At 44.8% G+C, this 288,358-nt stretch overlaps 1 protein-coding gene across 10 annotated transcripts; it reads right to left on the bottom strand.

The window, feature by feature from the left end:
- Nucleotides 1-30,427: 30,427 nt before the first annotated feature.
- ANKRD50 (ankyrin repeat domain containing 50) lies at nucleotides 30,428-241,243 on the bottom strand. Of its 10 annotated transcripts, none has more exons than XR_008308336.1 (9): nucleotides 240,437-240,668; nucleotides 237,368-238,626; nucleotides 199,357-199,586; nucleotides 172,450-176,000; nucleotides 169,793-169,905; nucleotides 161,869-161,953; nucleotides 92,562-92,647; nucleotides 89,631-89,862; nucleotides 30,428-31,284 (listed from the first exon to the last, which is right to left on the bottom strand). XR_008308336.1 is itself a non-coding variant. In XM_053254815.1 (5 exons), exons 2-4 carry the CDS (start codon nucleotides 237,844-237,846, stop codon nucleotides 172,453-172,455), a joined length of 4,257 nt encoding a protein of 1,418 aa, XP_053110790.1. In that variant the 5' UTR covers nucleotides 237,847-238,626; nucleotides 241,119-241,243; the 3' UTR covers nucleotides 166,168-169,905; nucleotides 172,450-172,452. The 10 variants fall into 10 exon arrangements, 4 of the variants coding, with proteins under 4 accessions (XP_053110790.1, XP_053110789.1, XP_053110791.1 ...); XR_008308334.1 differs by lacking the exon at nucleotides 30,428-31,284 and adding an exon at nucleotides 65,196-66,643; XR_008308335.1 differs by lacking the exon at nucleotides 30,428-31,284 and adding an exon at nucleotides 65,196-66,667.
- Nucleotides 241,244-288,358: the final 47,115 nt, after the last annotated feature.

Genomic DNA, 288,358 nt, shown 5'->3' on the forward strand with positions numbered 1-288,358 from the left:
TAATCAAGGGCAATTGAGCCAGAAAACATTTGCTTCTGTTTATGCCAGGGGCTCTCAATCTTGGGTCCCCAGATACTGTGGGACTACAGTCCCCATCATCCCCCAGCTGAAGGTAATTGTGGCTGGGTATGATGGGAGTTGTAGTTCAACCGCACCTGGGGATCCAAGTTTGAGAACGCTCGATTTAGATTGGCTTCATTTGGACCATGATTACCTGTGTATAATGTAGCTTTGCTTTCTTTTTAAGAAATGGAAATTACACTCTTCTGAGAATGAGACTCCTCTAAAGATATTGGCTACATGATGGGGAAAGTGAGTAACCCCACTGAAATTGAAAGGACAAGTTAGACATTGCCATTGTGTCAGCCATTTGTTTTAGACTATTGTTTGACTTTCTTTTGTTTTAAGTGTTTGCTCCCTTATGCCCCAGTATCTTTTCTCTTGTATTGAATAATTCTTTTCTCTGTAGGCTATGTTGAGGAAATGACTATATGTGTCAGTGAGTGTTCAGTTCATAGCTTCAGGGTGAGTAGATGCAAGGGACAGCAGAAGAAGGCATGTTGGCAGTTGCTGCTTGTTATGCAGAGATAAGAAAAACTGACCTGTGACCATTCCTTCTTCCACAGCAATAACGAAAGATACAGGAGACATCCTTTGCATACAGCCATACAGATCTTTTATAATACAGACAGGGTCCACAGGTGTTAGCTTGTTTTAATAGCAAGCCATTACATTTTGGTTGCCATCAACTCGCTCCCCCAAATCCTCTGAGATGCGTAGTGGGAGCTTGGTCTACTCTCATTTGTGCCTAGTTCATGGAGCACATAAGAAATAGTGGGAGGGACTCCTGCTGTTCCTTACGATCAAACTGCAATGCAAATAGAATAAGAGTCTACCTCTGCCTGAATCCTTTGGCACATGCAGAGGGCTTGGGAGAAAGCAAAGGTCTTCTCTCATTTGAGCTGGTAACAAACCTCTGTTATTGCTTGAAAGTGACTCTTGCTCTCTCTTGCCTCTTCCAAACTTCAGTACAAAAGAGAATTTGGATCTGCGTGCTGCTGGGCCAGTGGTCCTGATTGCCAGAGGGCCAGGAGAGCCTGGTGAGTGGATGGGTAGATGCCTGCAAATCAACATCTTCCATTAGGGTTGTCCAGCATAGGGGATTGCCTAGAGCCTTCCCCCCATTTTCTCAGCATAAGAAATCCATTCCACTTGCCTGGGTTCTAAGTTTAGGCCTCAACCCAGCCCAAGCATTTAATCTTGTGTTTTATAAATGCTTCCCTTGCAAACACCCTGCTAACCCCTGCTAACTGGGCAAAGAGACACCTTTTAACGTGGTGATTCTCTTTATTGAGCAGGGGGAGAGTAACTGTCCCTATCCACCCCCAGCACAGTACCTCCAGTGACTGTTGCTGGGGTGCCTTTGCACAGCTTCGGCTAGTGCGCCAGTTGCATCCCTTTCTCGAGAAGGCAGATCTGGCCACAGTTACCCATGCCTTAGTCATGTCATGGCTGGATTGCTGTAACGCGTTCTACATGGGGCTGCCCTTGAAGAATATCTGGAAACTGCAGCTAGTGCAAAACGTAGCAGCTAGGGTTTTATCCGGAGCTGCCTGATGGGAGCACATCACACCCATTCTGAAAGAGTTGGACTGGCTGCCAGTTCGTTTCCGGGTCCAATTCAAGGTGCTGGTTTTGACCTTTAAAGCCCTTAACAGTTTGGGCCCGGGGTACCTGACAGACCACCTGCTCCCAAGGGTTGCTGCCCACTCGACGAGGTCATCTGAGGGGGCTCTGCTGTCAGAGACGAGGCTCTGTCATGAGGGAGGCTCGGCTGTCATGCACTCGGGACAGGGCCTTCTCTGTTGCTGCCACCAGACTCTGGAATGCTCTCCCAGTGGCCATTCGCTCCTCAGACTCCATCACAATTTTTAGAAAGCTTGTTAAATCTTGGCTTTTTATCCAGGCTTGTTTTTGTCCCATGATTGTTTTTGTTGCTGCTTCTATGTGTTTTTACCCGTTTATAATTTTATGCTTGTATTTTATAGATTTTAAATTTGGTTTGTTTTTATATTTCTAGGTTAATATTCTTATTGTCACTTTATTGTATGTTTTTTAACTTTTGCAAACTGCCTTGAGATTGTTTTTAATGAAAGGCGGTATATAAATTCATAAATAAATAAATAAAAATATAGGAGTTCCCCATATTCCAGGAAACACACCAGCGGGGATTCAAATCAACAGCCTCCTGCTCTCTAGGCAGGTTACTTCCCCTCTGCACCATTTCCCCCCTAACCACACAAAGGAGGGGGAATATATATACTTCCCTTTATATACCATGGGGATTGGTCATAACTCAGCAGCAGAGCATCTGCATGCAGAAGTTTCCATGATTCTCTTATATTTAGCAGGGGGAGAGTAAACCGCCCTGAGCCATTTTGGAAGGGCAGTATATAAATCAAATAAATAAATAAATAAATAAAAATGGCCCTATCCAGCCTAGGCAATATTATTTCTAAAATATGTCACAGAGATTAACCGGGTGGCTTGCAAAGAGGCAATTTAGCTTGGTGTCTGAACTAGATTTTATTTTATTTTATTGCTTAATTTTATTTACAATATCACATAATAACATAGAACAGTAACACAATGACAGTATATAAATATTCATAGTAGTAGTGGTAGGTTCAATCCCTGGCATCTCCAGCAGAGACGCTTTTCCACCTGGACTTCGGGGCCGAAGTCCAGGGCCTCCACACCCCCGGGGGGGCCCCAAATCCTCTTTAGTCTGTCCTGGGTGGTGTGGTTTGTACCCTCAAGAACCTATGTGTTAAAAATGATGCTTAACTTGCAGCGGGCGGTGGGGGGGGGGCGTTCCAAAGGTCTTTAGGTCCAGGCTCCAAAATTATGTGATCGCCCCCCTGATCTCCAGGTAGAGCTGGAAAAGACTCTGACCTGAAACTTTGGAGAGCCACTGCCGGTCATGTAGAAAATCCTGAGCTAGTTGAACCAGTGTTCTGAGGCAGCTTCCTGTGTTCCATTACCAAGATTGCTTTAGCAATATTCTCATCATCTGAGTACAGCTGCAGATGATGCTGGAGTGGGTTAAGGTTTCAGTATTTTACCTTTTGTCCTTCCCATCCACCTGTCAGAGAAGCTGTCTGATTACAAGCTTACAGGCTTATTTTACATATCTACTGAAAACAATAAATCTCAGCTAGAGTTTAAGCATGAATAATGCATTATTTGTTCAGTTTTATACCAGACTAACCTTCTTCATTACCACCTCTGTGTTTTGCCATTTAATCACCGGAGAGCTCAGGTAGCCTGAAATGTCATTAGACGCCGAGAATAAGATTGTACTTATTTATAGAATATTTCTTTAAAATTGTTCTAGCGGTACAAAGGATGCTTGACAGAAATTCATTTCATGAGAGGATTCATTTCTGTGATATAACAAAATAGTGCTTGCCCTCAGGAGACTGATATCTCTAAGCTATGTTAGGATCACAGAAATGCAGAGCTGGAAGGGTCCAGAGACCTAGTCCAACTCCCTACTGAGGAAACTGCTACTTCATCCCTTACAGATGGCTGCCCAGGCACTGTTTGAAAATCTCCAGAAGCTGAAGGCTCCTTTCTCAGTAGATTGGGTGTGGAGGGGGAGGGGGAACAATTTTTGTGTCTCTCCCTTCCTTCCTTCCCAAACCCCTTTCCACGGGTTTAAATCTGTTCCTGATGCATGCAGCCCCAAAGAACAGATTTGTACATGTGTAAATGGCTTTGGGAGGGAGGAGAGAGATGTGAAAATTGTTCCACGTTTTTCCTCCATGCCTGGTTTGCCGAGGAAAGGAAACGTCAGCACAGGGATACTGAAGACTTCTTGCGGACCTGCAGCCCTCCTTATGGCAACAGAGGGCTGTGCATCATGTCACCCAGGGTCAATGTAAAACACACCTCCATACCATTACAGCAATTAGTTTCTGATGTGAAATTCATGAAAATCCATCATTTCCCCACCAGAAGCATTTTCAGAAAGCAGGCTTTACTGCGAGTTCAACGTTACCCCCCCCCCAAATGATGCAAAAAGTGGGTTTTTTTTAACCCTGAATATAAATCGGGCTACACTCTAATGCACAATGAAAAGCCTGAATCATGTGTGAAGAGCTCCCCCCCCCTCATTGTTCTCAGGGACTTTGGGGCAAATCTGGCTGATATGTGAATATGCACCCTCCATTCCGGAGGAGATGCAAACTAAAAGCCAAAGCTCCAGGCAACATACCTTAATTTTGTGCCTTTTGGGCTGAGGTGCTCTTACCCCTGGACTTTGGGGCCAAAGTCCAGGGCCTCCACACTCCCTGGGGCCCCCCAAATCATCTTTAGTCTGCCCTGGGTGGTGTGGCTTGTGCCCTCAAGAACCTACATGTTAAAAAATGATGCTTAACATGCAGCGGGGGGCAGAGAGGGGGGCTCCAAAGGACTTTAGGTCCAGGCTCTAAAATTACCTAGGTGCACATCTGCTTTGGGAAGCAGCTTATTTACAGATTAAAAAATGTAAACGATTGCATTTGATTGAAGGTGCAGACAGCCAATCGGCAGTTCAGGAAGGGACAGTGTTATTTCCATAAAACACCAGCAGACTCTATAGAGGATGTCCATAAATTTTGATGGTGTAACAAAGTAGGCTAGAAGGCAGTAATTGAATGTAGTTTTCTAGTACTATTCATTCATTCATTCATTCGATTTATATACCGCCCTTCCAAAAATGGCTCAGGGTGGTTAACAAAAAAATAAAAACAATTTAAATCAGTTAACAATTAAAATCAAAACTATAAAAACAGAATAAAACCAATTAAACATTCAAACAGTTTTAAAACCCTGGAAAACCAGGGCATTAATGATAAAGGAATGTGTGGATAGGCACAGAGTCTCCACAAGCTCTCATGAAGGGTGAGGGGGCATTTGGGGGTGTTGGGAGGGACCACAAGTCATGCCTCATAGTGTTTTAGGGGAGAAGCCAAGAGCTTCCCCCCAAAAAAACCCCTCCTACCCCCAAAGTAAGAGAGAGGGCATATGCTTTGCAACTATGGAATGCTTGGACAAAGGTTCCAAAAGGAGGTTCTCCTCCTGTCAATCAACAGGACACGGGCAATATCACAAGGATATCTGGAGGGAGGAGAGTAAGAGAAAGCATTAGGAGAAATGGGGGAGGCAAAGGGGCACCTTTCAAAGTGGTGATTCTCTGGCCCTGTTTAACCTCAGCACAGCATCAGCAGAGAGGAAAAGGGCTTTGCATTCCTGCTGAGACCCAGGAGGGTGGAAAGTGCCAGAACTGCTTCCCTGCCTGTCCCTGTGGTCATTGCAGGCGTCTACTCTATCCTGTGTTTCTTTTTAGTCTGTGAGACCTTTCAGCACAGGGAACCTCCTTCTCCTCCTCTTTCTATGTAGACTACTTTGAGAACCTTTGTTGTTGTTGTTGAAACGTGGTATATACACAAATAATAGTAATAGTAGGAAAGGAGAAAGCAAAGAGAGGAGAGCTGGTCAGAGAGGAGAGCTGGTCTTGTGGTAGCAAGCATGACTTGTCCCTATAGCTAAGCAGGGTCTGCCCTGGTTGCATCTGAATGGGAGACTTGATGTGTGAGCACTGCAAGATATTCCCCTCAGGGGATGAAGCCGCTCTGGGAAGAGCATCTAGGTTCCAAGTTCCCTCCCTGGCTTCTCCAAGATAGGGCTGAGAGAGATTCCCGCCTGCAACCTTGGAGAAGCCGCTGCCAGTCTGTGAAGATAATACTGAGCTAGATAGACCAATGGTCTGACTCAGTATATGGCAGTTTCCTATGTTCCTATGTAAGGAAAACCTTGCAGAGTTAGTGTTAACAGTTGCACAAAACCCAAGCAATATAAAGAAAAAAGAGGGACCTTCCACCTTCCTGCTGCCAATCAATGCCCTGTTCTGGTCCCTTCCTCAACAATGTAACGTGAGATTTCAGATCTGACACATTTTTTTTGTCACAAGTTCCACTTGTTCAATCATTGTATTAATGAGAGCTGCTATATTCCACACATCTTGGAATCTGTTGGCACTGAAAGAGTTTGAAGTAAACATCTATGTCTTGCAGTAATCGATACTGTAAGGATTATGTAATACTACATAAGATCTTATAGATTAAACTCTCATTTTCTGTAAGGATTCACTCAGTCTAGGTAAACAAAATATCCTGGATGTCTTTAAGCATAATCTGAAGTGGCAATATGAGAATGCCCAGACCTCCTCAGCTGCGGTGGTGCAGCGAGGAAGCAGCTTGCCTAGAGAGCAAGAGGCTGTGAGTTCGAATACCCGCTGGTGTATTTCCTAGATTGCACTCAGTAAATATATATTTGTAGTTACTTATATTGGGCAGCAAGCAGGGGTGTAGCAAGGTTGGAGTGGGCCCAGAGACAAGATTTTAAAATGGAGCCCCCCCGCTGAAGCTCAGATCATGAAGTAAAGAAATCTTAAATGAGGCCGAATAGTGGTAACAAAAAGCATAGTCACACACACACACAACCCATGTGCCACAATAGAACATCATCCTAAATTATTTTTTAAAAGGTTTTGTAAATTGTGGACAATGCAAGTCATTTAATGGTACTAGAGAAAGATATGCTGTTCTGATAGCTCCAGGTCTTAACACTCGCATCAATTTTGGAGAGTGAATACAACTGAAGGAAGCCTGGGCGGGTGCGCAGCTGGAGGAGTCAGTCATGTGACTTGCCTCTGGGGGCCCCCCCAAGGCAGTGGGCCCCCAGACAACTGTCTCCCCTTGCCCTATTATAGTTACACCCCTGGTTATGCCCTATTTTACTCAAAAAGTCTAAATTGTTTGGTGTGAGGTGGAGAGGGAGAGAAAAAGAGCGAGGGAGCGAGAGACTGAAGCTTCCACACCTATATGTGTGTGTGTGTGTGTGTGTGTGTGTAATTTATTATTTGTGTGTATATAATTTATGTGTGTGTCTGTGTGTGTGTGTGTATATATAATTTATTATTTATTCGATTTCTATACTGCCCTTCCAAAAATGGCTCAGGGCAGTTTACAAAGAGAAATAATAAATAAATAAGATGGCTTCCTGTCCCCAAAGGGCTCAAAATCTAAAAAGAAACATAAGATAGACACCAGCAACAGTCACTGGAGGTACTGTGCTGGGGGTGGATAGGGCCAGTTACTCTCCCCTTGCTAAATAAAGAGAATCACCACGTTAAAAGATGCCTCTTTGCCAAGTTAGCAGGGGTGATATAGATATAATGATACTCTTCCCAGATTTTTTTCTTAATATATATTTTAAAAACTTCATGACATATTTGAAGCAGCCTATATCTGTATTGTGATCTTGGCCATAACGTTCGAATGACACAGAAAAAGCAGTTGAAAACCCAACCAATATGTAAAGGAGGATTGATCTGTCCCTTTCACTGTGGCTGCCAAATGCTAAATGTAGATTCAAAGACCCTTGGCACTCCCTGCACTCCCACCCCCCAGCAGTGCAGCAAGAGTAATCAGTCTCTTTAAGGATAATCAGTCCAATTTATGTTTCAAGTGTGAAGTGCCCAGAACCAACACAGCAGGATGCCTTTCATCATTCCATCTGTGAGCAACTAATTAGTAGAAAGAGTGGAAAGTCTTTGGATTCTATTTAATCCACCTTAAACTCTATGGTAAGATGACTCTAAATCATTAAGTGGCAGAAGCACATTAGTGAAGCACCCGTAACCATTTGATTCAGTTGGACTGAACGATGCCTTATGGGGAACTAAGACAGCAGGACTTTCTACTGCTTTGTGGCTAATTTCAGAAGGAGGTGCAACAATGAAGACTTAAGTCCACCTTCAGAGAGTATGTAAAACGGCCCCCTAAGTGTCATTCTGTTGGCTGTTTTGTGTTGTGTTCTAAAGCCCTGAACAGCTTTGGATGAGCCCATACTGTACCTGTTGCTAGATCTGGATTGCCCTTCCAGGCTTCCTCTTTTAGGACCAGTGGTGTAGTCACAAATTCAGAAGTGCAGGTGCTCTCCATTGCAGCCCCCATTGCCATATCCACCCCACAGCCACACCCACAGCCACGCCCACCCAATGGCCACACACTTCACTTACTTTGACAGAGGCAATAATTTGGAGGGTTAATTACAAGAAGTCTTGAATCTCATGTGGTTACGCATCCAGAGAAGAGCAATCCGAATTGTCAACAAGAAAGGATAGAGCATATTCCTTTTAAAAGAAGACAAGAAGAACAGCAATAAAATAATTATAGCCTGAGATAGCCTGGTATAACCAGCATAGTGTGGTGGTTAGAATATTTGACTAGGACTGGGAAAACCTGCGTTCGAATCCCCATTCAACCATGAAACTTACTGGGTGACTCTAGGCCAGTCATGTCTCTCTCAGCCTAACCAGCCTCACAGGGTTATTGTGAGGATAAAAAAATAACCATGTACTCTGAGCTCCCTGGAGGAAGAGCAGGATATACATGTAAATAAATAAATAATAAATAAATAATAGATATTCAGTTATGTAACAAACTGTTGGAACAGCAAGAGCAGCATCTTGTTTCCATTTAGAAAGCAAAGGGCTTTGTGTTCCTGCTGAGACCCGGGAGGAAAAAAACGTTCAAGAACTGTTTCCTTGCCCATCCCTACAGGACTACACTGTTGTGAATGCCAACTAATCTGTATGCAATTTGCATTTTAGTAAGCATTTTAATATGTTTTCACAAGTACCTAGCTGCATACATTTCAGTCATGACTGTGTATTATTGGTGCTGCCAAAAAACCAAGTAGCTTTAGATGTAGTAAGTGCAGTCTCTGGAGCGGTCCAGTGGAGAAAGAAAGACCATCTTGAAGCCATACAAATGCATATACAGAGGCGCATATATGCATCAACATTACAAACGTTGTATTAACTGCCCCCCACCAATTCTGCATATATTTGCTACTTGACAACTATTCCTTAGGTTACCCTGTCAGTATCATTTTTACTCAAAGCCTCCCTTGAGTTTTTGTTTCTTTTAATGCCTTTACCTGAAGCTGTTCTATGTTCTGTTTACTTGACCTTTGAAAGAACACATACATATTTGAATGTAGCTGTAAGTATTGTGGATTCTGTCACTCATTCTGTACACTGTTGTTGGTTTTTTTTGCTTCATTGCTAAAGTATTAACCTTGCAGTTGGGAAAGTCTGGAGAATATTCAAAGAGAGGCAACGGTTTCCTTATCATTTTTCCCAAGGATTTAACAAGCACATTTTTGTTGTTCAGACAAAACAACAACAGAAAAGTTAGAATTAGCTAAAATTTACCTAGAAGACCTAAAATTCTTTGCTTTATTCTGTCTTGATAAAATATCTTATCAGCATGCTTCATACCTGAAAATGTAAATTTGGCATTGGCTTGAATGTACTTTGGAATTTCAGAGAGTTCTCTCTCACTTCCTAATCCACATTAACAACAACCACAGTATCCTAATGAAGAGCAAGAGAGCCTCAAAGGCAATTTAAACTCATGTGTGAAAATACTTGATATTAGAAAGCACAGAAATTACTTGGGGAAAGTACAATATTATATTTGAAGGAATTATTTTTAATGGTTATTTTAAATGGTTTAACCATTTTGCCAGCATTGCTGGTTCTCTCCTACTCTAGGGTTCACATTTACCTGTGGTAGTTCAGTGGGAGCCAGGAGTCAAAATCAACTTGACAACACACTTTACCTTTAGTTTAGTACTGAATCAGGCTTAGGGCACATATTCATAATACTGAATGCAAATTAGTAGGGTTGTGCACAATCACAAATTTTGGATCCAATCCGATCCGGAACCACAGACTGAGGGGTCCAGTTCCTTTGGACCCCTCAGGATTTCAGGATCAGATTTAGAATCCAATATTTTATTGGCAAAAATCCCCATAGATGTCTATGGGGAAAGTTTTAAAAATTTCTGGAAAGGGAGTTCTGAAAGTTGCCCCAAAAGTAGGTAAGAATTGCTGGAGTCTGTGTATTTAATTACAATAATATCCATTATTTGAATTTTTAAAAAATAACTGGAAATTGTACTCACAGAGAATTGCAAGAGAAAAATGATGTAATATCAGAGAATCTCAGGGGTAGTGATGTAACATTTGAGAACCTACCACATTATTGTTAAAATTGTAAGTAAAATAATCACTTAAAATTTAAAAAGAAAGAAATGCATGGGAAGGCAGGAAGGTGGATAGGCGGGCAGATAGATGGCAGAAGATGTCTCCCCACTACACACACACACCAGATATGAAGAGGGAAGGGAATACAGACTCCCCCCACCATTTGAAGCTCCAGAAGACTTTGGAATTCCCCAAACAGAATTGGAGTCCAAAATAAGCTTCTCTATTTCAGCTCCAGATTATTTCTGACACATTCCAAAATGGCCAATTTCAAGCCATTTACAAAATTCCCAATCTGACATTGCACAGCTCTACAGATTACTAACCTCTTCACACCATTTAGGCACTTTTTTCATATTCGTTATCAGGATGGTTAAAATGCAGGTTTGGTTTTTCACTCTTCACCATGACTATGTGCAGATTCTAAGCATGCATATTAGCAATAGTCAGTCACTCCTACATATAACAGCCCTGCTCAATAGCAAGTGTGCATGGAACTGAAAGTTGTGAATATGCAATCTCCAGTATAGTAATAGAGCAACTGCTGAATCTTGCCTAGATTGAGATTCAAAATGCATTTGGATAATTTTGTTCAGACAAGAAGAGTTGTCGGAATTTCAAGAGAAGTTAAAGGAGTTTCATTAAGATTAGCAACATTTCTCAGGGGCCTTTTGCTCTTCTCTAAATAGGAATTATTTCAGGTTAATGATATTGGAATAAGCAGTGCCAGATAGAGGCATATGCTAAGTAAGGACAGTTTAGGGCCTCATGTTATGAGGGGCCTCTGAATACCAAAAAATAACTACATTTCAAGTTTAGTCATCGGTTGGAAAATAAAGGAGGAAGGGAAAAAGGACTCTAAAATGGAGATTATTATTTCGATAAGACAAGAATACATTTACACATGGCTACACAACTATTTGTCATATTGAGTTTATAAATCTCTGTGGCAATAACTGTAAGTTACAATGAAACTTTATTAGACAAGGGCCTGGTTTCGATCAAATCCCATCATCACAGTTACAGGCAGTGTTAGCAGGGGCGTAACTATAATAGGGCAAGGGGAGACAGTTGTCTGGGGGCCCACTGCCTTGGGGGGGCGCAGAGGCAATTCACATAACTGACTCCCCCAGCTGCGAACCCACCCGGGCTTCCTTCAGTTGTATTCATCCTCTGAAACTGATGTGAGTGTTAAGACCTGGAGCTACCAGAACAGCATGTCTTTCTAGTACCATTAAATGACTTGCATCGTTGTCCACAATTTACAAAACCTTTTAAAAAATAATTTAGGATGATGTTCTATTGTGGCACATAAGAGATATAGTTGTTGCCAGAACCAAAGGGGTATACTCGTGGGTCAAATGGGCCGTAACCCAAAATTTGGCTTAAAATAAGCCAAATAAAATAGATATAGATATAGATATAGATATAGATATAGATATAGATATAGATATAGATATAGATATAGATATAGATAAGTTTTACTATGCTTTTTGTTACCACTATTCATCCTCATTTAAGATTTCTTTACTTCATGATCTGAGCTTCAGTGAGGGGGGCTCCATTTTAAAATCTTGTCGCTGGGCCCCCTCCAACTTTGCTATGCCCCTGAGTGTCTGTCTCTTCAGATGAATGCTGCTGTAACAGTGAGCAGCACAGTGAAGGGGGGGGGATGAGTGACAACTCGGACTCTGAATCACAGTATATCCGCTGCCTCTTTAACATGGAGGAGACCAGGTCCATATTTGCTCCTCTCCCACTCACCACCACTTCCTTAATTGTAGTGCTCCCCCAGCTATCTTGGCGCACCGGCAACACTCTCCCAGAGCTACCCCTGCACAATGCTAGGACATAGATGGCCTCCACGCATGCGCAGAGGCCATATGCATGCTGGCATCATGCGGGGGCATCTGGGGGAGAGTGCCACCAGCATGCCAAGATAGCTGTACGGAGCACTGCAATTAAGGAAGTGGTGGTGAGCAGCAGATGATCCTCTTTCCTCCATGTTAAAGGGGCAGGGGATGTGCTGCAATTCAGAATCCGAATCATATTTTGTGCATATCTCTACTGAAGAGGAAGTTTAATAGAATCCAGTCTAACTATTTACACCCTCCGTCTCATTACCACTTAACACTGTTCCAAGTTCTGCCTGACTAATCCACCAATAAAGAGCAGAAACGTCTTTCCAAGGCATGGGACAAGGCCCTTTGGAAGGCCCTTTCCAAATGCTTTCTTGCAAGGGTGTATGGGATAGCCACTGTTTCTCAGGCATGGCGTGCATTGGGGCAAATGTTGGTGGCAAACTGGGTTAGTTAGCTCTCAGAGGAAAGAGAGGAAGGAAATGCTATGTGCAAGGAAATGCTATGTGCATTAAAACGCTAATGCTCAAGTTGTGGTGGGAATAGAATCCGAATTATTTTTTTAAGGTATGCACAAATGGAGCCACTTCCAAGAAATGCATCAGAGATTAGTGCAATTGAAGAGTTACTAATTCTGTCCTTGAGTCTGCTAATGACTTTCTTCTGTTAAACCTAGTGAAAGCAAATCCATCCATCTGTGAAATGTTGGTGGGAGATTGACTAGTTTAATCTTGAGACAGATGGCCTGTGCTCCTGTCACAGCTGAAGGACTCTCTTCTTATATATTTTGGGTGCATTCATACAGCATCCTAAAAAGCAAGGGGTGACATTTTAAAAGCACATAAAATGCTTAAATTTAAAGCTGAGTTTGTGAAGGACAGGACAGAAGCAGGGTGGGTTGGAAGCAGAGGAGCAGCTTAACCCTTTCAGATGGAAAGAGAACCTCCTGAGAACCAAGCCAGCTTTCTGCTGCCCCACAAGCCCTATCAGATTTTCATCTACTACAAAATAATATTGTCCCCTGCTAACTGGGCAAAGAGGCACTTTTCAAAGTGGTGATTACATTAAGCAAAGGGGGAACAACTGGTCCTATTCAGCCTCCACACAACTTCTCTCCAGTGGCTGTTGCTGGTGCCTATCTTCTGTTTCCTTTTTGACTGTGAGCCCTTGAGGACAGGGAACCATCTTCTCCATATTCTTTTTCTTCTGTGTAAACTACTTTGAGAAGCTTTTGTTGAAAAGTGGTATATAAACAATAGTAATATTGTACTTCTATAGTACTTTATATATTGGTTTTCTTAAGTGCTCAGAGTGGTTTGTCTTTGTTATTTCAGTAGACCTTTACAAGAACTGTGGAAGGTAGGCCAGTAGTACTTATTAGTCTATTATATAATAGTACTGTGGGAAGTTGAGGCTGAGAGATAGTAACATGCCCACACAATAGTACAATTCAGGCATTACAACAAACTAAAGTGGGTATTCAGCATACATCTCTTTTCAGATGCCATGGTTTGGAGGATTCAGATGCCTTCATGCCATGGTTTGGAGGATCAGGAACATATTGCAATAATGAATGCTCTCTCTTCCTTTTGCATAGATTGCTCACCAAAATCTAGAAAGCCAAACTGAGCTACAGTTGGACAGAAGCTCTTCTGCTCTTTATTGGTGAGTTAGTCAGGCAGAACTTGGAACAGTGTTAAGCTTGTATCCATGCAAAGGTGTTGGAAGGGCTATGGACTACAGTTCCTGAGTCCTGCATCATACAGGGAGTACTGGGGAAATGGTGATTCGTCCCCTTTTTAACATTTCTTTCCAGTGAAAACCTTAAATTCCCTGGGATAATGGCAGTGTTGAGTGCTTGCAAATATGTGACAAGGAAAGAAGATTTAGGTCTGCAGATCTCTCTTTTGTCCAGACCATTCTGCATAAGCTGCCAGTGGCAACTAATGGCTAAAATAAACTAAATCTGTGAGTCATTACCACTGGTCCCCTTGAGATCCCAGGCAAAGGCTGACAAACCATCCTTTCTTGGTAAAAACACCCCACCCCACCCCCCCACCCCACACACTCTGAAAAGAAAGGCAGAGGGGAAATGTTGTCTATCTGGCCTCACTACAGGTTGATGCCTGACTTCCTCTCTCCACATCCCACACTTCTCCCCAATTCTCCCCCCACCCCACACCCAACCATCCTCCCCTCTTTAGGTTGCAAGACAGAGAATTACAAGACTGCTAAGCAGGGTGCCCTTCACAACATGAATAGGAAAAAGACCCGCCAAGACAAAGGAGCAAATTGATTAATTGGGGGCTGTAAGTTCTACACACACTAATCTTACAAAGAGTGGGAAGAAAGAATGTGAGTCAATGGAGGCTGAACAATGACTTCTCTCTGCCTGGCATTCAGTCCCTGTTGCAAAATGAAAATAGTCCCCCACCCCATTTTTTCTAAACCATTGGCTCTCTTTCTTTATTGCCAATAAACTGTGTTTGCTTTTCTAGCGCATCCCTAACTGAAGATATAACACTAGAACTACACCAAGGGTTCGATTAGGTAATTGCCGCCTCTGTGTGTGTTAAAATAAGAGCTCACGGTGATACTATTAGGATTACAATTCACAGGATCTTCAAAGTTGCAAGTACCTTTAAAGCAAGCTCAGAAAAGAAAGTTGGCTTGCAGAGAATTGCTCCTGGTTTGTAGAGTATAGGAACAGTACTTATGGTTTGACTTGCAGGGCTGGTGTAACACAGCCACCAAGAGACTACGGGCCTTTCTACACATCGATTTACTGTGTCTTTTTAAAAACTCCCAACTTAGTTGCCTGCTTTCACACAGGCTCTAGATCAGGGCTGGATTATGACATGCTGAGGCCCTAAGTTATGTCAAGCTTGAAAGTCCCCATAGCATCACACACACAAAAATGCTAACCAGAAGGTTAGTTCGTTCGTTCGTTCGTTCATTCATTCATTCAATTTCTATACTGCCCTTCCAATAATGGCTGAGGGCAGTTAATGAATAGAAAAAATAGAGTTTCATTTTTACTTGGCAAAGATGTAATGAAAAACTAATACGGCTTGGGTCTTGGCTACCTTAGAGAGCTCCTTCTTCTGTATGTTCCCCATCACATGTTGAGGTCATCTGGAGAGGTTGTCTCCAGTTACCACCAGTATGTCTGGTGGCAACTCAGAACTGGGCCTTTTCTGTAGCTGCTCCTGGCCTATGGAATGCACTCCCAGCAGATATCCGCAGTTTAGGCTCACTGTCGGCCTTTAGGAGAGCCCTAAAAACTCACTTGTTTGGCCTGACCTTCCAAGGTTTGTAAATTGTTTTAAAGTATTTTAATTGGTTTTAAATGGTTTTGAATTGTTTTTAAACTGTTTTTATATTGTTTTGAGCACTGTGTTTTAAATGGTGTGTTCTTTTGTGTCTTTTTAAACTTGTTGTACACTGCCCAGAGCCTTTGGATGGGGTGGTTTATAAATGTAATAAAATAAAATAAAATTAAAATAAAATAAATAATCTAACAAAAACAGTTGTCTTGCAGTAAGTCTATTTGAATTAGAAATACCTTTGAATGAATATATACTATGTAAAACTAGGAATATACTCAATTTTTCTGAATTCAGGGGCCCCTCATAACGTGCTGTCCTAAACTGTAGCTTACTTAGCTTGTGCCTAAATCCAACACTGCTCCAAACCTCTACATCCACTTCTGAAGAAACCCATCCTCTCTGTTTGCAATTTTGGATAGCGCAGCCAGGGTGGTTTCCAGATTACATACTACAACAGTTTTACAACGTGTCCACTAAGTGTGCTTCCGTATTGCCTGTGTGCTGACATCATGGTCATTAAGGTGCCATCCATATTTCTGATGCCTATTTCGGGTTTCATTGCTGCGCTGCAGCGGTACAACGTTGCATCTGCGTTGCAGGAAAGCAGCAGTATTTTTCCATGGTAGGAGGGTTGCAATGATGTTTCCATGGCGTAAGTGGTGTGGTGTGGATTCAGCAAGGGGGGAGCGATTTGTCCATATTGCCCCTTCCCACTTCAATTTTATTTTTATCTTTTTATTTTATTTTTTATTTCATATTTATTTCTTATTTTTTTCTTATTTTGCATTGTGCAATGGGGGAGCAATGGGTGGGCAGGTGGACACCCCTCCTTGCTGCCCTCTGGAGTGCTCCCCCCTCCTGCCTCCCCAGGGCTCAGGGAGAGTGTCAGGCAGCGGCTCTTCTGAGCTCGCTGCAAGCAAAGGTGGCGGTCATGGTTCATTGTAAGGGGGCCCCGAGAGGCTCTGCTTGTGCTTGCTTTGCTCACCACTTTGGGGGGGCAAAGCAATGGGGACAGCTGCCTCAACTCCCCTGCCACCCCGCTCCACCATTGTTTGTTTGTTTGATTTGTTTTAGTGCTTACACAATGCTGCAAATAAATTTTTGTTTTGGAACAGACCTTTCCTGACAGCTTTGCGCAAGGCAGCCCAGAATTCCCCCCCCCCCCAATGTTGTAAGTGTTGGAAGTTAAGGACTTTGCGCTGTCTCTTGTCTCAAAGACAGTGGAGGACAGACTAGTGAGTCAGAGGGCTAGAGGGTCAAGACATTGGTCATCTCTTCTCTCTACTGCTCTGACACTATCCCTTTGGAATGTAGATTGCTAATCTTAGGGAGTTCCTTCCTTCCAGCCACTTCCTTTCTCTCTTCTCTTCTTGTTCCTACTACCTTGCAACATGCAAGCAAGCTCCTCTCCCTGCACCATGTGTGCAGAGAAGATGCAGAATCCATCTGCATCCAGCTAGATAGATAGATTAGAGATCCTAACTCCTCACTTTCTAGAATGGAGTTCTCTAATAAATGCCATATATATATATTGATTTGAAACTATGAACTGGCTCCAAGTTACTTTACTCTCAGCATACACGCATGCCTAACTAAATGTGCAGTGTTGTGCCTCTGTGCACTCTGCTATAATTGAAAAAGGGTTTCTCTGCCAGAGAGAATTCCCAACAGAAAGATCACACACACACCCCGCCCCCTCTGCACCCCCATTGGCCCAAAATGGAGCAGAAGAAGGGGTCAGAGAATGTGTTTCAAGTAGAATATGAACACCCCCTGCCTGGAAAACCTGTTTCAGTGGATGCATTGAACAACGCCATACTCACAGTTTCAAGCCATTGCCTTATACCGTTGCACCTTGCAACACTTTTACCAGCACAAAGCTTATAATCTGGAAAACACCCCAGTGTGGAGCACCTTCCTCATGCTCTTTTTGGAACAGTAGTTGCTGGCCAGAGCTTATTTTCACTTTTAAGTGGTCATGAAAAGAGACAGGAAATTAAGTGCTGGCCAGCAGATAGCGCTGCAAAAATAGTGCAAGGAAGGTGTTCCCCTTCTGGCTAGCTTGCCCCAAATCAGTGCATATTTGCTGTGTAACTGTGGAAATGACTTGGGGGCGGGGCAGAGGTTGCAGCAAGGCAAAAACAGGTAGAGGGGATTTGGCAGCTGTGTGGTGGCGAAATGGATTCCCAGAGCTGGTTCTGCCACCAAAAGTGCAGCCCTTTGGGAAAGGATTATTTCTTCTGTGTTTATACATAAAGCCGTTTCAACAATTATGGAAATAACTGCACAATGAAATATGCATTGCCTGAGTAAATACTGGCTCTGTTTAAAAAAGACATCTGTAGTAAAAGCACAGACATTTCATGTGGAAGAAAATCTCATCACACATTAATATGTAGAGATGTTTTCTTCTGGTGCTGACATTTGAAGCAATCATGGGTCATGGTTAAATAAAAGCGGAAATAAGCTGTCTCCTATTTTATTTGTCTGGACTCCCATATCTTACATTGCTAAGTAGTTTGCCCTTCCTAGAGAATGCATAGAAATCGGAACAGACGAACAATGCCAGCTGTCTGCAGCATACAAGAGACACAGAGTACAATGGCAAGATACAAAGTGACAACAATGCAATCATAAAATAGAAAAAAAGAGGAAAAGGCAGCCACACACAGATTTTGTTTGCTTCTGAGTCTCAGTGAGGCTTTGGGGAGTTAAAATACTGAATAATTTTCTTCATAGATCTTGATCAGAAATGCTGAAACATGAAAGGACAAGAAATAAGCCTTATTTGGTGTGTTTTAATGTTTATTCTTCACAGTTGCATTCTTGAGAACCAAGAGCATGATCCACAGGGATGTAATACTCTTACATTTGTACAGTCACAGTATTTCCTAAAGTTGACATCCTATGCACACTTAAAAAGGTAAAGTGTGCCATCAAGTCTAGAGTGTAATTTCCACTGAGTTTAGTGGAACTTATTTCTGAGCAAACAAGCAACACACTTCTTAATTGCCTTATGTATTAATGCAAATAATACATAAATATTTTAAAAATAAGTTCAGATGCATAAGGTAGATGTTTTACTCATTAGATATTTACTCATTAGAAACAGTTCGTCTGTTCCTAATTTCTTTGAATTAAATCAGGAACATAGGCAGCTCCCATATTATTATTATTATTATTATTATTATTACATTTATATCCCACTCTTCCTCCAAGGAGCCCAGAGCGGTGTACTACATACTTGAGTTTCTCTTTCACAACAACCCTGTGATGTAGGTTAGGCTGAGAGAGAAGTGACTGGCCCAGAATCACCCCGCTAGTTTCATGGCTGAATGGGGATTTGAACTCAGGTCTCCCCGGTCCTAGTCCAGCACTCTAACCACTACACCATGCTACTCATATACTGAATCAGAGGATTGATCCATCTTACTCAGTATTGTCTACACAGACTGGCTGCTGCTTCTCCAAGGCTGCAGGCAGGAGTGTCCCACAGCCCTATCTTGGAGATGCCAGAGAGGGAACTTGGAACCTAGATGCTCTTCCCAGACTGGCTCCACCCGCTAAGGGGAATATCTTACAGTGCTCACATGTGGTCTCCCATTCAAATGCAACCAGGGCAGACCCTGTTTAGCAAAGGGGGCAATTCATGCTTGCTACCACAAGACCAGCAGTTTGCAATACTTAAAACCTAATGACACAATAAAAAGCCAATAAAAATAATTACCATTGTTATTAATAATTTTAAAAACTGTCTGTAAGGACTGACCAAAGATGTTTGACTTGCTCCCAGAAGATTACAGCTGCAAACCTTATATTTGAGAGTAAGCCACATAAAAGAGAATGGCTGACATCCAGACTACATTACTCCCAAGAAGTTCTATTGAAATGAAGTTGTCCTTTAGAGCAAGGGTTTGCAGCCTGTGATACTCCAGAGGTTGGTGCACTACAACTTCCATCATCCCTAGCTATGATTTATTGTGGCTGTGGATGATGGGACTTCTAGTTCAGCAACATCTGGAGTAACACAGGTTGGGAACTCCTGCTTTAGAGGAGCAATACTACTAAGTAACTTTAGAGGAGCAATACTACTGAGCAATACTACTAAGTAACTTAATCTCAGGCCCTGTTTGGACATAACGTTAAACTGCGGGTGAACAAAGCTACGGTTAATATGTGAAACCAAGAATCGTGCTACAGACGACAGACTAGCTGCAGTTTGGCCACCTCCAGCTTCGGGGCAGAGGGACCCTTCCTTCCTCCTAGCCTGCCAAGGCTGCATCCCAGCAAGCTCTGTTCCGCTCAAGTTGCCAGACTGTTGGCAAAGTTTCAGCATGCTAGTGAAGTTGCAACCATTGGCTGCGGTTTTAGAAGGAGCATGCTCAGCATGATGGTGCCTTTTCTGCAGTGTCAAGCTGCCATCTACTGAGCAAAGACATTTTAACTCTTTCCTCACACTGCTTGCACCACTACCTTCCACAGTTGAGGAGGAAGGGTCTTTTATAGCCCCACTCTTTCCTCCCCTGGGAAGAGAGGATTGGGCCCCTCTCTCCCCACGTGCACTGGTCAAAGATAGACTGCACAAGTGATTCCTCTACTATTTCTCATATGTTCTCAGAATGAGTTTCTTACTGCCAATGGCCATTTGTAACACACCCACACAAGCCCACAATCCTGCACATATGCCATGAGCCATATGCCCCCCGCATTGCTCCAGGGACTTCTATTTTTTCCTCTGCCTAGACCTCCATCCCTATCCCATGTGAGTGATTATGTATGTATGGATAGGATGAGACTGCTAGGAAGAGGGTGAATTTATTTAGGATTTTCCCATTCTGTTTTGAGTAGTATTACCCTATTTTTTGTACAAGTTGGTAGAGGATGGGGCCCCCAGTCCCTTCCCCTGAGTGCAAATCTTGGCCAAACCTCATAAGAAGAACCATCCATCAAAAGCAGGATTAAATCGCATAATAAATTGCATTCCTCTTATGCAATGAAGATGGGTCCTGCCCCTGTGTGGAGAGTGCCTGGCTATAGAGACATGCATGTGGCGTGGAGGGCTTTTACTGCCAGTTGGCAGTTCCACCAAAACCCTAGGAAGGGTCCCCCAGCAACATTCCTCCCAGACCTGGTGTCTGCTGAGAACCAAGAATGTAAGGCTAACCCCTCACATCCGGCAAGCTGGCATGAGGATGAGAGTGTGCTGGGTCTTTCTCACTGCTTTGCCCAGGTCTGCAAGCCTGGTGGTACCTTGATTACAGTGAACCCATACCCAGGTTCCTTTGCCTGCCTTAATATACATATCCCCTCTTATGAAATCAACATGATTTGTTCCTGCAGTACCAGATGAGCAGCCCCAGCCCTCCCATGGTCCAGCTTCCCCTAGGATTCTCGGGAATGTCCCTTGGTCTGGTCCCCCCCCCCCCCCACGCGCCTTTGTGTACATTAAGACCAAAGAAACCACACTCCATTAAGATCCAAGAGCCACAGGAATTGGGCTAGATCAGGTGTTCAGTCAATGAAAGGGCTCCTTGCATGTGAGTCTATTCTTCTTTTATTTAAAACGTGCTTTCCCCAATGCCATTCCATCCCTTTAAAGGAAGGACGTGAAGAGACGTGGCATCCCTGTTGCCAAGCAGCGGCAGGAGGGGCAAGGGGATGGCAGAGGGTGGTGCATCAGCTCTGAGAGGTAGCCAGCGAGAAACGCATCTGCCCTAGTACCGACACATTTATGGGCTGCTCTGAGCCGGCCTCTCTATGGCAGCCGGAGGAGCTTGTGCACAAAACCTGGGTTATAGCAGTGATGGAATTCAGACAATGCATTGCTGTCTTCTAACCTCAGGTCTCAGCAGTGAAATGCACTACAAGCCAAGGGTTCAAATTTAGGTTTGGGAATGAAAAGGGAGCTGTGGTTGGGTGACGAAACTGCAACTTCATGCTTTCGATCACAAATTCAAACCTCTGGCACATTTACCTATGTGTTTGGCGTTCTATCTGAATGAGGTTTCACTGTCAGCCAATGGGATTTACTTCTGAGGTAGGCTAAGGGTGCCACGATTTTATCACTTGGTAGGCTTCTTTTGAGGAATGAGTTCTACAAGGCTAGGGATATTGCTGAGGTTACCTACTTGTGACCTCTCTGGACGTTGTTTTATGGGCACAGAAACCTGCAGCAAGACTCTTCTTGAATCCAAAGAGGGCAGCTGGGCTTGTATGCTCCCTGAGATATGCTGAACTGGGCTGTTCAGGACTATATATGGTACATAAAAGTCTCAGGACTATGGTCTCTGGGCACATGATACAGCAGACTTGCTGGAGCTATGCAGATCAGGTTTAGGCCAGTGCCTGGCTGGAAACAAGTTCAAATGTTCAAATGCATGCTGCTGAGTTTCCCTCAGAGAAGAAAGTTCTCTCAGCCTTCCCAGGGACTGGTGAAATTCCCTGAGGAAAGACAAGAAAGAAGAAGCCCAGACAGGCCAGGGAGTTCCTGCCAGTGGTTTGTGAAGAAGGGTCTGACAGAGTTGTTGAGGCAGCCCCTCCCTTACTTTCCCAGGGACCTCTGAAAGTCTTTGTGCCTTGATGGGAGGCAAGAGCTCAGAGAAACCAGCTTCCTCTGTCCCAGCCCAACTCTTGCAGTCTTTAGGCTTCAGTAGGCCTATATCCTCCTCCCTTCATATGCTGCAGTGTCGAAAACTTTGCTGTTTTGCTTTGACTGAAGAGAGGCAGCTGGAGAAATAAAGGGTAGTGATATCACACCCCTCCCTCCCCCTTGAGAGGGTGAAGTCACCTTTTATCCAACATTTCTGACCTGATGACCATTTCTGCAGAATTCAGTACTGGAGCATTTGCCTTGTCTTGACTCGGTCATTTTCCGACATGTGCTACAAATACACATTTCATCACAAGGAAGGACATTTTGAAGAATCCTTTACCATATGAAGATGACAGGGATGACTTTTCCCATGTCAAAACTGAACATAAATAAATCAGGCCTTAGTGCCTGTGAGCTGAAGATACTTGCATGCCCTGGAGCTCTTCTACTGGAAAGAAGATCTTCCCTAACCTGTCTCTGCTAGCAATGGGATCTGGGTGGGAGCTGCCTCTCCTTATCATTGTGAAAGGTAACCCTGAGAAAATGAAACCTGTTGCCTCAGGAGCTTGCACACATCTTGTTTTCTTCTCTTTGAGAGGAGAACTCTGGCTGCTGTCCTATAAGTTCTTCGGAGCATGTGGGAAGCTAGGAAATGGCAGTTCCCCCCTCCCCCCACCCCTTCCCAAGCAAACTTACACTTTCAGGTTGGTGGGGAGGTCTTGCTTGTGACTTGAGAGATCTTGCTGGTTTCCGCCTCAATTTCTGGACTCTCCTTAACAGCAGGACAGTCATTTTCTGCTGTGGTGAATTGGGTTTATCGATAGATAGGTGGACACCCACATTTATTTATTTATTTATTTATTTATTTATTTAGCATATTTTTAAGGTTTGGAGACGCGTGAACAAATATGAATATGACAATGATGCATATTCATATATCACTTGCCAACAAAAGTGTCCAAAGCGGTTTCCATAGATATAAATAAATAAATAAAATGGCACGAACATGCTCATCAGCATCATTTTCTGCTGGGGTGCGTGGGAGATGTATTTTCCTCTGCCTCCTAGCCCAGTTCATTGAATTCTGTATCTCCCAGGCATCCCAGAACATGATTCTACTGAGCATGTTCAGGAGCCCCTAGACTTAAAGGATGAAGCCTACCTTGTTATGGCACATGGGGCAAGACATACACAGCAGGAACTTTATCGTGAGGGCTAACCTGGAATGGACATGTGGAAGTAACAAAGCAGCCATGAGTAGGGCCATCTTGGATGAGTCAGAACTCTTAGTCTTGACTGGTTAGATGAGAAGAGATGAGATGCATGCAAAGAAAGCCAGACTCTGGCTCACAGTCCTTTAAAAAAAAAAGAAGAGGAGGAGAGATAGTGCCAAGGTCTGGCTGGTGGAGAGAAAACTGCCTCTATTATTTACTTGTTCTTTAAAAATTGGATGAAGGGACTTTCAGCAGCCAGGATTACCATTCACTTTTCATCATATCAACTAATGTTATATCTTTGTTATTTGGGAACATATGAATAAAAGCTTAGCCTGCATTTCACAAGTGTTCGTTATTTGCCATTAATAATCCATGTATGTTGCATTTCTATTCTAGGCTGTCTTAGAGTTTTTTCTAGCTGTTTAAAAGATATAGTCCCTTCTCCATTTAGGATCCACAGTTATATGAACCTGTTGTATACTGAGTCAGAACATTGGTCTATCTAGCTCAGGACAGTTTACACTGACTAGCAATGGTTCTTCAGGAGGTTTTTCACACATGGCTTTATACCTTGGGGTATCTGAAGAGTGAATCTGCTTCACAGCAGATTCGCAATATGTTTACTTCAGGGATTAAACTGACAGTTTACATAGCTGTGGGCTCCTCCTGCACTCCCTGCGATCTTTCTCCTATGTGCATTCCCACTGTTTGTTTCATTTTCCCCCCTCCAACCAATCCCATCCCAGGAGTGATGCCTCCCTTCAGTATTCCTTTTCTTTTAGTTTGACAGCCAGCCGGATGTCCGGAAAAGTGACAAGTCAAACCAACAGAACTTAACCTCAACCTGCAGTTTCCATTGTTAAGCTTCCAAACATCTGCCTATCCAAACATCTGCATATGTAAGCTGTGTTGCTATGGCGACCAAACTTTCAAGATACACATTTTGCTTGTGCTTGCATTTAACTCAGGAATTCCTTCCTCCCCCTCCCCCCTTCTGGACTCCATAGAATTGCATCAGTCTGCCACAACTCCTCTCCCTGCCCCCAGTGCTTGTAATTGCAAATCACTCAAAGAACACTCCAGACTAAGCTGTCAGACTCTCCTTTGCTGACACCTGGGTGGATTTACAGAAATCTACCCAGCAGACAATTTTTAAAAACAACAACACAGAAGTGCGAGTAAGCCGAATTGCCAGCAATGGCCCCTCCACATAGCAAAGGAAAACATCAGGTTTTCTTCAAAAGCCGCTGGAAATATGGATATACTTCGGGCTAAGCCAGAATGCCCAGCCTCACTTCGGGGGTAAACAGAGTCATGTCTGTACTGGTCCATTATACATTGGGGTAAATACAACTGATATGTGGACTGGCACACTCCAATCTGGAGTGGATTTGAATTAAAAGCCATGTGTGTAAAGCCTCCAGGGTATTGGGCAGAGGTATTTTCCATCACCTGCTTTCTGATCCTTTAACTAGAATTGCTAAGAACTGAACGTGGGAACTGTGGTGTTTTTTTTTTAAAAAAATCTATTCCTTGATCCAGGCCAGCTTTTGAATGGGGCTTTAGTTACTTGTATTCCAGTCCTGGAGTAGAGGTGGGGCTAACAAAAAGCCAGCAGCAAGAGCAGGGAAAAGCAGTTTGCACTTGCCTCTCTGTACATAATGAGCCCTTTCTCACAATCAGTGAGAAAAGGCTTGAGGGAAAGTGAGGAGGAAGGCTGCTAGCTCTTACCTCCCCACAGATGATCCCTCTTCTCTTGCTAGATGATTGCTAGTGGCACCCGGCAGAACAGAGGGTTGGGGGCTGGGAAGCGTTTCCCCGCCACTCAAAATTCCCATAATGCACCACATGAGTGCACAGTGCATTGTGGGGATTTCTCCAACACTGGTCGGGGACCCTGTAGTCTCCCAGCCCCAGCTGCAAGTAGCTGGGGCTGGCAGATGACTAAAACACTGAGGTTAAGAGAGCATTTGTTCTCTTAATCTCATTTTGAAGGAGGGCTCCATAGGCAGGTTTGCCATGACAGCAGCAACCGCTTGCCTCCTGCTTCTTCTCACAAGCAGCCAAGAGCAGGCTTGGTTGCCTTAGAATGCTCCTGGCTGCTCGTGAGAACAACAACAACTATTTATATACCAAACAACAAAAATTTCCAAAGTGGTTTGCCTAGAGAAATAATAAATAAATAAGATGGATCCCTGTCCCCAAAGGGCTCACAATCTAAAAAGAAAAAATGATAGACACCAGCAACAGTCACTGGAGGTACTGCACTGGGAGTGGATAGGGCCAGTTGTTCTCCCCCTGCTAAATAAAGAGAATCACTCTGATTCCACTCCACTGCCTTGTCCTTGCATACCACAACTCTTTCCATTGGATTCTACAGGACCCTCTGTAGGTAAAGTGTGTGCTCTACCACTGAGTTATGCTCTCTCTTGCTAATGTATCTGATCCAATATTTTGCATCAATAAATTCTCTGAAAGTATTCCACATTAATCACAAGACAGAAAAAAGGAGTGTATATATATATATATATATATATATATATATATATATATATATATACACATATATATATGTAATCGTGCCATCGAATCTGTGTTCAACTCCTGGCGCCCACAGAGCCCTGTGGTTTTCTTTGGTAGAATACAGGAGGGGTTTACCATTGCCTCCTCCTGCATAGTATGAGATGATGCCTTTCAGCATCTTCCTATATCACTGCTGCCTGATATAAGTGTTTCCCATAGACTGGGAAACATATCAGCGGGGATTCAAACCAGCAACCTCTTGCTCCCTAGGCAAGTTATTTCCCCGCTGCGCCATTATGTCTTTGTTTATCCAAAATCTTTTCTAATGGGAGGCAAATAGTGCTGAACTTCAGTACAATAAAAAGCCTGCTGAGGACATCATTTAGATGGTAGAAGGACAAAAAAAGCAATTCAATATAGCCATAAGTACAAACGACTCTCATAAAACTATCAACAGATTCGCCAAGATGAGTTTGAATTAACTTTCTCTACTTCCCAACCAAACTAATTGGAAATACATAACAGGGCTATGCTATAAAAGGACAGTCAGTTTTTAGAAAAAAGCTTTCTAAAGCAGTGATGGCCATTGTCTGCATCACCATTTATTCTCCAGACAGTGGACTGGGGAGAATGGAATGAAGTTTTGTCACACCATGCAATCCACGTCCCACATGCAAAAGAGTGGGCAGGCTCTTTGATGAAAGCAAAGACGGAGGAGAGCTGGTTTTGAGGTAGTGAGCATGGTTTGTCCCTTTTGCTAAGCAAGGCCTGCCTTGGTTTACCTTTGGATGGGAGACTACATGTGAGTTCTGTAAGATATAGGGCCATAGTTCAGTGGAGGAGCAGAAGATGCCAGGGAGATGCCAGGAAGGTTCACTCCCTGGTATTCCCCTTTAGGGCTGGGAGAGACTCCTGCCTGTAACCTTGGAGAACTGCTACTAGTCAGTACAGACAATACTGAGGTGGGTGGACCAATGGTCTGACTAAGTATAAGATTGCTTCCTGTCTCCCCATGCCCTATGACTAAATGGTAACTGAGCACATGCACTTAGGCATGGCCAGGCCATTACAGACAAAACCCAAAGAAGGATGCAACTGATGCAAAACTCTCAATTTCTCAGAGTCTGGTATACAATTATCTTTTCCCTTTGAATGAAACTGGCTGACACACTGTGTGTTGTTTAGTGTGTGCAACCATTGTCTGTGCAATTGACGGTCATGATTTCCATTTCCCAAAATGTGCAACTGTATTTGCACAATTCTTGTAATTAGTACAACAGTGCTCGTGCACAACTGCACAAATGTTATGTTGCCAGGTACATGTAACATTGTGCAGTATGTCAGCCACTGTTTACAAACTGTTCTCCCCACACCTTATTTCATCTGTAAGGAGCCCTTTACGCAGGTTCTCTCATATAGCTCTGAGTCTCAGCTCCATCTTGATTAGTCTCAGCTTAGGCAATTCGCAGAGCATTAATTCACTGGGTAACAGACCCAACAGAACACTGTACCATAAAGTTGGATTTGACAAGATGTTAATTGCACAGTGTTTCTTTCTGAATCTGACCAGACAATCAACACAGAACTAATTTCTAGAGTCTAGATATTCCTTGGGAATTAACCTCTTGCATAAGGCTAGACCTTTATAGGAAGGTACACACCATAACTTTGCCACACTGAGACCAGTTTGAAGATACAGCCACCACCAAGAGTTTTCCTGTAGCATACATATTGCGTGCATCAATTCAGAGGCTACATTCACACGTAACACAGAACCGCAGTTCAATGGGCCAGTGGTTCAGCGGATGTTACTCCCAAATGCGGGCAAATGGGGTTATGCGCAGAACTCAAATCAGAACTCTCAGGTTGTTGTGAGCTTCATCGCTGCAACCCAGTTTCCATGCAGCCTGAAGAAGCTCCTCCCTCAACTCTGCCATGATTCGCTGTGTGGGTGAATCAGTTAAGAAGGAAATCTGCACAGCCAGCTCCCTGTCCTCTCTGCAATCTTGTTGACTGCAGAGAGAATGCTTTCTAGTATGTCTGAATTTGAATGGGAGATGGGGGTAGGGGCACAGAACCATGGGTCCATTAGACCCACAGTTCTGCATTACATGCAAATGCAGCCAGAGCCTTTTATTAAACTACCATTTGTAGAAGTAGCAAGGGTTTGCTAATACACACTGAGGCTGCTCACACAACCAAAAACTGGGTGGGACAAGTGTCCTGCCCAGGTCTGGGAGCTGTGCACACTCCCAATTTTCAGTTGTGTGTGATCAAATAGAAGAAGGAGAAATGATTGTGTGGGAAGGCAGGAGCTGAGTAGGACAGTGCCATCCTAACCAGCTTTCATACCTAGCATTGACCAAGGTTGGAGCAAAAGTTGTCCTACCCAGCTCCTGTCTCCCACATAATCACTTCTTCTTCCTCCCAATCTAGTTGTTTGCTCCCACACAACCAAAACTTGTAAGCATGCGCAGCTCTCAAACCTGGATAGTACACTTGTCCTACCCAGTTTTCAATTGTGTGAAGGGCCCTAGTACTTTCTATTGAACCCATACTGGGAAGGATTTGTCAATATGGAATAATTCTGTAGCTATAGAGAAACATTGGTTTGGCTTCATTGCAAGAGAAGGTTAGCCTTTGTGCTATGGCTACCCACTCTTTGCCTGAAGGAGATGCTCTCTTCATATACTCATAATTTATCCTGGATCCAAAACTCTCTCTGGTTTCTCAGATTGAGACAGTGGACAGGAGTGCTTTTTATCACCTTTGGCTAATACATCAACTATGTCCATTTCTGGAGGCAAATGCCCTTAAACAGTAGTGCATATGCTTGTAACCTTCAGGCTTGACTACTGTATTGCACTCTACATGGGGCTGCCTCTGTATGTAGTCCAGAAACTACAATTGGTATGGAATGCAGCAGCCGGACTTGTCTCTGGGGCATCCCGACAGGACCATATAACACCAATTTTAAAAGAACTGCACTCTCTGCCGATATGTTTCTGGGCAAAATACAAAGTGCTGTTTATTACCTATAAAGCCCTTAACGGGTTGGGCCCAGCGTATTTAAGAGAGCGTCTTCTTTATGATGAACTCTGTTGCCTATTACAGTCTTCTGGAGAGACCTGGTTACAGTTGCCGCTGGCTTGTTTGCTGGCAACTTGGAATTGGGCCTTCTCTGTGGCTGCCCCAGGGCTTTAGAATATGCTCCCTGCTGAAATAAGATCATCTCCTTCTCTGTTTTCTTTTAGGAAGACCCCCAAGATGAACCTGTTTTCACAGGCCTTTAACTAAAATTAATTTTAAACGGTTTAATTTGGTTTTTTTTATTTTATCAGACTAGTTTTACTGTATTTTGTGACATGTTAACTGTTTTTACTCTGTGTTATATTGTTTTTTTAACTTTTGTACACTGCCTAGAAGCCACCTAATGGCACAGTGGGGAAATGACTTGATTAGCAAGCCAGAGGCTGCCGGTTCGAAGCCCCACTGGCAGCAGTGATATCAGGCAGCAGTGATATAGGAAAGATGCTGAAAGGTATCATCTCATACTGCAAGGGAGATGGCATGGGTAAACCCCTCCTGTATTCTACCAAAGACAACCACGGGGCTCTGTGGTCACCAGGGAGTCGACACCGACTTGACGGCACACTTTACCTTTACACCGCCTAGAGATGTACATATCAGGCGGGGTAAACATATGATAAAGAAATAAATAATAAATAAACATTCAGCTGTGGCATTATAGAGATGCATTTTGCAAGCATGGACTTCAGGTAAGGTGTAAGTGATGTCTGTAACATGACAAGTGACAGCCAACATGACAATCTTATTAGCTTCCAGTTTGGCCCCATGTGCCAGATAATTGCCTGATGTGCTAAGTAGCAGTGATAATTTATGATGACTGATCATGCCAGAGGTGCTGATTATGGTTTCACACATTAAGGTTGTCAAGAGATAATTGTAGTTATGGTGCAAATACTGTGATATGTGAACTCACTTCAAATTATTAGTGAGGTTAATTGCTAATCTCATGTTACACATTTTATTTTGCATGCACACAGACAATAATGCTGCTTTTCCATCATCCTCCACCTCTCCCTTCTCATGGTTTTCTTATTTTTAGGTACAACATAGCTGCAAATATTTCCATGAGACTATGTGTTTCTTTGCCACCCACAGAGTCTTGCTATCATCTCTGTTTAAGAATTTAGAGTTTCCATATGGATAAAAATGAACCCATTGAGACCATAACTAGGAAAGTAGAATCCACCCTCAATAAATAGTACCATTGCATGGTGATATATATTTCAAGCAACTGTGCATTTTAATTGGAGGGTGGATATTTCAGCTGAAATATGGGCACTTGTATGTGTGGGAATTCAAACCATGATAATGAGAATCTGCTTTATGATCCATCTGAGAGAACTCTAGTCCTCGCAAAGCCAGCTGAGCAAGAAAACTTTTCAAAATATTACCTTGGGGTTGGTGGTATTTGGGTAGCAAGGAGCTGTTTTACAGTATCCATTGCTCCATATTTTATCCACATCAGGAGCTCTCCAAGATTGTCATGATGAAGCTCCCAAGTCAAGAATCAAATTGGTTAGGTTTTGCCAAGTGCAACTGATGGCCTAATCCTTTCAGCTATAAGTGATGGAAAAATAAACAGACAGCATATTGTTTTCAGTTAGGCCAACTTTATTCTGCAACAGAACTGTGGTAACACATTTATTTCTGTTTTCCAGCTCTGATTCTGTGGGAGCCACTCAAAAATACTTCCCTGTGATTTCTTCCCATTTTACCTCAGTAATGTATAGGGTGGGTATACACATAATGCAGGACCTACCAGATCAGTTGGTAACCAACTTATCTGTGACTGTCTGAACCCATGCCAAGGTAGGAACCTGAGGTTCACTTAGGGCCTCAAACCTAGATATGTAAACAAGGTTTGAGGTTCACCTACTGAACCAAGTGATGGTCACCCTGAGGTGCACATTATGTCTGAACCCATGCTTTGCATGAACCTCTGGTTTGTTCCAGGTGAGCCCACCCCCATTGCCATTGGAACCAATGGCTGTGAAGTGGATGATGTAGGGAAGGTTTGCCAGTTGAAGGGCAGTGGAAAGCAGGCTGGGATAGAATCTCACGGGGAAGTGTGTCCAGGGGGCGTAACTCTGGCTCAACTCAGCTACTTCCAACAAACTGATGTGATCATCCGTAGAGCCAGCTTCTGGTTCCCTCAATATCTTGGGCCGGGGAAGCCTCAGGTTCAGTGTCATGTGTGAATCTGACCATAAAGTTCTAATAGTTTGGGACTGCACTATTTCCATAAAAGCCTCAGCAGCCAGATATTAGAGTTTCTCCTTTCCTCATTGCATTCTCTCCATACCGGGCAAAAATTCACTTTCTCGTTTTCTGTCTTCTAGGCTGCAGAGCCAGGAAAAAGAGTGGCAACCCTAGCCAGATGGATGGAGGTGCTGTAGCACTGGCATGGGAAGGATTGACATTCAGGCTTCAGATGTTACTGAGTTGATGTAGATTGATCCATTCAGTTCATAGTAGATCCCCTTACAGTAGGGTTGGCTATGTCAATCTGCTGTGGCAACAACAAAAAAGAGTATGGTGTCACTTGAAATACCAACATATTTATTTGGTCATAAGTTTGATGGACTGGATACCCTTCTAGTCCATGAAAACCTATGCTAAACTAAGCAGTCTTTCAGGTACCACAAGACTGTTGTTGCTTAAATCAACTTAGAAATTTATGAGGTGAGCACATCAGCAGGCAGCTTTTTGAGTTTGTCTTAAGAGGGCCATGGGTGAGCATGAATATCTCACAGATATTATCAAGATCAATCAATAACCTCAAGCAACTGAAGAAAGAAGTGCATCAGTGTTACTAAACGAAGTCCCTTTTTTGCTTGAGGCATTGTAGGTGCAAGAACCTGCAATATTTCCGGCAGACGTCTCTGTAGGATTGAAGTCAAAACAAAACAAAGACCTCCCCGCATATCTTTGCACTTTGGCAAACATAAATACAGTTTGCTGTCATTTGTGTGTGTATAATATTTTGGGTAACCTGGCACATGACCCAGCAGGTCAATGGAAGAGTGAGGGGAAAAAAATGCAAATAAATAAATAAATAAAATCCTGCCATTGTGACATTGGCATGGAAGAAACTACACCAGTCACCTGGCCCACACGGTACCCTGATGGCAGGCATGATGACGACGACGACGATGATGATATATGAATTGTTCCTTAGTGAGAGGTAATGGCGACTTGGTTGCTAAGATTCCTTTTGAATTAATACCAACATGGAATGCCGACTCAGCACCTGCTTGCCAGTTTGAGCATGGACTTTTATAAGAGTGGGAGTAGGGAATTGGTCACCTGGCTGCTGATGTAACAAAGGGAGTCAAATCTGTCCTGAATATTCAAATGGTATATCTTTATTTTCCCCACTAGTTTCAGTGGCATTGTTCCCCCCCTACAATAACATGGGATTGTCCCTATCCAACCCTAGCACAGCGTCCTTCCAGTCAGGTGCAGCCCGTGAACAAGCCTTGGCGGGGGCGGGGCGGGTTCTTTAAATGTAAATGGAGCTGGTGCTCCATGCCACCCAGCAGCCCCCATGGCGGGGAATCGCCTCCACCACTCATCTGGCTCCCACAGAGGCGTGCCCCCGCCAGCAGCCTGGTGAGTGGCGGAGGTGATTCCCCGCCGCAGTGGCTGCTGGGTGGCATGGAGCACCGGCTCCGTTTACACTTAAAGAAGCCACCCACCACCACCCCTGGAGGTGCGTTCAAGGGCCGCGCCTGCCTCAAGTGACTGTTGCTGGTGTCTACCTTATGTTTGTGAGCCCTCTTGGGACAGGGAATCATTGTATTATTTATTTATTTATTTTCTGTGTAAACTGATTTGAGAACTTTTGGTGATAAGTTGTACATAAATATTTGTAGTAGTGGTAGCAGCAGCAGTTTCCTTGAGATAAAGTATGTTTGTTGAAGGGGTGGACTGATCAAGGTGAAAAGTCACAAGTTCCTCAAATATAGGCTATTACATTCAGCAATTCCACTCGCTGTTTGAATGGTACATCTCCTATATGTGCTAGTGAAATTGTTCAGGAGAACGTGGACAGATGTGCAGTCACGTGGAACACTTATCTAGAGAGAGAATAATTGTACAAAGCACTTGGCATTTACAGAGGTGCAACATTGAAGTTTAGCATGCAATCTCTACATTTTAACTTTTAGATCTGATTAATTAATTTTTATCATAGACTTTACATGTCCAATGGGCAGAACTGGAATGTATGCACAATCAGTTTTCCAAAGCAGAATAATGTGATGATTTCACATGTTGTATCACATTCATCTGTTGCAATGTTTATCTTTAATTTGGTACTTTCAGCTTGCTACTGCTTTTAATTGCACTGTTTTGTCTCTTATTTCCTCTTATCTTGTCCTGGTTCTGTGAAAAGCAGTTACCAAACAAGCAGCTGGCCAAGATTTTTTCAATTTGCAGATAACGGCAACGGACCAAGATGCTGGTAAGTGTCTAACAATTATGAATAGTTTCATTCTTTGATTTGCTTGGTACTCCCATATCCTCCCATATCTCAGCAAAAGCCTAAGATGTCCCTTGAAAAATATCTCTGGAGGATTATGAGTCTAATAAGAAACATCAGCATTCATACAGGACCAAGGAAATATTCACATTCTCTAATTTAAAAGTGGGAACAAAATCATTATAAGCAGATACAGAAAAAACAACATATGCCATGGGAGAAAAGGAAACAGCATGAATCCATTAAGTAAATATTGAATACCAGAAACACTGTGAAAATATAGAGAGATACCCATAGCAGATTCCCCAGGGAATTATTACGAGCAGGAGATTAATTTCTTCTGTATAATAGCAGATTGCTATTGACAGAACCATTCCACATTTCCATTTTCATCTGTTTCAGAAATTCTGGTGTTGTTTTCAAGTATATTAATTCAGTAGAAGGAATACACTTTTCAACATTCCTTTGCATGTCTCTGTGCTCACACGCCCATCTTTTGGGGCTTTCTAATACTAGCTGTTTGCTGGATTGAGTTTCGTTGCTATGCCTGTTGGTAACAAGGGTGGGAATCAAACCACAATGAAGTCAATGCAAGAAATGTCAGGAGGCTTTGGATGAGACTCAATATGGATTTCCAAAACGCATCTGCAAATATTATGGGTTTCTTTTTATATTGTGAATAGCCACACCAGAAGAGCTTGTTTTGATTTTTCCCTGTAACTAATCTCAATATGACCAAGAAATCTGGAATATAAAAAGATTGACGTAATGGACAGTGTAAAAATGTACTGAGTGGGGCCCTCTCAGCAATTACTGGGAGGGGGTGCTTTGCAATGAGGACAGCAGGAGACCCAGGAGTTGGAGTGGAGTAATTAGCTGCTTCAGAAAAGCAACCACATCCTCTTGTGAGAAAGGGTAGGAGAGGAGGGGAAATGGAATATGTATGTCGTGGCCATCTTATTTTGAAACTGTGGGAGTTAAGGGCTAGAAGGGACCCGCAGTTTCCCTTCCCAAACTTCACTCTGAACCTTTGGTCAGAGTGGAGTTTTGGTGACCTTACCTCCAGTTCTGTGGTGACAGTGTTACATCCGAATGCTGGCACTGTAATTTGGGCCCAATGGAACCAGAGTTGAGGGAGGAAGCTCCTCCCTCCCTCCTGCCCAATTGGCTGTGTAGAATGTCCTTCTTTCAAGATGGAAGCCCTCACAGCCAACTCCCCCACCTCTCTGAAGTCTCGCTGACTGCAGAGAGGCAGCTCTCCCCAGTGTCTGAATGTGGATGGGAAAGTGTGGGGGGAGGGTACGCAGAACCATGGGTCCATTGGACCTGCAGTTTTGTGTTACGTCTGAAATGGACATATGTAAGAAGGGCAAGTAGATTGTGGGGTTGGGCCCAAGAACTTTGTAGGAAACAACTGCTTAATGGATGGTGCTTACTAATTTATTTGTTATTGTATTGTCACAACATGGTGAGGTACTGGATGACATGAAGGCCAAATTTGGATGCACAGGGAAACGTGAGATTTTGAGTTGGCCTCAAGAAGGGCCTCGATCAAGTGGAATGCCCATGGCAACTGTAGCTGGGCAGCCAGGTTTGCCCTGGTTCTGCCACTGTGCTGTCCTTTGAAGTAGTTCTGCTGCTGGAGGTCCTGTTGCTGGGTTTGAGAAGATGCTCTCTCATCACCTGGACTCCAAAGAGCAATTTCTTTTCACACATCTCTGCTATACATCCAGTCACTGGATTCATTGGAAAGATTGCCCTGTGGCTGGATAAACTTGCAGCATGAATAAGCCTTCCACGTATATTCATGCAACAATCTTCCCTGTCATCAGTTTGGGCTACTGGCAGAACTGAGTGAAAGTCACATGTCTCCTACTTGTCTTGCAGTGACGATCATGTGAATTTCAACCCTTGAGAAATATGATTATAGTTCAAGGGATTGTAATGAAACTGTCAGCAGGCTTTCACATTACTTCCTGCGGCAAGGATCACAAGATGACCACGGACAGGCATCATTCTATTATAACAGAGGTAAGGGATTGTATGAATGCACCTTTAGGCTACTCTAGTCATTTTCACAATGAGCTCCATTTGTTCTTCATTTGTTCTGGTTATCTGGACACATGTTGAAGCTGTGTTATGCCGGACATGCCTTTCTGGGAAACCTCAAGCTAACATTATCCAGACACTTTTAGTTCAGCATCAGCCAAATAGATATCTTTTCAGTAAAATTCAAAGCATGATAATGAACAGATTGTGGCCATGAAGGTCAATTGGTTACCATGTGCCTTTCTGGGGGGAAAAATAATTAAATTAACTGGTTGATATCCAGGCTAAATGACTTAGTTGTACCACTCAGGAGTTATTCTAAAGCAGTGCTTCTCAATGTTTTTGGAGTCATGGACTGGTACATTCTTGGTGTGTAGTTTCCCGGACCAGCAGTTAGTAGAAGGGTTACCCCCCTCAGCCCCAACCCCAGGCCCCCCAAAACAATTTTGTGCCAGTAGGGGCCACCACTGGGAGATCTCTGGAACTCATTTCCAGGTAGCCCTCCTTGCTGGATAATGCTCATTTGAGGAAGCTAAATTAACGTTACCCAGCAATGAGGGCTGCCTGCCTAGAAATGAGCTTTGGAGAGCTCGCCCAGGCTCCGTGGATCCCAGGCCTCACCCTTCTATGTGTGAGGGACCGGTACCCTCACGGAACAGTAGCCAACAGCTCACGGACCAGCACTGGTCCACGGACCGGTGGTTGAGAAACACTGTTCTAAAGGACTTAATTTCAGTAGGACTTCTGTCGAGCAATTTAGTCAGGATGTCAGCCACTGTAACTTTGAGGGACAACAACTGAAAATATCAGGCATATGCTAAAAGCAACCTAGCTGACTAGCTTCTCAACCCACTTGGATTATAATACCTGGGGTTAGGGAAACATGTCTGTCAGTCCGGATATGTCCAGGGCCCCTTAAGTAGGGGGTCGGTCAAAAGTTCCTGGGCCAAACCAAGAAAGGGGATGGGGTTAGCAACACCTGGGTCCTCCTCTTGGACTGGTTCCTCACCAGGAGACAACAGCTCTCTCTCTCCTTCTGTCCCTCACCACTGGCTGGGCCATTTTAAGGCAGCTTCACAAACCAAGCACCCAAGCTCCACCATTCCTGTATTTGACTCCATGTGCTTTTATTAGTCCCTCAAGACTGGCCCTTTCCCATACGACCCCTTTCTGTCCTCCTCCAGATCCCACCCATGACTCCTGCATAGTCCCCACCTAGTTCAGCCACAACTCCTGGCCGACATCATCAGCGCATGCTGCATGGCCCGTTGGGCTGTCCGCCCAGGTCTGGATCCCCCTGCTGCCCTCGCTTGTTCCTGGTCTGGCTCCGACTCCACCTGGCCTCCTGTTCGGCCTCCACATGCTCTCCCCGTCTCCTCAGCACCTGTATTAAGCCTGGGGAGAAGGCGGGACAGCTGGACAAAGCCTAAATAGGTACTTTGCCAGCTGGGTTGACACTGTGTAATCTAGATAGGAACATAGGAAACTGCCATATACTGAGTCAGACCATTGATCTATCTAGCTCAGTATTGTCTTCACAGACTGGCAGCGGCTTCTCCAAGGTTGCAGGCAGGAATCTCTCTCAGCCCTATCTTGGAGAAGCCAGGGAGGGAACTGGGAACCTTCTGCTCTTCCCAGAGCAGCTTCATCCCCTGAGGGGAGTATCTTGCAGTGCTCACACATCAAGTCTCCCATTCATATGCAACCAGGGCAGACCCTGCTTAGCTATGGGGACAAGTCATGCCTGCTACCACAAGACCAGCTCTCCTCTCCTGGGGTAGGAGGATGGGGTAGTAGGTCAGTTTATGCCCCCCCCCCACCATAACCAAGCCCTAGTGATAAGGAATTGCCCTGCAAGTATCTTTTTCTTAATTGATTGTTCTAATGGACCAGAGCAGTAAATCAAAGGAATTATAATTCTGCTGACACTCAGTGATAACAAGAGGATTATTCAGGGGCATAACTATAATTGAACAATGGGGATACAAAGTCCCTGGGCACCAGTGGGAGAGGGGGCCATCAGTTGATCACAGCTTGTTCTTTGCTCTCCCTCTCTCTAGGAAGAGGTCAGGGGGGCAGGGGGGCATATTCACGTGTCCTAAGACCCACTCCAACCTTGCTATGCCCCTGGGATTATTGTTTTGTTTTTGATTTACTGCCGAAAGTTTAGCTAGAGGTAGCGAAAAGTGGCATTCCTCCCAGCCTTCCTCCATCATTCAGATGTTTAGCAAATTGTGGGATTTTTGCATTGCTGGTATGATAAACCAAGCTGAACATTTGAATCTGACTTATAGTAAGTCAGACCATTCATTCATGTATCTCAGTATAATCTACACTGACTGCAGCAGCTCTTCTGGGTTTCAGACAGGGATCTTTTCAAGCCCTACCTGGAAATTGAACACGGAACACTCTGTATGCAAAGGATGTGCTCTTTCACTGAACTATGGCCCGTAAAGTCAGTATGGCCACTATTAAAGAAAGGGGGTGTGGGTTCTATATACCTGGGGTCCAACTATATGCTAGAGATCATGATAAATCAAGTATGCCAGGGATCTTGCCAGAGTATGCCACAGCTATGGTGGGCCTTTCATGATAACTTAGTGATGGAAACACTGCTCACAGTGGCTGACACCCAGATTAATGAAGTGTCCATGCTTCAAGCAGCTGCAGGGATGTAGTAAGAGCCCATGCACTTCTCTGTTGCATTCTGAAATATGAGTAGAATTGTTCGGGAGTGTTACAGAGAATTTCCAAGGCTTCCAAGGCAGGGGTTTTCCCCAGCGCTAGCTGAAGATGCCAGGGATTGAACCGGGGACCTCCCGCATGCAAAGCAGATGCTCTACAACTGAGCTACGGTCGCATTCCCAAAGCGATGGTTCCAGTTGCACAGAGAAAGCCCTCTGTGCAGGGACTTTTTTTCAGACCTAACAATGGATATGTGTAGGTTTGGATCAAAGTCAACCACTATGATGTTGCAGTACCTTACCCTCACATAATAACTGAACAGGTCCAGGGTATTTAATGTTGGAGATGGAGTTCCAATGCATCAACCTTTTTCCTCGACTATCCTATGGCCACTACAGGGATTGGGAATAGAGGTAGTTCGTGAGGGTCTCTTTACCTGTCCCTGCTTGCCTCTACTCTATGACCCTGCTTTGATTCCTCAGGTACTTCCTGTAGTCCTCTTCCTTTCCTCCTAGAAAGAAGATGGAAACATCTATCTCCCTCTCTATCTATTCATTATGTCATTGATATATAGGAGGAGGTCTTTCCTATCTCAATGTACTTCACCATTAAATCAATTTAGTTTAGACTCTCCATGCTAAACTCTTAGTGATCTCCATGTGTGCTCCTTAAATAGCTGCAACAACCAAACTCCACACTCTGTAATGGGAGTGGTAGCTTCTTTTACACTTTGCTAAATAATCAGAATCCCCAACATTTATGAGAATACTTTTTTTAATGAGCCCTGCCACCTATCAAGATCACACTCAGCCTTATGACCATATGTATGATACTGTCCAAATGTTTGTGTGTGCGTGAATGCATGTGCACATGTATGTGCAGATGCTTAATTTGTGCAGGTAGCATTTGACAATCCCGTTTGACTGGCCATGTATGCAAATCGCAAAGAAGTTTAAAAAGGCACTCAAAAATAACTCCAAAAGGTCAAACAAACTTGAATTGTGTGTTAAATTATACATGTAGCCCCTGGTGGTGGTAATGAGCCCCTGGTGGTGCAGTGGTAAAACTGTTGCCCTGTAACCAGAAGGTTACAAGTTCGATCCTGACCAGGGGCTCAAGGTTGACTCAGCCTTCCATCCTTCCGAGGTCGGTAAAATGAGTACCCAGAATGTTGGGGGCAATATGCTAAATCATTGTAAACCGCTTAGAGAGCTTCGGCTATAAAGCGGTATATAAATGTAAGTGCTATTGCTATTGCTATGTAGTAGAGTGGAAGCCACCTAATGGCTCAGCGGGGAAATGCCTAATAAACAAGCAGAAGGTTGCCGGTTCGAACCTATGGGAAACACCTATATCGGGCAGCAGCGATATAGGAAGATGCTGAAAGGCATCATCTCACACTAGGCTGGAGGAGGCAATGGTAAACCCCTCCTGTATTCTATCAAAGAAAACCACAGGGCTCTGTGGGTGCCAGGAATCAAAATCGACTTGATGACACACTTTACCCAGAGAGAGTGGACAGAGAGAAATTTTTCTCCCTCTCTCACAACACTAGAACCAGGGGTCATCCCATGAAACTGAAGGCCAGGATTTTAGGACCAACAAAATGAAGTACTTTTTCACACAGCATATAATTAATCTATGGAATTCTCTGCCACGGGATGTGGTAATGGCCACTAGCTTGGGGGCTTTAAAAGAGGTTTAGACAAATCTATAGAGTACAGGTCTATCAGTGGCTACTAGTCTGAGGACTGTAGGCCACTTCCAGCCTCAGAGGCAATATGCCGCTAAATACCAGTTGCAGGGGAGCAACATTCAGAGAAAGGGCATGCCCATTTTGTGGGCTTCTCAGAGGCATTTGGTGGGCCACTGTGTGAAACAGGACACTGGACTAGATAGGCCTTGGGCCTGATCCAGCAGGGCTATTCCTATGTTCTTTACTTAAGGATAGGATGGCACAAGCAATACAGCTAAGAATAGACCATTAAAAGTAAAACATTTTGAAACAATAAGGTTAACTTAATCTTCTATCATGAAACAACAGGTGAAAACTGATTAGTTTACACTATATCACCACTGGAGCAAAAAACTTGCTGAAAGCCATTGAAGGCATGCCATGACAAGAAAAGAATGGCACATTTCTCATATTAGGCACTAACAAGCAAAACCACGATCAAATTAATTTGTTTTAAGTACTAAAGTATCACGTTTATAAAGCTGCAGTCTTAAACACTGAATCCCTTCTAAAACTGCAGTATGGGAGGAGAGGATAATATAAATAAAGGAACTGGAATGCAATAGTTTGAAGGGAAATAAGCCATCTCTGATGTTCACCAAACGGAAATTAACAAAAAGGTTTATAGGCAAAATTACCTAGGATCCTGGAGATCTAAAGAAACCACAGAAATGAGAAGACAAATAGATACAATCTCAAAAATGAAGCATAAGATATCAGCTATCTGAAAGTGCAGCTGTTGCAGATTATCTGCAGTATGCAGTACGGTGCCAATTCCTTTGATGAAACCAGCTCTCTTTTTAAGATGCAGTTACAAACAAATGAGGTGGTGACTAGTTCCCATTAATCTTCTGTAAGTAGCACAGTAAGACCAAGATCTGTGCCTAGACACTCTGGAAAGCACACTCCGAGCATCAACAAGGTAGTTCGTCTTTGAACTGTATCATATTAATAAATACCAAAATATCCAGAGAAACACCACACACCACTGCAACCTCTACCGGTGGCATAGGGAGAGCATAGGCGGCCCCTGTTCTCATGGGCAGCTCCCCCCTCAGCAGCATGCTCTCTGTCCCAGCAGCCCGTGGGTAGGCCCACCTGACCCTGCCACACAGCTGGCCTCTGTGCATGCAGAGTAGTCGGCACCGCATGCAGAGTGGTTAGCTGAGTGGTCAGCATGGCAGCCAAGTGCCATGCCAACCACTCAAATGGCCGCCGTGCATGTGCAGAGGCCAGCTGAGAGGCAGGGACAGGGCAGCCTCCTCGCAGGCTGGTGGGTCAGGCAGCGTGCTGCTGAGGGGGATGTGCCCATGAGAACCTGGCCACTACAGGGGAAATGCTGTTGGGTGCTCCTGGTGTTGAGGTGAGCAACACAGCGTGCCCCATGGGGAGGAAAAGGGGCAAGCGAGGTGGCCCCAGAAATGACTGAGGTGGCCCACTACAGTCATCTGCCAGTGCCATGTTTGTGAAAGGCCTATCATGCTAGTAGTCCCTGAAGGTCTCATCTTTACCAGTGTTGTTATTACAGTGCTTTAACAGCTGCTGTTTCTATGGCTGGGGAAAGGAATGGCTCCTTTGGTACCTTTGGAAAGGAAGGCTGCTTTATGTGGCAGTAAGGCCCATTGTGTTCAGAAGGGTTTACTTCCAAGTAAGCATGCATAGAGTCAGGCATTGTTTTGAAATACGTGGATGTTCAAAGTTTCAAATACATGTAGCATTTAAAACAGATATCACGGAAGAGAACGGAGACAGGAATATAGAATACAGGCCTTCCCTATGTTGCCTTTGAGACTTAGAGGTATTTTTTCACGAGCGCCTGTGAGAACTGCCAGGATCCGTACAGATTCCGGCAGTGCTGCAGCTAGCATTCCCAACAGTCCCCGTATTATACAGGAATTCCCGTATCTGAGGCAAAAATCTCTTGTCCCAAACGGGATGCTGTTTCCCCCTGTATTATTGGCAACGCCTGGGGCTCTCCCTCATCTCTCAATGCATTTGCATCGAGCCCTTTGAAGTCTGGGTGAAATCCATATTATAATGTAAAAGAAACAACAAAGTTCACAAAAGAAGCCCCAGTTGCTCTCCAAACTTGCAGGAGCAATTGCCTGGTTTTATTTACATCTTGCAAGTTGCTAATTGTTTACTTATCAAATATAAATAGACCTACAGACTCCTGCTAATCAACTCACCAGTTCCGGCAGATAAAAAAGCCATTCAATGAGGCTTTCAGTGGGGAAGGTGCGGGGATGTAGTGTGTGTGTAAACCTGGGGGATTCTCTTAATTTTTCACCTGACACTTGCTCTGTGCCTACGTGGGATGGTCTGTGTGAACAAGAAGCTTTGTGAAATCATGGGGCTTGTTTGGTAGTTGTTTTTACAAACTGAATGCTGCTCAGGCTTCTAGGATGACCCCACCCACAGATGACCCCACCCCCCAAGACAACCCCGCCCCCACTTTTGTCCCATATTCAGGCAATGGGCTGTTGCCAACCCTAACTGCTGATCTAAACCCAGCGTGAAGCCCAGCTGTTAAATGCAACCCTTCCCTGCTCCCCACCCACCTAACCATGTGTGCAGTTGTGTGAATAGCCCCTTGTGTGAATAGTCCCTTAATGTAAGATATGTTGGAATTGTTTAGTGAATCTGCAGTTAGGTTTCCCTTTGTACTGAAGTATGTTGAATCTGCGAAGCTGTTGCATCTGCTATCTTTATTTAATGTGTTTGTTGCTCAAGGAAAATCCTCTGTTAAGAGCTCTGTGCCTGCCAGTAGTTATTCTGTGTGAATACTACACAAGTTTCACACTTAGTAGTTTTGTTAGGAGCAAATTGTTTACAGGAAACAAAGCCCAGCTAAAAATCAGCCTTTGCTTAGAAACATTAAACTCCTTATACATTTGCTTTTGAAGGGACCAAAAAATATTCTCCTATCATTCTTTCTAGGTATACTATGGGTCACTGTACATGTAGTCAAGTTCTGACATTCAAAAGCACAAAATACTCAAATATCACATCAGACATGAAGAGACATGAGAAGTCACAACTTTTCTCCTTAAAATATTCATGAATGAATGTGTACTCCTTTCATAGTCACAGCTCATGAGTATTTTAAAGGGAGGACAATATGTGTGTTTTATACATGCATGTATGTATCTGATGTGATATTTGTGTTTTCTGTTTTCAGGTTTTGAAACCTGAGCACAAAATCTGTGATGCAGGCCTCTGAGAAGATTCTGCCAGTTCATCATTTTGAATAATTCCTTACATCTTCAGTTGTTCAGTGAGAGTCATTAGGATCTGTACATGTAATACTTATTATGAGTAATGCTTAGTGTCTTTCTCCCTTCATTGTCTTTCCTTACCCACACCTCTTCCTTCCTTTCCCTTTTGCCTCTTTCTATTTAGACTGTAAGTGTGCAGGCAAAGTCTTGTTAATCAAACACAATTCCTTGTTTTTTAAGGTGCTTTAGAAATAATATTATTGGCTGACATCTAGTGCACTCCATTGGTGCTGGAAAGGGGGCTGTGGATCTGAAAGAGGCCCTCAGCATCCTTACACTTAAGGCTTCTTACACTGCATCCTTACACTGAAGTGCAAGAGGAGAGCTGGTCTTGTGGTAGCAAGCATGACTTGTTGCCTTAGCTAAGCAGGGTCTACTCTGGTTGCATTTGCATGGGAGACTTGATGTGTGAGCACTGCAAGATATTCCCCTCAGGGGATGGAGCCACTCTGGGAAGAGCAAGGTTTCAAGTTCCCTCCCTGGCTTCTCCAAGATAGTACAAGATTTTTTATAGGACAAGATTTTTTTATTGAACCAACAAACTACCAAAGCATATAGTACGTTGCCAAAGCACAATTATACACAAAGTGGTTGTTTGTACATTATATATCTACAAAGATTTACACACAAGGATTTGGAAACCCACAAGGTTATGAAGTATATGCAGGTAGTACTATAACTCAGGGGTGGGGGATTACAAGGCACATCAGGTAATCGGGGTGGGGTTGGGGGGGTGGGGTGGGTTACGTCCAACGTCCACTTCCATAATTTGTCCCATTGCTGTTTAGAAGAGATACTCTTGTCTTTTTGCACATAACCATACAAACTTTTCCAGAAGAGATTTACTGTGTCATCTGAGTGAACCTCTAAGATAGGGCTGAGAGAGATTCCTGCCTGTAGCCTTGGAGAAGCTGCTGCCAGTCTGTGAAGACAATACTGAGCTAGATAGACCAATGGTCTGACTCAGTATATCAGAGAGAAAGGGGAATTCATGGAACCATGAAGGAGAAAAACATGAAGGTTGGGTTTGTTTTTCTGACTCAGTATATGGCAGCTTCATATGTTCCTATGTTCTTTGTGCAGCAGACCGGGTGCAGAGCGGGAGTGATTTTCACATTTCTCCCTTCCCTCCAAAAGCTCTGTCCACTTGTGTATAAATATGTTTCGGAGGGCCATGCAGCCCTCATGAACAAATCTGCACAAGTGGACGGGGCTTTTTGAGGGAGGAGGGAGATTAAAAAATCATTCCACCTCTCCCATCCTAGGAGGAACCATTTTGTGCATCCTTGCATAAAGGGTCCTTATTTTTCCTAAGAGCAGTGCTTCTTGTTTGGCACTCTGTGCATAGCCTTCACTTGTGCCCTCCTAGTCAAAACAACTAGGCCATTTGCACCAGACTTTTGTTTTGAATTGGGAAGAGGGAAGAGAATGAAAAATCCTCTAACTAAGGCCTGCAACACTGCAACTGTGTGCTTGCACCCCATGGGAAGGAGCTAGGCCCTCCTTCCCCTACAAACGGGTACAAAAAAATAGAACAGAACCACTTTAAAAAGGGCTATCTTTTAACCCAAACTTTGGATTATCCTGTTGATGGTAGACTTTCCTTTGCAGGTGTACATGGTATCACACCAGTCTGAGGTACCTCCAAGCCAGAGGGCCAAGGCTGAACAAGATATGCCAGGCCTGCTCAACTTCGGCCCTCCTGCAGATGTTGCCTACAACTCCCATAATCCCTGGTTACTGAGGTGGGGGATTATGGGAGTTGTAGTCCAAGAACAGCTGGGGAGGCAGGGATAAGTTGAGCAGGCCTGAGATACACACATATATATTTGCAGAGTTGAGGGCATCCCTCTGTACAGTTGGAGGGGATTGAATTAAATTTTAGATTATTATAAGGCATGGAGCCCTCTGTTTTATGTAATGGATGAACTCGGGTGTTGTGGTTCTGTTTTATGTTTCAACAGTTTATTACTTTATTTGACCAAGTTCACTTTTATGTAAAGTGTTTGCACTTTGTGTTTTGCTGGTCAAATTTTGCTGGTTTCCAGGGGTTTATGCACTCAGTTGACACATTGGTATTTCTGCCAAACGAAGTTGTATTAATCCCCAGGCATGTGTGCCCTTTGTGGGGAAACCACTGAGTTACTCAGTTTCTGGTGTTACCGGGGCTTCATGTGTTTGTGCAAATATCTCTGCGGTCCTTAACTGCTGCAGACCTCTCCTGCTGTGCCCGTTTTGTCATCTCATCCTTTTTGTTCAGATGAACATGGGGCGCCCATAAGACACAGGGGCAGGGGCATAGCCAGCCTGCCAGTGGCCCGTGTGCAGCCGCGTCGGGCGCCCTGATAGCCCTGCCCCCCTCTTCTGACATCAGATGTGGGGGGCATGGTCTGGCTCCCGAATGGAGCCTTGCGGCTCCGTTCAGGAGTTGAAGCTTAACTGCTGAAGGGGCCGCGCGGCCCCTTCAGCAGTTAAACTAAGGCTGGCGCTGCCTTCGCAGCGCAGCCCAGGAGCGGCTCTGCCCTGCAGGGAAGAGTCGCTTCTGGGCTGTGCTGTGAAGGCAGCGCCAGTCTTAGCTCCTGAAGGAGCCACGTGGCCCCTTCCGGAGCTAGTTAGACTAGCGCTGCAAACGCAGCGCCAGCCTTAGTTTAGCTCCCGAAGGCGCCACACGGCCCCCGCTTGGAAGCTAAACTACAGCCCCCGCGTCTGACGTCAGAAGCAGGGGGCATGTTGGGGCCACTCTTGCGGCCCCTGATTGGTCACCGGCCCGGGTTCTTTGAGCTCGTTGGCCCAATGGTGGCTCTGCCCCTGCACAGGGGCAAGCAGGCTTTCTCCAATGTGGTTCTCTCCCTTTAAATGGGTGAATGTTAGGGATGTGATGTCCCTGTTGCCAGGCAATGGCAAGAGGAGTGCAGAGATGGCGGAGGGCGGGGCAACAGCTCGGAGAGGTAGCCAGTGAGAAGTACAGCCCATATAGAGCTGACCCATTTCTGGGCTGATCTGAGCCACCCTCTCAGTGGTTTGGGGAGGAGCCACAGCACAAAGCCCAGGTTACGGCAGCAGAATTTGGATGAAACAATGGCCCTATGGAACCTGAGGTTTCAGCAGCGAAACTCACTACAAGCCAAAGCTTCAAATACAGGTTTGGGGTAAACAACCGAGCTACAATTGGATGATAAAACCGCAGTTTCATGCTTTCGAATGACCACAGACTTGAACCTCTGGCCTGTTTATCTCTGGTTTAGCATTGCATCCAAAGGCAGCCCAGGAGTGCTTTTTTATCAGCTTCAAATGATACACCGGCTGTGTCCATTTCTGGAACAGAGTGACTTTAAAACAATGGTACATATCCTGGTAATCTTGACTACTACAATGTGCTCTTTGTTGGGCTGCCTTTGTACATCACCCAAAAACTACAATTGGTGCAAAATGCAATAGCCAGGTTGGTCTCCAGAGTCACCCAAAGAGACCATTTCACTCCTATCCTAAAAGAACTACACAGGCTGCCAATATATTTCCAGGAGAAATATAAAGTGCTGGTAAAGGCAAAGTGTGCCGTCAAGTCGGTGTTGACTCCTGGCGACCACAGAGCCTTGTGGTTGTCTTTGGTATAATACAGGAGGGGTTTACCATTGCTATCTCCCATGCAGGATGAGATGATGCCTTTCAGCATCTTCCTATATCACTGCTGCTCAATATAGGTGCCAGTGGGGATTCAAACCGGCAACCTCTGGCTTGCTAATCAAGTCAAAGCCCTAAATTGCTTGGGTCCAGTGAGAATGCCTTCTTTGTCATGAGCCCCGTTGCTTACTAAGGTCATCTGGGGAGGCCTACCTACTGTATGGTTGCCACCAGTTTGTCTGGTGGTGACTCAGGGTGGGCCTTCTCTTTAGCAACTCCAAGGCTCTGGAATGCATTCCCTGTCAGAGTAAGAGCACCAACATCCCTGCAGCTTTTAGGAAAGCACTTGAGATGCACCTGTTCAATCAGGCTTTCAGTTAACTTTTAATGTCTGTATTGTTTTAACTGTTTGATTGTTGTAATTTTTGTTGTCTTTTTGTGTAAACCTCCTTGAGACATATGTCCCTTAAGACATATGCTTTAGTGGTATATAAACGTGCTAAACAAAATAAAATAAACAATGCATGAAACCTTCATGTTCAAATGCCATTTGCTACTGCATACCAGTTGCTGGAGACCACCAGGCTATGTAGAGACGGTCTTGCAGTAGTGAGTATCAATTGTCCCCTTTGCTAAGCAGGGCTCACCTTGCTTTGTATTTGGATGGGTAACTACATGTGAACACTGTCTGTTTAGGGGAAGGGGCTATAGATCAGTGGTAGAGCATCTGCTTGCATGCAGATGGTCCCAGGTTCACTTTCTGGCTTCTCCAGGTAGAATTGGGGGAGTCTCCTGCCTGAAACCTTGAGGAAGCTGCTGCCAGTCAGTATACTGAGTTAGATGGACCAATGGTCTGACTTGGTATAAGGCAGCTTCCTATATTCCTAACAGTGGGAGAGGACCCTGCCTTCAAGCCGTATGTGTGGGTTTCCTGGAAGCATCCTGAAGGGTAATATAGGAAAATGAACCACATTGAAACTTTTCTTTAATTCCCATAGGTCTGTGGCCTCAGTGGGAGTCCCTAATAGGGATGGACACATTTCAGCAAGTTTTCTGACCTCTCCCTCCAAACCCCCTTGATTTCCTCATTTATTTGGACAGGTTCTTAGAAACCCAGTTCCACCCATCTGGGATAGCTGCAAAGCACACAGGCTGGGAATGATGGGAAAGACTCTTGAATGGATTCAGATTGTTTCTTAGCAGCTCAGCAGGGCGCCATTCTAATGAACAGAGATGCTCTTTTGGAGTATGACCTATGTATAATGCCTCTGGACAAGGTTCTTTGACATGCCACAACCAGACTTAGCTGAAGGTGGGCAAATGGAAACCAATTTTTAAAAGGAAAAATCTGAAGGTGAAGAAAAAAGTTGGATTTCTTAAATTCATTCTCTAAATAAAAATATATAACATGATAGTAACAAAATGCAATTTATACTGCAATTGTAACTTTGATTGAAATTCATACAAGTTCATTTTAGGTGCTATCACAAAACTGGTTCTTTCTTTCTTTTTTTTAAAAAAATGCAGCTTCTTATTTTTTACATGCAGTATTACATTTCCAGCATGTCTTTCAACCAAGCTGAATCTTAGGGCAGCTTACAATAATTAAATGAACAGATAGTGAAATTACAAATCTGAAACCAACATTGTTATTGGATCAAAAGATATAAAAGAGCATTGTTTTATTACATATATAACTTGCTTTCCTTCCATGAACTCAAGCCAGAGTACACAGGGTTCCCATGCGGTCAACCCATCCAGGCACTGACCAGATCTGACTTGCTTAGCATCAGTGAGGGGGCTGTAGCATGGACCCTCGCACCATGTCCTGGAACCCAGTAATGATGCAAGTGGAATACAACCAGTGGGAACACAAATATTATAGGCTTTATTCATTGAATTCCAAAGCATTACACCAGGCATTTTCAAACTTGGGTTCCCAGATGTTGCTGGACTACAACTCCCATCATCCCCAGTTGCAATGATCTTTGGCTGGGGATGAGGGGAATTCTAGTTCAGCTGTTGGAGGTTGTTAATTTTACCCCCAGTCGGTAAAGAGCACTAAGGAAGAGAGCACAAACTCCAGTTACAGAGTAGATAGCAGAGAATGGTTTAGTTGTTGCAGCTATTTGGAGAAAACACATGGAGATTCTTGGAGAACTAAATAAGTATTTATTGGTTAAGTACACTTGGATAGGAAAAACCTAACCCTAATCCAAAGGACTACATAATGAATAGGTAAGGAGAGAGAGATGTTTCCATCTATTCTCTAAGAGGAAAGGAAGGATTGTGTCTCAGCACAGGAAGTGCTGCAGAGTCAGATCAGGGGTCATAGAGTAGGGACAGACAGGGAGACCCTTACTCACTGTCTCTCTCTGCTCCCAATGCCCCTAGTGGTGATTAGGATAGTTGGCGCAAAAAGGTCAATGCACTGGAATTCCATCTCCAACACCAACATCTGGGGACTCAAGTTTGCGAAACCCTGCCTTACTCAATTCAAAAACAAAACAAAGCCAAGGTCAGCTTTCTAAGGGCAGAGTCTGAAGATTCATGAAGTGGCAAGCTTGCTGAAGCTACGAAAGTGTGGGTCTGGTCGGTGCATGGATGGGAGACTGCACGAACATTTATGCATTGTACTTAAGTCCCATCCCAGGAGACAGATGAAATAAAATAATTGTATGAGAATACGGAAACAGTGTAGATGGGCCCTTCCCATCCAGATCCGTCACATACATAGATTGCATTGGTGTGGGCTCATACCAGTGCTTAGTCCGAGTGCTCTCACATTTTCCTACTCCATTGTAAAGAACGGTTACAAAGCAACGTGGCCTAATATGGTGTGGCATTCCTCTAAAAATGCATGCCATAAAAGCACTCGTGATGTTTGAAACTGATTTCATGGAGTGTGATTACTTGAGAAGATTCTTTTTCTTTATGCATCCATGCTAGAAAACTGTTTGCCACATAGATTCTTTCCACAGAGCCAGGAATTTGACATTTCCATTTGTTACTTCATCTGCTTTGTCAGAAGGCATGAAAACGGAAGTCTGAAACTCAAGCTCTTTTTAGCACATTGCTTTGAGCTCGTGGAAGCAACTTGTACAAAGCATCTGCAGTTTAGCCAACGAGAGAATTCCCTTCCCTCATGTCCAAGAGTCAACTTTAATAGCAGACGCTAGGGTTGAAGGTTTCCCCCCCAGAAGATTGTTGTATGCAGTACAGGTGAAACTTGGAAAATTAGAATATCGTGCAAAAGTCCATTAATTTCAGTAATGCAAATTAAAAGGTGAAACTGATATATGAGACAGACGCATTACATGCAAAGCGAGATAAGTCAAGCCTTAATTTGTTATAATTGTGATGATCATGGCGTACAGCTCATGAAAACCCCAAATCCACAATCTCAGAAAATTAGAATATTACATGGAACCAAGAAGACAAGGATTGAAGAATAGAACAATATCGGACCTCTGGAAAGTATAAGCATGCATATGTATTCAGTACTTGGTTTGGGCCCCTTTTGCAGCAATTACTGCCTCAATGCGGCGTGGCATGGATGCTATCAGCCTGTGGCACTGATGAGGTATTTTGGAAGACCAGGATGCTTCATTAGCGGCCTCCAGCAATTCTGCATTGTTTGGTCTCATGTCTCTCATCCTTCTCTTGGCAATGCCCCATAGATTCTTTATGGGGTCAGGTCAGGCGAGTTTGCTGGCCAATCAAGCACAGTACACTGTATACTTTTCAGAGGTCCGATATTGTTCTATTCTTCAATCCTTGTCTTCTTGGTTCCATGTAATATTCTAATTTTCTGAGATTGTGGATTTGGGGTTTTCATGAGCTGTACGCCATGATCATCACAATTATAACAAATTAAGGCTTGACTTATCTCGCTTTGCATGTAATGCGTCTGTCTCATATATCAGTTTCACCTTTTAATTTGCATTACTGAAATTAATGGACTTTTGCACGATATTCTAATTTTCCGAGTTTCACCTGTAGTTGGCATTCAGAGTCGAGTCTGGAGGTTTCAGGGGAGTACTCAATAATCCTGACACTTTCTACATTTGCCTCCTGTCCTAGCCATTGTTTCTGTCTCTCTTGCCACTATTTGGGGGCCACTGCTCTTGCCAGAACGGTAGACTATCTGCACCTGTTTCATTTTCCTACATATGTGTACATGGTGCTTTTTTTTTTTTAAGGCACAACTTGGCAAGCTAAATGCTACCTTTCCTATGGTTTGAGCCCGTTGTTCCGATGGAACAAGCTCAGAAAGTTTTGAGTGTTCTGTGCACCATCTTGGAGAGATGTTTCCCCCTTGCTTGCTTTCTCTTTTTGGCACTGGCTTCCAATATACTTGCAATCTCCTTGTTTCTTGGCTGGCTTGTTATCATACAAATCGAGTTGATTTGTATTATAACAAGCCAACCAAGAAGCAAGGAGACTGCAAGCCAATCGGAAGCCAGTGCCAAAACCAGTCAGCAAGGAAAAAACAGCCCCTCAAAATGGCACTCGGAACACTTGAAACCTTCTGATCTGGAATGAGGTTGTTCCGTTCTGAGCTCGAAATAGGCTCTTCATTTGAGGGGCATTCTGTTTTGAACTCAAAACACTCACAATGGCCCAATTTGAGTTGGAACATTTCAAGTTCGAAACATTCTTCACATCCCTAGTACGGATCATCAACAAAAGGTTGCAGTAGATCTCTGGTGTGCATGTGTTGCCTGAGCCTATGCCTGAGGATGGGGAAAGTTTTAGGCATGTTTTACCGTCAAAAGCAGAAGGGGTTGTGACTGCTTTGAGGGAGTTTACTTCAAGATGAAAAACTTCCCGCTCTTTTTGTTCAAGCCCTCTTTCCCCTGTGCTCTCCACTGCACCATTAGCTCTGCCCTCCTGGTTGTCTGTTAACTGCCTGCTAAATCCATGAACATTCCGCTCCATTGAGTTACATTGGGGGAGATGTGGGTGGTGGGTTGCCCCCTTGTCTTTTTTTCTTTCAGATTTTTGTGAAACTGAAGTATCTGTGGGTTAGCCCAAGTCTGCCAGTACCTCCCTTTCACCTTAAAGTGCTCCAGTGATTCATTCATAAGGATCATAATATTTCCAGCTCTTTCAGAAATAGATATAAATTGGTGGCACCCATCAGTGATGGCATTCACTCTAAGGCGAGGGCGGCTTATCTGAAACATTATATACAGACCTAATAATTGGTATTTAACAGCTTGGCTACAGACAGAAGCTACAGACATTGTTGCTACTGCTAGCTGCACATTCCCTATCCATCTCTGAATATTTCTTTGTAGAGACCCTGGGACATATTAAGCATAACATAAAGTCTTACACGCACAGGAGAGAAGCAGGCAACTGACTCGATGACTCACTAGGTTGAAGATCTCCATATATTATTGCCTTCAGTGGGTCACAATACAGGATAATTAGGAGATGAGGACAGGAAAAGATAGGTGACTAATTGAAAGATAGGTGACTATGAGTAGTTCTAAAATATTTTTTTTTAAGTTCTGAAGAGTCTCTGGTTGAGGTAGCAAAAGAAGAAATTGAACTCAGCCTGAAAAGACTATTATAAACCTCTATGAAGCTAGACTCATAGGTTTTAAACTGATTCTGAAGCATGTGAAAAAAATTTCCTACACACCCAACCTTAACACAGGATTTTATTTTATTTTTTAAGTTCCAATTACATCCTTGAACTGAACTATTTTGGTTCCCAAACCGAAAAAGAAACAAGAAAAAGAAAAAGTTTGCCTTGAGGGAGACAGTAGCCAGAAATACAGGTTTGAGGACATTTTGACTCTGCTGAAGAGCTGATGGAGATTGTCTCTGAGTTTCTTTCTGTGAGTTAAGTCAGTCCCCAAAGTTTACACAGCTCAAGCGGTGATAGTCCTAACTCGGTCCCGCCTGTGTTGCACCTGGATTGCCTGTGGTGACATGGGAACTTCAGTCACATGGAAATCTTAGAAACTTATTTGTGGAACTTCTGGAGAAAGGACTCAGTAATTAACCACACAGGAAAGGGGCAGAAGGAATTTTAATGGGCCACAACTGGAAAGCACGGAATGTGTATGGAATGATTTTTCAGGTGTACTCAGCCTCATTGTAAATACCTGAGCTGCAACGAGCACATTAAAGAGTGGCCAAGCTAAATTTGCTTTGATGTAAATGAAGGAGCCTGGGGTTAGATACCTGGGATTTGTGACAACGAAGTGGGGCACTGAAGAGCCAAGATCACTGATCATTATGCTTCCATCAGATCTTCCTATTGTCAGATGATGAACCCCATGCTAATGGAGCCATGATACAAATACAAATGCAACAAATATTTTTGTACCACTTTTCAACAAAATTTCCCAAAGCGGTTTACATAGTTATAAATAAATAAGTAAAATGATGATGATTCACGTAGGCAGCCACAAAGTAGCTACAACTAAATGTGTTGTAAACAGTAAGCCCTGCCACCAAAAGCACCAGCTTCTGCAGCTGGGATGCATTGTGCACATGTCGCCCATGCTATTACTATCACCCTTATCACCAGCAATGGTGGAGAAGCAGGGTACAGATTCTACAGGTACTACAGAAATCTATCTTGAAGTGGTTAGTAAAGGGTGTCGTGAATTTCCCCTCCCACTCTCTCCTTTAATTAACATTGTAGGATGTCCAGTAGATTTTCGATGAGCCCTTTCTCATGATCGGAAAAAGGGCTCAAAAGAGGTGAGGGGAGGAAGCCTTGAAATGCTTATCTCCCCTGCAGATGACCCTCCTTCCCTTGCTAGGTGTGCGGATCGCTTGCCCACATGATGGCTCGCTCCTGCAGAGAGTTTCTGGGACCAGGACGCCCCCGGAACTTCAATAATGTGTGAGTGTGCAGTGCACGATGGAGAGCCTCCCGACGCCGGTCAGAAGGCTACTTGTGTGTAGGTGCCACGCAAAGCTGCACAGCACCAACACACAATCCATTAGCCCGGGTTTCGGGGACGCTTGTACCCTAAACCCAGGCTAACAGCTGGGGTACCCAAAAGTGTTGGCCGCTATGCTGCCTCAGGGAACTGCTCAGCTCCAGGCAATTCACACATGCTCGCAAACTGGGCTGGGCTTTCCTAGCTTGGTTTTGCCTGTGTGTGTGAATAGCCCCAGAAATTTCTGGGAGCTTGCTCCAGTAACAACCAAGAGAGACAGCTGCTCAACCCAAAAGCCAAGGAAGCCTGCAGAGACTCTATTTTATGGGCCTGCCTCTGTTTATTGGCAGGATCTACAAGCAAGCTTGCATCTCCCTAGTCACTCTGCTGGGAAAGAATGGGCAAACACTGGACTACAGGACTGTGGCCAAGTATCCATATATGTGTGCATGTGGATATTGCCAGGTACACCTCTGTTAGGGATGTGCAAACAGGTTCGACATCGAACCGATTCAGTTCAACAGTTCGAGGTCGAACTGAACCACCCCGTTTGGTCTGTCCCCAAACCAACCAATGCCCCCCCCCCCAGTCAGGGGGTTCATGAGCTTTTAAAATTTTTATTATTTTATTATTTTTAAAAACATTCCCCCTCCAGGGTGGGTTCTCCGAGGCAGAGCGGTGTGTGTGTGTGTCTGCGGTGGTTCCCCCTCCCCTCGCCAGCCCCCCCTTGCTTCCAAAACTGGCCCATCCTACTGTTCTTTGGCCCATTCGAGCCTTTCTCCCTAGCACAGCGGCTATTTTGGAGGACACCATGCCTGCACAATGGGTCTCTGCGTAGCCTGGCATGACCCATGAAGTAATAGCAAGTCAGCTGATCTATGTTGGGAATCAAGCTGATCAAGCCTGTGTTTTGGTTTAAGCATAAAATATTGACTTCCAGGCCTATTGTATTTATTATCTGCTCAGAGGGGCTCTGCTCCGCATGCCAATGGTGAGGGAGGCTCAGCTGTCGAGCACATGGGACAGGACCTTCTCAGTCATTGCCCCCAAGCTTTGGAATGCTCTTCACAGCTAGCATCCGCTCCTCAGTCTCCATCACAGTTTTTCTAAAACAAGCAAAAATGTGGCTCTTCATCCAGGCTTTTATATGAAAGAACTGTTTTTTTGCTGTTGTTGCTCTGTGTTTTGTGTTTTACTGTTTTATTTTGTATAGTTTTCTAACCTTTTAAATAGAGATGTAGTATTTTTATGTTTAAATTTAATATTTGTACTTGTACTTGTGTGTTGTTTTATTTATACTGTAAACCACCTTGGAATTATTTTAATGAAAGGAAGTATAGTAATTAAACAGTCAATAATTGTTTGTATTACTGTAATGTGCTCTACCTAGCACTTACATTTATATACCACTCTATAGCCGGAGCTCTCTAAGCGGTTTACAATGATTTAGCATATTGCCCCCAACATTCTGGGTACTCATTTTACCGACCTCGGAAGGATGGAAGCTGAGTCAACCTTGAGCCCCTGGTCAGGATCGAACTTGTAACCTTCTGGTTACAGGGCGGCAGTTTTACCACTGCGCCACCAGGGGCTCTACCTAGGGTTGCCTTTGAAAATGATTTGGAAGCTTCAACTAGTCCAGAACAGGGATGTGCGGGGGATGTTAGCAGGCAGGGGGTGTCTGTGTTGAAGGGCGGGAGAGGGTGCACTTACCCCTCCCTCCGCTTCCTCCCTGCCGGCACTTGGATTTTTGAAAGGGTGGCAGTGTATCCTCCTGCTGCCCCATTGTCCCCAGAAGTACCCGACTCACCTGCCTAACCCTAACCCTTTAATGTATTTTTAAAATTGGTATTGGTATTGTTGTTCTTCACTGCCTAGAGTCTTTGAAGGAGGTTGTATATAAGGGATTTTTAATAAACAAACAAACAAACAAACACTTCTTAAAGCCATCCAGTCTGTTGGTTGTCACCACATCCTGTGGCAGCAAATTCCACAGGTTAATTATTCATTGTGTGAAAAACTGCTTCTTTTTGTCGGTCCTAAATTTCTTGGCAATCACTTCAATGGGATGACCCCTGATTCTAGTGTTATGAGAGAGGGAGGAAAAAATGCCCCTCCCCTTGGCCTCGTGCAGAGGGGAGGGCGATTTGTGCCAGTCACCCCTGCACGAGGCCAAAAAAGGCCCGTGATTGGCCGGGCCGGAATAAGGGGGCGGGACTTGAGCTGTGCTAGACGGGCGCCCGCCCCCACGCTATCAGTTCGGGCCAGGCTTTCTATCGAAGAGGAGCTCTCGGTCGGAGCTCCTCTTCTACAGCGGAGGCACCTGGGCGGGCCCGACGGCGGCGTTTCGGGCGTTCTGCCTGTGGCAGCGCTCCTCGGGGCTTGGCTTTCGGCGGCGCAGGGAGGGCTCCCTTGCTTCCTGGCCGCGTGGACGTCATGGCTCGCCTTCTGGCCTGTTGGCCGCACGGTTTGGGGACGGGGTTGCTGCGCAGCTGGGCGGCTCGGGGTGGGAGTAGCTTGGCGTCGGGGACTGTGGGGGTCGGGAGGCTTGCCATCAGCTGGGTGTGTGGGTTGGGCCCTGCCTGAAGGGCTTGGTGCTCGGCCTTGGGCATTTTCCTCCCCTGCCACCCCCCCGCCTTTACTTCCTTGTTGGCCAGTTCTTCTGCTCGGCACCCCCTCCTCCTCCTTTTACAATTTTGGCCTCTTTTAAGTGGCCTTTGCGGTGGGTGGTTGGTTTGTGTGGGTTTCCTCCTGCCCTTTGACTTAGGTGTGGGCTTACAGCTATTTGCTTGATACTGCTGCTGATACCAATTGCACACGGACAAGGAGTGGCCTTGGGAAACGAAAGCAGCCGTGCAGGGGTGTTGGTTGGGGTCGTGGTAGTGCTGCGGGTTGGCTTTTGGTGGGCAAAGACCAATACAATGCCGGGTAAAGCAAAGGGTAAAAAGGGCGGTAAGCCTGTAAAGCCTCCTAAGCGGCCTGCACCCCCCCTTCCTTGGATGAGGAGGATGATCAGGAGATGGTGCTTATTCGTGGCCTTGTGCAGAGGATGGAAGCACTAGAGAAGGCCAGGGCTATTCCTCCTCCCGACAAAGACGCCAGGCCTTCGGGTGTTCCGAAACCTGCGCCTAAGCGCACGAGGGTGGCGGTTCGGACGCAATTATTAAAATCAATTTCTGATAGGTTGGCTGCACTAGAACATGGCGCTGTTCCTGGCGGTCCTGCGGCTCCTGTTCCCACAGCAACTTTGCCTGGTGTTCCAGATCCGGTGGCTCCGGTTCCAGTTCCTGATGTGCTTGAGCCGGCGGCTCCTATCGATCCCGCGCCTGCTGCACCGGCGGGGCCCAGTCCGGAAGGCCCACCTGCACCTTTGGTTCCGGGTGAGTCTGTTACACCTACACCACCGGGCGGTACCGGCCAGTGGCCGCCTGTTCCCTGGCCGATACCTGCTGTGGGCGGATGGGGCGACCCATGGTGGCCGCCTTTCACCTCACACTGGGGTATGGGGCACTTTCCAGGTGCGGGTTACACGCAAGGGTATCCAAACATGGCAATGGGATCGCAAGGGGTGGCCGAACAGGTGTGGTTAGGGCGTCCGCCCTACCCGGCGTTGCCGGCGGTGGGCCCGGCCGGGGCAACTAACGATTCAACGGGTCAGACTAGTGGCAGTGGTTTCTATCCCATGGGTGTTTTGCCTACGGGACAGCATGCCCCCTACGGGGCAGTTGGGCTTCCATTGGGGAATCATCTCCTGCCTGCTACTAAAGAAAAAATTTTGCGGGGAGAATATGTAGACATTTTTAGCCTCTTGTTCCGGGAACCGGAGGTGAAGCATAAGGAAGGGGAGTCATGTAAAGAACATGAAGCTACTAAGAGGAAACCCGTGGAGAAGACTTGGAACAATTGGCTTTCCGGCTTCACCGTCTACATGGGGGTGCTTGTTCAGTCCCAGCCGGCTAGGGGTCCGGCCCTGCTTAAGTATATGGACATTATCCATAGGGCGATGTCGGATTTTGCAGGAACGGCGTGGGTCCGTTATGATGAGAGTTTTAGAATGAGGGCGGCCTTGGACCCCTCCCTGCCTTGGGATGCCCCGTTGCAGGAGCTTTGGCTGGTGATCATGTCGCCGTCCCGGCCGGTTGAGGGAGATAGGTCTGATAGCGGCCACCTGTTATCCAGGCCGCAAGGCGGGCCTTTGGCCCCTTCGGCGGGCCAGCAGTGGGTTCAACCCCACATGGTCTGCTGGGAGTTTAACAGTGGGGGTCGGTGCACGCGCCCGGCCTGTCGTTTCAGACATGCCTGCGGACTATGTGGGGCCAGACACCCGAGCTCCAGTTGCCCTAGATCCCGTTCCTCCAGTGCCGGTGGTAGGTTTAGAGCCGGGGGAGGCAAGAAAGGCGGCCCTCCCCCACCCCCTTCGGGTAAAGGGACCCAGCCCAATCAACCTTGAAGAGCTGGCGCATTTGTTGGGGGAGTACCCGGATACGGCATCCGCTGATTACTTGTTGGCGGGATTCCGGGATGGGTTTCGGATTCCTTCTAAGGCCCGGCGGGTGCCTACTGTGTCTAGGAATCTTAGGTCTGTGGTGGGGATGGAAGAGGTTGTCCGTAGGAAGATTAATAAAGAAATAGCAGCAGGCAGGGTTGCTGGGCCTTTTGATCGGCCCCCATTCCCTGAATTACGGATTTCCCCCTTGGGCGTGGTGCCCAAAAAGGCGCCGGGGGAATTCCGCCTTATACACCATTTGTCTCACCCCCGGGGGTCTTCCGTGAATGACGGGATCCCCGATGCCCTCTGCTCAGTTAGGTACACATCTTTTGACCAGGCTGTGCAGATGGTTAGGGCCCTGGGGCCCGGGGCCTTGTTGGCTAAATGCGATATTGAATCTGCATTTCGCCTCCTTCCAGTCCCTCCAGATGATTTTGACTTGTTGGGTTTTACATTTGAGGGCAAGTTTTATTTCGATCGAGCCTTGCCCATGGGATGTTCTATTTCATGTGCGGCTTTCGAAGCCTTTAGTACATTTCTGGAATGGGCTCTAAGGCGCAGGGCGGGCCTGGCCTTTACGGCCCATTATTTAGACGATTTTCTTTTTTCCGGTAGGGCCAATTCCACAGAATGCCAACATTTGCTGGGCTGCTTTACTGCAATGGCCTTGGAATTGGGGGTTCCCCTTGCTGCAGGGAAGACTGAGGGGCCGGTAACCCGGCTTTCTTTCCTCGGCATTGAATTGGATACTGTTGCAGGCTGTTCCAGGCTTCCCTTGGAAAAGTTGGGCACCCTTTTGGCTTTAGTGCGGGCTATGGGGAGGGCTCATAAGGCCACGCTGCGGGAGCTCCAGGTGGTAGCCGGTCACCTTAACTTTGCCTGTAGGGCAGTGGCTCCTGGCAGGGCTTTCCTCCGCCGCCTTTGTGATATCATGTCTGGTTTGCGGGCCCCACACCATAGAGTTAGGGTTACCAAGGGGGTTAGGGCTGATCTGGCCTTGTGGGAGTCATTCCTTTCGGAGTTTAACGGAGTATCTTTTTGGCGGGATGTGCAGCTCCTGGAGGCCGAACTGCAGGTCCATTCGGACGCTGCAGGAAGTGCCGGCTTTGGAGTGTATTTTCGGGGTCGGTGGTGTGCTGCCCGTTGGCCTGAGCATTGGCTCTTACGCGGGTGGACCAGGGACTTAACTTTCCTGGAATTTTTTCCCATCGTGGTGGCGGTGCACCTTTGGACTGGCGAGTTTGCTGATTCCACTGTCCGCTTTTGGTGTGACAACCAAGCGGTGGTCCAGGTGGTTAACTCTCAGACTTCCTGTTCCCCGCGGGTTTTGGGTCTTCTGCGCGCGTTTGTGCTGCAATGCCTGCGGGCGAACATTTTGTTTGTGGCACGCCACGTCCCGGGCTTGCAGAATGACATTGCTGACGCCCTGTCTCGCTTTCAGGTGGACAGGTTCAGGGAATTAGCGCCCGAAGCAGCACTTCAGCCGGAGCCCATGCCAGCCGCGTTGTGGCAACTTGGCAGGTAGAGGCACAGCGGGCTATTGCGGCCTCGCTGGCGCCTAGCACCCGGGCAAGCTATTCCGCCAAGTTGGAGGCCTTCTCTCGGTTTCGGAAGGGTGAGGGGTTGGAGGAGTCTTGGCCGGTGCCAAGTGACCACCTGTTGCAGTTCCTTGTGCATTTACACAGTGAAGGGCGGGCGGTATCCACCTTAGGTGGATACGTTGCTGCGCTTTCTTTTGCTGCTCAGGCGCGGGGTGTAGCTGATTGCTCGGGTGATCCCAGGGTCCGGAGAATGCTGGAAGGGTGGGCCCGGGGAGCCCCACGGATTGGGGATGGTAGGCTCCCTTTTACATTGGATTTGATCAGATCCTTGCTTGTGCACTTACCTATTTGTTGCAGGTCTTCCTGGGAAACCGCTCTTTTTCAAGCGGCCGTCTTGGTCGCTTTCTTTGGGGCTTTTCGGCCAGGGGAGCTGTTGCCTAGGAGTGGCCGCTCCCTTCAGGACCGCTGTCTGCAGTTTGCTGATCTCTCTCTCTCTGCGGGAGAAGCGCGTTTGATGTTACGCAAGTCTAAAACTGACCAGAGAGGGAGGGGGCAGGTGGTTCGTTTGGCGGCTTCTAGTGCTCCCCTTATTTGTCCTGTGGCGGCGCTGAGGCGCTACCTTGACTTGGGCCCACGTGTTGGGGGCTGTTTGTTTGTACATAGCGGGGGGGATCCTTTAACCCAGTACCAATTCTTGGCTGTGCTGCGTAGGGCTCTGGCTTCCGCCGGGGTGCCCTCTGCGGGCTTCACGCTCCACTCCTTCCGGATTGGGGCCGCAACCACAGCCAGTCGGTTGGGTTTGAGGGAGGAAGAGGTGATGCGCATAGGGCGCTGGAAATCCAGTGCTGTGAAGCGTTATGTGCGTTGAGTGGGTGCTGTGGCACTAATGGTTTATCTATTTCCTTTTGGCAGGTGCTGGCGGGGCAGCGGCTCCTGTACGTATCCTCATTTGCGGCCATTCGTTGGTCTTCTGGGCGTTCAAGAGGGCCAGCACCTCGCAGTGGGGTACCCAGCTGGGATTGGCTGGGCGCGCAATTGTTTGTTGGAAAGGCATGCGGGGTATGCTCTGGAGCCAGCTGCTCCCGGCAGTCTGGGATTATGTAGGCAGGTCTCCCCGGCCAGATGTTCTTGTCATCCATCTGGGGAAGAATGATTTGGGCAAGCGGACTGGCGTTTCCTTGGTTCAGCAAGCCTCTTCCGACATGCAGGTTTTGAGGGCTTGGCTGCCTGGGGCCCACATTGTTTGGGCTGAGTGGTTGCAGAGGCGGGCGTGGCGTGGGGTCCAGAATCTCAGGGGCATTGAAAGGGCCAGGCGTAAGGCATCTGCCGTCATAGGTAAGTTGGTGGTGGCTGATGGTGGGTCGGTGTTGCACCAGCCTGGTCTCCTTGCCCGTTTCCCGCATTTGTTTCGCCCTGATGGTGTGCATCTTTCGGAGGAAGGGTGTGATATCTATATCCGTAACCTCAGGAATAGGCTTGCTGAACTTTTGGAATTAGGTGGGGCAGGGAGGTCAAGCTAGGCTAACCTCCCTGTGTGGCAGGTACAGTGCGGGTACAGGGGTAATTTCAGGTATTAATTTGGTGAGCACCTTTGAATAACTAACTGGTAGATTGGTCAGTCGCTCCCTTGTGGTTTGTGCGGCCCAGGGAGATTGATTGTCATGAAACCAGCTTCGGGAATTCACCTGCCCTTGGGCTGCGCGGTCCGGGACGGGTGAAGACCTAGAAGTATTCAGGCCCCCTCAGGCGAGGGGGTTGGCTTTGAAGGCAGGAGATAGGTTGTACCTGCTTCCTGCCTGAGCCAAGGTGTGTCGCCCTTAAAGGTTTGGGGAAGGATGAGGTAATCTTAACCCAACCTTAGTTTACCCGCACTGTTATGGTAAGGTGTTTAATCACCGTTTTGGTTGTCAGTCCGCTACGCTTGTTAAATAAAGTTGTGGCCCTTTATCCCAAATAGAATACGTGTCCGTGTCTTTTTTGGGCTGGGGTCTGGGCACAATGCCCCTCCCCTTGGCCTCGTGCAGAGGGGAGGGCGATTTGTGCCAGTCACCCCTGCACGAGGCCAAAAAAGGCCCGTGATTGGCCGGGCCGGAATAAGGGGGCGGGACTTGAGCCGTGCTAGACGGGCGCCCGCCCCCACGCTATCAGTTCGGGCTAGGCTTTCCCCACCCTCCCTTTCCCTGGTTCAGAGCGGGTCTCGTGGCTGGTCGCTTCGGGGCCGAGTAGGAATTTTTTACCCTCAACGCATTGGCCACGGTTGGGGGTTTTTTCGCCTACTCCGTTCTGTTCTCAGGTTGGTAGCTTAGTTAGGCAGGTCACGACTAGGCAGGTACAGTGCGGGTACAGGGGTAATTTCAGGTATTAATTTGGTGAGCACCTTTGACTAACTAACTGGTAGATTGGTCAGTCGCTCCCTTGTGGTTTGTGCGGCCCAGGGAGATTGATTGTCATGAAACCAGCTTCGGGAATTCACCTGCCCTTGGGCTGCGCGGTCCGGGACGGGTGAAGACCTAGAAGTATTCAGGCCCCCTCAGGCGAGGGGGTTGGCTTTGAAGGCAGGAGATAGGTTGTACCTGCTTCCTGCCTGAGCCAAGGTGTGTCGCCCTTAAAGGTTTGGGGAAGGATGAGGTAATCTTAACCCAACCTTAGTTTACCCGCACTGTTATGGTAAGGTGTTTAATCACCGTTTTGGTTGTCAGTCCGCTACGCTTGTTAAATAAAGTTGTGGCCCTTTATCCCAAATAGAATACGTGTCCGTGTCTTTTTTGGGCTGGGGTCTGGGCACAATTCTCTCTATCAGCTTTCTCCATGACTTCATGACTTTTATCATATCTCCCCTCAGTTTTTTTCTAAACTAAAAAGCCCCAGGTGTTGTAGTCTTGCCTCACAAGGAAGGTGCTCTAGGCCCCTGATCATCTTGGTTGCCTTCTTCTGCACCTTCTCCAGTTCCATAATGTCCTTTCTGAAGTATGGTGACCAGAACTGTACACAGTACTCCAGATGTGGCTGCACCATGGTTTTGTATAAGGACATAATAATATTAAGAGTTTTATTTTTGATGTCCTTCCTAATGATTCCAAGCATGGAATTGGCCTTTTTCACAGCTGCTGCAGACTGAGTCAACACTTTCAATGAGCTGTCCCCCACAACCCTAACATCCCTTTCCTGGTCAGTCACCAATGGCTCAGATCCCATCAGCATATATGTGAAGTTGGGTTCCTTTCCCCCAATATGCATCTCTTTACACTTGCTAACATTGAACCACATTTGCCTTCTCCGTTGCTGCCCCTTGTTTTGGAATGGACTCCCTGATGAAATAAGAGCCTCCCCATCTCATACAACTTTTAAAAAGGCAGTCAAGACACATTTGTTCACCCAGGCTTTTAATTAGATACTGTTTTAATAGTTTGATGGTTTTTAATGGTTTTAAATTTAAAATTGTTGTAATGTTTTAACCTTTATATTTGTTGTTGTATTGTTTTGTTGTAAACCACCCAGAGACTTGTGTTCTGGTATACAAATCTGTTAAATAAGTAAATAATAAATAAATGTTGTTGCCCGGTCCCCCAGTATGGAGAGATCCTTTTGGAGCTCTTCACAATCTATTGTGGATTTCACTACCCTAAATAGTTTGATGTCACCTGAAAATTTGATGAGGGTATTAAAGACTGTAATAAAGTCATTCATTCATTCAGGTATTTAGCAGCTACTGTAATATGATGAACGAAGAAGGGCTTTTAATCATACAAACCAATGTGTAAGGAGAACACACTTTCCCCCCTGAACCTGTTGTTACCAGGAGGGGCAATGTATCCCTCATGTTCTCCAGCTCCTCCTTCAACTGTCCTTCATCACTCCTGCTACCTCAACACTTCCTATCTCTTTGCTCTGTCTTTTTTCTTCCTTTCACCACCATTTCTGTTTCCATGCCACAATGGCTTCATCAGTCACCTAGGTGGTCACATGAAGTCACTATGCATTAATTTATATCATTGATACATGAACATGTACTCTAACATACCATGGAACAAGCTTCTGAATTGTTTATTGTTAGTCTGTGAGTACTCTATCCATTTAACAAGCACACTGATTGTGTTGGATTCAAACACAGGGAATTAATTGTGCATTGTCCCTTTAAGCAGAAGAACCCAGCCTCTAGACTTGCCCCTTCCACTCTTTGCTTGCCCTAAAAAAAAATCTGATACAAAAATGATTTAAGAGTCCTGCCAGGAAGCTGTATAAAACCCTGATAATAGACAACTCAAGGGTATAAACTTGTGCAAAGGACCTCCTAACTAAGGAGGTCCAAGAGACAGCATGCTTATTTCTATCTGTCAGGTGCTGGAAGGAATGCAAAACGGAGATAGCACATCTCACCGTGATAGCACATCTCACCGATTAGTAGACTATTGGCTACTAATAACTGCCCTGAGCCATTTTGGAAGGGCAGTGTACAAACCTAATAATTTATTTATTTATTAAAACATTTTTATACCACCCAAAACTTACGTCTCTGGGCAGTTTACAACAGGATAAAAACAAAGTAAAACATTCGTTAAGACAAAATTGGAGGGGGGGGGGAAACACACACATTACAACAATTTAAACATTTTAAAATAATATTTTAAAATAGCATTAAGACCATTAAAACAACATTAATGAAAAGCCTGGGTGAAGAGATGTGTTTTTAAAGACTTTAAAAAAAGCTGTCAGAGATGGGGAGGCTCTTATTTCACTAGGGAGCGCATTCCAAAGCCTCGGGGCAGCAGCGGAGAAGGCCCGTCCCTGAGTGGCCAATGGTGGCAGCTGCAGACAGACCTCTCCTGATGATCTCAACGGGCGGTGGGGTTCATAACAAAGAAGACATTCTCTTAAATACCCAAGGCTCAAGCTGTTTAGGGCTTTATAGGTTATAACGAGCACTTTGTATTTTGCCCGGAAACATATCGGCAGCCAGTGTAGCTCCTTCAATACAGGAGTTATATGGTCTCTCCAAGATGACCCAGAGACCAGCCTGGCTGCCGCATTCTTAACCAGCTGTAGTTTCCGGACTATGTACAAGGGCAGCCCCACATAGAGCACATTACAGTATTCCGGTCTGGAGGTTACCAGCATATGTACCACTGTTTTGAGGTCATTCACCTCAAGAAACAGACGCAGCTGGCGTATCAGCCGAAGCTGATAGAAGGCACTTCTGGCCACCGCCTCAACCTGGGACACCAGGGAGAGGCTTGGATCCAGAAGCACCCCTAGACTGCGTACCTGTTCCTTCTGGGGAAGTGTGACCCCATCCAGAACAGGCAGATCAAAATCATCTCTCAAGTTCCAACCCTGCACAATGAGTACCTCCATCTTAGCTGGATTCAGTCTCAGTTTGTTATCCCTCATCGACCCCATCACCGACTCCAGGCAGGCATAATAGATAGATAGATAGATAGATAGATAGATAGATAGATAGATAGATAATTCCAGCCCCTTGCAGTTTCAAATCATTAGACTAGGAGGCAGCATGTGACAACCACTTGGTCAATCATGGTCCTAAGAACATAAGAAGAGCCCAGTTAGATCAGACTGAGGGTCCATCTAGTCAAGTGTCCTGTTTGTAACAGCAGCTAGACAGCATATTTATTTTTGAAATTATATACTAACTGGCAACTATAAACAGACTTCACGGTGGCAAACAAGCTCCAATTAGAACAATACAATTATCAACCACAAATAATTAAGCAATAATGAACATAAAGGCAGGTTTTTAAAAAATGCAGATGCATCAGCAGCACAGATACCAATGTAACAGCTACAACTAGCTAGTATTAAAAGCTGGAGTGATCAAGACGGACTTGTAGATATCTAAAAGGTGATGGCTGACATCATCCTAAGGATTTCCACCTATCTCCTCTGCCCCTGGAAGTGCTCCCTGCGACCCAGAAGTAGATCCCTGAGGGTCACACAGCCTTCAGAGACCTATGTTTGGGTCACAGGGAGTGCTTCCAGAGCTGCATTAGTCTGCAGTGTAGCAGCACCAGTGCTTTGTGAGAAGCATTGCTGCTTCCTTAGTCAGGATATCAGCCATGAATGTTGGCACCAAATCAATCTCCCTGGAGAGAGAATTCCATAACCTGGGTGGCACCACATCAACTTTGTAGGTGTCCAACCGTACTAACTCCTAATGCCAACCCTAGTGGTAATGGGGGTCCTGGCCTACTGTCCTTCCTAAGAATAGATAGTTGCTTAATAGGGCATTAAGTACATGTGTCAAAGTGAAAATGGAAATTAGTGACTTTTTGAAACAAAAACTTAGGTTTCTCAGAGACTCACAAGGAGCTACCATATTTTGTGGACAGTCCATAGTATACTTATTTCATCTACCTATGACCTTAACTAAACATAATGTTTAATATGAGCAAGATTTAAGGGTCTGGAACGTGCTTGCTTTCAAAATTTTCCTTCTCCAAATCAAACATCAACAGTCAACAGTTACAGGCTTACATTTAGTGGGGGGAAAGCTTGAAAAAAAAATTAAGTAGGAATTGCAGAGCTAGGCAACAATCCTATTCATATTAATACAACTATCATATTAATACAATTAATACAACAATCCTATTCATATTAATACAACAATGCCCCAATTAATAATAATCCCCCGTAAAAGAAGTAAACCTGCCTACTGGTGAAGCCACACTGCCATTAGTGAGTACTGAAGGTAACTTTGAATCTGTGATGACAGATGCTCTCTACCTTGAACTCTGATTGATCTAACAATAGGGTGTGGAGTGGCTACAAGCATGGACCAGATTCCCAACTTTGCCCTTTATGACGTGTAGCTTACAAAGCCTGGCCTGGTTCAGCCAGGGGCAATTGACTACTGAATTTACTGTCTGTGGCATGAAGTAATACAGCATGCTGCAATATTGTATTTTTTTCTGACATGTTTATGGGATGGCAATCTTCAAGTGTGATTGGAGTTATATCCTTGGGTGAGTCTCAGATTGTTGTCATATACTTTGATTTGTTATTAAATCTAAATCCAGAGTCTCTGCAGTTCTTCCTCCGCTGTATAGATGGTATTTCCACATCTGCAAAAATGTATTACAGTTGTTCTTAAAATGAGAGAGAGAGAGAGAGAGAGAGAGAGAGAGAGAGAGAGAGAGAGAGAGAGAGAGAGAGAGAGTTCACAATATAATGAATACCTGTCATTTTTTATTACACAAATTATTTGGCTGTTGTTCTGTATACTGAAATGCCAAGTCCCCTTGAAATCAGTGGGGCTCACTATGGTGTTTTTGGTTAATCCTTGATCCAGAACAGTTTTGGAATGGGTCTTTAGTTACTTGTATTCTAGTCCTGGATTTAGAGGTGGGGCTAATAAACAGCCAGCAGCTAAAACAACTGAAAAGCAGACTACGCTTGTCTCTCTGTACACAATATTTATTTCATTAAACTATCAATAGTCCTGATTCCACCCCACTGCTTTGTCCTTGCATACCACAAACTCTTTCCCTTGGTTTCTACACTAACTTCCAAATAAGCTTGCTAAGATTTCATCTGTAAGCCTAGTAGCAAGAGAGAGAGAAAAGAAGAATGCTAGTTAATGCTAATCACAGAATCTGACCAACAGCATACTTGTGGAACGAGCAAATTTGTCCTCACACAAGAAGATAGCTTTGTTGCATTAAAAAATGGGGATTTGCAGAACTGGGGAATTACAGCAGAATTGCTATAGTGCTCTTGAGCAAAAGTTCCCATTAAAAGAAATGAGTCTTTCCTTGGTTGCACAACTGTTGCAGAACTGGAAGCATGTTTGCGGTAGCACAACACCCCATGGTTAGTGCAACCAACTAGCACAACAGTTTTGCACTAGCTGGACATCCTCCCACAAGTCTGCTGTTGCTCAGCCAGGTTTATATAGCTAAAACTGAATCAAAATATGGAAGAAGAAGAGGAGGAGGAGGAGGAGGCGGAATATTAGAAGATGACGTGAAGATTTCTGTGTTCTTTAGAAACCTGCTTACGTATGTTCTTTGCAAATTAAATATGTATACATGGGGGTGCATAAGCATGGTGGCAGGTTCCTCTCCCACCTTAGGCTTTAGGGCATATATCAAGACAAGCAGGCACCAGCTAAAGCTCAGCATATACCCACTCCATGGTCTTGAGTAATAAAACCTCTGCAGAGAGCTCTTATGCATATAGCTGTATGCATGGAGATCTCTCTATGTACACTTGAGAACCCTGCTTTACCAGGGCTCCCAATCAGCTGGACTCATGAGGAGGCACTCGAGGAGGAGGAGGAGGAGGAGGAGGACATGCCAGCCAAGATCCCAACCCTGATTTTAAACAATGCTGAATTCAATGGACCTTGTGCAGCCAGAGTTTGTGGCCCCTCTTGAAGATGCCATCTTGGAGGAACCCTGGAACTCTGTAAATCCAGTGCCACCCAGCAGGACTCCTGTCTCATCCCCAGAACCTCCTCCATCATCCCTAGAACCCCAGGAGTGGTAGCTATGCCAGACAGGGGCCAAGCTCCAGCATCAGAGCCAAAATGCTTGACTAACTGCTTGAGGTTTTCCTCCCAATTGGCTTACTTGGAAGGAGGGGGAGGTCAGCCTAGGTGCTTGCCTTGGATCAGGGCTGGCCTGAGCCCAACGGAGGGACAGAACTCCTGGCTTCTATATAACCTCTTCATTGAAAGCCTGACTTTCCTAGTTCAACAGCTTCCTCACTGAGCCCTTGTTTCCAGCTGCTACCCTGCTGGTCCCAGGCAGGGACAATGTTGCACCTTTCTTCTGAAATTTCTTTCCTTCCAAACTGGAATGTGCAGTAAGGGCCCTGGGGTGACTACCTCCATCACATCCTGATTTTCAGGGGCATCTGCCTGGTCCCTCCAAGAAACAGTGTGCTGGAGGTGCTTTTGGTTTCATCCAGCAAGGCAATCCTCCCTATGTGCTAGCTGAAGTTGAAAACACAAAGATGTGCTGACAAAACAGGCTGAAATTAGATGTTATGAGGCATGTCTGGCTGCTTCAAAAAGCTGCATACCCCACTCCTTCTCCTTTCTTCCCCATAACATCTACAATTACTCAATGTGTGAGATGATGTCATTACATTTTCCAACCCCACTTGACTTTATTGGCTGCCACTTTGGGGTGTGGGAAAGCCCCCAGTGCAATGACCTGAAGATCACAGATGTTGTAATCATAGATGTTACTAGGAGAGGAGACACAAAACTGCTGGCCTGTCACATCCTGTTCCAGCCATAGTGTTCCAATAAAATCAACGCTACTGGCAGTGCCATTGTGTAGGATCAGCTGGTCCCAAGTACATAATTTCATTACCAGCAACCAAACACCAGACTGGAGGAGGATTTCAGTTTCTGAGATTGGAACAAGCAAAAGGTTGCTTTGTTATCAATTTTCTCTCTCTCGTCTTCCCTTGAAGAAGCTCTTTTATCCTCATATCAGCTTTGCAAGGTAGGTTAGGCTCAGTAGCAGTGCCAGATGAACGGTGGCTCCGCACAATAGCAGGGACCAGTGATGCCCCATGTGTGTGTCATCACACACAAGAGGGCATGGTTCGGGTTCCAAAGAGCCCTGAACAAGCTTTCCCCCTCTCATTTCCAGGCAACGTTTGCTTCTTGACAGCATTTATTTCCCTTGCTCTCCCTCCAGCAAGGGAGAGGAAGGGGAATAAATGCTATCAGGCAGCAAACGCTGCCTGAAATGAGAGGGGAAGAGCTCGCTCAGGGCTCTCTGGAGCCCGAGCCACACCCCCATGTGTGTGATGTCACACACAAAGGGGCCGTGGCCTGGGCTTGGGATAGCCTGAGCGAGCTCTCCCTGTCTCATTTCCAGGCAGTGTTTGCTGCCCGACAGCATTTATTTCCCTTTCTCTCCCTTGCTGGAAGGAAAGGAAGAGAAATGCTGTCAGGCAGCAAGCACTGCCTGGAAATGAGACAGGGAGGACTGGGGCAGGCCTTCTGGCAATTGGGGCATGCCCCCTTTGTGCCATGCACAACATGGGCTCCAGCAGCCCTTTTCATTGGTGGCCCAGGTTCTTTGAACTCGTTAGCTCAATGGTGACTTCGCCCCTGGTTACTCCCAGTCCATGAGAGATGGACTGCACCAAGGTCTCAGTAAGTTTTGAGTCAGAGTGGGCAATTGAACTCTGGCCTTGTCACCAGCCTGTATCTATGACAAGAGGCTAGTCCACATGATCAAAATCCAGGTAGGAGGAACACCCAGCCAGGAGAGGAGAGCTGGACCCACTGCCAATTGGCAGTCATGTTTACTCCAAGATCAGGATGAAGGACAGGAGAGTGATTGTGTGGGAGGCAGGAGTTGGGCTGGAGAGGCACACCCTACCAGTTTCTCTCCCCAGCATTTTATTTATTTATTTAACACATGTCTATACTCCCTCCTTTAAAAACCTCTGGGCAGTTTACAATTTAAAACTCAAACATAATTAAAACGTTAACACAATTTAAACAATGTAAAATTCAAATAAAAGCTTAATGCTTAAAACTTTAAAACTACAAATTAAAACCCTGATTAAACAGGTATGTTTCCAGATTTTTCTTTAAAACATCCAGAGAAGGAGAGGCTTTTCCCAAAGGTGGAGGAAAAAACCACTTCACCCAGCTCCTGCCTGCCACATGATCACTCTCCTCTCCTCCTGCCTTGATCTTGGAGTTCACACAACTGCTGACTGGGAACACGCCTGGCAGCCCTACCCTGGCAGGGTGCTCCTCCTACCATCATGTGACCTTTCCATCATGTGATTGAGCCATATAGCTACTGCACTACACTGGCCATTTTTAACTTTTTTGGTTGGGCTAACTCATTGAACTGTTTCATTTTAAGGGACAATTATCATCAGCATTTGGCGCAGTGGGGAAATGACTTCATGAGCACGCCAGAGGTTGCCAGTTTGAATCCCCACTGGTATGTTTCCCAGACTATGGAAAACACCTATATAGGAAAACACCTATACATCAGCGACAGAGGAAGATGCTGAAAGGCATCATCTCATACTGGGTGGGAGATGTCGATGGTAAACCCTTCCTGTATTCTACCAAAGAAACCCACAGGGCTCTGTGGTCGCCAGGAGTCAACACTGACCCAATGGCACACTTTGCCTTTACTTTAGGTAAGAGGCTGTCTCAGTGTGACAGCTATTTCATCAATGGGATCAGGTCCATCACAAAAAAGGGCACAACAAACGTCTGTCCTTTCTAACAGTTCAAGAAAATGTGATGTCTTAACCTAGAAATGGAGGACGAGTTAAGGTAACATTTCTCTGCCAATTTTAAAACTTACATGGGCTCTTTGAGTATAAAGGCCTAAACAAAATAGCCAGACCTTTCTCACAAAAGATGAATAGGTCCAAAATTTGCAATAAAAATTGCCCTGCTTTTTATTTAAGCAAGAATGTAACCTCCTTTTATTCTTCAGCCTGACCTCTGTGCTGCTAAATGCTTCTGTTTGTTCCCCGCTCAGCAGCTGGTCTTGATTAGTTATGTGAACTAGCTAAAGGTGTTTCCATGATCTATGTTTTAAAGCTGTTCTAGTTGAGTTCCATGCCTTTGCAAAGTCAAAATGGAGATAGCTGTCTAATGAAGCACAGCCTAGGGCTAATTTACAGTACACTTTTGGGATGGCACGACATACTTTGACTCATATCTGCTCATCAGGCAACCTTTTCCCCTGTACAGGTTCATGTCAGGCAGGACTAGAACCAATGGGTTGAGCTTGCAAGGAAGCAGACTCAAGCTAAGTTTTCTAAATGCAAGAACTGTTCAGCAGCAGAACCATGTGCCTTGCTCAGTGATGGATTCCCCATTCCTGGAGGCTTTCACACAGAGGGTGGACGGCCCTCTGTCAGGGATACTATAGCAGATTCTTGTACTGAGCAGGGGTTGGACCAGAAGACCTCCAAAATCGCTTCCAATCAAAAATTATATGATTTTATGTCAGTAGCAGCTGGTGCGGGTGCTGCTGGGGGGGGTGTCGTCAAGGGGCACCTTCAATCTTAAATTAGAAGGTGTTCACCTCCACTCTGGCAGCACCTGCAAGTTGCTCTAAGCTGCAGCCCTCCACACAGCACTCCCTGCAGCAGGGGGTCAGCTCCATCACTCACCTGGCTTCTGCAGAGCTGATCCCCCGCTGGTGGCCAGGTGAGTGGCGGAGCTGATCCCCCACCGCAAGGAGTACTGGGTGGCACACTGCAGCTCAAAGCTGTTTGCAGGTGCTGCCGGAGCAGAGGTAAGCACCTTCTAATTTATGCTTAAAGATGCCCCCACCCTGGCAGCGCCCGCACCTCTTCTATGTACTTATGACAGAATGGACACTTACAGTGCAAGCTGCCTTATACTAAGTCAGACCATTGGTCCACCTAGCTCAGCATTATCTACACTGGGGCTACTCAACTTCAGCCCTCCTGCAGATGTTGGCCTACAACTCCCATAATCCCTGGCTGGATCCATAACCACTGAAGCTGGGGATTATGGGAACTGTAATCCAAAAACAGGGCCACATAATGGTGCAGCAGCAAGTCGGAGGTTGCCAGTTTGAATCCCCGCTGGTATGTTTCCCAGACTATGGGAAACACCTATATTGGGCAGCAGTGATAGAGGAAGATGCTGAAAGGCATCGTCTCATACTGCGCAGGAGATGGCAATTGTAAGCCCCTCCTGTATTCTACCAAAGGCAGCCACAGGGCTCTGTGGGTGCCAGGAATCGATACCGATTCAATGACACAGTTGAAGATTTACTTTAGTCCAAAAACAGCTGGAGGGCCTAAGGTGAGCAGGCCTGATCTACACTGACTGGCAGTGGCTTCTGCAAGGTTTCAGGCAGGAGTCTTTCCGAGCTGTACCTGGAAGTTTTTCACACAGAGCTTTTAAAGCCCTTTAGCTTGCAGCTCCTCTGGAATGGAGGGGATGCACTCACATATTGGGCAGCTTTATCCTGAAGTCCCGGCAAGCTATCAGGGAGCACTTCACACATAATCTGGGTTTTTCACTGCACGTTAGAGTGCAGCCTGATTTATATCTGGGGTTAAAAAAACCCTCTAAAATCTTTTTGTGTTGGGTTTTTGGGATAACTTTGAGTTCGCAGTAAAAGCTCACAGAAAACTTGCAGTAAAGCCTGCTGTGTGGAGAACTCCCTGGAGATGCCAGGGATCGGACTTGGGACCTTCTGCATGCAAAGCAGATGCTCTACCACTGAATTACAGACCTTCCCCTAACTACAGTTGTTAGTATTGAATCAGTCTCTGTTTACTGGCCACTATCCTGGTAAACAATGTCCATGTTTGGCCTTTTAGGGAAGATATTGGAAATGCTTTTTAAAAAATTGTTAGTGTGCACCTAAGTGCAGTAGAGGGCTTTAAAAAAAAAGTAATAGCTTTTATTCATGTAAAAACAAACCTGCGAGCAATATGAAAACAACATTCCCCAAGAAAAGAAGTTTCACTTTCAACTCCTCCCCAGGTCTCTGAAAGTTCAGTCTCAGGGGGGAGTGGGGGGGAGAAGCGTCTTGGCATATGGATGTAAATACACATTCATGGACACCAGATTCCAGGGTGCTACTTTCCTTCCAGCCCTCCCCCTATAGCTGGAGGGGTAGAAGTCCCCTGTTTCAGAAGCCAGCTCAGGACAAACTATTTCAAAGAAAATGAGCAGCAGGCAGAGAAAAGCCTTCAGCAGTGTGGAATAGTGTGCGAATCTCAGGCAGCGATTCTTGGAGTGAAAATTAGGGTATTACGAGTACACAAGTACATTGCTCTGTTTCTCTGTGAAATATTGGGTGGGCTGCTCTTCCTTCTTGACCTTGGCCTTTCTGTATCAGAAAGTGGTGTAGGAAAGAGGGAGCCTGCAGCAGCATTCCCACTGCTTATTGGAACATCAGAAGGAACTCTAACAGAGGCTGCATTTGCACATAACGTGGAACCGAGGGTCCAATGGACCCGTGGTTAGGAACATAGGAAACTGCCATATACTGAGTCAGACCATTGGTCTATCTAGCTCAGTATTGTCTTCACAGACTGACAGCAGCTTCTCCATACTTGCAGGCAGGGACCTCTCTCAGCCCTATCTTGAAGAAGCCAGGGAGGGAACCTGGAACCTTCTGCTCTTCCCAGAGCGGCTTCATCCCCTGAGGGAAATATCTTGCAGTGCTCACACATCAAGTCTCCCATTCAGATGCAACCAGGGCAGACCCTGCTTAGCTATGGGGACAAGTCATGCTTGCTACCACAAGACCAGCTCTCCTCTCCTAGACCAGCTCTCCTCTCCTAAGGTTCTGCCCTCCACCCCCTCCCATGTGCTAACCTGTCCATATTTGGATGCAACCCCCAGGACCTGCAGTCAAGGAGACTGCAGGGAGGAGGGGAACTGGCTGCTTGGGTGGGGGAACTGGCTGCCAGGCTTCCTTCTTCGCATGAAGGACAGAAGCGGCAACCAATCAGAACAGAGGGAGGGAGGAGCTTCTTTCCCTCAGCTCTGGTCTCAGAGAAGGCTGTCGGAGAAGGCTGCCTCTACATTAGTGTTCAGATGTAACACTGTCATACGCAAACCTCAGGTAAGGTAAAGAAGAGTTGTGCCATCCAGTCAGTATTGACTCCTGGTGACCACAGAGCCATGAAAAGACCAACAGCCTGAGACAACATTTTATAAACATTCTGTAATTTGCTTCTTTTAATATTGTAAACTGCTTTGGGTGCCTTTGTCAAGGCAGAAAGGCGGTATAAAAATGTAGTAAATAAATAATAATAAATTTAGGTTTCTTTGGTAGAATACAGGAGGGGTTTACCATTGCCATCTCTCACATAGTATGCCTTTCAGCATCTTCCTATATTGCTGCTGCCTGATATAGGTGTTTTCCATAGTCTGGGAAACATATCAGCGGGGATTCAAACCAGCAACCTCTTGCTCCCTAGGCAAGTTACTTCCCCACTAGGAGCAACTTAACTCGTAACAACCCAAGGGTTCCAATTTGAGTTTGGGGAGGGAAACCCAAACCGGGTCACTTTATGAATGGGGCAGAGATTCCATGCATTTGGATGTACAAGAAATCCAGCATCTGCCTCATTTAACTCCAATTTCCCGTTACATGAGGCAAGAGAGTTCTCAGCACCCTGACAAAACTACGGTTATCAGTGTTCCTTGCTAAAAGCTGTGACAGTAAGAACAATTATTTTTATAATTTTTTTTTTGTCCTGAAGATTATTTTTGTCCTGCTGAAATAACCTCAGGACATCACTGTACTTAAAAGTTCGCACAGGGGAGGGGCTGTAGCTGAGTTGTAGAGTGCATTCTTTGCATGCAGACGTTCCTCGGTCCAACCCCTGACTGCACCAGTTAAAAGTAGGGATGTGAACAAAGTGTTTCGTGCACATCGGGGGTGGTGGTGGAGGAGAGTGGATGCTTTAAAAGGAGGACATCAGGTCTTACCTGCCCCTCCATGGGCCCCTCTGCAACCCAGCATGGTGCTGTTGGGATAAAATGCCATGCATGAGGTTAAAGGACTTCTCCCAGCAGCCCATGGACAACGTCAACATGGAAATGGCATCTGCGCAAGCACAGACACCATCTTGAGCGGTCTACATGTTGTTGCTGACCACTCAAAATGGCATCCGCAGATGCGCAGATGCCATTTCTGTGCCGACGCCACCCACGGGCTGCTGGTAGCAGCCCTGTAGACTCATGTGCAGCGTTTAATCCAAACAGCACCATGCTGGGGCAGCGGAGAGGTGATGGAGGAGCAGGTAAGACCTGCCTTCCTCCTTTTAAAGTGCCCGCTCATCCCCACCAAAATGATTCAGCAGGGGCAGCTCGAAGCATTTCGCCGGCGGCACCTTGAAATAGAGGCGCCTAAACACTTTGTGCACATCCCTAGTTAAAAGAATCAAATAGTAGATTTTTGCATGAGACTCTGGAGAGCAGCTACTATTCAGAGTAGACAAGAGTGGGGCAGATGGACCAATGATCTGACTCAGCATAAGGCAGCTTTCTCTGTTGAGGCAGACTTAGGATCAGGTAGCCCCAACACACATCTATTCATTCAATGGTCACATGACTAATTTCTGAATAAATCCAGCTACAGACCCACGCTCACATAATGTGTAAATATAGTACCACATTTCTTTGCATATATGTGACCTATAAACAATATATTCTCATCCTCTTTAAAAGATAGATCACAACTAAAGTGGAGGGGAAGTGCTTTAGGCATCAGGTTACTCTTCCAGATGAATGTGAGTACATGTCAGTAGTTCTCACAGGCCTCCTTATTATCCTGAGGTGTTTCGGTCAAACACTAACAACCCTGTGCTAACTCCAGAGAGAATTTGACAAGTTCGTCAGAAATTCCAGAAAAGTCACTTGCCTTGAATCAGCGTTGAATAATGTGGCTCTGAAAGGAGCTTGTGCCGACATGAAGAGGCTCCTTGTGGAGAGTTACTCAAACTGAAAACTATCACATAATGACTCCCACACCCCGCTTGGTGCAGAAATGATAATTTTGTTTCATCTATCAAGCTTTTCCACAAGATACAAATGTTAGGAGTAAATCCGGGGATGAGGTTTATTATGAAGCCACTCACATTCCATTTTAGTAATCCTGTCTGCTTCCAAGGCAGATTTCAGAGACGTAGCTGGGTTCTGTTGGATAGCTTTAATGGGATTACCTTTAAGGCTCTTCTAATAAGTGGTGTTATTAAGTTGTCTGGCTCACACAGAGTCTTATACAGTACCACTGGAGTTTCCCTCTTTTATCCTGGTTTTGTTACAAATTGGAATTAGTGTCTATCTGGTGTAGGGTTTCGTGTTTTTAAGAGGATTGGATCTTTTGGTTAACCCCCTCCTTAAAAAAAAATTCTTGCTTATCTTGGAAAATCCCATTCTCCCAGTCTCTAAAATATGTCCAAAAAGGATTAGAGACACTGGTTAGGGCAAATATGTCAGGATTCTAATACAGGGCCTACAATAGAAACGGCAGAGAAACATATTTTACAAAGGAAAACACACACACTAAACATTTGTGTATTTCTGAAAGTCCATAAATATTAAATAACCAATTTAGAGTACAATGACAATGAACATTTTATTTCCTTCTACAAGAAAACTGGGTTGTTGTTGTTTTTTAAACTGTAGATGCCACAGTTTCCTAAATCTCAGGGGATATAAATTTTGAACCCACGGATAAGATGTTAGTGTGAGGAAACTGGGCAATGGGAATGCTGAATCCATGGAGAAAGCTATCACCTGTTTTTCAGGTGGCCAGATGGCAACTGACCATGCCATCCACCTTTAACCACAAATAGGGAAGGGAACCTGGTTAACTACATACAAGCATATGGGTCATTCCTTATGGGTCTGAGTGGGGCTATTTGACTGCAGTGGTCATTAACATCTGCGATATTGAACACATTTCATTGTGTTCCATTGACTTGTGGAAGTTACTGTGTTAACTGTGCTCAGGTTCCATGTCAGATGTTCTCTTTGGTCTGACTTATGCCAGAGGCTTTATTTGTTAGCAGCAATTGCGTGATCACTGTAGTGATGCTGCTCCAATCATTCCCAATGGGAGCAAGGTTGCTACAGCATGGTCACAATTCTTAGCAGCCATGGAGGAGCTGAGAGCTCCCTAGCAGCAGTGATGCAGTTTGGGACAGCACAGGGCCAGTATGCATGCATCCCCCTTCCATGGGTAGCACACTGCGCTGCATGTAAGCCAGTGTTAGGTGCTTTTAGAAATGCTAACTTGAAATGGAATTGTACCTCCGAATCCACAATCAAGTAATCTTAATTTGATTTCTGTTTGGAACGATGGATTTGCACTCCTACTTAACAACCTGGAAAAACAAAGGAAAAAGGGATCCTTTTTGAGTTTCATCGTCCAAGTGTAAAACTGAAGATACCAATTTAAAAACGCAATTAAAAAGGAACACTGGTCCTACCGTGAAGGGTTCTTTCCCCCTGTAGTAGGAGATCCTCCGTGAGGGTAGTGGACTGCGCATGCCCGAGACAGAACTGGACCATGTGACTTGATTGTAGGCGGAGCCACCTCCTAGCCCCAGTTCCAGGGCTGACGAGCCAGGTAAGCTCCATGGAGAGAGCTCTGTGTGTGTGTGTGTGTGTGTGGAGTGATCTACAGACTCAAGAATATGGAAAGAAAAGGAAACTAGAGGAGAGGTCAGTCAACAGAGAAATAGACAGTGAAGGGTTAACATTCTACAAACCCTGAGAGTCGGCAGCAGTGACCCGCTGTGTACCCATCCCCCAGAAAAACTACAGCAAAAAATCAGTCTTGCCACACATCCGGGTGGGCCTGAGGAACTCCTACTACAGGGAAAAAGAACCCTTCATGGTAGGACCAATGTTCCTTTTCCCCCTGAGTAGGAGATCCTCAGTGAGGGACATACCCAAGCTTTCAGAAAGAGCTCCTTAACGTCCCTGGGAGGGAGGATGAGAGTTAGACAACCTGTTGCAAGACTGTCCGTCCAAAGGCTGCCTGGGCCTCCGAGAAAACTGAAATTTTGTAGTGACGAATAAAGGGAGTGATAGAGGATCAGGTCGCAGCCCTACAAATCTCAGATAGTGGGATGTGGGCTGAGAAGGCTGCCGAAGTGGCCGCACTCCTGGTGGAATGAGCCGTAACACCCCCAGGAGGGGGAAGATGCAGAGCTTCGTATGCCAGGATGACACAGTTTTTGATCCACCCCGCCAGTGTTGCTTTATTTCTTGTTTACACAGTCAAGAAATAAAGCAACACTGGCGGGGTGGATCAAAAACTGTGTCATCCTGGCATACGAAGCTCATTATTATTATTATTATTAATTCGATTTCTATACCGCCCTTCCAAAAATGGCTCAGGGCAGATACCCTGTTACAGATACCCTGTTACCCAGAGTAGGGGGGTGAAAGGAAACAAAGAGGGAATCCGTCTTGCGGATATCCCGGGTCTTACGGAGATACGTACGCAGGGCCCTACATACGTCTAGGTTGTGCCATAATTTTTCCCTGGGGTGCACTGGGTTAGGGCAAAAGAAGGGAAGAACAATGGGCTGAGCCCTGTGAAAGGCGGTATTGATCTTGGGCAAGAACCTAGGGTCTAGGTGGAGACGCACTGAGTCCATTTGGAAGGTGCAAAACTCCTTCCTTGCTGAGAGGGTGTGAAGCTCTGAAACCCTGCGGGCAGATGTGACTGCCACCAGAAAAAGAACTTTGTATGACAGGAGCTTGAGTGGAATGTCAGAGATGGGTTCAAATGGGTGCTTTGTGAGTGCATTTAGCACACGGTTTAAGTTCCAGGAGGGGAAACGTTTGACGGGAGTCGGGGCGAGATTGTTCGCACCGTGAAGGAACCTGGAGATGTGAGGATGAAGAGCTGACTGACCAGATACGGTGGATGAGATGTCTAGGACTGAAGCCAACACAGAGGCCTGACGCTTGAGGGTGCTAGGGTGGAGATGGAGCTTCAGACCGTTTTGGAGGAAGGAGAGAACTTCCGGAACTCCTGCTTTAAGGGGGTCCTTTCGGTGATCCCGTGCCCATCGTAGGAAGGCTTTCCAGGTGGTTTGATACACACGGTGCATGGAGGGTCTCCTTGAGGCTAGGATGGTGTCTTGGACTGACTTAGAGTAACCCTTGGCCCTAAGTTTCTCACGCTCAACCTCCAGGCGGATAGCTGTAGCCAGTGGGGGTCAGGGTGGTGAAGAGGGCCCTGCCGGAGTAGGTCTTGGCGATTCGGGAGTCACCAGGGAGGGCGGGTGGCTAGATCAGAGAACCACGGTCTGCGGAGCCAAAAGGGCACGACCAGGATCAGCTCTGCGTTTTCCAGGAGCATCTTCTTGATGACTTTCCAGATTATCGGAGTGGGCAGAAAGGCGTACAGGAGGCCCTTCAGCCATGAGGAGTGGAGAGCATCCGTCGCTTCCGCCAGGGGGCAGTGGTATCTGGAGATGAAGCGGGACAGCTGACGATTTGCAGGTGAGGCAAAAAGGTCCACTTGTATCCACTTGTATACAAGGTCCACTTGTATCCACTTGTATCCACTTGTATCCACTTGTCCCAGGATCCTGGACATCTGGCTGAAGACGTCCGGGTGAAGAGACCATTCCCCCGGGTCTAGGGACCTCCAACTGAGCCAGTCCGCTTGGTCATTGTCCTCCCCCCGGACATGTTCGGCGATGATGGACGCGATGTTGGCCTCTGCCCAGTGAAAAAGCCTGTCAGATTCTGACATGAGTATCCTGGATTTGGTGCCCCCCTGCCGGTTGATGTGTGCTTTGACAGTCACGTTGTCCGTCCTGAGTAGGACATGCTGGCCCTGCAGGGAGGACTGAAAGTGTAGTAGCGCCAACCGGGCTGCTCGGAGCTCCAGCCAGTTTATGGGCTGTTTGGATTCGTCTGTGGACCATATGCCCTGAGTTACCTGGCCCTGGCAGTGAGCTCCCCATCCTGAGAGGCTTGCATCTGTTGTAAGAATGACCTGTTGAGGCTCCGTCAGAAGCTTCCCTTTGAGGAGGGCTGCAGACAGCCACCAGTGAAGGGATTGTTTGACACGTCGGGGAATCGTGATGTTTGTATGGGAGACCGCCATAATAGCGTCCTGATGAGGTAACAATGCCCACTGAAGGGGCCGGGAGTGCCATCGTGGCCATGGAACGCACTCCAGGCAGGTGATCATCGATCCCAGAGCTTGGGCTAACACCATAACATCCTCCTTGGTCTTGTGGAGCAGGGGCTGAAACTGGGTCATGATTTTTGCCCATCATTTGCTTGGGAGGAAAATGCAGCCCTGTCTTGTGTCGAAGAGGGCCCCTAGGTGAACCAAGCGCTGGGTCAGGCTCAAGTGACTATTCTCTTGATTGATTACAAAACCGTGGTCCTGTAGGGCTGTCAGAGTAGTTTGGATGTCCTTGAGGGCCTGAAGTTTGGAGTGTGCCCTGATTAGAAGGTCATCCAAAAATGGGTGGATATGCACCCCCTGGAGGCATAGATGGGAGATCAGTGAAGCCATAATCTTCGTGAAGACCCCCGGGGCCGATGACAGGCCGAAGGGTAACGCTCTGTACTGGAAGTGCTCGCCGTTGTACACGAAGCGGAGATGTCTCCTGTGGAAGGCTCTGATCGGGACATGTAGGTACACCTCTGAGAGATCGATCGATGCTAGGTAGTCCCCTGGTCAAACAGCCTCCTTTATAGTGTGGAGGGACTCCATCCAGAATTTCCGTTTTTCGACGAAGCAATTGAAGTTCTTTAGATAGAGTACGGCCCTCCATGAGCTGTCCTTCTTCGGGACTAAGAAAAGGATGGAGTACGTGCCGAGAAATCTTTGAGCAGATGGCACGGGTTCTATTGCCTGAATCTGTAGCAGATGTTAGACTGCCTGAAGCATCCGCCGATGCTTGAGAGGGTTGGTCGACCTGGGTGTTGGGATGAAGTGATTTGGAGGGGAGGAGGACAGATCTATAGAGTAGCTGTGTGTTACTGCGTCTAATACCCAGGCATCGGACGTCGTGGAGAGCCAGGTTGTGGAGAATTCTGACAGTCGTCCGCCCACTGGGATGGTGTCATTGCTTCCGCTGCGTGTATGGTGGGATCAACTGTTTAGGGGCAGAACCTCTGGAGTTGCCGCGGTACCTCTGTTGCCATTGGGGACTGCTGGAGACTCTGAAGGATTGAGGTCTGGAGTCCCTGGGCTGGAAGTTCTACATCGGGGCCTGTCTGTAAGATCGAAAGGAAGAACGTGAGCCTCGAAAAAACTGCCTTGATCCCCTGCGTGAGGACGGCATGGCCTTATTTTTGTCCTGAGTTTCAATGACGGGATCCAAGGCCGGTCCGAAGAGGTCTGTGCCGGCAAAGGGAATGGCTGTCAGGGCCAATTTGGATTTGGAGTCTGTGTTCCACGGTTTGAGTCAAAGGGTGTGACGAGCCGCCACGCCAGCAGCAATGGCTCTGGATGAGTGTTGAATGCAATCTAAGCTCGAGTCGGCCAACAGAGCTGCCGCCTTGGCGATCTTATTGATGCCTTGGCGCAATCTAGGGAGTTCTGGTAGAACCAACTTGACCAACTCTTTAGCCCACAATACTGAAGCCCATGCAAAAATGGAGTTGGTTGTGGCCATTTTAATGGCCGAGGCGTCATGAACCTTTTTAAGGAAGGTGTCGCATCGCCTGTCCTCCTGAGACTTTAACTGTTCTTGACCCTCTGAGTGGACCATGGTGCCCGAGACCATTTGCGCCACAGGTGGATCTACCTTAGGGGTGGTCAGTAATTTATTTACCTCCAAGGGTAGAAGGTAATTTGTGGGGGGAGGTTGCCGACAGGTTTAGTGGAAGTGGGACGTTGCCACTCTGCAGTCAGCACCTTTTGGAACAGAGGTGGGAAGGGAACTATCGGAGCAGATGGTTCTGTAGACGGAAATACCTGCAAATCCAGAGTGGAGGTCGGTTGCGTAGGAACGGAATCTGCAATGTCATTTATCATGCGTTTCGCCTTAATCAGGAGGATTTCGATATCCGTTGAGGAGAAAAGTCTAATAGAGTTAGAAATGGGAGGAGGTACATCCTCCTCAGACAGTTCCCCTTCTTCCCGTTCGGAATCTATGGGTCCCAAGTGCTCCAGTGGCATAGAGTGTTCCGAGTCACTCCCAGAGGGAATAATAGGTATGTCAGGGACTGACGGTCTGGCGGGTACCTGGGGGGTGGAGGGACCTGTGGAGGATTAGGGGAGGGAGGAAGGACAGGGTGCTGAGGTCTGGGCTGGGCTGGTGGTTTGAAGCCCCTAACTCGCTTGTCTCTCTGGGGATTAGGAGAGGAAGAGGATGAGCTCCTGTGTCTGTGCTTGGTTTTGTGGGGGTAAGACCCTAGGGACAAACAAACCTCTTTCAGACAGAGGAATGGCCCTGAGACGTGGGCTGGAGTCGGGAGAAGAAGACGATAGTCTATCCGCTCCTTTCCTAGTTTGAGACCGTCTGAATCTGGGAGGGGGGTTTCCTATAGGCATAGGTTGGTCCTTCCCAGTGGCCAACGGTTGTGCCTGAACCCCCGGACCGGAGATAGGAGCCGCAGGTGGCTCTAGAGCAAATTCCCTTCTGAAAAAATCTCTGAGCCATTGCGTGGCTCTGGGCAAGAAAGGGTCATTACTTACAGGAGGTTGCACTGGCGTTGTGAGGTCTGGTACGGCAGGGAGTTGATCCGACAGCGGGGAGGGAATGCGCGGGCTAGTTGGTTCCCCCTCAACCACTGAGCCCTCTTGGGGCAGAGGAATGGATACCGGGAGAATGCCCACCGGGCTCCGGTCAACCACCTCTAAAGCGGGGCGTTTGGTAGAGTTTCCCGCGGTTTTGGCGCCATTTTTGCCTAGTTTCGATTTCGAACGGCAGCAAACTGCCTGAATCAGGAGCCGTTTGCTAAGGTGCTTTCCAGCCTCTGCTTTGTATAGACTCTCCTTTGCTCTCTTCTTTTGCTTTTTGGGGGGCTCCCCAATGTGCTTAGATTTTTTGGTGGCTTTGGGTGGGGGCCGCCCGGGATCTAGATCAACCGCTGCGCCAGACGCCGAAGCGTGGGCGGAGGGATCCATAGGCACAGCGGAAGCCTTCAATGCCGCTGCTTTAGGCGGGAGCAATGTGGCTACGCTACCCAGGTCCTGCGGTAGCGGAGTTCCCTCCGAAAGGGAACCTTGGAGGAACTCCTTGGCGTGTGCCAGCTCCATGAAAATGAGGAAAATAAAAATAAAGCACTAATTTGCGAAAGCCAATTGAGCCGAATCGGAAAGGAAAAAGAAGAAAATAGTACCTGAAATTTGGTGGCCGAAAGAAGCGTGACTCTCCTCCCCACCCCCTTGCACAATTGAGAGAGAGTAGAGCAGAAATAAAACTCAGCATTCACGAAAGAGTAATCCAATGTAAACAAAGCAGCAGAGCTCTCTCGTACGTCCTGTCCCAAGCGAGACAGAACTGGAACTGGGGCTAGGAGGCTCCGCCTACAATCAAGTAACATAGTCCAGTTCTGTCTTGGGCATGCGCAATCCACTACCCTCACTGAGGATCTCCTACTCAGGGGGGAAAAACCCCACACCCAAATAACTGCTTGACTTATAGAGGCTATTCTCACGACCGCAGGAAAGTGAACAAAGGGAACCCAACCTGCTTTCCTGTGGTCGCGGGAACCGCTGGGAGCTGTGCGGCTCCCGGCGGTTAGCCCACTTAAGTCCCCACCCTTAAATGAGTTTGACCCCACCCCCCATTGTGACCCCCCCCTCATTTGACCCCACCCCACCCCCATTTTGGCGACTGTGAGTCACCATGGTGCGGCTCCGCGCCGTGGCGACCTGCGAGAAGACTTCAGCCACTCACACGGAAAATCCTGGGAATTCCGGGGGGCGGGCAGCCCCTGATCCCCGCAGGCCCTACTGGCTCTATGATGGAGCTGGTAATCATGAAGAGCCAGCATGGTGTAGTGGTTGGAGTGCTGGACTAGGACCAGGGAGACCCGAGTTCAAATCCCCATTCAGCCATGAGAATTGCTGGGTGACTCTGGGTCAGTCACTTCTCTCTCAGCCTAACCTACTTCACAGGGTTGTTGTGAGGAGAAACCCAAGTATGTAGTACATAGCTCTGGGCTCCTTGGAGGAAGAGCGGGATATAAATGTAATAATAATAATAATAATAATAATAATAATAATAATAATAATGCTGCACTTAATAATGCACTTAAAATGGTCAATAATGAGAAACTATTCAACACCAATAAAACAAAGCAGGCCTACAAGAAAGAACAAGTCAAGAACCGATCAGAAAAATGGAAAAATAAGCCACTGCATGGTCAATATTTACACAATATAAGTGGAAAATTAGACCTGGCAATGGCTTAAGAATGGCAACTTGAAGAAAGAAACAGAGGGTTTAATACTGGCTGCACAAGAACAGGCACTAAGAACAAATGCAATAAGAGCCAAAGTAGAAAAATCCACACCAAACAGCAAGTGCCTCCCTTGTAAAGAAGCAGATGAAACAGTGGACCACCTCATCAGCTGTTGTAAAAAGATCACACAGACTGACTACAAACAAAGGCATGACAAGGTAGCAGGGATAATACACTGGAAGATCTGCAAACAACACAAGCTACCTGTAGCCAAAAATTGGTGGGACCATAAAATTGAAAGAGTTGTCGAAAATTAAGATGCAAAAATATTATGGGACTTCCGACTACAAACAGACAAACATGTGCCACACAATACACCAGATATAACTGTAGTCGAGAAGAAAGAAAAACAAGTCAAAATAATTGACATAGCAATACCAGGGGATAGCAGAATAGAAGAAAAAGAAATAGAAAAAATCACCAAATACAAAGATCTACAAATTGAAATTGAAAGGCTGTGGCAGAAAAAGACCCAAATAATCCCAGTGGTAATTGGCGCCCTGGGTGCAGTCCCAAAAGACCTTGAAGAGCACCTCAACACCATAGGGGCCACTGAAATCACCATCAGCCAATTACAAAAAGCAGCTTTACTGGGAACAGCCTATATTCTGCGACGGTATCTATAACAACAGCAACAACATTGACAATAAAATTCATCCATCCCAGGTCCTTGGGAAGGACTCAATGTCTGGATTGACAAACCAGTCAATAACACCTGTGTGACTGTGTAAACAAGAAATAATAATAACTAGCTGACCCGGCGCATAGCATCTGCACCCCAGTAGCACCGCTTCCGGCGCGGCCGGGCCCGAGAGTGCCGCCGCCGGTGCCGCCGGGCCTGTGAGTGCCGCCAGCGCGGCCGGGCCCGAGAGTGCCGCTGCCGCCGAGCCCGTGAGTGCCGCCGCTGCGGCCGGGCCCGAGAGTGCCGCCGCCAGGCCCGAGAGTGCCGCCGCCAGGCCCCGAGTGTCGCCGCCTGGCCCGCCACCTTGCCTCCGCAGCCGCCCAGCCAGGCAATTCTCCTGGGTGCGCCAGGACTAATCAGGCGCCCCCGCAGCCCAGCCAATCAGCTGGGCTGCCGGGACGCACGTTCCAAAGGCACACCCAGGAGAATTAAATATATAGATAATGTGGGAGGCTGATCTGGCCACCCAGGGCTCCGCGGGTGCTCGTGTGGGGGGAGAGCGGGCTTGGCCCACTCTCCCCGCCTAACCCCATCTGGCTCTCCACACTGCTCGTGTGGAGAGCCTCGTTGTCTCAGATTTGCCTGATGTAGACAGGGGGCGGTCCTTCCATGAGGTGAAGTGAGACAGTCACTTCAGGCAGCAGATTATCAGGGGTGCAGCGAGCTGGTAAAATGCCCTCCTGACCCGCTTTTTTAAAAAGAGGAGTCGGGGAGGAATGTGTGCATAATCGGGTGGGGGCAGCATCCTGCTTCAGACACACAGAGATCTTGAGCCGGACATTCCTTGCTGCAGTTTGATTGTCAGCAACAGTCTTTATTTCGTTACCTCTGGATATGGTTTGTGTGACTATCTCTTTTTAATTCCATGGCAGCCTTTCTATACTATGCCTTAGGAAGCCACACTGTTGTTATAGAGAAAGAAATTGGTCACTGAAGTTGGCCAGCAAGTGTGATCCAGCGACTCCTGTTTTGGATTGTAGGCCCCACTGGAATCAAGAAGAGTTGCATGGAAACAGCATTTGCCAGGTTATTATGCATTTGTGTAGTAGAGATAGGTGGAAGCCTGTAGACATGTCATTGCCTGCCTTCTTGAAATAAAGATGAAAAGGCGCTGCTCATTACAGTTGGTTATTGATCATCAGAACTGCTGAGATGACAATAACAAATGTTCCCAGTGGCAACCTCTGATCAAGCTCATGGTTATTTGGTTGGACAGGCATGTCTCCATTTCTTCAGAGCACAGAAAGAGGGAAGTATGTATGATCAATGCTGCTGTCACTCATTTCAAGCTGTACAGGCAACAGATCAGAAAGACATTCTATAATAGAAGTGTGCTCTCTTAGCTGTCTCTCTCAGCCTGGACAGTTTTGAGGCCATACTACCCTTTTCCCATTGCATTCCCCAGTACTAGCTCGCATTCCTAATTTTCATGTGGTACCTATTAAGGGAGCCTAAATATAGAACGCTAAACCTCTGTATATTTCAAGTTATCTGCAAACCTCAAGGATCAGGGAAAAGTTAAACAAGAGGGTAGGCATCTTGCCAGCAAAAACATGGCTTTAGCAAGCATATGAAATATTCAGAGTACGGAAATATAGCACTTCCAGCATGCAAAACATCTCTCAGTGCTTCAGTACTTTTGTCTGGTCGATAGCATTGCTTTGAACATTAGTACCAGCATCAGTCTTCTGTGTATAGCAAATTAATTTCATTTCATTTTATGTCCCTTATAGAAAGTAAAGTGAATCAATACATTAAAAGTCCAAATACAGTCCTGAGAACACTAATTAATAAGTTGTCTAATTAACATTAAAGTCATTATTTTAAGGTTGTGTTTCCTGCATGCCATCTGAAGATACTGAGGCCACATTCAAAGCAATATGGGGACATATTTGTAGGGATAGTTACAAAATAAATGGATTGTCTCCACCTCTGCAATACAAATACTCTGTTACTGCATCCATTTCACACATTTATGAGCTGCTTGCAAATGATCTGAAGCCACTGAACACCTCAGGGAAGGAAGGAAAGAATCAAACGGTCCTCTTTTGCACCAAACTGCTCTTACCCTCTCATTCCAATTATTTATTTAGTACTCTAGCACAACAGAGAAAGGAATGAATGAACAGAATGAAAGAAAAAGGAATGCAAGACCCTGCTTATGGTATCCTAGAGGTGAAAACCCAAATGCAAGGATTGTCTTTTATAATGTTTTAATTGTAAACCGCCCTGAGCCATTTTGGAAGGTGTACAAATCAAATAAATAAATAAATAAATAAATAATGACAAATAAATAATAAATAATAATAATAAATGACAGTGAAGAAGATGCACTTCAAATGGTCAATAATGAGAAACTATTCAACACCAATAAAACAAAGCAGGCCTACAAGAAAGAACAAGTCAAGAACCGATCAGAAAAATGGAAAAATAAGCCACTGCATGGTCAATATTTGCACAATATAAGTGGAAAATCAAACATCACCAAGACCTGGAAATGGCTTATGAATGGCAACTTGAAGAAAGAAACAGAGGGTTTAATACTGGCTGCACAAGAACAGGCACTAAGAACAAATGCAATAAGAGCAAAAGTAGAAAAGTCAACACCAAACAGGAAGTGCCGCCTTTGTAAAGAAGCAGATGAAACAGTGGACCACCTCATCAGCTGTTGTAAAAAGATCACACAGACTGACCACAAACAAAGGCATGACAAGGTAGCAGGGATGATACACTGAAATATCTGTAAAAAATACAAGCTACCTGTAGCCAAAAATTGGTGGAACCATAAAATTGAAAGAGTTGTCGAAAATTAAGATGCAAAAATATTATGGGACTTCCGACTACAAACAGACAAACATGTGCCACACAATACACCAGATATAACTGTAGTCGAGAAGAAAGAAAAACAAGTCAAAATAACTGACATAGCAATACCAGGGGACAGCAGAATAGAAGAAAAAGAAATAGAAAAAATCACCAAATACAAAGATCTACAAATGGAAATTGAAAGGCTGTGGCAGAAAAAGACCCAAATAATCCCAGTGGTAATTGGCGCCCTGGGTGCAGTTCCAAAAGACCTTGAAGAGCACCTCAACACCATAGGGGCCACAGAAATCACCATCAGCCAATTACAAAAAGCAACTTTACTGGGAAAAGCCTATATTCTGCGACAATATCTATAATAACAGCAACAACATTGATAATAAAATTCAGCCATCCCAGGACCTTGGGAAGGACTCGATGTCTGGATAAAACAAACCAGTCATTAACACCTCTCTGACTGTAAATAAATAATAATAATGAAGACTATGTATACATATCTGTGATAGGGATGTGCACAGAACCAGTGCAGGGAAGTTTGAAGGCGGGGTGGGGGATGACTTTAAGGGTGGGAGGGTACACTTACCCCTCCCGCCACTTCCACCTGCCACTTCCCCCCACGTGTGCACATGTCGGCCATCTGCACGCACATGTCACACTCACTCGCAAGTTGGGTACACATGAAATGCGCACACATGCCAGGTACTTCCGCTTACTTCCAACACGATGAGGGGATGGGGCAGCAAGGAGGTACGTTGCCGCCCCGCCGGATCGGTTTACAATGGAGTGCTGGTTGGGGGGGGGGCTGGCGGGAGGGGTAAGTGCACCCTCCCCTGCCCTTAAAGTCACTCCTGCCTTCGAACCAGTGGAACCACCAGTTGTTCGAACCAGTTTGGAGGCCCATAAAGGGCCATAAAGGGCCTCCAAACCAGTAAAAGGGCCATAATACAAAGGGCCATAAAGGGCCATAAAGGGCCTCTCAAACTGTGCACATCCCTAATCTATGATGCATCTATGTACAAAGGGTCTAATTTCCCAGTATCTACAATGCACCTATGCCTAAAAAGTCAAATACCCCAAATTCCTAATCAAATTCTCATGTCCTTTATACTGTAGGTACTGGGGTCACTTCATCTGCAATCCCTAAATGATGTAATTCAAGAGGCATTGTAGGTCAGTGGACAGAACATTGTTGTTGGACTCAAAAGACCTGGGTTCCTATTCTACTTCCAACTGATGCTCATTTGGGGCTACTTCACACATCCCCCACCCACCAGTTCTGAACTAAAGAAGCCTTCCTTGAATGATGGCTGTCACTCAGCAATTCTGGAAGGAGACTTGTGAGTAGTCTAGAAGGTAAGGCCAAAGGGTAGGACAGACAGCCTCTTCTCCTTTCACCCACCACAAATGACCATAGGTCCTCACTCTTATAGATGATCAATAGCCTGCCAAAGTCAATGATGCTGCTGTTTCAGAATAAATAGGTTCAAGATTGTGAATTCAGAATCAGTTCAAAGGAACCTCAAGGAGCATTCAAATCCAAACTCTTGATGATCCACTAGGTCGATGCATACTAGAAGCAATTGCACGATTGCTCAACTGCACTCAACATCCAAAAGTTCATACTCACATTAACTCTGAAGGTCACTTCTCAAGTTACAATTTTTCCCAGCAAGACTCACAGGGGAGAAACAGGAAGCAGAAATGCCTGCAGTGGTATGAGAATGGCTGGACATATTTCTGTATGTTGATAAGCCATGTGTTTTTCATGGAATGCAGATACATGACCCAACAGTTGGAGAGAAATATACTGGGCTGTTCTCACATTACAGAAATAGAGCATCTTTTCTGCTGTACTTGACCTGTATAGGAGAAAGTAATAAGGAACAGCCTTGTTATGTCTCTTCCTGTAATACATATCGATGCCCCTGGTCTTGCTCTTTTTGGCAACAGAAGGTCTTTAGGGACTTGACCTGTTGCTATCTTTCCAATCTATTTATTTCTATCAAATAAAGTTACGATTGCCATGGGGACGCCTCGGAAAACAGCATCTCTATGATATCCTCATCCACTTCTAGTTGTCACATTTAAGGCCCAATTACATGTGATGTGCAAAAAAATTGATCAGATTTCCCTACAGATCCTTTTAGCTTTTAAAGCAGTCATGTGTACATTTGAATCAGGGCTGCAGCACTGGAGGAAGGTTTTTTACTCTTCCGCCCTATGCCATTTCCCTTACATAGATTGCTCCCAAAGCTACTGCTAGCAGCAACTTCCCACCCTTCCACAGTGTGGCGTTTATGGTTAATCCATTCCTTGACCAGGCCAACTTTTGAGTGGGGCTTTAGTTACTTGTATTCCAGTCCTGGAGTAAAGGTGGAGATAACAAATAGCCAGCAGCAAGAGCACTGAAGAACAGTCTGCACGCCTCTCTGTATATAAAATCTATTTAATTACATTATTGATCTTCCTGATCCTACTTCACTACCTTGTCCTCGCATACCACAACTCTTTCCTCTGGATTCTACACACAGCTAGCTGCTTTTGTGGGGAGGTGAGTTGTGATTTCATATGAAGCTCCTTTAAACCAGGGCCACTGGGCCATCTAGCTCGGGATTGTCTATACTCTCTATATCTTAGAGTGCCTTCTTTTACATGATCCCCACCGCACATTAAGGTCATCTGAGGAGGTCTGTCTCCAGTTACCACCGGTTCGTTTGGTGGCGACTCAGAGGCGGGCCTTCTCTGTAGCTGCTCCTGGGCTGTGGAATGCACTCCCAGCAGAAATTCATAATCTTAATTCCTTACTGACCTTCAAGAGAGCCCTTAAAACTCATCTGTTTGGGTTTCAGGGTTTTTAATTAGTTTTAATTGTTTTAATGTTAACCTGGTTTTCAGGGTTTTAATTGTTCTGATAGTTCAATTGTTTTTTAAGATGTTTTAAAATTGTTGTTTATATTTGTATTTCTGTTTTAATTGTTTTTAATGATTTCTGTTTTTAATTGTAAACCACCCTGAGCCATTTCGGAAGGGCGGTATAAAAATCGAATAAACAAACAAACAAACAAACTGGCTGGCAGCAGCTTTCCAGGGTTTCAGGCAATGGTCATTTTCAGTCCTGCCTGGAGATACTAGGGATTGAAGCTGGAACGTTCTGCATGTAAAACATGTACTCTATCACTGAGTTACAGCCTCATCCATGTTTGGGGAAATGGCACAAGTGAAAATGGTACAAGTGAAAATGGCACAAGTTGTTTCATTGGGAAAATGGCACAAGTGAAAGGGTTAACTAGGGATGTGCATGGAACCGTGGCTGGGCAGTTCGGAAGTGGTGAGGGTGGTGCTTTAAGGGCAGGGGGAGGGTGCACACACACCCCATTCCCCCCCCCCCCGGAGTTATTTTTTCATGAAAACCTTCAGGTCAGCAGTGAACCTCCCTGCCGCCCCATTGCTCTCCTCAGCTGGAAGTGGCCAGAAGTACCAAACTCATACGATATGTGCACGTGCACCCAGTACTTCCGGCCACTTCTGGCCGAGGAGGGCAACGGCACGGCACAGAAGTATGCTGCCGCCCGGAAGGTTTTTGCGAAAAAATAACTCTGGCAGGGGGAAAGCGGTGGGAGGGGTAAGTGCACCCTCCCCCTGCCCTTAAAGCACCACCCCCTGGGGCCTTCAAACTTCAAATCATGTCTGTGTTCGAACCTGTTTGGAGGCCTGTAAAAGGGCCTCCAAACAGGTTTGTGCACATCCCTTGGGTTAACTACCCCAGCCTTGATCCAAACCTGCCCCACCCTGGCTTATTTTAGGGCCACAAAAGCTGTCAGATATTTGATCACAGATCTTCTGCATCCATGTGAAACCTGGCCCTTTAGAATGGCTTGCCATGCAGATTACTGTCCTGTGAGGAGTGCTCATGCCTGTGCCAGAGGATACTAGGAATATTGACTCTCCATAGCCCTAATTAAGACTTCATGTTGCATGTACATTCAGACATCATACTGTAATGTTTTTGTGTGAATTACTGTACTGCATTCTTCAGATTCAGTTTATTACAATCATAGATCAATATACAGTTCAGATCCAGATATGGGTCCTTAAAAGTGAATATTGGGGTGTGTGTTTGTGTGTGTGTGAAATTAATATAAATTGGAAAAAGTTAACAAAAAACCAAACAAGAGCCTGTATTAACCATCTCCAACACACCATGTGTGGATCTTAATTGCAGCCATACAGAATTGGGCCACCAATACATTCAACATGATGTCTGAAAAGTGAGCCTGAATACAGGCCCCTCAAATGCATGGTGTACTGCTGTACCTATGTTCAATATACAATGTGAATAATGTACCTGTGTACACTGTACATTTGTTGTACAACATGGCGTGTGAATACGGCTCATGTGACGGCAGCTTCCCACTCAGTAGGCCATTTTCAAGATTACACCTGGGGAAGTAGAGACCTCTCTGTGACATCTTCATAGCAATTGTAACATGTCCTCCACTCTAAGGAAAAGCACTCAAAGTAAAGATTTTTTTTTAAAAAAGGATAATTTGTAGCTTACCAATTCAAATTCTTGGAAAGCTCAGACTTTGGTTCATATCCAATGTGCATCAGAACAAAGCAGTCTTCCTTTTTCATTTCAATATCCTTTGGGGAGGAAAGGAAAAAAAATGTGCTCAGGATGATCAATAACTCTCCACACATTCCATACTGACTGAGTTTGCCAGATTAAAAAGAATATTTTAAAACCCATCTATTCTTTCCAATTTTACTGCTGGTTAGCTTTATCATTTCTGTGGCTATATTAAAAAATTATGCTTGCTTTTTTTGGTTATGCTTGCTGAGGAAACAATGGAACCAAAAGGCAATGCTTAACTATAGTTAACTGTGCAGGGGAAACTACACAGAGGTCAGGAGCTTTTTGCTAAGGATTGTCAAGTACTGTAAACCTTCTGCAAATCAACGGAGATCCTAGTTTCTTTCTTGCTCTTCTAAAAAGCAAGTTGTACTTGTACACTGCTACTTCTAGTAAGTCACTGGCCTCTGTTTCAGTGGCGTAACTATAGGGGGGACTGGGGGGGGCATGTGCCCCAGGCGCCACCCCAGCGGGCCACGTGGGGGGCGCCAAAAAGTGGCTTCCCCCCCCACCCTCCTGGATCGCCCGCCAAGTGTGGCGGCATGCATGCGGTGGCAATTCAGCGGCGGGTTGCCCGCTGAGTGGCGGCGGGGGCGGGTCGCCCGCTGAGTGTGGCGGTGGCTGGTGTGGTGGCTGGCAGCATCCCATGGCCTGTGTAGCAGCGGCGTGGAGTGCAGGCAGCGACGCCGAGCCGAGCGGCCCGGAGTCGCTTCCCAACTGCGCAGGTGCGCCAGTTGGGGAAAAATCCATTTTTTTTGCGCTGGGTTTGGGTGATAACTTTGTTTGCAGTAAAGCCTCCAAGGCACCCCTCCTGTCCTTTCTATAGAGTTTATATCCAGGGATAACAGTGGATATAACGCGCCGGGCCACTTTCCCCATGGAATATGGGACATCCTGACGAATCTGGTACTGTCAAGAGATTTGCAATTATAAGTCCAGTGGCTCACATGGTGAGCCTTACCTTGGAAGGCTCACCATGTTCCCTTTCTGATGGTCTTCCACACTATATGAAGACCTTTATTTTCTAACAGGCATTTAACCTGCTGATAGGGGTGTGCACTGTGCACGAAACTGGGTTCGTGCAGCAGTTCGAATTCAAACTGGTTTGTGAGGTAAGCCCTGACATACTGATTTTGATTATTTTATTTCCTGTTTTTCCTCTCATTTTTCCTCACCACTCTGAGTATTTTTATAATGGAAAGGCCAAATTAAAAATATATATAATAAATACATTCTTCCGAGACCTATTTATAACTAGGTCTCCAGCATCCTGACACAGTGGCCCACCAGATGCCACTGGGAGCCTACAGGCAGCAGTTGAGGGCATGCCCTCCCGCTTACTGTTATTCACCTGCAAATGGTACTCAGAAGCAGCCTGCCTTTGAGGCTGGAGGTGGCCTATAGCCTTAAGACTAGTAGCCAATGATAGACCTCTACTCCATAAAGTTATCCAAACCCCTCTTAAAGCTTTCCAGGTTGTTGGCTGTCACCACATCTTGTGGCAGAGAATTCCACAAGTAGATTATGTGTTGTGTGAAAAAGTACGTGTGAGAGAGAATTTCTCGCTATCCACTTTCTCCACACCATGCATGATTTAATGACCTCTATCATGTCTCCCCACAGTCATCTTTTTCTAAACTAAACAGCCCCAGGTATTGTAGCCTTGCTTCATAAGAAAGGTGTTCTAGGCCCTTGATCATCTTGGTTGCCCTCTTCTGCACCTCTTCCAGTTCTACAATGTCTTTTTTTAGATGTGGTCATCAGAATTGTACGCAGTACTCCAGGTGTGGCCGCACCATAGTTTTGTATAAGGGCATTATAATATTAGCAATTTTATTTTCAATCCCCTTCCTAATGATCCCTAGTATAGAATTGGCCTTTTTCACAGCTGTCGCACATTGAGTCGACACTTTCAATGAGCTGTCCACCATGACCCCAAGATCCCTGTCCTGGTCAGTCACCGACAGCTCAGATCCCATCAGCATATACTTGAAGTTGGGGTTTTTCATCACAGTGTGCATCACTTTACACTTGCCAACATTGAACCGCATTTGCCATTTTGTCAACCACTCACCCAGTTTGGAGAGATCCTTTTGGAGCTCCTCACAATCCATTTTGGATTTCACTACCTGAAAGAGTTTGGAATCATCTGCAAATTTGGCCACCTCGCTGCTTACCCCTGCTTCTAGATCATTTATGAATAAATTAAAAAGCACCGGTCCCAGTACAGATCCCCGGGGGACCCCACTTCTTACTTCCCTCCATTGTGAAAACTCTCCATTTATCCCTACCCTCTGTTTCCTGTCTTTTAACCAGTTAGCAATCCATACATGTACTTGTCCCCTTATCCCATGACTGCTAGGTTTCCTCGGGAGTCTTTGATGAGGAACTTTGTCAAAAGCTTTTTTGAAGTCCAGGTATACTATGTCCAGTCCACCTAGGTTTTCTGCCTTGTTAGATTCTATCCCTTCTTTAACATACAGTGCTACCACCTCCAAGGCACCCCTCCTGTCCTTTCTATAGAGTTTATATCCAGGGATAACAGTGTCCCACTGGTTCTCACTGTTCCACCATGTTTCTTTTATGCCCACTATATCTATTTCTGCATTAGCAACCAAGCACTCCAGCTCACCCTTTTTGGCTCGGAAGCTTCTGGCATTGGCATATAAGCACCTATACGCTGAAACTCTCACCTGGTGTATGCTATCTTTCATTTGACTTTTTGACCAGCTGGCGCAGCCTTCTGTCTGCTCTTTATGTGGTTCTGCTCTGTCCTCTTCTGTTTTATCTGAATCCTTTGCACCCTCACACTTTAAAGGATGGCATTTGCCAAACCGGGTACTGCTCAGCTCTTGTCGGCTATTCCCCAGGTGTCATTTTAAAAGCTGCTCTGCAACCTTTTTGATTTTAAGCACCAGTCTGGTTCCATCTTGGTTCAAGTGCAGCCCATCCCTTTTGTACAGGCCTTGCTTGCCCCAAAATGTATCCCAGTGCCTAACAAATCTAAACCCCTCCTCCTGGCACCAACGTCTCATCCACACATTGAAACCCCTCAGCTCTGCCTGTCTCACTGTACCTGCACGTGGAACAGGTAGCATTTTTGAGAATGCTACCTTGGGGGTCCTGGACTTCAATACGCTACCTATCAGCCTAAATTTGGCTTCCAGGACCTCCCAACTACATTTCCCCACTTCATTGGTGCTGACATGTACCACGACAGCTGTCTCCTCCCCAGCACTGCCTAAGAGCCTATTGAGATGCTGCGTGATGTCTGCAACCTCCGCACCAGGCAGGCAAGTCACTGTGTGGTCAACATGTGGGTCACAAACCCATCTCTCTAAACCTCTAGTGATCGAATCACCCACTACAAGGAGGCCGCCACCCCCCAGAGGAGTATCCCCTATGTGAGAGGATATGGGCTCATCTTCCACGGAAGGGGTCCCTTCTAAAGGAGCATTTCCCTCTTCCTCAGACCGATGTCCTCCTTGTCCAAGACCTTCATTCTCCCTGACAGCAGAGGAACTATCAGCCCTGGAGTGGGATGCCTCTACCACATCCCTGAAGGTCTTGTCTGTATGCCTCTCTGTCTCTCTGAGCTTCTCCAGATCCGCCACCTTGGACTCAAGGGAATGAATTTGTTCCCTGAGAGGCAGGAGCTCCTTGCACTGAGCACACACCTATGATTTCTGCCCATGGGGCAAATAGTCTTTCATGTGGCACTCTGTGCAATACACTGGGAAGTGCCCCCTCCTCTGCTGACTTTCTATCTTCATACTGGATTTGTTGGCTGTTTACAGTATTTAGACATAGTTTATTAGAAGGATAGGTCTCAGCTGTAATGATCAGCTATTCAACTGTTCAAACAGCCTTTCTCAAGGATATGAGGAAGGGATTTGTACTCACATTCTCTTCTCCACTGGGCTCCTTGTGATCAGAGGGGCTTGTTGCAGGCTCCACCGCACACTTCCTGCTAAACTCGTGCAAAACTCCAATGTCCTGTTTGCTATCCTTATTGGCTATGCTCTGTTGGCTATGCTTTCGGGCCTTCACCTCTTTTGTAGAGAGTAGGCTTCAAACTGAGACACAGGATGTGGGTCAAAGGTACGTTAAAGGAATGTGGGGCCTCCCCCAGCCCTAGCTGACTCCACCCCCTCCAGGCAGGGAAAAACAAAAACACTGAAGTTTGCTAGCCCTGGCAAATGCTAGCCATGGCCAATAACACACACACACACACACACACACACACACACACACACACACACACACACGGACTTATCCCTTAAAGAGAAACTAGCCCCTCAAAATCTCCCCTTCTCATGTTAGTTATTTTGAAAGGGGGGGAAGGCTAGATGTTGTTCTGTTTAGAAAAGCTTGTTTACCTCCTCAAGCTGCTTCTGCTCTTCCCAGAGTAGGTTTCAAATGAGCAAAGAATTAGTTGAAGATCATACAGTGGGCCTAGGGCTGTATGGGATTTGACCCTCAGGATTTCTGGGAATAATGCCCCTGAACACAGCCCCACCCCGAACCATTTGATTCTAGCATGTTCCAGAGGGAGAAGAGGAAGTTTGGACATCATAAAAGAGGCCCAATGGGCAAGCAGAAGCAGATGCTTGCAAATGTCAACTAAAAGAAAATATATCATGCTGGTTAGGGATGTGCATGGAACCATGGTGGTGCGGTTCGAATGTGGCAGGGGTCTTCCTTTAAGAGCAGGGTGAGGGTTCACTTACCCCTCCCACTGCTTTCCCTCCACCGGCATCAGTTCTTTTAATAGCCCATTGGGGCAGCAGCATACCTCCCTGCCGCCCCGTTGCCCTCGTCTTCCGGATATGTCCGGAAATTGCTGACGCGCCTGCGCCCCATAACGGGCCTCCAAGCCCGTTCCGTGCACATCCCTGATGCTGGAACATCAAGAACGTGGTATGTTTTTCTATTATGCTTTGCATAGTGGCCCCGTTTGGAAAGTGGGCACAATCTAGCAAATATTATGCACTATTACAGTGCAACACTATTACAGTGCAAAAGCAATGAGATTTAAAATTGCTTACTTTGGCTGGATCTAGAGATAGATGAGCCCCCCAGGAACATTTTCACGTGGGGCTTTTAAAATCTTTTAACTCGCGTCTCCTCCAGAATGGAGGGTGTGTATTCACATATCGGCCAGATTTACCTCGAAGTCCCTGCAAGTTATTGGGGAGCAGCTCACTCACAATTCTGGTTTTTTGTTGTATATTAGAGTGTAGCCCAATTTATATCCAGGGTTAAAAAAATTCCACTAATGGTGTCAGTTTTTATGGTTCACACTAAAGCCTCCCAGTAAACTCGTGGTAAAGCCTGCTGTGTGTAAAAGTCCCAGGCTCAGGGGAATACTCAGAAATATCTCTCCCCTCCAAGCAGTGTTCCCTTGAACAAGGATTCCCAGATGTTGTTGACTACAACTCCCATAATCCCCAAGCAAAAGACATTGCAGCTGGGGATTCTGGGAGTTGTAGTCAACAACATCTGGGAATCCCTGTTAGAGGGAACACTGCCTTCAAGTGCTCTAAATTTGCTCATGATTGTTGCCTTCTCTGAACTTCTTCCCTTGCAAACTCTCAACCTCCTGTGTGATCCCAAGCCCCCTTATCTGTCAGCTATAGCTCTTGGGCTCCTGAAGTGACCTTTATGGCAGCTCCAGTGACACGGTCTCTCTTCTTCACCTCCTTTTTTCTATTTCTCCCGACTACCCCACTGCTCTATTAGCTGCTCCAAAGATGTAGGAATGCAGTAGCAGAGGAGGGGGAAGGAATTTCTCCTATTTCAAGTATCCCTCCCTTCTCCCTTCATTTCTGGTGTGTGTTAGGGTAGCATGTCAGGGAACTGCAGCTACCTGCAGTTTGGCTATAGCTCATTGGCAGAGCACCTACTTTGAATGCAGAAGGCTGCAGGTTCAATTCCTGGCAAATCTAATTCTGAGCTAAATGGACTAATGGTGTGACACAGGAGGATAAAGCACTTTCCCATTAGTTCTGGAAAAGGTTGTGTTCAGATGACATGGGAAAACACAGATCCCAGGGCTCCCTATGCATGGTGCTTGACCATGCAATAGGGATGTGGGGAAGAGGGAGGGAGATCAAGGTGGGGAGGGAGATCAAGGTGGGGAGGGAGATCAAGGTGGAGAGGGAGATCTCCTCTCCCTGTGCTTTAGGCAGGAACTATAGAGTTTAGTCTCATACCAAAGATGAGTAACATGATCCACTAGAGTTTTCTATTCCAAGATTAGCACTTCTAAATTTCGGAAGCATCTCTAGCTAGATTGTACCCAATTTCAGCTGCTCTTGATTTATATTGGCAGTGCTGAATTGCCATATTCTGAAATAAGGGGGTAATGTTCACAATCAACCATGACAGGTAAAAGAAACAAAGGCTTTTATGTTTTATGAAAATGACTACTTATAAGAGGGCAAAGTCACAAGCAGAGCTATTCTGGACAAATTATATCTAGACATTTAGAATGCTCAGTTAAAATGATTTAGAAGCAAATGGCTGGAAGTTGTAAGAGCATTGACATTTGCAATTGATACATGAATTCCTGAAATGAACAGTGACCAAGAATTTGAAGTGGAATGTCAAAATGTCTTCAACAGTGCAGTGGTTTTATACAGTACATTCTAGATACAGCAGTGATTTTTCGGATAATGGTGCTGAAATTGCCTGATAAAATTGATTAATGTCTTTGACTGATCTGAAAATATATTGATGGAATTAGTTCAAAAAAAGATGCACATGATAGTCAAGGAAGATCATACTACTGAAATAAATCCTGAAGCCATGAAACAGGATAATGGAGTATTTCTCCTTGTCATCATCAAGAAGTGGCATTCACTCCCTAAATGCCAGTCTACAGGCAGTAATGGACTGAATGACAGATAACAAACAAGATGGAGGTGCTCGTTGTAGGGCAGGCGTTCCCAACCTGTGGTACTCCAGATGTTAATTAATTAATTAATTAATTAATTAATACATTTCTATACCGCCCAAAACGCAAGTTCTCTGGGTGGTTTACAAAACCATTTTAAAAGCCAATAAAAGATTAAAACATTTCAACAATTAAAATTAAAAAGATAAAACTATTAAAATGCAATTAAAACACAATTAAATCAGTATCTAATCAAAAGCCTGGTTGAACAAATGAGTCTTGACTGCCCTTTTAAAAGTTGTAAGAGATGGGGAGGCTCTTATTTCAGCAGGAAGTGTGTTCCAAAGCCTCAGGGCAACAATGGAGAAGGCTCGTCCCTGAGTAGCCACCAGACGAGCAGACAAACCTCTCCAGATGATCTCAGTGGGAGGTGTGGTTCATAGCAAAGAAGACGTTCTCTTACATACCCAGGGCCCAAGCTGTTTAGGGCTTTATAGGTTATAAACAAAACCTTGTACTCTGCCCGGAAACTTACCGGCAGCCAGTGTACTTGTTTTAAGATAGGAGTGATATGGTCTCTCCAAGATGACCCAGAGATCAATCTGGCCACCACATTCTAGACTAACTGCAGTTTCCAGACTACGTACAAAGGCAGCCCCACATAGAGCACATTGCAGTAGTCAAGTCTGGAGGTGACCAGCAGATGTACTACTGTTATGAGGTCATTTATGTAAAGACCTCAGTAACCTCATGTAAATATTATGTAAATGACATTTAAACCACCCAGAAACGCAAGTTTTGAGGGGTATAAAAATATGTTAAATAAATAAATAAATAAATAAATAAATAAATCTCACGAAATGGACGCAGCTGGCGTATCAACTGAAGCTGATAAAAGGCACCTCTGGCCACTGCCTCAACCTGGGACACCAGGGAGAGACTTGGATCCTCCATCTTATCTGGATTCAGTTTCAGCTTGTTACCTCTCATCCAGCCCATCACTGCCTCCAGGCAGGCATTTAGGGAGGTTATGCCTTCTCCTGATGACGTTGATATGGAGAAATAGATTTGGGTGTCATCAGCATACTGACAACACCCTGCACCAAATCTCCTGATGATCTCTCCCAGCGATTTCATGTAGATGTTAAACAATTTCGGAGACAATACAGAGCCCCGAGGGACACCATACCGAAGTTCAGTTGTTGAAGAACAACAGTTGCTGAAGAACAACAGTTGAGAGACAACATCTGGAATCTCACCCCCAACCCCCTCAGATGCCTCTCACCCCCAACCCCCTCAGATGCTACAGAAGGATACTATGGTCGATAGTACTGAAAGCCGCCAAGAGGTCCAAAAGGACCAACAGAGTCACACTTCCTCTGTCAATTCCCAATTGGAGATCATCCATCAGGCCGACCAAGGCAATCTCCACCCCACAACCCATCCGAAAGCCGGTCTGAATGGGGTCTAGATAATCAGTTTCATCCAAGACTGCCTGGAGCTGAGAGGCCACCACCCTCTCAATTACCTTGCCCAGCCACAGAAGGTTGGAGACAGGCCTATAGTTGCTCAACTCTGAGGAATCCAGGGCAGGATTCTTCAGAAGTGGTCTAATAATTGTCTCCTTAAGACAAGGAGGCATCCTGCCCTCCCTCAGAGAAGCATTTATAATATCTACCAGGCCTTCTACGACAACTTCCCTGCCAGATAGTATTAGCCACGTCAGGCAAGGGTCAAGAGAACAGGTGGTAGGCCGTATTGCTCCAAGCAGCTTGTCCACATCCTCACGAGTCACAAACTGGAACTGATCCAGCCTAACCACATAAGAGGAGTTGCTGGACACCTCTGATTCAGACACTGCAGTAAGTGTGGGGTCTAAATCCAAGTCGGCCCAAATACAAGAGATTTTTAAAAATCACCAAAAAATCATTAAACACATCACAGCGGGTAATAGATGGTTCCAAATTCTGATTCATGGGAGAAGGGGCACTCACTAGCCCTCTCACAACCCTGAACAACTCCACTGGATGTGAACTTGCAGACGCAGTACGGGCCGAAAAGAATTGCTTCTTTGCTACCCGTATTGCCAGAGCATAGGTCTTCAAATGTGCCCTATGTTGTAATCTGTCGGAATTGAGTCAAGTCTGCCTCCACTTGTGCTCCAGTCATCTACCTCACCGCTTCAGCCCCCATAGTTCTTCCATATACCAAGGGGCCAATTTTGAAGTGGGTCGGAGAGGACACTTAGGTGAGATCATGTCTACTGCCCTGGTGAGCTTGCCCTGGACCATTCTAATGGGCCCCTGCAAAGGTGGGGTGTGACTGTGAGTCCAACCTTAACCAGATGGTGGTCCGTCCATGACAATGGAGAAATCACAGGAGTCCCCGCCCATGGAACACCACCCTGATCAGAGTGAAAGACCAGATCAAGCGTGCAACCTGCAATGTGCGTCAGTCCCAAAACCTTTTGGGATAGGCCCAAGACCTTTTGGGATAGGCCCACAGTTGTCATGGCCACTATGAACTCCTGAGCTGCCCCAGACAAATTGGTCCCAAAGCGGACATGGAAGTCCCCCAGCACCACAAGCCCAGAGGTGTAACTATAGGGGGGGGCAGGGGGGGCACGTGCCCCGGGTGCCATCTTTTCTGGTCACATGGGGGGCGCCGCCATGACAATTTTTTTTTAAAATTTTTTGTTAATACAAATGTTTCCTGCTCAGTGCAGCAGTGCTGCAGCAGTCAAGGGAGCGCGTCGGCGCCCCCTCCCCCATGAGCGGTCCCTTCCGTGCTGCCCGCGCCCCCCCCATTGCTTTGCTGGCGCCTGGCAGCCAGTCAATGGCCTGGCTTGGCAGCGGCGGGCGCTTGTGAGGAAAAACCTAAGTACAATGTAGTATGTTGGGGGGCGCGGGGGGGCGCCATTTCAGTGCTTGCCCCGGGTGCCGTTTTCCCTAGTTACGCCTCTGCACAAGCCTGGGAGACCCCAACACCAAACCCGAGACCAAGTCCGTCAGCTCAGTTAGGGACTCCATTGGGCAGCGGGGCGATTGGTAAACCAAGAGAAGTCCCAGTCTATCTCTGGTCCCCAAACTTAGGTACACACATTCAATATGGTCAGACACTTCCACAGGGATCCTGGTCAGGGAAAGGTTATTCTTATAGACCACAGCCACTTCACCTCCCCACCCACGTCCCTGCACTCGCTCCTCAACAGAATACCCTGGAGGGAGAAGCTGGGAGCACACTGGGCCACCAGCCTCCCCTAACCAAGTCTCTGTAATACATACCAGGTCTGCCCCTTCATCCAGAATCAAATCATGGATAGTTTCTGACTTATTCTGGACAGACTTGGCATTACAGAGGAGCAAGGTCAGAGTCTGTGGGAGGTCCACACTGCTCCCCAAGGTCAAAGAGCTGGCAGGGCAGCCAGAAGGGGAAACAGCTAATAGATTTCTGACTTCCCTTCCCCTGTAATGATGCGTTGACCTACCAACATTACTTCCTCTATTCCCCACCACCACCGGCATAGCTATCCCACAGTCAGTGGACACACTCCCTGTCTCCTCATCCCTTGATAAACCAAGACACATCTGAAACACCCAGGATCCAAAAACAACAACAGAAGCCAAAAAATATCACCAGGGCCTCACCCTCATTGCCCCCCCAAGGGGGCAACCCCCTTTGGTGGTGACTAATTTGGTGGTGGGCCCACCACCACAGTGCAGCAGACCTTTTATAAGCCCAGGAAGATGGCTACTCTGAGCAGCTGACCCTCAGGAACTGCTGACTCACCCCCTCTGGCCCCGATCCCACACAGACTCACCTGAAGGGCAGCCACAGCCCCACAGGCTAGGGGGCACTCAGGCTGGCAAGCTGACAATAGCAGACAGTAACCACTCAGGCTCTCACCACTGGGCAGCCACTGTCTCTGGGAAGCAGATGCTAAAGCCTCCTCCTTCCTACAAGGCCTCTGGCAACTAAGGCTGAACTACAGCTGAACTACAACTCTGAACTACAACTCCCACCATCTCCACTCACAATTAATTGTAGCTGAGGATGATGGGAGTTGTAGTTCAGCAACATCTAAAGCAAGAATTCTCAGCGTTGGGTCCCCAGATGTTATTGGACTTCAGTTCTCATAATCTCCAACCAAAGGCCACTGGGGCTGGGGATTATGAGAGTTGAAGTCCAATAACAGAGACCCAAAATTGAGAATCCCTGATCTAGAGTACCACAGGTTGGGAACCCCTGTTGTAGGGGAATGGAACTCGATGGATGGGATGGATCTTCCTGTCCTCAGTGGGGTGACACTCCCCCAGAAGGAACAGATATGTAGTTTGGTAGTGCTCTGGGATCCTGGCCTCACTCTGGTATTTATTTATTTACTACAGTTATATTCTACCCCATACAAAAATGTTCCTTGGGTGGTATCTCAGGTGGAGGCTGTGGCTAAGAGCGCTTTTCAGCAGCTTTGGACAATTCAACAGCTAGGCCCATTCCTTGATCAGAATGACCTCAGAACAGTGGTGCACCAGCTGGAAACCTCCAAACTCAACTTCTGCAATGCGCTCTGTGTAGGGCTGCCTTTGTACGTAGTCCGGAAACTTCAGTTAGTTCAAAATGCGGCAGCTATATTGGTCTTCAGGATAACCAGGAGAGACCACATGGTGCCTCTATTAAACAGCGGCACTGGCTGCCAAGTGTTCGTTATTACATTTAAAGCCTTAAACAGCATAAGTTCCAGTTACTTTAGAAAGTAGGGATGTGCATGAGCCAGTTCGACGCCTCCTTTAGGAAGCGCCGAACTGGCTTGGCGCCAGCGTTTGATACAGCTCAACGTAGTGGGAAGCAATTCCCTTTCAAACTCGGCAAGTTGCTCCTTACCGGTGGCAGCACCCGCTCTTCAAAAGGCTTGCGTGGCTGTGGTGCTATTCCTGGCCATATGCGTGCTGACACCATGCAGAGGCTTCCGGGAGCAGCACCGCAGCTGCATGTGGTATTTTGAAGAGTGGGTGCTGCTGCTGGAAAAGCAGCAGGGCGGGAATGGGAACCGCTCCCACCCTGCCGGCGGCTGCACAGCTCTATTAGAAAGTGCCTTCTTTTGCATGATCCCCACTGCACATTGAAGTCCTTTGGAGAGGTCCGCCTACAGCTGCCACCAGTTTGGTTGCGACTCAGGATTGTGCCATCTTCACATCTACTCCTAGGTTGTGGAATGTGCTGCCCACAGAAATCCGAAGCTTAGCAACATTACTAGTCTTCAAGCGAGCCCTTAAAACTTACTTCTTTGGTTTGGCCTTCTAGGGTTTGTAAACTGTTTTTGATTTGTTTTAGGGTCTGATTGTTTTGTTGGTTTTAATTGACTATGTCTTTGTTTTGTTGTTGTGAACTCCCCAGAGCTGATAAATGTGGCAGTGTGTGTATGTATGTGTGTGTGTGTGTATGTATGTATGTGTGGAGATATATATATATATATATATATATATATATATATATATATATATGAATGAACATAAAAAATTAATAAGCCACTTACTGGCATATGGCCTGCATGATGACACAAACAAAGAAGATAATTTTTCTCTAAACACCAACCAAGCAACATGGAAATATAAAAATTACTGCTGCTAGCTATCAAAACATTTATTCAAAGGCTGTTATTTTAGAACTCTGAGGTTGAAAAAAAGAATAAATGGGGATTCAAATATAAAAATTAAGAAAACTACAATGTTTTTGAGGCTAAAGATCTATACAGAAAATTATTCAAACCATATGGGAATAGCAAATGTGTAGATCAAGGAAAACGCAAAAGCAAAATGTTGTCCTAAAACATTCCAGTTAAAAATGAAGTTTGCAATGTGTTGGAAGTTGGGCCTTGGGAAGGGGGACCTATGGACCTATGGACAGTAGGATCACCTTTCGACCTATCACTTTTCATGGCAGAAGAGGACTTATCTGATCACCAGCCTATCCGGAATCTTTTTTCTTATTCAGTCCAATTAGTTGCCTCTAGTGCGAATAGTCTGTTGCTGTCTTTTTACTATGCGTCACTGAAGGAGGTCTTCCTGGAGTGCAGCTGCTGCTGGACCTCAGACTGGTGTGCTCTCTCAGAGAGTGGCCCAGGAGTTCCCAGGCATGTTTGCTGCCTACAGAGGAAGAAAAGCAGGCATCAAGCAACTTCCTGCCCACTACTGCTCCCACCCTAATGACTTTACTAAAATGACCTCACTAGCATACTAGTAATGACCTTACTAGCAACAGCAGCAGCAACAACAAATATTTATATACCACTTTTCAGCAAAAGTTTCCAAAGTGGTTTACACAGAGAAATAATAAATAAATAAAGATGGCTCCCTGTCCCCAAAGGGCTCACAATCTAAAAAGAAACATAAGATAGACACCAGCAACAGTCACTGGAAGTACTGTGCTGGGGGTAGATAGGGCCAGTTACTCTCCCCCTGCTCAATAAAGAGAATCACAACTTTTAAGAGTTGCCTCTTTGCCCAGTTTGCAGGGGCATAGAACTAGCATACTCTGCTACTCCTTGTCTGAAGCTTGCCACTGGGCTTAAACTGTGGCTGAAAAATGCTAGGGCCTGTGTCAGGCCATAGTTTTCCTCACATGGGTGGCACTGCAGCATTGCCATGCTCACAGCCAGAGGCGCTCTAATCCCCAGACCTTGAGGCCCCTGTCCGTGGCCTCCAAGGTCCAGGGGAGGCCTCCAAATGTCCAGGGGGGCTCAGGCAGCCACTCCATGCTCGTCCTGCCAAACCTCAATTTTTTAAAATTACAGCCACCGCGTGGCCGAGGGGTGGCTGCCAGGGGGTGAGTGGAGCAGTCCTTCTCCGCTATCCCCTATGCCCCCTCCCCGGCGGTGGCCAGATTAACCCTGGGCCCATCCGCTTAGGTCATCATCTTATACCAACTGTGAGAATTGCCTGAGAGATCGTAGCAAGCCTGTGATGTCATGGGCTAGTGATGATCCCTCAACTGTGCTGGCACACCTCACAGTTGGTAGAAGAAACTGGCCCGAGCGGACTGGCCAGCATTGTTCCAGCCGCCACCACAGTGGGGAGAGCACTGTTCCTCTCACCCCTTGGCAGCCACCCCTCGGCTGCACGGTGGCTGTAATAAAAGAGGAAAAACCAGTGGTTCAGTGAGGCCCCCCCAAAGTAGGTTTTGGGGGGCCTCTCATGGAGGGGCTCGGGGCTGGGAGGTCCAGGCACCCAAATCAGCTAATTGCGCCCCTGCTCACAGCCTGGAGTAGTCCATAGGCACACGGGATAAACAAGGAACACTCACTGGCAGTGTAGGGAGGAAAAGAATGTAGTCCTGGCAAGGGTGAGGCACGGAGCTGGCTACAGAACAGGCCCTGCTTGATGGTCCAAAGAATCAGCCACAGGGAACAGGAGCCAAAAATACAAGTGTAGAGAGTGGAGTTCAGGGTCTGGGAGATGATCAGGGAGTACTACTACTATGGAAATGTATATACCGCTCTTCAACCAAAGTTCTCAAAGCAGTTTACATGGAAAAATAAATAATATATAAATAAAATGGTTCCCTGTCCCCGAAGGGCTCTTTGTTGTTCCGTATTGGAAGCCGAAATTCCCTGCCAGAGGCCCAGAAATTACCTATTTGCCCTTGAAATTCCCTGCAGGAATTAAAATTATATATGCAATAGACAGGAAATTGATCAGTTGTTTCTAAGTTCTCTCCCTTTCTCTCTCTCTTCCCCCTCGCAAAACAATTTTTACTCGGCAAAAGGCCACATACTTATCATCCCATAGCAAAATACGCTAGCAGAATTATATATACTCGCTTTCAAAATAGTAAGATGTGTTTATTTAAGAAGCAGTATATGTGGTATATGTGTGCACTTTAGGAATACACAACAGTACTTCACATAATTGTAGTAAAGGCTATTGATTCCCTTCCTTATACATACATAGTCTACTAACCCAAATGCAGCACAAACTGGATACGTACATGGAAATGCAATCATACGATACGTACTCATGCCTCACAAGTTTGGAAATGAAAGTGAAAGTAGTCTGCAACACTATTGCGTCTATTTGTAGTTGCTCAAAAACAGAAAATTATCTCCTCTAGTCAGATAAAGGAACAACAAGGAAAATAAACGTTATCTAAAATTCCCTGCATCGCCTGAAATTTTCCCTGCATTTCCCCTGCATTTCACCACTTTTTAGGTGGGGTTCCCTTTCCCCTGATTTTTGAAGCTAGAATTCCCTGCATTTGGGTGAAATCTCTTCCGGGAACATCTCTAAAAGTGCTTACAATCTTTGCCCTTTAAAACATAAGGCAGACACCAGAAACAGCCACTGGAGGGATGCTCTGCTGGGGCTGGGTAGGGCCAGTTGCTCTCCCCCTGCTAAATATAAGAGAATCGCCACTTTAAAAGATGCCTCTTTGTTCATTTAGTGAGGGTGACTTCCTTGTAGCAATCCAGCAGAATCCTAAGGGCAAGAAGAAGTTTATATAGGCCACAACAGAACCATGCCCTTCCCTGCAAGCTGAAAAAACTCCCGAGTAGACTTATGTCAGTCCTTCTCATGAGTATACCCATCCAAGAGGCAATCTTCAGGCAGCCAGTTATGCTTCTGCACCAGCCCTGGAGGGTCTCTCACTAGGGGTGTGCACAAAACCGGCTGGCCCGGTTTGGTTCGAGTCAGAACTAGTCTCGAACCAGGCTGGGGAAGTTCAGTTTTGCCCCCCTTGAACCTCCTCAGTTCGGTGTGTGTGGGGGCTCTTCATGAATATATATATATTTTAAAACCTTTAAAAAAAATATCCACGAACCCCTCCGAATGGCTGGGAGTGGGGTTAGGTCCGATGTCAAGCTGAACTGGGGGGGGGGGTTCAACTCGACATTGAATCATCAAACTGAAGTGGTTTGACTTCGAACAGGTTTGGATTTGAACCTGTTTGCACATCCCTATCTCTTACGCCTTTCTGCTCCTCTGATGGAATCCCTCCATAATCTTGAAGGGGATTCCTTGGGGAGATGGGAGGTCAAAAATGTGTCCCGTGGAGCTACAATTTGTGAGGGTCCTGAACAGTGTTCCCTCTAACAAGGATTCCCAAATGTTATTTACTACAACTTCCATAATCCCCAAGCAAAAGCCATTGCAGCTGGGCAATTTGGGAGCTGCAGTCAACATCTAGGAATTGTGTTCCTGAAGGGGTCAGTTCCTCAAAATCTGGGTCTGGTATAAAGGTGGGGGCTAAGTCTGCATGTGAGGTGCATTCAGGTGGAGGAATGGAGCATCTTCTAGGTCATGGGTTGGATGGGGATTCTAGTGGGTCTTCTATGATTAAGGGTCCAGGAGTATAGGCATACTGTCATTCTCAAGCAGTTCTTCAGCCACCAGTTCATTGTCCAAGGAGAGATCAGTCTCATCTAGGGGGTTGGTGCTTGGCTCAGACAGGCATTTGTGACCCAGCCATATCTAGTTCTCATTAAACTATGGACTATAGGACTACTAGGAAGAATCCTGTGGTATGACTCCCAAACAAATATGTCAATACATTACTTTTAAAACAAATGGTTCACTCAGTATTTTGCAGTCAACAATTAATTAAGATGGCAATAAGGTGACTATGATGGCCTGTGGAGGAAAATTTCAAGTTGCCAAATGCATTTGCACCAGTTGTGTCTTCTTCCGTAGCTTAAATAGTACAGGTGGTGATCAGTGTTCCCTGTAACAGAGATTCCCGTATGTTGCTGACTACAACTGCCAGCATCCCCAGCTACAGCCCATTCCAGACGGGGATGCTGTGAGTTGTAGTCAGCTTCTGGGATTCCCTGTGCAGAAGCCGTGTGCATGCCAGGGCAGCACAGGGGCAGCTGGGAGATGCCCCGCCAGCATGTGGGCATAGCTGGGGATAGCAACGGGATGACAGCAGTGGTGGTGAGTGGAGGAGGAGCAGGTGCGGACCTGCTCTCCTCCTCTTTAAAAGGGCTGCAAAAGCCCTCAAATTTAAAGGAATAGCTGAATCATGTTTCGGCACATCCCTATTGTATGCAAGTAAGGTAGGAGGAAACCTTTTCCTCCTACCTTGCTTCCACACAATCACTTCTACCCAGGTTTTCCTCTTGCCATGCTTCCACACCGAAAACTGGGAGCACACACAGCTCCCAAACCTGGATAGAACATATTTTTGATTGTGTGAATGACTTCTTAGACTTCATCCTTCATTTGCTAATTTTCTAATTGAGGAACTTCTGTTCAGAACCCCTGATTTTCCCAGACCACGGCCTGAAAATTGCTGTTCTAAGACACTGCAGGCTTCTTAACAATTTAACTTTTATTTAGATGTGAATTCAATTGATCCCACATTTGTATGCCTCTCCTAAGTATAGAGGTCATAGCTGAAGTTTCTAGCAGTTCCAGGAAGGGCTGAGAAAGACTTCAACCTCAGGAGCGGAGCCACCATTGTGCGAACGGGTTCAAAGAACCCGGGCTGCCAATGAAAAAGACTGCCAAAGCCCACAGGGTGGTGGTGACTCACGCTCCAGAAGAGCAAACCCTCCCTCATCCATTTCACACAACACTTGCTTCCTGACAGCCTTTATTTCCCTTTCTCTCCCTTCAGTGAGGGAGAGAAAGAGAAATAAATGCTGTCAGGCAGCAAGCATTGTCTCAAGTGTGTGTGTGTGTGGTGGGGAGAGCTCGCTTGGGCTCTCCGGAACCCAAGTCATGCCCCCATACACATGATGTCATGCGCACAGGATGTCACTACAAGGGCCACTAGGCAGGGTTGGACACAGGCTGCCGCTAGGCTGTCTCTGCGCCTGCTCCACCTGAAACCTCCATCTCTACCTGGAAGCCACTGTGGGTCAGTGTAGAAACTATTGTGATAGCTGGATCAATAAATCATCTGAATAAGCCAGCTTCATGTGTCCATATATGTCCCGTGCTCTGGAAATTCTCATGTACACAACAGAAAGATTTAAAAGCAGCTGAACAGCAAATAATAACTAGTTAAAAGCATAGAAGTTTATTTCCATAAACATAGATTTATGCCAACTGGTGACTTCATGTCTAGGGGGGAAAAAATTAAATCTTCTTTATGTTAAGACTTGGAATTATTAGAGATGGATGGTGTGCATTCTAAAATATTTCCAAAGGTTACAGGGAGCTGTGCCATAGCAGTGCTGAGTAGGAAAATAAGGTCACGGACAAGAAGAAACATAGTACAAGAGTCCTTTGAGCAGTCAAAGAGATCTGGCAGAGACAGAGATGTGGTTAGACACTGGCATCTTAAAGATGTCTGCAGCAATACAACCGAAAGACAAGTTGGCTTTGAATTGTTTGGTGCCTGAAGGAAATGAATATGCCTGTCCTGCTGCATCATGGGAAGAGGAAATGATTAACAGGAATGCCTCACCAGCATAAGTGGCATCTAACATTTTTCTGGGCTGGGTGGGATTAAGCTGTGCAAAGCTTACAACTCCAATTGAAATTAATGTTGCAATAGCTGTACTTGGTAGATTGCATCCTCTAGAGACTATTAGTCTCTAGATGTTTTAAAATTCTGGTCTGGAATGCAGCTTATCTTGCTCTCCATTGGGCCATTTCCTCTAAGGAAGGAACTACTAAAAATGATGGAGATCAGGCCAAATTATGATTTGACACTTTTTCTTCTTCTGCAGCGAATGGCCTGTTCATTTGAGCTTTAGGCCAGGTTCATACATCACACACACCTCAGGTTTGTGCAAGGTGCTGTAGGCCCGGAATTGCTAGATGTCCCTACTTCTGGTGTTGGTTCTGACAAGCCGAAATTTGGCATGTCATGTGAACCCACCAGCCTTAGAACATAAGAACAGCCCTGCTGGATCAGGCCCAAGGGCTATCTAGTCCAGTATCCTGTTTCACACAGTGGTCCTTCAGATGCCTCTGGGAAGCCCACAGGCAAGAGCTGAAGGCATGCCCTCTCTCCTGCTGTTACTCTCCTGCAACTGGCATTTAGAAGGATTTTGCCTCTAAGGCTGGAGGTGGCCTATAGCTGTCAGACTAGTAGCCACTGATAGACCTGTCCTCCATGAATTTATCTTCTTAAAGCCATCCAGGCTGCAAGCTGTCACCACACCTTGTGGCAGAGAATCCCATAGATTAATTATGTGTTTTGTGAAAAACTACTTCCTTTTGTTGGTCTTAATTTTCTTGGCAATCAGTTTAATGGGACGAGCCCTGGTTCTAGTGTTAAGTGAGAGGGAGAAAGGTTTTTCTCTATCTATTCTCTCCACACCATGCATATGCATAATGCATATAGACCTCTATCATGTTATTCCTCAGTCATCTTTTTTCTAAACTAAAAAGCCACAGGTGTTGTAGCCTTGCCTCATAAGGAAGGTGCTCTAGGCCCCTGATCATCTTGCTTGCCCTCTTCTACACCTTTTCCAGTTCTACAATGTCCTTCTTAAGGTATGGTGACCAGTCTTGGCACACCCTGCCCTATTTGCTTCGGGGAACTCAACATTTGTCACTTAAAAATGAAGTAAGGGACAGATGTCAGGTTCCCTGCAGCACGTATGGGCAGAATATGCTGAGAAGAGTGGGTTCACACAACACAACCAATCTTAACTTAGACTGGAAGTAGGGGTGGTGTGTGTTCCTGTGGTGCTGTATTATGTGTGAAGCCAGCCTTCCTTTATTGATTTTTTAAAAAATGTATCACTTTTCTTAGAGCATAACTCAAAGCAGGTTATTCATGACATAATATAAAACAGCAACAGCACCAAAACAGCCAGTCTAGAAATAAAAGATACAATCCACAGAATAAAAAGGAGAATCAACTGCAGTCAACACAAACAGAAACGGAGCCCAACAGAGCCACTGGTCTTCCTCAATGACCTCCTTAAAATGTCAGATTTTGACCTGGCATCAGAATGAACACAACAATGAGGCTAGAGGGCTATTTTCATGAGCAGCAGGAACTGAGCTAAGGGAGCCCAGCCCTGTTCCTGCTGCTTGTTTGTAGCAACAGGAGCTGTGCAGCTCCCGCCAGTGGCTTGGCGACAAGCCTGTTTATACGAAGCCCACTGCTTAACCCGGGTTTCGGGTGCAAGAGCGCCTGAAAACTGGGTTAAAAGATTGTGTGTCGGCATGGCTTTGCACCAGAGTGACTCATGAGTAGCCTTCCAACTGGGAGGCTACAACAAGCCTCCCAGCGTCAGGAGGCTCTCCAAAAGTTCCATGGAACTTATGGAACGTCCGGGGGCCAGGAAGCCCCCAAACCCTGCTGCCCCAACCAGCTCTGTGACAGAGCCAGTGATTGCCCAGGGAGTCAGATCATCTGTGGGGAAAGCAGGTCAAATGCACTATCCTTGCAGACCCCCATTTTGGCTCTACACACGGATCGTGTGTAGAGCCTTCACGTGTGCTTCCTAATGATGGCAGTTCATAATATTGGTGCCACAGCTGAAAAGGGCTTGCTGCTTCTCTTCACCCACTGGCCTCAGTTGGCAGGGACACCCAGAGCAGGACATCACTTGCTGATCAAAGCTTGTGGGTGGGTCGTTGGAAAACATAGAAGACAGTAATATAATGTGCCAGCCATGAATAAATTGACAACTGTTTCCATGATCAGATAAATACTTTTTAGATTTCCTTTTGTTATTAAAATTGTGGCTGCAAAATTCCGGTCATTCCTAGCTTATTTATTATACAAACATTAGAACTGTGCCTCCTCAGGATAGAGTTCACCCATATGTGGCATTATATCAGGGTATACACATTGTGGAATAATGCAAATTCCCAAATAGAAATTATTTCCGTAGAGGAACGTGATAATGCATGAAAATGTTTGCCAGTGTTTAAGCAGCCAAGAACATGGTGAAGGGTTGAAACTACTTCCTTTAAAAATTGGTACTAGGTATATATTTAAGAATATCTGATATATTAAATGCAGATCATTCCACTAACGAATACCCACAAGAACTACAACTACTATTCCCACAGTATGTTAAAATCTTTTTTTAAAAAAATGACTACCACTCTCTTTGTCACTTCTAAACCAAAAACACAAAGTCAGTTTCACACAACTCATTTTTCAGTCTCATGCACAGATTCAGAGACTGCTATAATCAAAACTGGGCTGTTGTTGTTTTTAGAGACATGGGAGGAAGGGAGATTGTTATCATTATTTCTATTTTTAAATGCGTGGAATGTGCTTATTTCAGCTTGTGGGAAATTATAAATACCTAGATATAAAATAGATTTAATAGATACCATCCATATGCATTGCAATAATCATATAGTTGGACAGTGGAAAGATTATGTGAAGTTGCACATCTAAAGCAAGTTTCACCACAGAATTTTTCACCCCTTAGGTCCAGCTCCTTGATGTGAAAGTCCTCGGCTGTGCCTCATTCTTGAGGAGATCTCCAATTCCTCTTCAGTTTTGTTATCATTTTGTAGCTTTGTGCTCACTCAAGAGAACTTACAAAATATTCATTTAAACCCCTCAGAAGGAGTGGTGAGCATTCCTCACATTGTTTAATACCAATTAGTCCACATGAACAGTCTTCAAAGCATACAGTGAGGATGATCTTTCCTCTTTTCTATGGAACATTTAAAGAGTAAAAAGATGAATGACAGCCTGGCATGATCAAAGAACACAGAGCAGGAGATAGAAAGGGAGCACTCTGCTTCTTAAAAGGTAACAGGTAGAAGAGACGCAGCTGGATGACAGCAAACAGGAACCTGGAAGTTGATAGGGTGCTCATTACTTCTGAAGGAGTAAAGGAGCTACCATGCACAGAGAATTCAGTGAGATATACTGCTTTCCATTCCTCCTACACAGAGAATGATGCAGAAAAACTAGCTATGCATGGACTCAGACAACAAGTAGCAAAGCAGTTGTTGGGTTTTTGTGTTTGCAGAGGACATTTGTATATTTGTTTTTGCCATGACATTATTATAACAACACAACACAAATCCTCATTCAATAGCACTTATAGCAATAGCACTTATATTTATATACTGCTCTATAGCCGAAGCTCTCTAAGCAGTTTACAATGATTTAGCATATTGCCCCCAACATTCTGGGTACTCATTTTACCGACCTCAGAAGGATGGAAGGCTGAGTCAACCTTGAGCCCCTGGTCATTCATTCATTCAGTTTCTATACTGCCCTTCCAAAAATGGCTCAGGGCGGTTTACACAGAGAAATAATAAATAAATAAGATGGATCCTTGTCCCCAGAGGGCTCACAATCTAAAAGAAACATAAGATAGACACCAGGAACAGTCACGGGAGGTACTGTGCTGGGGGTGGATAGGGCCAGTTACTCTCCCCATGCTCAATAAAGAGAATCACCACTTTTAAGAGGTGCCTCTTTGCCTAGTTTGCAGGAGTTATGAACCTTATCCGGATGTTCATTCTCTTTAGGAGTACTGTTCCTGCCATCTTCTAGCATAAGAACCAGGGGCGTAACTAGGGCAGAGGGACCTAATGTTCTCCCCTCTCCCTGGTGGCCCCTCGGAGTGAGAGAGATAATGGGGAAAAAATAGGGAGGGATAAAGCGGGGGTGGGGCTCAGGAGCTGGGGGACCTGGGTTCTTTGAATCCATCTGCTCAATTATAGCTACACCCCTGATGAGAACATAAGAACAGCCCTGCCTGATCAGGCCCAAGCCTATCTAGTCCAGCATCGCATTTCACACAGTGGCCAAGCAGACAAGGCCAAGCATGGGTTGTAGCTTTCCAGGGTTGTTCCAGGTTGTGGAAGACCTTGACAAAGTACCTTGGTACTTTGTACCTCCAAACTCTAGCGGGAGGCTAACCTTGGTTGCAGGGGTGATAGGAGCAGGCTGGAATGCTTCTCAATTACTGCAGTGGGAGCAGCTGTCTTTTCTTTTAGTCATTGATGAAGTGACTCTATCCTATCACTGTGTCACAGTCATGCAACAACTTATTTACTTCCTTCCTAGGCTGAGGCTTAGCATGGTCTTGAATGTGCTCAGGGCTTAACATTGTCTTTGTCCATTGGAACTTGGGCCTCTTCTAGGATGCTGGTTTTCTCAGCCATAGGGAAGCCTCCCATTTCCAGGTGCAGTTTCCTTTCCTTCCCATTGGTCCAATTCCTGCTCCATATGGCCATCTGACCCAGTTTGAGTTCACACCAAACTACTGTTGGCTATGCTCCGGTGCCAGGCCTCTAGTTCCCAATGTGAGTAAATGAAATGGGGGACAGGGTGGGAGTGAAGAAGCAGGCTGTCTGCTAACATCCAAGTATATGCACATGGGCAATGCAATACTCCTCACAACTGCAAACCCTGCTTTCCCACGGTTTCAGCCTGCCTTCTCCCACCATACATGCGTCAGAAGATGGAACATAATCTCCAAACTCAGCTAGTGTCATTTGTGTGTGTACCGCAAAATATGCCCTCTCCAAGTTTTTGGCCTGTTCAGTGTCTTATCCTACATAAATTTTTCTTGACAGGTCATGTATTCAGAGAAAAACCTGGCCAGCAATTCATCCTGTGGCCTGGAATTTCACAACAGTATTTTAAAAATTATTTTCATTTAAAAAAATCTTATTGCATGAGATTCAAAACTTTACTCAGAAACGTCTCACTGAATTTAATGGCCTGGTCCAAGTAAGTGTGTGCATAGGACTGCAAGCATAGTGATGAAAGAGAATCCTTTTCTGTTTAAAAGTGCTGCCAGACTGCCAGAACTCCTCTGGAGAAACACTGAAATAAGGATTTCAGGTTTATCCAAACAAGTGCAGGGTTTCTTAAATGAAAATTATCTTCTCATTATTACTGTTTGGGATTTTCATCTCAAAGCTTCTGAATGGGATAGAAGAAATATAGGCAGTACGATCTGCAGAAAACCTTAAGGTTTGAGGAAGGAAGCTAGGCCCAGTCACATATGGTTTAGTCATTTAATAGAATCTTTTCATGTTCAAGAGCACTGCCAGTATGGGTTGAAAAAGAAACACTCACCTCTGTAGCCTATCCCTGCTCTCCAGTCCTAGCAGATTAGTAACGAAAGCATGAGCCAGCTTAGTAAGTTTATCATGCAGGCAACAGCAGCTGCCTCATGTATTTAAAAGGTGCTTGTGCTCTGTTATAAAGGCAATGAAAAATAAATTAGATATGGAAAAGTTACCATTCAAAAGAAGTAGTATAAAACAAAACTGCTGCTGAGCCAAAACAGGATATTATTTTTGCTCATTCACTGACTGGGAAAAGGAGTGTAGCAACATTTCAAAAGGGGTTCATAGGTGGTGGCCCTTTCTGTGGAGGTGGTGACAAGGGCAGAGGTTATGGAACTTGGTAGGGAAGCATCTCCATTGTTTAGTAGGCAGCTGTGCTGCCCGCCCCTTGATACCCATTTGGCCAGTGGCTCTGCTCCTGCACTCACATGATCCCTTCCAATACCCATTCAGAGGGAGGGCAATGCAATGCAGAAAGCATTACCTTCACTCTGAATTGGATTTGTTTCCCTGGAGTGATATCATCATTTTGATTGGCTATGTGGAATCAGAACTTCATCATCTTGACAATGTTATCCCTAACTGGCTGGGTGCACTCCAGAAAAATGAAAAAAGAGGGGGAAAGGAGCCAAAGCAGTAGCAGCCTTGGAAAACAATTGCTGACATCCTGACTAATCCTGTGCTTGTGCTCCTACCAGCAGCGTATACACACTCGCTCACCTTGGCACATTTGAAGTGTGGCAACTTCTACACTAGATCAGATTCATGAAGTTTTCCCTGTGCTCCAAAAGTGCTGTTTGAACTGCAGAAAGATGTCCATGAGGGCTGTGCCATCCTTAGGGACATGTTTCTGCTGGAAAATAGGACTTATGGCACATGGGCACAGTGGTGAAAATAGCTGCACTCTTGACAAAAAGTGCCTATACTTCAGAAGCACCCAGGCTAGTCTGCACACATGCTACTATTAGAAGCATGAACACAATATTACTCAGATGTCAGCCATGAGATGCAAAAAGTACCACCCCAAAGTAAAAACCAAGGAGTTTTTAGGGGCCACTCTTATCAATTTCTTTAATCAATCAATCATTAATCAATCAATCAATCAATCTTGATTAAGGTATTTGACCAGCATAAAGTAGATTACATTTACTGTGAGAACTGTGAGAGTAGAAAGGCTAAAAACTTTACAGTGTTATACAACTACTGTTAAACTGTGGTGAGCTGTCTTAAAACTGCAGTGAATAAAATGGGTAAAATTAGTGTAGAAGAGTAAAATGGGTGAGACTGTATAAAAGCTTTAAATGGTTAAAATCTTACAATCATATGCATAAAGTAGAAGAGATATACTTTTCTCCCAAATGAGGCACTCTGGGTAACAAAACAAAACCTTGATAACTGCAGCTTTTGTGCTTGTAGCTATAACAGTGTTGTAGGAGGCTATTGGCCTTGTCTCTGCCTGGCAGCATTAATCTGCAATATTAAGCACATAAGATATGTTCTTTCTCTCTGCTAAAAATTCATATCTCTTCTCACTGACAGTTCATTTGTTCTTTCCTCTCCTATAATCCCTCTTTCTCGCACATGCCTCACCTCCAGCAATTGTATTGAGCACATGCAAAATGGCTGTTCTCTGTCTGAACCTGCACTGGAACCTGCTGCGTGAGAAAAATGGGTAGACGTTGGGCATCTGCATGTACCAAACAGTGCAGGATGCCACTGAACACAGGCATATGGGAGGATCAGAGAAGCAGATCACCATCCACCTCTGCTGTCAGCCACAAAGGACCACCTGTACCTTTGGATTGAGAGATATATGAACTTCCCCCTCAAATTGCTCCATGCCTGCTAGACCAAACTCTGGCCAGGGATGCGTAGGACAAGGCAAGGCAGGTGCAGTGCAAACGTAGTTTATCATAGAGAGCCAGCAGCAGACTTGTCTTGTTGCTCAGATTAATGAGAAAACCTCAGCTGGAAACGTTGATAGTGCTCAGGAAGTAGCATGTGACCCCCTTCTGACCAACTGGTGTAAGAGAAAAAGGGAGGAGTCAAATAAATCTTACATTTATTTGTAAGATTTATCACCAAAATGATCTTAATAAATCTTATATCACCTGCATTCTTTAGAGTTTTCCTCCTTTTCCCCTAGGTGGTTTTGGGTATCAGCAGAGGCACTCTTACCCCTGGACTTTGGGGCTGAATCCCAGGGCCACCACACCCCCTGCCCCCCCCCAAATCCTCTTTAGTCCATCCTGGGTGGTGTAGTTTGTGTCCTCAAGAACCTATGTGTTAAAAAATGATGCTTCTTGCAGCTGGGTGGCGGGCTCCAAAGGCCTTTAGGTCCAGGCTCCAAAATCACCTAGGTGCACCTCTGGGTATCACTCCCACCTTTTTCTGGCCATCTGTCGGGGCCCCCAGGTTGAAACCCCCTTTGGGTGCTTATAGCAATATAAGAATAATCATTCATTTATGAACTAATAATCTGGCATGTCGGCATTTTTGAGCATGAAGGAAGGCCTGCAAGCTCCTTTGAAGACATCGTATTCATATAATTACGGACTGAAAGAAACTTGAATGTTAGCAAGTCTATCCCTTCAGGTATTCCTGCCTTTACAAGCAGTGAGAAGGAGCCAACAAAGGTGCTTTATACTAAGGTGCCTGAAGAGGGTACCCATTATCCAGGACTGACCTGAAGTCGTGAGAAATTAGCATCAATCTCCATAGCCATTCCAGATGACTCCAGCAAACTAGCCTAGCCACATACCAGAGGAAAAGGCAGCTCTGAATGGCACTTTAAAATATTATGGGATCACATGCCAAAACCTTCATCAAAATGTTGGGCTTATAACAGAACCATGTTTCAAAGAGAAGAGCTTTCTGAATTTTCCATTATTTTTACAGTGGTTTAAACCAAGCACTGAAAACTGACTTTCTGGTGCAAAATTAATTTCCTCCTGATTCCTGAAGGCTGACTAGTCTGCCATATGACACTTCTTTGCCCACTATGGTGAAGATTTCTGTGCTGCTGCAATTCATTGGATGCGGCCTACCCTGTTGCTAGCCACAAAGCTGGGTGTCATGTTCTGTTGGGGTCTGCTCTCAGCCGGCTGCTTTCCAAGGGGTTTTCCTGTTTTTAATTAAAAATTAACATTGTATTCATGAACAAATTCTAGTGCTCAGAGTATGGAATTCAGAATCCTGACTAATATGCAGGATTACAGGTATATCAATGGCTACTAGTCTGATGCCTGTGGGCCATCTTCAGCCTCAGAGGCATGATGCCTCTCATTACCAGTTGCAGGGGAGCAACAGCAGGAGAGAGGGCATGCACATACCTCTTGCCCGTGGGCTCCCCAGAGGCATCTGGTGGGCCACTGTATGAGACAGGATGCTGGACTAGATAGACCTTGTGACTGATCCAGCAGGGCTGTTCTTATGTACATACTAAGGACTACTTAACTTCTCTGACATATTTTCCTTCAGCCATTTCTTTGTGTACAGTAGAGACACATGAAAGGACTGGAAAAGGGCAGACATTTTGCTACACACACAAATCATATATCTGGGCGTTTGAGATGGAAGTGAAATACATGGCTGGAGGTCACCGTGTTAACTTTCAGAGGAGGCATACAGAGGAGGGAGCGGTAATGGGCGAGCTGGTAGGAAGGGGCCAGGATAGCCTTGAACCAATGTTAGAGCCACTGATTTGTTTGTCCATTAATTTCATCACAGAAGCAAAAGTCCTGCTTTTATAGGTTTTTATAGGTTTTTTTAGGTTTATAAGAACATAAGAAGCAGCCACCTAAGGACACAGTGGGGAAGTAACTTGCCTAGGGAGCAAGAGGCTGCTGGTTCGAATCCCAGCTGGTATGTTTCCCAGACTATGGAACACACCTATATCGAGCAGCAGTGTTACAGGAAGATGCTGAAAGGCATCATCTCATACTGCATGGGAAATGGCAATGGTAAACCCCTCCTGTATTCTACCAAAGAAAACCACAGGGCTCTGTGGTCGCCAGGAGTCAACACTGACTCGAGGGCACAGCTTTATCTTTAAGAACATAAGATGGCAAGAACAGCCCTGCTGGATCAGGCCCAAGGCCTATCTAGTCCAGCATCTTATTTCATACAGTGTCCCACCAGATGCCTCTGGGACGCCAACAGGCAAGAGTTGAGAGCATGCACTCTCTCTTGCTGTTGCTCCCCTGCAACAGGTATTAAGAAGGATCTTGCCTCTGAGGCTGGAGGTGGCCTATTGCCCTCAAACTAGTAGCCATTGATATACCTTTATCCAAGCCCTTCCTAAAGCCATCCAGGCTGTTGGCTGTCACCATCAGCACAAGAGCACCATATTTTGCTTCTCAGGGTGTGCCACCTTGTCTCTTTCCAGACATTTTTCAGTTCTAGTTCCAGCGCCAGCATTTTCTGGCTTTGTTCAGAGAAAAGTATCAAGCTCTGGAGATAACTTTCTCCCAGTCTGGGCCTGAAAATCTGAAATTGCTCTCAAGACTTTTCGTCTTTTTGAAGATAAAATTGCTCTCAAGACTTTTTCATCTATTCAGAAAGTTTTCCTACTCCATATTTAAGAAACCCCTATGCTGTCCTCAGGGGGGGGGAAAGCGCTGGCTAAGCCTGGAGAATAGCAGACACGTGCTTCATAATCAGTTCTTTTCACAAAGAAAAACATCCCCACATCTTGAAACTTAAAAACCGCACCACATAAGCTAGTGCTGACATTATCCTTAGGTAACAAATGCTGACTTATTCTGGGCTGGTTCAGATGGTATTTTGCCTGATTGAACCACTCCTTGTGATAAAGATGTGTATAATTAAAATGCTTGTCTCTGCTCCCCAACCCGGCCCCACCGGTTCACCTTTCCTTAATTACGTGGGGGGCATGTAACTGCCCCTCTACGCAAGCTCCAAATTCTACATTGAAATAATATTTAGTATGCATGTAGGGGGCAGTTTGGAGGAACCATCCTCCACATGATTAAGGAATAGTATGCTGTGTGGAGAGTCATGCATGTTCATGGTGCATTCACATCTTTATCATGTGGGGCAAAGTATTGTCCAAAGCAGCCCTCTGCCATACAAATAAGCCTAGCTTAAGAAATTTAAAAAATAATTATGTGACTTTTAAAGAGTTTTTTGTTCTCTCTCCCGCACTCTCTCTAGTTATGCTTATATGCTATATATTATGATCCCCAGAGGGCAATACAAGCTGAAATATATGTGCAGCAGCATCCAAGTGCATGCACCAATTTTATGATCTAGAAGAGAACTGTTGAAAAAAAGAGTTTTTCTAAACACTCACCATGAAAGCTCATAAATACTGTACTAAACAAGCCAATTCAAAACCAAGGAATCACTCCAATAACTTCATTCAGAGATACATAAGGAATAGAAGAATACTATCCAATAAATACACACAGGCACCAACTTTATTTATTTACTTACTTACTTATTTATTACATTTATTAACTGCCCCATCCAGAGGCTCTGGGCGGTGTACAACAACTTTTTGAAAAGACATAAAACCCACAATTCAAACACAATGCTAAAAACAATATAAAAACAATTCAAAAATGATTAAAACTATTTAAAACCAATTAAAATACTTTTTAAAAACAACAACACTTTACAAGCCTTGGAAGGCCAGGTCAAATAAATAGGTTTTTAGGGCTCTCTTAAAGGCCGACAGCGAGCCTAAACTGCAGATATCTGCCGGGAGTGCATTCCATAGACCAGGAGCAGCTACAGAAAAGGCCCGGTTCCGAGTGGCCACCAGACGTACCGGTGGCAACTGGAGACGGACCTCTCCAGATGACCTCAGCTAATCAGTAGAGAACTGACACATTTCTCATGCTAATAATAGAAAGTTTATATTTTTGAAAGCAGACTGTCTTACTGCACAGACATAATCTGTGCTGCTTCTGCAATCACAGCTTCCTGTGATGTGGTGCAGTGTTCAAGTATGCAATACATGTGCATATGGACTGCAGCTGTTGGGTGTGCACTGGAAATGCATCTTTAGGATATTAGGCACAACATGCCATCAAATGAATGGGAACTTGCCCAACCTTCCATGGTTGGCATGGTGATTGAGTGGGTGGTGGCCTCTCAGCTCTAGGCAGTTTTGGATAATGCAGATTATCTAGACCCATTTCAAACTGGCTTTCGTGTGGGCTATGGGGTTGAGGCTGCCTTGGTCGGCCTGATGGATGATCTCCAATTGGCTGTTGACAGAGCGAGTGTGACTCTGCTGATCCTCTTGGATCTCTCTGAGGCTTTCATTACCATCGATCATGGTATCCTTCTGGATCGCCTGAGAGAGGTGGGATTGAGTAGCACTGTTTTACAATGTTTCCACTCCTAGCTCTCTGGTAGATTCCAGATGGTGTCGCTTGGCGACTGTTGCTCTGCAAATCGAGAAATGAGTATGGAGTTCCACAAGGCAAGTATGGAGTTCTACAAGGGTCCATACTGTCTCCAATGCTCTTTAACATCTACAGGAAACTGCTGGGAGAGATCATCAGGAGGTTTGGTGCTGGGTGTTATCAATATGCTGATGACACCCAGATTTACTTCTCCATGTCAACCTAATCAGGAAATGGCATATCTTCCTTAAATGCCCGCTTGGAAGTAGTAATGGGCTGGATGAGGGATAACAAACTGAAGTTGAATCCAGATAAGATGGACATACTGACTGTGGGGAGTCAGGACCTGAGAGATGGTTTAGATCTGCCTGTTCTTGATGAGGTTACACTCCACCTGAAAGATCGGGTACATAGCTTGGGAATGCTCCTGGACCCAAAGCTTTCCCTGGTTTCTCAGGTTGAGGTGATGGCCAGGAACGCTTTTTATCAGCTTTGGCTGATACGTCAGCTAAGTCTATTTCTAGAGGTGAATGACCTTAAAACAGTGGTACATATGCTGGTAACCTCCAGACTGGACTACTGTAATGCACTCTATGTGAGGCTGCCTTTGTATGTAGTCTGGAAATTACAATTTGTACAGAATGCGGCAGCCAGATTGGTCTCTGGGACAACATGAAGCGACCATATAACCATGGTTTTGAAAGAACTGCATTAGCTGCCAATATGTTTCTGGGTAAAATACTAAGTGCTGGTTATTACCTATAAAGCCCTTTTTGGCTTGGGACCAGTCTATTTAAGAGAGTGCCTCCTTTGTCATGAACCCTCCCGCCTTTTACAATCTTCTGGAAAGGTCCTGTTATGGTTGCCACCAGCTCATCTGGTGGTGACTCAGGACCAGGCTTTCTCTATTTGCCCCAGGGCTTTGGAATATGTTTCCTGCTGAAATAAGAGCATCTCCTTCTCTGTTTGTTTTCAAGAAGATCCTCAAGACTTTCCTGTTCTCGCAAGCTTTTAATTAGAATTGTAATAATTGTAATAATTTGTTTTATATTGTTTATATCATGTTTTATGTATTTTAACATGTGATTTTAATGTTGGGATTTGTATACCACCTAGAGATTTACATATCAGATGTTATAAAAATATGATAAACAAGCAAACAAACAAACTGTACCAGAGGATTCAGTAACTTAAGAAATTTCTTAACTGGTAAGGACTGTTTGACAATGGAACCAATTTCCTAGAAGATCTGGCCCTGAGGGCTGGTGCACGACCCTCAGGGACATATTCCTGACAGAAAAAACAGGTCTTTTGCAGGGAGGGGTGAGAAGTGAAAATTGCTTCCCGATCCCCCTCCTCACACACTGGACTGTGCAACAAGCCTTCAGCATAGCTACTGACCTGGCTTCCTGTGAGAGCAGAGCCCTTCTCCTGCCTTTGTTCATTATGCAGTCTGTGGGCCAATATGTTCTACAATATGTAGTTTTATGGGATTTTGTGTTAAGCAAGCAGCAACAATTCCCAGGAATAAGTGACCAACTCAACTGGACTGAAAAAGGTTAATATTTGTAGAAGCCACAAATGTGCACTGAATTAAGCACTAAGCCCATTAATTTCAATCAATTTAAGACAGTCTACCTACGTGTTGGATTATGGTCAAAGTGTTTGTTGGAAATATTGCTTCCTTTTGAAACTACTATTTTTGCCCACAGATTTGAAATTGGAGAATTTCCAGCACAGACCTATACAGTATTCAATGAAATAGTATGGCATCTTTTTAAAGAATTCTACATAGAAACATAATTGAGTGGAAGAAATAAAGTAATATAATGCATTGTTATTGCTGGGTTCCATGAATCAATAAATGAATACATGAGTTTGTATATAAAGGTCTATTTAAAACATATATGTAATAGTTTTGATGTACTAAGAGCTTTTCAGTAGGGCAAGAATCTGAAGAACCATGTGGTCCCATAAAAACATGTTGGTGTTTTATGGTTGTCTGATGAGGCTCTTCTCTGAATTCCCTGGCCTGCTGAGGTTTGGTGAGCAGTGGCTGGAGGATGTGTCTTTTCTGCCTGAAGTTACCCACCTGTGGAACAACTTTTTGCTTTCTGTTCATCTGATGCCTACACTCAGGTCTTTTCGCCACCAGCTAAAATAACTTTTATTCACCCAGACTTTTAATTCTGTAGCTTAATATTGTATATTGTGTTGTATTGCTGCTATGTTGTATTGTTATTTTAACTGGCTGACATGCTGTACAGCCTACCAGCTCCTTAATCATCTGCTGTGAGGCTCTTGTGCTCTGAAGGAAGCTCTGATGGTGCCCAAAGGGCAGCAATTGCCAAAGCTGTGTTTCCGAAGCATTCCCCATTTGGGACAATGGGGAAAAATGCAAAATGCATCTTCTGCCATTGCTACCTCAGGACAGTGTTGGAGCATCCCTTGAAGTCTGTTTGAGCCCCACAGTGGTTTCTTACACAGGTGGTAGGCTGCATATCATAATAGTCACTGGACTTTTCATCCCTATTTTAATCTGGTTCCTAGAATGTTTTAGGTTTATATGTGGTTTTATTTCATTCTGGTCGAGTTTAGATAATCACAAGGATCCTGGTTAAAAAGTCAATCAGGATGAGTGAGCTGATGGTGTGAACCCAGAATTGCAGGGCAATCTGGTTATCTATCCTGGTTAATTGCTGATTCACCAGAGAGGCTTAAGCAGGATTGCCCTGAAACTCTAGCCCTCTTCAGACGTTATGAGTGCCCTGGGAGCTCATGATTACAGTGGGCGAAAGTGGGGAGGAAGTCCTGCCGGCCCACTGCCAATCACCTGCTCACATCGATGATGATGGTTACAGCAGCATCTGTCTGAATGGGGCAGCACGGTGTGATTGTGGCATGATCGTGGCGATTCAGTGAGCTGTGATCATGCTTATGGTGCTGCCCCTTTCAGAATCCTATATAATAAAAGGCTAAGTGAGTGGCCGTGGCCTTAGAACGTTGGGGATCTGCGTCCCTGCCTCCCTGGGCTGCGAAGCGCAGGCCCAGAACAGCCCAAGGGAGTCCAGACCGCCAACACCAGTGTTCCAAAGCCACCACACACTCTACCTCCTGCCATCGCCCACCCGCCCGCCCTCCACCACCGTTCCGGCCCCACTGGCGACCATTTCGCTTCTATCCCCGGTCCTCATCGCTGTCTGCCCGCCTGCCCGCCTCCCACCACCGTCCCGGACCCACCGGTGGCCATTTCGACCCAATCCCCGGTCCTCTTTTCAAGGCCCCACGGGCGGCCATTTCAACCCAAATACTGCCGCTGGCCGGCCGCCCGCCCGCCCTCCTTCCCGACACCTGAGTCCCCGGTCCTCCTTTCACGGCCCCACGGGCGGCCATTTCCACCCAAGCACTGCCAATGGCCGCCCGCCCTCCTTCCCTCCCTCCTTCCTTCCTCCCGAGTCCTCCTTACCCCGGCCATGTCCGTTGGGCTAAAAGCTACTTAATTCAAGAGAGAAAGAGGAGCTCGCAAGCAGAGCTCCTCTCTTTGCAACGGCTCTGCCCGAACTGACACTATGGCCGTAAAGGACGCAATAGGCGTCCTTTACACCCAAACCCCCAGTACGGGCAGAGTCTTTGCAAGAGAGGAGCTCTGCTTGCGAGCTGCTCTCTCTCTCGGAAATTAAGGAGTTTTTAGCCCGACGGACATGGCCGGGGTAAGGAGGGCTCGGCAGTTGGGAGGGCGGCCGGCCAACGGGCAGCGGTGGCGTGAGAGAGAAAAGGAAGACAAAGGAAAGACAGAAAAAGAACAACATAAAAGGAAAGGAGGGCAAACGAGAGAGGAAAGGAATAAAGGGAACAACAACAACAACAACAGGTACTAGCGCCCGTTATTTTAACGGGCTTAAAATTCCTAGTGGCATAATAACCATGATCGTTGGCATGAGGGGGAGATTGACAGTGGGGCAGTGGGAATTCCTCTCCACTTTTGCCCACTGTAACTATGAGTGCCCAGGGTGCTCATAACATCTGAAGAGGACTTCTGAGCTCATACAGTCAGCTCTGTTGGGTCCACTAATCCGGATCAACTTTTTAAACCAGTATCCTTGTGACTGTGTGAGTGCAGCTGTTAGATAGATAGATAGATAGATAGATAGATAGATAGATAGATAGATAGAAAGACAGATTCATAACCACCTTAGATGAAGAAGTGAAGTATAAATGCATTAAAGAAAACATTCTTCCCGAAGTAACTTCCCAAACTGTTACATATACTTTTCAAATTTTATTTTGTGTCCTAATGTCACACAATTTGCCTCAGGGCAAATTCAGCAGCTTTCAATCTTTTCTGTGGGTTTTTCTCTGCCTTGAATTGGTTCAAATAAAATACTTATGTCTCTTTCTTTCTCCCCCCACCCCGTTATTTGGAATCTAGCCTCCTTAAGGAATAGCACCAGCTGCACTTTTTTTATCTCTTTGGAGATGAATTTTATCAGAGGACTGCTGGATCAGCAGTTCCTGTCCCTTGCGATGGATTGTAGACTGTGTATTTCCTGCTGGAGCTTGTATGTATGTAATGTAACTGTAATGTGTTTTATCTCAAATGTTAAAAATGAAAATAGTTTTGAAATCGCAAACCCTTTAAAAATGCATTGTGTAGCAAAGGGCTTTGAGCAAGCCAATTGTGTGAAACTCAGTGGCAAAACAGTCTGCCTTTGTACTGAAATATAACTGAGTTTATATATATAAATTATATATATATATATAAAATTATATATATTATTATATATAAATTATATATATAAAGTTATATATATATAAATATAACTGAAATATAACTGAGTATAACTGGTTTGCATTTCATTTTCTACCCAGTTCTAGTGTGAGATGCTTTATTTTCAGCTTCAGTTATGGCATGTTGGATCATAGTTACTATTCTCAGCTTTTCTGGCCTAGACACTGCATTCTTATCACTGCCATAAACTTACTACGATGCCTAAGGATAATGTAAACACAACCTCACAACTGCCTAATGAGATTGTTTTGTTTTTCCAATTAAAGAGCCTCGGAGTTGTTTAGAAGAGATGATCTGAGGAAGCAATCCACAGCAAAGCGGGTTGTATCTCCACCCTACTGCAGTTTTGCCCATGCTGTACCCAACTTCGCAAGACAAGAACCCACTGTGGTTATGGCCTTTAAATATCTATCTATCTATCTATCTATCTATCTATCTATCTATCTATCTATCTATCTATCTATCTATCATATTTTTATACCACCTGATATGTAAATCTCTATACTTTAATAAGCAGTCTATGCTGGGCAACTCTGGCCAATCAACCACCACATGCCGATGCAGTGCCACTCTAGTAAAACACATATTTCCAGTATCTCATGATACCTACCATTAAGGATATAATGTTGCCTTCCTCCTCAATCATCACCAAGTGGCAGAGGCCTCTTACTTCCCAGGGCATTGGCTCTTGCAGCTTAGCATGAGAGGGGAGGAAACATATAGAAAGAGAAGACAGAAGAAGAAAAGGGGGGGCAATGGCTTGCTAGGGGAGAGGGGGCCTGTGTTTCACTCCTCCCCTGGCGGCCCTTTGGAGTGAGGGAGATAATAAAGAAAATAGGGAGGGGTGGAGCTGTGGGTCCTCAGGAGCCGAGGCCCCGGGCTTTTTGAACCCATCCACACAATTATAGCAATGCCCCGGGGTGGGGGGCGCATAACCATGAGCACCACAAGCAGAGTTGCATGAACCAGGTTACACTGAGAAAAATAATATTAATATTAAAGATTAATATTCTGAGATTTCAGGCTCAGAATGTGCTTATACATTTCAATAACCAACAACTAGTATGTTAGACAAATAGGCAGAGATTCATGCTACTACCAGGGCCAGACTGTTCATAATGCAAAGCGGAGGTTCCTACCCTCAACTCTGGTATGAGGAAGCAGAATTCACAGTGGCCCCTTTTGGACCTGAGGTTTCGGCAGTGAAACTGAATTGCAACCTCAAGTACAAATTCAAGTTTGGGGGCTAAACCCAACCCATAGTTCAGTCATGAAACGGCAGGTTCGCACATTCAGACAACACAAATCTTTAACCTCTGGCAGGGTTGCCTCTGGTTTCCTGTTATGTCTGAAGGTGGCCCTAGTATTTCTCTCTAAATATAACACTGTAGCAGATTAAAGCTTTTGTCTCAGAGCAAGCACACGTGAGGGGAAGAAAAATGCTGAATCATCCCCATTGTGCTTCCCTAGCAAGTTTCCCCCCTAAACGTTCCTGTATCTCTGGTAGTTTCAAAAATGGCTGCTCCATCACCCCTCTTTATCTCAAAGTTTGACCCTCCCTAGGCTTGAGGTGAAAATCCCAGGGAAACTCTCCTTCTTTTGCTATGGGAAGAATACTCAAAAATCCTCCACGTGCAATCCTCCATGTGGTGAGAAAACTGGTAGCTGATGACCCAGCCTGAGGCATGTTTGCACCAGTGAGAGAAAAATACCCTTTTAGCCCCCCCCCTTTCTCCAGAGCCAAAAGATTCACTCAGAGAAGCTTGTAAAATGCAAAGAATAAGAATAAAGAAAAAGCTTTATTCAGTTGCTACAGACTGATTTGGCCTGAGGCTTCCTCAGCTTATAGTTGCAGGTTAAAATACTCAGTAGTTAACAATAATACTTCAAAAAGCACCCCAGTTGCGAGGAACAGAGATCTAGGGGAAAACAAAAGCACCTTGAAAGCTTACAGAATATTTTTCAAATCCCTGGCTGGATGGACAAAGGCTAGTCTTAGTTTACTTATGTTAGAGATAAACAATAATGGACCAGTATCAGGAATATGCAAAAAACACAAAAAAGAAACTGAAAATCTGACGCAAAGTCTGACTAAACAAACTTTCCCTAGACTAAACTTCCCAAAGCCAAAAGCCCTGGCTTCATTGCCTTGAACTCACCCAAACTCCAGGGGAGGATTCAAGTTTCCTGTCCTCCTGGCTTCCCAGGACTTGCAGAGATTTTCCTGCAGCCAGACCTCATAGCCACATCTTCTCCTCTGCATTCTCAGCCTGTTTCTTCTAACAAAGAAAACCTTCTCTTCCTCCTCATGACTCTCGAGGTCCCACCCACATGGTGTGCTGATAGGCTGAGTTCACCCTGGAGTTCACCAGCCTGTCAGTCAGGGCAGGGTTCTTTTCCAGTTCACTCTTTAGGAGAGGGGTGGCTGATCAGTACGAACATGGATTCTTTAATTATGTAAATAATTAAATGAAGTTTTGTTTATTTCATAACTGAGAAACTGGAAGTTATTCATACCAGAATATCACAATTGCCTCTGGTGGCAAATTATCAGGGAATGTGGAGTTGTCACTGACCCTGCCTACCTGTGGCCCTACTCTTCCTCCTTCAAAAAAGGAAAGAGCTGGACAGGGAGTGGGTGAGAAAGGAGTGGTGGAGAAATGTTCTAGATTAGTGGTTCCCAACCTGGGGGTCTCCAGATGTTGCTGAACTACAACTCCCATCAACCCCAGCACAATAAATTATGACTGGGGCTGATGAGAGTTGTAGTTTAGCAGCATCTGGAGGCCCCCAGGTTGGGAACCACTAATCTGGATCACCACTCTTTTGTCCTCCACTTCCTCTTTAGCTCTTTCCCATTTCTCCTTTTCAAATCCAGAAAGTGCAAAAGGAGAAGGTGGTGGCTCTTCATACTGCCTAGTGTGTTGCAAGATAATGGGTGGCAATTGGTACCACTACATGTTGCTGGGTAAGGGGGAAAGCATCTGGCACTCTGCACCAGGTGCCTGCAGATCAATGTCCTTGGCTACTTGAAATTGTATTTACAAATGTGACAAATATTTATATACCGCTTTTCAATAACAGTCCCCAAAGCGGTTTACATAGATATGAATACAAAAATAAAATTGCTCCCTGTCCCTCAAAGGGCTCACTAACTAAAAAGGAAACATGACAGACACCAGCAACAGATAGACAACATCTCTGGAGGGATGCTGTGCTGGGGACGGATAGGGCCAGTTGCTCTCCCCCTGCTAAACAAAAAGAATCACCACTTAAGGTGCCTCTTTGCTCTTTTAGCAGAGATATTTAAGACTATGAAAATAAAATAAAAATGTAAACCTGGTCTAATATCACTGTTCCGTTGCTTGTAAACAGGTGCGGGGCCTGCCCACTGCCAGCGTGGGGGCGGCCCTGCAAACCTGCCCCCACATCTGATGTCAGATTCGGAGGCTAGCCACTCCCCCCCGTGTCCGACGTCAGATGCAGGGGGTGTGGTCTGGCTCCCGAATGGAGCCCTGCAGCTCCGTTCAGGAGTTGGGAGTCAGGCCAGCGCTGCATTTGCGGCACCGGCCATTTAACTCCCAAAGGAGCTGTGTGGCCCCTTCAAGAGTTAGGCTGGGGCTGGGGCCGCATTCGCAGTGCAGCCAGGAGCAGCCATTTAACTCTTGAATGGGGGCTGCATGGCCCCCACTCGGGAGCGAAACTAGCACCCCTGCATCTGACGTCAAACGTAGTGGGTGTGTCGGGGCTGCGAGGCGTGGCCTGGGCTCATTGAACCCATTCGCCCAATAGTGGTTCCGCCCCTGCTTTTGAAGCAAAGCGTTCTCTTCCTCATCGTCTTTTAAGGGTTGTGACGATTTTGAGGGTTGTGAGGCTTGCAATGCTGACATTGTTAAGAACTCAGTTTTAAGAGTGTAAAGTAGCTCCCTCCCCTCCCCTATTTTAGAGGGTGGTCTTAGGAACAAAATATCCACAGAGAGAACCAACGAAACAAACAGGAATTGCTTGATGCAGTTTACTTTGAAAAAAAAGCAAATGGTTATTAAAATGCAAGCAAGCATTCTGCATCAACTTCAAAAGGGCAAAGATTATCAGTGGGGCATCTGATCAGTGACTGGTACAGTCAGAAAAATTATACAGACACTTCTTGCAACTCTGGAGTGTAGCATCCAATCACAAGTCCAGATGTATAGGTCAAGTTGATCATTCAGATGGGAACAAAATTGGTACCAGCTACTTTACTGTTCTGACCTTTCAGCTTCTCAAGTGTGCTGCTCTGACCTATTTAGGGCTTGAGTGACTCTACGGAAAAAGTGCATGGAGGCATTTTGACACAAGAAGTGCTAACATCCCCCACCCCACCCCACACACTCATACAACATTTATCACACAATTCCAATTACTGGTCACTTCTGCAGTTTTGTATTTAAGGTGAAGCATCAAATTACATTTACAGTTCAAATCACAGGGCACTTAATACATTTTCATCTGTTCTTAGGATTTATCACATTTCCTCAGGACACACTGTTGTGCCTGAGAATGTTTGATCAATTATGGTTTTGCTGTCTGATGCTATAAATTTGAACCACACTGATTTTGTCCAAATGTCACAGAAGAGATCATGTGGGCTTGCATCTAGAAGAATCGATTTTTGAACTATAGCCTGGTGTGGGGATACATTTCTGAAAGCAGATTAGAACAATAAAATGCAAGGGTCTGATTTTCAGATCTTATTTGAAACTGGACAGTTTAAAATTACTTGTGGATATTTTTGAATGTTTATAAGCATTTTCCCCAGGTTCAGTGGCAAATCTAATACCCTCTGAATCAGAACCACGGATGTCTATTCATTCAATATTTCCAAAGCACATGCTGTGGAGGTTAAAAAAAATGTTATTTGGCATAGGTACCCCAGGATGAGTGTATGGTAACCTTTCTATTTTGAATCTTCAGCCCAAGTAGGGGCAAATGTTGATAATGTGTTTGCCTTTTGATTTGCACCAACCACACGAAATGAGAACCACACAAAAGCAAAGAAAGTCAACTATTCTGACCAGAGTGCTTTCCAGATTAGATCCTGCAACGGGGTCACAACGTATCTCCGAAGTGTGCTTCTGTACTTCCTGTATCTTCGAAGTGTGCTTCCTCACTTACACGGCTGTCAGTCACATGCGTAACAAGGATCGGGCAAGGGGAGAAAGTTGTCTAGGGGCCCCACTGCCTGGAGGGGCCCGCCAGAGGCACCTCACGTGACTCCCCATTGCCCTCTGCCCAGCCCCAAGGCCCCTCAGCCACTTGCCCTGTTCGCCGTCTCTCCTGCTTGTTCTCCTGGCCCGCAATGGAAGCAGCAGGCAAGCTGCAAAGAGCTCCTTTTCTCCCGCTTCTCAGCTGATCGGCGGGTGGGCGGGGCTTCCACGGAGGCCTCCGTGTAGGCCTCTGTGAAGCCTGAACTCGAGTAGGGCCCAAGCCAGCCAGGAAGGAGGAGGCAACCAGAGTGGCCACCACTGTTCTCTGCAGCAGAAGACCCCTTGCTGCCCTGCCCAACCCAGCCCAGCATTTGCCAGGTAGAGTGTGAACACCTTTTTGTGGTTACCTTTCCCGCCCCCCCGGATATATAGGGATCTGCTTGCCATAGGGCTTTGATATGGGGGGTGGGACTGAGAAGTCTCTGAATATTTATTTTAAAACAGCTTGGAAAATTTGCTGGCTTAAAAAAAAACTATCTAAAAAGTCCTATAAGTGGCTTGTTTCATGGCAGAAAATTACAAAAACTATTGGAACAAACAGTATTATATTTATTTTATTCATTCATTCATTGATAGATACACTTCTGTTCAAGTTGTTTTGCAACCCAGAAGGTCTGAGTGAGAACTGTGAAGCATGTGCTGTGCTTTTATTCTATTTTTCTTGTGTGTGAACTGCTCCCCAATAACTCGCAGGGACTTCAGGGTAAATCTGGCCATGTGAATGCAGCACCTCCATTCCAGAGGAGATGTGTCTTAAAGGGCTTTAAAAGCCTCCTGTGAAAAACCTCCTGGAATCAAACTTGACTGAATTTGTTCAGAATTCTGAGAAAACAAACATAGGCTCACCCTGCATGGTTGAAAGTCTCCTTTGCTAATCTGCAGCGAGGGGGCCATTTTAATAATTAGCGTTGCTAGTGTGTTCTAGGCATTAAAAGTAGCACAGATGTATAGTACTCAATGTATATCACTATATATTGTGACGTGTGCATGTGTGTATTCAGTGAAATGTATTTCCAGGCAGCATACTTATTTTGAAATATCAGACTTAAATCCTTGGGGACCTGGGGTGTGCGGAGGCCCTGGACTCTGAGTGGGGTGGGGCCCATTTTAAAATCTTGTCTCTGGGCCCACTCCAACCTTACTACGCCCCTGCTGTCAGTGACTACGTTGACAGCAGAGTGCCATTCACATTTCCAATGCCTTGTTTTGGATTTAATCACTGTGATTTATTGCTATAACGTTGCATGTAAAAAAAGTTGCTGTATTTTCTGGTTGTTAGTTTTCGCGAGACTGCTCCTCCTGCTGGGCACTTTGCTATTTACGTTTTGAATACGATTTGCCTGAATTGAAGCATTTTGCAACTGTTGTGCGGGTAACCTGGAAAGCGCCCAGTAGAGAGTGCCAGTATGATGTAGTGGTTAGAATACTGGATTAGGACTGGGGAGACTCGGGTTCAAATTCCTGTTCAGCCATGAAACTCACTGGGGGACTCTGGATCAGTCAATTATCTCTCAGCCTAGCCTATCTCACAGAGTTGTTGTGAGGATGACTGTAACTGTGTACATCTCAGAGAAAGAGCAGACTATAAATGTAAAAATAAATAAATAAATAGTAATAGGGGAATGGACACCACAGCATAGCTGGGGGAAATAGAAGCAATCAGCCTTTTTACCTTGCCTGTGATTTCTGCATCAGGGCAAATCCTGCTTCAGGAAATATGTTTTCCTGCTGTTTTCAATATGAAAATGGAGCACAGGGAAAGAGTGAACCTCCCTCTCCCTGCCTGTCCTGTCCTGACTAGATTTGCCTCGCTGCGTGGCTGTTTTTGACCTCTATGTTCTATTGAAATGTGGAGGCATACCTCTATATAACATGCTTTTGCACACATGTGTAGCTTGGCCCTTAGAGTTTAGCTAAAGTTCTCAAAGCTCTGATGTAGCATTCTGTGGACTTGCACAGCTGCTCCCTGTGTTCTCTCATCCCAAAGGAAACTAAACTCTGTAGTGTTACTGCTGCTCTTCTCTGCATTGGGAGAGATAGGGATAATTGTACAATAAAGGTCTCATGAAACTGAGGTCAATGACAAATCTTCTATCATGTTTCTGGATTATACTCACATTTGGCATGGTCAGGACACAATATAGAATGGACTAGTTCTTGGATACAGAATGTCCATCATCACTGTGGGAGGTGTGTCTATAGCTGACCTTAATATTAATACCCACAGCACCATCCTGCAATTTCTAAAATAACCTATGTATGCTGCATTATTACATTCTTGTATAATTAAACACTACATTTCTATTCTCAAATAAAAATACAGAAAATACTGGGAAGTCAGGATGGTTGGCAGCTTTAATAAAAGGTGCCTGAAGGCACATTTTCATACAAAAGATTTCTGAGTTTTCTCCAGATTCCTTGAACTCACTGTGGTGTTTTGATTCATCCATTCCTTGACCCAGGCCAGCTTCTGAATAGGGCTTTAGTTACTTGTATCCCATTCCTGGAGTAGAGGCGGGGCTAACAAACAGCCAGCAGCAAGAGCACGGAAAAGCAGTCTGCACTGGCTTCTCTGTACATAATACTAACTTCATTAAACAATTAATATTCCTGATTCCACTCCACTGCCTTGTCTTTGCACACCACAACTCTTTCCCTTGGATTCTACATTCACTAGCTTCTTCTACGCATTCAGTAAATGCATTCAGATGGAGCAAGATCATGCCTATTGGCCCCTTCCCCTTTCCTCCATGTCGGCCAGTCGGTGTGGCATAGGAGGAATAGGCTCTGCCTATGCTTAAAGAAATGCTAGAGAGAGAGTAGACAGAAGCCCTATTCACAAAGCACATATATCCTGTGTACAATGTGTGCATGTACAGAATTGAACCTATGTCCAGTTATTCTCGTGTTATGTTCAGCACACATACATTATTCTATTTTCTATCTGCACCTTGCATTTGAGGGGACCTGTACCCAGGGTGACTTTTAAATTGAACGCATGTACCGTCATACACACACAAGCATGTACATGTGTACCGATATCTATGCGCGTGTACAACACAATGTTTGAACAGGGCTAGAGTGGAAGGAGGATCATCTTTGTATCGCTTCTGGAGAAGAAATATATATTTAGCCTTTAGTCCCTTGATTAAGGTGAGAGTGAATCATACATTTAGACATATAGGCCATGTAAAAAGTAAAGCATGGAGGTTTATTCTTGGAACAGTGGCTATTTGCTATGCAAATAGTATTTAATTAAAGGGCATTGCTGAGACTGTAGGCCTTTTTCTGGGCCTTAGTACCTAACTGCTATTGCTGGGAGGAACAAAGGGAAGCAAGTTATCCCTGGAATGCCAGAAGAAGAAGAAATCTGCACTGGAACACAGAAATAAGACTTTTAATTATTCTTTTGAAGTTATGTGGGCAATTTTCATTTCAGTATTCTGAACATACGTTCTGTATGTGAATGTACGTTATATCAAATGTTGGTGGGGTTTTTTGCACATATATATCTATACTAGTAAAACAGCTTGCAGTTTGCAAGCATCTCTCTGGTGATGGTGGTTCTGGAGGTGGGAGAAAATAACATAATGGTGTACATGGTTATGTTTATCCCCACTACAACCCAGTGAAGTAGGTTAGGCTGAGAGATAAATGACTAGCCATGTCAGCCAATGAGTTCCATAGCTGAATGGGGATTTGAACTCAGTTCGCCCGGGTCCTACTCCCGCACTCTAACCACTATACTATGCTGCCCTGGAAAACCTGCCTTCTTTTGTCTTGTCTTGTTTACGACTATGCAATGTAGTACAGTTTGGGTAGGCAGTTTCAATGAAGTATGGCTTCAGTCTTCAGTATGCTCCACTCACTTCACTGGTTTCATCTCCTAGCAAGCTGCTTCCTTTATCCCTTCTGTTTCCATCTCGAGTACTTGATCTTGGCAATTCAGTTTGCCTAGAAATTATTTTCAGGCCAAACAAAGAAGAAATAATTTTTATATTATTTCCTGGCTCTGGCAATTAATAATATTGCAAGATATCTGTATTACTAATATGTCATGATGTTATGCCAGGAAAAACAATCACATTTGGGAGAGTCTTTTGTTGTCCTTTCCACCAGGGTCGGGTGTGATTTCATGCTTGGAATCTATTCCCTATGCCAATACAAATTCTGTTATTAATCTGAATCTGGACTGCAAATCACTTCTGACATTTAAGGTTCTTCCTGATAACAGGCAGATTCATTCTGAAGTTACTTAAAATAGAAAGAGAAAGCACTGTTTGGTATTGGGTGGTTTTGTGGGGGTGGTGGTGGTGGTGGTTTGGCATCATGTTTATACCTGGCACATTCCAACTCAGTTTGCTATAATACCTTCTGCAATCCATTCTGAAGTCTCTTCCAATTTGAAAACTGGATCTTTTTCATCACACCCAGCAGCAGCAGCAGCAGCAGCAGCTTCTTCTCTTCCCCTCCCTCTCCCTCTTTCTCTCTCCTGAACATCCAGCCTCAACAAAAGTTCTGGCAAACCTGAACACTGTCACACTACAATATGATCTTTCCATTGGTCCTAATACGGATATCACACTGCTGTTGCATTTGGATTCATTTCCTTTTGCAATTTGGCTTAGTGTTTAATCCGTTTCCTTTTGAAATTCAGTGCTTACGTCTTAGACATGGTATTGTGTTATCACCGAGGCTACTCATCCTGGTAGATCTTTCTGCAGCCTTTGAAACTGTGGTTCACACAGTGCTGGTGATGGGACTGAGTAACCAGGCAAACTTTGATGGGAGTGTTCATTTTTAGCAAAATGCTTAGCCAAAATGAGTAATTCATCATCTCTTTTCGGCCTTCCCTAAATGGTTCCAACCTTGTGTATGATGACGCTAGGATGGGATTGTGCAGAAGTTTTGACTTTGAAAGCACCTTTCATTTTCACTTGCTGCAAAGTTTGCAATTCCAGTGTTCACTCAGTGTATAACTGTGGCTGGTAATTAGATGAGCTGAGGCAAGGCTGAATAGTGGTTATGCAGCCTTGGTACCTGGTCGCTCAGGTTCTTCTGGATCCATTGCTACAGCTCAAAGCCTAGACCAGGTGCACCAAACCTTGGGTCCCTGTCAGGCAGCTGAGCCATGGACCATAGTCCCTAGAGGGTGCAAGTCCAAGGCTGGGACTGGAGAAAACCAGAAGCTCACCAGGCAGGCAGTTGGGAGCCAGGAGGGTCAGATAAGCCAGAAGTCCAAGACAGAACCAGGGTCAGAGTGGAATAATCACCAGGAGTCAGAGTGTCAGACAGGAGCCAGAGGTCAGGAACTGGTCAGAAGTTGCAACAGAAGTCAGGAGAACATAAGAACAGCCCTGCCGGATCAGGCTCAAGGTCCATCTAGTCCAGCATCCTGTTTCACATAGCGGCCCACCAGATGCCTTTGGGGAGTCCATAGGCAAGAGGTATGTGCATGCCCTCTCTCCAGCTGTTACTTCCCTGCAACTGGTGTACTAAGCTATACTAAGAGATGTTAGATCCAAGAACCTAGATATTAAGGCAGTGAGTACTCTTGACAGGAAGTCTCTTATGCTCTTCCTGCCTGTAGGAGATCCAATGATCCTCTGCTAACAAGCAAAGAGGCACCTTTTTAAAGTGGTGATTCTCTTTATTGAGCAGGAGGAGAGCAACCAGTTCTATCCATCCCCAACACAGCATCCCTCCAGTGGCTGTTGCTGGTGTCTATCTTGCATTTCTTTTTTAGATTGTGAGCCCTTTGGGGACAGGGAGCCATTTTATTTATGTATTTATATCTCTGTAAACCAGTTTGGGAACTTTTGTTGAAAAGCATATTTGCCGTATTCATATTCGTAATAGCATGTCTCCATGGGTGGAATCAGCAAAGAATCTGAAGGCAGAGATGTGCAAGATGACCACTGGAGGTTCTGAGTAGTGAGCATAGAAGCAGATGCCAGGAGACTTGACAGTCCCCAGATATTGTTGGACTACAGCTCCCATAATTCCTTGCCACAATGGCCAGTCCTGAATTGCAGTCCAACAACCTCTGGCCATCCAGGTTTGGGAATCCCTGACTGAGACTATAGCAGAAGACAAGAGTGCCTTCAGCATCTTTTCTCACAAGCAAGCTATAGCCTTTTTGACCAATTCAAAGGTAGCATCTGTCTCATTCATGCCTTGATAATGTCAAACTCTTTGATTTTATTTATTCATAGTTTAGTCCTCATAACCACCAGTTCTTGCACACAATGTGAAAAAGACGACAGAGGAAGACTCTTCACACGGCAGGAACTAAATATCAGGCTTCGCTTCCTTTGCTCCTCATAAAGGACTGAGCTCCAGCTTAATTCCCATTGAGTTTAGTTTAGAATATTTATATTCAGTTTTTCAACAAAAAGTCTGTGAAACAGTGACATAGCAGAGAAATGAAGAAGCGGGGTGGGGTGGGGGTGGGATCCTTTCTCCAAAATGGGCTCACAGAACTTTAAAAACAAAACAAGGGAGACACCAGCAATGCCACGGAAAAAGAGACTATGCTGGAAAAGACATTGGTTCTCTCCAGCTCAATATAAGAGAGCCACCCTTTGCAAGGTGCTTCCTTGCCCAGTTATCAGGAATGTGGTAGTTGCATACAAGTTGCATACAAGGCACAGGGTTGGTTAAGATGAACACACACCCCTGCATGTAATAATATCGGGGCCGCAACAAAGACATGCCCAATGCAACATCACTGGCAGACAAAGAAGCTCTTCTCACGATCGGTGAGAAGAGCTTCCGTTGGGTCTGCGGGGAGAGTGGGCATACCCACTCTCCCCACAGATGATCAAGCTTGTAGCCCTGGGTGGCCGGATTGGCCACCCACATGGCTGCTGGGTCCATCACAGAGCCTGCGGGGGCTGCGGGGATCAGGGGACGCGCAGGCCCTACAAGTTCCAGGAGTCCTCATGCAAGTGCAGGAGGTATCCTGGAGAGACCCCCAAGCCCGGGAGGCTGCTTACTTGCAGCCTCTCAGCCAGGAGTCTACTCGTGTGTCGATGTACGCTGTGGCAACGCCTGAGCAACAAAATGAGGTTAATGGAGTGCCTGCTCCATTAACCTCATTTAAGGGGAGGGTGTTTTTGGCGGGCTAGCTGCCTTGGGAGCACTGGGTTCACCTGCTAGCTCAGTGGTTCCCACGATCGATGGGAAGCGGGCTAAGCTGCCTTAGCCTGCTTTCCGTTGATCATAGGAATAGCCTCATACTGTCCCACTCTCAGCATGTCTTCTAATTGCATGTGGGTGTATTCACCCCTGCTTAAACCAACTGACCCCTTTTTAGGTGACTGGGCTCTATCATACAGTTGGAATTGCCAACCAGTAAGGACTTGGATGATGATTCCATTAAAGGGGCAGGAAGAGGCTGTGGAACAAAAGTGCTTCCTGAAAGATCCCATCCCAATGCAGATTGGCAATGATTCTGTCTTTACAGAATACATATGAAGGCTATTCTCACAAGGGGCCTAACCCAGGTTAGGGCAGCCCAGCCTGAGTTAGGCTGCTTGTGTGCAGCACCAGGATTGAGGCTGATCCCAGCGCTGCCGCCTTGCCTAACCTTACTTTTGACCCCGCACCAGGTCCGTGTGTATGCTCAGGCTGCACGCAGCCCGAGTATACACTGAGTCAGGCCTCTAGAGCACCCGACTCCCAGCCTCCAGCAACCCACGCAGCCTGGCAGCGCACCGACAAGGAGTTCCAGAGATCGTCTGGGGGAAGGTAGGTCAGTGGAACCCTGCCTCCTCCCTGCCTGCCCTCCCCACCCAAAGATGGTCATGTGCATGGCCTCACTATCTAGGAATACAACAAAATGCATATGAAATACACATTGTTTCTTTTTCCTAGAAGTGAGTCTGATTTTTTTTTTCTTAACTAGAAGCTGATTAATACTTAGATTGGGATACACACACCAGTTCCAGATCTAGCTCATGAACCACCAGTTGGCCGTTGCTGTGATGGATTAACAACAGATTAAGTTAGCTTCATAATTAGTCAGGCTAATAAGAAAATGATCTGTATTAAGTATGTCTTGCTGTGTGGTTGAACAAGAGGAAGGAAGATTATCTGAATGCTTATAACAACCCTGGCGAAATGCTGAACCCAGTCTGTTTTCTGCAGCATTTTTTTGGAAAATATTCTCAGCAGCCAAAATCCCTGTCAGAAGCAATGCTTATTCTCCATTAAAACCTATTCAGTGAAAGGTGAAAGGAAATTCATTATAGCTGTGGCTTATCTCAAAATGACTGTAAGCCTGGAGAATTTTCTCTAGGAATGACATTTTAAATCCAGGACATTTGATAACATGAAATAATCATATGCCCTTATTCTTTTCACTTCCCTGACATACACATTTTTTGTTTTCCCCAAGGATTGTGGAATGACTTGTGTGAACTGTTACAGGAGTTAATTAAAGACTCTTGGATGGAGTGGGCACAGTTTTTCAAAGCCTGGGTTGCTTTAAAAAAATCCCATCACGAATAATTTAGCACAGGAAACCAGTCTGTACTGCTGGGGAATTCTCTCTTAATCATTAACATGGCACCGTTGTAAAAACCACAGAGACTTCTTCAGAAATATGCTGCTTTCATAGAGATAAAAACCTGCTGATAGTTAAAAGACAGGAAATCCAAAACAATCTAAATCCATGAGTAGGAATTAACCAAAACATACTTGTGCATAATTTAGTTAACTTATTTTTACACCTTCCTGATAGGTTGAGATGACGCAGAGCTAAGCTTTAATAGATAATTATTAAAATTAACATCTATTAATAAGGAGCATTCATGTATGTTTTCCCTCTCCCTCTCTCCATGTGGATGCCTCTTCTCAACCATCAAAAATACACATAGTACATGTTTTGCCTGTCAACTTGACATGATATAGACTTCTTTAGCAACGAAAAGGTAATTTCTACAGAATGTCACATTTTGGAATAAATCCTACTCTTTAAAGCAGCAATTGTCTCCACTGGGAGTTCATCTCTGGGTGTGTAAAAATAATTTTAATAGGCTAGTAGATGGAGGGAAATTGAATTCAAACTCAGATTCCCAAAAGGCTGGGCCTCCTCATTGTCAATTGTCTCCCCCAATCTGGCTCATCTGCAGAGAGGAGTGGGTGCATGTAGCTCCTCCCCATCCACCTGCTGCAAGGCTGGTCCACAGCCACCTCAGGAGGTGTATTAGTGGAGGAGACAGAATGGCAGGTGCACTACTCACCTCTGCCAGCCTGCCACCTCCACTGGTCCACTGCTTCCCCCTTACCTGATGGCTCTTCCTTCTCCTACTCCGACTTCTGGCATTTTCAAAAGTCATAGCGGAAGGGAGCTGAAGGGGGAGAGGAGAGTCCTGGAGTGTGGAGGAGAGGAGAGTGCTGGTCTAAAGAGAGATGCTGGGGAGGGAAAGTGATGAGTGGTGAGCTCTGTTCCAGCATATACATATGGGGACAGACCATTCAAATGACATTCAAACATGTGGTTGATCAGTCATCAGTGCCAGATTTAGACACAAACTAAGTAAGCTACAGCTTAGGGCCTAACATGGGGGGTGGGGATGGGGCGCTCTGCATGTTAAAAAAGATTTTCTTCTAAATTTTATATAATATATTCTTATGTCAAGGCTTTTCTAACGCGAATAGGCTTATTTCAAGATCACAGGTTTTTTAAAACTTTTTTTGTTGCATCTTTGCCAAGTCACACTTGTTTCTATTTTCATTGTCCTTTTTGTTAGAGTGTGTGTGTGTGTGTGTGTGTGTGTGTGTGTGTGTGTAGCATTGCTAGGGGACCTTTTAAGTTTGACATAGCTTAAGGCCTCAGCATTTCATAACTCAACCCTGATAATTTTCAGTCATAAAATTAGGTGCCATTGGAGCAAGCCATTGCTTTGTGTCCATTATGTAGGCTCACTGGCAGTAATATGTAGTGACCCACTTGCTAAGCAAAGTTCACTATGGCAAACGGCTGGATAGGCAACAGCATTGGACTACTTCCTCCTGTCTGCAGAGCGAGTCCTGTGGTAGCAATCTTGAATTGCCCCCTTTGCTAAGCAGGGACCACTCTGGTTTGCATTCAGATGGGTGACTATATGCCACCATGTGTGCTGTAAGATATTCCCCTTAGAAGATGAGGCTGTATTTCAGTGGTAGAGCATTTCCTTGCACAAAGAAGGTCCCAGGTTCACTCCCTGGCATCTCCAGGTAGGGCTGTGAAAGCCTGGAGAGCCGCTGCCAGTCAGTGGAGTAGACAATACTGAGCTAGATGTACCAAAGGCAGCTTCCTATGTTCCTATGGAGGCAGGGGTGGTGTGCCAGTCGGATAGGAAGATGCTGCATGCACTTGTTTCTCTACATGAGTTGGGCTAGATTGGGTGAGGCTCATTGTTTGACCTGGCAACTGATTCCCAGGAGACTTTCCACAGATTTATCCATTATGTATGTAGTCTCCCTGATGCACAAGGCTTGCAGAGTTGCTGGTGGCACTAGTATCTCATAACAAGCTCTACTGGATGCTCTGCTTGAGCTCTGTAGTCACAGCAATGCTAAATTAGAAGGGCAGACTGTTACCAGGTGATACAATGCACCTGGTGCATACAGGCTACTATGAAGGGAACAGACCATGAGTGGGGGGGGGGACCGTTGAAGTGGGAGGGGATGGGGAATTCTGAAATGCCTTTGTTTCTTCACAAAATAATAAAAAGGTGCCCTAAGGGTATTGCTGGCTCATGAGGTTGAAGGGTGAATGTATTTTCATTTTTTGTGTGTGCATACCAAACCCCATGGACTTTCAGCATAGTAACTGAACATGGGAAACCTTTTAAAGCATATACAGTATAGCATGTGGGAGGGGTAAAGAGGGAGAGGAGATCATTGTTCTTCATTTCGGAGTCCTGGCTGAGAAGTCTGTTTAAAAATGCTATAAAGTGCCCCATCTTATTTTGTTTATCTTGTGTTCTCTTATCTCTGAAGACACTCATATAATTCTAGGCCTAGCAGCAGAGCTCCTTATCAAGAAGAAGATGAAGGCATACAATAAAGACGACTCTGGTCTGTTTTCAGTCTGCCTCCTGGTTCTCTGCGGGCTACTGGCCATCGTGGGGTTCAGTAGATAGCGATGCACTGACACAAGTGTTGTGATAAATCCTCCCTCTTGTTGTTTATCTACCTGATTGTTACATTTATCTGCAGAAGTCCTGATCCACAGTAGACACATCCTAAAGAACACAGAGCTGAAATGGTGAAAAGCACAAAGATTTGGGGAAGAATATTGAGAAAACCTAACTTAATATCCAGAACAGTCAATTACCTGATGCAATGCTACAGAAGGTTTAAATAATTTGAGAATGATCCACTCACATTGAGGGTTCGGCACCCTTGCATGGGGAATCCCAACCAGTGTTTCCTTGCTTATGCACTTAGAATATGTCAGGATCTCTCTGTTTCCTGTGTCTTATAAGTTACTTGTGTTCTAAGCACATGAGAAAGAGGTCTAGATGGGGGCATGGGAGTTGCATATAAGCCTCCCATTCCCACTAATGTCCATCAGACTGACTGTATGTGATGTGTGCCCATGGCCATACATAGGTGGGGGAAGGGGGGAAACTAGGGGGAAACTACCTATATGTGATATATCGAATACCTTATATTCTTCATACCTTAGAAAGTACTGTTTGCTCATTGATTTCCAGAGCAGTGCTGCATGTGATTTATGAAGCCTGCTTTAATAGTTCAACAGAATTTCATTCATGTGATTGTATCAGTCAAAACAAGTTAGACATAGTGATGAAACAAGTATTCACAAGTATTAAAAATTTACCAAGGATTTCAAATTTGATCACTCTTATTTTAAGTGAAAAGTGTCACTTTGAACTTGTAAATTCCAATACATTCACTCTGTTGGGGTCCCGCCCCCCTTTTTGGCAGCAACTATGAAAACTGCCATCTAGGAAGCTAAATACTATTGCATGTCAGTTATCAAATGCAGTCAAATATTATTGCATGATAACCAACAAGCAGGAAATATAGTTGCATGTCAACGATCGAATGCTAAAATCAAATATCATAGGATATCAAATATTTGGTGAATATTTTTAGGAGAGAATTTGGGGAGCAAATTTGTTCCCGGTTTAGTCATGAGGGAAAACATAAAGAAACCTGTTGAATTTAGGGAAACAGATGCCTCTTTAGAAAATAGGATTCCTCCTGAATGTACATAGAGTGGTAGGTGGTAAGAAACCCCAACTCTTCTCAGCTTGCATGAACATGCCAACATTTGTTCCCATGTATACTGATGATGATTATCTACTACTAGTAGTAGTAGCAGCAGCAGCTGTAGTAGTATTCATATATCTCTTTTTCACCAAAAACGTTGTTGAAGCAGTTTACATTTTGGGTTCTCTATCCCAAAAGGGCTTATAATCTAAAAAGAAAAATAAGCTAGACACCAACAATAACCACTGGAAGGATGCTGTGCTGGGGTTGGATAGGGACAGCTGGTCTCCTCCTGCTAAGTATAAGAGAGTCACCACTTTTAAACAGACCTTGGTCAATTTTCTTTGGATCGAGGAGCCAGCCCTAAATTTTGGGAGCCAAACGATAGACACTTGAAAAAAATTACCTGGCTTGGTGGTAGATATTGAAGCAGTTTTCACGACCAGCAAAAACCGGGCTAAGGGAGCCCAGCCCGGTTTCAGCTGGTTGTGTGCTGCAGCAGGAGCCACATGGCTCCCGGTGGTAAGCCCGCTTAAATGCGCCCCCTTAAACGAAGTTAGCAGAGTATATGTTCTGCTAACCCCATTTTTCTGATTGTGTCTCTTCTGCAGCTGTTTGCAGCTGCGGTGGACACACTTGGGGGTGGGGAGAGGGGAGGGATACCCCAGAAATGCGCCCGTGCTCTCGTGCCCATCCCCGGAGCACTGGGGCTCCGGGGGTGGGCAGCCATGCAGTGATGCTTCCCTTGCCCGATCTCAGGAGCTGCCGGACGAGCCGTGGCCAGGCGCCAGAGCGCCCGAGTGAAGCCATCACTCATCTGGGCAGGTGATCCACCCATCCAGCAATGGGCCAGTGATCATCTGTAGGGAGAGTGGGTCAAGCCGGCTCTCCCCGCAAACCCCCTTTCGGCTTTACACACGGGTCATGTGTAGAGCCTTATTGTGCAGGGGAGAGTAAATGGGCTTCTCTTTGTCCCCACTACATTACGTAGAACATAAACAGGGCTGCTGGAGGCAAATAAAGATTCTATTGAATAACTCAGCCTCTGGATACCCTAGTCTAGGTGCCAGGGCTCCCTGGCACCTGGGATTTGTCAAGCCCTGCTTTAAAAGATGCCTCTTTGCAGGCACTGTTACATATGACTGGGAACCCTGAAAAAGGAGGGTTCCCCATCAAATGGATACACACCTAAGTGTGTATATCCATACATTTGATTGTGCAGATGGCAGAGGACCCTGCCACATCCTGCCAAATGTGTGTTTGCTGTACACACCACCACTAAGAGCTGTTGTCTAAACAAAACTAGATTTGGCCTGCCGTCTTGAATCTAGCAGTGCATCTGAACAGAACTGGAGCTATTAGGGAACATATACATTTTTAAAAATGACTAAGCAAAGACTCAGGGTTAACCTCACAATTAAGCTTCAAGATTGACCCCTGCTAACTTGGCAAAGAGGCAACTTTTAATGTGGTGATTCTCTTTATTTAGCAGGGGGAGAGTAACTGGCCCTATCCACCCCCAGCACAGTACTTCCAGTGACTGTTGCTGGTGTCTATCTTATGTTTCGTTTTAGAATGTGAGCCCTTTGGGGACAGGGAGCCATCTTATTTGTTTGTTATTTCTCTGTGTAAACCACCCTGAGCCATTTTTGGAAGGGTGGTATATAAATAATAATAATAAATAAATAAAAAGATTGAAATTACAACATTTATTGCAGTGCCACAGTAGGGATTAACCACTTATTACAGTGAGGGCACATTTATTTGTGATCATCTTTTTTCTACCTGTGGTGGTACATGATGCACAGTATGAAATAACTGGGATAAAATTTAAATAGACTAGTCAGATTCCATGACAGATAAAGAATATGCGAGCCATTTATTTTGATGGCAAAAGAAGCACGAATCCTAATGCTGTTGTTTTAAATTGCCACAGAGAATTAATTCTCCAGCTCTGGAAACTGTAACCTGGCACAGAGCTAATGTATTTTCGTAAATGGTTTTTAATTTGGTGATCTTCGATTTTGGACTGGTAGAAAGCTATTGTTCTTATGCAACTTCAGCTATTTAAACAGCTGTTCTGTAGATAAGAAAGTACAAGCAAATGACAGCAACAAATTAATGATGAAGGATAAGTGTGTTCTTTATCACCACACTGGGCAAATATATGAAGTAATTGTTAGTTAACAGAAGATGCATAAAATGGAGCATAATTTCAGAGATTTCAGTGTAATATCTAAATATGACAAAGCACAATATATATTTCTATAAAAGAAAGCCAAACTAAAAGCCTGAAATCAAAGTACTGATCATTCAAATCAATGAGGCTCTTCTCACAATCTGCGAGAAGAGCCTGTAGAGGGTTTGAGAGCTAAGCCTGCTCTCCTCGCAGACGAGCAGCAGTCTGCTCTGGGCGGCCACAGCGGCCGCCCACACAACTGCTGGCTCTGTCACGGAGCTGGTCAGGGGCCACACGGCCCCCAGAAGCTCCAGCATGCTGGAGAGACCCCTGAGCTGGGAGGCTACTTTTCAGACTCCCAGTCGGGGGTCTCCTCATGAGTAGCCACAGCATGGTGCCACACCACAGCAGCTCACGAGCAAAAAAAACTGGGTTTGTGGAGCGCTCACTCCCCAAACCTGGTTTAAGGGGAGGGTTACTTTGGCAGGTTCACTGCCTGGTGGTTCAGACGGTCAGGCGAAATCAGGCTAGGCTCCCCTAGCCCGATTTCACTTGATCATCGGAATAGCCTCATTATGTGGCTATTAACTCTCAGTTTATTAGGTCCTGTCAGTTGGGCCTTTCCTCAAAGCCTCTTCTCCTACACCTTCTTGTTCCTCAGTTGGTTACCACTTTGAACTTTTCCTTCAGCCACCTTGACTCTCAGCATTTTGCCAATTAACTTTCCTCCTGGGTCTTCTTTTTATTTCTCAGCCTACCCTGAAAAACTACTTCAGTCGCAGGGAGTTTTTGTGTAGCTATAGCTTTTTAATCCCAACCAAACTGACACATTTCAGTTCCCTCACAGATATTGGACTGCTGACAGAGTGACAGCTTTATTAGAATGTTCATGAACATTTTGTGCCATCATATCAGCCCAGCCAGTCAGTATCAGAAGCTTCATTGCCACATATGGCAAACATACAATACAAATGATATATACTGGGTCTCTGTGCTCAACTCAAAAGGAAAGATAGGATAAAAAGAAGATTGAACATAATATCCACTTTTTCAGTCCTTACAAAGAAGGAAATATGTGATGGGATATCATATCTAATCTATTCTGCTGAAGACATGCCTATCAGAAAAATACTTTCAACCTGGATTTGTTGTCAGGCCAAAACAATTTGTTTGGTTTTGTGCAACAACAAAAAATAAATCATTACATGTGGTAGCTGTGTCATGCACCTGGTGGCACACAACATGCATGTTCAGTCTAAAGATATCAATGTGAATTGGAACAATAGGTCTAATACAGGAGTAGGCAAACTTTGGCACTCTAGATGTTGTTGAACTACAACTCTCAAACACAACTCAACAGATCCAATGAGACAACTGGGGGAAAGGACCTAAAGAATGAATATATAAATGTAAACTATATTGTAAATTATAAAGTCATATACAGTGATAATTATGGATTATGCAAAGCAGAAATGCTAACAAAACATAAAATATATTAAACGACAATTGATCAAAAAGGAGAACTATATAGTCTGTCATAGATATTGCACCGACAGTGCCCCAGTGATACCCTGTTTCGAACTACTTTGTCAAATGTCCACATGAGTTCATATTGTCTTGCATAAATATCAAACCAAATCTTGATGGACATTTCAAAGCCATGTTGAAAGACATTTGAAGAAATGAAATGAATCTTCATAAGGAACCTCAAATCTCCTCCTATGATCCGACACTTCCAAATTCTTCAACAACCTTACCCTTTGGCACTCCAGCTGTTATTGAACTACAACTCCCACCATCCCCAGTCACAATTTGTTGTGGGTGGGGATGACAGGTGATGTAGTTCAGCGACAGCTGGAGTGCCAAAAGTTACCCATCCTTGCTCTAAAACCTGGTTGCATTACTCCCGAAGCCATTTCTGTTGGTGCTGAATGGCTACCAGTCTTTGCATGGTTTCAGTATGTAAAGCCTTGCTTTGCCGAGATTCTTCTTTTTATCTCTGTAACAGCTGTTTACTATTCTAAGCAGTAATCAATAGCATTAGCCTGGGTTTGTTTTCAAGAAAAATGATCTCTGCCTTTATTGCAAACATGACTTTGAACAGATCTTCCAGGATTAAACTGGCATTTTAAAAGGAGTGCATGTGTTGGTTTGGCTTCTCCAAAAACAACATAATTACAGAGGGAATTTTGCCAGAAGTTGATAACTAGCTACCCTGAAAAGAAAGCAGAGACAGGCATCAAGCTAACCACAGCACACACCTGTGTTGAGCCACAGAAATGAAAAGCTAGTCAAATCCTTACAAGTGAGGTCTAGTTCTTGGACAGCTAGTGTCCTTTGGCTACTCAACTTCAGTTGCTCATCTGCTTTTCTCTCATGGGACTAAACAACACTGTTTCAACCAAGGAGAATTATACTGCAACCACCAATTGGGGAGTAGGGTGCTCATCTCTCCCTTTCCATTCTGAGTTATCTTTAAACTTGCCTCCATCTTTGCAATGGCCAGGGATAGCATGGTTTGCAGAGGATCATGTGGCTTTGTCTCCCATAAACTGCTTTGTGAGCATATTATTATTATAATTACTATTACATTTATATCCTGCTCTTCCTCCAAGGAGCCCAGAGCGGTGTACTACATTCTTGAGTTTCTCCTCACAACAACCCTGTGAAGTAGGCTAGACTGAGAGAGAAGTGACTGGCCCAGTCACTCAGCTAGTATCATGTCTGAATGGGGATTTGAACTTGGGTCTCCCCAGTCCTAGACCATCACTCTAACCACTACACCACGCTGGCTCTTGACCTGGATTTGGTGTAAAAGCATAGATCTCTTTTGTCCCTTCCATTTATATTGCTCTTTAGGACTCACTTCTGTTGATTAGGTAACCTCTCTAGTAATTTGAGACCCACTGGCCCACATCTTCGGTAGTGCTATGAGGGTAGAAGAAGAGTTCTGGAGAATAGCTGCTGTGAAGCCTTGCTCCATAGCCCAGGATGGGCTGAGGAGGAAGCTATCTTCACTTCTCTCCTCCCCCTCCTTTTTGCTGCCAGAAGTATGTCTCTGAAGGCTGCACAACTATTGCTTTCCCCTCCCTCTCCGCATATACTGGGCTGCGGAGCAAAGAAGGTGAGGGCCACACTTTCCAGTGTTAACTGGGACTAAGAGATGGCTAGAAGTGAAATTAATGGACATGATTTTAAGACGCTGTCTTATATCAGTCAGACCATTGGTCCATCTAGCCTAGTATTGTCTGGTCTGGCTGGCACCAGATCTCCACAGTCTTGAGCACAGGTTTTTCTCACTCCAACTAGCTGAGATCCTTTGAACGGCAGATGCCAAGAATTACACATGGAAGCATATATTCTGCTCCTGAGTTATAGTTCCTCCCTCCTTCCAATAGACATAAAATAACATATTTCAAAAGAGATTGATAGTTTCTGGTAATTTATTTGAGGGGGGAAAGACAGGAACTGAGAATGTACCCATCTTTCTTCCCCCAGCAGGGCTAATAGCCTCAGTGAGAGAGGAACGGGGGGTTGGACTCCTCAGTGACAGTGCCTTGCCATCACCCACCACGACAAGCATCATCCCCCCCTCTGCCTCCCATTCTGCTCCTGCCACTGCATTGCATCTTCCTGGACATATTGGTGTGTGTGTGTGTTTTTTTAAAATGCAAACCTTAACTTTGATTTGGCAGGGGGTGGGGGGGGAGAAGAAGCACTTTTAAGGTTGGTATTCAAAAAAGGGGTGTGGGGTCAGGGGTGGTCGATTTATGCTGTGTGTGCCACACACAACACTATCTATAGCACTGTAGCACACACCCAGAAGCTAGAAAAATTAAATCCCCCAAATAAAGAAGCAAGCTTCATTGGCGGGGGGGGGGGGGGGTGGAGGGGAGCAAGCAACAATCGGGTAAGTCTAAAGGAAAGGAAGGAAAGGGGGATTACTGTGGCCTCTCCTAACCCACCCCTCCTGTCCTATAGTCTTACCTAGTACCTAAATCCCGCTTTGAAACTAGGCCCTGTTTAAAGAACACTAAGCTGACTGGCCACCTAATGGTGCAGCAGGGAAGTAACTTGCCTAGGGAGCAAGAGGTTGCTGGTTTGAATCCCTATTGGTATGTTTCCCAGACTATGGGGAAACACCTATATCGGGCAGCAGAGATATAGGAAGATGCTGAAAGGCATCATCTCATACTGTGTGGGATATGGCAATGGTAAAGCCCTCCTGTATTCTACCAAAGAAAACCACAGGGCTCTGTGAGCGCCAGGAGTTGTCACTAACTCAACGGCACAACTTTAAGCTGATGGGGGTGGGGGTGGGGGTTTAACTTCCGGCGTCTTCTCCTGGAGTCTGGCCAGGTGCTGCTCTCTGAGGCACTGGGGCCAAGCAAACATTGGGACTCAACAGCCAGAAAGGCACCCACCAAACCCCACCCCCATCAAAGAAGAAAAAGTGGAGGGAGTCCCAAAACACAGGGAAACAGAGAGAGCCTGGCAGGCTGGGCACCAGACAGAAGTCAAAGTGTTGGAAGTGAAGGGCTCTGCGCTGTCTCATGTCTCAATGACAGAGAGGGACGGATTAGTGAGTCAGAGGGCTAGAGGGGGCAAGACATTGGTCAGGCCTTCTCTACTGCCCTGACACTATCCCTTTGATATGTAGATTGCTACTCTCAGGGACTTCCTTCCTGCCACTTCCTCTTCCCTTTTCTTCTCCCTTGCAACACATACGCTCCTCTCTCCCTGCACCATGTATGCAGAGATGCAGAAACCATCCCTCTGCATCCAGCTAGCTAGCTAGATTATTTCATTTCATTTTATTTTTATACCGCCCTTCCGAGCTGGCTCAGGGCGGTTTACAATTAAAAAACAGAAATCATTAAAAACAATTAAAACAGAAATACAAATATAAACACCAATTTAAAAACATCTTTAAAAACAATTAAACTATCAAAACAATTAAAACCCTGAAAACCAGGTTAACATTAAAACAATTAAAACTAATTAAAAATCCTGATAGGCCAGGCCAAACAGATGGGTTTTAAGGGGTCTCTTGAAAGTCAGTAAAGAATTAAGATTACGAATTTCTGCTGGGAGTGCATTCCACAGCCCAGGAGCAGCTACAGAGAAGGCCCTCCTCTGAGTCGCCAACAAACGAACCGGTGGTAACTGGAGATGGACCTCCTCTGATGACCTTAACATGTGGTGGGGATCATGTAAAAGAAGGCGCTCTCTAAGATATCTCGGACCCAAGCCATTCAGGGCTTTAAAGGTAATAACCAGCACTTTGTATTTTGCCCATATCAAATATCAGCAGCCAGTGTAACTGTTTCAAAACAGGCATAATATGGTCTCTCCGGGTTGCCCCAGAGATCTGGCTGCAGCATTCTGAACTAACTGAAGTTTCTGGACTACGTACAAAGGCAGCCCCATATAGAGAGCATTGCAATAGTCAAGCCGGGAGGTTACCAGCTGATGCACCACTGTTTTGAGGTCATCCTCTTCAAGGAATGGGCGCAGCTGTCGAATCAGCCGAAGCTGATAGAAAGCACTCCTGGCCATGGCCTACACATGAGATACCAGGGTGAGGCCTGGGTCCAGGAGTACTCCCAAGCTGCGCACCTGCTCCTTCTGGGGGAGTGTAACCCCATCCAGCACAGGAAGATCTAACTCACCCCTCAGATTCTGGACCCCCACAATGAGCACCTCCATCTTGCTTGGATTCAGCTTCAATTTGTTATCCCTCATCCAGCCCATTACTGCCTGTAGGCAGGCATTTAGAGAATGAGTGCCATTTCCTGAAGATGAAAAGGAGAAGTAGATTTGAGTGTCATCAGCATACTGATAACACCCAGCACCAAACCTATTGATGACCTCACCCAGCGGTTTCATGTAGATGTTAAAAAGCATTGGTGACAGAATGGAGCCCTGAGGATTAGAGATCCTATCTCTCCACTTTCCTATCTAGAATGGAGTTCACCAATAAAGGCTCCTTATATTGATTGAACTGGCTCCAAGTTTCTTTTACTCTCAGCATACACACATGCCTAGGCAGACTCCGCTGTGTTGTGCCCCAGTGCACTCTGCTGTAATAGAAGGGTATCTCTTTCCAGAGAGAATTCCCAACACACAGAACACTCCAGCCTACAAAAACAATGAAATCCAGTCCAGGCACACAGCTGCAGGAAAGGTGCAGCTTGGGGCTGCAAAGGGGGGGGGGAAACCAGTCGGCACAGCACCCCAATTATTAAAGCCACTGGGGGTTGGATACAAGAAGAAGAAGAAATCTACAGAAGAAACAAAATCCACAGCAGCACCCAGTTAAAGCTACTGGGGCTGCTAGTACAATTAAAAAATAATATGGAGGGAGGAACATTTGGTTAGCACTTCAAAAAGAAAAAAAAGAAGAAAAAGAGAGAAATAGATATGCCAGCAGGCATTCTCTGAAGCTCTTCTCACGACCGGTGAGAAGAGCTTCTTCCAGGTCTGTGGGGAGAGCAGGCATATTTATTTATTATTTTATTTATTTATTTATTTATTTCAATTTATATACCACCTTTCCAAAATGGCTCAGGGCAGTTTACAACAAGGTAAAAACAATTAAAACAAATTAACAGTTAAAATCAAACTATAAAAACAGAATAAAACCAATTAAACCATTCAAAATGCTTAAAAACCCTGAAGTACCAGGGCAGCAATTTAAAACAGTTTTTCAATCTTCACCCGTTTTCCCCACAGATGATTAAAAGACAGCCCTGGGCGGCCAGATTGCCCATCCACATGACTGCTGGCTCCATCACGGGGCCGGCGGGGGCTGCAGGGATCGGGGGCTGTGCAGCCCCCAGAAGTTCCAGGATGCCCCGTGCAAGTACGTGGGGCATCCAGGAGAGACCCCCGAGCTAATTAGGGGTCTACTCGTGTGTTGCTGCACACCACCTGCGAGCCCTGGAAAATGGGCTAAGGGAGCATAGCCTGCTTTCCAGGGATCGTGGGGATAGCCCCTCTGTCTTTCTCCACTGGGCTAGGCAGGCCAGACCACCACCCTCAGTCTGCTCTGCTGCAGTCTCTCTCTCTGATCCTTCCCCTGATGTATTATCTTCTTCAAGAGAGGCACACTAAAGGGATCTCTCTGCCTTTTAAAACATTTTAAAACTCTCTCCTTTTGTGTCCCCCCCCCGCCCCCAGCCAATGACAACACTTGATTTGTATAATGACAGGCCTACCAAGAAGCAAGGTGATCGCAAGCCGATCACAGAAGCCAGTGCCAGAAAACCAATCAGCAAGGGAAAGACAGGCATCCAAAATGGTGCTTGGAACATCAAAACATTTTAATTGGAATGAGGTTGTTCTGCTCTGAGCTTGAAACAGGCCCTTTAGTTAAAGGGTGTTGTTTTGAGCTTGAAACATTTGAAATTGCCTGTTTTGAGTTGGAGCACTGTACTGGCTAAATGTTCTGCACATCCCTGCTACACATCTCCTTTAATCTTGTTCCGCTCCAAGCTTTTGAATGAATTCTTTTATTACAGAAGTGAAGAGAGTTGCAAGAACCTCAAGGTTAAAGCAGTCTGACACCATCTGGCAAATTCTTTGCCTCATAATTACTTATAAAAACCAGGCAGCTTGGAATAAAATGGAAACACATTAGAAAAAAAGCTATCAAAGGGTATTATTTGCATTAGACAGAGGCTTTCTTGGCAAAATGAGAACTCTGAATATATAGAAAATTGTAAATCTTCCAGACAATTTTTTTATTTTTTGTCCAACATGCACATAAAAGTATTAGGAAGGGGGTGGGGGAGAAGAGTAACTGTGTTCCATTTGGACCTACCTAATAGTCCCTGTTCAGAATTGCAACTAGCTGTCAGCTTCACACACTAGAAAAATTGGGTGCTGCATATCAGGTAATTAAAAATAAACAAGAGATAAATCCAGCAGAACTTATGTTTGCCCCTTGTCATTCCCTTGCAGTATCACTGTTTCCCTTCATTTAAAAGTACTATGAAAAGGGCATGCAGCAAATAAAATCCAGAATTTATAAGTCGTTATAAAAATAAAGCAGAAATTGTGCTTTAGACCATCGTGTTGCACCCACAGCTGGAATGCCCTGTAGAGTTATCTTGTTAGCTCATGGACACATCACCCTCACAATACAGTCGTTACCATGCAAAAACTCCACATGGTCGAGTTATATCTGTGCAAATTATATCGAGTTATATCTGTGCAAATACAAGGGTGCCAGGATACTTCCCATGCCAGCACTCTACTTTCATTGGGGCACTGGCTAATATTTTGACTTGCCTACTAGAGATGGAAAATAGGTGATAGCATGGTGGTTGCACTTTCAGCCTTCTTTGTCCCTGCCCCCCAACAATTAGGGTAAAATTGTGGTCATTTTTCTACAGAGGAAAGGGTTAGGATAACAACAAACAAATGGGTATACTATCTCCACGGCAGGGGCATAGCAAGGTTGGAGTGGGCCCAAAGACAAGATTTTAAAATGGGCCCCCACCCTACTGAAGCTCAGTTCATGAAGTAAAGAAATCTTAAATAAGGCTGAATAGTGGTAACAAAAAGCATAGTAAAATTAACACTCACATCAATTTCGGAGGATGAATACAACTGATGGAAGCCCGGGCAGGTGCACTGCTGGGGGAGTCAGTCATGTGACTTGCCTCTGCCCCCCCCGGGCAGTGGGCCCCCAGACAACTGTCTCCCCTTGCCCTATTATAGTTACGCCCCTGCTCCACAGAGTAATCTTTGCAGAATATTCCTGCCAGTTTTCATTTCCATTTCTCTGGCAACACTAATGAAGTTGCATAGTACTTTTTGTATTTCTAAAACGTTTTAAAGCTTTTAAAATGCCACTGCGAATTTGGTCACTGTGGGACAATAAAAGCATAATCTATATATCTATATATGTAATTCTTCTAAACGTACCCGTCACTAATTCCATGTGTTTGTGGGCATCTGCCTGGGGGACAGCGATGGGGATGAGGAGAAAATGGCAGCAGCGGCCGGCAGGTGGGGAGGGAAAGGAAAGCCAAGCGCAGAACGGACGGGGGCTGAAGGGGGGGCAATGACAGGGAGAGCTAGGAGTGCAGATGGTCTGCACTGGATCAGCTAGTAACACACTGAAATCTGGAAGTATTGCAGAATTATCATCTATTTTCCATCTCTAGGGGTATAGACCTTCTCAAACATGAAAAGGAGCATTCATTTCCCCAGATGGCACTGACCACCCCAGCTGGCTTATGTACGTATTTCTGAAGGCATGTGTAAAGAGGGTCTGCAGGGACATGACTTGAGCTTGTGTGCAGCTCCCAGAGTCCCGCTTCATGTGTGCTATTGTTGCGCAAACAGTAGAACCGTTTCTGCTCTGCCCATGCTCCGGAAGCAATCTGGAAGAGAAGAAACATTGCTGACCCTCCACAACGTGTCTCCTGTCTTCCAGATCACTTCTGGAGCATGGGCAAAGCAGATGTCTTCACATCTTCATAGGAGTGTTATACTTTAAAATATGAAAAAGCCAGATTGATTATAGGCTGATTCAAATGATACGTCTGAGCTGGCGCACCATTAGGGATGCGCATGTGAGCACCTCCTGCTCTTCCTCCAGTAAATGAGCTAGCAGTAAGTGAGGGAGAACATTAATACATGGTCTTTGAATAGTGTGTTGAAAGAGTCAATCCAAAAGTTAATGTGATACTTAAATCACACGTAAGAGGGTGGTTTAGATGACCCATGATTATGAGAAGGAAGACATGTCTGGAGGGGGAATGAGATGTGCTTGTGCCTGTCCCTAATTGCATGGTAGGAGGGTCAGCCTGAACAGCCTCATCATCTGAAGCGTCTCTGTGAAAGCAATAGGAAATGCTACACCACAATCTTTCTCTCTAAATGCTGTTGTGGCTATAGCACAGCACACAAACAAAGCAACAAGAAAGGGAGGGGTGAAGAAAGCATCAGTTTCAAACTAAAATCTTTTCTTAGAACATCAAAAGCATTATTTTTTCATAGAAAGAGAGTCTGTTCTGAAACTTTGGTCCATAACCTTATTTGAAAATCTTGACTAAATATAACCCAGCAGCCTTGTTGACTCCACTGAAATCTGTACATCAGCTATTGGTTCCTTTCCCACTACCACGCTTGGAATTCAGCCCATTCTTGGGTAATTTCTGCCCATTTCCTAACAAGGCTACAAGCAGACCTTCTCAGAACAGTATGGATTAGTTACAGTTCTTACCCATCTAGGTTTGAAGAGTCATCTGACTTTTTATTTAAAACAGACTATAGAAAGAGCTGAATCGTTAAAGCATTTCCACTCCTATCATGTCAGATAGGCCTCATTTTGCCAGCCTAAGCTGTTCTATCTGTCTGATGACAAAGTGAGTGTTTGTTCACACAAGCAGAAACCTGGCGTTGAGATCCAAAACCAATGACCAGAACTTGGTTGCCTCAGATCCTGCAGTTCACTAACACAAGATAATTGACAGGTGATGGGAGGGAGACATCATCCTGTACCTCTGCTAATGGAAAGTTGGGCTCTCCTTTTCATCTGCCCTGTAAATGCAGTATTTGTTAACACTTTTTATTCTTGCAACGACAAAAAGGCTCCTGGTTCACTAAGGTCTTCTTACCTCATTTCGATTTTTCTTCGACCTTGAATTTGCCTTAAACACCAAATTTAAAGTCAGTTAAGAAGTTTTTCCCAGAATATGTGATTGTACTATCAGGTATTTCATTTCTACCTTCTTTCTTCATGCAGCATGTGACTCATTCTATGCAGTAAAATGTTTATTTTTCTCCACCCACCCCAAATCCTACTCTACTGGGTTCCAAAGAGCATGGTCAACTCCAGGTTAAGTGGATCCTCAGCAAAGTGGTTTAATATGGCAGGACAGTGTCTCCCCCTCCCCCTTTAAAACTGTTTATGCTTGAAAAGGAGAGGCAGAGTTCCATTGGGCAGCAGCCTCCTTGTGACCAGATTCCCAAACACCGCCCGCCGCCATGCTTGATGATGCATCAGCCCATGACACTGTAAGAAAAACAAAATGGTGGCTGTTAATGAATTCCAGCCACCAAAGTCCAATCCTCTGGTGGGGCAAGATATCAACACAGTGGGCTTACCAACTTTTTTTTTTTAAAATCAAATGTCCATTTCAGAGTTCAACACTTCTTGTGTTTGCAAAACAGTCCTTGTCCAACAATTTAGCAATACAGGCCAACATAATATTTATTCCATATGAATTCATGACTACACAAGACAGCTCAATACAGCCATTTCTCTGCAGCTTCTTCCACCTTTTGCTACTACGTTATCTACCTGTCACAAACAGCAATTTCCATTTTTTATGAGTACCATTTCTGAAAAGGGCAGAAAGTGAACTGAATTTTAAAATATTTTTACAGTGAAAGCGGATGAACTTCAAGGCTACCTTTTAAGGATCTCTGCATTGTTTTTTTAAAACGTCTGGCTTCAGACCATTCAATCTATTTCACTTTCTCCTCCTCTATATCATATGAAAGACATTTTGAGGACACATAAGATTTCCCAACAAGTTTCTCTTTCTGCCAAGTCTCTGGAAGGTTGATTGTACATGCTTATGAATAATGTACAAGTCACCTCAATCAATTGCATCAATAATTTCATGCAGGGTACTCAGTCCTCAAAAACAAAATTACCTCATCAAGCCAATTTATTATTAGCACATCTCTGCAGTATACAACAGATATGATTTTCTTACATAAATAGGACACGGCATACAAGCGAAGGTTAAAAATGAATCAAAACTGGAAAGAAGCCAAAGTTCTACCTCAAATAGAATTCTTCACATTTCAACCAATATCCATCCTACATATGAAGGATGGCCACCTGAGGCTCTATAACAGGGGTTCGCAACGTGGTGCTCAAGATGTTGCTGAACTACAACAACCATCACCCCCAGCTGCAATTTATTGTGGATGGGGATGATGGGAGTTGCAGTTCAGCAACATCTGGAGTACCTCAGGTTGAGACCCGGCTCTATAAGCCGTTGTTGGACTGGAACTCACATCATCTCCAGCCACAGTGGCCAGTAGGGTGGATTAGCCTTTTTGCTGCCCATAGACAAAAAAGGCTTTTTGCAAAAAAAATGCCACTGTGCGATGGCAGTAGGCAGAGAGGAGGGGGGTTGAGGGGAAACGTTCCCTCTTTGCCCGGGGTGTGGTGGCGGTTGCAGTGAGCATGGGGGTGGGGGTGAGGAGAAAGTCCCCCCCCCATGGCATTTTTTTTTAAAAAAATGCTCTGTGTGGCGGCAGTAGTAGCAGTGGGGAGGGGAAGGGAGGAGAGAGCTCCCTTAAACTCTTTACCTTTTACCCAGGGAGGGAGGGTGTGATGGGGTGAGGCGCTGGTGGAGGAGGCTGCAGGGAGGGGGGCAAGGAGTGGAGAGTTCCCCCCTTTTACTGAGATGGGAGGCTGCGATCTCCTTCCAGATGCTCCCCCTCCTCCCAACTGACTGCATGGGTCTCCCAAGTCCCACCTCTCTGCTTCCTCCACGTGGAGGAAAGCAGGGAATGGGCTGCTCAGCAGAGAGGTGAGAGGCCCATGCAGTTTCCTCTCAAGCCCTCTCCCTGCAACTACTGCTGCCGCCACATAGCGGGTTTTTTTTAAAAAAAAAACACCATGGGGGGCACTTTCACCTCACCCCGCCCACACCCTTGCTACAGTCACTGCCACCGTACCCGCTCCTCAAATTTTGCCGCCGGAGGCAGGTGCCTCCTCTGCGTCTTTGTTAATCCACCATTGCCAGTAGCCAGGGATTGTGGGGAGCTGTAGTCAACAACAGATGGAGAGCCTCAAGTTGGCCAACTCTTGAGATATATTAAATCAATATATTGATTGCTGATACATGCGACAATACTGCTAGCTAACTTGCTAGCATGTACATTTCTAAACATTGTAGGGCAACATAAATGGTAACTCTATTACTCATGATATGGAGCCTCCATTTTGAGACTATGCTGTTGAATACCAGTGGCTGAGGAGTAAGAGCAGAAGGCTGTTGCTCTCAACCTCTGCTTGTTGTTTTCCAGAAGACATCTGGCTGGCCCAAGGGCATAGCTGTAATTGAACAAAGTGGGGGAATGTTGAGTGGTGGTGTGAAACAATAAAACCCTCACACAGCTCTGGTGGTAAAGAAGTTCAGCCCAAGAGATTATCTGGAGACATTAGGTTGAGTTCAAAAGTAATAATTTATGAAGAAACTAAAATATCACATACTGAGAAAGACACATAGAACAACATATCCAAACAGGCCCTCGCCTTCAACAGCAATTGAACAACCGACTCTTAACTGACCTATTAACATCTTAACATGCCTCTAGTGGCCAGAAGACGGTACTGAGAGCAATGCTTTAGAATTCTCACTTCGAACAGGGAATACACTATTGCGCCCGTGAGGGAGCGGGGCTACATTGGCTGGGAAAGCCACTCTCCACTCCTCCCTCCTGCTGACTAGAGTGTGATATTATTTCCATGGGAGTGAGAGAAAGTGCATGCCGAGAAGATTGTTTTTCACCACTGCCATATTGCTCTTCTGCAGCAAAGAAATGGGGGCTGGAGGAAAGGAGGAGGAGCAAGGAGCCACCTGCACTTCTTGTTCCAGGACCAACCTTAACCTTGCTATACCCATTAGGGGTGTGCGCAGAACCTGTTCGGAGGCCCTTTATGGGCCTCCAAACCAGTTCAAAGGATCAGCGGTTCCACCAGTTCAAAGGCGTGGGGGAGCATACCTTTAAGGGCGGGGGAGGGTGCCCTTATCTCCCCCCCCCAACACACACAGCAATTCTGCTGGCGCTCCATTTAAAATGTCTCTTGTCAGGGCAGCAGCGTACCTCCCTGCCGCCCCGGTGTCCTCCTCGGCCGAAAGTAAAAGAGATTACCTGGTGTGTGTGTGCACATTGGGTGCAAGCCGCACACGCATCCAGCATGCACACGTGTGCCAGGTACTTCCTTTTACTTCCAGCTGAGGACACTGGGGTGGCAGGGAGATATGCTGCCACCCCGACAAAGACCCCATTACGGGAAACAGGATGCTGGGTAGGCGGAGTTTCGCTATGAGGAACTTCTTCTTTACCTTTGATCTGGGGCAAGCTACTGATCTGGAAGCATTGTCATACACTTTGGGTAAGGGGCTGATTGTTGCAAGGTCTTATTAATCCACATCATCCAAAATATAGCAGATAGCTGCCTATGATTTATAATCCTCTCTGGATATACTCAGCATGAGAAAATGAAACATAACGGAAGCTCATCTATAAGTATAGGTATGAGACCCCAGAGCTGTGAATATTAGCACATTTAGTTGAAAATGTCACCTGCAGTCCAAAGAACTGTGTTAGTGTTTCAGTGCTTTCCAGAAAACTCCGATACACCCAGATTTTCTTGTTAGCAGCAGCAAAAGGAATGACAGTTTAATGCCAGCGGTACTGCTAGGTTCTGTATTGCCCACTGCCAACACATACAGCAATGTTGTGAGCTTGTGAAAGTACATCAGCTCAGTTTACAAACCTGTCAACACCTCCCTTCTTGAATGCCATTTGTATGGGGCTCAGACAGATCTGCCATCCTTGTTTTTCTTAACTCATTGGTAGAACTGGGGAAAGATTAAAGAAAAATGTGTAACATTTATTTCAACTTAGTACACTGCTTTCCCTCTGATGTTCTCAAGATGGATAACAAATGCAGTGAAATAATCATACAGCAGTAAAATCACAATGAACTCATCTAAAAGCGTTTTTTTCCCCAGTTAGAAATTTAACAAAAACTATCCCATGTCCAAGATCACAGGAGAAGGAGATGGTGGTGGTGGAGGAGGAGGGAAACAGTAGCTGACATCCTAAGGACGCATGTCTGTACATACTACACTTGATCTTAGACAAAAGGCCGAGAAGCTGGCCTTGGGCCGAAATAAACAAATACATACATACATACATACATACATACATACATACATGTCTGTACATAGGAAGCTGCTTGATACTGAGTCAGACTATTGATTCATCTAGCTCAGTATTCTCTACACAGACTGTCAGTGGCTCTCCAGGGTTTCAGGCAGAATTCTACCTGGAGATGCTAGGTAGTGAACCTGGGACCTTCTGCATGCAAGTATGCAGATGCTCTTCCACTAAGCTACTCCCTTAATGTAGTCTTCCATCTAAATGCAAATCAGAGTGGACCCTGCCTAGCAAAGGGAACAATTCATGCTCACTACCACAAGACCAGCTCTTCTCCCCAAGCAAGGCTCTGTGGGGATGAACCAGGAGCCCTTGTACAACTCTGCCAGTCCTCCTGTGTACATGCTGTTGGGCCATAGGACTAACACTTCTGAGTGCTGCTTGCACCCTGGAAGTCTATGGGGACATAGGAAGCTGCCTTATACTGAGTCAGACCATTGGTCTATCTAGCTCAGTATTATCTTCACAGACTGGCAGCAGCTTCTCCAAGGTTGCAGGCAGGAATCTCTCTCAGCCCTATCTTGGAGAAGCCAGGGAGGGAACTTGAAACCTTCCCAGAACGACTCCACTCCCTGAGGGGAATATTTTATAGTGCTCACACTTTGTCTCCCTTTCATATGCAACCATTGCAGACCCTGCTTAGCTAAGGGGAGAAGTCATGCTTGCTACCACAGGATTGCCCCATTTTCTAAGCAGGGTCCACCCTGGTTTGCATTTGAATGGGAGACAACATGTGTAAGCTGTAAGATATTCATAACATGTGAATATCTGTAAGATATTCCTCTTAGGGGATGGGACCACTCTGGGAAGAGCATCTGCATGCAGAACGTTCCAAGTTCCTTCCTTGGCAGCATCTCCGGGATGAGACTCCTGCCTGCAACCTTGGAGAAGCCACCACCAGTCTGTGTAGACAGTACTGAGCTGGATGGACCAGTGGTGTGACTCGGTAGAAGGCAGCTTCCTATGTTTCTGTGCTGTGCCCTGCAAGATCAGAAAGAAATTGCTGAAGGTCAGGGACATGTTTCTGATCTTGCAGAGTGTTGGAATCTGGAATCTGAACAATGCTTGGAAGACCTGTAGTACAACAGTGTATGCACAGAAGGACTGTGAGAGTTTTACAAGGGCTCTCAGCACATCTCTATAAACCCTTCTAGACACACACTTCATTATTCAGGATTTCAGCAAGCAAGTTGAAGCATCTGGCTCTTAGGTGAAAGCTTGGGTGAACAACAGCCTATGAGTGGGCAGCAGAGAGATAACGATGGGTCTCAACTGGGAGAGCATCCCACAATCTAGGGGCAGCAGCAGAGAAGGCTCTGTTCTGTGTACATGACTCACTTCCTGAGAATCAGCCTGTGGAACAGAGCCTGCCCCACCTGACAATATCTGTTTCCGCATGCAGTGATCTTGTACATAGCTGTACATTCTGAATGGAGATTCCATTCATTTATCACTTTATCCAGTTCTTCAAAGGAACTTCTAAGGGGATTCTAGTATGAAATAACTGAATAAGAACCCATCAGGAAGTTTGCTTCTATTCATTCAGGCTTAAATTAAGACAATTATTTCCTCTCCCGCTATGGGTGTTAATCAACATAGCAAAACTAGGATGGACATATTACTGCTGTTGTGAATGGTTAATGAATTCCATGGCCAACTGTTTACATTTCTTTCTCTTTCTACTTACATATACATATGTATATGGGCTCTAGTCCATGAAAGCTCATGCCATAAAAATATCTACAGCTTTCTACTGTGGGCTGAGTGGTATCTTTGTGGGGACTCATGCGTGGATGGCATTAAGACAATAGTCAGGATTAGAAGATGTTTCAGCTATTCCAACCTGGCAAGAAACAAATGACTGCCATTATGCTAAAGAGACACTGTGCTTGTGGAAGGATATTGCATCAGTGTAAGGAAGCTGCACTAGCCAGTTGTGCTTGTATTCCAGACCAGATTTGCACTAGTGCTCGTGCAACAAAATGCACACCCTGTAGTCCACCTCATATATTTTGCAGGAAGCTTTTGTGCAAGAGTGCAGTTCCCCAAATCGCCAAGATTAGCACAGCTACATAATCTTCTTGCAAGAGTGCAACTTTGCTCATTGCAAAAACACATCTAGTCTGGATGTCAGTCATCTTTTTGTAACAGTTTCCGGTTATCTTTTAGACTATTACTCAAAAGCCAAGAAAAACAGAGTCCTGCGTTCTTATATCTTTCCATTATCAAAATAGATCATTGGTAGAATCTTGATTTCTACCCCAACTCTGTCATAGCATGGAACTTGCGTATGTAAAATAAAATGAATGGAAAACCTGAGAATGTTTACATTACATAACAGTTATAGTTTTTAAAAAAATAATCAAATCTGTAGTTTTATATTCTAGCTTAATATGTTAATTGTGTAATTTTTATAGTCTTGTTTTAACTTGTATGAACCGCCTTGAGATTGTTTTTAATAAAAGGTGGCATAGAAATTTAATAAATAAAAATGGGATGTATCACTTATATCCACATCCTGTTACTACCTCTGATGAATAAAAGTTATATATATAAAAATGCAATAGATGAACACCAGAATGGATTGGAGCCAATGCAAACTGTATCATTTTAATGAATTCAAGTGGTTGATAAGATCTACATAGAATTTATATGGAGCTTATCAGAAGATAATACAAACATTGGCAGAAGAGAAGGATTTTCTAGTGCATATCCTATTTCTGGCACTGGGACTCTCTCCAGAGCCAAGGAGTTAGAATGTATACCCATGCCAAGCACTCACTCCTGTTGTTCACAGGGCCTCTTGCTTGGAAAGCTTCACATAAGTTTTCTCTGCCTAGTCCCAGTGCAACCCCCAAGTCAAGCTGTCTTGAAATATCTCTTAAAGATTTACGAGAAATTTCACCCCATTGCCTGGCAGTACTTCTGATCTGTAACTGCAAAGGAATGGCAGTGCCTCACTGAAAGGACTGGGCAAGATCCAGACTAAAGGCCCATTCCTGCACTATGTTCAACACTCATAAGAGTCTACAGTGTACACAGGTACAGTCATCCGCGTTATGTTCAACACAGGTACAGAAGTACCCTTCCTATCTGTACCATGCATTTGAAGGGCCTGTATCCAGGTTCATATTCAAAATGAACAGGCCATTCGCACAAACACATGTACGAGTGTACAGACATCTGTACACTTACGCAGCATAATGTCTGAATCGGGCTGTCACTGAAATGTCTGGAATTTTAGTTAGGACTAACTTGTCTAATTTATTTTGATGGTGCTTAGTCACAACTAACTTAAGACTCTAGATCTTGCCCACTGACTACAATCTAGAACAGAGTAAGACACACTCAAGGCCACCAAGGGGAGTAAGCGTAAACAAGTCTAACTCTGTGCTGGATCATGCCCACTGTTTCTTGCTCATGTTTGGACAAATGCCTCATGCCTCTTCTTTTGACTACTGTCCTTTAGATCAGTTTTCTCTTTAAAAATCGGCACGTTTGCCCATTTGCTATAAAACAGGAATAATTTTTGTTGTTTCTTGGGGAAGAGGCACAGTTTCTGACCCAGCATAGCCTCCACTACTTCACAACCCCACAGGGATACCTCCAGTCTTACCTTCCACTTTCACTGCATATTGCTGTGCAAGCAGAGAGTTAATATGCATAGGAAATGAGAGAGAACTGAGTTCTAGGCAAAATAAGAGACAAATTGAACTGAAGACGAATGCGACTAGGTGGCTCTGGTGTAGACGAGTCCTAATTATCTAATACATTTTTAAATCCAGTTCCCCAGATATATTTAGATCTGCTTTCCCCAAGAATGAGAAAGGAGCAAGCCAAATGAAAACAGATGTCTGCTGAAAAGCAAATATATTTATTATGCACTTTCATATACATAAGGGTTTTTTTTTTGCTTAATATAATACAAGAAATAAAATAAAATTTTACAATGTGAAATTCAATGTACATTTTAGGCTATTTACAACCCAGTCAAGGGAAAAAAAACACAGTCTTATCTGCGCACCAAGGTATTTGAAGAATTCCAATGGAGGATATCAAGCAAACAGACATTTGCATAGCAGCATAGCTGACAAGAGAAAATGATGCTTTAAGTAAAAACAAAGCCATTTTCCAATACTGATCATGACAAGGACTAAAGGGCAGAACGATATCTAAATATGTTAGATGTGAATAAATTTGCCATTCAGTTCCCTTTTAAGGTGGTTTTCTTGACATGCAAGCGGTAGAGATATTAATGCTCACAGCCGTTTCCTAGCCTTCCAGGCATGAATTGTGACACCTTCCCTAGTCCTGCCCACTCTGGTGATGGCTTTGGGCAAAATGGAGATACAGAGAGCAATGGAATGGAGACAATGAATGGTCTCAAATTCTGCTCAGTTATAGCTCAGTCCTGCCAATTCATGGCTTAACGTAACTGAACCACACCCAAATAGCTCACAATTTCAAAAGCAGGAACGCCAATGTCCCAGGGCAATTAATTTTACCTTTCTCTTCAAGAGGCCATAAATGCCCGTGTTTTAAAACCATATACTAAAGCAATGCGGAATCTCACACTCCTGTCAAATGGACACTTTTTATAACAGAGAAACGCATGCTGTATTCCAAGGCTCAACTGAGGCCCTCTTACTCAACTGCGGACTTCCAGCTGTTTTTGGACTATAGCTCCCAGCATCCACAACTACAGTGGCCAATAGTTGGGGATGATGGGAATTGTAGGCCAACATCTGTAGGAGGGCCAAAGTGAGTAGCTCTGCTGCATTCCAAAGCATCTCTGAACATGTGCAGGAACTTTCGATTTTGATTCTGCAAGACAGCACTTCCTAGTTGACCTTCTTTTAGCTGATTTCTGTGCACAGGGATGTTACCCACACCAGCTCTTTCGAACCTCAAAATTATTCTGCTGAAAACGTGACGCTTTCTGTGTCGCCTCCTTTCGAAAATGGCCAGAAGTCTTATCAACTAGTCACAAGGTACATCGTGTAATGAAACAATATATAATTAAATAAATACAATCTCAGTGTCAGCTGAGATCCAGAGAGGAAGGCAACCTTTAGGGATGTCTTTCTACAGATCAAAAACATACATCCAATAAGAAAGAGCTTTGATCTTATGCGGTATTGCGAATGCACAGTACTTGAAATTCAGAACAAGATGGCAACATCATTTTGGCCTTATAAGCCTTTTACCAATATTCTTGAAACTTTCTTCAAGTCTACTTTAAGCATTTATTTTGCAAGTATCTCAACAGATACAAGTCATTCAACTCAGTATTAGTAGTAACTAGTAATATATTTATTATGATTGGTGGACTATGTGCAAGGAGTGGCTTTGTGTATTTCATGGATCCTAGCTGTAGTGGGTGTTCATGTTCTCTGTGCGTGGAGAACACAAACACTCTTCACACCACCACTCTTTGTATTTCCAGATCACTGTCAGTAAGGGCAGCATTTATTTTGAATGTATAGAAGTATCTCAAAGTCAGGACCTTACTTTCTCCCATAGGGGGAAACTGGCAACCATTCACTTACGTGGGGAACTGGATTTTACATAGATAAATATTATTGTATGTCTGTTTCGGACACCTTTCCCCCCTATACAATACACAGCTACTGAACTCCTATTACAGGTTTTTATTTACATTTGAAATCAAAATGACGGGCTTAAATTTTTCTTGTAAAATCCAGTTTTACAATATGATTTTAAATGAAAGTGCACCTTTCAAAGTCACATTATCAAGACCATGGATAGTTCAGAGAATACAATTTCCATTTAATCAAAGGATAATCTGAACAGGTGGCAGATAATTAACCACCTGAAAATAAATACTAATCAGTCTTTTTCAGCATGCAGCGAACAAGACTGAGAACAGCTACTGCCAGAATGAGTGAGTCACTGCAACTACTTTTAAGTATGTAGGGTCCTGCTGGCCATGCTGGGATCTCCTCTTGACAGCTCCAGTCGATTTCGTTTATGAGCCTATGATGCTGCCTTATACAGTCAGGCCATCAACCATCCAGCCCAGCATTATCTTCTGACTGGCAGCAGCTTCCCAATATTTAAGTCAGAGGCCCTCCTCCCAGAGATGCTTTCACTGCAGAAGCCAGAGATTGAAGAGGATGCCCTCTACATACAAAATATGTGCTCTGCTACCTAGTTATGGTCCCTCCCCAGGTAAGCAAAGCAAGCTGTTGGCAGGCAATACCCAAAACTGGTGCAAGGGCTATTGCTGGCTGTCTCTTCCAAATGCTAATGTGGGTTTGGGAGGTTCAGACACAGAAGTCCCCTTATTAAGTGGTTAACATGAGGATGGTCTTGAGAACTAAGCCCTGCTTACTTATGAATAAAATGTGCCTTCAAACAAGTAGCAGAAACAGTGCCTGATGAATTGTACTGTAGCCTTCTCTTCACTGTTGATTGGGGCTGAATGCAAGTACTGTACTTTAGTCAATACTGTCACAAGAGTTGCTTTCCTTGAGAGGAAAAAAAAAAAAGAACTACACAAGGAGAAAATGACTATACATCACAACAATGCCGATGGGATTTAAGATGTACAGAAGACTAGCTGTGTTAGGACCAGTTCACATGTTCAAAATCAGTTCCATGGGACGTGTGTCTGTAGTTCTTTCTGTGTTGTGTCTGTGCCCATGATCACATGGAGAAGGTAATGTGTGAAGCAACTCTCCCATGGATGCAGCTACAACAATCCCTCGGCCATCCCATGTTTGGGACTACAAAATCAATGTTTGAGCTGCTACCATGGTATAAATGGCCACTGTGCCACTGTGGCTATTATCTGTGGATTGAGCCAATTCTCATACTATATTATCCATGCAAATGACAGCCCCGAGGGATGGCTGAGGCCCTTCATGTGGATTTTGACGATGTGAACCTGCCCCCCCACCCCGTCTACTGCAGCAAAAGACAAGGAAGTCCTGTGGCACCTTAAAATCTATCTAGTCAAAATGATACCACAATGGGATAAGAAGAAGGGAAAACCAAACAGCATTTAACTTTGGTTCAAATGACGTTGAATAATTTTAGATATTAAAAGGGAATTAAAAAGTTGTTCAGCCAGTGGGAAAAAGGGGGGATTCCCTTCTTCTTTAAGGTGGCACAAGACACACTTTGCCTTTTAAGCTTCTTTTGCCATAGGGATACAAAATAAATACAGAAAGGATTGCTTTTCAACACACAGTCCACTGTGGCACATTTACACTGATCAAGCCTTCTTAAACAGAAAACTTAAATTCCTGGCTCTTAACTTTTTTCCAGCTGCGTGAGGGAAATACAGCATATATCATTCTGCTACTAAGAAAGAAAGAAAGTGCTTATTCTGTGTATTAAGTACAAAGTACACAAAATAAACTTTCTGAAGCACAGAAGGTTACATTAAAGAAGGCAGCCTTAAACTTTTAGGCACATGACAGTAATCAAGGTAACTGTACTGCAGCGCTCACATTTGTAATTTTCAATGTGGTTCAACAAGCAAGACGAGCTTTTTCCCCAGCCCAGATGACAAACCATTCCCGGCAGAAGCTCTTCTTTTTGTTCACGGTGTTGTGGAACTGTCCTAAAAAGACACACAAAATTGAAATGCTGTATTCCAATAAGATCCTCAGAGACCTATGAACAAGCTACGGTTTTATAAGAATCTTTTGGAGGCTCATTGAAGGTCTGCTAACTGAACATTCAGCTTTCAATTCCACCCCCCCCACCTCCGAGATTGCATTTGAAAATAAAGTTAGGTTGAACTCAGGGGTGTAGGAACCATGGAGCAAGGGGGTGGGGGGCAATCGTCCCCTGGCTGCCATGTTGTGGGAGGGGGCACTTCTTCAAGAAGGCAGGGAACGGAGCTCCCAGCGAGTCCACAAACTGCTGACTGGGGAAGGGAAGCTCTGCCAGGGCTGATGGGCCCTGCCCTCGGCATTGGCCCCACCCCTTGCATATGATGTCAGGCAAAGGGGGCGTGGCTTAGGGCACATGCATGCTTTGCATGCACGATTGTAAAACCTAGGGGCTTTGCAGTTTGTCTTCCAGCCACGGCCAAGCACCTTACACCCCTGGTTGAACTGTGTGTATGTGAACTAGTACACATAGGGCTGAGCTGTGTCCACTGCGCTACGAGGCTCTTGCCAAAAACAAGAGCCTCAAGCTGTCTTCTTCCCTGCTCACTCATAGCACCTTTGCTATGCCCAGTTCTCATCATGCACATTTTTTTACCCCACCCCGACCACGGATCCAGATCACTGACTAGCATGGTGTCAGGGCAGCGGAATGCACAATGTGGCAATGAGGCAACACAGGGAAGATTGCCTTAACCATTGCAGGAGAGGAGAACTCAACTAGGGGCTCCTGTTTGGGTATCAGCCCTGTGATGCTGCATAATGTAATGTGTAGATCTTCCCACAGCAGTCCTGCAATGGCCGTTTTGTCCAATAACCCCAAAGCAATTTTTACCATCAGTCATCAGGTAAGGAAGATTGAATGAACTATAAGACAGACAGACAGATAATTTATGTGTTTTTCCATTAGGCCAAAGGTTCTTAACTTTGGGTCCCCAGATGTCTGGCCAAAGGTCATTGTGGCTGGGGGTGATGGGAGTTGTGGCCCAACATCTGGGACCTCAGATTAGGAACTCCTGATTTAGGCCATCAAATTTGTCACAAATGACTAGTAATGTTTTTGTGGGCTATTGCAAGCGTTATCAAACTTGGGTTCCCAGATGTTGTTAGACTACAACTCCCATCATTCCCAGATGGCCACTGTGGCTGGGGATTATGGGAGTTGTAATCCAATATCTGGCAACCCAAGTTTGAGAACCCCTGGACTTGTAGATTCACTTGCTAGACTAACATGCAACCAGTGTTCTCTGTAACAGGGATTCCCAGATGTTGTTGACGACAACTCCCATCATCCCCAGATGCAACGGCCTTTGCATCTGGGGATGCTGAGAGTTGTAGTCAACAACATCTGGGAATCTTCGTTACAGAGAGTACTGCACGTAACCTCAACTACATATTTTTTTAAAAAAAATAATTATACTAAATAATTAAAAGTGAAAAGATGGCATTATCTTCACTGAAACACAGGCTGTTCTTAAAAAACAAACAAACAGCTGGATATCAAAACATACAGAGCAGACCTAACATGCACTCAGTTCTGGAAATACCTTACTCTTTCAAATAAGCTGAATACAGCTGCTTCTTGTATAGCCTCAAAACATAGTTGGCTTCATGCTGAGGTCAAATGACATGTTTTTATCACACTCCAAGAATTCAGTCTGATCAGACAAGTTTTTACAACAAGCTGTGCACATTTAAACAATCTAGCAGTCCATACAGTTATAATTATAGTTCATGAACCTTGGATTACACATATACATTTTGATGAGAATTTTGCTTCTAGGATAGTATTGCAAACTCCACGTCGTGCTTGATGTCTCCTCAACTACATGATAAATGAAATAGCTATTTTTTTCTCCTATATCTTTTTGGGGTACAAAGCAGTGCCACTCAAAAACAATTGAAGTTTGGCCACTAATTTCAACACAAGGGTGAAATCTGCTCTCATTTTCAAGTAAGCATTCAAATAATTCATGTTATCTGAAATCTCTTTTAAGAAGTAAACAGCAAGCTTTGAATCATGTCATTTAAAATGTGTTTATGCTTTCAAAACCCAGTAGTTAGAAACTATTTAAATTCTAATAAGTAGCTTATTCTGACTTGTATGTTGCCTACTATTGTTAGAAGGAAGGTTACTGACTGCCCCATGTAAATACAGGCTGCTGCCGCCTGCATGGGGTGCTGCTAGCCAACTGGTACCCACGTATCTGCATAGTGCTGATCTAGATGCACCCAGCTTCAAAAGCTGCTGTGTGAGACCTGTCTGCAAGAGTATAGGGGAGGGCTGCTCAACTTTGGCCTTCCAACTCCCATAATCCCTAGCCACAACGGCTAATAATCAAGAATTATGGGAGTTGTAGGCCAACATCTTCAGGAGGGCCGAAGTTGAGCAGCCCAGGCATAGGGCCACCCCGGCTTTGGTGCTGCTCGGAGGCAGTAGCCAATTCCCACCTGCCACACCACTTTGCCAGACACAGCTGACAGTACCTCACCTCTTACAGTGGTGTTTCCTTCTTATAGTTGAAGCTTGGATCGTTGCCCTCTATTTGCAGTTTTAAGGCTTGCTTAAGGCTTAACTCTGTCTCTGCAGAAGGATAGCCTTCCAAAACCTCTTGATGCCCCCGATCCTGTACTGTTCGTGGTACGGAAACCCTACCAAGAAAAACCTGATTGCTCTGAAGGTGGTAGTTTGGATTTGTCATTATTCCGTTCCTCTTTTTTTGTTCCCCACTTTGTTGGTGGATCAAGAATTGCTGTTGAGACCGGCAGACTTCTTGCTGTGCTGGAGGAACCAAAATTTTGCACTGAGTGTCTGTAGGCATTGATTTGAGTGGCACGCTGGCCCCACATTTGGCAACAGGTATACGCTTATCAAACTGAGTCATTTCATATTCTAGGACTTTGGGTTGAGAGGAAGCGCTCTGCTTCACTTTTTTCCCAGCAGACCCAGATTTGCTGGAATTCTCTGTCTTCCCAGTTTTGCTTGCTTTAGTTGATTTCAAACTGGGTTTCACTTGGCTCCATTCAAATTCACTGTTAGGCGAACTATGGTTCTGACTTAAGGAATGAGTGGTGGAAGAAGGAGAAACAATGGATTGCCTGCTTCTGCTGCGAGGCAATGAATGCTGTTGTATTTGTTCCGTAAAGGACATACTGTGGAAACTATCAATGGGGACAGTCTGGGCAGTTGCTGTAGATGAGGTGGTGCGAAGAGAAGAGTTTTTTGAGCTTTTCAGGGAGTTATTGGATAAAGAGGACTTCTGCCGATCAACTGTGGAATCAGGGGATTCGGAAGGAGAACTAAAAGCATGAGCTGGCCCATTAGACAAGCCTCGCAAAGCAGGTTGCAGGTCTCCCGCACCAGTGCTCCCCGAACTATTTGATTTGATGGTTAGAGACTGCATTTTCGAGGATACCGATTGCAAAGGTTTTTGCTCCATTGTATGGACAGGAGAGGGAGTGCAGCCATTTAAACTAGAAGCACCATATTTTTCCAGTAACTTAATGATCTGCGTGTGCCCATTTTTTGCAGCAACGCGCATAGCTGTGCGTCCAAATTGATCTGCATGATTCGGATCAGCACCATGTTCCAGTAATATCTGCACAACATCAATGTGACCTTCTTGGGCTGCAATACAGAGGGCAGTAGCACCTTGATTACAGGTATGGTCAACCAGGGCCTCCCGCTCAATCAAAAGCTGAACTACTTTGATATGGCCCTGCCATGCAGCAGACTGCAAAGCTGACCGCTTCTCATTGTCTGCTGCATTCACATCGGCGTGGTACGTTATCAGCAACTGCACCATCTCCACATGGCCTTGCCAGCAGGAAACATGGAGTGCCGTCCTTCCTTCAGCATCACTCGCTTCCACATTTGCACCATTTTCCAAAAAATACTCAGCCATTGTTAGCTGGTTTTCTAAAGCCAAGATGTAAAGCGTTGGCCGGCCATCAGCATCTTTGTAGTTCATGTCAGCTCCATGGCTGAAGAGCAGCTCAACAATATCTCTATGGCCTTCTAAAGCAGCTACACGGAGAGCGTTTCTCCCATCATAGCCTCTGTGATCAATATTAGATTTATTTTCCAGTAAGGTCTGCACACAATCGTAGTGACCTTCCTGGGCAGCCAATATGAAGGCTATGCGGCCATCATTATCAATTTCATTTGTTCGAGCACCTTGTTCTATAAGTGCTTCACATATTAACCTGTGTCCTTCAAACGCTGCCATGTGCAAAGGTGTCCATCCTGCATCATCTCTATGATTTTCATCTAGCCCTCTATCCAGCAGGGTCCGTACTACTTCAACATTACCTTGTGCAGAGGCTATGCTAAGCACTGTCCGTCCTTCACTATCAATGCTATCCACAGCTGCCCCCCAAAACAACAGAGTATTTACAACGGAAGCATGGCCCATCGAAGCTGCAGCAAGAAGGGGTGTGCGACCATTGTTGTCAGTGTGATCCACATCTGCTCCACCTTCCAGAAGCAAGTCAACAACATCTACATGTCCTTCATAGGCTGCCACCAGGAGTGGAGTCATGCCATCTTTGTCACAATGATCCACCTCAGCACCCCGGTCAATTAAAAGGCTCACAACTGAAGCATGTCCCTTACTAGCAGGTACACAAAGAGCAGCAACGGACAAAGCAGTTCTTCCATCTACATCCTCATGGTTTACCTCGGCACCATGATCCAGCAGATGCTCCACAATCTCTTTATGTCCCATGTATGCTGCTGCAATTAAAGCAGTTCTACCTTCATTATCTGCCTTGTTGACCTCAGCCCCGTGCTGCAACAGATTCAGCACAATATCTTCATGTCCTCCCCAGGCTGCAGCTCTCAAGGCTGTTCGACTGTCAGCATCTGCACAGTCCACTTTTACTCCAGCATAAAGTAGAGCAGAAACCACTTCAGTATGCCCACCCCAAGCCGCAGATCGCAGGGCTGTCCAACCATCATGGTCTGTGTGATTTATATTAGCACCACATCCAATCAGACAATTGACAACTTTAGTGTGCCCTTGCCGAGCAGCTAAAGTGAGTGCCGTCTGCCCATGCGTATCTTCAATCTCTAAATCTGCTCCTCTGGAAACAAGTAAATTGACCACGTCAAGATTGCCGCTATATGCAGCATTAGCCAGCAGTGTTCTCCCATTTGAATCACATTGGTTTACTGAAGCTCCATTGTCCAACAAAGTTCGAATTGAATCTTCCCTTTCCAAAGCCTGCCGTACAATGCAAGATGTCCGATCATCTTCGCTATTGACATGAGCGCCAGCTTTTACCAGCAACTGTAGAACTTCTTGTTCTTTGGGGATTAAAGTTGACAAAGAATCTTTGACAGGCGTACCATTCCAGATCATCCACAGCGCCAACTCAGAGGTCTCCAGTTGCAAATTTGAATTAATTAGATGCAAAGCAAATTCTTGAGCTTCCAGGGGCGATAAATCCTTGGCTTGACAGGTGTAACTCATCGCTAGCATTCGGTGTCCTTCTGCTGCATTACACAAATACTTTTGTGTACAGTGCTTGACATCCAGCAGCCATTCTGCAAAACTGTAGTGGAAAAGGATCTTTGTGTTTCCCAGCCCATCAACAAGCACTTTGGACAAAACATCTAGTTTGCGCTGGAAGTCCTCCATAGACAATGCCATGTTTTTGGTCCACACTGCATGAAACAATTCAACTGTAGTCAGTGGCCTGCAAGCAGCAAGAATTACATTCAGAATTGGTTGGACCTTTGCAAACTGTTTTCTCACAAAAAGTCTCTGGCAAAGCCAAAGATAGAGGCCATTAAGTGTTCCAGGGATGTCGCGGATTTCTCTTAACATGATAAAGTTTTCTACTACCCCATCTAAGACACGTTCTAGATACAGAAAACATCCACTGCTTTTGATGTGAAGTTGATTCAACATTTCTGCAGTTTCTTTTGTGAGATGTTGTCTCAGGGCTTCTTCTTGATCCAGTCGATGAAGAATATACTGCTGCACATCTTTCACAATATACGCCTTTCGGAGGTCATCCAGACTTATTTTCCGAAAACCTATAAAAAGCAAAAAGAGACAAACAACCATTAGTATTTCTGAAGTTAATTTCATACAAGCTTTAGCTGTTGTGTTGCAAACTGCAATCTGATCTATAAATGTGCAGGATAGATAACCTGTAAGCAGAATTCAGGACAGCATTGTTTAAGACATTCATGTAGGCATACTGAACATAATGTGAAATCAATTATTCAGTCTAATATTTCTCTGTGCTCCTGATGTGCAGCTCTGCAGAGCACCAACAGGCTTTCCTCCTAGGAAGGAACTCCATTTGAGCTTGCAGCAGCCTTTCCACTGAACAAAATGGGAAGCCTGCTTGTGGGTACAGACGGTCAATTTCAGACTTGGAGATATTTGTATGTAGTTTTCCATACAAAAATGTACGAACGTACCAAGCATAAAAAAATAAACCTTGAAACTAGTGGCGGCCAGTGAGGGTGGCAGGGCAGCAAGGAGTAACCTTTAAATAGGGGGTGGCCCTATCCTCCCCCAGCACAGTACCTCCAGTGATTGTTGCTGGTGTCTATCTTATGTTTCTTTTTAGACTGTGAGCCCTTTGGGGACAGGGAACAATCTTTATTGATTTATTTTTTCTCTGTGTAAACCACCCCGAGCCATTTTTGGAAGGGCGGTATAGAAATTGAATTATTATTATTTCTTGTTTACACAGTCAGACAGGTGTTATTGACTGGTTTGTTTATTATTATTATTATTTAATATTAATATATTAATAATAATGATGATGATGATGATGATGATGGTCAGTTCTTTAATGACATACAATCAAAAGTCAACAATAGCACAACATGGCAGTGGTTAAAGAAGGGGACACTGAAGAAAGAAACAGAAGGTCTCATTTTTGCAGCCCAGGAACAATCACTACAAACAAATGTTATAAAAGCAAAAACTGATAAGACACAGAAAGACAGTAAGTGCCAGTTATGCAAGGAAGCGGATGAGACAGTTGAGCACCTTGTATGTTGATGTAAGTAAATCGCACAAATTTATTATAAGGAAAGAGACAATACAGTTGCTGCGATGATCCACTGGAACCTTTGCAAGAATTACAAATTGCCAGCAAGCAAGAATTGGTGGAATCATCCAATTGATAAGGTCACAGAAAATGAGGAGGCAAAAGTCCTTTGGGATTTTAGAATACAAACTGATAGGCATTTAGTACACAGTATGCCAGATCTGACAGTTATCGAGAAGAATCAGGTTCTGAAAATTGATATTGCAATCCCAGGGGACGGAGGAGTCAGCGAAAAACAACTGGAGGAAATAACTAAATACAAGGACCTTTAGATTGAAATTGAATGGCTCTGGAAAAAGAAAACAGTAGTGGTACCAATAGTTGTTGGTGCCCTTGGTGCAGTACCAAAGCACTTGAACACCATCTTGACACCTCGGGCATCGATAAAATTACAACACATCAGCTACAGAAGGCCACACTACTCAGGACAGCACGAATACTATGACGTTATCTTTAATTTTTCTTTAGTTATCCTAGACCCTTGGAAAGGACCCGATTATTAAAGTACCAAATCCAGTCAATAACATCTGGTAGACTGTGTGTAAATGAGATGAAGATGCAGAAATATTATGGGACTTTCAACTACAAACAGACAAACATCTGCCATACAATACACCAGATAGAACTGTAGTCGAGAAGAAAGAAAAACAAGTTAAAATAATCGACATAGCAATACCAGGGGATAGCAGAATAGAAGAAAAAGAAATAGAAAAAACAACAAAATACAAAGATCTACAAATTGAGATTGAAAGGCTGTGGCTGAAGAAGACCAAAATAATCCCAGTAGTAATTGGTGCCCTAGGTGCAATTCCAAAACAACTTGAAGAGCACCTCAACACCATGGGGGCCACAGAAATCACCATCAGCCAATTACAAAAAGCAACTTTACTGGGAACAGCCTATATTCTGCAACGATATCTATAACAACAACAACAACAACATTGATAATAAAATTCAGCCATCCCAGGTCCTTGAGAAGGACTCGATGTCTGGATAAAACAAAACAGTCAATAATAGCTGTCTGACTGTGTAAACAAGAAATAATAATAAAAACTCCTAACCGGCCATACCACTGGCAGCTGCAAGCTGTGAGGAGCAGTGGCATGCTGCCCAGCATCCTGAGTGGCGGCTGCTATCCCTACAGCACTCACCTGGCCTCTGTCCATGCACGATGGCCATTTGCATGGCCAGAAACACCATGCTGACCACACAAATGGTCACTGTGCATGTGCAGAGGCCAGATGAGTGCCATAGGCAGGGCAGCTGCCACTTGGAATGCCAGACGATACTCTGCTGCCCCCCCCCCCACAGCTTGCAGGCGCCAGTGGTATGGCCAGTAAGGAGTTTTAAAAGGTACCTCTTGCTGCCTGCCCCCGCCCCCCATGCTGCCCTCACCAGCTGCCACTGCTCGAAACGTACCACACTATGGGGAAATAAAGCTCTGAAATTTAGATATGGTGCACCGCCCAGAGTCATAAGAACATAAGAACAGCCCTGCTGGATCAGGCCCAAGGCCCACCCAGTCCAACATCCTGTTTCACATAGTGGTCCCCCCAGATGCCGCTGGAAGCCACAGGCAGGAGTTGAGGGCATGCCCTCTCTCCTGCTGTTACTCCCCTGCAACTGGTACTCGGAGGCATCCTTCCTTTGAGACTGGAGGTGGCCCACAGCCCTCTGACTAGTAGCCGTTGATACACCTCTCCTCCATGAAGTTATCCAAACCCCTCTTAAAGCCACCCAGGTTGTTGGCTGTCACTACATCTTGTGGCAGAGAATTCCACAAGTTGATTATGCGTTGTGTGAAAGAGTACTTCCGTTTGTTGGTCCTAGATTTCCTGGCAATCAATTCCATGGGATGGCCCCTGTTTCTATAGTTATGTGAGAGGGAGAAGAATTTCTCTCTATCCACTTTCTCCACACCAGGCATGATTTTATAGACCTCTTTCATGTCCCTTCGCAGTCGTCTTTTTTCTAAACTAAATAGACCCAGGTGTTGTAGCCTTGCCTCATAATTAAAGTGCTCTAGGCCCCTGAACATCTTGGTTATCCTCTTCTGCACCTTTTCAAATGCTACAATGTCCTTTTTTTAGATTGGACATTTGGATGGGATGTTATATTAGATAGAGATAGATAGATAGATAGATAGATAGATAGATAGATAGATAGATAGATAGATAGATAGAGCTGGTACCCCTTTCTCCATGTGAATCTGACACAGTACAGTCTCCATGTAATAATTATACTATGTAAAATAAATAATTATACCATGTCAAAAAAGCACGCAGTAATCAACATTATGGTTTGTTCTGCATCTTCTTGCAGTAATTTGACTTAATTTGATTACTATCAGATAGACAGATATTCAGAGAAAGATTATCTTGTAGATTAGGAACAGTAAACGTTAACAGTAAACGTTAAAAACCAGCCTATCAAACCTGACCTTAAATGAGTTTTGCTCTTAACATAGCTGGTAAGCTTTAGCAGAGACAGAAATAATTATAACCTTCAGAGGCAAATCCCTCTAGAGGAAGTCAAAAGAGTTTTTCACTGTCTTGGTTCTGGGCACTTAAAACACAAAAACTACAAAAGGAGATATGGAAACAACCATAACAGATGATGGCTTAGTAAGAAGTAATACACAGTGTGGCACCCACAATTTCTCTAACTCTAGACCAAGGATTCCTTACTCCAGAGGAGAGAAAATGGTGGATGCCAGGTAATGCAAGTTGTTACACTCACAAAGCTCTTATTTGGTTAAAAATGAAAAGCAGAACAATTCACTGCCATGAATAGAAGAAGCTTAAATCAGAATGTCTATAAGGTACAAAGCCAAAGTTAAGCACTTTTAAGTCAGTGAAAGTCAGGGGGAGTCCAAAAGGTCCATTTGTCTAGAAAAGGTCCATTTGGCCTATGGCTCACAATGCAAACATTTGAGGTATACTTTTTAATCAAAAGAGTTTCACATATCTAATGTAACCATTCAGCCATGAAACTAGCTGGGTGACTCTGGGCCAGTCACTTCTCTCTCAGCCTAACCTACTTCACAGGGTTGTTGTGAAAAAGAAAATCAAGTATGTAGTACACCGCTCTGGGCTCCTTGGAGGAAGAGCGAGATATAAATGTAAAAATTAAAAAAATTAAAAAAATAAACCAAGTTGCTTAAATAACAGGAAACTGACAGACTCTCTTCCCACCCCCCGTTTACAAGCACAACTGAAGGTGAAAGCTTCAGATTTAGAAGTTTACATTTAAAAGGTGACTGCACATTTGTGAGTCCTTGAAAAGCTACTGAAATATTCTCAGAGCTTTGCAGCATGCAATTTATTTGTTTATTTATTACTGTGTACGCGAATGAGATGCCCTAAAGCAAGGGTTGACTGACTTTAGCCACATTATTTTATTTTTAAATGTAAATCCTTTGGTTTTATTTTATAAAGGAAGAGTGCACACTCACGACCTCCTCACATGCCAGAAGTGTTATGTGATCCGGAGTCTGCACTTCTGTTTAAAACTATAAGCCCATTCACACGTTATGTTCGCCACTCATACAATCAGAGTACAGGCACAGTCATGGTACACTTCCTATCTGTACCATGCATTTGCAGGCCCTGTATCTAGGTTCACTTTTAAAATGAACACAGGTACAGTCATTCATACAAATGTGTACGAGTGTACAGACATCTGTACACTGATATAGCATAATGTCTGCATCGTGCTTATAAACCCCTTCACAAATCAGATCACTTAGTCAGCGGTGGCTGGTGGATGCTGGGACAGGGGGTGGAGCGGAGTATACCTCAGTCCCAGTAAAAGCTTCCTCAGCTGGCACCTGCTATCCTGCCAGGCCAAGGAGCCTCACACGCCCCACCCCATTGGTCAGCTGGCCAATGCGCATGCTCAGAGGCCAGCTGAGTGATGGGGCAGGGCATGCAATGCAGCTTGTTGGCCCCACCGGGTGCCAGGCGGCGGGGGGAGGGGGCAGGAGCTTTGATCGGAACTTAAATTTCACTCCACCTCTCCCCCCCCCCCCCGCCATCCCAGTCTCAACTGCACTTAGTTCAATATTCGTTGTAAGAAACCCAGCAACCAGCAGAGAGGGTTATGGCAAGCACATGGTTTATCAGGAACTGTCCAATAGTCTACAGCTGGCACACAAACTCCCTGCCCATCTCCGCCCCAGAGCAACATAAAAACTGATTTCCCAATGGCCACAATTCTTTACCTTCCCTGCATGTTTTGATCTTGAGAAGAGAAGGTTCCCCTTCTCCATCTGTTTCCATAAATACAAGGGGGATACCACTGAAAATATCATAAGGCCTGCCAGGCCATCAGAATGTAGCAGAAGAATAGAGTACAGTATGAAATTTGAAGATCAGAATTCAGCGTGGCTGTTTGTCCTTGGAAATAGTGTCAGATTTTGGCATTCTTCCCGGAACCACTTCTTTCAAACCCAGAAAACATTATCCAGTCTGCACGTACTTTTCTGGAAGCAGTTTCTGAGTGAAAGGAACAGCAAGATTTCAAGGAGAGGAGTGTAAAACTGCTTTGCTACAGCAATTGCATCTCATTTCTCCTTTCAGAGCCAACTAAGTTCAGCTCTTCTGGTTAGCAATTTGCATACAGTTCCTGAGAGTCAGCTAATCACTAACCATCTTTGGATTTCAAGTCATAAATGGTCATTAAAGCACAAATTATCCTGAGGTAAAAGCAGTCATGTGAGAAATAATCTAGCCTAGTTTATACTGTACATTCAGGGAGCCGGACTGAAGGCCGATGTTTCAAGTCATGCTTATTTGTGTGTATACACACTAGATCAGGGATTCTCAACGTGTGGGTCCCCAGATGTTCTTGGACTTCAACTCCCATAATCCCTACCCCCAGTGGCCTTTGGTTGGGAATTATGGGAGTTGAAGTCCAATGACATCTGGGGACCCACACATTGAGAATCCCTGCACTAGATAAAGAGTACTCTGTTTCCCAATAACACATCTTTTGAGGTACCATGGGACAATAAGGTTGAGATGGAAGGCTCGCTTTCTATACTGCTAGAGAGTGCGAAAGAGTGTGTGCTGTGCAGCACTGCTAGAATGTAGCATGTCTCAGCACTGGGATGCTCCAGAACCAGTGAGGCCCTATTATGACTCATGAAGCATGCAGCCAGGTTATAAAGCAGGGATGCACAATTCAAATGCCTGGTGGACCAGAACCAACTAAGACTTGGTATGTAAGGCAGAGGTCAATTTTCAGCACATTAATTATTACATTAACATTAAGTATTAAAAATGTCAATGAAAATGTGGGACAGAGGGTTGGAGGGAAAGGTGAGGTGGGAAAAGGGATGGATGAAGGATGGTGTCAGTGGTCTCTGGTCCAGGGGTGGGACCAGCAAGTGGGGGTATCTGGTCTCAAGCAGCCAACTGCATTGAGCCATGCTGCTCATCAGCGGGACAGGGCAAGAGCTCTCCATGGTTCCTGCTGTGGGACCAATATGGCTTCCTTCCTGCACGCCAACAAAAAAGTCCTCGTGGGCCAGATCTGCCCCTCGGGCCTTATGTTGTGCAGACCTATTTTAAAGGGACGATGTGATGCTGGATGGAGACAATGAATCACTCCAAAGTCCCACAAGATTATCACTCATACATGTTAACTACCTAGCTGCCTTCCAATAACCACTTGCTACCTGATTAATGAAAACCCACTTATCATATCACTGCCTCAGAGCAATTCTGTGCTGGCAAGCGTGAGGAAGACTACAGATCTGAATTTGGCTGAATCAAGGCTCCACAAATTGAATTGGGCCCCCAAATTCCCAAGGTGGCCACCAAATCAAAATGTGTCTTTGCACATTCCTAATAACTATGCAATGGAAAAAGAACTGAAGTAGTACTTCAGCAAATATAGACGCAGAATCATGCTTAGAACAGCATTTGTCTATAAATCAATGAGTGGAGGAGGGTCTTCTGAAGATTTATCACGTCTAAACTCTTTAGTGTTCAAAGCTCCAAGAATGAAATCATAAGTCCAACATTTAGCTTGAAGGATCTATAACAAGATAATCTGTTGAATTACTCTGTATTGTGGTTACTGACAACATTTTAAGAATGTGTGAACCAAATGCAAGTAAGTAACAGCACACGTAATTCACGGTTTTTCATACATGGCTTTCATGGAATTGGCTACAGAACTTCAAACATACATTTTTGACTGTTTAGAACAGCAAACAACCACTGTCTCTTTGGAACAGTTATTTATGGAAGAGATAAAAACAGCTTAACCCATCTGAAGCCAGCATATGATAACAGCTTAATCCTTGAAAAATGCTAGTGAATACTGGATTGTAGGCCAGTACAAAGATTTAGCTCCGAAGTGTCAAAGCCAAATCTTCTGCACACTGCCCTAGCCCCACTTCTGGTGATCACTCCCAGCACTTACCTCTGCACAGAGTGGCCCTGTGCACAACACCAGGGAGCACCATTAAAGGCACCTGTAGCCAAAGGAAACCCCAGTGATGCCTTGGAAGGTGCAGGGAGCACTGGGAAATGTAGTTCTTCCCAGCACTTTTTGTACAGTGCTTTCTCTATGAAGGGAAGCGCTCATAATGCCAAAGGCAGGCACAGCAGTGGTGCTTCTTTGGCTGATGAGCCAAGACAGTTCTCTCTCAGGCGAGGTTCACTAGAGCTCGTCACTCAAGAGGAATCTCTTTTCCAGTCTGTCAGCCCAAGAAGCACCACTGTTGTGACTGCCCTTGGCTATGTGTGTGTTGGTGGAGCCATGTGGTCATCAGCGCCTGTCTCTGTCCACCTCCTATTGTTGCTGACCGCCACCATGCCTCTGTGATGTTGGATAGGGCCGCTTTCACCTGACAACTCCCTCATAGGAACATAGGAAGTTGTTGAGTAAGACCACCTAAGCTCAGAATTGTCTGCACTGCCTGGCCGCAACTCTCCAGCGTTTCAGGCAAAAGTCTCTCCCAGTCCTACCTGGAGATGCTGGGGACTGAACCTGGGACCTTCTGCAAACAAAGCAGATGCTCTACCACCCAAGAAGGGGCTCAGACTAAAGGCACCTTCCCTACTCCCCAATAAAAGGCTATGGGGGAATATGACAGAGTCGTTTGCATGCTGTTAAGAAAGGGGGTTCGAGCCAAGTTTTCCCTGTAAGCAAGGGGATGTCCCTTCTGACTACCAATCCTCTTTAAAGCTGTTGGTGACCTCCCACTGACCCACAGTTTGAGGACCTCTGCAATATGGGGGTTGGCACAGTCTCTATGTAATTTGCTGGTGACTCTCTGATATAGCACATCCAGGGCTCAAAAATCTCTCCATCTGATGCATCTTTAAATACAGCTTAAGAGATGGAATGAAAACTGTTTTGTATACACACATGCTGGCCCTCAGTCTCTCTCCCACACAGGCACACCTACTCCATGACCTAGTTATTTTCACTTGGCAGAGGAGACTATGTGACCCAAGTCAGTTGATAGTCAAGAATGCATTTGAACTCATACAAGGCCAAACATCTACAAAATTACATGGATCAGAAGAGCTTATGAACTTTATCAAATATATCCAAACACTGAATAGGCCTTAACAAAATTCTGCAAGCTTCCTGGCCAATCATACACACAGTTCGCATTGACAATAAAGATCAAAATAGGGGAAAGCTCGTTCTATTGCAGAGCTTGTCTCATGAATTCTTGAACTCAAAGTCAGGAGCAGCAGGCAACAACTTACAATCCCACGACCCAGCTTCTGCATTGTTCAGATTTTTTCCTACAATACATCATTGTCTCCCCAATAGGAACTCCAAAATGGATTTCCTTGATTTATTAAATTGCAGCTCTGTAAACAAATTCATTCCAAATATAGCTCCCAGCATTTCACAGGGGTCTTAGGAAAGGAGAACTGGGCTTGTGGTAGCAAGCATGACTTGTCCACTTAGCTAAGCAGGGTCCACCCTGGTTGCATATGAAAGGGAGATTAGAAGTGTGAGCACTGTAAGATATTTCCCTCAGGGAATGGAGCCGCTCTGGGAAGAGCAGAAGGTTCCAAGTTCCCTCCCTGGCATCTCCAAGATGGGGCTGAGAGAGATTCTTGCCTTCAACCTTGGAGAAGCCGCTACCAGTCTGAGTGAAGACAATACTGAGCTAGATAGACCAATGGTCTGACTCCGTATATGCCAGCTTCCTATTTTCCTATGTCTTTGGTCATTTGGAGCAATATCTGGGCTATATGGATTCTGTTGGGGCATAAGCTTTTGGGGACACATCCAATTTTAAGGCACTTCAAGCCCTTTTGTTTTTCCTGTAATGGACTTGGCTACCCACTCCCGCCATGCCCCCCCCCCAAACACTGAAATTTCATTATATTATTTAATTACTGTTTGCATCTTAATCCTTTATGCTACGGTAAACTTCAACCCGCGCTTCATTATATTTTCTCCTTCACTCAATGCCTCTTAAATATATAATCTAAATGATGCAGCAGTATGCCAGTGCTTTTAAGTATGAATAATTTACATTGCCAATCTAAGCTGATCTAAGTAGAATAAGGCATTTATATTAACATTTTATGCACAGCTACTCATAAGGAACTAATCTCTCAGCAGTGGAACGTTAATAAAAAGAACCCAAAGCCCCTTCCCCTTAAATAAGCCAGGAGAGAAACAACAGCCTGAACCCAGACAGAGCAAACTTTCAGTACAATAAGATTTGATAGCATAGGTGAGAATATAAATTTTAGGGAAGAAGGGTTTGTGTGTAGCTGACTCATATCTTACTATACAAGTGGAATGGAATTCCTTTATAACTTTTTGTGCTTACCAACCTGGGAAGAGCATCTGCTTGCCTGCATACAGAAAGTTCCAAGTTTCCTCCCTGGCATCTCCAAGATAGGGCTGAAAGAGACTCCTGCCTGCAGCCTTGGAGAAGCTACTGCCAGTCTGTGTAGACAATACCAAGCTAGATGGACCAATGGTCTGACTCAGTAGTAGAGATGTGCACGAATCAGATTTGGTGATTCAATTTGAGCTCAAATGATAAAATACTCAAATCGATTTATTGAAACAGCAGCCATTGCCGACTGTTTCGATGAATCAACTTGCAACTATTCAAGTGATTTGGACATAGGGAACAATGGCGAACTCAAATGACCCCATTGTTCCCCATGGTTAGGTTCTAGGGACACCAAAGTGGGTTGAGTGATAGGGCATGATGGGTGCTATCTACCACCCAACCCACAAAAGAAATGGGCGAGCAGGCAATTTTAAAAAGTGTTTTAATCTTTCTCCAAAACCACCATAGGATGAAATGGAGGCTTTGAGGAAAGGTTATAAAAAAAATTAAGTAACCCGCTTGCCCGTTTCTTGGTGGGCTGCTCCTGTCCTCCAGGCAAGGTGACAAGGAACCCCTCTGTGAACCACCGGGTCGAAGGCACAGGAGGAACCTCCGACTCCCTTGGACCTGCCAGAGACACCATGCTGCTGGACCGGGAAGCAGTGGTAACGCTAGAGCAGGGGTTCTCAACATTGGGTCTGTAGAAGTATGTAGTACACCGCTCTGGGCTCCTTGGAGGAAGAGCGGGATAGAAAATATAAAAATAAATAAATAAATCTGGGCAGCTGGGCAGGGCGACAGCTTTGCCCTTCATCCTTGCGTCACATAGGCAGGACAAAACATGCGCTGCCGATGCACCCAAGGGTGTCCTGAGTCAATCCACCACTCCAGTCCTCAGCCAACCTGTCAAGGCAATTGCTTCCTCAGTGGTCAGTGTGGTTCTGAAGCTCACCCATCGTCTTCTTAAGGAGCAAAGTGGTAAAGCATGGCTCAATATTGCTTTCTGGGCACACAAGCTGTTTGTGCCAACAATGAATGGCTCGAGTCAAGACAACCTCAGGAATGAGAGCACAGTCCTGTCTGGATAGGTTGCACACTTCCAAGCTCCACCTCCTTGCCAGGGCATGGATGGCCACCTCTTGCTCCTGCAGGCACCAGAGCAAGAGAAAGGCAGAGTTCCACCAGGTCGGAACACCCTGAGGGATCAGGTGTTCAGACAGGCAGAGTTCAAGCTGCCTCTCCTTGAGCAAACGTCTAACCTTTTCACTTAAGTGGAAGTAAGTTGATATCTTGTGGCATTTCTCCACAAGAGCAGCCATGACAGCAAGAGCTGCACCAGGCACATCCTGCACAGCCTGTTTCAGAGTGTGCACCACATAATGGATGGGCCCAAAATAACCCTGCTCGGCTGCCCTAGTTATGTTGGCAACACTGTCGGTGACCATGGACCCGTGGCAAAGGTTTGGATATCCAGACAGCCATCCTTCCACCTAGTGGTCCATGGCCACCGACATCTCATCTGCCATGTGGTTAGTGTCCAGGACCTCCACATGCAGCACAGCTCACCTTGTTTTGCTACATGGGAGGGGCTGGCTATGCCATCAGCAGCAGATGTCCCCTCCCTGTCCTGCCCCCACCAGTGCGCCGTGAGGTACAGAAAGCAGAGTGCCTCCCACTGCGGCTGGTACACAGAGTGGGAAAATGGATCTCATGTTGAAGGTCTTTGCAAAAGTGGCTCCTGCTTGAAAAAGAGTGAAGACCACTGTTCTAGTTAGTGAAATGTTTTAAATGCATACAAATTCAATAAGCACACATTTTATTAGTTCATCTCTATTATAATGGCTGGAATTCAAAGAGTCACTTTAACTTGGGGCAGGACCAATAGGATTTTTGGATGACATCCTAACACAGAGCTAGTGCAAGGACATTGCAGTAGCTAGTTGAGCCAAGCCTGACACTTGCATTCCAGACTGATGTTGTGCTAGTGCAACCATGCTTGTGCTGTGTGCAACAACGTGCACACTGTGCCATGCCTCATATATTTTGCAGGGAAGAGTGCAATTCCAAAGAGCCCCATGATTTAGCACAGCTGTGTGATATTGCACTGCACGATTCTGTTCACTGGACAAGTTCATCATTAGAATGTCAGCTGCTGATTTCCTCTTTCAGAAAGACCTCTGCAACATGTTACTCTGAAAGGATATTTGGGTCGTTTGAAAAACACAAGCCCAAAGCCCCCTTGCATATGCCGAATTAGGAGACATGGTGGTTCTTTATCTACTATACAAAACTTGTTTAGCTCCAGATTTACTATTAACTTTATGGCTTGGTAACATTTGAACTAGGGCTGTGAAAGTGGGATCTGACATCAGAATTCCCACTTTTCAACCTATTGCTTTCAACAACAAAGTTCTTAAAGCGATTTACATAGAAAGAAGAAAGAAGAAGAAGAAGATGCCGTGTCCCCACCACCACACACACACACTAGATACCAACCACCACCACAGGGAAATGATCAATCAATCGCTTGGGGTGGATAGGGGCCGTTGCAATCTCTCTACTACATATGAGTCTCTCTCTCTCTACCTCTTTTGCTCAGTTACACAAGAATGTAAGAAAAGCCCTGATGGATCAGACCAAGGGCTTATCTAGCCCAGCATCTTGCTTCACACAGTGGCCAACCAGATACATCAGGGAAGAGAGGGCAACAGACTGTCCCTTCCTGCTTAGCAAGGATGCTTGTTTGCATGCCATTGTGCTTGTGCTACTTCAGATACAATCTAGTGATCATTTGTAACAGATGACCAACAGGAGAAATCCAAGGTCCTCAAAGGAGAGCTCAATTAGTTTGTGGAATTTAGTGGTAATGAGGGAGAGAGCAGTTATTGAAATAACCAATTTTAATCTTTCCTGGAAATTTTTCATATTTCATTTATATGTACCTGCAACCCACATATTCTAGAAGAACTTTGCTGAATCTGTGCTGTGCAACACTTCCAGCGGGAGGTGCACAGACAATCATCGGAGCAGTGATACTGAGTCAAATGAAAGGACAGACAGTTGGTAAATAATCAGATTTCCCCCCATAAGATTTTGAGCTTTCAGTATAAGGTGCTTGGGGGGGACGGGGACGGGACACAAAGATATTCACTAAACTTTCACAACAAACTGTACTGAAATATTAATTAAGTCCAAGCATGCTAAGGGTAATATAGCAGGAAAAATGGAAATGCAAGTGTGTGTCAAGAATGACCAAACTGTGCCTTGGAATCTTCATCCAGCTGTTCAAGAGCAGCTTTCAAAATGTTCAAGGAAGTAAACAAAAGCTGAAGGAGAATCAAGATGTGAATGACTTGGAGGCAGTAACAGCAGTGAACTTGAATTACTAGTTCAGGACAGCTTAGTACGAAAAGAAGAGAGAGAAGAACGAAAAATGTAAGAAGAGCTAATGGAACATAAACGTCACATCTTTTGCACATCAGTCCTTGAATCCAGAGGCAGAAGCAGGTGTGTGCATTTTAGCTTATGGAAGGAACTTCTCCCCATCCAAGGGCTCTCAACAGGCCCAAGAATCCAATATATATTTTATGGCCTTCTCCCACAGAAAATGAAAATAAGGACATAAGTGCAGCCCTGCTGGATCAGGCCCAGGGCCTATCTAGTCCAGCATCGTATTTCACACAGTGACCCATGAAGGTCCAACATCTGGGGACTAATCTTGGGTTCCCATGCTGTCAGACTACAAACTCCCATCATGCTCAGCCACTATGGTCTTTGGAGCTGGAGGTAATGGGAGTTGTAGTTCAACAATATCTGAGGACCCAGGATTGAGAATCCCTGCACTAGTACACAAATACTTGATGCCAAAGCCAAGAACAAAAACAAAACAAAAGAAAAGGATTCTGCTTTCTTTGCAAGTGACCCAAAACTTGGCTTAGAACTACAGAGTGATATGCTGGAGGAATCTGTAAGGAGGGTATGGTGCAGTAAGTGTCCATTGCCTTTTGACAACTGTGATTCAAAGTGGGCCAATATGACTGAATGCAGGATGCTGGTTCTATGAACCCTATAAAAACATTAAATATCAGTACTTGAGTCACATGTCAGTACTTCATCATTCCAAAGTAGAGACAAGGAATGGGGGGGGGTAGGCTTTGCCCTTAAAACATTCCACTGGTGAGAAACTAAAACTCACTCTTCAGCTCTGGAGATGTGCCAGTTAGATTAGATACACATTAGTGAGAAAATGGTGCTGTTTTAATGTTACAGTCAGAATAATCCTTAGCACTTTAAGCCATAATGCCATTTTCAGAGCGCCAGTCATTGTCATAATTGAATTGCAAGGTTTTTGCCTTTTTTAATGGAGGGTTTTAACTTGGAAAAATCTCTTCTAGGCTTTTGTAGTCACCCTGTTTATTGCAGCAAAAAAACAACCAAAAAACTATTTGCCTACATCTGCAAGTTTAATTTGTTTTCTTTTCAGAGCAGATTAGATATATTGCTCTTCAGACAATGCTGCCACCTACACTTTTTTGCCTTGGTTTTCTTAATTTGAGCTTCTAATTTAACTGCTTATCTCCCGCTATTGTTTGAAACCAACAATGAAGCTGGCTGGAGAGTCTTATGTTCTGACTTTCATGTAGACAAACAGAGATTTAATTTGAGCTTGACCACTAAGCTTGACCCACTTCTCTCTTTAGTTAAAATGTAAAGTGAAAAAATGTGTATAGTGCTCCTGAACATAAATATTTTATTGTATTTTTCTCATTTTTATTTAATTACTACTTTTGTTAAGTTCACTCCCGCTTCCTACGGAAAAAAACATTTATGCTCAACAGAAATATTACATTTGCAGAGCAAACACAGACTATGTCCCTCCTACCTTCCTTGTCTAACCTGATAATATTTATTGTTAATCGAGCACATAATACCACCTGATTGTTGCATACTCTTAAAAGAGATGATGGACTGACCTGCAGGCTTACCTTCTAAAATGTTTCTAGGGCTAAAAATGGGACAAGTTTTTCCTGCAAATCAAATGGTGTCAGATAACTGAACCAAGACCAAAATCCTATGTGCATTGACCTGGGAATAAACTTCTGGATACACAGCACAGGACTAGGTTTCATGTCAGTCAAGAACTTTCTGAAATAATTCTATTTCTTTGCATTGGGACCCATTAGAATTCCTTCACCTTGTACATGACTGAACTGAACACAGTGGCTGATAGCCAGTCTAATGCTGCACTAGATCAAGGAAGTTTTGAAAGCTAGATACACTAAGTCAGACTCTTGCATCCCAACCTAGTGTTCAGACTAGTGTTGCACTTGCACAACCTGTGACATTTCACCTGCTGAGAAACCTCTTCCTTGGTCTGAACGTATTGCAAGGAATAATGGATGTGCAAGTGCACCAGAGCGCAAGATCCCCACCACTTCATGCTGCTCCACAACCTTCTTCAGTGTGCACAATCTTGTTCGTTGCTTTAGGGCAGCATTCATCTGAATGTCAGCTAGTATTTCAAAGATGGCTTTGCCAAAGTAATAGTAGTAGTGTTGCTACTCTCCTATCCCTGTGAGGAGACACAGATCTTCATCTTAGCTCAATAATGTCTTACACATACACTCAGAGTGGAAGTGCTCTGAGTGAGCTCTCTGAATGGGGGACATTCTTCCCTTTTGTTACTAAATGGGGACAGTTTCTTACTTTTGTTATTGAGGGCACAGGGCCATCAAGCTACAAGCCTAAGCCCTTTTTCACAATAGGTAACCTGCTCAAACTGGACTCACCTTTAGACATGTATGTTTAGGCCCATTAAGGAGGAACCACTTCCAGTTTGGAGGAATAATAATAATAATAATAATAATTATTATTATTATTATTATTATTATTAACATTTTATATCCCACTCTTCCTCCAAGGAGCCCACAGCGGTGAACTACATACTTAAGTTTCTCCTCACAACAACCCTGTGAAGTAAGTTAGGCTGGTAGAGAAGTGACTGGCCCAGATTAACTCAGCAAGTATTATGGCTGAATGGGGATTTGAACTCGGGTCTCTCCGGTCCTAGTCCAGCACTCTAACCACTACACCACGCTGGCTCTCAAATCCCAAACTGGCCCCAAACCAGCATGACATCAGAGATGCACAAAGCTTTCTCATTGGATCCAAGAGCTGTCTATCCTGGAAAGAGAAGGACAGCCTTCCCCCTCCATAATGGCTATAAAATAGAGGGCAAAGGACTGGCCAGTGTTCACCACTTCCCATCTGCTAATGGATGTTCCAGGTGAGGAGTTATAGATATTTAACACACTCTCAGCCAAGGGCCAGTCTACTGCTAGACGAAGATAAAACTCAGTGCTAGTTAGTTAAGGTTTTTGTATATTCTTTTGAATTCCCATGTGCCTTTCTTCAGTTCCAGACTCCTCCATTTTCCCCTATTCCTTATTCTGTGTGCAACCCTTGTTAAAAGTTCATATACTTAGAAGTGGCTTCAGTCTGATTTAAAAGGTTCTGGAGGGTTACTTGCAAAACTCTTCCCCATGTGCCTTGTAAGGTCATTCTTACTCTGTTGAGTTGGTTTCCAAATAGTATGTTTATTTATTTTTTATTTATTAAAACATTTTTATACCACCCAAAACTTATGCCTCTGAGTGGTTTACAACAGAATAAAAACAAAGTAAAATGTTAGTTAAGATATTAATGAAAAATGTAACACATTACAACAATTTAAAATTTTTAAAAGACTATTTTAAAACATTAAAAACCATAGAAACAATATTAATTCAAAGCCTGGGTGAACAGATGCATCTTTAAAGACTTTTTAAAAGCTGTCAGAGATATTGTTGCTTAGACCTGGGTTGTGTACAGTGCCTGCAGGTCCCAAGCCAGACAGTTCTAGGTTGCTGAAGCCATGTCTAAGCCTGGCCAGTGGCTTTAGATCAGTCTTCAGTTGGTGGCAGCCTACGTCAAAGGAACGGTGTGCTCCTAGACTGGGATCAGAACAATCTCTCTATTGAAGGTAGATCCCATGAAAGCATAGAGTAACCCCAGTTTCGTCACACCCTACCCGAGGCTCCAGAGAAAACCTATAATCACATTGTGCTTCTTTCTGGCTGTTTCATATGGGTGGCTCAGTCACCTCAAAAGTAACCAGAATCCCTCTATCATTCATTGCCAATAAAAGAACATTTCCATTTTTGGTCCCCAAATGCATTAATTTTCACAGAATCACTGAATGGCCAATCTCTCTTTATATGAACACACTGCAACCTTGGTGTGATCTGTATAAACTCCCTTCTACTTTCTCCTCCAAAAGGAATGAAAACAGAACAACATAGGATTAAGACCCTGAAATACCACTCCTCCTGTCTTTCAAACCTGAAAGTTTGCCTTTTAGCAACATTCTTTGCCCTTCAGCCCTTTTCTTTCTGCTTCAGGCTTGTTTACATAAGATCTGGTCTCCAGATAACAGCCTCTGAACTCACTTCAGTTCAGCCTAGCTTGATTAGGGGATGCAGACACCATCCTGGAGCTCTAACAGTTCAAAGCAAAGAGATCAACTTGGAAACAATCAAAGGCTCTTGAGCTGCTTTGCTATTTACCTCAAGGTAAGGGAGCATGTAAACAATGGCAGTTATCTCTGATGGGTGGAAACCACAGTTCCATGGGGACTTGTGAATGACCCAAGAGAGTCTGCAAACAATGCTCAGTAATGATTTGTTTACATAACACCCTTTTATTTATTTATTTAGAAAGTAAAACAAAAACCTAAAGTCAATTAGAACAAGAACAGCCAACAGAAGAACAGAATGCTCAGATAAAACCCAAGGTTGATTAAATAAAATGTATTTGAAGGTTAAAAATAATGAGGGGCTCAATCGGTCTTATGGGGGGGGGAGAGTTCGACAGCCTAGGCACCACAACTGAGGAGGCCCTGTCTCATATCCCAGCCAAACAACCTTCCATGACAATTGGACACAGAGCAAGGCCTCAACAAAGAACTCACTGGACAGACAGGCGCATATGGGAGAAGGCAGTTTGTTAAATATCCTAGTCTCATACTGTTTAAGACTTCACAGAGGTAATGACCAAAACTTTGAATTGTGCCTGGAAGTGATCCAGTATGGATTGGAAAAAACTGGAGTAATATGCTTCAAGAGACAAGCCCCAGACAATATTCTGACTGCCACATTTTGCACCAGCTGAAGTTTCTGAACCACCCCCACAGAAAGTGTGTCATAGTAATCTAATCTGGATGTGACCAAGATGTGTGACAGTGACCAAATAAGCTTTTCTAGGAAAATGTGCAGCTGGTACACCAGTCAGAGCTATGCAAGGGCACTCCTAGCCATTCCACTATTTGGCAATCCAGAAGCAAGACTATGTGCAGCAGCACCTGAGGCCCTGAAAACAGGTGAACAGCATGTCTGATTTGGGGAATTCTGTCGTGTGTTTGAGATATGTACAAAGGCCATGCAAACGTCAAGTGTATGCCACATTGTTCCTCTTCGGTGTACTGGAGCCGGGCAATAGGAGGAGAAAATGACATCTTGCGATCAGTGGAAAGTTGAGTTGATGTTGGGTAGGAAGGTAGGGTCCAATCGGAGAATGACAGCGTCTGGCACAGTTCTTTGCGGGTGGACAGAAACTTCCAAAACCCTGCGGGTGGAGATAATAGCTACTAGGAACAGGACTTTGTAGGAGAGAAGTTTCAGGCTAATGGAAGATAGGTGTTCGAAAGGTGGCTGGGTGAGAGCAATGAATACTTTATTCAAGCTCCAGGATACAAAAAGCTTTGGATAGTGTTAGCCTAGCATTATTAAATCTAGATTTGTTTTTCAAATCATCAACAGGAAATTTAAATTACAGAAGTACTTCTAAAAGTGAGGATGAACATCTAAAAATAACTCTCTCTGAGAAACTTTACACTTGGCAAGAAACTATACTGTGATAAATTAATAGCTTCAGGTATTTTAGACACAAACACATATTGCTTTAGGGCACAGGTGGTATTTTAATACCTTCCTGAAAATGTGCAATTGTTATAAAGGCCAACAATCTAATTCAAAATGCATTAACGTGTTTATTTCAAGGAACATGCTTTGTACCTAATCATTATTTAGACAAAATTATACTACTAGGTTACAGCTGCCAAATATCTATTCTCATACTTAAATTATTGTACAAGTAGTACAGTAAATTAATTTCCCAACAAATGGGAAAACAGAGCAATATAAATCTCCTGATGTTTAGTGGAGAGTAAAGTACAGACCAATCAACAGGACTTAAGTATGGCTCGAGAGAATAAATCTACATGGTCATTAGGAGTCGACACCGAGTTGATGGCACTTAATCAATCAATCAGACCATTTGAAATACAGCTACCTTTTAACATCACATGTAAAAAAGTGTCTTCATCCTGAATCTTGGGCACTCTCACAGCACCCTTCTGAACAGCCACTTCAGGGTACATGCAGGCATTTAGTCTCTTGGAGTCCAGGCCATGATAAAATCCATCATAACCAGCTGTTAATCCATACATACTACTACAACAGATGTGTCAGAATTTTCCTCGATTATCACTGCCCTATAGGCTAGTTTAATGTTAGCAATTCAGTAATGAAATTGTATACAGAGAGCTGGGCAGGAATCCCATTTCATTGGACCCCAAGTTTTTTAAGTTTCTTGCCATCAACACAAAGCACTGCCTAAGCGTTGGGACATTGGCCCAGATGCTACAGAGGAAGGGCTGTGAATTCACAGGGAGCCCTCACCATCCCTGGTGGCGCAGTGGTAAAACTGCCGCCCTGTAACCAGAAGGTTACAAGTTCGATCCTGACCAGGGGCTCAAGGTTGACTCAGCCTTCCATCCTTCAGAGGTTCGTAAAATGAGTACCCAGAATGTTGGGGGCAATATGCTAAATCATTGTAAACCGCTTAGAGAGCTTCGGCTATAAAGCGGTATATAAATGTAAGTGCTATTGCTAAGTGCTAAATGCTTTCTGCTTAGATGAGCAGGTGCAGAGGGGGAAGCTATTTTTGCTTCTCTGTCTTCACTGCAAAAGGCCTTTCTGCTTGCAGGAATATGTTCCTGAGGGTCACACGACCCTCAGGACCATATTCCAGCAAGTGGAAAGGTCTTTTGCAATGAGGGGAGAGGAGCAGAAAATGCTCACCCTCGCCTTCCATGCCTGCTCAGCTGAGCAAAAGGCCTTTGCCATAGGGACGGTGAGGGCTCCCTGTGAATTCACAGCCCTTCCTCCTCCTGCCTACGGTAATGCTACCCAGCATTTGGGACATTATATTGGTTTGCTATAATACAGACAAAAACAAGCGGTGGGCTGGAAGGTCCCCTGCAAGTAACAAGGTATGTACAAATCCACAGTATGTAATTCTTGTTTGGAACCTCTGCATTTCTGGCATTAAACCAAAAGGCAGGAAGTGACAATGTCAGGAGATGAATTCTCACTTTACGTTAGCCCTTGGGAATGCATATCCAAATAAATGCAGAGCCAAAGAAACATATGTTGAATCAGACGACTGGCCCAGCTAATCCAATTTTGTCTACTCTGACTGACAACGCTTTCTAGGCGCTCAGATACACAAAACATATTGCTTAGCTATGACCTCCACCTTCATCTGGACAGGACAAAATATACACATTCCATGTCAGAGCTGAAATACATATTTGTATGCTCTTTAACTACCTGAGCTCTGTAATTCCCTCACTTCTCAAATTATGAATATTTGCTCCCTGTAAACAAACAAGGACATTTGATTTTCTTCTCATGAATATAAACTGTTCTGCCTGCCCAGTGACCAACTAAGAGTCCTCGCTTCTAGAAAGTACAATTGTCTCTAAACAAAAAAGACACTTGTGCACACTGACAGGAATGTGGAAGACTTCTGGACAGTCAGCAACTTTGTGTTTCTGGGCTGGGGCAAGGCAGGAGAGTAATGAAGTGTGTGTGTGTGTGTGTGTGTGTGTGTGTGACAAAACACGGCAACACTGGAAGGACAGAAGACAAGATTGCTCAGTGTGCATCAGGGTAGACTCATTCCCATGCTTAAGCACTGGAGAAAACTCTCATGGCTGCTGTCTGTCCTATGAACAAAAGATCCTGAGCTTATGAAAATATGCAGTGCATATCCTTTTAAAAAGCAACAAATTAACATTACTTCTAAATTAGTATTTAGATTAAACAAATTAGCATGCAACATTGTTTTTGGAAGCACACCAATGGAAATGTGACTTAATTGGTTTTTTCTTGGCAATTTAATTTGCCTCAATTTATACAATTCACCCTGAGTCAAGGAACTATAGCAAATATTAGGTGAGCCGAATACGATTGGGCGGACTATGTAGAAAGCTGTAGGGCATTTAAGCATGTTCCCCAAAGGCATAATTCATGCATTCCTATTTTTAACCCATCACATCTAGGGCAGAGATTTGGGTTGAGTGGGTGTGGGTCACAATACTTGAAACAAGAGGTAGAGCTTGACATCCTAACTAATGGAGCACTTGTGCAAAGAACAAAGTTGTACTTATGCAGAGGAGAGCTGGTCTTGTGGTAGCAAGCATGAATTGTCTCCTTTGCAATTGAAAAGGAGACTACATGTGAGCCCTGTAAACTATTTCTTTGTGAAACATCCTTGTGCTCCACCCTTAAGCCAGCACAACAGCATTATGCTAGTGCAACACTAGCAACGGAAACTCCTGATGCAGCAGAACTTGCCTATACAACATCTTTGTGCAAGCACACCATTAGGAGGTTGGCCAGTAAAATAAAATTTTTTTGGGGGGGGGGAATGAAGTACAGTTCATCCCTCACCAACTGCAGGTTTCCCAATCACTGTTTTGAGTATCCGCAACTGGGAAATTGAGGCAGGTCCCGCCAACCGCGACCTGAGTATCCATGGTTTGGTGAGATTTTTTTTGCATTGTGGGGGTGGGGTTACACAATTTTGGGGGGTCCCCTTCATTCCTCTTACTGACTCCTGTGATTTGGAGGGATTCCCCTCTATTTTTCAATGTATTTTACCATCCTTCCAAGACCACGATTCCCCCAACCCCTGTTGCCATTGATTTCAATGGTTCTTCAACCGCAAATTCGCCAACTGTGAGGTTTTCCTGGAACTGAACCCTCACGGATGGCGAGGGATGGCTGTACTTGTGGGAAGTTCTTAATGGTTTGATGTTGTGAAAATTACTGGGACATACGTTGTGGGTGAGGGTTGGGGCGAGCCCCCAAGAACAGCTTCCATCAGAGTTGGCAACCCTACTTTTGTATTACTGCATTTTTATTCCAAACCTCGCTTTTAATACAGGCAGGTTTTACATGCAGGTCAGGAATTCAGCTTCTGTTTCTCTACATTTAAGAAAAATCCCAGGAACAATAGCAGCAGAGTGATGAAATGATCTCACAATTCAGCAAAGACTGGATCAACAAGTTGTAGAAGATTCCTGATGGTCTTTGCCAACAGTATACTCCCAGGAACAAATACAACTACACCCATGAAATGAGCTTGCAAAATGTAACCTCCGCACACACAATACAAAGCTGATGGCTCTAGATTCTTAACAAGGGAGGCTAAAATTACTGGACTGTTGTTTTTTGTTTTTTACGAAGAATGCTAGTAGGGAAGCAGAATTACTGGATTTTTTAAAAAATGCACTACAGGAAAAGGAACTGGAGAGCTGGGGATCACTGACTCATCAACAAAATTCTAGTTGTTCAACTTCCTGTCGATTTTGGACATAGAGGAAACAATCCTAGAGTAAGGGATGGTCTCCGATTATGTTGGGAAAGGCACATAGAGAGAGAGCATAGAGAGTTCCATTATCCACTATATACATGTCATATATACCCTTTCAAAATCACGATAAAGGGCAGCACATTAAATCCCACATAATACACCAGTATCCTTAATATGGAACTACAGCCTTGCCCAACCAGTGTTCCCTGTAACAAGGACTCCCAGATTATGTTGACTACAACTCCCATAATCCTCAGCTGCAATGGCATTTGTCATAAAGCCACTGCAGCTGAAGATTATGGGAGTTGTGTCAACAACATCTGGAAATGCCCGTTACAAGGAACAGTGCCCCCAACCCCTCCAATAACACAATTGTGAATGTATCATTCACAATGGTACATTCTTTTCCCTAAAGGTAATAGGAAAACAAAAAGAGTTAATGAAGTTTTACTTTTCTCTCACTTTTCACAAATGCCCAGGAGGAATGCTCATGTTCAAATCTTAACACAGGAAGCTGCCTTATACAGAGTCAGACCACTGATTCAACTAGCTCAGTATTGTTCACACAGACTGGCAGTGGCTCCAAGATTTCAGGCAGGAATATCTCCCAGCCCTACCTGGAGATGCTAGGGATTAAATCTGGGACCTTTTGCATGGAGCTCTGGCCCCATATTATTCCCCAACCACCCAGTGAATGAGTGACTAAAACTTTGCTGTGATTTGTACTCACCAGTAAACATTTTTGTAACAGCTTTGCTCTGCTTCCGGGCAGAGCACAGGAGCAGCAACCATGGAGGAAAAAACTCATAATGACTAGCTAGAAGTTCAGCTATAGTTCCAGATAAGCCTGTAGATGTCTGGTCACTTTCTGCAGTATTACAACCCTCATCTACTGAATCTACGAGCAGGAAGAGACTTTGCTGTGGGGGCTTGGTTCCCAGAAGGGGAAGAAGAATGCACCTGTAAAAAAACAAAAAGGAAAATAAATAAATAAATAAATATTCATATAATAAATAAGCGTGTGTGTATGTACATACATACACATTCTATTTAGAATACAGGTTAATGTAATAATTCGCGTCAGATGGCTAGCTACTAAACACAACAGAATTTTGAGATAAGTTTCTGCTTACAAGGAAGCCCGCTGGACTTTTATGAAAAGATTTTCTCCTGATTTCTGAAAGAATATGCTAATAAAAATTGAATGGGTGTTTTTCACTTTGCTGATAAGGCAGTCATCATACCAAGAAACAATAGACTGGATCCAGAAAAACATCAGTAGAATTCTGTCCTTTCTCAACACTGTACACCCTTATGTCCACTAAAAATTTGCTCTTGAAAATTGAGGGGCCCCTTGGAATAGTGTAGGGTTCAAGGGGATGCAGCAGGGGGAGAGAATCAGTAGAAGCTGGAGGACTATCTTGCCCAAACACACACACACACACATATACACACACACCCCTGTGGCTAATCCCGTGTGTGGCAGCTCTCGTGAGAGTTTGTGAGCAGAAGCACTGTGGTGATTGGGCAGTGGAGATTCCATATACAGATAGGGAGGAGGAGCCTCTGACCGTTAAGGTCAATTGGAATGCAACTGTTACTGGTCAGAAGATGTTCTTGATTTGAGAGGAGAGAGAGAGAGAGAGAGAGAGAGAGAGTGAGAGTGAGAGTGAGAGTGAGAGTGAGAGTGTGTGTGTGTGTGTGTGTGTGTGTGTGTGTGTGTGTGTGTGTGTGTGTGTGAGAGAGAGAGAGAGAGGGGGGGAGGGGTCTATGAAGAGAGGGGTCATGAGGGAGGAATGAGCCTCTTCAGGATAAGGAGGGTGCCATTGTAGGAATTAAATGAGGAAACAAAATGAACAAGATCTGTTAATTCAGAAAGGGAGGGAGAAAAAGAAGGGAGAGGAAGAGAGAAAGAAGGAAGGGCGAGGGATGGGCCCATGCCTGTCAGCGGCCTGAGAGGAACGAGTGGCCATGGTGATGGCAGAAGCAAGGAAGGGCCCAGTCAACCACTGCTGCTGTCTGGAGCTACTGAGGCCATTGGCGGAGGGAGGCAGGAAGATAAGGCCTGAGGAGAATGAGCAGCCATGGCGGTGGCAGCACTGAGGAAGGGCCCGGTCAACCGCTGCTGCTCCTGTGGGAAGGAGCAGGAGCAGGGCTTGGGTGAGTGTGCAAAGATCTCTGAGGTGAGGGGGGCTGTAGCAGGGGGTGAGGGGAGCAATCAAGTACTTGTGCGCAGATGCTCTGCATGGGTTAAACTAGTTCTGAAATAATCCATGATTGGAAAACCTTCAAGTAAGCATCTGTGCACATGAGCCATTATCCTGAAATATCAAACCCTCAATTTATTTCATTCTCTTCAGTCCCACAAGAAGTTAACCAAAGCAACATGAAAGAGTCAAGAGTTCTTGGTAAGATCAGGGGCTTTTTATTCACCTCTCTTTCATCACAGGAGAAGTGATTATCCTGAGTATTGTTAACAAGTGTTGCAGAGCATGCAACCCGTGACATCATTAGCCCCAGAAGAAAGCAATGGCAATAGACCTCAGAACAGCAGTACATCTGCTGGTCACCTCCAGACTTGACTAGTGCAATGCGCTCTATGTGGGGCTGCCTTTGTACATAGTCCAGAAACTGCAGTTAGTCCAGAATGCAGCAGCCAGATTGGTCTTTAGGTCATCTTGGAGAGACCACATCACTCCTATCTTAAAAGATCTATACTGGCTGCCAATAAGTTTCCAGGCAAAATACAAGGTCTTGGTTATAACCTATAAAGCCCTAAACAGTTTGGGCCCTGAGTATTTAAGAGAACGTCTTCTTCGCTATGAACCACACCACCCATTGAGATTATCAGGAGATGTTCGTCTAGTGGCTACTGAGGGATGGGCCTTCTCCATTGCTGCCCTGAGGCTTTGGAACACACTTCCTGCTGAAAAGAGCCTCCCCATCTCTTACGACTTTTAAAAGGGTAGTCAAGACATATTTGTTCACCCAGGCTTTTAATTAGATATTGTTTTAATTGTGTTTTAATATTTTTAACTTTTTAAATTTTAATTGTTGAAATATGTTAGTCTTTTTATTGGTTGTTTTTATTGTCCTGTAAACCGCCCAGAGAACTTGCATTTTGGGTGATACAGAAATATGCTAAATAAATAAATAATAGGAAGAGATGCTCCCAAGGCAGCATGTCATCCCTCCCTTACACACATTAGTTTCATGAATGCATCAGTTATCGAGCAGAACCAAACAGAAACTTGGGTGGAGACTTGCCACCCCAGCTGATTAGCTTCATGGGAGAAAGTTATTTGGGGTCAACACTTACCTTCTGAGTGCAACATCAGAGCCATTAACCCTGAAGCAGTAAACACAGAAGTCCTATTCAAACATTATGTTGAATGCACATCTGTGTACACATATATGGATCTGGATACAAGTATAGTCAGTCAGTCAGTCGATTTCTATGCTGCCCTTCCAAAAATGGCTCAGGGTGGTTTACGCAGAGAAATAATAAAAAAAGATGGATCCCTTATTCATATGTTACCCAGCCAGAATTACTTTTAAAATAAACATGTGTACAATAATTCACACAAAAACATGTATATGTTTACAGATGCCTGTGCACATGTGCAATGTATTGTATGAACAGGACTGCAGTCTTTTATCAGAAGCAACTCTGAACATCAATGTTCTCTCCAACGGTTGAGCTCACAATTCCATGGGCAGGGAGCTCAGAATAAGGAAGTGTAACTAAAATGATTAAGAACTCATATTTGCTGCTTTTCAAACGAGTTCTCAAAGTAGTTTAAATAGCAAAAGAAATGAAAAGATGGCTCCTTATCCCTAAGAGGCTAACAATTAATTAATAAAGAAAAGACACAAGGGAGATACCAGTGAACAGTCACTGGAAATGACACTATGCTGGGATGAAAAAGAACAATTCCTATCCCTCTGCTAATGCAAGAGAATTATCAGTTTTAAAAGGTGCCCCTGTGTTCAGTTTGTATGAGAATCTCTCTGGAATTCTTTATGTAGGCAGTCTTATTCCAGGATACAATTTTCACGAAAACAAGAGGTGCATCGTATTAGATGCAATGTCAGGGTGGAAATACCCAAAGTCTGTGCAGCCAGTACTTAATTAGAATGTTGGACTAGGACTGGGAAAACCTGAGTTTGAATCCCCATTCAACCATGAAACTCACTGGGTGACTCTGGGCCAGTCATGTATCTCTCAGCTTAACATACCTCACAGGGTTGTTGAGTGGAGAAAAATAACCATGTACACAGCTCTGAGCTCCTTGGAGGAAGAGCAGTATATAAGTGTTAAATAAATAATAAATATATCCAACACAATTTTATTTACCCTTTCCTACCACACACACAGTAACCCAGTAAAAATCAGCATTACCAATTATTCAAATTTTATGTCAGAGGCTTTCAAAGCAGCATGCAATGAAAGAAAGATCACCACAATAAAACAAAAGTACTATAAATATAGTTCAATTACTCAACATGACTATTGGGCTGAATAAGGCTGCAATACTATATTATTAACAAACGGGGGGGGGGCACATCTTCAACATAACTTGCATTTTTGTCATACTAAGGAAGTGATTCACTAAATCACTTCCAGTAATGCAATCTCACCACTTGACCAGATGAGTGAAAGACTGGATATGCGTACGAAATGTTGTTTTCGAATAGCACACAGTGAAGTTTATTGTTTTTTGTACTGGCTTCCCTATGCCCTCACAAACTCATATTTCCACCCCCTGCCACACACACACTTTCTGTATTAATCATCAGTTTTTATATTTCACGATGTTCTAATATTTAAGATCAACTGATAATGGAAATAATGTCTAATTTCTCAAAGTGATTTAAAACATTTTATTAGCTCATATAAGATGATGTCTGTTTTGTAGTACTTGTAGCATTCCAGGGGTTTTGTGATTTTGAAGGCAGTATTTGCTCACTGTCGAAAATGTTCCATGCAAACCAATACCATTCATACTATTTTTCCCCAATCAGTGTCTTTTGATTTAGATTTTAAAACACAATCAAGTGTTGCCAGAATAGTTACCACCAAGTCCCCAAGGTTAGAGCATTATGCATTACAACAGGATAAATCACACAGTAAAGCAGACCCTGTTTCAGTGCACGCAGAAAGCCAATTGCTCACTCCCAACTGCATCATGACCTCAGGCCTATTCAGCAGCTTCAATAAGGCAACTGTTCCTGCAATGAAAGTCTTGCTTAGAAAATCATCCCTTTATTTCCAAAATGCTATCCTGGTTTCAAAGCAGAATGAACTGTGGCCCTCCACCCTTCTTGTACCATCCAAATGTTTTATATCTCTAGAGAAGCTACACATTTGAAAACAGGCTACAGTGCTTTGAGCACTGAAATAATCGTGCCACCTATATAGAACATGCCATCGAGCTGAATTGTGCTTTCGAGTGGCAGATGGATTTGTAGAGTGACAATGAGAGAAACAAAGGCTGAGGGCATCTGAAATCTCAGTTTTTCCATGTTAACACTGGTTTATTGCCAAAATTAAATGTGTCCTGAAAACCTGCAGCCTCCTTCATTCTCTTATACAGACTATTTTCCCTAAGTAGTTTCTCCAGTTTATTCATGGCTATTCTTTATTCCTTTAACCAACAACATCTTGAGGACACCTCTTTACACTAAATCAGAAGTGGAAGCTTTGAATTATGCCATGAAAAGCTCCCTTTTTAAAATCCTGGCACTAAACATTTGAAAGGATTCACAAAAGGAAGTATTCTTTACCCAAGGTGAACTTCATTCACTGCCACTGGATGTCGTGAAGCACCAGTCTAGATGGGTTAGGTGTTTTTTTGTGTGTTTTTTTAATGGATTAGATGAATTCATGGAGGACAAGGCTAGCAACAGCTACTAGCCTGGATAGCAGCATATTTCCATCAGGATCAGAGGGGTTATGTCCCTAAACACCAACAGGAGGTAGTGGTTACCCTCTTTCTCCTCACAGTTTCCCTGATGTACCTGGTTGGCCATTACATGAAGCAGGATGCTGGACTAGATGGGCCTTTGGCCTGATCTAGCAGGGCTTTTGTTATGTTCTTATTCACCATTCAAGTCTTGCAGGGAAAAGGTCTGAATGGAACATTATGAAGCACCATCCAGCCTCAGTGGCACAGCAAGTATGAAAATCCTGGGGAAGCATCTGAACCATGCCTTTGTTTATAGTGCATCCCCCTGCCCCACACATATGCAGGCCACTAGCCAAACCCACTAGCCAGCTCACCAGTGGCGAGTGCCCCTGGCAAGCAGGACACCCAGAACCACACAGATCTCCTCCCCAAAGATCTCATTTTCAATGCCTGTTTGAGAGTTAAGAAACAGCAGGAATCCTTTCTGAGCAATAGGAGGGGGTTCCTGTTGTTTCCTCCCTTCTTCACATCCCAGTCCAAATGAGAGAAGACCCACTTCACTCTAAGGATACACCTGAAGCGCGGTTCGAGCGCTCGTAGGGAAATTTGAAAGAGAACTTTGAGGGAAAAGAGAGAGCAGACCCTTGGCTGCTCTCCACTGCCCCATTCAGCTTGCTGCTGTAGCAGTGTGCATCCCAAAAACACCGCTCCCACGCCCCCACCCTCACTCCCCCCATGAGGCAGCATTGAACTAATGACTGGCTAGTGAGGTAACTCTAAATCATTGGGCTCCTGTCATATATTATTATTATTATAATATTATATCCTGTCATGTCATATCAGCCATGATACTTGCTGGGTGACTCTGGGTCTGTCACTTTTCTCTCAGCCTAACCTACTTCACAGGGTTGTTGTGAGGAGAAACTTAAGTATGTAGTACACTGCTCTGGGCTCCGTGGAGGAAGAGCAGGATATATAAAAATAAATAAATAAATAAATAAATAAATAAATAAATAAAATTCCCTTGTCTTTTGGCTTAAACACCTAACAAGCCTCCATAAACAACTATCAAAACAGTTCAATCACATTTTGCAAGGAGGTGATATTGAACAATGGCTAACAACTGGGAAAACTCATCTCATCATGAAAGACCTAGCAAAAGATGCAGTTCCAAGTAATTATAGACCGATAACCTGCCTGCCAACCATGTTCAAATTATTCACTGGAATAATAGCAGATGAAGTCATGCAACACTTATTAACTAATAAGCAGCTTACAGTTGAACAGAAAGGAAATTGCCCGAACACCAGAGGCACAAAAGACCAGCTGCTGATTGACAAAATGATTTTAGAAAATTGCAAGAGAAGAAAAACAAATCTAAGTGTTGCATGGATTGACTACAAGAAGGCCTTCGACTCATTGCCTCACACATGGATACTAAAATGTTTAGAAACAACTGGTGTCAGCAAAAACATTCAGATATTTATAAAAAAAAGCAATGAGCATGTGGAGTACACAGTTAACAATCAATGGTGAGACACTTGGACAGGTTAGCATTAGAAGAGGCATTTTCCAAGGGGACTCACAATCCCCTCTGTTGTTTGTAATGACCCCACTTTCACAAATACTAAACAAAACAGGCCACGGATACCAAACATCTAAAACATCAAGTAAAATCAACCATCTACTGTACATGGACGATCTGAAGTTGTATGGAAAGTCCCAGTCAGAAATCGAATCACTGCTAAACACTGTCCATATATTCAGTAGCAATATAGAAATGGAGTTTGGACTAGACAAGTGTGCTGCATTAATAATGAGCAGAGGGAAAATAACAAAAACAGAAGGAACAGAACTGGCCAATGGAAGCAAGATCAAGAATCTGGAAGAGAAAGAACCTTACAAATACTTGGGCATTCTCCAGGCTGATAACATCGCACACGCTGAAGTTAAAAGAAAAATTGGAAGTGAATACATCAGGAGAGTTAGAAAAATCCTCAAGTCCAAACTCAATGGCAGGAACACCATACAAGCCATAAACACCTGGGCTATACCTGTTATCAGATACACTGCAGGAATAATAGACTGGACCCAGGCAGAGCTAGAGACGCTAGATCGTAAGACCAGGAAAATCATGACCATCAATCATGCTCTGCACCCCCGCAGTGATGTTGATAGGCTATACCTCCCTGGCAGCTCAGGTGGAAGAGGAATGCTGCAAGTCCATCAAACAGTAGAGGAGGAGAAAAGAGGCCTTGAAGAATATATCAAGGACAGTGAAGAAGATGCACTTCAAATAGTCAATAACGAGAAACTATTCAACACGAATGAATAAAAGCAGGCCTACAAGAAAGAACAAGTCAAGAACCGAGCAGAAAAATGGAGGAATAAGCCACTCCATGGTCAATATTTGCACAATATAAGTGGAAAATCAGACATCACCAAGACCTGGCAATGGCTTAAGAATGGCAACTTGAAGAAAGAAACTGAGGGTTGAATACCGGCTTCACAAGAACAGGCACTAAGAACAAATGCCAAAAAATCAACATCAAACAGCAAGTGCCGCCTCTGTAAAGAAGCAGATGAAACAATAGACAATCTAATCAGCTGTTGTAAAAAGATTGCACAGACTGACTACAAACAAAGGTATGACAAGGTAGCAGGGATGATACACTGGAACATCTGCAAAAAATACAAGCTACCTGTAGCCAGAGATTGGTGGGGCCATAAAACTGAAAAAGTTGTAGAAAATGAAGATGTCAAAATATTATGGGACTTCCAACTACAAACAGACAAACATCTGCCACACAATACACCAGATATAACTGTAGCCGAGAAGAAAGAAAAACAAGTCAAAATAATTGACATCGCAATACCAGGGGATAACAGAATAGAAGAAAAAGAAATAGAAAAAAATCACAAAATACAAAGATCTACAAATTGAAATTGAAAGGCTGTGGCCGAAGAAGACCAAAATAATCCCAGTGGTAACTGGTGCCCTAGGTGCAATTCCAAAACAACCTGAAGAGCACCTCAACACCATAGGGGCCAAAGAAATCACCATCAGCCAATTACAAAAAACAACTCTACTGGGAACAGCCTATATTCTGTGATGATATCTATAATAACAGCAACAACATTGACAATAAGATTCAGCCATCCCAGCTCCTTGGGAAGGACTTGATGTTTGGATAAAACAAACCAGTCAATAACACCTGTCTGACTGTGTAAACAACAATAATATTCCATATACTAACTTTTGATAAAATCCTTACCATGGCAATAGGAAAAAGCTCTCAACTCGGCATTATGATGCCACCACAAGTGGTGTGTCGGAAAGTAAAGGATACAATCTCTTTCCGGAAATATCTTTGACCTTTTTGTGATGCTTCTGCAAGTAGAACAAGTCTGAAAGACTACACATTTTACTCCCATTAAAGAATCTAGTATAAAGTGTGTATGTCATGCATGTATCAGAACTAGATAGTGCATCCAGTCCTCATGAGTAAGACAAATCATTATCTGTGCCAAAGCTCATTTCATTATAATCAAAGCTGATACATTCAGCACAAGACATATCTGCAGATTTGTGCAAAAGCAGACTTGTAAGCCACAAGAAAACTACGTTCAAGATACAGACACTGCATGACAAAAGAGAAATTGTCCCAGGAAAAAGGAAATGTTCCCCCTAACCTTTGCAATTGTTGCAGAAGGTTCCATTGGGATTATCTCTTGCAGCCACCTCATCTCTTCAACAGTAAATCTAAGGCCTCAGATAACTAATGCTGTTGCAGTTGCAATGAATGGAAACGTTGCATTCAGTTACTGAAAGTGTGTTAGAACAGTTTCATTACTGTTTGCCCTTCGCCTTTCCTCTACGCTTTTCACCACTTTTTTATTACACTTCCCATTTAAGGTTTATAACAGCCTTTGGTGCTGATGCTTTGGCAGCCTGTGGCCAAATAAGCAGTCTAAGCAACTGCCTTGAATAAAAAGGGAACATTGCTGGAACATCAAGAGTAAAATGAATGAAGTTCTAGACTACACACATCTCTTGTTACAATCAGCACTTGAAAAACTTATGTTCTCATCCACCACTTCCATTTCCCTCCCTCTGGCCCATTTCCATCATGACCCCTTTAAGGCAGGTCTTGATACAGTTCCTTTGGATCTTGGAGCCAACCCAGAACTTCAGAGGCCACACAATGAACACTTGACAAAATTATTAGACTTAATGATGATGGGCACTGTGGAAGGGCAGGGTAAATGGACTTCTCTTTAGGTCCTTTACAGGCAACGTACATAGAACAGAAACAGGACTGCCTGGGACAAATAAAGATGTTATTAAATAACTAACTCTGAATAACCTAGTCTAGGCGCCATGGTTAAATTTCTAGGCACTATGACTCCCTTGTGCCTGGGATTTGTCAAGCCTTCCTTTGAAGAACACAGACCCATCAATTTTATGCTGAAATGACTGTTACCTGCCTGTGCTGGTCTGTGATCGTAATAAAGGAATTGATTGACTGATTGGCTGTTATCTGCCATGAACCTGTGTGATGGTAGGAAGGAATGTAGGCTTAGATTTCCTCTCACAAGAAAAGGAAGAGTCCAAAGATGTCTTGGGAAGCACCACCTTAATTATGCATTGAACACAGGGTGGATTTGATTTAAATCAAACTGATTTAAATCACGATTTAAATCACAATTTAAATCACTAGCAGGGTGGATAAAAATAAAAAAAATCCAATTTAAATTAAAAAATCCAATTTAAATAAAAAAAATTGGATTTTTTAAATTTAAATCAGATTTTTTTGATTTAAATCGGATTTTTTTGATTTAAATCGGATTTTTTTTGATTTTTATCCACCCTGCTAGTGATTTAAATCGTGATTTAAATCATGATTTAAATCAGTTTGATTTAAATCAAATCCACCCTGATTGAACACAAAACAAACAAACAAAAAAACACCACACAAAATATTGACAGAGATTAGCAGTGCAATGCTCCTGTGAATTAGGATAGGGTCAGTACTAAATCTCCTTGCTCGTGGAGAGATTTAGAATGACAGAGGTAACCTACACCAGTGCAGCAATACCAAGATGATTCTAGAACCAATGTGCTGGCATTACAGCAAATCACACAGTCCTAAAAGGCACTTCAGTTGGTTGTTTAAAAAAAGGATACTTATGTTACTGTGGTTGTTCTCCGTTATGCTACTACCAGTAGTTTACTCTCAGCACTGTTCTTTTTATTTTGATGGTTCCAGCGTACATTGATCTATTTGATTTTGTTTTTCTTGTGTATTATTGCTGCTATCACCTATTGCTATTGTTGGTGGAAAGCCACACAACTGGTACAAGGGCGGGGGGAATGGGCAGTTTTTGAGGTGCAGCAGGGAAAGAGCGGGACTTCGAAATCCTACATTTCTCAGAGGCCAGTCCCACCTTCAACACCAGTGTAACATTACATCTGCAAAAAGGTGGTATGAATTAAAGCACTCCCACTGAAGCCTCAGATGGCTACCCCCAACTTCTTTCCCTTTTACCACCAAAGCATCAAAGGAGGATAAAAGTCTGACTGTAGCCAGTTATTGCACACCAGAAGCAATATACAAGCCTCAGCCAGGCAACATTAGTTTCATATATCTAGGTGCATAGCATGGGCCAAAATAACTCTTAACTTATGTCCAAAGAGCTGCAAGCACAAAAGTTGGACCTTTGGCAAAAGGATACTTTGCACAGGTCAGGCCCGCTCAACTTTGCCCACCCCCAACCATTTTTGGATGACAACTCCCATAATACCCCAGCCACAGTGGCCAATAGCCAGGGATTTATGGGAGTTGTAGGCCAACATTTGCAGGAGGGCCAAAGTTGAGCAGCTCTGGCATAGACTGACATCCAAGGCTAAGAACAAAGATAAGAAGGACAGATTAGTAACACTGTGTCTTCTCACAATCTTTAGAGGTACCCTTATTCCATTCAAATGTAAACCCATCAGGAATCAAGATGGACAAATCATGGGAAGAAGGCCCAAGAAGATTTTCTATCACCATAGCGCACGCACACACACCCCATATCTGAGGGTCTGCGTCTTGTCCACAGGCTAGGCACTTAAGTACTAGAAAAGTGAGCACCAGTGACCGTCAACAAACCACAGTTTTCATGATCTCCCCCTCCCCATCTGGTTACCATTCATGTGAAAAACCACACATTTGAGCTGCATGAAGTAAATGGAAGGAAAACAGACAAGGTCTGGTGGATAAATACTTGTAATCAAGCCATTGCTGAGGGCAGGCATGGCAAGATGAAGTGGGCAGGGAAAGGAACATTGGCCCTACCGTGAAGGGTTCTTTACCCCTGTAATAGGAGATCCTCAGGATGGGTAGTGAACTGAGCATGCCCGAGACAGAACTGGACCATGTGCCTTGAATTGTAGGCGTAGCCACCTCCTAGCCCCAGTTCCAGGGCTGTTGAGCGAGGCAAGGAGATTTCAGTGGGGAGAGCTCTGCAGATGTGTGCCGCGTGATATACAGAAAAAACTGAAAAGGAAAACTAGAGGACACGTTAGACAGTGTGCAACAGTGAAGTAAAGGGTAAAGCCTAGGTTCTATAAACTTTGAGAGTTGGTTCTGAAACATGACTGGGCCCCATCCAGGAATGGAGGGTAGACCAAAGGGCCCCAATCCCCAATCCCAGAAGAATACATCTGGGAGGGGCTGAGGATCTCCTGCTACAGGGAAAAAGAACCCTTCACGATTGGACCAATGTTCCTTTTTCCCCTGAATAGGAGATCCTCAGGGTGGGACATGCCCAAGCTGTAGACACAAGTCCCAGGGACGGGAAGGATGTATTCAGAGAACTTGTTGCAAAACTGTGTGGCCAAATGCCGCCTGTTCCTGAGAGTAGCCAGAGACCTTATAATGTCTTATGAATGAGGTCACAGATGCTCAGGTGGCCGCACGGCAGATTTTGGACAGTGGGATGTGGGCTGAGAAGGCCGTTGAGGTGGCTGTACTACTAGTCGAGTGTGCAGTGACACCCCCTGGAGGCGGGAGGTGAAGGGTTGTGTATGCCCTCAGGATGCAGGATTTTATGCAGGATGCAGGCTACCAGCCAAGGTAGCCTTTGTGACCTTGTTGCCCAAGGAGGAGGGGTGAAAGGAGACGAAGAGGGCATCAGTTTTCCGGATGTCTTTGGTTCGGCAGATGTATGTGAGCAGGGCCCTGCGCACATCGAGGGTATGCCACAACTTTTCTTTAGGATGAACCGGGGAGGGGCAGAATGAATGGAGAACAATAACTTGGGATTTGTGAAACATGGAGTTAACTTTGGGAAGGAAGGTAGGGTCCAGGCGGAGGTACACTGCGTCTGCCTGGAAGGTGCAAAATTCCTTACTTGCTAAGAGGGTGCCAAGTTCGGATACTCTGCGGGTGGAGGTGATCACCACCAGGAAGAGGACCTTGTAGGACAGGGCCTTCAGCAGGATGGAAGAGATGGGTTCGAATGGCGCCCTCGTTAGAGCGTTCAGGATGCGATTTAGTTTCCATGAGGGAAAACGTCTGATGGGAGGGGGTGCCAGGTTAGATGCCCCTCGCAGGAACCTGGAGAGGTGTGGGTGAAGGGACGATTGGCCAGAGAATGTGGAAGACAGTTGGAGGACCGAAGCCAGTGCCGAGGTCTGGCGCTTTAGCGTGTTTCAATGCAGGCGAAGGTCCAACCTGGCTTGCAGGAAGGCCAGGACCTCTGGAACCCCTGCGGACAAGGGGTCAGTTTTGTGTGCTGGGAATGCTGTGATTGGGAATGCTGCTGTTTTGGGTAGCTGGCGACAAAGTTGTCAAGGATGGAGGAGTAGCTGCTATGGGTATGCTTTTCATTCATTCATTCATTCATTCATTCATTCATGTTTCCATTTATATCCCGCTCTTCCTCCAAGGAGCCCAGAGTGGTGTACTACATACTTGAGCACAGGATCCCAATTAGTGATGCTGGTGTAAGCTCCAGCAGAATGATGGCCATCTTAGCTAGACCACTGGATTGGCCCTGCTCAAAGAGCTAGTAGGATTTCAAGTACCAATTCAGAGATCTGGGAAACCTGACCTTGAACTGCTCTTGCCTATTGAGCTTCTGAATTTATGAAGAAATTCCCAATTCATTTATAGGTGCAAAGTAAAATCACTTGCTAAGAGATCATAGTCCACTTGCAGGCCAGCTGTTGAAAGTTTGGAATTACAAGATTCACTGCTGCCGGCACATCCCTGACTATCCCTTCTATGAATATACGCCACACAATAAACAAGGAACAGGCCAGACAAATCTGAAAAGAATTCCGTGTGATAAAGAGGATGCACTTCACCAGCACTGAAAGGATTTCCCTAGAGAGATATAAAAAGAGCCTGCAGACAATGGAGGAGGGATAAAAGTTTGTGCACACAAAGGCTTCCAGAAAGGCCACAATAATTCTTTTTAATAAGGGGAAAGTAACAATACTGCCTATAACAATGACTAGATGGGCTCCAGTCGAGTACATGGTCTCTTTCCCTCTGCTGTCCCCAACGTATTTCAACTGAGCCAACCTTTTTCATCTATAAGTTTAAGACATGCTACCTGTGCAGGAGGCGGCAATGGTAAACCCCTCCTGTATTCTACCAAAGAAAACCACAGGGCTCTGTGGGTGCCAGGAGTCGAAATCGACTTGATGGCACACTTCACTTTACACTGAACTGAGTGCCTGGAACTGAAAAGATGAAACATGTGAAACCAGAGAGGAACTGAATGCAGTCTTGATCTAGATAATTCAGCACAATCTTTTTAGTTATAAATTGTAGTTATTTTGCAGAACTCATCAACTCTCACACAGATGATCAGAATCAGCTACTGTTTCCTAAAGGAGACCTCACCAGTGCCTTCTACATTGTTATCAGAACTTCTTTATCCCTGCTAGAAATGCCCTAACTACCAAGAATGGCCTTGGCTTCCTTTGCAGCCACATCAGATAGTTCAGTCAGACTGAATACACCAAGATCTCAAGATTTTACTTGTACTTTTCATTCCCCACTATTGGGAAACTGGATATCAAATATGTTTTAGCTCAAAAAATACATGACCTTACACTTTGTATCAAGTTAAAATCAATTTCTATTACTCTGCTTCATGGGGTCATCCATTCATTCTGCATATTTTTCCAATGTCTCTTAATATTTACAACTACACTTTAAACTCTCACTGCAGAGTTCAGCATCCTCCTCCTACTGCCTTGCCCAAGGTATTGCCCACTAATAAAAAATACTGAATAAGATACCTGGAGGAATTCCACTAATTTCTTCCCTTGAACATTTCCTTCATAAACCCTCTCTCATCTTCCCTTTAACTAATTCTTTACTCACCCTACATACTGCTTTAAAGGTGTGCCATCAAGTTGATTTCAACTCCTGGTGCCCACAGAGTCCTGTGGTTTTATTTGGTAGAATACAGGAGGGGTTCACCATTGCCTCCTCCCATGCAGTGTGAGATGATGCCTTTCAGCATCTTCCTCTATGGCTGCTGCCCGATATAGTACCAGCGGGGATTCGAACAGTCAACCTTCTGCTTGTTAGTCAAGCATTTCCCTGCTGCGTACTCTTTACTGAACTACAAATGGATTGACTGCATTTTCTTTGTTCCAAAGTCAGCAGGGTACAAACTACCTTTGATGAGCATATGTTGCCTACTTTCTTTTGTTATATTCTTCCACATCTTTAATTATTTTTTTCTTTGCTACTTGTCCTGGGGCCTCACCTACCAGTAAATTTAGGCTTACAAGTCTATAATTATCCGGGTTCCTTGTTTCCCTTTTTGAATGTAAGTACAACACTAGTATTCAGCAAATACTAAAGAACTCCTAAAATGAGTTCTAGCCTTTTCCAGTTGCATTATATTATTTGAGAAGAAGGTAGCAGAAAGGCAAGCAGGATGCAACATATAAATCCATGGCAGATTTTAGAGGCACTTTCTATCCCTTTTCTTATAATCCCTGACATTCTGCACTTCTTTGTTGACAGCAGCAAGTACACTGAGAGATAGAACAATTGGAGGTCATGCACATATGCCCCAGTGTGCAAAAGCCTGCACTTATCAGCAGTGAGCTTCATCGTCCTTTTCAGTGCTCATAACTAACAACATAGCAAGGTAACAAGTTCAACTGGATCACTGGATCATCTTGCCTGTCTTATTATATTTCATACTTGGAGACCAAACACAGCAACTGCAACATTTCAGAGTCTACTCTTCCAGCACTACCAAATCAATATCTACATCTGCTTTAGGCACAGTGTGTTTTAGACATAGCTAGCATTGCTTCATCGTTTTACAGATCATTAATTTGTTCAGCTCAGGTCCTCCAAGTGTTTAAAAGCCTGCAATCTATACTAAAACAATCCCAATTCATAAACTCTATTTTGACATGCTCTAGAAATTGTTTCTTAAAAAAATACAGCAAAGATAACATTACTCCATTTATGGTAACCTGCACTCTAAAATCAAACTTTTCCCCTTATTTGTTCTCTTCCACTCACAAGCCAATTCTCTAGGTCATAACACATCCTAAATCAAGCAGAATTCCTTCTCTACATTGCCTTGATTTTATCTCAAAGAACAGCTAGCAGTGCTACCACATGTACTGTCCACTTCCAGCTCTTGTAACGGATACATTTAGCAAAAGCAGGAATGCTATGAAAAAGAGAACTTGTTCATACATAACAGGCTCAGAAACAAAAACTTGCAATGAAATCCCGAGAGCAGGATTTAGATGCTTTCCCCCAAAAACCCGGTAAAACATACCTGGGATCAGCAACTGTTAAGACAGCATTCATTCATTCATTCATTCATTCAATATTAAACCATACAGAGTCTCTCCTACCCACTTTATCCTAACAATAACTCTTTGATGGCAAGTTAGCCTGAGATGATGATATCCAGGTTCACCATAGGAACATAAGAAACTGCCTTATATCAAGTCAGTAGTGAGCTAGATGGTAGGGATATGTATGAACCGGTCCTTTTATGGACTGCCAAACCATTCAGATGACCAGTGTTTGAGCCACATCAGAGGCGTGGTGGTGGTGGTGATTTAAGGCGCAGAGAAGATGCTCTTACCTCCCCCACTGCATTTCCCCCTCTGGCACTCTCCCCAAAATCACTGCTGCAGGGCTGAAGCATACCTCCGTGCAGCCCCAGACAGAGATTTTTGGGAGACCGCTGGAGGAGAAAATGCGGCAGGAGAGATAAGAGCACCCTCCCTGTGCCTTAAAAAAAAAACACCCCCACCCCAGCCTCCCGGAAGTGTTCGTGCACATCCCTAATAGATGGACCAATGGTCTGTCTAAATTGACTGGCAACAGCTCTCCAATGTTTCCAGCTGTAGTATTTCCCTGTAGTATTTCCTCCCTGGAGTTGACAGGGATTGAGCCTGGGACCTTCTGCATGCAAAGCAGATGCTCTACACTTTGTGACCAAGTGGAGATTTGAACTTGGGCCTCCCTAGCTCAAGACTTTGGGCAATGATCAACTCCTCACCCTTTCCATGCATATGACCAAGGCATCACACTACCATATTTTCACATACAGACCTTGCAGGGTACATCATTTTTGCTTCCCATGAAGGCTTGCATGGGGAACTAATACATCATCATCATCATCAACATTTGCTAGCTGCCCCACAACAAATTGTTCTCTGGGTGGCTCACAACATAGCATTAAAACACACAATAAAAAACACATAACACACTAAACCATAACAGACAAAAAGGGAGAAAAGAAAATACAAAATACAATACAAAGCAGTTTTAAAACTCTTTAAAAATAAGTTAACAATCAAATTTAAAAATCAAAATTTAAAAGGCCTGAGTGAACAAAAAGTCCTTTACCTGGTGTCTAAAAGAACAAAGTGATGAAGCCAGGTGAAGTGGGGTGGAACCACTGAAAAGGCCCTCTCCCTAACAGCCACCTCGTTTGACAGGGGCGCCTGGAGGAGGGCCTCCGAAGATGATCTTTTGGGACATATGGGGCACGGCCTTCTCCTAGGTAACCTGGTACCAAGCCATTTAGGGCTCTAAAGATTAAAACTAGAAATTTTAATATGGCCTGGAAGCCAGTGCAGCTGATGAAGCACTGGTGTAGTATGCTCAAAAGGTCCAGTCTCAGATAATAATCTTGCAGCCCTATTTTGTACCAGCTGCAGTTTCCAGACCATTTTCAAAGGTCACATACAACGCACTGCAGTCATCTAAGCAAGAGGTTACCAGAGCATTAGCAACTGTGGTCAAGCTATCTCTGTCCAGGTAAGATCGTAGTTGGCATATCAGCCAAAGCTGATAACTACCGGTAAGTGGCTGCAGGGTATCTAGAATTATTTTTATATAGACAATGCAAGGCAGACTCTTCCCAGCCCCACTAGTCTATCAGGAGTCCCCAGTCCTTTCCCATCCCACTTGCCTGCGTACCTCAGCACCTCTCCACCTGGGTTGGTCACCCTGCAGTCAGATTGGCTCCCTCTGTTTAGGAAACTCCAGGCAAAGGACCAATGAGGCGGCAGTGGGTGGCACCTACCACTGGAGGGCACATGCACAGACCTTAGGGGAAACACTGTTTCCCACCTGCCCAGCTAGCCGGTAGCCCACCACATCTCACAGGCTTGGGTCAAGTCCTGGAAAGAAGTCCAGCCTGCAAAACTCCCCTCCACCCATCGCAACAGACCCACAAGTAAGACTGAAAAAACTTTTTTAATGGAGGACAGAGAAACAAATTATTATTGTGTACATAGCCCACGGGGAATTCAACAGTGCAGGCAATCCATGATCTTTTAAACTTAAGTGCTAACTTTCCATGGGTATACTCATGGCTGGATTATACTTATGTGAGTGGTATATTTGTAAAAATACAGTAGTTTAGAGACTCGGTGATAGAGGATGGAAGAATAGCCACATATCTTTAAGACATTTAGAAGCAAGAGTGATTACTCAACAAGGCAAAGAAAGTACTCAGTAGGAAATCCAACATCCTCCCACGTTTACTAACATCTCAAGCTGAGCCACTGGGATATTTTCCAAAAAGTTGCCTCCACATCAGTAGCTTGAAACTTGTTTTGAAATAGCAAACGCCATCCAAAAGGAGCTAGACTATTGTCTAATATCTGTTACAACATATAAGAGGAGTGAAATATAATAATGACTAAGACTACTATCATTTATGCAAAACGATACTAATACTTTAAAGCAGAAACAAAATAAATCACATATGTCCCTACAATTAAGCGTGTGCAATAATGAAGTCTGTAGGAAGAAACATAAGATAGACACCAGCAGCAGCCACTGGAGGGAGGCTGTGCTGGGGATGGAGAAGGCCAGTTGCTCTCCCCCTGCTCAATAAGGAAAATTGCCACTTTTTAAAATATGCCTCTTTGCTCAGTTAGCAGTAACACTATCCAGATAAGGTAAGGGAACTCAACAGGCACATCGAAAAATATTGCTTTCTGTTTATTTAAATAAAGAACAACCCCCCTGATCCTTATTGCCAAGGGCTGCACATGAACAAAGCCCACCCCTAGGAACAGAAGCAGTAAAAATCCCCCATACCAATGGAAACAAGAGGAAGTAAATTGGCCCCAGAGGACCCAATCCCTCCATTCCTCTTCAACAAGAATGATCTCGAAGTCTGAGCCAATGCAAGCCTTCAGTAAGCAGAGGACTTCAACTGGGAGTCTCTTGGGGACATGCAAGCAACCTTATTATTTGTTTTTCTATGTAAATCTTGAAAAGCGGTATATAAATATTTCTGGTCATTGTAGTTGTAAGCCAGATGGCCATTAAGCTAAAGGGGAGCTGCATCTCTCTGTCCAGCCTAGTGCCCAAAGGAGGCAGGAAACTGGGACATGCATGCCATATGGTTTGACAGTCCCCTGACCAGTTCCAAACCTATTCCATGATCCTTTGAACTGTTAGGAGTTCTGCTCTTGTGGTAGCTTAAAGGTCCTTAAAGGAAAAAAGGAAAGATTGTGTCTGTGTCAACTCCGAGTGATCACATTCTATGTTATTTTCTTGGTAGAATACAGGAGTGGTTTACCAGTGCCTCCTCCTGCACAGTGTGAGATGATGCCTTTCAGCACCTCCCTATATCACTGCTGCCCAATATAGGTGACTACAAATATACTGTCTGGGAAGCACATGGCGGGGTGTGTGTGTGGAACTAACAGCCTCTTGCATTCTAGGCAAGCTGCTTCCTCACTGCGGCTAAGGTCCTTAGGGGTGGTTAATTTGAATCAGCAGGAAAGTGCTTCTTTCAATCCAAATTAAACCCTTCAAAAAGGACTATGTAAGTCCCCCAGAAGACAGACCCAAAGGATCCTTGAATAGTAAAGGATGTAACAAAATGCAAATTTCCATCTCAAGATTAAGAATACCTCCACTCTACCCTGAGTGCTCTGAATGGGGGACATTCCTCCCTTTTGTTATTGAATGGGTGCAGTCTCTTGTCATTGAAGGAACAGAGCCATCAAGGTACAGGCTTAATCCCTTTTTCACAATAAACTACCAGCTCAAATCAGACCTACCTTTAGACATGCAAGTTAGGACCCACTGAGAAGGAGGAACCTCCAATTTGGAGGGAAAACCCTGGATTGGCCAAGACCAGTGTTACATGAGAGATATGCCAGCTCTTTTTATTGGTTACCAGGTACTTCTGGAACAGTGGGGAGCTTTCTCTGCTCTTTAATCAGTATATAATAGTGGCCAAGGGCCCAGTCATTTTGCACCAGTTGCTAATCTCCAAATCACCATCTGCTACTGGTGTCCAGATAGGGAGATGCTGTAGAGATTAATGCTCCCTCAGCCAGGGACCCATCTAAATGCTGAACTCGGGTATAACCAGTTTTAGTTAGTTGGGAAAGGTTTTTTGTATTTTCTTTTGAATTCCTGTGTGCCTTTTCTTTATTCCCATTTCCCCCAATTCCTTATTCTGTGTGCAACTCATATTTCTTAATAATTTTCTAGAGTTGGGTTGTGTAGATTCCAGCTGTACAGTGTCAGTAAGTCCTGCGCCGGACAGTTCTAGGGTGCTGAAGTCATGTCTGAGCCCAATCAAGTACTTTAGATCAAATGGTGGAAGCCTACCTCGAAGGAGCGGAATGCTCCTAAATTGGGATCAGAGCAATCTCTTTATTGAGGGTAGATCCGAGGAAAACAAAGTAGTGCCCCCCCCCAACAGGTCCATCACAGGGTTAGGGTGGTTGGGGGAATGAGTGTCAGGCATGGTGCAACAGCAAAACCTGCAAGATTGACATCACTGAGCTAAAGTAAGGTAAAGTGTGCCGTCAAGTCAATTTCGACTCCTGGCAGTCACAGAGCCCTGTGGTTTTCTTTGGTAGAATACAGGAGGAGTTTACCATTGCCTCCTCCCACGCATTATGAGATGATGCCTTTCAGCATCCTCCTATATCACTGCTGCCCAATATAGTAGCAGCAGGGATTCAAACAGGCAACCTTCTGCTTGTTAGTCAAGCATCTCCCTGCTGTGCCACTTAAGGTGAGCTTGTCATCCAGAAATGCCACAGGCAGTGGGAGTATAGCTTGCCCAGTCTTTGGCTCAACCCCTTAGTGAGCCAACTAAGCCTTTCTCTGCCTCCACTTTTCTCCCATTTACCTGGTGTTTCTCCTGTGTCCAATTTTAGTTTTTAAGCTCCTTAGGGCAGGGACCTGCCCTCTTGCACTCACAAGCCACTATGTATACTGGTCGCACCATACACCCATGAGATCCACCGAAAGTAGGATCCTCAAACTTGAATGGCTAATGGTGATGTCATTTCTTCAACACTACCTTTAAAGCAAGCCACCTAATGGCACAGCGGGGAAGCAGCCTACCTAGAGAGCAGGAGGCTGTTGTGTGCTTCCCAGCGTCGGGCCTTCCCACTGGTGGGCTCGAGTACTCACCCAGTTGGGGGGCCAAGAAGATGGAGGCAACACAGCCCCTGAGTACAGGTAAAGTCAGTTGGGATACTAGGGAATTGGAACGTTCCCCTTCTCGTAATCAGGTTAGTAAACCTGTATGTCATTTATGCAATGCTTCTGCATAGGAATAGGGAGGGAAGACGCGACCAAGAGGTTCACGCAGATGAGACAGTAAATCTCTTCTGGAAAAGTTTGTATGGTTATGTGCAAAAAGAGAAGAGTATCTCTTCTAAACAGCAATGGGACAAATTGTGGAAATGGACGTTGGACATAACCCCCCCCCATTACCTGATGTGCCTTGTAATCCCCCACCCCCAAGTTACAGTACTACCTGCATATACTTCATAACTTGTGTGTTTCCAAATCCTTGTGTGTAAATCTTTGTAGATATATCATGTACAAACAAGCACTTTGTATATAATTGTGCTTTGGCAACGTACTGTATGCTTTGGTAGTTTGTTGGTTCAAAAAAAAAAATCTTATCCTACACAGGACACACAGGAACCCACAGATCGTGGATGGGCCAGCATGGCCCAACAGGTTGCTTCCTGGTGGCAAAGCGGAGAAGGCAGGGCCTCAACAGCTGGCAAGACAGGCAACAGCTGAAGGAGGGAGGATGCCGGCAGCTACACTGGAGAGGGTGGAGTCAGGAGAGGGTGCTTGGGATTGCCCTGATTGTAGGGCTTTATTTAAGGCTTGGATGGCCAGGGATGAGGCGCTCTGGAGAGATGGGAGTGATTTGGACCTAGAGTCTTACTCCTCTCCCTGACAGCTGGTAGAGGAATAGGGTGATAATTAACCCGCTCACCAGCACTTCTGAGGCCACTTCCACAGCCTATGAACAGGAGCAGAGGAAGGAAGGCGGTTGGATACTGTGACTCCAAGCTAGCGCATGACACCCACAATATGGGAAATATCGGGCAGTAGTGATATAGGAAGATGCTGAAAGGCATCATCTCATACTGTTAGGGAGGAAGCAATAGTAAACCCCTCCTGTATTCCACCAAGAAAAACCACAGGGCTCTGAGGGCGCCAGGAACTGACACTTACTTGACGGCACAACCTTTAATGCAGGACAGACAGGGTTTCCCCGCACATGTCAAACTATAACTTGTTTTGAAGTAAGGAAAATAATCCAGCACTTTACCCCTTTGAACCCAACTAAATGTGCATAAAACACATCATGATGGTTCTAAGTTTGTCTTCTAAGGCAAGTCTCGGATCCAAAGGTCTGTGTAAAGAGTCTTTCAAATCACACACACACACCTCCGACCAGAAGCACATCATACTACTCAACAAGCCACTCCTGAAACTCAGGGAAACTTCAGGAGCTGCCCCTACCAAGCACAAGGGTGACAAGCAGGTGAAGCTAGGGAGATACCAGGATACATGAGGAAGAGCACATCTAAGGGGCAATTTGGGTCCCAGTCCACCTCTTTTACATTTCCTAGAAAGCAGACATCTTTACTCCTTTGCTGCTTTTGGACATATCAGTTTCTTAACCTCTATTGCTTTGTCCAGCCAAAGCTTCATTTAAGTTAGGAATGGGAATCAATTAAACAAATTTAACTGGTTAATCATCTGCCTTTTTACAACAGTAAAATACAATTTAAATAAAATTTCTTTGTTATCAAATATGCAATAAATGTTCCATTTTGATATATTTAAGCAGAGGCTCCCAATCTTGGATCTGCAAAATGTTGTTGGACTATAGCTCCCATCATTCCGCCCAACTGAGGACCCAAATTTGAGAGCCTCTGCATTACATGAAGTATGAAATGAACTTTAATAAACCATTTTCTTGTCAAGAGGAAAGGCCACTTTTAATCAAGGATCCTTATGCAGTCCACTGAGCCATCACTAAATGTTTAGGTGACTAAGCTGCAGACTAAAGCTTGTTGCCCTGATTTAAAAGCATCCACACACTACATCTTTACTTAAAACCAGGAACAATTATGTTTTAAGGTTTCTTTTTAATCATAGAAAACTAGGAGGATGAGGGGAGTTATTTGTTTTGCATAAACAATGTATACTTCCCATTCAAAAGCACATGCCAGAGAGCAAGAAACTGGCAAATACAATTCTAACGAGTTACATTCTTTGAAACAGATCAGTAATGGACAAGTGGGACTTTGCAACAAAATGTTGTCTTGAATTCCTATCAGGACTCCTCTGGTTCATGGCTCCAGCCAGCCTGGAACAGGAGCCTTATAGCACTATCTAATACATGTAAAGGATACCCTTCCTCAACTTCCTGAAGCCTTTCCTCCCTGTACTATATAGTACTAAAGGGCCATGAACCCAAACACTAAGTTGCTATGCAACTGTGGGGTGGGATAACAGTATGGCAAGGGTTCTCCAACCTGGGTCCTCAGATGTTGTCAGACTACAACTCCCATCATCCCCAGCCACTATGGCAAGCCATTGTGGCTGGGGTGATGGGGGTTGTAGTCCATCATAATCTGGGGGCCCAAGTTGGAGAACCCCAGCAGGATGGAAAAGAGAAGCTTTTTTAATCTCAAACATTCAACCAGCTGTGGGCTGGTTTGGATGACAGGCCCCCACCATACATGATAAAGTCAAGGGTTTGCCAAGATGTGGCATTTGGAGGACATGCAAATTATATACCCCCCACCCACCCACACACACAATTATGGGATATCTCATATGGGCATCCTCCAATGATGTCAGGGTAGGCACGTGACCCCAACCTTATTGTGTGTATTAGCAGGCTATTGTTTGAACCAGCCTTATAATCCTCAAGAGCCCACCCCCAGGTGGAACTACACAGAGTTAGAACAGCCCCAGCAGTGACTATCAAACCTGTGCTTGATGACCACCTCCAGGGCTGTGTAACACCCCACCCCAAGATGCTGTTTTCATTAAGAAGTTTCTCCTAGAGTTCACACACACACTGAGGCTATTCTCATGACCACGTGGAACCGGGCTAAGGGAAGCCAGCCCGGTTCCGCACGGTCGTGTGCTGCAACTGGAGCCGCGCAGCTCCTGGCAGCAAACCTCCGAAATACCCCTCCCCTTAGACCAGGCTAACAGAGCAAGCACTCCGCTAGCCTGGTTTATCCAATCGTGAGATGCTGCGGTGTGGCTCCGCACCACAGAGACTCATGAGGAGACACCCCCACACACAAACCGAGAGGCTCCAGCAAGCCTCCCGGGATCGGGGGTCTCCTCAGAATTCTGGAACTTCTGGGGGCCAGCCAGCCTCCGATGCCCACCGCCACTAGCGGCTCCATTACAGAGCCAGTAGTCATGTGGGTGGCCGATCTGACTGCCCAGGGACAGCTCCCTTCAGCGCCCGGTAAGGCTCTCCACACTGCTCGTGTGGAGAGCCTCACTGTCAGGGGAGGGTGTGTGTGTGTGTTCAAAGCAGGCTTCTCTGAACAGTTCAAATTTGTGTACAACCTTCCTGAAGGAGGCACCCAAAATTGGACAGAAGAGATCAAACCAGTGCAGAATAAAGTAAAACTACGGTATTACCTCTTGTGACTTGGAAACTAGGTTTTTATTAGTGTAGTCTAAAATTGCATTAGCCTTTTTTGAAGCTGCATCACATTGCTGACTCGTGTTTCACTTGTGATCAGCTACCATATCCACTGAGCCTGTGAGAGCTGTTCATAGAAAAATAGCATGTGGGGAGGGGGGGCGGGGATTTTAGAGTAGTTGTGATTGGGAAGCATAAACACACCACAAAGGGGGCAGGAAAGCCATGAGCCAGCATGGTGTAGTGGTTAGAGTGCTGGACTAGGACTGGGAAGACCAGAGTTCAAATCCCCATTCAGCCATGAAACTCACTGGGTGACTCTGGACCAGTCATGTATCTCTCACCCTAACCTACCTCACAGGGTTGTTGTGATGGGGGGAAAGCATGTACACCACTCTGAGCTCCAAGGAGAAAGAGCAGGATATAAATGTAATAAATAAATAAAATAAATATCCTTGAACTGCAGTGAAGATCTGGCAGCTCCCTCTCCAGGTAATCAGATAGATTATTCTAATATTTTCTTGTATTTATACCCTCAACTTCCTATGAGGCTTTGTAAGCGCAAAACACTGAGCTTTTTTCTTTTTTTTAAAGGTTTACAGGTTGTGTATCCCTTATCCAGACATCCGAAATCCGGAATGCTCCAAAATCCAGACACCATGCCATAATAAAAACAAAAGACAAAACTACCTGCAGCTTTAACCTCTCATTGAGCGGAGCCCTGCTGGAGATGAGCTTACGCTTTTCTCTCTCTCTGAATCTGCCTGTTCCTTTAAATGATTTGTCTTTTTTGAGAGGCAGAGCGGCCGTGACAGAGGCCGCCACGGGAGCCAAAACTACTGCTGCTTCGGACGCCTTAGGGAGAGTAGCGGCTGCAGTCCCAGTCGAGACCTCCAAGAGAGCCCCTTCTGACAGGGAGCCTCTCAGGGCGTCTCCCAATTGAGAAATCTCCATGTATTTTAAAGGCACAAATCACCAAAAGGCATGGAAGACTGAAAAAACTAACTGAAAGCCAACCAAGCCTAAACGAATGAGTAAAGGAAAAAGAAAAAGAGAGGAAAACGGTGACTCCCTTCCCTTCATTATGCAAATATTCTTAAATCCGGAAAAATCCAAAACCAAAAACACTTCTGGTCCCAAACAGTCCAGATAAGGGATATTCAATCTGTATATGCATACTTCTGCATCTGTACAGAGTTCCAAGTATGTAGAAACCTCCAATGTAAGTTTGGACAGGCCCTTTTTACTTCCAAAAATAGAGAGGCACTCTGCTACCCACGAGGAGTATTTAAGAAGAAAATCTGGTCTTGCTAAGCAGGGTCCACCCTGGTGTGCATTTGAATGGGAGACATGTGAGCAGCGTAAGATATTCCCCTCAAGGGATGGGGCCACTCAGGGAAGAACACCTGTATGTTTCCATGGAGAAGTTCCCAAGTTCCTTCCCTGGCATCTCTAAGATACAGATGAGAGAGACTCCCGTCTATAACTTTGAAGAAGCTGCTGCCAGTCTGTGTCAACAATACTAAGCTAGAAGGACCAATGGGCTGACTTGGCATAAGGCAGCTTCCTATGTTCCAGGAACAATGCTTTATGCAATTAAAAGTGTATCTATGTATATTCTGTTATCTCATACAAGCTTTAGACTGAGGAGCATTACACCCTTTCTTGTGCTTTTCCTGTTCTTGGTGGCAAACTTTCTGCTGCTACCACCATTCTCTAATGCAAACCTATATTTAAAAAGGTAAAGTGTGCCTTCAAGTCGGTGTCGACTCCTGGCGCCCACAGAGCCTTGTGGTTTTCTTTGGTAGAATACAGGAGTGGTTTACTAATGTCATCTCCCACACAGTATGAGATGCCTTTCAGGATCTTCCTATATCGTTGCTGCCCGATATAGTACCAGCGGGCGTTTGAACCAGCAACCTTCTCCTTGTTAGTCAAGCATTTCCCCACTGAGCCACTTAAGTTTACATCCCTCTTATTTGCTACTACAGAATAGAAATTCTACCCTATGGGGGACACTTGTGTACAAAGCTCACTCAGGGTTAGTGTTAGGTACAGTACTGACCAGAAACTTTCAAGTTAAAAGTGTTAATTCCACAAAGCACATATCAAATATTGGAGACAACACACACTAAAATGTTTCATTTTGAACAGTCATCACACATAATACTGCACAAGAGTGGTTTTCATGCAGTGGCTTTTCCAGGTTTAGAGATCCTTTGTAACTTTATCGAAAAACATGAGTCCCTAATGGGCCAAGTGTAATGCACCAAGAACTATTGTTACACAGCATTTATTCTCTTTAATGGGGGTAGGGTGTAATGCCCTCTTACATGCAACTGAAAGTTCCAGTTCTTTCACAAATAAAGGGCTCTTCCTCCACAATACACAGTTACGTTCGTGAGGAGAAAGTAGAATCACCCCTAGGCCCATTGGGGGCCCGGGAAGCCGCCTGCCGGGTGCTGCTGCTGAAGGTGCTTGGGCCGTGGTGCTGGGGCTGCTCTCGCCGGCGCTCCCGCAGGCCAAGAGAACGCTTGGGGGTTGTGCTGCTGGGGCGGTGAAGTCTGCCGCCTCCGCCTCCACGTGGCCTGAGGAGCCCAGGAGGAAGGACGGGGGAAGCTGGCAGGGTAATTCCCCGCTTCCCCCCAATGAATCGCCCGCCATGAGGGCCCGAGGTTCTTGGAAAGGAGGTATCAAGGTCCCCAGGAGGAGCGGAACTCCGCTCTCAGCTAGCCTGCCAGCCACATGGGTTTCCCCCTTTCCAGGCTGCTGCAGCGAGTCACTGCAGACAGCCTGTAAAAGAATGCGCTCGCTTTGTCTAGGCGCAGGAATTAGTTCTAATTTAGCCTTTTCTCCCTTCGATTGAGGGGGTTTCTTTTTCTTTCCCGCGCCATGTGCGCTCGGGGAAAGATGGCGGCGGCGTTGTTTGTGAGTGGTCTTTTTAATGGACGCCTTACTTCTCTCCTCCCCCCATGCCCTCAGATAAGGAGCCAGCTAGGGTGTCCCCAGCCTGAGAAGGGTCCATCCCCGGGGTTAGAAGGGAGAGAAAACAGCTCACCAAAAGTGATGGATCTGGATAGAGAAAATGGGCAGAAGCCCAGGTGTGTCTGATCAGGAGCGTAGACAGGAAGGAACTGGGGAACACACCTGAGCATGCTGGGAAAGGGGAAGGACCTACGACACCTGAAAGACCTGAGACTTCCTGTCTATCGGGAGCAAAGGAGTGGAAGATAACCCTATGTAAGCCGTGACCTCCTACTTCGAGGGAGAAAGTAGAATCACCCCTAGTGGCTGTGGCCATGACCCATCACCACTTGTAACCCCTGGTGGACATGCAGTCACCATTTCAACAAAAGTGCCTATTTGCACATATAAGATATACACCTATACTGTATAGAAGAGGTACCCGGCCTTGGATCCCTAGTTGCTGTTGGACTACAACTCCCATTATCACCAGCCAAAGGCCTTTTTTTAAAAACACATTTTATATCCCACTCTTCCTCCAAGGAGCCCAGAGCAATGTACTACATACTTATGTTTCTCCTCACAACAACCCTGTGAAGTAGGTTAGGCTGAGAGAGAAGTGACGGGTCCAGAGTCACCCAGCTAGTATCATGGCTGAATGGGGATTTGCACTCAGGTCTCCCCAGTCCTAGTCCAGCACTCTAACCACTACACCACGCTGGCTCTCTTGAGAGGGGGTATGAGAGAAGTTGTAGTCCAATATTATCTAGGGACCCAGGCTGTATACTATAGAGCTGCTACATGAAATTGTAGCTCCTATATTACAGATGTCTCAGGTCAATGGAAGAGCCCTATACATGTGCAACCCTTTCCACACAAATCCCAAATATGTGGCCACAGGAAAAAGAATGGTGGGTACTGTGGTAAGGTCACAGGCATGCTCTTGCTCTTCTCCCCACCCACCCCATTCACTGAGCAGAGACTACATGAGCAGTGTTCAATGGACTGCACCCACATAAATTACTTTTCATGAACAGATTTCAAAACCAGTACAGCAGCACTGGCAGTAACTCCACAGACTACTTTCAAAACAACCAGGTTGCAGAACATGCCTTATTTTCTCTGGAACATGCCTGCTTAAAAACTGCTTCCATTTTCTGGAAGCCTATGTCAACAGCTGTGTTTTACAGTTAGGAATGGCCCAATCAGATGTAGCCTTGCAGCTGTATTCAAGAGGAAGCCTATTAAATTTTAATTTTCATGGCCTTTGAAGCTCAACAGCCCCAAAAGAGACAGTCAAGAGAGAAACATACAAAACAAGGGCTTGAGAACAGAATGCTGGGGGTGTTTCGTGAAAGCAAAACCTCTGCCTACTTCAAACAGGCAATTTTTTGGCTGGACTTCTCAGATACCCCAGTTAGGAAAAGGAAGGTTTATGGGAAAGCAAAGTCTACCACGACAGTTTGAAAGCAAGAGACAAAACCAAAGTGTGGTTTGTGAACTGAAGCTGGTCTTGTGGTGGCAAGCATGAATTGTTCCCTTTGCTAAGCAGGGTCCACCCTGGTTTACATTTGAATAGGATACACATGAGCACTGTAAGATATTCTCCTTAGGGGATGGGGCTGCTCTGGGAAGAGCATCAGCAAGCTTGCATGCAGAAGGTTCCAAGTTCCCTCCCTAGCATTCCAAGATAGGGCTGAGAGAGACTCCTGCCTGCAACCTTGGAGAAGCTGCTACCAGTCAGTGGAGCCAGTACTGAGCTAGATGGATCAATGGTCTGACCCATATAAAGGCAGCTTCCTATGATGTGGTTACAGCACCTAAAGCAGATGGGAAGCCCTGCCATGGGGTTGTCACTTATCCCCTCCAGCTTGTCCTCTCATGGTTAAGACATCATTTGTGTGATGGCTGGCACTTTCATGATTGGCAGCTGGGATCTTCAGATCTCAGCTGGAGAGGGTGGGACTTCCTGCTCACTTTCTGAATGGAGCTAAGTTCCATTAGAGTTCCTACTTTCTCTGCTGCATCAGGGCTACCTTACATATTGCACTGTACATGTGTACCTATCAATCAGGGCTGGGCAAACCTGGCCCTCAGGATGTTGAACTACAACTCTCATAATCTCCAGCCACAATTTATTGTAGCTGGGGATCAGGGGCGTAATGAGGCTGGAGTGGGCCCAGAGACAAAATTTTAAAATGGGCCCCTCGCTGATACACACACACTCACTTCACATGTGACTTGCCTTTGGGGGGCCCCCTCGAGGCGTGGGGGCCCCCAGGCAGCTGTCTCCCCTTGCCTAATGGTAGTTACACCCCTGCTGGGGATGATGGGAGCTGTAGTTCAACATTACGAAGGGGGCCAGGCTTGCCCAGCCCTGCTGTAACTGATACTGTGGACAGAGTGGAAACCATACTTGTGCTCACTGTTCCCTCGAAGGTGTGCACACATGCACACACTCACAAGTTCTTGGATGTCTGCTCAGTTTGTTTTAGAGCCCACTCAGGTTGAAGCAGGAAGGACTCATTCTGAATGCACATGTGCACACACTGCCTTGATACTGCCACCCAGAAAAAAACTCATTCCACCCAGAGATGAAAAAAGTTAGAGGGCCCACTGCTTGTGCTACTTACTGGTAATACATGAAGCAGTTCTAAATAACCTCCAGGGACAGAATGGCTTTTACTCACATTTTTCCTTGGTAGGATTTCCAGGGATGGGTGTTATTTACATTCAGATTGACTGATCACCACTTGTATACACAAGGTATTTGTATATACAAGGCATTATCTGAGGTTAGATTGGCCAGTGACCTTGGAGGTTCTCTGCCTCTCTGTAGTGTAGGGCTCAGCTCATCTGTACAGATGAATCTGAGCTACATGCCCTATAAGTAGTTTTGCTCAGCACATCCACTCTCTACTCAAAGCCTGTTGTAACCAGGTTTGCAGCAACTGATCTGCAGGAAGAGGGAAGCAGAAGTTATTAAGTTCTGCCTCACAGCAGGGGTTAGACATAGTGGTTCTTTCATCCCTTTCAACTTTACTATTCCACAACCAGCATCTGCATGAGGAGGTGCTGAAAGCACTGCTATTCAGACTAGAAGTGCTATGCTTTCTTGACTGCTGTCTATTGCTCCTGCGCTATAGGTCAGAATGAGAAAGGGACAGGCACTTTGGCTTGAAAATACAATGAAAGTAGACAGCCAAGCACACCCTAGGAGAATAAAGCCCTAGAATTTAAGCTTGTCCCAAGGTTTGCACCATATGTTCGATATATGTACGTTTGTCCCTTCCATTTCAGAAATGTGTTTAAATGGACAGAAAATGAGTACATGCAAAAGTAGCTGATCAAGGCTGTAGCTACTTTCAAAGACATGTATGTATGAAGCAACTTTTCGAGGGAGCACAGGCTTAGCGTCTAACAGTAGCTGCCTCTTCAGCCTTCAGACAGCTTAAATGGCTTTCTCCACCCCAGAGCAACATGACTCCTCCATGAACAGCCCAGATACTGATTTAGCCAGTGTTCAACTGGCCAACAAGGTCAGCACCATATCTGTGGTAGATGCAAAAGAATGCAGTTATAAGACTTCCACACACATATTTAGAGAAATGTTTGCCCTTTCAGGTTCAAGATCTTCAATTAGCTTTGCACAGGCAAACTCTTGCACCTGCATGTAGCCTTAGTCTGCTTGTTGGGGCTAGCAGCACCAATGTCCATTTCAAAGAAACACTCCTTAAATCGTTGTTACTAGTGGTGTTAGGAAGCATAAATTAAGGAGTTGACAACGCTTTAAGGTTCAATGGCAGGGCTTTTGAACGTCTTTTGCTCCAATATTGCACGCAAGGAGTGCATTTTGATCTCCACACTCATATGACGTAGCTCCATCTATACACATCCAGCTTTCTGCAACGAGTTAGAAGACAGAATCTGTGTCCTAAGAGGCTTACAATCTAGAATAGCATAACAATCAATAACCAAACACTTACAGAATATGCTGCCAGAAGATGTGAGCTCTATGACTCCTAGAGACCACAGAGCCCTGTGGTTGTCTTTGATAGAATACAGGAGGGGTTTACCATTGCCTCCTCCCACACAGTACAAGATGATGGCTTTCAGCATCTTCCTATATCACTGCTGCCTGATATAGGTATCTCCCATAGTCTGGGAAACATACCAGCGGGGATTCAAACTGGCAACCTTCTGCTTAATAGTCAAGCGTTTCCCCGCTGCACCACTTAAGGTGACCTTAAAAGAAAACTAGATAAAATTCAAAGGATCGCTCAAACCAGGGGCTCCCAAACTTAGATCCCCAGATGCTGTAGTCCAACATTTGGAGACACTGGTTTGAGAACCCTCAAGTCAAGCAGTTATTCAATATGGCTATATGCAATGACCATGTTCATGGACAGCATGCCACTAAATAGGTACTTACTGGGGAGCAACAGTAGGAGAGGCCTGTGGCCATCAAGCCCAATATGAACATCCTGAAGGCATTCAGTTGATCACTGGAGGTAGCAGGATGCTAGACAAGATTATCTTTAGTCTGATCCTGCAGGCCTCTTCTTAAGTTCACCACAAGACTTGCTTTTGAAAGATTACACAATGATTCTCCATATGAAGACTAGCATCTGGAAGCCTGAACTGGCCCAACTGAGTGGCGAGTTCCGAAGCCAGCATTCGGTATTCAGGGGGTGTGTGTGTGTCAGGATCAGACCAACATTTAAAGATGCTAACATTACAGCTCTTACCTGAAGTGATAACACGAGCAGGTGCACTTCTCAAGAGACTGAGACTTTCCAATAAGTGTATTGAGAAGACTGTACTGCAAGTTACTGCTCTTATCAAAAAAGCTATAAGAACAAATGAAACTGCCTTATACCAAGTCAGACCACTGGCCCACCTAGCCCAGCACTGTCCACACTGACTGGCAGCAGCTCTCCAGTTTCAGGCAGGAGCCATACCTGGAGATGCCAGAGGTTGAACCTGGGATCTTCTGCATGCACACAACACAGATACTCTACCACTACCCCATCCAATAAACCCTGTATACACATACAGGCCCAGTTCCAATAGCAGGTTATCCAAACCAGCAATTACAACTATTTGCAGAGTCCAAGCATTCGTTGCCTCTTTCATATAGATCCCTGTTAACCTTTATTGGGTGGTTTTAAGGCTTTTTTTTAAAAAATGAAGTTACTTATATTTAAACTTATATTTAAAGTTATTTAAACTTAAAACAGCACATGAGTTTCAAATTTCAAACAAGTCTGTGCAGCACACACACACTATTCTTGTTTTCTCACTGCACTGAGACTGAAGATCCAGATTTTCATTTCTAGTCTGTGCTTCTCCCCTCCCTCACCTTCATCCTGAAAGAACTTTGCTATCATCATTCCAATAGCAACAGCTTCAAGCCACAGCTTAATTTACAGGTGTTTAAAAATGCAAGTTAGTTACAACCATCACATAATGTGCAGGTGCTCTAATATAGAACACTTGGGGGTGCTCTCTGCTGAAGAGAATGGTTATCCTTTTATTGTTCTTTGACGTTTTACCAGAGAGTCTAGACCTTGAAATTCCAATGTTTCAAAGAGCACTGAAGATCCTCGTCTGATCTGCTTTATTTCTTAAGATTTTTATTTACCTTTCCTTCAAGGATCTCAGCACACTGTTCTTCTCACACCCATTTTATTTTCATAACAACTCTGCAAGGTAAGACAGGCTGAACTAATGATTCGCGCAATCCAGTGAGCTTCATGTCTGGATAGAAATTCCAATCCTGATCTCACTGGTCCTAATACAATACACTATCTACTCCACCACACTAGTCCTCATTAAGGAACATCAGTACTGTGCAATTATTCCCAAACAAGCTTATTCATGACAACTTACTAATATTAACCGTTATAATACTCTACCTACTCCATCATGGCTTACAACTGAGCTCTAAAGACAGGATGAAACAACTAAAAATTCTGCATCTTTACCAGAGAAAGCTTGACAGAACAAAGAAAGATTAACCTTTGTTTCATTGTTTGGAAACCATGATGTAAAAAATAATTATTATTATTATTATCGCAGTGCACTCAACACACGCAAATACTGTCCCAGAGTAATTCAGAGCAATTAGATTGCATCAGCCTGCCCCATACTTTGATGGCAGAAGCAAAAAAGCTGGCTATCCTACTTGTAACATAAGCCATGGTACCAGTTAACAAAAAGTTTGCATAGAACTCCAAAGACCTTCTAGGAACCAAGGCAGCAAATGTCCAAGTCAAGATAGGAAATATCCAAGTACAAGAAACCTCTCTCTGTGTGTGTATGTGTGTGTGTGTGTTTTTTAAAGAACTGACACTGGCCAACATGTGCAGTGAAACGTGAGTGGGTACTGAACTACCTCCATGAGCCTAAAACATCAGCACTCTTGAACAAATACCTTAACTGATACAACTGCACTTCAACACTACTAACACTGGGAATAAAGTTAAATAGCATTGTGGAAGTAGGATCATGCCGGCATAATTTTTTGTGCCCGAGTGTGGACGGTTCAGAACCACCTTCATTTCACTGCACAACATGCTGGCTGCTGAGTAGATCAATTTAGCCTAGGATAAACAGTTCAGCTGGAGAGGGCCATAAAGACATACTGCTGCTTAGTATAGCCAGGAGAACCGCAGAGGAGCACTGAGGTGAAGCTGCAACAATTCAGAAGAGGCTTTGAAGAAGAAGCTGAACTACAGGAGGAAACAGATAAGTTAAAGAGGGGAAGGATGTGTCAGCTTCCAAGCACAGGAAGCAAACCAGAGAAGGAGATGCTAGGAACAGAAATCAAGTAAGTTTGTGCAGAAGGAACCAGGACGTCAACAAAGCAGGAGATTCAGAGCCAACTGCTATGTAGATGGCACTGAGCACAGATTCTTGTGGCAGCTACCTCCCCTTGGCAGACACAAGTGTGGGCAGCAGCTCATGATGACCCGACAGTTTTTCCATTCAAAGTACCGGCTACACCAGCATTCTAACCAAATGGGTAACCAGGAGGTGGAACAGCCCAGTCTAAGCAAGGCACAGCTATATCCTTGAAGTCAATGGGCTTAGCAATACCCAACTGTATTCTGCCAATATACAAGAGGTGGAGAAGTTTAAGGTTGATGCTGAATGTAACAGAGCTACTCCAGAAGAGTGATGCAATCACAGCAATGGGATAGCAGAAAAGGTTTCTCTTATTACAGGGCACACCCACTCGCCTACCTCAAGCACATCTCTCAAGAGCTCCCAGTCACCACAGCTAGCTTCCCATCCACCATGTGGAACACCAGAAAAGTATGGCCTATAACTAGTAGTAGGGGAAAGGGAGTTCCATTTGTACTAGGAATACACAGAGTATCACCGTGGCTTGAGTTCTTGGGTAATCCCTATTCTAGTTGCCAGTCTCTTGCACCAGCCACAGATGAATAATAGACACCCACCTACAAGGCAGTAACTCAGCACAGAGTGCTTACAGACTCACTGCAAGCCAGCCATCTCTAATACAACCTGCCAAAGCAGTAAGGAGTGTTTTCTCTTCCCTGAACCAGGTGCAGATGTAACCTTCTCACCAAAAGGACATCTTCAGACAGCTACCTCAACAAGTAGTTAAGTACACATCACGGTAGGTTGTTTACCACATGACAATGACCTATATTTACCCAGCAACAATTAAATCCTCAAGTTACAAGTGTAGCACTACAATTACAAACACGAGCCTTTGTGTCATTTATACCAGGGATTCTTAACGTTGGGTCCCCAGATGTTATTTGACTTCAATTCCCATAATCCCCAACCAAAGGACACTGGGCCTGGGGATTATGGGAGTTGAAGTCCAACAACATCTGGGGACCCAGTGTTGAGAACCCTTAGTTTATACAGCCAGTTACAGAAACACATAAGCCTCTTTTCAACAAAAACTAAATGGACAACCTGTTGGTGCAGTTGTGTTCATTTCAGTAGAACTATTTATATCCCACTGTCTAGGAAACAGAAGAGGCACTTGAGGAGTAACTCTGGTCAGCCATATTTATTTTGAAGACATAACAGCACAATCCTAGGAAGGTCTACTCATTAAGTCCTACCAAGAAAAATGGGACTTACTCTCAGGTAATGGTGCATAGGAACTTCCATACAGAAGTGCTTGGCAGAATCATCATAAGGCATTGTTCCTTATACCTTATTTCATGCAGCAGGGCTTAATTTTTCTATTGCCATATTTCCAGGAGACTGCCATGCTTTTGTTTAGGATAACCTTTCCAGACTGGTTTCCTCCCCACCCCCCCATTTATATCTATGTAAACCGCTTTGGGAACTTTTGTTGAAAAGCGGTATACAAAATTTTTTTAACATATTTTTATACCACCCAAAACGTATGCCTTTGGGCGGTTTACAACAAATCTTTGTTGTCTTGTTGTCAAACAAATCTTTGTCATCTTTGTAAACCCTCCTATCATTTAGTATTATTAAATCAGTGAACAAAACCTAGTAGGCAGCCTGGTAAAGAGAGCAGGCACCTGGCAGCTCCATCCTCCTTTTTGGATCTTATCCTGAACAGAAAGGGGACGGCCCATCTCATGGAAAACCTACTTTGTCATCTAAAAACAAACCTCAAATTATAATCTGATGTAATGTCACTAAAAGTAACAGGACAACTAAAGCAGGGCTTGACAAACCTCAGGCACCAGGGAGCCACGGCACCTAGGAATTTAACCATGGCAGCTGGACTCAGCAATTCAGAGGTACAGTTGTTTAATGTTTTTATTTGTCCCAGGCAGCCATGTTTCTGTTTTAAGTATGTTGCTTGTAAGAGGATACAGAGATGCCCATTTACACTACCCCTCCAACACCCCCCTTGCTAAATCAAATATGTCAGCCAAGTGTCCATTATCTGGCTTCTAAATTTTTGGGCTGGCTCCCAGAAACAAGGATTTGTTGTCAGAAGTCTTGAGCATGAGCTTAGAGCAACACAGTTTTAAAAAAAAAATCCTATGTTTGTTAAAAGCTGTTCTTCAAGGAAACCCATGACAACAGTATTTTATCTTTAATTAGGAGCCACCTGTCAATCCCACCCAGGAAACATTCTTCTATTTAACTGTCTGTTGTATTTCTCCCTAGGCCAGAGAGTCTCAACTGTGGGTCCCCAGATGCTGTTGGACAACATTACCCATTACCCCCAGCCACAATGGCCTTTGGCTGATGAAGATGGGAGTTGTAGTCCAGCATTATCTGGGAACCCAAGGTTGAGAAGCCCTGCCCTAGGCAATCACCTCTGGTTGGCCACTGTGGGAAACAGGATGCTGGACTACAGGTGAAACTCGGAAAATTAGAATATCATGCAAAAGTCCATTAATTTCAGTAATGCAAATTAAAAGGTGAAATTGATATATGAGACAGACGCATTACATGCAAAGCGAGATAAGTCAAGCCTTAATTTGTTATAATTGTGATGATCATAGCGTACAGCTCATGAAAACCCCAAATCCACAATCTCAGAAAATTAGAATATTACATGGAACCAAGAAGACAAGGATTGAAGAATAGAACAATATCGGACCTCTGAAAAGTATACAGTGTACTGTGCTTGATTGGCCAGCAAACTCGCATGACCTGACCCCATAGAGAATCTATGGGGCATTGCCAAGAGAAGGATGAGAGACATGAGACCAAACAATGCAGAATTACTGAAGGCCGCTAATGAAGCATCCTGGTCTTCCATAATACCTCAGCAGTGCCACAGGCTGATAGCATCCATGCCATGCCGCATTGAGGCAGTAATTGCTGCAAAAGGGGCCCAAACCAAGTACTGAATACATATGCATGCTTATACTTTTCAGAGGTCCGATATTGTTCTATTCTTCAATCCTTGTCTTCTTGGTTCCATGTAATATTCTAATTTTCTGAGATTGTGGATTTGGGGTTTTCATGAGCTGTACGCCATGATCATCACAATTATATCAAATTAAGGCTTGACTTATCTCGCTTTGCATGTAATGCGTCTGTCTCATATATCAGTTTCACCTTTTAATTTGCATTACTGAAATTAATGGACTTTTGCATGATATTCTAATTTTCTGAGTTTCACCTGTAGATGGACCTTGGGCCTGATCCAGCAGGGCTGCTCTTATGTATGTTCTTACCTCCACACCTGGCTATCTACTATTTGGAAGATGCCAACGCATAGCCCATTCGTGTACTTTGTCTGGAAACATTTGCTGAAGAGATGGACTTTTCCCATTCAGATTAATGGAGTAATTCATGCAAGAGCAGACATCACATGAAAATTAGGTTTTACCTGTTTATGAAGGGCTGTATCTTATCTCATCAACAGATACGAAAGAGGCAAATACAAGCTTTGGTTTTTACCTTTTAAATGCTTCAGCAGGGTTCCTCTCACACTCCCCAGGCTGCAAGAGACTTTGAACAGCAGGATCTCTCAGTTTGTCTTCATATCCTTGGACCAGCCCCCTGTGACAGATCTGGGCAACCAGCCCTCTAATAAAGCCTCCAACACAGAGTGTGTCAGAATCTTGAGCCCTGCAGAAGTGGAAGGCCAGGGTTTGGTGATGTAAACCCCTCTGGAGGCTGGCAGGTGAGCTCGGCCACAGTAGCTCAGTACAGAGGGCCGTCTTGCCACTCCCAGGCCCTCCGACCAACAACACCCCCCAAGCAGCTCCCTTGCCAGGGACGACACAAGTGTTAGTCCCAGAATTTAGTACAACGGATGGCTTGTTGGCAGTACTGTTGCTGCAGCTTGTCTTTTCCTGTAGGCAGTGCTGAAGCTTGTGAAAAACCCACTCTCGACAATAAAACTGTTTGCCCTGAAGCAAGCTGGTCTGTGCCATTTTACAGGCTCTCGTCTCTGGGATAGATCAAAAACTGCAACACATCTTGAAGTTTCAGTTTTAAGGCAGATCCTCAAGTCGAAGCCAGCATGAACTGCATGAAGCCTGGTCACAGGACAATCCACGCTGTAAACCCTTCACCCCCTTCCTCAAGGGTCAGGAGCATCTTTGCGTGACAAGAGGCATCATTCCCATTCAAAAGCATCTCTCTTGATTAGCACGCTTCACCGTTCATCCAGTTTAGAGATAAAGTTGTGTCTGATGGCAAAGCTCAGTAATACTTCTACAGCTTGAGAGGTCACTAAATGCCATGACTACATCTGCAGTTTATAGGGCTACATGTTCTACTACATAGAACACACCTCAGCTTTTTCAGATGTATTAACATACAAAGGTCCCACGTGTTCTTTGTACCTCTCTAAATTCCAGTCATTCCAAAATGTGTGTGGGTTTCATACCCAAGAAAGCTGACCACATCAAGATGCCACTTCTGAAAGTGTAACACACATGGCTTGCTTCTCTCTGCGTGAAAACCGTTTCTATTGCAAACATATGGATTTGCCTCACTTATTGGAGACACTGTTAGCTGAAGTTCATGCCAGTTTCTGTGGTTTGAGGGAGTCCTTCAAATTATGGTGTTTAGTGACCACAACAAGGTGGTAACACTAGCACCTTCTATGTAGATATTCATCAAGTGCCTTTGTTATGATCCTGTGTGTTTACTAAACTTCTTCATGTGTCTCAATTCCAGATGTCAAGACAGACCAGTCTTGCCCAAACCTGAAAAGAAGCACCAGAGACACTTGTTAGCACAGGGGAATACCATTTAAAGGTAAATAAATCAGAATGACTTGCTTGCAGGGCACAAATAAAGTTCAGTCCAAGAAGTGATCAATTCACATCAAGTGCACTATGTCCTAAAAGTCTTCTATTATTGCATCAACAAAAGAGACCCCAACAGCCAATCAGAAGCACCTTGTAGATACAGCCCAGAACTCGCTACATTCACATCCCTTAAATGGGTTTAAAAAGTGACCTTGAAACTACAAGGCCAACCCCTCACAGGCAAACACTTCTGAATGCACACATGCATCCAAGGCGGCTCCTACTTCTTTTCTCCCCCAGAGCTTAGCCATCTGAGCCTCTGTTCTACCTGATTGCTATGTATGCACCTAGGGCTTCCCCAACAGCTCTTTGTGGTCTTCTTTGTTCAGGGGTTTGCATGCATCAGGATACAGGGAGCCTTGCGAGCCACCGTTCTAACTTACCGTTCTCCACCTCCCCACCCCCCTTCCTGCCCCCTCGCATTGTTGCTGTGCAGCGTGCTGTTTCTGTCATCTGCTCGGCTCCCCTCGGTTGGGCTCGGGCAGCAACGCTCTCTGTTCATTTGTCCTCGGCTTTGTCTCCCAGCCCCGCACGGCTGGGCTGCACGTTTCAGCTGATGACCTGAGAGGACACGAGAAGCAGTCCCTTCCTAAGGGCTGTCTGCTCTGGAGACTGAAGCCTTGCGGATGGGACTCACTCGAGCAACCAAGAGAGCTTGGCCCGTCTGCTTCCCAGATGCACCACTCAGAAGAGACACACGCCCTGTCCCCATCGCCCCCACCCCTCGCCTGCCGCCGCCGCCGCCTCCCCCAGCGCCAGCACAACAGAGATCGTGCAGAGGGGACACATATCTAGCGCCCGACAGCACAAAGCTCCCAGGAACAGAAGCCTCAACTCCGCTCCTCTTCAACGCCCCATCGATGCTTTGCATGGGTGTGTGTGTGTGGAGGAGAAGAATCCCTTTCGCCTCCCCCCCCCCAACCGCCAATCCGTTTTGCCAACTCCAATCAAACACCTCTTTCTCTTTAGTTCATGAGATTCGGATTTCAAACACACACACATACACACACCAATCCCCGCCTAGGGTCCCGACACCGCTCGCTGTCCCCCTTTTCACCTTTGCCACTGTTATCGCATGGAATAAATCGAGCGAGAGTCGGGCACGCCTGCACATCTAGACACAAACACACACACACAGAGAGCACCCTTGCACGAGGCGCGCACACTCGCGACGCTTGCACAAGCCGCGCACCAGCGTCTTGCACAAGGACAGGCAAGCCGAGCCCAGCCTCGGACGAGGCGTTCTCACGGTCACACTTGCGCGCAGAGCTTTGCGCCAGCCAGCCGAGCACGCAAGACAAAGCCTTGCCCAGGACGCGCGCAGTCTACTCACAGCGCAAGGCAAGGGTGCAGCAGAGACTCTTGGGCTAGATAGACACACGCGGCGGGTGCCCAGAGCACGCCAGCGAGCCTTGCAGACAGAGCCAGAGACCGGAGGCTCCCGAGGGCAGAGGAAGAAGGGTGGCTGCACCAGAGCACCCTCAAGGCTAGCTAGGACCTCTCCGCCAGCCCCGCTCCCCTCCCAGGGCAACTGCAGACGAAGCGCGCAAGAGCCTTCCCAGCCCAGTCCCAGAGATTCCGCCCGAGACCCTCACAAGGGCGGAGGTGGCTGGCTGCATGAAAGCGGGCGGCCCCTTCCCCAGCCCTACAACCAGCTGGGAGGGCGAAGCAGCCTTCCCTTCCCCAGCTGCTCCTGCTCAGTTACCTCCCCTGCTCCCTCTTCTTTGGACGCGGCAGCTGCTGACTCTTCCCCTCCCGCTGCTGCCGGAGCCGCTCCCCCAAGGCGGGCGAGCGGATGGGCAGGCGTGTCTGTCCGCGGCGTTTCCCTTGCCTGGTTCCTGTCCCTTCCCCGCAGGGCCGGCCTTCCGGCGTCTCCCCCGCCACCGGCTCAGCCGAGCCACGGCCGTTGCAACAACAGGGGCGCCCTCCCCTCTGCCTCTCTTAACCTGCCTGATTAGTCCGCCTTCCTCCAGCTCCTCCTCGAGTCGACGCTTGCCCCAAAGCCACGCCTCCCCGTCCCTGCCGCGCCCCTCCTATCCCTGGTGGAGGCTGTTTTGTGGACGAGGGGGGGCGGGGAAGGGGCGTGGCCTGGAGGGTGAAGAGGGCGGCCCTTTACACCCACCTGGAAGGGAAGGAAGGAACCCGTGCCAGGAGGGGGACGAGAAGGCTGGGGATGCGCTTGTCCTGGTGGCTGTTGTTGCATGCCTTCTTGCTGGCTTGTTTTCACCAGCAGCCCCTCCATCATCTCCATCCACTCCTTACATGTTTGGGGGGGGCAAGCCTTTGACCTACACAGCTCCAGCAACCCTAAGCAGTCTGAAGTAATTCCTGCAGATTTCAGCGATATTTCCAAGTAAGAGTGTACATGGGATTGCAGCCCTACTCACCAAGTTAACTTTTTCCTTGTCATGTTTCCTCTTCTCAACTTCAGCCCTACTACCCAACACCAGCTTAAAAAGCAAAATCACTAACTAACGCCCAGAGACGTCAAGAAAATGCAAACGCCGCTTGCCCATAATGCCATCCTATGGAAACAAAAATAGGGGGGTTAGCTGGCTTCTTCATGCTTCCGCAGTTTTAGCATTAAGCTTCCTCCCAACCCCCCACCCCAGTCCACTCCAGTTTGAGTGCCATTTACTCCATCTACCCACGCTCAGGATTCTGTCACACGCACCCTTCCTTCACACGTTTCCCCTGACCCTGATTTACATGCACAAACCTTGGAAATGGGACATCATCATCAGATCCTTTCAAATTTCAAAAGTCAAGTACACTCCAATATTGTATGCCCAGCAGAGTGATATTTTGGAATTCAGTTCCAAAACAGCGCTCTCTCGCTCTCTCCCTCTCCCTCACTCTTGCAATAAAGGAAATGTGTTCGAATAATCTATTCGAGGTCCATTTCCTTTGCATATGATATATCTGGCAACTCCACATGAGAAACTGACAGGATCCGAATTGTACCCGTGTCTCCCTTTGTCTCGACTCAGGATGGGGAAGTTTGATGGGGAGGAGATATGCGGTGTTCTGTTCTTGTCCACGCGTGGAACCAAGTTTTCCTACACTGAAACTCGATTAGCCTAGGGCAGAATCTGTATTCTACTCTCCGCGAGCCAGACCGTCCTTTGTCCCCTCCGCCGCAGTTCTCATCCCAAATCCGAGCTCTGGAGGAGTTTCTCTAGTCTTGCACAATTAGGTCATTCCCTTTTTTAAAAAAAAAAAGAATTATTTTTGCTCCAGGCTCCAGCCCCGATGCAGGAAGAACTGAAATGAAAACTGGAAGCGAGTTAGAACGAACCTCACTTTGTCTCATCTGAAATTCTCTACATTGCTGTCAGATACCGAGTATGAGACTTCGCTCTTTCTGAGCATGCTCGATAAGACTCGGAGCATGCTCAGTGATACTGTTGAAGCTATCGCCTCCGCTCTTCTTTCCTGTTACCTGGCACAAAATTGAAAAAGCAGGAGCGTGCCTGCAGGCTTTTTGCAATGTTTCTCAAAAGAGCTATTGAAAAAGGGGGGAAGGGGCAAAAGAAGAATTTTTTTTCTATATTAAAAGAACTTCTTGGAAGTGGGAGACAGACCATGGAGGAAAATGTGGCATCAATTCAAAATCAACTGCAAAATTAATGAAATGTCATAAGAAGCAGGGCAAAGGAGGCAAGCTTATGATAATTATTTATTGATTTAATAATGAAGGAGCCAAGTCTAGAGTGATATTTTCATTTCGTGTAAGGTTCAAAGGATGTGCTGTGTATCCTCCATATCTCCATGTGCTCCCTAAAAGGGTGGGTGGGTGCTCTATTTCTTTAAATATCCCATTAGAAAGGGAGCCTTGGGACTTGCATACAATGTGAGCTTAGTGATTAATCCATGTTGGTTTAGCCTGAGCTGACCCGCAGACTCTGTATGTACTGAAAACATCTGGAGCCTGGTGTGGGCTAGTGGTTCTGGAAGGGGTTTGTGTGATTTGAGCTGTATTGCCTAGCAGGGAAGGGAATGTTCCCAGTCAATCTTTAGCTATCAGGCCACAATTTGCAGTGTGTGAGGCTCAGTCTTATCCTCTTTGTTTGGTACTCAGTGCGTGACACATAGTATTGCCCACTAAGATGATGAAATGTATTTGGGTGGGGTGTGTATAGTTAAGAGCAGTGGTCTTAACATGACACAACATACATACATACATACATTTGCATTTATATACTGCTCTTCCTCCATGGAGCTCAGAGAGGTGCACATAGTGATGTTTATCCCCAAAACACCCCTGCAAGGTAGGTTAGGCTGAAAGATAAGTGTGAGTTTGATAGCTGAATGGGGATTTGAACTCAAATCTCTCCGCTTCTAGTCCAACACTCTAACTGCTACATTAAGTGGTTGCTCTGAAGGGCAGATTCTAAAGCATTGCTGTGACTCTTGAGCTTTTCAGACATTATAGTGTTCAAATATAGTTGTCTGTCCATTCGTACATGTTTTTGTGCGAATTATTTTACCTCATTTTAAAAGCAAGCCTGGGTACAGGTCCCCTGAATGCATGGTACAGATGGGAAGTGTACTGCTGTACCTGTGTTCAATGAAACATTTGGATAACTGTACCTGTGTATATTGGACATTGTTATGTTCAACATAACGTGATTAGGGCTTTAAATATCATTATTAAATATTAAGTTATGTACAAGTATTATTTTGTGTCTTTGTTTTGTGTGCAAACATGTCTTGCTGTACTGAGCACTTGTGAAATGGACGTTTTCTTATGTTGACTAGTGGGTGCCAGCCACAAAATAGTGGATCCATTACTGGTTGATGGAATCCATCTATCCTCATAATAGGGCACAGTACCAAATGGCCTGCAAGTCTGCATAGTACTGTCTTGGCAAAAAATCAGTTTTCCAGCGTACTGCTTCCAATCTTGTCATTTAAGGGAAGAGAATGAACTATTATTCTGTTGTTGCAATATACCTGGACAGTAAAGCTTTCCATAACATCTAAAGATTTCTGATAAAGAAAAACTTTCAGTTTTGTTATATAAAAAGAACCCTCCTATTCTTAATGAACACTCATACATCAATACAATTTTCCACTCGAAATGAGCAGGAACTTATGTTTTTCATTGCCTACTTATTTGCAAGTGCTTTCAAAGCAACTTCCTCAGTAAGTATGCTTAGGAATAGAGGATGACTTTCAAGTGAATGTGTTTAAGGTGAGTGTGGTAATGCATGTATTCTTGTTTAGGGTGATGAAACAGCATAAAACAATGTTTACAGTGATTATTTATGGAGATTGCAATAGTCTATCACATTGGCTAGGGTGGAGTCTTAAGGAATGCTACCATGAAGTTCCACAGTGCTACTAAAACTTGAAAAGCAAGAAAGAAAACTTGTTTAGTTAGCAGGTGTATAGCCAAGAACTTCAGTCATGCTGCATTACAATCTGATATTGCATCATGTCAAAAATATAACTATTAATGCATATTTATAATGTAAATAATTAAAATAGTAAATTAAAAGTATGTCCAAAAAAGTCTTTGTTGACAATTTTAACAGAAGTGCATAATGAATAACAGGACCAAAAGGCAGCTACTAATCAGTTTTCTTATGCCATTACAGTGGCCAAATGTTTCCTAAGTGAACAGTAGCCACCAGTTACGGGCATTATTTCACACAGCAATCACTTCTGCTGATTATGTCATTTGGCTCCGTGATATATCCATATTGCAGTACAGCAATTCTAAAAACTAGAGAACTGACACTGATCAGTGAAGTGTGTTAATGGCAGACAGAAATGGGCAAATGTTAGGTGATTGAATGTACTGATTGCTACAAAAACAAGAATAAAAATGAAATATACTAATACGACAGATACAATAGAACCAATAGCTCAGGTTGTAAGAGGGAACTAGTCTGTTACTCATTTCTTTCAAAATTGAAATGTATGCTAGTTATGTTCACATTTACATAGGCCATTCAAATTCAGCAAAGTGAAGTAAAACACCAAATCCTAAAATCACTTCCTTCTTATTAATACCATGATCAACAAAAAATGTGAGGGCTGTAACTGTAGAGTTACAAAAACTGCAATACTGGGCATATTTACTTGAGGATAAGTCACACTGAATTTACACATAAATATGCAAAATACCAAGCTGAAAAGAGTGAAAGTAGTGTGTCTTTGCTTGCCCAAAACCTCTAATCTAAAGTCAAAGCCCTTTTTCACAATGGACAGGTAAATGGATTTTTTCACCTGAAATCTAAATGTAAAACCTACAGTGGTTAGAACATCCGGTCAGTTTGAAAATTGCAATCTTCCAGTTTCTAACTCATGTAATGGTTCACAAGTGATACATTCCACATGACAAGGTGTTCTTGGTATAATCTGTAAACAAACAAAACCCAGATCCATGATCTTCTCACCGTCCAACAATATTTATGGGTTTGTTATTAAATCTAAGGCCACATTCTTATGGATCACGGTTAAAGAATAAACGGTGATCAGTAATTATTGAATGGTTATCTACCCTGGTTAAATGGCGGTTAACCTCAGTGATTTAACTGAAATCGCCCAGAAATTCTGGGTTCTGATGTCACATTCTCAAGAGGGCATGGGACTTGCCCATCAGCTAACTCTTTAACTACAATCCTTCTCATTGTAAGAATGCGGCCTAAAGGTTAAATAGTCAGGAGCATCCTTGCCTGCTTTGTTAGAAACAGATGTGCAAGACATATAGAGAAGCCTGCTGGAGAAGAGGAGAAGAGGATACCATCTTCCCCAGGGTGTGAGACTGGGGAGCCTGCCTCTTCTCTTCTGCCCTCCCTGGTTGCCATCTGCCTCCCCCCAGGACTGCTTGCGGAGAGGCTTTGCAGGACTGGGGCTGTAAGGGTGACTGGGCAGTTTTTCCTGGTTCCACCTGCTGAGCTTACTGCTCAGCCTATATAGGAAGACTGCCAGTGGCGGCGGGCCCGCCACTGAAGGGGCGACACCAAAGGGGGTTGCCCCTTTGGGGGAGCCACTTCGGGGGAGAAACGAGGGCGAGGGCTGGACACCTTGTCCAACCATTGTATAGAGGGAGGCATTTAATAGTGGGGCTTCTGTTTAATCAGTTTTAACTTGTGCTGAGGTTGGGTTGAAGTTGTAACGTGTGTGGGTTTGTCTGGAGATGGGGAGTCAGGGAGTGCCTTCGTTGAAGGTGGGGCAGCTATTCCGGTGGTGTTGGGGAATAGAAGAAGAAACGCTGGCAGGTCAGCAAGCTGTTTCAGGGGAAGGGTGGTCAGAAATCTAATAGCTGTCCCCCTTTCCGGCTGTCCTGCCAGCTCTTTGACCTCGGGGAGCACTGCCAACCTCCCACATAACCTTACCTTGCTCCTCTGCAATGCCAGGTCGGTCCAGAATAAATCAGAACTCATCCATGATTTGATCAAGGATGAAGGGGATGACCTGGTGTGTATTACTGAGACTTGGTTGGGGGAGGCTAGTGGCCCAGTCTGGTCCCAGCTTCTCCCGCCAGGATATTCTGTAGAGGAGCAGGTGAGGGGACGTGGGCAGGGAGGTGGAGTGGCTGTGGTCTATAAGGATAACATCTCCCTTACCAGGGTCCCTGTTAGGGTATCGGACCATATCGAATGTGTGTACTTGAGTTTGGGGACCAGGGATAGATTGGGACTTCTGTTGGTGTACCGATCGCCCCGGTGCCCAACGGAATCCCTTACTGAGCTCACGGACTTGGTCGCGGAACTTGCGTTGGAATCTCCCAGACTTTTGGTGCTGGGGGACTTCAATGTTCATTTTGGGACCAATTTGTCCAGGGCAGCTGAAGAGTTCATAGCGTCCATGATGACTATGGGCCTATCCCAAGTGGTCTCTGGATCGACGCATATTGCAGGTCACATGCTTGATTTGGTCTTTTATTCTGATCAGGGTGGTGTTCCGTGGGTAGGGACTCCTACGATCTCCCGTTGTTATGGACGGACCACCATCTGGTTAAGGTTGGACTTACAACCACTTTCCACTTTTGCAGGGGCGATGGGCCTATTAGAATGATCCACCCGAAGAGGTTACTGGATCCAGTAGGATTCCAAGAAGCCTTGGAGGGATTTAATGTTGGCTCTGCTGGTGATCCTGTTGATGCCCTGGTTGAGAACTGGATCAATTGCTCACCAGGGCAGTAGACACGATTGCTCCTAAGCGTCCCCTCTGACCTGCTTCAAAATTGGCCCCTTGGTATACGGAAGATCTACGGGGGTTGAAGCGGTAAGGTAGGCAACTGGAGCGTAAGTGGAGAAAAACTCGACTCGAATCCGACAGATTACGACATGGAGCACATTTAAAGATCTATGCTCAGGCGATACGTGCGGCAAAGAAGCGTATTGCCTCTGCGAGTTCACGTCTGGCGGAGTTGTTCAGGGTTGTGAGGGGACTAGTATCTGCTCCCTCTCCCTTGAACCGGAATTTGGAGGCATCAGTTACCCGCTGTGGTGTATTTAATGAATTTTTCGCAGACAAAATCTCTTGGATTCGGGCTGACCTAGATGGGGACTCCACAATAAATTTGATGTCTGAACTGGAGGTGTCCGACAACTCCTCTTATACGATTCGACTGGATCAATTTCAGCTTGTGACTCCTGATGATGTGGACAAGCTGCTTGGAGCGGTGAGGCCTACCACTTGTTCTCTTGATCCTTGTCCAACATGGCTTGTTCTATCTAGCAGGGAGGCTGTTGTAGGCAGCCTGGTAGTAATCATAAATGCTTCTCTGAGGGAGGGCAGGATGCCTCCTTGTCTTAAGGAGGCAATTATTAGACCTCTTCTAAAGAAACCTGTGTTAGATCCCTCAGAGTTGAGCAATTATAGGCCAGTTTCCAATCTCCCATGGCTGGGCAAGGTAATTGAGAGGGTGGTGGCCTCTCAGCTCCAGGCGGTCTTGGAGGAAACTGATTATCTAGACCCATTTCAAACTGGTTTTCGGGTGGGCTATGGGGTGGAGACTGCCTTGGTCGGCCTGATGGATGATCTCCAATTGGCAATGGACAGAGGAAGTTTGACTCTGTTGCTCCTCTTGGATCTCTCAGCGGCTTTCAATACTATCAACCATAGTATCCTTCTGGAACGTCTGAGGGGGTTGGGGGTGGGAGGCACTGTTTTACAGTGGTTCCGCTCCCACCTCTCGGACAGATTCCAGATGGTGTCGATTGGAGATTGTTGCTCTTCAAAATCTGAGCTTAAGTATGGTGTCCCTCAAGGCTCCATACTCTCTCCAATGCTTTTTAACATCTACATGAAACCGCTGGGAGAGATCATCAGGGGATTTGGAGCTGGGTGTTACCAGTATGCTGATGACATCCAGATCTACTTCTCCATGTCAACTTCTTCAGGAGTTGGCATACCCTCCCTAAATGCCTACCTGGAAGCAGTAATGGGCTGGATGAGGGAGAATAAAGTGAAGCTGAATCCAGATAAGATGGAGGTACTTATTGTGCGGGGTCAGAACTCTAGAGACGATTTTGATCTGCCTGTTCTAGACGGGGTCACACTTCCCCAAAAGGAACAGGTTCGCAGTCTGGGAGTACTTCTGGATCAGAGGTGCTTTCTATCAGCTTCGGCTGATACGCCAGCTGCTCCCGTTTCTCGAGATCAATGACCTCAAAACAGTGGTACATTTGTTGGTAACTTCCAGACTGGACTCTGTAATGTGCTCTACGTGGGGCTGCCTTTGTACGTAGTCTGGAAACTTCAGTTGGTCCAGAATGCGGCAGCCAGGTTGGTCTCTGGGTCATCTCGGAGAGACCACATTACTCCTTTGTTGATGGAGTTACACTGGCTGCCAATAGGTTTCCGGGCAAAATACAAAGTGCTAGTTATCCTCTATAATAAAATGGTTAGGTGTGCGCCCGTGTCTCTGCGCCCGTGTCTTTCTCGGCTGTTCTGGGCATGCGCGGAGCGCATGCCCAGAACGTCCGAGAAAGATACGGCCGCAGAGACACAGCGGCCATGTTGGAGGAGGAGAAGTGGCGGCCGAGGAGAAGTGGCCGCCGCGAAGCCGGGCGGGGGGAAGAGGCGGCGGGGGAAGCTCGGCGCAGCCGAGGCAGCGGCGGAGCCATGGCCCAGGCCTGGCCGCGCCAGCGAAGCCGGGCAGGGGGAAGAGGCGGCGGGGGAAGCCGGCGGAGGCGGGGCCGCGGCCGAGGCCCGGCGGCGCCACCAAAGCTAGGTGGGGGGAAGAGAAGGAAACGAGCTGCCGGCTCCCTTTTACAAGAGCCGGGTCCAAGGCGGCAGTGCACAGCGAAGGACAGCGGCTGAATGGAGAGGGAAAGGGCAGCAGTACCTATCTGGCACACACCTGGGGAAATCCCCTGCAGTGCCCCAATCCCCCCGCCCCCTACCCTACTCTAATCGGATCAGAGCGCGCGCGCCCTCTTACCCCGTGCACCTTCACTGCGTTGCCCACTCCGGCCGAGTCCCCCAGCGCATCCCGGCAGCAGCGAGTGAGCTGAGCACCCTCCTCCTTCCCAGGCCGGAAAAGAGCAACACAGCAAGCCTCTCGCCTCCCTCCTCTCACCCGCTTGGACAAGGCCCTGCCGTCCCACCACAAGCCGGCGATCAGCGGCAGCAGCAGGATGAATTCTCATCTGCAAAACATGCACTCAGTACAGTGAACTCCTGCATGCCATGCTGAGTGCATTTCATATTTGGCTTAAAAATGGCTTCAATGTCATTTTCTGGATAGGTGGAATTAGCTGTTTGATGTGTATCGCGCTTTGTGTGTACAGGTATATTATGGATGTGATTGGGGGGGCTGGGGGGAGGGGGAAGGGCAAGAGGGAGTGGGGAAGGTCTACTAGCGCCCGTTATTTTAACGGGCTTAAAGTTACTAGTAACTTATAAAGCCCTAAACGGCTTAGGCCCTGGGTATTTAAGAGAGCATCTTCTTTGCTATGAGCCCCACCGGCCACTGAGGTCACTTGAGGAGGTCCCTCTCCAGTTGCCACCAACTTGTTTGGTGGCTACACAGAGACGGGCCTTCTCGGCTGCTGCCCCGAGATTGTGGAATGCGCTCCCTGCTGAGATACGATCCTCCCCATCTCTGGCAATTTTCAGAAAACACCTGAAAACACATCTCTTCAACCAGGCTTTCCCAGCTTTTTAAAACTTGTTTTTAAATTGTTCTGATTATTCAATTGTTGTTTTATGATGTTTTTAATTGTTAGTCATTGTTTTATGCTTTATAATTTTTGTTTAATTATTAATTGATTTTAATGGTGTTTTAATGTAAACCGCCCTGAGCCTTTTGGAAGGGCGGTATAAAAGTTTTAATAATAAATAATAAATAAATAAATAATAAATATACCTATAGATTATGAGCAGAGTTAACAAGAGCAGAGCAGGGTTTCCCCCAGCTCCTTAAGCTATTCACACGCACAGGCAAAACCGGGTGGCACCTCAGCGGCAAGCCTGCCTCTGGGCCACCCTCTAAAACGAGCTCTCCTACTGCTTGTGAGAAAGGGCTTCCTGTTTTCTCCACATCTTGCAAACTATCTGTTGAGTAGCTTGGATGGTAGCGTCTATTAACTTGGTAATTTATTTGATTAAAAATGTACTTCGGCATCTCATTGAAAGACTGACAGTTTAGCACAGTTCAAGTCCCACTCAACACTCTGGACTGATTCACACATTTTTCCTTTTTTTGCATAATGAAGGAAAAGTACATTTATATGTATTTGTATTCTGAATACAAATACATATAAATGCATATGGACTGATGCCATTTTGCTGTATGCAAAATACATTGCATACCGTATGCAATATATAGTATGCATTCTGAATACAAATACATATAAATGCATATGGACTGATGCCATTTTGCTTAGATTTGTCACTGATGGTCTCTTCCATGTTCATTGTGCCTATAGAGACCGCAAAAGCGTTTTAGGTTCTACTTCCAGCAGCTTCTGAAAAATAATTTGTAACATGTGCCATAAAAGTCTTGATCTGTTCCTTTATTTGTCTGCGCTTTATCACTTTATCAGGAAGATGTTGCAGTCGACAGATCAGCAGTACATCTTACTGTCATACATTTTAATATATTATCCTATATTGCTGAGCTTTCCATTTTCATGTCTCCCTTATATCTGGATGCTTAAAAAATGACTGAATTGCTCATACAATGTTGTGGTGCTATTTAAAGTCATTACAGCAGTAACTTGGGTTGTACTTGCCAATTTTCAGCCTTGATGCCCTAGATTTGTATATAAAAAGAATAAAGACTCTTAAGGAGACACCCACACATTTCCTCATACTGGCTGTAAATATCTGTATAGCTGACAGCTTGCAGGAACATATCAATATGGGTACATACTTAAAATGAGCACTTACCTGGTCCTTCACAGGTTGCACAGATGTTTATGCACATAATCACACTTTCAGTAGACATTTAGATTGCTTTCTTAGGTTTAATTTATTAATTAGCATGACTAATTTATTATAATCCTTCTCTAAGTTACTATGAAGTGTAGATTTGTCCAACAGATTAAAATTTTGGAGGAAATGAAATTATCTTCTTTCTGCAGGACTGGCATTGTAGAAACATTGGAAGCTGCCTTATACCGAGTCAGGCCGATGCTTGCTGCATGCACAGCAGATGTTCTACCTAAGGCCCTATCCCCATGCAGTTGGGCTGGCCTTGATGCAAGGACTGAGGGAGGCAGATGCAATGAGTGACGGCATTCAGAGGGCTGAGTCACAGAGGTAAGAACTAAATGGCCAAACAATACACAAACCTATCTGTTGCTGTGTCAAAGGCTAAGACCTGAACTATAAATACTTCAAGCCTTCCAGGGTGATAGGGTAAAAATCGATGGGAAGCTGGAAGCCAAACTTAAGAGTCTGGATGAGGGAACATAGTCTACTCCAAATGACTTCAAGCTGGAGGGTCTTTGTTTGTAAGGAAACTATGAAAATTCCTGGGTTGAACTTGGCTGACACTACCTGCCATTTTTAGCCTACTTTCCGATAGGCTTATGAGATCACCCGACATTCTGTGAGTGTCCGCCCTTGTGTGTGTGTCGCCCACCCCCCATCAACTTCACAATGCCTGGACCAATATGAACCAAATTGGGTACTGTTGTAGTGACACATAGGGACACTTCAATGGCATGTTGCGATGATGTCATGCACCCCAGTTCGAGATGGCGGACACATAAATGTTTGAGGAGCAAGTGAGCTAACTTGTGAACTGCATAACTGATTTGAATCAAATTTGCTACAGTTGTAGGGACACATAGGGATGGCTCAATGACGTAGTTTGTGATGATGCCACCCACCCCGATTCAAGATGGTGGATGCATGAACGTTGAAGGTGCGAGTGGGCTAACTTGTGAACCACCCAACTGATTTGAACCAAATTTGGTACCATTGTAGTGAGTGACATATAGGGATGGCTCAAGGGCATAGTTTGTAATGATGTCATCCACCCTGATTCAAGATGGCGGGCATGTGACTGTTTGAGGTACAAGTGGGAAACTATTTGGACCAAATTTGATACAATTGTAGGGACATCATAGTTTTTGATGATGTCATCCACCCCAATTCAAGATGGTGGATTCATGAATATTTGAGGAGCAAGTGGGCTAACTTGTGAACTGCCTAACCAATTTGGACCAAATTTAGTCCAGTTGTAGGGATAATGAAAGAAAGGTCGGCAGATTACTTCTTACTAGAACAACTTGATTTTTAAATAAATAATAGCAGAGAGATATTGTCCATGCAAACTCTTATGTGTCATCTGCTTGGTATAAAAACCTTACTCAAGGCTGTAGCTATAATTGAGTGGATGGGTACAAAGAACCCAGGCCCCCCTCCAGCTCCTGAAGGCCCCCCAGTTCTACCCCTCCCTATTTTCTTCATTATCCCCCTCACTCTGAGGGGCCGCTGGGGAGAGGGGCGAACACAAGCCCCCTCTCCCCAAGCTATGCCCTGACCTTACTAACATTTGACAGGTAAAATATTGCAGTATTGTCCCGACATAGGGCCATGATGACAGAAATGCCTTGGAGAGGTCACAAAAGCTCAAAGGCGTAGACCTCAAAAGTAGTACCACCTAGTTAGACAGCATAATTCAATATGGTCACAGATGGCCAGTATGAATAATATCATTCCAGAACATGTGATAAGGAAAGGATCACATCAAATGCACACCCATCATGACACTAGCAGTTGACGTCCTGCCACATCCCTTTCTCAGATGATAAAGGGAGATGATGGGAGTGTGTCGAGATCTCCTCTGCCAACATACCAGCAAGTGTGTTCTCAACACAACTCCTTCCTTATCATGTGTGCTGGGCTCTGTATCATCAGTACTGGCCCCAAGCTATTTATTTTTAAGAATCCAAGTTATAAGATATTCATATTCTGGGGTTCACATAATTTTAAAGGCTAGGTTCCCAAGTGACTACCAGCAGAAATGGTTCGGTATTCAACAGACACCTTGTGGAGAGGACTGCTGCGTTTGTGGTAGCAAGCATGACTTGTCCCCTTAGCTAAGCAGGGTCTACCCTGGTTGCATATGAATGGGAGACTAGAAGTGTTTGCACTGTAAGATATTCCCCTCAGGGGATGGTGCTGCTCTGGGAAGAGCAGGAGGTTTCAAGTTCCCTCCCTGGCATCTCCAAGATAGGGCTGAGAGAGATTCCTGCCTGCAAGCTTGGAGAAGCCGCTGCCAGTCTATGAAGACAATACTAAGCTAGATAGACCAATGGTCTGACTCAGGATATGGCAGCTTCCTGTGTTCCTATGCTAGCTCCTCTTCCTCCTCTGCCACTTTGGCGGTATGGCCCTTCACTCACCATGGGCAGCTGCTGCTCTTGCTGCCCTCGCCTTTTCCCTTCTGAGAGCCTGAAGAGCTACTGGGAATGAACTACGTGCCATCCATTCACAGCCGCTCTCCAGCTGCTCAGAAGGGGAAAGGCCCATTTCCTGTCTGCAGACAGGAATGAGGCCTTTTCTCCTTTTGAGTGGCCCTGAGAGCTGCTGGTAAGTGGCAGTGAGGGAGTGGCGGGGCGGGTGGCAGGAGCTGCAGCGAAAGAGTGGTAGAGAGAGCGGCCAGTGGAAAGAAGGAGCAGGTTAGCAAAGTGGCCTGAGACGGTACTCATTTGAACATTTTTTGAAAGTTTGGGGTAATCTTTTACAAATTTGGGGGACTCATTTGTACCTGAGTACCACTTATGTGAATCCCTGCTCATAGTAATAATACTAACCATTTGTATAAAGATTTCAAATGATCAAAAGGCATTCTCTTGTAGTCCTTACAAGAACTCTGTAAATAAGTATTATTATTATTATTATTATTATTATTATTATTATTATTATTATTCCCAGATTGTGGATGGGAGCAACTTGACCAAGGCTAACTGGTGATTTCATGGCAGAAGTGAGCTTTGACTAGGGCTTCCCTTTGACCCAAGGAAGTCCTGACTGGTAGTGCAGTCCTAACCACAATATTACAACATATTTCATGGTAAATTATCATATTTACATTGAGGTGCTTTTACCCCTGGACCTTGGGGCCCCAGTCCATGGCCTCCTAAGTCTGGGGACCTCCAAGTGTCCTGGGGGACCTCCTGCCACTTTGCTGCCCATTGCTGCCCGTGCCCACCGCTGCCCGACCACATAATTTCTCTCCATTTTTGCCACCGCCATGTGCGTGGCCGGGGGGGTGAGCCAAGCAGGCCTCAGCCTCCCCCGTGGTGGTGGTGGTGGCAGCTGGTGGCAGGTGCAGTGGTGGGCCTGTCCATCTGGGCCTAGCGCACTTGCTCTCGCCGCTGCAATCTGTCAAGGAGCAAGACAAAGACCAAGGACTCCAGGTGGTGGCTGCCACTCTGGTGCCAGGACCATCTTGACAGTGTGTTCTGGCGAAGCAGCCAAGCCTCTGCCCCTCACCTTCACCCCTCCCTCGACATGAGGAGCCCAGAGGGCTTGTCCCCAGGGCTCAAAAGGACCCTCCCGTCAGCAAGCCTGCCAGCTCACCCTCTTGTGGTCTGAGCAGCGGCGCTGAGCTGGAAAGTTCCTCTGCACCCACGTCCAGCAGTGGGGCAGCGGCGGGGTGGCAGGAGGCTCCTGCAGGACTGAGGGCCCCCCAGGATGGATATAAGGAGGGCCTCGTGGTGGGGGAACCCTCCGGAACCCTTCAGATCATGTCCGGGTGCCAAAATTACCTAGGTGAGCTTCTGTATTTACCTGAATCCAATACTAGTTTCTCCCCAAGTTCTTTGATGTTCAAAACTGGGGGACGGGATGGGGGTTGGTCATCTTACGTTCAGAGTCTTCTTCCTTTTAGGTAAATACAGATATAACCTTTATTTAGCCTGTGTTTTAAAAGGGGATTGTCTTAAACTCAGAGTCATCTTCTATTTGGATAAATATGGTTCAGTAGAAAGGAACAACAGAAGCAGACATTTAACATTATATAGGTAATTATCCTCGATAACATTCAAAATAGACTGAAAGGCCTTGGACATAGGTTTTTTTGGCTGGGATTTTATTAATGTGATTTAAAATGAAAATCCAATCATTTTAATGTCAAATGAGCACAAATGATAGATTCATAAAGTGGATGATGAACTCTGCAAATGGGATTTTTGCCATTAGGAGTAAATTAACAGAGCCCTAAACTAATATTGCATTGGAAATAATAATACTGCATTTTATTGGAAAGGAGATACATTTTAAAGTGACACATCTATGCAAAATACAATTACTCTTTGTTGCCTTTTACATATTTTACTTAAGAAAACCTCAGTGATATTAGATGCTGAATTCCAGTTCATGGGATAATGTGTATACTTTTGATGAACATGTGCAGTATTAAACTAACATGTACAGTGTCAACATGATACTTTTTCAAAATGATTTGATTAGTTCCTCCTAACTGTAACATTATGTTGGGATAAGTAGATATGCTTTCCTAATTTGCTACTTTTCACATACTTTCATCAGTGTGATCCAGTAGATTGGACTTGACATGAAGCAAAAAACCAACTTTTTCTGGCATGGCTCATACCTTTAATAGCTGTATGACAGGCAAAACTGTAGCTAGTAAGCCAGGAGTTCTCAATGTCGTTGGACTTCAACTCCCACAATCCCCAGTTTATTAATTATTTATTTGCTTGCTTACTTACTTACTTGACATATTTGTATCCTGCCCAAAACCTATGTCTCTGGGAGGCTCACAATAAAATACATATTACAACAAAATAAAAAGGATAAAATCACAACAATTTAAAATTCAAACAATGTTAAAAACTATCAAGACAGTATCTAATTAAAAGCCTGGGTGAACAAATATGTCTTGACTGCCTTTTTAAAAAATTCCAGAGATGGGGAGGCTCTTATTTCAGCAGGGAGCACATTCCAGAGCCTCAGGGCAACAATGGAGAAGGCTGAGTAGCCTTCAAGGCTGAAGGCTGAGTAGCCACAAGAGGAGCTGCTGGCAACTGGAGATGGACCCCCCCCCAATTATCTCAATGGGCGGTAGAATTCATAGCAAAGAAGACATTCTCTTAAATACTCAGAGCCTAAGCTGTTTAGGGCTTTATAGGTTATAACCAGCACCTGGTATTTTGCCCAGAAACTTATCGGCAGCCACTGTAGCTCTTTGAAGACAGGAGTGATGTGGTCTCTCTGGGATGACTAAGAGACCAACCTGGCTGCCGTACTCTGGACCAACTGCAGTTTCCAAACTATGTACGAAGGTAGCCCCACATAGAGTGCATTGCAGTAGTCAAGTCTGGAGGTTACCAGCAGATGTACCACCATTCTGAGGTCGTTTATCTCAAGAAATGGACGCAGCTGGCGTAGCAGCCAAAGCTGATAGAAAACACCTCTGGCCAAGGCACCTCTCAACCTAGGAGACCAGGGAGAGGTGTGGGTCCAGAAACACCCCCAGCATGTATACTTGTTCCTTCTGGGGAAGTGTGACCCCATCCAGAACAGGCAGATGAAAATCGTCTCCCGAATTCTGACCCCACACAATAAGTACCTCCATCTTATCTGGATTCAGTCTCAGGCCCTCATCCAGCTCTTCACCGCTTCCAGGCAGGCATTTAGGGAAGTTATGCCTTCTCCTAATGATGTTGAAATGGCAATATAGATTTGGGTGTCATCAACATACTGATATCACCCTGCACCAAATCTGATGATATCTCCCAGCGGTTTCATGTAGATGTTAAACAGCATTGGAGACAATATGGATTCCTGAGGGACACCATACAAAAGTTCAGATTTTGAAGAGCAACAGGCCCCAAGGGACACCATCTGGAATCTGCCTGAGAGGTAGGGCTGGAACCAGCACAATGCAGTGCCTCCCACCCCTAACCCCCTCAGACGCTCCAGAAGGATACTATGCTCGATAGTATTGAAAGCTGAAGAGAGATCCAAAAGGACCAACAAACAGAGTCACACTTCCTCTGTCAATTCCTAATTGGAGATCCTCAATCAGGCCCACCAAAGCTGTTGCCACCCCATAGCCTGCCCAAAAGCCAATCTGAAATGGGTCTAGATAATCAGTTTCTTCCAAGACCTCCTGGAGCAGGGAGGCCACTACACTCTCAATTACCTTGCCCAACCACAGAATAGAGACAGGACTATAGTTGCTTAACTCTGAGGCATCCAACACAGGCTTCTTCAAAAGAGGTCTAATAATTGCCTCCTTAAGACAAGGAGGCATCCTGCCCTCCCTCAGAGAAGCATTTATGATTTCTATTAGGACTTCTACAACAACATCCCTGCCAGATGAAGTCCAACAACATCCAAACTTGGAGTTGAAGCCCAACAACATCTGGGAACCCAAGTTTGAGAACCCTTGTAGTAAGCTGTTCATAGTATATAGGTAGTACATACTGTTCTGTTCATAGTATACAGATACACATAACACCCATCTTGAGGTTCCCCAAGCCTGAGATATGAAGGGAATCTGAAGTCGGCACTGCAGATGATTGCATATCTTGGTTTTGTGGAAGTAGCAGAGTTGAGTTGGAGCCATGCCCTCTGACCAGGCCTCACAGAGAGGCTCTGGATGCTATACCAGCTTTTCTTGCACCACTTAGGGATGTGCACAGACTGGTTCGGCACTCCTTTTGTGGAGTGACAAACCAGTCCAGAAGCCTGGTATTCAAGCTGGTTTGGAGGCAGGGAGTGCCCTTACCTGCCCCACTGCTCCCCCCCCCACTGGCACTCTCCCCAAAAGCATTGGTACAGGACTGCAGCATAGCTCCCTGCAGCCCCAGCCAGTGTCGTACCATAAACGGCCAACGTGTGTGTGCACAGCATGCATGCGCGTCAGCCATATCCTGACCGGGGCTGCAGGGAGGTATGCTGCAGTCCCGTACCAACACTTCTGGGGACAGTGCAGGTCGGGGGAAAGCAGTGAGGCAGGTAAGGGCACCCTCCCTGCCTCTTAAAGGAACCCCCCCCCGCCCCCCAGGAGTGCATGAACCAGTTTGTGCACATCCCTCGGGCTGCCACACAGTCATTGGTCTCAATGGCAAAGGCTGCAGGAATTACCTAGAATGAACCAGAGGTTCATAAAGAGTATAGGTTCAGAGATAACATGCATTTGACATGGAACCATGCCTACTTTGTCACACCAAATTCAAATCTTGGTTGGTTTACGTCCACACTGGAACCTGAGGTTGATGTCTTGCCTTGGCATAGGTTCAGATGATCACAGACAAGTTGGTTACCGACATTGTAAGTAGGTTCCATTTTATGTGTGAACCAGCCCAGTGGCTGACAACCTGACTAAAGAAGCACTGGTGCAATTGGAGAAGCACTAATGTAGCACCAGTGGTTCTGAAGAGTACCAGACTAATGCTGCACCAGTGTTAGTGTGTGCTGCTGCCCCAAAGTTTTGGAATGCATTCCCTGCTGAAATAAGAGCCTCCCCATCACTAAGAACTTTTAAAAAGTTTTTAAAGACACATCTGTTCACAAGGCTTTTAATTAAATACTGTTTTAATAGTTTTAACATTGATTCAAAATGTTAAGTTGTTGTAATGTGTTAACTTTTTCTGTTGTCATTTGTTTTGTTTTGTTGTAAACCACCCAGATACGTAAGTTTTGGGTGGTATAAAAATATGTTAAATAAATAAAATAAATAAATTTCAAGGACCATCCCTTCCCCTGGAAGTCCACTGTGTCACCCAAATATATGTCCCTGAGGGCTGTGTGATTCTCAGAGTCATAGTTTTGGGTGGCACAGATCACTTCCGGGGGAAGGGGAAGTTGTTAAACTTTGCCCCCATCAGTTTGTAGTTTAATTAATTGAACTTTTCGGAAGTACTGGTGCTTCTCCCTTTGCACCAGTGCTTTGTTAGTCAGGATGTCAGCCAGTGGGATGGGAGAAAGCATTGCCTTCTAAATGCAACTACCGAAAGCACAGAAACCTGCCAGAAAAAAGTAGTTCAAATTGTACATCAGCTATGGCTTAACTGGCTGGCCTTAGGCAAGTTGCTAACAACCTTAAACAAGGTGCTATCAGTTTTTAGTTCCAGCATCTATACTACAGTCATAATTGTGAATTTACTCACAATGATTTTGCAAAGATCAACAAGATTAAGAATGAAACTGACATCTTCTTGTAAAGTTCTTGAAACATATCCCAGATCTTGTCTGACCAAACTATCAAATGTTACAAAGATGCTCTTTCTGACTATTTTCATTTCATTTCCAAAATATGGATAGGAAAACTGATGTCAGGGGCAGCCTTGAATTCCTTTTTCAACAACTAAAAATCAGCTCTCCATTTCTGATATGAGTACCTGCAAACTTTTAATCAAACATGGCAATCAAATAAAACATTAAAGTCAGCATGATCACAACAATCATAAATAAAATAATTGAAAGATGAATATCAAGTCTACATTTTTCACGATAAAACAATTGTTTTTCAAAACAATCTGCCAATAGCTATGCCTCTGCATAAAATTAGTATTAATAATGCATGCAGTAAAATCCCATACTTTACAGTTCAGTACTTTGCAATTAGGATGTGATCTGCTGCATAGTTGAAACAGCAATTAAAGTTTCGAATTAGGCCTTGGTCTGCATTTGCATAATTTCCAAGATATATAAAATTGCTAGGCCAATAGCTGTCAGTATGGGGGTATGCAAGCTTATGGAGCACATAGTGCTGTTTGTGAAGTAGAATGGAAAGTAGCTAAGTTGCAGCAATACAAGAAGGAAAATTGGGCACAAGTGCAAATAGTTTTATAGTGCAGTCCTACAGAACTAGGCTTAAGACATTATTGCACAAGTAATAAGCTGCATAGAGCCTTGTGGCAAGCTTTGATGCATTTGCGAAATCATCAAAGGCTGCCTCAAGCAGGTCCTAGTGCCCCTCCCTTCACTGAACAGTAGAATTGCTGTTTCAAAAGCAGCATCTGTTTTATGTATCCATTACAAATATTTTCTATATTATTTTAATTATAATGGTATAGCTTTTTAAAAAAATAAATGTTTGCTTTACATATGTATGTATTTATATTTTTAGCAGCATCTGTTTTATAGGACTGAGCTATAAATCACTTCACACTGTGTAAAAAAATAATAAATTTTCAATGAATTTTATTTAAGCTTGGGTTGATTTTCTACTGTGCTCTCTAGGCAAGTAAAAATTAACCACAATTGCATTCTACTTGATGAAGAGTTAACTCTAAAGATACTGCTTTACATATTTTGTGTCTCACTTCTCACCAGCTTTCTGTTCAAGGCATTTTATGATTTTAAGACTCCTAATTAGCACTAAAAATATTTCACCGCTTCTTTTTTCTACCTACACACAGCCAGAAAGCTGTGCTGCATTGACACAAATAGGCCCAGCCAAGATATATTTGTAAAACTCAATCTTGCTTGTCAGCAATAAAAACATATTTGTTGTCAAGCAGCTCCAGATGGAGCAGAATGTGATTCCGTGCCCTCTGCACAATATGCTAGGGTGCTTAGTGCCAGCATTGCATTGATAACTGGCTGACAAAAGCAAAACAATCTAGCCCTGATCTTCAAAGCCCTAAAGAAGGTGGGATTAATGAGATCTCAAGATCTCATTATTCTCTCCAATCATGAAATGCCACGACAATTTCTATCTTTAGGAACAATGGAAAGGTCAACAAGGTTGAGACTCAAGAGCAAAGATGAAGATGTTTTGGCTCTTGGTTCACAGCTGTGGATGAACCTGCCTCAAGTGATTAGATCAGGAATGGGCGGAAGCAAAAATCCACTGAATGTGTTGGTAGACCCTGAAGCCACGAGCAGTTAGCCTAAGTTAAGGGTGTGCTCACACCCTTAACCGCAGCTAACTGGTGGGCTTCTTTGGTGGGTTTGCCGCCACGGTGCTGCCATGGATCCAAGTGGTTCTCATGGTCATGGGCAGCCTCCCTAGATAAAACCACTGCCCCAATGCATATGTACTTCAAAGTTTAAGGACATGACCCAGCCAAACTTAGGCAGAATCACAGGTAATGTAGTGGAAATGATTTATATACCTGCATTCACTCTTACAGAAGTTAAATTTCATGGTTACTATACCATACCATACCATACCATACCATACCATACTATAGCAGCAGCAACAATAATGCTCTAAACTAGGGTTGCACAACTTCAGTCCTCCAGTTGTTGTTGGACTACAACATCCATCATCCCCAGGCACAGTGTTCAATAGTTAGGGATTGTGGGAGTTGTAATCCAACATCTTCAGGATGGCCAAAGTTGTGTAGTCCTGCCCTATTCTATAGTAATTTTGCAGTCATGAATGCTGTATGGTAACATAACTTTTGTATGGTGTCCCTCAGGAATCCATATTGTCTCCAATGCTGTTTAACATCTACATGAATGCTGCCTGACCATTGCTTTGTTAGCCTAACAGTTCAGGTGGTCAGTTGATGTTTCTTAAGGTAAGCTAATGGTTGAGACCTCACTCTAGAATATCTTTATCTGTAAAAGATGGGGGAAGCCATCAGAGTCCTGGATGTGGGTAAGGAAAATCAGACGCACAAGTATAAGATGGAGGACATGTAAGGAAGAACTTGAATCAACTCCTCATTTAGCACAGAAACCCAGTTTGCTGAGACCAGAGCTCAAGGAGGGGATCTGGAAACAATTGCTTCAAGTCTAAAACAAATAAAGGTGTATCTGAAGAAATTACAGACATGGATAGAAAGCCTCCACCTTGTATTAGCTACCTCATGGTGGAAGGAAGAAGAAGGAAGGAACAGAGAGAACAAAGAAAAGAGAGTGATATCAGTCTACCAATCAGAATAGACTTTGAGCAGAGATTGCTAGTACAGAGAGAACAAGGGGGCAATCCTACACTCTCTGCCTTAACTCCTAATGTCCCTAGTGGTGTTAAGAGCAGGTGCCTATGGAGTCACATCTCCAACAGGACACTGGCTTATTAGGGATGTGCTTGAAGTGTTTCAGCATCTCTGTTTTGAGGCTCCAAAACAATTCAAGCTGCCCCAACCGAGTTGTTTCAGCCGGGCAAGCTGGTCACTTTAACTGGAGAAGGTCTTACCTGCCCCACCTTTGCTCCTCCACAACGGTGGTGCTGTTTGTATTAAACAAACCTGCCATGACGCTGTTTGTATTATGCAGCCAGGCTGTCTGAAAAAGCCATGCTGCTCCAGCTGCAATCAGTTCCCTGTTCCCAGCAGCCTTTGGGGGAGAGTCTGCCAGGAAATGGCGTATGAGCATGTGCAGATGCCATCTTGCCACATGTGTGGCAGCCGGAAGAGCACCATTTTGGATTCCAAAATGGTGCTTGGAATGAGTCAGAACGTTGGAATGTTTCACCTTGGAACAATTTGTTCTGCTCTGAGTTTGAAACAGCCCCCCCCCTTTTAAGTAAAAGGCCCCTTTTTACTTTACTGTTTCAAGCTCAGAACACTCAGAACAGCCCATTTCAAGGCAGGACGATCAGACCGGGGAACGTTCTGCACATCCTGCTGAGGGCAATTTTCTTTGCACAAGAGGGAAACAGTTCCTAAAACCGATTGGGATTGGCTGATAAGAGAGCAGGAGCCTCTTATCATGCTACATTTTGACCTAAATTAATACGTTTATACATACAAAACATACATACATACATACATGTGTCTATATTCAATCTAGGTCTATATTTATATGTTTTTATATATGCCACACCCTCACAGAAGCTTTAAAATTGTTAATCCACTTTCACAACCTATAGGAAACTAAAATTTGGTACCTGCAAAATCCACAAAAGTTCCCCACATCTCAAAACAGCACTTTTTTTTTAACTTTACTGTTTTTACTGTTCAAGATGGGCATATCCTAGGACATTTGCTAATGTTTATAGAAAATATTTGTTTCTTCTCAAATCACTGCTGCAGTTAATTTGTGTCAAACTGAACATTTAAGCTGCTTAGAGGCATTTGTTTCATAAGCAATGTCATTTTTGTAACCAAAAGAGACTTCTAGTCTTCCCCATTTCAAATGGAGAGAGATCTGCCTACCTTAAAGTGATTTTTGCCATCCTGAAGATAAAATACAGATTCCATTTTTTTGGCATTAACAAGTACCTCTGACTTCAGAAAACAACACAGAACTGGAGGAGAAAACAGCAATGCACCATCTAGATCAGGATAGGCAACCTTGGCTCTCCAACTGTTGGTGAACTAAAACTCCCATCGTCCCTAGCCATAATAAATTGTGACTGGGAATGATGGAAGTTGTAGTTCACCAACAGTTGGAGAGCCAGGCTTGCCTACCCCGGACCTAGATCCACCTGAGTGTAAACACTGCAAACTGGAAGCTAGTCCACCAAGCTGTTGTGCCATGAAATAGCCATGTATTCAACAGAGTTCTCCTCACTAAAATAAATTCTTATTAACTACAGCTGACATCCAGACTAACTCTGTGCTAGTGCAACGAACAAAGTTGTGCACTCACAAGAAGGTCGCGTAGCTATGCGGCTCTCGCAGATTCTCACAGTTGCACAATCCTTTGCACACTTGGTCAGCTCAGCTGTGTAAGCGTTGCATTTGTACAACTAGGATAGCAGAACATGATGCAGACATCTGCATCGGCTCCTTGTTGTCTTTAATATGTCCTCAGGGACATATTTTGAGGAGTCACAGTCGGCTACAGAGGGAAGGAAGGGGAGATTGATGATGATGATGATGAAGAAGAATACTTAATTTAAAAAACGTTGTTAGCTGCCTCCAAACAAATTGTTCTCAGGGCTGCTCACAACACAGCATTAAGGCATACAATAAAAACACATAACACATTAAATCATGACAGACAAAAATGGAGAAAAGAAAGTACAGAGCACAATACAAAGCAGTTTTAATACTCATTTTAAAATTAATTAAAAATAAAATAAAATAAAATCTGAAAATCAGAATTTAAAAGGCCTGGGTGAACAAAAAGGTCTTTACCTGGCATCTAAAAGAATAAAGTGAGGAAGCCAGGTGAACCTCACTGGGGAGCCTATTCCAAACATGGGGTGCAACCATGTATGCCCCAACCACCAAAATGGCCCTCTCCCTAGTAGCCACCCAGCTCACCTTGTTTGGTAGGGGTACTTTGAGGGCTTCCGAAGAAGATCTTAAGGTCCAGGTTGGGACACATGGGGCAAGGCGCTCTCTCAGGTAACCTGGTTACCTAGAGAGCCCATCTCCTGTAGTGTGTGCTGCACATTCATTGTTTGCACACTTCATTAGCCTGGATGTTGGTCAATATGTCTCTATGAATAAATTTGTACATGCATAGCATTGCCATGTCATAAACACGCCCTTAAATGGATCCTGGCCTCGAACTGCAAATGAGGTATTTCTTTTTCTTCTCTAAGAAAATGTCTTCAGTCTTCCTGTTTTCAACTACAAGTGGAATCTGGGGCTCTGCAGGTGGCACGTCAATGATATGGTGCTCCCTGTAGTTTCCCATCCATTTCCTCACATTAAGCAGAAATGCCTGCATTTTCTCACACCTCATGCTCTGCTCCTGAATTACCAGTCATATACGTCTGCAATATTTGCTTCTCACCATTTGAAATAGCATATGCACAACCAGTAATTTAAAAATGAAATTATATTTAATTGTAGAATTATGCATAATGACAGGCACTTCATGAATACTATGATCTAGTTGTACCCAGCAGACTCTCTGGGCTTAAGAGATCCGAAACTACACATTCACATCTGGTGTTGAAAGCAGCATCCAAATGAGAGCAGAGAATGTCGTGTAAATAAACGAGTGCAGCTTAATCATGTTTCTGGGAAAGGAATATTAAAATGGTCACATACTTATGGGAAACTGAATACATTATTCTTGTGCTTTGACTGGCAATTCCAGTTCTAGATTGCATGGATATATAATTAAGTTTGCAAAATTAACCACCCAGGGAGGTTTGGGGCAGTATACAAATTTGAAAAATAAATAAAATAAAATAAAGCTAGTAAGCCAGCCTATCAAAGTGAGTGGCACTTAGAAGCCTATTCTGAATCTGGATTTTATTAAAAAGAGTTTGTAAAAGAGCAGAGCAAACATTGCATCTCCCAGATGTTGCAGATTCAGAAGGCTCTAGTTTGAATGTTCTGTTATTTTGCACATAGTTAACTATTTTAAAATGGCTAGCAAATGGGCTACAGCTCAGTGGTAGAGCCCGTGCTTTACAAGAGTAGGTCCTAAGGCTCCTACCTGAAACCCCAGAGAGCTGCTGCCAATCAGTGTAGACAAGAGGAGACAAGAGGAGACAAGACAGTATAGATAAGACAAGACAAGAGGAGAGCTGGTCTTGTGGTAGCAAGCATGACTTGTCCCCTTAGCTAAGCAAGGTCCATCCTGGTTGCATATGAATGGGAGACTAGAAGTGTGAGCACTCTAAGATATGGGGCCCCCTGGCGAATGGCTATTGTTGGTGATGTCTTTTTTTAGTGATGGGAGAAATGGACAGATTGTTTCAACAGTGACTGGCTTTGGACATTACAGGGGCATATCTAGGGGTAGGGCAGGCAGGGCACGTGCCCCGGGCACCACTTGAAGGGGGGCGCCATTTTTCTAAAATTAAAAAAAAATATAAAATGGCTGCTGAAAACAAAATGGCCACTGCGCATGCTCAAATGGCCTCTGTGAGGCCCTAGGCCATGCCAGGCCTCGCAGAGGCCATTTGAGCATGCGCAGTCACCATTTTGTTTTCAGTGGCCATTAAAATTTTTTTTTTTTTAAAAAAATGGCCACCGCACATGCTGAAATGGTCCCTGCGAGGCCCTAGAGGCCAGAGAGGGGAGGGGAAACCTTTGCAGACCCCCCCACAGCCTTTAGGAAGCCCCCCGAAGGGGCTACAGGTAATTTTTGAAATTATTTTTTAAAAAAATTAAAAAAATATTTTTTAAAAATTAATATAATATAAGTCACTGTACACATATTCAGTTTGGCGCTATGTACAGAGAATCAGATGGGTGTCAGATGTTTGGACAGGGGGCGCAATTTCAGTGCTTGCCCTAGGCACTATTTTCCCTAGATACGCCTCTGGGACATTATAGTGGGAAGAGGAGGATCTGTTCTTCTAAGGGGGAAATTCCTGCCACTTGAGGCGGGCTCTCTCCTTTGTCCCCTCCTCCTCTCCTTCCGGTCCTAGTGATCGGATTGTAGCCACCCATGATCTCAGGATGCTGTTGTTTAATGCCAGATCTGTCTGTAATAAATCTTCTTCCATCTTTGATCTCATTTTAGATCAGGCATCCCCAAACTGCAGCCCTCCAGATGTTGCTGAACTACAACTTCCAGCATACCCAGCCACAAAAAATTGTGTCTAGGGATGCTGGGAGTTGTAGTTCAGCAACATCTGGAGGGCCACAGTTTGGGGATGCCTGTTTTAGATGAACAGGCAGATTTGGCCTGCATCACTGAGACCTGGTTAGATCCAGATGGGGGTGATCCCCTCACTGAGATGTGTCCACCTGGCTTCTCTGTGTTTCATCATCCCTGAGGTCACAGTCAGGGGGGGCGGTGTCGTGGTGATTTTTAAAGAAGATCTTATGTTGATCAGGGGCCCTATCTAACAGGTGACGGGGTGTGAATGTCTTTCTGTATGTCTAGGTCGACATGACAAACTTGGGCTTCTCCTGGTTTATCGACCTCCTCATTGTCCATCTGCTGCCCTTTCTGAGCTCCTTGATTTGGTGTCAGGCCTGGTGATTACGACCCCCTAGACTTATGGTTGTGGGGGATTTCAGTCTTCCAGCTCCTGATGGGGATTCGATGGTTCGGGAGTTCATGAGCTCTATGGCTACCATGGGCTTGTCTCAGATCATTTCGGGCCCGACTCATGTGTGTGGACATACCATGGACTTGGTTTATCTTTTGGGGCAATGGCAGGCAGACCTGGTCATGGAAAATATTGTCATCTCTCCCCTGCCATGGTTCAATCACTTTCTGATTAATATGCAGATTGCAGTGGCCCCCTGTCTCTACCAGGACAGCACTACAAAACGGATGGTCCGCCCCAGGAGCCTTGTGGATTCTGTCAGATTCCACGAGGCTCTTGGGGACATTCCTTGCGATCTGGTAGGCGTTTCTCCATCACAGCTCGTGGAATCTTGGAACAGCGAGGCCACGAGGGCGTTAGATGAAATTGCTCCCAAGCATCATCTTACGGTTCGTGGATCCCGGCTCCCTTGGTTCTCTGAGGAGCTTAGGGAGATGAAACAGACCAAAAGACGCTTGGAACGCCATTGGAGGAAAACTGGTGACGAAGATGACCGAATGCGACTACTTGCTAATATTCGGGAATATTGTAGGATGATAAGAGTGGCGAAATCCCACTATTTCTCCGCGCTTATCGCATCAGCTGACTCTCATCCAGCAGCCTTATTTCGGATTACCAGCTCCCTTCTTAGGAGAGAGGAGCCGGTAGATGTTCAATCTGGCTGCTGTGATCAATTTGCCCAATTCTTTGCTGATAAAGTCACCCACCTTCGGCTAGAGTTGGACTCTACTTCTGTAGAATCTGATCAGATAGAGGAGATTCCTCCCTGTGATGTTATATGGGACACCTTTGAGTTGGTCAAGGATATGGACACGATTCTCTCGGGTATGGGTGCGGCAACATGTTGCTTGGACCCTTGTCTCTCCTGGCTGGTTAGAACAGATAGTTCACCCTCACTTGAATAAACCCTCCCTGGACCCTGAGGGCCTTGACAACTATAGGCCAATCTCCAACCTCCCTTTTGTAGCTAAGGTGTTAGAGAGGGTTGTATGTGCCCAAATTGAGAGGGTCTTAGAGGAAACTGGTTATCTTAATTCTTATCAGTCGGGTTTCAGGCCTCGGCATAGCAGAGAGACAGCATTGCTTGCTCTGGTAGATGACCTTCTTCAGGACCTTGATGAGGGTAGTGTTCCTCTCTTGGTCCTTTTAGATCTCTCAGAGGCTTTTGACACTATTGATCATGCTATCCTCCTTGACCACCTGCGTGGGATGGGTATTGGGGGCACTGTCTTACAGTGGTTCCGTTCTGACTTTAGCGGGTGTGTCCAGTCAGTATGCATTGAGGACAGATGCTCTGACCCATGGCCACTCCTTTATGGAATTCCCAGGGTTCAGTTCTTGCCCCTGTCCTCTTTAACATCTATATGGAGCTGCTGGGTCAGGTCATTTCCCAGTTTGGGATGAGGTTTCATCAATACGCTGATGACACTCAGCTGTATATTGCCATCCCAGACCATTCTGGAGATGCTGTTTCTTTCTGTGCTTACTCGATGCCTGGAAGCTGTTAAGGTCTGGATGAATCAAAATAAGCTCAGACTGAATCCCACCAAGACTGAACTACTCTTACTCAGCCCTCGTACCGGCCAACAGCTGGATGTGAACCTTGTTTTTGATGGGGTGGTGTTGCCCCCAAAGGAGCTTGTACATGATTTGGGGGTCCTTTTGGACTTGCACCTCCTGTTTGAACAGCAGGTGGAGGCTGCAGCCAGAAGTGCCTTTGCCCAGCTCCATCTGATTCGTCAATTATGCCATTACCTTGATCGGCAAGCATTAATGACAGTGACCCATGCCCTAGATTATAATCTCCCGCCTAGATTATTGTAATGCCCTCTGTCTAGGGTTACCTTTGAGGACGATCGGAAAGCTACAATGGGTCCAGAATGCAGCGGCTCGTTTACTTATGGGTGCCAGAAAATATGACAGAGTAACACCTCTCCTGCAGTCATTACACTGGTTGCCTATTTGCTACCAAGTTCAATTTAAGGTCCTGGCTTTGACCTTCAAAGCCTTGTGGGGTTTGACACCTGTTTACCTACAGACCCGCCTCTCCCATCCAGTTACATCCTGTCTGGACAGATCTGCTCAGATGGCTCTTTTGTCGGTCCCCGATTTCCAAGAGGTTTGGGGTGCTGGGACCTGTGAAAGGGCCTTCTCGGTTGCTGCCCCACTTCTCTGGAATTCCCTTGTCCTGCAGATTCGTTTAGCTCCTTCCTTGTCAATTTCTAAATCTCTATTGAAGACTTTTCTTTTTTGCCAGGCTTTTACCCTGTAGTTTACCTCCCCCCCCCCCGTTAGTTACTTTAGTTTTATTTAGAATGTAATTTTAATGCTGTCTTGTTTTGCATGTTTTGTACACTGCCCAGAGTCTTCGGAGTGGGCGGTATATCAAATGTGTCAAATAAATAAATAGATAAATAAATAAATAAATCCAAGTTCCCTCCCTGGCATATCCAAGATAGGGCTGAGAGAGATTCCTGCCTGCAGTCTTGGAGAAGCTGCTGCCAATCTGTGTAGACAATACTGAGCTAGATGGACCAATGGTCTGGCTCAGTATAAGGCAGCTTCCTATGTTCCTAATACTGAGTTAGATGGACAGTAGTCTGACTCCATATAAGGCAGGTCCCTATGTTATAGGGCTGTTCCTTGATTAAAGAACATCTGATTTGATTAAGTGCTGGTGTATTAATTGATTGAATGTGTATACATTTGCATAGGAATACAGTCAAGAATTTAAATGAAAAATAGCTATTTTATTTATGGGCATATTTGCTAGGAAAGAAAGAGAATCCTCACATTAAAGCACATAAGAACTGCTTTTTGAGGTCACATCAAACATGTATCCTATTACCTGTAGCGTCCAGCTACAATGTGATTGTCCTCCTCTCCAATAAAGAAAACAAAAAAGAAAGAAAGACGAAAACATTCACATAATATAGTAATTTCTTCTTAGAGTTATAGTGCCTATAAAGTGCCTTTAAAGTGCCACTATATATTGTCTATATATTGCCAACAAGATGAAAGTTGCCTTCTTCTCCTCTGTCTTTTCCTTAAAACTTTGTCCTTTCTGCTTAGTTACTGCAACCACAACGGCTTTTTATAATATGTCATACCTTTCAAATTGTTAAATGTTACATTGCCCATTTCCTACTTCATTATTAAGGAAAAGTTGGGCATAATCTCTAATAATGTGTGATAACAATCCCCCTTCTCCCACGGATTGCTCTCTCGCGAGAATGTCAGGCCCTGGGGGCCGAACGGCAAATACTACACAGTCAGGTTGCTCTATAAAAAGAAGTGGTGGACATGAGTACCCTGGCAATAGCTCTCCCTCTCTTGGTGACTCCCATGAAGGAGTTGTCAAAGTGTGCCCTCTCCCAGCCTAACCGCCCATTTGAACATGTCCATCTTTGTTTTGGCTTGGAATGGCAATCCCACTCTCCTGGGGGTCACTGAGAACAGGGATTACCCTCTCCCGTGATTCCCCAAGGAGGCAGATCTGCATATGGCACAACACTGGTCTGAACCTGTGAATTTTGAATGAGAGTAAAGATCTGTCTCTGATCCTGTTGTTCCGCCAATCTGCCCACCCGGCTACGCTCAGGCACATAGAGCGTCAAAATCTCCTTTGGGTGCATGAAAGCCTTCCCTGGAGAAAGTAAGTGTACAAAAGTTATATCATTAACCTGAGAGAGTGGGGACCCCTTTATTGGGTTAGCTCAACTCGCGAGTGTGCAATCCGACAGAAGAGTGAATGTTTTGTCAAGTCGAACATCCTCCCCAGTAGACTGGCCCCCTCATGAGCATCCTAGTCCCCTGGCGCCAAGCCACCATGAAGGCAGGTGTGTGGCTTGGGCTCCATGAACTGGTTTGTCATGGCGATCCCTCACAAGACCATCCTTGGTCACAACAAGTGAGACCCCAGGATCCTTTGCCCTCCTTCATATACACATCCCCTCCTAGTAAGTTATCATGTTCCCTTCCCTTTCCTGAGTAACAGGAAAATAGTGCCCCCCCAGGTCCCCCCCCCAAATTGTGCTTGTGCAAGACAGTTTTGTTGTGGGGCTCTTGCGAGGGCAGTGGTGTAGTCACTGTCAGAAGAAGGGCTTGCATGGCATGGCTTTTAAAAGGATTTTAATGCCCTTTCCCTGCTGAGGGCAGGCAGGCCATTCTGAAAAGGCACTATCGTGCTTGGCATGCCCCCACCAAGATTGTGGCCAATGTGACGTTCTGATGCCTTGCCCACCACCTGGCGATGTGAGGGCTACAGAGCTTGCTGAGATGCGGCTTTGGTGGACCAGGAAGAAGGAGGGGCTCCCCTGCCCTGAAAATGGAGGCTGTTATACTGCGGTTAGACAAACATCTGCAATGCAATTCACAGTTAGAAAAATTAACCGCGGGTCCGGTGACCTCCTGTTTAACATTATGTGCGAATGCAGCCTACATCTCAACTTAATGTAGGTCTGGCTTCCTCCTGACAAGCTTGTAGGGTTGCAAACTTATACATTCTTTATGATACTGAAGGAATTGTGTGGTACTCAGAGTCATCATGCAAGAAAAGCCTACTGAAGGTCTCAACAATTTTTTTCCATGTAGCCTGCTGAACTACAGTATATCCCTGGCCTTATGGAACCAGAGAACAATATCTCAGAGCAACATCCTGTTCTTACTTGCTAGAATAAGTTCCCATCAATCATATGACATAGCAAATGTGAATTAGGTAGACAAGTAATAATATTGAACATAACATTACCATCAATAAACATTTAAATCTAGTCCCATGGGTGTGAACAGTACCTCTCCAAAAGATTTTTTAAATGTTCTATCCCCTGAAGTATCAGGAAATAAATAATATCAAGACAAGATATGAAATGTTCTTTTTAATAACCTTCAGTATTACATTTCTTTTATCAACACTGTTGCCTGAGCATAATGTTGTCTGAGCATACTGTATCTGGGACTTTTTTCTCAAAAACATCTTAAAATGCTTGGGGAGTGTTATACTGTATTTTATTCCATGCTATGTAACCTTTTGATTATTCTCATGCTGTATGGGATGTGCACAAAACCTGTTTAAGTGGTTCGGTTCTAATTTGAACTGACCTCAAAATGGGGTAGTTAGTTTTGCTCAGATCCACCTGGTTTGGTTCAAATTTGAACCCAACTTGAACCGGTTCTAAAAGGTTCTACATAGGGTATAATGGGGACTCAATCTGGCCCATTATTCCCTCTGCAGAGCACCTAGGGGTACAAAGCTGGGTTGGGAGATACACACCCATGGGTGCTAGCAACCACCCAAACCCCAAAGCAATCAGACTCTCCTGCGATTTTAAATGATTTTTTGAATATTTGTAAATTTTTTGCATTTCCCCCATAGGGATTAATGGAGATTTGAGGATGTACCATATGCCCCCTTGGGGGCTGCTTGGGCACCTGAAATTGGGTTTGGGATTGAAGAGCCAGCGTGGTGTGGTGGTTAGAGTGCTGGACTAGGACCGGAGAGACCTGAGTTCAAATCCCCATTCAGCCATGAAACTATTGGGGTGACTCTGGGCCACTCACTTCTCTCTCAGCCTAACCTACTTCGCAGGGTTGTTGTGAAAGAAACTCAAGTATGTAGTACACCGCTCTGGGCTCCTTGGAGGAAGAGCGGGATATAAATGTAAAATAATAATAAGGAGGAGGAGGAGGAGTCAGGTCTGGCCACAACTCCCCCCAGTAGCCCCAAGCCGATAGGGTTCATTTTTTAAAAAATGATTCCCCCCCCCCATTTTTGCCATCTCTTCAATGCATGCATTAGATTCCATTAAGAAATCCAATCTGTGTGTGACCTGACATAGTGACCTGTGTGTGAATGTGTGGGGATGTTCTGAATAGAATCCATGAATGAATGCATTGAAGAGATAGCAAAAATTTTATATATAGATAGATAGATAGATAGATAGATAGATAGCATAAACAGCATTGCCCTTGATAGTCGGGTCGCAGAGACAAGCCAGGACATACTCCTCTGACACCCAACACACCAACCAGCCTGTCGACAACTCATGTCCTCAGCCATCCAGCCAGTGCATGGCCCTCTGGCGTGGTCAGTGAGGTACAGGGTTCACCCATCAGCCCATCAGAGAATAGCTGCGGACAGGGCCTATCTCAGAAGTGTGGCGTCGGCACACAGAGTCTTTGCTGCGAACAAGAAGGGCTCCAGTGCTGACACCATCCCAGACATGAGCTTCCACTCTGAGTTGGAGAGATTGTACACACCCAATGACCCGTTCCTCACCAGGTCATCTAGGGCCACCTACTGCTCCAGCAGGTGCTAGAACAAGAGGAAGGTGGACGCCATGCTCACGCTGCTGCTCATGGAGTAAGCACCTGGACTTTTCACTCCAGTGAAAGTGAGCTGCAATCTTGCAGGCCTTGTCCACAAGCACAGACATGGCAGCAAAAACACCCTGAAGCCAACAGCCCTGTTCCGTGGATGCCTTCACCTCCTTGAAGCTAACGGCTTCCCTCACTGCCAGGTGGAGTGTGTGTGCCATGCAGAGGATGTTCATACACTCCAACACTGACTCTACCGCTGCTGTAAAATTGGAGCCATTGTCTGTTACAATGAAGCTCCGGCTGAGGTGTGGCAACCCATCTATCCACTCCTCAGTTTGGTGGCCAAGTACAGCTGCCACCTCCTCCTTGGTGTGCTTGACATCCAAGGTCTCCACGTGCAAGACAGCCCACCTGAGCTGAAATGCAGTGTGGGATGCGGTGGAGCCAGAAGCAGCACCAGAGGTCCCCGCTCTCTCTGGGCCCCACCAGTGAGTAGTCAGAGCCAGGAAAGCAGTGTGCATTCCACTCATACTGTTCCAGAGATCAGTGGTGAGATGCACGCTGGTGCCAAGCAATGCTGCATGTAGCAAGGCTGACACAAGTTCCCTGCATCTTGTGTATAGGGAAGGAACCATCATCCAGCTCAACGTGGTTCTTGAGGGGATCATGTAGCCGGGTGTGAGCATCTGGATAATCCGGCATAATCCGGGATTCTCAGCCACCTGAAAAGGTTTGTCATCATTGGCCATCATCTCCCCTATGAGGCATGTGAGGAGACGTGGGTCCACATGACCAGGACGCTTCTTGCCCAACTGTGTCCACCGCTTGACTGGCAGTGAGCCCTGCTTCAAGGAAGCCTTCACATGGTTCTTGTCAGCAGTAGTCGTAGGCACACTAGGTGCACTAGTGCTGCCAGTGGAGTCAAGGAGATCCAGGTGATGCTGCCGCATGTAGCATCCTTGCCCCAACTGACCTGTGCCCTGCAGTGAACACAGCAAGCAGCGGTTGGGGCATATTGAGGGATTTCAAAATGCTGCCAAACATCAGTGTTCTGGGTGGCCTCCAATGTCCTGGACACCATCTTGGGCCTCTTTGGTGATGGTGGACCTAAGGGGGCTGCTGGCTTCCACCCTGCGTACCAAAAGGGCCTGGCTGAGGCCGAGGGGGGCGCCTCCTGCACAGCAGCAGATCATTCCTCAGAGTCAGACTTGGCCCCGGAGGTCCCAGAACTGGACTCCAACATGACTGGTTAGGCATCATCGGGGGGGGGGGCAATGAGTGGCGAGAGGAGCGGTGAGGGACACAAGAAAGAGGGACAGTCTGGCTGCACTCCCAGCCATTGAGCCCCTGCCCTACATCCCTGCCATGGAAGTCGCTTCCCTGACAGGAGAGCCCCCTGCACTGCCAGCCTCCACACAAGGCAGCAGCACTGGCAGTGCATCCTGACCTGGACCTGGCTCAGTGGCAGCAGGCTCCTCCAGAGAGGAGAGCCTTTGTGCCGCCACCTCACCTGGGGCAAAGAATTCACCAATGGGGACCGGTGGGACCCCTTGCCCCCCCCACCATCTAGGACACCCCTCCTGCCTCTGCCTGCCACCCTGCTGCAAGCCTTGCTCGCAACATGGTGCTCAGACATCTTTCCAATCTCCAAGGGCTTTTAATTTTTTAAATAAAAAAATTTAAGGGGGGGGATCTAAAAAAACCCCAATAAAACATTATTTAAACAAACCTACCCACCCACAACACCACAAAAATAAAATGGGGGGGCAACTAAGGGGGACCTGCAAAAACAAGAGACAGCCTGTAAAAAAAAAAGCACAGAAAATAGATCTCCCAAACGAAGGACAAAGGGGGCACCAAAAACCAATCACCTAGCCTTTCGTTGCCCTGAAGTCTTCTGCCCCAGATGCAGTGCGCGCGCACAGGCTGGGGTGGGGGGGAGGAAACCCTGACCGGTGTGGCACAATCACCTGGGCCGGGCAGGTAGGCACCTGTGGGCTACCCACACAAACAAATTAAAATAAACACTGAGTAAAATAAAATAAAATGCTGAAGGAAAAATTTGGGAAACTGCTGGGGAAAAGGTGAGAAAAAAGTGAGGGAGCCTAGGCCTGATGGACAGGCAGGGGCAGCTGTAGTGGCCGCTGCTGGAGCAAACAATAGGGTGGGGGGGGAAGCACCTGCTCCAGATAAAAACAGCCAAAAAACCCCAAAACCACCCCCCAAATCCACAACAGAATGAAAGGGACTGAGGTCAGTCAGTCAACCCAGCCCAGAAAAACAAAAGCAGTCAGTCAGTCAGCAAAAAGGAAGGGTTTGGAGGGGGGGATTAAAAAATGGGCCAGGGGCCTGTAGCCCGCCCCCCCCCAGCAGTGGCTAGCTGCGCAGTGCAGGAGGAGACACGCTGCAGGAAAACAAATCCAAAAGGGAAAGCACACAGCAGCCACACACAGCCAGGAAAAATTACTTTTAAAAAGAAGGGGAGTTGAGTGGGAGGGGAGCCAAACAAACAAGCAGGCAGGACAGACCTCGCCATCACAGCAGAGACCAGACCAGAGAGACAGAGACAGAAAAGAAGCAACAGCATCTTTCACCTCAGCAAGAAGTGATTTTGCAAGCCTAGGGACTGCCTTTAAGTAGAAGTAGAATCTCCCTCCTTTTGGAGCCCCCACCCTTGTCCCTGCCCCAGGGCCAATAGCACTGCAAAGCCTACCAGAGGGCCAGACACATCTGGCCAATCAGGGCAGCAGGAGCTCAGCAAATCACAGCAAGTGACAGAACAGTCACAAAATGCCCACCAGCAGCACCCAAAATTGAAGTTCAAGCCTTCGAGCCTCTTTGAACTGGTTTTATAGGACCAGGCTCTGTTTGGTTCAAACCCGGACCAGCATTGCCAATTCAGTGCCTTGTTTGGTCCAAGTTTGAACCTTAGAACCGAACCGGTTTGAATTTGAACTGTTTGCACATCCATAATGCTATATTCTGGTAAATGTTTCTGTTACACCTCATGGAAGGCACAATCTTGAAGGAACACATTTTAACGCACATGCAGCCCTAGGAAGCTATAATGGATGTGCTCATACTAGGCTTTCCACAACTCCTGGCCCGCCTCATCTGTCATTTCCAATCATGTGTTCATGGCTGATCTGAACTTCTAATGATCAAAATGCCTCTAGCCCTGCATTGTCTTTGTATGTGCATACAAAAATGTAGGCTTGCAGGCATACGCTCATTCCACTTGTCTGTTTGCATGCACTGTTTAATACAGGGGAGGCCCATCTGAGGCTCTCTCTGTTTATTGGAGCTGGAGATGATGGGAGTTGCAGTCCAACAACAGCTGAAGAACCACTGGTTGGCCATCACTAGTTTATTTATTTATTTATTTATTTGATTTCTATACCACCCTCCCAAAAATGGCTCAGGGCAGCTTACATTAAAACAAAACAATTAAAACCAATTAACAGTTAAAAACAGAAATTATAAAATTTAGTGTTTTATCTATTGAAATACTCATTTGCGATTGCCCACAATAATGCAAAATAATGGTTATTGGACACTTTAGCCTGAAATGAAAGCATAAGTGGAAGTTTAGCCCTCTTCAGAATGAAGTTATACTTCTTTGTCTGAAAATCAGCAGACTGAAACTTATCTGAAGGTAAAAGTGTAAGTCTGAAAGGTATCTGAAGGTTAGTTGAGACTGAAACCACTCTTTTTCAAAATGAGAGAACCAATGCTCTTTAAAAACACCAAAATTAATGTATACCCTTTATACCAGATGACATTACAGAAGTGCTTTTTAGTGTTTGAGAACGCTGCACTGAACAAAGTCAATGTCGCCTTATCCATCCTCCAGTGACTCCTTTGTGCTTTCTTTTAGCTGCCTTATTACTTTGGTAAAACCTTTCCTTTTGCAGCGAATGCAATTTCTCTAATACCTGAGAAGTTGCATTCCTGAGCAACTAGTAACTTACTGGAAAGTAAGTTCCATATACATCAATGGGTCTTCCCCCTTCCCCACCCTGTACATGTGTTTAGGATCAGAGTGTGATAATAGTGGTGTTATGTCATCCTAACATGGGATAATTTTGGAATCAGAGAATTGTATACCTGGGCTGGAATCCAAAGAACTACTTTAGGCATGTTCAAGAGCTTGGGTGGGCCCAATGGGATTATTTATTTATTTTTCCCCTTTGAAGAGCAGGCTCCTATTCTGAAACTCGCCTCAGTTTCAAAGCAATTTGTCAAAGTAACGTGGTGGAACTGCTGTGTGAGAAACCCATACAAAGCCCCCTTGGCAGTGTGAAACTAACAGTGTGGTTTTCTGGATTGATTGATTGATTCATTAATAAATTTAAAATTGATGTGCCTTATTCTTACAGTGGTGCAAAATATATAGTCTTTCTTTCTTATTTATATACCTCCAGATATGTGCATTTCTAGGCAGTGTATACAATTTAAACACAACAAATGTAAAGCAGAATAAAAACAAAACAATTTCACAGAATAAGAAGTTAAAACAATCTCGTGGGATAAATATAACTGGTAGGTTTTTCAGTTCTTCGTTTTTAGCTTTTTACTTATACCTTTTAATTTGAAACTTTTAAAAATTGTAACTTTTAAATGTGGTTTTAGCTTGGTCTTTTAATTAGTTTAACTGTGTTATTATTTTTATCTCATATTGTATCTATTTTATGAATCTTGTGATCTGCATCCGCCCCAGGCAGTAGTGTACTTGAGGGGCAGGGTATAAATATTTTAAATAAAAAATAAAAATAAATTAAAGCACAGTAAATGTATGTAGTAAATTTCACCAGAGTTTTGAAGAATGCTACACTACTTACATTTTTTTCCCTTCAGCAATTTAAATGTGAATTATTTTCTGAGATATTTGTCTCCTTGCTGAAGTATGGCCTAATGTTATGCAGTGAGATGCTTCTGCCATTGGGATCAACCCTGTGCTCCTGGAGTATAGTCTGAGGGCATAGGATGCAGCTACGAATTACAAGGTTGAAATAAGGTTTCAACCTTGAGGAAAGTCTTGAAGAATTATGTTCAGGTAAGAATTAGCTTTATACCATGGGAGTATGGAATTTGCTGTTAATTAGGCACTATGTTATCGTGCATTTTAAATGTATTGCGGTACGGTGTCTTACTTATCTATATTGTGGCAGACAGTGATGTGTTTCTATTTTCATAGTTCTTCGTGAGGAAGCTATGGCGAAAAAAACTGATACCTAGGCAGTTTTCAAGGACTATTCCCATGCATTCTGAAAATTTGAACATATTCATCTCAGTCGGCTGTTCAAGGTTTTGAATCTGGAATACACCCTTCTCAGTCAGCTGTTCAAGTTTCTGGATCTGGAATGAGTGTACTATAACCCCTTCATTACTTCAGTGACCCATGAGGATTACTATCAAGGATACCAAGGAAACTATCAAGGAAACATCAGAAATTTTACCCTCTGGGTCTACATAGGAGCTTGGTTTCTCCTCTGTGTATATTTATTTTTTCTAGCCTATATTTGGCTTAATGTTATGGGTTATATTGACTACTACTCTTCCACATTGTATGTATTTCTCCTGCCTTATTTTTGTATTCATACTTTGGGATATCTTATGATTATTTGTCACTTGATGTGACTTTATGAGATTGAAAATAATATATGGCTAGCCTTAACTAGGTGATAGTGAAGTTTGAATATATGAACTGATTATACTGTTCATTGAGTATGTGTACTAGTCTTTTCCACTGCATTCACTTGTTCCATCAACACGGTTTTTGATTTAAGACTTCTTGACTTTACATGTTTCCCTTTTTGCATTGTGAAGAACTGTGCTGAAGCTAAGCAGCTCTGGAACAGGTCAGTACCTGGATGGGAGGCCACCTGGGAACCCCATGTGAGTTCTACATGAAAAGAGCAGAGTATAAAGTATAATAAAATTAAAAAACACTGGTGACGCTGTCTGGAAATCAATATTTACATTTCCTGCTCTATCATCAGGACTACCTAAAGGCAGAGAAACAATATTGTTGGCACAGTTGCAGAGAGAGCAACCATACACGTTGCTTCAAAGTTTTTATTTCAAGACAAAACTCCACAAGCAACTAAGTCGCCCTGCGTTATCTCATTCTGAATGGCTTCTGGCAAAGGAACAGCTTTCCCAATGCACATGGAGCATCCAGAGCCAATGAGCTTAAGCCTGCATTTACTGATACTCCACTGGAACAAAGATAGTGTGTGACCATTCCACTGCCAAGCGATAAGCTACTTCTTATATTAGGCTTAGCAGCCCAGCCAGTTTCAATGACTCTTTTGGCCAACAAATCTGCCCCTAGCATCACAGAGGGATTGCAGTTATTTGTACAGCTGATTACTGCAGAACTGGCAGTCTATGGGCCAGCCTTTTCTCATTTCCTAACAGGAACCACATCACTTTGCTTTTCAGCTGCAACCCAAAATCATTAAATGCAAGACTTTTTTCATTAAAAATGCAAATTCACCAGATCACTGCTTTAATTGGGCAGTGGTAATAGTCCTTCTGATTTTTGTTTATTGTATTTATTAAACTTATTGTCTGTGCTTCAGTCAAGGATCTCAGGGTGGAATATTTGAGGCTTTCCCTATTCTATCCTCACAGCAACCCTGTGGGTTAGGCTGGGAAAGAGTGATCAGCATCCTGATACCTGCATCTATGCATTGAAAGGTTGCCCAGCCACAGTGGGAGGATCTCCCCTCCTACTGGAAGTGCTTTGTGCAACCTGGAAATATGTCCCTGAGGGTCACACCGCCACTTCCCCACTGCAGTAGTGCAGTTAGTGTCATGATCCCAAAACCTGTCTCCTCCTCTTCTGAGATGGACCCTGAACCTGACCACCCCTCCTCTGACACAGACCCCAAGCCTGACCCCACTTCAGCTAAGACAGACCTCAAGCCTCAGATAGACTCTGAAGAGCTGGCTGAAGAAGCAGGACATGAGAGCCCCCTGCTCCAGAACTTGGGGGACCCAAGGAAGATAGGAAGCTAGCTGCCTTATACTGAGTTAGACCATTGGTCCCTCCAACTCAGTATCATTTACACAGACTGGCAAGGTTGCAGGCAGGAGTCTCTCCCAGCCCTATCTTGGAGATGCTAGGGAGCGAACTTGGAACCTTCTGTACACAAGCATGCAAATGCTCTTCCCAGAGTGGCACAATCCTCTAAGGGGAATGTCTTACAGTCTCCCATTCATATGTAAACCAGGGAAGACTCTGCATAGCAAAGGAAACAATTCATACTTGCTACCACAAGACCAGCTCTCCTCCCTGTGCCTCTGGAACCCGCCCCCCTTCATCCTGAGGATGCACCCTTGCCAGGGGTGTAGCAAGCTTGGAAGGGGCCCAGAGACAAGATTTTAAAATGGGCCCCTCGTGGATATACACACACAAACACACTTCACAATAGATCGTGCACTCACATCCCCATTATGAATACGGTGAAAATCTAGTTCACATTGAATCTAGTTTTTTTTTACTCTCTGCTCCTTCCGAACTCCAAGAGACTCAACATAAGTCATAGGGGTTGCAACATGGGCGGGTGGGGAGTCATGTGATGTGCCTCTGGGGGGCCCCTCGAGCCAGTGGGGCCCCAAGACGACTGCCTCCCCTTGCCTAATGGTAGTTAGCTCAGAGGAAGAAGCTGCAGCTAGTGCCTGAGGAATAAGGGGTGTGGCCACTTTAAGACTGACACACTCCAGACCAGGGAGCTTGGCCAGGATTCTCTCACTCTGCTGCAGCAACATTGTTGCCTAAGCTTGTAGCCTGTTTCTTGTCCTGCTCTTGTGTAGACCTGCTCTCCTCGCTTCTGACCATGGCTTTGACTGACCTGATGTGCCTGATCTCCTAGATTTGACTAACCTGTCCTGCCTGCTCCTGTGTAGACCTGAACTTCCTGGCTTCTGACCCTGGCTTCTAGCCTAACATTGACTTCTCCCTAGCTCCCCTGGTGAGTCCTCGCAGTGCCTGGCCCCGCAAGACATGATAGTTAGTTGGAAAGTTCTGTTGGGCTTCTCTCTCTCTCTCTGCTCTGGTGCGTCCTTGCTCTATTATGTCGGCAGCTCTATAAAAAACAATCACCCACATGTTGCTCAACATAACGATGGCTGTTATAATCCACCTGCCCCTAATAAAGTGCCAGCAGGCTTCTGCTGTTGTGCAAGAGTCCAAATACTTAAAGTTGTGCACCTGTATGTTAGAAGTTCTACTTAGATTGAAACAGGACATTTGATCTTCCACAATCCATTTCCAATCTAAGTAATGCTTTGGGAATGCAGGAATGCTACTTGAAGTGTTTGTGATCTCTTGAACCAGTACTTCTTTAGGAATCCATAGTCATTCTTCTTTTTCTTTTTCTCAATGGCAAGCAGCTCCAGCTTATAGCAGCCTGGCTACAGCATCTCAGGGATGCAGGTTCCCAGGGGTGTAGCTATAAGTGAGCAGACAGGTTCAAAGAACCCAGGCCCCGCAGCTCCACCCCTCCCTATTTTCTTCATTAGCTCCCTCACTCTGAGGGGCCGCCAGAGAGAGGGGCAATCATGGCCCCCTCTCCCCTAGCTACGCCCCTGCTACCTCTCTAAGCATTTAAAGCAGGACTATGCAAGTTTGATCCTCCAGCTGTTGTTAGACTACATTTCCCACCATCCCCAGCCTCAGCAGCCAATAGTGGAGGGATCTGGGAGTTGTAATTCAATCTCTACAGGAGGGATGAAGTTGTGTAGCCTTGATTTAATGAGTCCCCACCACCAACCATTTTAAAAGAAATGCACACGCAGATGCATTTCTCATCCTGTTAAGACTATGCATGCTGAAGGGGCTAACATGCATAGCTGGATTGGGGAATATTTGCCAAATCAAATATATGTTAAGTCAAATAGTTCTTTTGTCATGGAGATTATCTTCCTATTATAAATTAATAATAATATTAATTAACCCCTGCTCACGCAAAGTTTGGAGACAGCTAGGAAGTCCATCAAACAGAGAATTGAGGATATTGAGAGACAGACAGACATGGCAAGGGTACCTGATTTTCAGTGCCAAGAATCAGTTAGGTATTGCTTGGCCCCAGCACCCTATCTTACTGCCCTGGAGGTGCCCCCTCTTAGAAAAGCTTTCACCTTGGCAAGATGTAATGCCTTGCCTTCAGCCCTTTTAGAGGGACGATACAGAGGGATCCCCTATGGGGAGAGGCTTTGCCCATGCGGCGAGGGTCAAGTTGAAACAGTTACCCATGTACTATTGGAATGCCTGCTCTACAGAGACCTGCGCCGGGATTTCATTCACCCTCTGACAGTCAAATTCCCAGGTCTCGATCTACCTCAGATGACTGCCAGGCTCCTGGAAGGAAGTAATTCCTCTTCCACTAGACAGGTAGCCAAATTTTGCAGTGCAGCCCTTCGCTTTCGGAAGAGCCTAAAAATGGACAAATAAACGACACAATGCCAGAGCAATTTGTACTCATATCTCGGCTAGTTGTAGCTGGGCATGTGGGGATAGGTATTGCCAGCTTTAAAGTAGCTAATTCAATGCTAACACTTTATAGAGCCCCTGAATTGTATATCTCCTCCCAGATTGGGAGCTGAGCTGTGTTTGGAGTTGTAATTGTTCAATAAGCAGGAATAAGCTGCCCTTTTATTTTAATCTATTTCACTAGTATTTTACTAGCATTTTCAGTGACTCTGTGCTGAGCAGGACCCCATAGAATGCTGATTATCCCCTTTTAAATTTGTTCTGATTTTATACTGCTTTTTGACTGAAACAAAGTGTTTGGCTGAGTCCTTTTTAGCTTACATGCATTTTATCTATTCTGTTTGTGTTTTATATCATGTTTTAAAATTTTGTAATTTTAGATTCCCTCCCCCTCAGTCTTAATGCTACATCAATTTTAATCTCCGTAATACTGCAACACTTTCCTTATATTGCATTTACTGTATAGTATTACTGTTTTACAACTTGTGCTGGTCAACGACCGTAATAAAGATTATTATTATTATTATAAATAATAATAATAAATAAAAGTCATATTAATTAATTAATTTTATTAACTAATTCAATCTGCATTTTGGTCAGCCTTTGTAGAAAACTATTATAAGAAATCTCCTTTTCCTCCTTATCTTCTTGCAACTATACAAAACCAGCATGAATTATGTGTGCCTGCCTCTGTTGGACCCCTGACAATGTTGGACCCTTGACAATGTGCTTAATTAAAGTTTAGGAAGGTATGTTCTTGCTGAATTCTCACACAAGAACATAAAATAATCTTATTGAATTAATGGGGAAACTCTTATCAGTCCATCTCAGCATTGCAAATTGTTTTTTGCTGCAGATTAATGGCTGCATTGAAAATAAACAGACATACAATAATTTGTGACTGCTCGCATAAAAATGTCGATCTCTGATTTGAGGAGTCACATTTCTTATTTACAAGCACTTAACCAAATCCTCTGTAGTTAAAATGTTTGCTGTCCTTCATTTCCTGAATTTTTACACAAATAATAATAATTTTTTTAAATGTTGAAATGGCATTTTTTTCTCATTAAAGTTGGAAACCTCTGTCCTAAACAGACTAACTCTTAACCATGTCCCATTATTTTTCTCTGAAGAAAGGAAAATCAAAGCTATGTTATTCATCTTTAGCTGATCTTTTGTGGAGCACTATTCTCAAAGCTCTGTGGTGGAACAATTCACTTTACCAGGAAATAGAGTTCAAATGTTGGATTAAAAAACCAGAATGGTACATGACATTTAGGACAAGTTGGAGAGTCTGAAGCTGCAAAAAAATTTTTTTGAGAAATTTTCTCTTCATTATATCACAGGAATGCTGGTTGTAGTAATTTTTATTTTATTTTTATTTTATTTATATACTGCCCTTCCAAAAATGGCTCAGGAGTGTGCTGCTAAAATGGATGGAGTGTGCTGCTTAGCGAATAGGTAGCACACAGAACATTCTGGAATATATGTTGCTTTTAGTTTTGGTTGTTGTTCTTTTCCCCATCCCACATCATTGTGTCCCATTGCCTCTTGGTATTCCTGTGCTGCTTTCCATGCCTGTGAAGAACACAGTTACAAAGACTCCTTAGGAATCTTGAGGGACAAGAGACACACACAAAAGGGCAGCTTTTCCCCATTCAAATGGCATGCTGGGGCACCTTCTCTTTAAAGCTTTTGGCTCAAGTCTGGATGATTACAGGGAGGCAAAGCTATGACCCATAGGAACATAGGAACCTCCCTTATACGGAGTCAGACCACTGGTCCATCTAGCTTTGTATGGTCTACACAGACTGGCAGCAGCTTCTACAAGGTTGCAAGCAGGAGTCTCTCTTAGCCCTATCTTGGAAAAGCCAGGGAGGGAACTTGGAACCTTCTGCATGCAAGCATGCAGGTGCTCTTCCCAGAGCGGCCCCATCCCCCAAGGGGAATATCGTACCATGCTCACACATGTAGTTCAAATGCAAACTAGGGCAAACCCTGCTAAGCAAAGGGGACAATTCATGCTTGCTACCACAAGTCCAGCTCTCCTCGTGGTCCATCCCTCATCTCCCATCTACTTTTGCTGATACCCATTTCATGGTAGCAGTACTCTTCCCAGTGGCATGCAACTGCCACATTTTTCTCCCAGAAGCCACTTAGGGTGGGACAGGAAACATTTCCCTCACTCTGATTGGCTTCTGAATGAAATTGCATCAGAACTTCAGATAGGGTGATGCACCCATTGGCTCTGCTCTGGCTACAGCCTGCCACTCAGTAGTATGTCATCTGGACTTTTTCTTTAACAGAAAAAGGACTGTATGCCTGACCAAATAGAAAGAAAAACAATTGTGCTATACTTGTGTAGGGTGGTAACAAATATCTGGTTATAAATAGAAGGGTATACTAGTGATGTATGATGTGACTGAAATATACAAATCGATAAAAATACTTTTAATTGACATTTTCTACCATTTGTAAACTTTCATTCAGTGTGAAATTGGACTTGCCTTGACAAAACTCCTACAAAAATGACATCTGTGTAACAATTGTATTTGGGTTATTTTAAACTTAACAACTTAATATGCAGTTCACATTTCTCACTTAATAGTTACATCACATTAACTGCATGAAAACTACGTTTCTTTCTCTTTTTTTGTTGGTTAAGATCAAGATTTAAGATCAAATTCAAAGAGCTGTGTAACTTAATACTTAATGTGAAATAATATATCTTCTCCAATACTTAAAAATATGGTCCATCAATACATACTCCCCCACTTTTTTAGCATTTCTAAATTTAATGTATTTTGACTATTATGCATAATGTTTTGATTACTTTTCCCTGAAGCATTTCATCCATTTATAATTACACAAAATATGAATTAAGTCTCCATTATAATGATAGTGAGTTCCAACACTTATCATCATTAGACATGCCTGTTCTTCTTGATATAGTGTCCAAAATCTAATTTAAATTAGTCCACTGTGTAACAATGCTGTGACGAACGTGGCAAGGCAATGAAGCGGATAAATTTTTGAAATGCATATTCGGATGTGAATTAGAATGGGATAATTAATTCAGTTACAACAAATGTGCATTTACTCCACTCAAGTAAAACCCAACAGGCATGAACCCCCATTGTTGATCATTCTCTCATGAACAGCCTTCACAGGGTTTAAATTTTTAATTTTAAAAGGCACACAGCTGTCACAATCGGTGCTGGCAGTCCAGCAAAGCTCTTACACTCAGAAATTGTTCTATATTAATGAAGAAGATGTTGCATGGGTTTGATGCACCACATTCAAGATCCTAAAGTTTAATGGCTTCTTGAGCACATGGATTTTTTGGATGTGCACAAAGAGGTCTCCTTAGTGCAGGGGTGGGCAAACTTGCCCCTCCAGCTGTCATTGAACTACAACTCCCATCTTCCCCAATCAATTGTGGCTGGGGTTGATGGGAGTAACAACAGCTAGAAGACCAAGTTTGCCCACCCCTGGCTTAGAACATGTTTTTTTTCATTCATTCTATAGGGGTGCAGCTCTGAGCATGCAAAGAGATCTACAATATTGAGAGATCTGGCTCCTATATTGGTCAGGGAAGCTTTTGCTTGCCAGAGTCCAATATGTAGATTGCAGCATCTCAATCAGATCTCATCTTTCAATAGGCAGACCTGCCCTATTGTAAGGTGCTCTCATTTTTCTGCAATCTATAGTGATGTTATGCAACTGCTTATACTCAGTGGCCAACTTCCAGACTAGTACTGCACTAGTGCAAGGATGCTGCACAAGCTAGTTCTGCTAGCTAATGACAAGATAAAGCTTGCCTACTCACCTTAAATGGTTCTCCAGTCAGACAACTTAGACAGCCTACCCCAACCTGCACTCCCCTGCAAAGTGACCAAACATACAACAATGACAACCTAGCAATTAGAGTCAGTGAGAAGTAGGCAAGAGAGGCCATACCTGAGCCAATAATGTGTGACCCAAAAAATTCCTACTTGGCCCAAAAGGCAACTGGACATCCCTCTCTGAAATGGGGTGGGAGGGATGGTTGCTTTGTCCCCAGAGCAACTGTGAGTGAACAGAAGGGAGTTGGCCACTTATGGAGCAGCACCCCTGCTCCTATTGGCTGGCATGTGCCAAAATGGTGGCTCCCATGCCCGTCTCAAGGGCCAGGTGCACAATTCTGCCCCCCTGCACTAGCTGGATGCAGAGGTGGGGAGCAGTTTTTCATGAGGTCAATATGAAACAGCAGTTCAGGCTAATGAGTTCCAGATTCTGTGCAAAGTTCATCCTCCACTCTAGTCCTAAAAGGAAATAAATGTTAACTGCGATTCTGCAACTGCAAATTTTTGTCCCATTTGTGATGAAATATTATCAGCCACCCCAAAGAACAGGGGGGGGGGAATCTCCTCTGAGGTTTGGTTTAGTTAATATTGGCTTTCTAAATGGAGAAGGGGAAGAATATAAACAACCCTTTCAAGGGAAGTGTGTGGGTGTGACAACTCAGATGTGTGCATGGAACTTTCTCTGAATGAATTATCCCCCAGGACCAAATCTCTTTGCACATGCATTTCTTTACATATCCAATCCCTATATAAAATGAATGGGTAATCAACATTGTGGTGTGTTTGGTTAATCCATTCCTTGATCCAGGCCAGCTTTTGAATGGTGCTTTAGGTACTTTTATTTCAGTCCTGGAGTAGTAACAAACAGCCAGCAGCAAGAGCACCGAAAAGCAGTCTGCACTTGCCTCTCTGTACATAATATCTGTCTCATTAAACTGTTAATATTCCTGATTCAACTCCACTGTCTCATCCTTGTACACCACAACTCTTTCCTTTGGATTCTATAAATGTGTACTAGAGATCTCCCAGGATGATAATATGGAGCTATTTTGAAACTAATGGAAAATTGTGACAGTGGGTTGGATCCAAACTAACTGCTCTACTTGCAGATGTACCACCCATAAATAGAAGAGTTGCATTCATGTCGGATCCTTCTGCATGTGAAAGTGTGAGTGCAACCCTTCTTCCGATTATAGTAGGAGACTCCAGGAATGGAGAGGAGAGCTGGTCTTGTGGTAGGAAGCATGAATTGTCCCTTTAGCTAAGCAGGGTCTGCCCTGGTTGCATTTGAATGGGAGACTACATGTGTGAGCACTGTAAGATATTCCGCTTAGGGGATACAGCCACTCTGGGAAGAGCATCTAGGTTCCAAGTTCCCTCCCTGGCATCTCCAAGATAGGGCTGAGAGAGTTTTCTGCCTGCAGCCTTGGAGAAGCCGCTGCCAGTCTGTGTGCAGACAATGCTGAGCTAGATGGACCAGTAGTCTGACTCGATATATGACAGCTTCCTATGTTCCTATGAATGGCACGGTTAGTTGGGCTCCAGCCGATTATTATAGCTTTCCTATCATATAGGGTATCTTTTTGATAATTAAGATTACCAATCTTCTTTAACAATGAGCAGATAACTAAACTCTGGGATGAGTTTTCCCACCTCAAAGTAGCTGGGTCATCTTCATTAACTGTTGCAGTGGGA

Source organism: Hemicordylus capensis, chromosome 5 (assembly GCF_027244095.1).
Source record: "Hemicordylus capensis ecotype Gifberg chromosome 5, rHemCap1.1.pri, whole genome shotgun sequence".
Taxonomy (NCBI): domain Eukaryota; kingdom Metazoa; phylum Chordata; class Lepidosauria; order Squamata; family Cordylidae; genus Hemicordylus; species Hemicordylus capensis.

Excerpts from the sequence above, each read along its gene's own strand:
- ANKRD50 (XM_053254815.1), bottom strand. The coding sequence starts at position 237,846 with ATGGCACAGACCAGCTTGCTTCAGGGCAAACAGTTTTATTGTCGAGAG. Across the intron at positions 199,587-237,367 it reads CCTGCTGAAGCATTTAAAAG|GTGCATTCTTCTTCCCCTTC; the intron begins GTAAAAACCAAA and ends GTTTTTTTACAG. Across the intron at positions 176,001-199,356 it reads TGTTACAAAAATGTTTACTG|GTTTTCGGAAAATAAGTCTG; the intron begins GTGAGTACAAAT and ends TGCTTTTTATAG.